This window comes from Rousettus aegyptiacus, unplaced genomic scaffold (genome assembly GCF_014176215.1).
Source record: "Rousettus aegyptiacus isolate mRouAeg1 unplaced genomic scaffold, mRouAeg1.p scaffold_m13_p_13, whole genome shotgun sequence".
Lineage (NCBI taxonomy): Eukaryota > Metazoa > Chordata > Mammalia > Chiroptera > Pteropodidae > Rousettus > Rousettus aegyptiacus.
Window position 1 is genome coordinate 52,257,103 of NW_023416288.1, and position 288,358 is coordinate 52,545,460.

The following is a 288,358-nucleotide window of genomic DNA, read 5'->3' on the forward strand; positions in this document are numbered from 1 at the left end:
CTTTCCTAAGATTAAGGTAAATTCTCTTTGACTCATTCATTTTTTGGTGCATATAGTTAAGCAACAGTAATTTTCAAATAATCATTTAAATTTGTTTCTCCAAATGTTCCTATTTTAGGCAATATCATCACCATTATTAGTTAATGCTATCTTTTTTAGTGTTCTATGAAAAACTCATTCAAATAATTAAAATCAATAATTTTGTATGGATAATGAATGCAAAATTAAATTTCCATTCTAAGATTAGAAATTGGAGTTAACAGTATAAACTCATGGTGTTTCGTGTGTGTGTGTGTACCTACATGGAATACACATATGTACATGCACAGATACAGACGTGTGTGAATATATACACATATACACACATTTACACAGATACCGATAAGTATAGATGCCTTATGCATACAAAATTTCTAATTCCTAGCTGTTTACTGAGATGACTGAAAGCAATGGCATCCAGTGAGCATACCCACATATTTGTTTCTAAGTACTATTTCTTGACAACCAGGACTCTTTAGTGAAATAACTTTCATTAGGAATTCCATTAGTTTTAAAAAGTGTATTTGTTTTTTGTCCACAGTTGCTAGAAAGATAAGTTTCAATGTTTAATTTGATGGCTTCTTAATGGATGGACTATTAACAGACATAAACAGAAAATATTCACAAACAGAGCAACATTAAGTAGCATTGTATCCATTTATATTTATTTTGTAAATTTATATGCTCAAGCTAGATGCAGCAATTTATAGCACATATAATACCCTGAATTTTTGTCACAAATCTCTCAGGGTATACTCTTCAAACAGTTTGAAAGTAACAAATTGTAAAATTCATCTTGTAAAAAATGACATTAAATAAAACTGATCATTTGTAAATTATATGAAATGAACCCTCCGGAGTACAAATGTGTATATATACTTGGTAACATTATTTTCTAGACTGAGTAATCAATTCCAGAATGAAACCCAAACACACAAATGCATCTTTTTATAACCACTAAATCTAATAAAACCTTACCTTTTTTGATGATAGATTACCATCTCCCATTGCACAGGGTTATATTAGTATGAGTGACAGTATCTGTTATCATTGATGTAGCCAACAATATGCTGACCTTTACTCAGACTCCTTCATTATAGATTCACGGGTTTGATTTTGTGTGTAAATTTAGACCTAAGTTTAACTGTGATAATTATTAAAAATTCATTTTTTTAAACCTAAAATTCATGAATGATGCTCAGTAGGAATTGAAAAAAACATTCAATTTTTTTGCTTGTTTTTGCATAGTAAGTGGATTAAAAAAACATTTTAGTATAATTTTTAATGTCATATCTCTGCAAGTGAGGGTACTCATTCACTTTGAACAAAAAAGTCATTGTCTAGGTCTTAGATTTAAAACTGGGTCAATTTTTTTTCCTGGACTTACATGAATTTTATAAACACAAGCTTTATGAAAATTAATCACTCGGTGTTTGAGCCAGGACATAAATGACATGACATTCAAAGCATGCTTACGCTCACTTAGTCCGGCTACCTTGCACGTGGGAGGCAATTCTATTTCCTGGAGGCCCAGAGATTCTAGACTCTTGAATATTTAGGGGTCCTTCTAGTTTGTAGTTATTGCTGCCATGAAAGTATGTCTTATGCAGTATGAGAGACTTCGTTTTGTCAAAGTCGGCTGGGAGTTACAAGGAGATTGAAGATACCAAGCTAGGTGAAAGGGAAATGCGGATACACAGGAAGGTTCACGTGACATGATGGAGTATCGGAATAGATCAAGAACTAGAGGAGGTCCATGCAGTAGGAAAGATAAGTGTTAATGGGAAATGTACTATCTGTGACTGAAACCAAAGGTCCTCTCGGCCTGAACAAGCTTTACTACTACCAGTTATGATAATGACTGTCTTTTCTGAACATGTTTTTGTTTGTTTGTTTTCTGACAATTTCCTCTCAGTATTTTTCCCAAAGAGTTGTATTGGCCAGTACAAAAATGGTCAAATATTAATGTTGGTTTTCAGCCATGTACAGTCTTTCCACCTGGTAGAGTGAGAGAAAATAGTGAAACCACGTACAGGACAAGAGTCCTGCTAACATCTAATCTCTGGTTCTGGTAGTTTCTGTGGGAGTTTATGTCGCTGACATTCCTGTGGCTTTCCTGCTATATCTTAGTAAGATTCCAATAGTTTCTCTCTTTTAACCTTGGGCTTCCACCTGAATCAATTAACTTTTGCTGCTTAAAAATCACTGCAACACTTGTGGCTCGAAGCAACAATTTATTATCGCTCAGGAGTCCACAAGTCAACTGGGTGCCTGCTGATAGGAAGTTCAGTAGGCACAACTGATGTTGGCAGTGCTCCCTCAAATACCTGTAGTCACTTGCTGGGGCCAGGTAAAACCTGGCCGGACTAGCTCGGCTTCAGGTGGATGGCTTATCTCTGCTCCACATGGTCTCTCAACTTGCAGAAAGCTAGGCCAGGCTTGTTCAAATAACTGCCACCATTTTCTGGGCAAAGAAAGTCACTAGGCCAACCAAGATTCAAGGGGGGAGAGAAATGAACTCATTTCTTGATAGAACTGCAAAATCACAAGATAAAGGCGTGTAATCTGGGGGTGGTAGAGAATCACTACCGTTTTTGCAAACTGCCACACTATCAGTTGCAATCTAACTTGTCCTAACGAATATGGAGTCCTCATTTTCAAGAGAGTTCTGTTTCTAGAACAGAAGACTCTTGCAGCATGACTCAAGCTTACTTCAGAATGTTTTTTTATATAACAGGGGACCCTTACTAAACTTTTGTTGAATTGTTTAATGACGGTAAAAATCTTCTTGGTAGCCCTATTCTATATAATAATAACAGCACAAATGTTGCTAAAATAAATTCCCAAAAATGACTAATACAAATCATAAATTAGGATGAAAGTTAGTCTTGGTAATTGAACTTCTCCAAATTGCTTTGAATTGTGAGAAAGGCAATTTTTTTCCTTCTTATTAATACATGTGATAAAGATAATGGTTATCAACATGGAGGCAGTGATATTTAACTTGTTTAACGGGCTGCTTAAATTATAATACCCAGGAAAGCAAGAACTGTTAAACTTTAGGATATTAAGTGTGTGAGGCACAGATGGACTGAGTAGATGAGGGAATTGTGGTATTATTACATGATTAGTCAACTGGGGAAAATGAAGACATCTTCCACATAAGGCCCTATTACCATAAAGAGACGGGAAAACGCCAAGTGGAATAGATTTGAATCCTGCTTAGATCTACTGCAGTACCAATTCTTATTTTGATGGTGGCGATGGAGGTAAGGGGTCAGTGAGTTGGTTGTTTTTTTTTTTTACTTAAAGTATAGTCTTCTCTTTGTAACAGTGTAAAACATAATTCTTTGATGTGAAAGATGACTGCAAAATCATAACATTCATAAACAAGAAACATCTCACAAAGGACACTTTGCTGAGTGTGCCAATCAAGAGGCCTTCTGAAACGAATTCTAACCAAGGCCTTTCTGAGGTTATACCTTTTCTTTCCTCAGTCAGACAGAACTTCTGAAAGTTAGTGTCTCTCTTTTGCCTCTCTCCTCCTGAGACTTAGCTTGAATTTTAATTGATTGGTAGGTGCAAACTAATTGTTTTATCTCAGTTTCTGGCTGTTGATTTTCAAGGTAAGTAGGGAATATCAGCAATGCATCTATGTAAAAATTATTTGCAAACATCTCTTCCTATTTTGTACAAAATACAATTTTAGACAGGTCTTAATGAGAAAAGATTACAGATTGTAAAGAAAATAAATAGCTTGGACACATAGCTGTGACAATATTAAAGAAAAACCTCATAAAACACCAGGTGTAATTCAGCTCATCTTCCCACTTATGGGAAGCGGGGGAAAAGCCCAGCCCACTAGGAAAAGCAATTAAGTAAACTGATGCTTATTTTGAAAAATAATAAGGTATAAAATTTGTCTATATTATCCCATTTTAATGCAATTTAAAATTATGAAAATGATTATTACCAATGAGAGTGTCATATTATTCCAATTTAGTAGCTTACAATTCTAGACTAGGGTAGACATCATTGATTTAGTTGGAACCAATTTTTTAAACATTTAAAATGTTAGTATTACAAATTATAGTTAGGATGTAAACCTGAATATGTAATCACCCATCAATTTGTAGTCGTTTCATAGTCAGCATGTGGCATTGCCCTTGGTTTAGTAGGCGCTCAGTTAAAAATGTACCTTTAATTGAATATTGATAAAATTGAATAATTTTCTCGTTATCAAGGACTTAAATTCTAGTTTTAATTTGATAATATGCAAAATGAGTTTGCTCTTGAAATAGATTTACTCTTAAAACATAGTTCTTAAGAATATAAAATTTTGAGGGCTTTTTTTGGTTGTTGGTTGGTGGCTAGAAGATATGTATCAATAGCTGAATTCATAAGCACATATAGTTTTAAGAGTGAAAAAACAACTAAAAAATTTTTTGCTATTAAAAGTGGAACAGAGGCTGAAAAATAAAACAGCGTCTTGTTACATTAAAAAAGAGAGGCGTCAAATTATCCTTAGCAACTGCATTTTTGAATGTTCAAACAAAATTTTTAAATATGTGTAATATATATGAAAGTATTTACAAGCATTGATCAAGATTGTCTAATGAATTTAGGATGGACAACCTTTAAGGAACTTCCAAAGTATGGGAATAGATATCCCATGCTCAACTGTGCTTCTACATTTAAAAAAAAAAAAAAAAAATGGCCAGAGATGAAAACTCCAAACACTTTACCCCTTACAGTAGAGCTGATCAAACCATTCTTAGTTTATTGTGAGAAAACAATAAAACTGCTACGTCTCCCACCCCTAAACCTATAACCTTACATACAACTACAGTGTATATTCAGCCTTCCTCCTTAGCAATGGACGTGTTTCCTGTGCTCCTAAGAGCAACGGTCATTCATTTAGTCTGTGGACTTTAGTCTATCTCTTCCCACCTATTCAAATGGTTAGTCATGAATTCTTGTCATATCTGTTCACTGTCATCCTTTATTCTTTCTGCTGAGTGGTTCCCATAAATGTTCTTTTTCTTCTCTGTCTCTAATATCAGATTGCAGACTCCCAGTTTTGCTGCTTTGATAACATGTAGAACTGGTAGCCCACATAGATTAAAGAAGGAGAAAACTCATTGGCCAGGGGCTTTTTCAGTGACCTTTTTCTAAATGACATATGCCTCAGAATGTCAATGGAGCATTATAGATAGTAACTGTGAGGTCTCCCACTATTTTTGGGTTTTTTTTTTTTTTTTTTTTGGATTGGCTTTTCTGGGATACTTGTGATAAGGACCCTAGTTTCTGGTATGTTCAGCGACAGAATTTTTAAAAAATAAGCGTATGGCCCATCTCTGAATGTGTTATCAGTTTACAAAAACTCACATATACTTACAACTTACTGGGAACACGTCTAAGAATTATACAAATAGCAAATCATTGGGTCCTCAGAATACCTTGCAATAATAGTATCTCTGATTGATGAATGAGAAACTGAGGCACACAAAGGTAACTCTGGGTCATACTGCTAATAAGTAGCAGAGCTGGAATTTGAGTCCATATCATCCGTCTCTAGTCTGTGAGCATTTACAGTCTATGCTGACTTACCAGTTTATTTTACAAAGAGAACAATGATGTTAATCGCATAATATTTTAGCCGGATTTCCTTGGTCAAGATATTTTAGGTTGCAAGTACCAGAAATGCACATTTATCAGATAAAACACAGAGAAATGTGCCTCAGGAGTTCTAAAAAGTTATCTGGTCTCAGAGCACAACTTCCACTCAGCTCTTGGAAGATACTAATACCCACCCTTTCTCTTTTTCTGGAATAACCTGGTTTCTCACAACTGCTTCTCTTGGTTTCCACTTCATTTAATTCTTTCCGTAGAAAACTACCCCATGGTGACTTGTGATTTCACTGTTAGTCTTACTTCCAAGTCTTCCTGGTGTAATTACCCAGGTTTTCTATTCGTGTTAAACATTTCACAACTCTGCTGCTTTGGGGTTGATGACACACACCAGAGAATCTAGAGTCTCCGTACCTGGCTCTCTGTGGTCAAGTTGGCACCATGACCTCTACCCCAAGCATGCCTGGCCACTCTTCCCTGTGTCAATCTTGGTTAGAGACTTCCTATTGTTGGAATTTGCTAGAGATTCAGAGCAGAGAAGTGAAACAAATAACATAATGATTGAATGCTCATGCGTGATATACCTGAGGCTTCATGAGTTTGCCCCTTACTTCACAAACTCAACGTGGCAGACGCAGCAGCTTCTAGGACCTGTCCCCGAGCTTCCGGTCTGCCTTTATTGGGAGCTTTGCAGATTCCCCCACAAACTCTTTTCTTCTACCTCTACTTCTGAGCTTCAGTCCAGAATCATGGGCCAGTAATTTAATTTCGAAGATACAGGCTGCTCTTAGGAGACAGGCAATAGGTCCAGGCTGTGGGATTTTTTTTTTTTCTACTTTATCTACAATACAAATGTAATGGCTTAAAATACCTCCATTGCCATGTATGCTTGGCAACGGTACCTATGCTTGAGTGAGTTTCTGGATAGCTCGATTGCGAAATTAGAAAAGGCCAACCCCTACGAGAATAGTAATGCCAGTGGCCCCTGAAATTAACGCACACTGAGTAGACTCATATTATTAAGGAAGAGTTTAAATTTTGCCTTACTAGGTTTAAAATCTCCCTTCACAGCAGGAAACAGAGAAAATGAGAGCGCCAAGATGAAGAACCCTGCTCGTAAAGGGGAACTTCATTTAAACAGAGCCTGCAGACCCAGTAAAACTGCACTAAAGGGCCAATATGCTCAGCTAAGCTTATCTTTTCTGTCCCAGGTTCTCCTTTCTTTTTCTGTAATAAAATGTTCAACTCTTAGGAAAATGCTACCTCTATAAAGACAAAAGATAATAAACCCAGAAAGTAAAGAAAACTCAGGCTCACCTCACAGATGATGTTAATGAGATCAAAAGAATGCGGAGAGAGACGGAAGTCGAGCGTAATGTTAGTCACCGATAATTGCATTTTGTCTTTTATCACTTTTATAAAGAATCATATGCAAAGAAAATCAGTACGAGGGGGAAAATTGTCACTCAATAAATATGAGAAAAAAATAGAGAATTTTAAGCAATTAGCTTATACCATTGTGGGGCTGCAAGTCTGAACTTTGCAGGGCAGGCCAGCAGGCTGAAAACTTGAGAAGGATTTCTATGGTAACGGTCTTGAGGCAGAATTTCTTTTCCTCCAGGAAACCTCAAATTTGACTCTCGGGGGCCTTCAGTTGCTTGGACAAGGCCCTCTCACGTCATGGAAGGCAATCTTCTTAAAGTCAGCTGGGTTGTAACTATAGAATTTCTTGACAGCAACATCTGAGGTAGTGTTTGACCAGGTACCGCAGGCTGGCCAAGTTGACACACAAAATCAGCAACCTTCTTGTAGGCTTGACAAAACACTTGTCATAGACGAAGATAGTTCCAGATGAGAAATAAAAGGTGATGATAGAATGAAGATGACCCATAAAGCACAGTTGGGGAAATTTTTAATTATTAGAAGAAAACCATTTGCTTCCAACCTTTCATGTCTTACGTTTCAATTAGGACTATGAGGCCACAGCTGGGTGTTCTAATGCAAGTAATTTCAGTGCTATGTGCCTCAGTTTCCTCATAAGTGAAATGAAGTTGATAATAGTAAATACCACGTAGGGGTTTTCTTTAGTTTCAAGTATACAGTATATAGGTTAGACATTTATATCGTTTATGAAATGATCCCTCTGATCACTGTATCACTCCTGGCTCTACTCATAGCTCTTACAATGCTACTGACTGCATTCCCTATGCCGTGCTCCCCACACAGAGGGTTTTTAGGAAGATCAACTTATGAGAAAATATGTAAAGTACTTAGTGCTATCCCATAGTTTGTGTCTATTATTATTGTCATTATTAGAAACAAGATCATTTTAATAAAAATTATAATGTTGGGCCTTCTGTTACTTGTTTAAAATAATTTCTAAATGAAAAAAGTTGCTCTTGTATTTTTGAAACTACCACCACTCCTGAAAATGGTCGTTTTAAAATAGTGAACGATAAGCACTTAACTAAATATAAGAGTTGTATTCAGTATGATGTTTTGCCCAAAATTTAAAATAAGCATTGGATAATTAATGTAAATTGAGGAAGGGCTAGAAAAGACAAGGGAGAAGAACTGGAAGATTACAGTACTAGACCCATTTTCATATTTTCTAAAGGGTTACGATGTTGCTGAAACTTCTAAAATAACTGAATGTGTTAATACTTAGGTATAAAGAAATCAGAATAAATCTTTTGTTACTCCAAAGAAAACTTTCTATTGACTGTATATTCAAAATTTACGAGATTGATACATTGGTGTACAGTAGATTTTACCCTCCCCTACCTTACCTTTCTTAATTTCCTGCACTTAAACAATGAGTATAAAACACATGTATAAAAAGTGGTGTTGGAACATGTTCTGTGTCTTTTGTGAACATGAATGTGGTCATGCATGTATAATATCTTCTGTGACTCAGATACACTATGACACTGGCATTTAAAAATATGTTAGGTAAACTTTATAATGCAAAACTCAAGGCAGCCTACTTTAAGTAATCTCATGGATTTAAATGTTACATAATAGAGATTGAGAATCATATCTTGGTAATTCCCACCATGGGAAACATAAGCCTTTCTAATATGACATAAAATAATATCGTTAAGTTTAAACATTAGTTTTATTGTGACTGTTGAAATATTATTTAAATAGCAGTGTGATTATTTTACTCATAAAACTAGACATCTTCATGGATGTAGGTAAAGCTAAGAAGTTATTTTATAGCTAGCACGCTCTTCTGTGTAAAAGAGGAGAGTTTACCAAATGGAATAAAATTTCATTTAACTTTAGCATAAAACAGAATTTGTGCTATAACTCTAAAAATGCCAGGTATTTTATTATTTTTACTGATTATATATGCTTATTGTAATTTTAGAACATTTCATCTTTGTTCAATTTTTATGTTAGAATGACCAGGTGCATCTCTAAATATGTGCGTAGAGTAAAAACATATAAAACATTAACACTCTAAAGATCATAAATGCCAAATTCCTCATTTTGCAATGAGACTGAGGCCGCGAGCACTTGCCCCTACTGCAAAACCCTGCATTTTGTCCTCATCTGCAGGCAACAGTTTGTCTTATACATTTGGCTCTGTGTACATGCATTCAGCAGATACCAGTTAAGTACTTAGTGTGTGCCAGGTTTTGTTCCAGACCCAGAAAATAAACTAGACTTTTAAAGAAACGAAGTTCTCAAAAGGACGGATTTCGATCCACACATAATTGAGTGTGACAGATCGCCCTAAGTGTTGTATTAGAGTATGGGGTTTTCAATTACATTGAATGAGGGTTGGGAAGAGAAAGGCAGAAGCGCAATCACAGAGGGCGTTTTTTTTTTTTTCTTTTTTTTAAGCAATGGCGATTAAATGTTTAACACTTTTCCTTATCTTAAAAACTCGTAACCCTACTCCCTCACTTCCAGTCGCAGCCAACTCAGAAGTGTCCATGGTGGGGAGGATCATTTTACATCATTGCCCTGAAAAGCTCAGTCTTGATGTAGGAATTTCCATCCAAACATCCAGCCAGGCCAATGCAGGCGTACTCAGCTCTCACTCGGATTATGACGGCTCTCAGAGTAGATTCGGACAATCCCATTTGTTAGCTGTCTCCCTAATTTTTATTGCCTTAACAACTGAGCTGTACTCTTTCTTGGAACAGAACTTGCAGGCAGACACCTATAGTCTCAGGGAGACCATTATAAGTCCCATGTCACCTCCTATACAGGTTAACAACAGATTTAGGTTTTACGGATTCTCATAGTCATTAGCCACTCTACTTCTGCTTTCAAAAGGAAACTCTTCCTATAGTATAAAACAGGTCACAAAGGTACCGTTAGGTCTTTCTTTTCTTTATAAGATTTTCTTTAGACAGTTTTAGTTATGAGTAAGTTCAGAGAGCTCTTTTTTTCTACTTCTGTCTATAACTTTGCTTTGAAGCAGTAGAAATCCTGTCGTCATAATAAAAGTACAATGTTGGTAGTTTGTTTCCAAAAGGCAAAAACAAACAAACGAAAACATCCTCTTAAAGTAATGAGTCATCAGTGAAGTATTTAAATAAGAAGCTTAGTCTATGTTTCACTTCTTGTCCTTATGGCTTCCACAGTTAAGAAAAATAAAGCCACAGTGTTCTTGTCTTGCAGGACGTTATTAAAGACAGCTGAGGAAGCCTTACATCTCTCACGTGAACATGTTGCTGATGTCAAAGTGACTCGGGATACAGGCAGTTTTTTCCTTTTTTGTGCTAGTGTAGTTTCTGTGATGTGTTTTCAGATACCAACCAATTGTTCCATGAGGAAGACGTAGCAACATTTTCATAAGCATTGTCTTCTACACGATGATTTTGATGCAGTAGATTAAAGAAACATCCTTTTTTTTTTTCCAGATTATAGCATTTTATTTGTAATTGCTAATATAACTGTGGGTTGTTTATTTTAACAGATGAATAATGTTGTCACCCCCAAATATGCAGGTGTGACTTTCCAATTTCATAGGATTCTCAGAATACATCTATCCCTCCAATGAGCAAGCACAGGCTCACGTAATATATAAATGTTGCAGAGATGAAATCTTGGAAAGGTAGAAATTAAAGAGGACATGACATTTTTATGTTTCAATAAATGAGATTAGAAAATCTTCATTGAGAGATTTTCCCTATATTTATACATGTTAGTCTGTCAGTGGCCGAGAGAGATGTTGATGCTTATGGGCACATTTATTTCTCTTTTCAGTTGTATCACATTTTACTGCATATATTTTGAAGTTTTATGACTAGTCCATACATATTAGAGTTTTTATGATTCTTGGAGCGCTGACCCCTTTATCATTCTTTAATACCCATTTTTAGTCCTGGTAACTTCCTTGTTCTGAAGTCTACTGTGTCTGAAATTAATATGACAGCTTTAATTTTTTTTTAAATTAGGGTTTGTATGATATTTCTTTTCTATCAATTTTAACCAATTTATGCCTTTATTTTTAAAGTAAATTTCTTGTGGACAGCCTGAATTTGGGTCTTGCTTTTTCATCTCATTTGAAAAATCTCTGTATTTTAATATTAATGGTTGTTTACATTTAATATTGATAAAAATAAGCTCAAATACCATCTTGATAGTTGTTTCCTAATTTTCCTTATTTTTTCCTTCCATTGTTTCTTTTTCATTTTTGATTAATTTCCATATTTTTGTGTAGATCCTTGTTTCTCTCGGGTATTATAATACATCTGTCCGAAGATCCATTTCTTTCACTGAAAATCCATCGGCAATTAATTGTGTTCGTTTTCATCTGTCCGAAAGATTATTCATTTCTCCTTCAGTCTTGAAGGCTGTTTCAAGCTGCCAATGAACACTCTGATACAGGAGTGAGAAAAGGCACAAGAACAAATGTCGGTTTTCTGCTATGTCACAAAAAATGTTGGTTAGAAAACAATAATTATGTGTATTTAATGTAATTAATGATCAGTCATTATGGTCTCAGCAAATTAAAATGGTTGGATTAATGAGGAGCAGGGAGCTATCTTTATGTAAATGAGCTAATATAAACATAAAGCCACAACCCTCATGCTTACAGTCTCGGAGCAAAGGCAACAGTGACAGGTAGGAGCAATGTCGAACGAGGACTCATGTTTACTCTTGAGAGACTTGTTCATGGTCTGCTTGGTTTTATGATGTTTTTATTGAGCTAAAACAGAACTCCTTGGTTATTGCCTCTGCCCAAACAACCAATGATGGGAACCAAAAGGTGCCAACATCCACGGCCAATTAGATTCATGAGAAAATTAAATACGTGCCCTGGACTTAAGAGTGGGAAACCGGAATTGCTACTACTCATCATCCTCCTAATTCATCTAAAAGTAAGCGTTTTCTTTTCCTTTTGAGAGACAGGTGTTGATTCATCATTTTCCGTGTGTGATGTTTAAAGCAAATTGGAATAAGGTCCATTATCTTATCTCAAATTTATCTAATTAAGAAGACAGATGGAGAAAACATTCAAAGAATTCTAAAACCCATGTTTACCTACTTATCAAGTTCAAATACAAAGATATGACTTTTAATTCCTCCACGAGCCATGAGAATTAGATCATACTTTACATTCTTCTACATGTTTTTCTTTTTAGATTTTTATATCTGATTGTTAGTTTACTCATGAGTAATATACTCCATTATTTTTTTCTTTTTTAATGGTTACAGCACCTGGTCTTCCTAAGTGGTCTCCTATCCAAGTACTAACGAGGCCCAACCCTGCTTAACTTCTGAGATCAGATGAGATCGGGCATATTCAAGGTGCCATGGCCATAGATATAGTCTGATTTTTAAAAGTTAGGTAATTGCTAATTGGTGCTGAAAGTTTATCATGATACATAATATATGATGAAATAGCTAAGTTAAAAAGAGAAGAAAAACAAGAGCAGGACAGCATGAATCTGTGCATGTGTGTGTGATTTTATGTTTTTAAAGAAAACTAGAAAGATGTAATTTGACTTCTCAATAACCCTAGAGCCTCTCGATATACATAGCAATATAGATCAATACACATCAGTATTCTATAGAATCATACCCGTGTCACATTTCTTCATGTTATTATTTGGCCGCAGTCATCTCTTCCAAGTTCCTGTCCTCCTGTTTTGCTCTCCTGGTGATTGACAGTCTTTGCCAGGTCTCTTTTTCTTCATACCTTGAGTTCCTCTCTCTGCCTTCGGCCCCCTGCCGTTCTGCTGAGGAGGCCTAAAACCCGCTGGGTGGTGGAATCCTCTGTCTTAGTTCAGAGAAATACAAACAAAGCCAGATGTTGTAACTGTGAACTTTCCATTTAGAAACACTTTGTCAGTTTTTATGAAATCACTTTCTGCCAAGTCTGTCATATGACTTTATAAGGAAAAACAAAAGAAGAAAAATTAAAAATGCAAATCGCACATTTGAATAATTGAAGCCAGACTCAGAGATGAAATAAAGTAATACTAATGAGACAACCACAATAATAATGTAATGTATTTGCTTCTCCAGTTAATACCTTAGGAAACTGCAGCTTACAGCATGTAAGGAAATTGTCCTCATCTACGCATTTAAAAATGCAGAACAAACATTTGATTTCATTAATAACATCAATCTTAGGTCTTTTCTTCTACAAACCACGCTTTGGTCAGTGCTAGAACAAACGTGATGGCAGCTTTCCCAAATTATGACAGATACCTGGGGAAAAAACCTTCTGGGAAAAATTATGAATTTCTTATTGTAGGAAATATATATCAAACCTCCCCAGTTCATGTATTTCCACATGGCTTTGGAAAAGTTTACATAAAAGAGTAAATACTTGCCAGTTTTGGCTCAATTTTCACTGGTGAATTGTGCTCAACATTCAATAAAAAAATTTATCCCAATCCTACTGAAACTCTTCAAGAAAGTGGAAGAGGAAGAAAAGTTGCCAAATTATTTTTGGAAGTCAGAATAACCCCGATACCAAAATCTGTCAAGAATTACAAAGAAATTATAGGCTATAGATGTAAAATTTCTCAATAAAATGTAAGCAAAACAAATCCAGCAATATATAGAGCAGGATGATACATCATGATACCAAGAATACTAGATTGCATTAATATTAGAAAATAGTTCACCCAGTTGATAGAATAGGAGGGAAATTTGTATGGAGATAAAATAGAAAAAATATTTCAGACTTTATCTCACACCAAACACACAATTCGATTTCTGTCTTATCAATTATGTTGTGATTGTTTTCATGGTTTGTTTTTAAATGTGTCATAGAACACACATATTTTATTTGCTTATATAGTCATATTTAAAACAAATATAAATTGTAAGAAACATATTATTCAACCATATAGGTACCATTTCCAGTGATTTTTGTTCTTTTGGGAATGGATTCATATTTGTACCTGGTACTGTTTTTCTCCTGCCCGAAGGACTCCTTTTAAACTTTCCTGTAGTGCAGGCAGGTCTGCTAGTGATGAATCCTTTCAGCTTTTGGAAATCTGAAGAACTTTGCATTTTCATTTTTTTGAAATATATCATTTTTCCGGATATAGAATGATATGTTGATAATTTTTTTCTTTCATTACCTTAAAGGATTTTACAACACTATGTTCTCATATGCAGTTTCCAATGAGAAATCTGATATTTTTTTACAAATTATAACGTTCCTTTTTTCCCTGCCTGCTTTTAAAATATTCTCTTTATCTGGTTTTGAGAAATTCCATTACAGTGTGTCTTTGTGTAGTTTCCTTAATTTTTTTTTATTTTTTATTAAGTTTATTGGGGTGACATAGGTAATAAAATTATAAGTTTCTCAAGTGTACTATTCAATAATATATCATCTGTATATTGCATTGCATGCTCACCACCCAAAGTTAGATTTCTTTCTGTCACCATATATTTGACCCCCTATACCCTTATCTACCTCCCTCCCCAGGAGTTTAAGACGTTTGGATCTGAGAGGTTTTAGTTTGCATCATATTGAAATGTTTTGACCAGTATTTCTTCAAAAAAATTTTTGACTTTCCCTTTTTTCATCCCTGCAGCCTTGAAATACTCTAAAGTCAGTGAGCTGGGTAGTAATAAAATTCACACCTCATTCGGTTACTATCTCTTAGGGATTAATGTCATTCATTGCCTGAAGTCCATTGTCTTAAAAACAACTATTTCATATTTTTTATCTGGATTTGTTTTTGTTTTGGGCAGATGGGTAAACTTAGGTCTTGTTATTACATCTTTGCTGGAAGCAGAATCCCAAAGTTTCAAGACATTTTTGAGAAAAAAAAAAAGATTAAATTAACACACGCATTTCAAAAAATTTTTTGAACTACAACTTATTTTGCTCTATGTAGAAAATTAATGTAGTTTTTTGCTTTTTAATGAGAGCTGCATTAATTGCCATTAATTGCAATCAATTTCCCTCGTTAGGTTAAAATATGTTTTCACAGAATCTCTCAAGTATCTCTACCTCATCTACATCATCACCTCTCAAATATGATTATCTTAATTTTTATATGCTGGTTGAAACTGCTTGAATAAGTCTCTATATTTGTTATTTCTATTTCCTTCTCACCTTTTTCTAATTTTTATTTTTACTTGAAATAATCTTTAAACTTACTACAAAGTTGTATACAAGAATCTTTTCCTCTGAACCATTTGACAGTAAGTTGCTGATATGATGTACTGTTCCCTCCAAATACTTTAATGCGAATTTCCTACAAACAAGGACGTTCTCCTGCGGAACTACACTACAACCAAGAAAGTCAATAAATCTGTAGTACATTCCTTTTAATCCTCATATCCCATCCAAGGTCTGCCTGTGCTGCCAGATGCTCTTTATAGCAAAGATGTCTATTTCAGAATCACAAGCACTGCTGAATGTCCGCATATATAGTTCTGTTCTTCAATCTGGAGCAGTTGTTCAGTCTTTCTCTGGACATGTGTGAACGTATAGACCCATTATTATACAGAATGTTCCTCAACTTGTATTGGCCTGATGGCCCTCACGATTAGTTTCAAGTTACACTTCTTTGGTTATGAAAATAACACTTTTTATCATCGTATTTTATCGGATAGCCCATGATTTTGATTTGGTCCTTTACTGGTTACGTTAGCTAATCATTTGTCAGATTTCTCAGTTGTCAGACTTCTTACTGATTTATCTGTCCATAAACATTTTGTGTGAAACTACATTGAAACCATGTGTGTATCTTGTAATATAAACTTTTCATCTATTGAAGCCAACATGTTCAAATTGACCCATGGTTTCCTACTTTTAAAAGACTAATTACAGTGTATTACTATCATTATTTATTTTTAAGCTCTCGTTGTCCAAGTTCAGCCAGGGAGAGTTTATTCAGGGTCGCTTCCGTGTCCTTATTTACATCTTCCCTTCCTTCTTTGAGCAATTATTTTCTAGTGCAAAGTGTCTCAGGCTCACCTTGTTTTCTGCCTTCCTCAGTCCTGGAATCGGCCATTTCTTCAGGGAGCCTTGTTTTCTTTTTAGTAGAAAATGACACATAAAAACCAAGCCCCAGGTGCTGGGTTCGCTGACCACAGTAGGGGTGTCCCTGCCCACGCCCTCCTAGCTGGCAAACAGGCCAGGCACGTGCTCTCCTTGGGGACTCGGAACTTGTGTCATTGCTCCTTTTGTCTGGAATATCATTCCGCCCGTCGTTTGCACAGCTAACCATCCCACTGCCTTTCTAACAGTAATCAAATGCCACCTTGTCAATAGCGCAACTCGAGTCATCCTTCTTAAAATTGTCATCTGTACGTAAACAGTTTGACCATTAGTGCTTTCCATCCGTCTTTCTTTGTTCACCTTTCATAAAAATATTCTCAGTGACATTCTTCCCATTCTAACAGAGCATATAATTTACTTGTTTTCATGTTGTTTTTGAAAATATAATACACCTATTGAAAATCTGTACCTTGTAAAGAGATGTATAGGTTTCTACATGATTTAGCCACTGCCTAAACTCCAGGACAATTTCTCACTACCTCCATCTTATTTCTTTCTTCCTGGCAATATTGCATAATATATAATTTTTCTAACTTCACATACCACATTGTGTTTCCATTTTATTTACCTTTACAGTTTTGCTCCAACCTCCATGGAGTCTCTTCTTAGATTTCCCCGCCCCCCAAATGGGTTAATCGACATAAATTAGTCTATGTAAATTAGTCATCTGGCACAAATTTATTACTCTGCACAAATTTTGAATCTTAGCTGTTCATCCATTTTTGCTCATGAAATGCTGTTTTCTAGTTATATGGTCAAATGTCTATTTTAGTAAAAGAACATTAATTATTCATGAAGTAATTTTTCTTAAAAAATTTATATTAGCTTTTTAAGTAGGAATCAACAGCAAGAACAAATATAGCTCAATATTCAGCTTTAATTCAATCTTATTTTTACTTGTTAAATTTTTTGGAGATCATAATCTTTTGAAGCTTTAAACCAGTTTTTTTTTCTTCTTAACTGTGTACTTCTGTAATAACGTATGTGTTATGAACATGAGCGACCTCGTAAGCGAATGTATTTTGGGGTGTGTACTCTCGCTCTGCCAGTTATGAATATTTCATTGCCTATTGACCGAATTTTGTCTTTTTGATACAAAAGTAATCAATGCTAGAAAATATAACCTAACATATTAAATTAATGATATTCCCATGACGTATAATAAAAAAATAAGGAGTTTGTCTTTAAGTTTCATCAACCAAAGATGAGATTCGGTCATTCACTCATCACATGATTATTTAGCTTCTTCTGTGCACCAGACACAATTCTGGTCTGTTAATGTCAGACGACAAATATGTCTAGCATTCCTGGAATATAGAGGATAAAGTCATTAAATCTTCATGAATTAAAAAATGTCACAATGTAAGGCAGAAGCACTTCAAAGTATCAGAGCAGATTATGTGAAAGGGGTTTGTAATGTGATTCAAATTAGTTTCACCCATGACTTTGATGCTCTATTTTACTTTTCCTTTTGTAAAGTGATGCATGTAATTGGGCATAAAGGTAGATGTACCATTATACTCTTATATCCTTACAATTTCCTTGTCAAGCATAGTTTGGCTAGAAGAAATAGGGAATAATTTTCATTTTCTGTTTCCTTACCTGGGGAGGGCCCATCTACTTCATAAAAGTGAAACAGAACTATTTCTCACCTGCGTGTGTATGGACATTTCACATTGCCACCTTGAATCATCCAGAGGCAGATACAATTTCCATTACCTCACAGTTTTGCTTATAATTTATGAAGCGGACAGGATTTTGTTTGATTTCCCTAAGCTTCACTGAACTTGTAGGTTTGAGGGTAACATTTATTTTGACTGGAAAGCTGAATAAACACAATTTTACAGTTTTAACGGGAAACATTTATCAAATACATTGAGTTAAAATAGTGAGTCATTCAATGGAATATTTATGTGTTTACTTCTTTCTTTTAATGTTAACAATGTCAATAACATTTCAGGATATGGATTAGGCTACAGACACTAGACTACACAGAACAAAATGTGATTATCCATCGATTCTAAAATGTGCACATTTGTTTAAATCTGTGCTATTTAGAAGTATGTTTGTGTGTCTAATCTCCAGTGAGGGTATCTGGTGGATTTGATTTTGCTATATCTTTTTGAATGTTATAGTTTATATTTTGAGCAAATAGGTCAAGGAAATAACTTGAGAGAGTATATAATTTAGGAAATATTTCGTAAGCACTTGATTGTTCTTGAGTTAAAATTAAATTTTAATGTATTTCCAGGGAATGTTTTTGTCTTCAAAACTATTTTAAACTTCTTAATTTACAGCTTTCAAAACTTATACCACTCAAATAAAAAGTATGTCCTGTCTAATATGATGTTAAAAAGATTGCAAATATATTTCAACCAAATCTTTATTTCTTTTTAATTTTTTTTATTAAATTTATTGGAGTGAAATCGGTTAATAAAATGATAGATTTCAAGTGTATAATTCAATAATACATTGTATGTATATTGCATTGTGTGTTCACCACCCAAAGTTAAATTTTCTTTTGTCACCATATATTTGACCCCCTTTACCCATGTCTACTTTCGCCCCTAGTAGGTATAGTAACCACTAAACTGTTGTCCGTGAGTCTGTTAGTTGCTTTCAGTTTCATATCCCACATATGAGTGAAATCATATGCTTCTCAAACTTTTCTATATGACTTACTTCTCTTAGCATGATGATCTCAAGAGCCATCCATGTTGTTACAAATAGCAGGATTTCATCTATTCTTAAGGCTGAGTAATAATCCATTGTATGTATGTACCGCAACTTCTTTATCTAGTCATCTATCATAGGACACTTTGGTTGCTTCCATATCCTGGCCACTGTGAATAATGCTGCTATGAATATTGGTGTGCAAATATCTTTTCAGATATGGGTTTTCAAGTCTTTGGGGTAAATACGCAGTAGAGGGATTGCTGGAACATCTGGTAGATCAATTCTTAGTTTTTTGAGGAACTGTTTTCCATAGTGGCTGTACCAATTTGCAGTCTCACCAGCAGCGTATGAGGGTTCCTATTTCTCCTCATTCTCTCTAATACTTGTTATTACTTGTTGATAGTAGCTATTCTCACCAGTGTGAGATGGTATCTCATCATGGTTTTGATTTGCATTTCCCTAATAGCTAGCGATGTTGAGCATCCTTTCATTTTTTTGTTGGCCATTTGTATGTCTTCTTGGGAGAAGTGTCTCTTCAGGTCCTTTGCCCATTTAATTAGATTTCTTTTTATTATTATTATTGTGGGTCGTATGAGTCCTTTGTATATTTTAGATATTAGCCTCTTATTGGAGGTCTTGTTTGCAAATCTCATTCAATTCATTGCCTCTTTATCTTGTTGATGGTTTCTTTTGCTATGCAGAAGCTCTTAAGTTTGATAAAGTCCCATTCATTTATTTTGCTTTTACTTCTCTTGCCTTTTAAGTCAAATTCATGAAATCCTTGATAAGTCCAAGGTCCATAAGTTTAGGACCTATGTTTTCTTCCATGCAACTTATTGTTTCAGGTCTTATATTTAGATCTTTGATCCATTTTGAGTTAATTTTGGTATATGTTGACAGCAGTCTAGTTTTATTCTCTAGTTTTATTCTTTTGTACTTGGCTTTCCAATTTTTTCCAGTACCGTTTATTAGAGAGGCTTTCCTTTCTCAACCAACTCTTTAAAATATAGATAGTAAATGAAAGGTAGGTCATAATTCTTATTCTGGTTCCCTTGGAACATTAATTCCTTTGAGATGAATGAAATGAAATGGCTGTTCTTTCTGATAAGGCAGAAACACATGGTAATGCATAAAACAGTGAGTATTCATTTTGTCATTTTCTTTTTACTCTTTGTATCTTGTTCAAAGTAACTGAATTTGGATACAGGGTAAAGTTTGCTTTGGGAGAAATGATTACCATATCCAGAAACTCCTAAAACTTTATCTCAGATAGCTTTATAAGTATTTAATATCAGTAAAAGCATGTTTTAGGAGCAGGAAGCTATTAGTTTGGGACACTACATGGATCCAGTTGTACTGGAAGGAAAGAACAAGGATTATGTAAGTTTAGGCCAAGTTGAAGAAACTGGACTGGAGATGGTCATGAAATTAAAGACATGGTCAAGAGTCTGGAAATATATCGCTAAATGACATTCATCATTATTAATCACAATGTACCTCCTAGAAACCAAGGTGAGATGCACAAATGTGTCTGGCTATCAAGAAACTGACATTTTATTGACTACAGAGTTTTATGTTTCAGGAGAGATTAATAACCATGTTGCATGTCAAAATCTGACCATATCACACATCAGGGTAAATAGAAACACTGGTAAATGAAAAAATAATAATAAAATGAAACAGACAAATGGGAAAAGTTCTCCTTTCTTCTCTATAAGTTTATTAATAAATATGCTTTCCATTTGTTTCAAGAAGAATCCTAGTTCGTATTTTAATCTTTCTCCATCTTCCCAGATTCCAAATTAGCAGCTTCTATTTATTCTCTTTAATATTGTATTCAAATTAGTTTTTCCAATTACATACAACTTTATAGTCTCCCTACCACCAATCTTATCCATTCTAGTTGATTCTAAAAATTGAAGCCGGGCTTATATTTTAAATGCACATAATCAATCTGCAGACAAGTCAAAGACTGGGAGGAAATTTTGTCTAAAGACAAATATGAAAAAGGATTTTCACCTGAAATATATAAGGTTCACTAAAAACTCAATAATGAAAAAAGCAAACGCCACAAGAAAATATGCAAAAGATGTAGAGACCCTTCACCAAAGAGATGTATGAATGGCATATAATAGCCCCTGTATTAATGTTAACATCCAAATTATAATGGAAGGAAAATAATAAAAATATGGGTACCAATATCGTTAGTCATTATGAAAATGCAAAATAAAACCGCAATATAATACCTCTATGTACCTGTTAGAATACCTCAAATCAAGACATTCAAATAGCATGGATGCCAGGGAATCAGCTTTCATAGATATATGTAGGTAGGTAGGTAGATAAATATAGTTATTGCTGTTGTAAATGCAAAATAGCACAGCTCCTTTGAAAAATATTTTGGCAATTGCTAGTAAAGGTAAACATAACTGACAAGTGACCTTAGCATCTCAATTTTAGGTATCAGGAGGCATGAAAACTGTTGACACATATATTCATAGTTATATCCGTTCTGTCACAAAAAGTGGAAAAAACCAGCGCTTTTCAACTGGTAAATTAAGTAATAACATTGAATATTTGTCAGCAAAAACTCAGCAGACTAGTGATACACATAACAGAGCAGATGATTCCCAAGTATGTTATACCAAGTAACGCAACTGATTATAAAGGCTGCATAGTACATGCGTCCATTAATATAGCATTTTGGAAAAGGCAAAATTATAATGATAGAAAATGGGTCCCGGTGCACAAGACCTGGGGATGGGAGAAAGTACAAGGGAATTTTGGGATGATGCAACTGTTTTGTATTTTGAGTGTGATAGAGCGTCTGACTCTCCATGTGTTAAAACACACAAAACGATACACCAGGAAGAGTGAATTCTGCTATATGTAAATCGTATCTCAATAAACCTGACTTAAATGATGCAATTATTCTATATTAAACTCCTCAATGAGTTTACATTATCCACAGACTAAAATCCACTCTCTAGAACTTGACATCCATCTTTTACAATTTTCTCTGGTTAGCCTATCTAAGCTTCTCTTTCCCCATTTATTAACCAAATTCCACATTCTATTAAACTGAAATAGCCAGTTTCTCCAACAAGCATTCCCTTTTTACTTATGCCAGTCATATGTTATAAATTTTTTATGGCACTACAATGATCTGTGGAATTGCAATTTTCTTATTTTTTTTTACTTTAATTGTAATCAACTTACTCATGAATTTTCATTTCCATTCAATAGAGGAAAATGTATATTCTGGCCTCTTTAAAGAAACTCTGTGCCATTCAAGTTAAAACAGTCTCTTAAGGTTAATTTCTCAACCAGTGTGGCATTTTAGATAAGTCATTTCAAAATTCAAACTGAATATCAGGGATATTTTCCCCTCTTAATAATCTTTTTATCTCTGTGAGCTGCAGGGAAAGTGTTCATAATAACCTTGTGGCATTAGAAGGGGGTATAGAGCCCTGAATTGTCATCAAGGCCAATTGTGGCCTCTCTAATGTGTCTTGATCTGTCTGGTCCCTAGTTCATCTTCTGACCCAGTATTGGCTGTCACTTGCTACATCTGTCCTTTGAGAATAGGAATATATTATTGTCCCATCCATAGTATTTGCTGTGACATTGTTTTAAGGTCCACACGCCTTGTGTCATCCGTGCCCAGACACCAGGCATCTTCTGGATAATTTGATGACACATCTACCTTCTGCTGAGTCATGAGATATAGGAAATAAAAACATAAGATTGATCTTCGGTGTATTGAATTTTGCCATTTGAGTTAAGGTTTTAAAATGAACAACCCATTTTAAGTTTCAAGTGGCTGGCTTTTGTAATCTAAACACCTACTTGTTGAAACAGTTTCTTTTGAATTGTACTTCACTGACCACTTTTAGTATTTCAAAGCTGCAAAACACTCCTTTTCATTCCAATCCTAAAAAAATATATAATCTTCCCCAATAAAGTAATTGCCTCTGGATGTACAAAAAAGCAGGAAACATGAAGAAAAGAAGCAATTATCTTGCAATATATTCTGTACCATTTGTCTTTTTTTTTAATTTATTTATTAGAGTGACATTGGTTAATACAATTACACAGGTTTCAAAAATACAATTCAATAATGCATCATATGTATATCACATTGTGTGTTCACCACCCAAAGTTCAATTTCCTTGAGTCTGCTCTTTTCCTACAGTTTCTACTCATCCATTCAGTGGCTCTCGTGATAATTTTTTAAAGGATATTTTCTATATTCACTAAAAAGACATAATCTTTGTCTATTGGGTGCAGTGTTCTATATATTGTTCAGAAGCACATGGAAAACATTTGAAAACCAGAGCTGTATTGGTCTCACCAATAAGGAATGTATGTCCAGTCGGAACAGCTGGGGACACACGTGCCTACCCAGAGATGGCATCTGAAAACAGCTCCACATACGGTTACTAGATAAAGCTTGGTAATTACGTCACTCAGTTCTTATATATTTTCAGTACACTTTTGTATGTTTAGTGTATAGTTATAATTGAAGAAATTGGTGTTGAAATCGCTCAGTGTGATGGTGAATTCAGCAATTTCTCAAAGTATTTGTATTAACTTTTGTTTTTCTATATTGTGGAGGGTTTTCAAAATTTTGTGTGTGTATTTGAAATATATTGTCCACACGAATGAAATCTTTTATTATTTGGCAATCTTTATCTTGAACAGTATGCCTTTAAGGGTATTAATTTCTGGAATTTATTGCCTGTATATTTTTTTCTTTGTAGAATTTTTTTTTGGTGTTACTCATTTTTTATTCCTATAGATCAAAATTTTTGTCCGAGCTGTACTTACATTACAGACAGGTAATATTTTATCATATTTGCCCAATTATTCAGGCCTTTTTATTTATAACACACTTGCTCATTGCTTTTTAATTTTTATTACTTTTTGTAATGTGATAGAGATCTCTTTTATTATGGTTTCTAACTGATATTAGTTTGAGAAAATTTCTAACTTTTATATGACTATTACTGATTTTATAATTTTTTAATATAATAGTAGTACTAGGTATTCTTATAATTGATCACCTTTTCCTCGACAAAATTTTTTATTAAGTGAAGACCATGATAGAAGGCAATATTGCTTTTTTCTTTTCAGTGTCTTTTTAAAAAATCTAATACTTTAAAAAAAATTTTATCTACCATGGCATAGATAGATAATGCATAAATGAATTAAATACAAAATGTGTCCATATAAGCAAACATTTAAAGACATAGTTGCACATTCTACAGTTAATTTGACACTAATGATATTCTTGAGAATTATTTAGGTCATCATTTTCTTATGTCCTTAAATTGTTAAAGCAATCGAGGCCAAGGAGAGTTGTCTGAGAGGCAGGGCACAGTTATTTAAAAGGCATTTGTTCGTGTGAGTTGACCTGCCAGTATTAGGCACAGTAGGACCCAACTAAATCAAATGAACGTGTTTCTCAGGGTGAGTCAGCTTGGTCACCTAAAGAAAAAAGATAAAATAAATTGAGTGCTTTATGTCAACAGGGTCCGTCAACCAGGGTTACAAGCATGTATGTCTAAGACACCTCAAGGTTATAAAACAAATTTCTAAAAGTTCAGGTTTATTGCTTCACACGGAGTCACTGTAAGACCTTGTGGGTCCCATAGGGAACCTTTTATTTCAAAATCGATGTCGGAGTTGTTTGAAGAGAAGAGAGCTCTGTGAACCAAGGCTCAAGCAGTTAGGAAGAATCATAGGTATTTGAAACACGCTTCTAAGGAGCTTTTCAAAATCTGAAGAGTGGTTATAACAGCTACCTTTTACGTAACATCCACAGAAACACTATTGAATTTAGCTGCGTGTAATTAATACCTGTTGTCATTAAGGATTTTTATGGACTGTGCGGGAAAGCATTTTTATTTGTATAAAATAGATTTAAATTTATATTTCAGGTAGACAAAGAAGTCCACATACTCTGGAAATTTGATCCAAGCTTAGAAAAAGGAGCAAACTTACGTTTAGAATTGACAATGTATGTACAGATATTTGTAGTGGATGGCTATACATAATTTGAAACATGGTAATTGGGGCAGTAAAAATATTTATGCAACTCCAGTTATATACACAGGTTTGTGATTAACGTGGACACATAGCGATAATAAGGTGTGATGTTGGCTCTCCAGAGATCATCCTCCAGTAAAGATGCTTAGAATCATTTCTCGTTTTAAATAACTTCTTAAATGCTGGCTAAGGAGGTTACCCACTTACAAATATTCTACAGAAATCATGGAGTAATGAGCTAAAAATTTTGTCTCAGCCTTGAAGGTCAACTTAATTTGCTCCGATGGCTCCATGTGCCTGACAGTCATTGCTACGTGTCCTGCTGCGGGTTCAAAGCCATTCTGCCTGTTTAGGTTAACTCCGAATGCTGGCATGAAATGTTCTTGAGCCCACGCTGGACAAATAGTTCCATGTTAATTTTATTTTCTCTGCTTTCATACACTTGGTTTAAATTAGTCGATGAGATATTGAACATTTAAAAATATTATGTCTAGCATTTATAGATGTTAGAAAGATACACAATAATATAAACATGCATGTATACAATACATGTGTTTGTTTGTTTGTTTCTTTTGTTTTGTTTTTGGCTTGCACAACAGTTTATTGTCTCAACGTTCTGGGGACCAGGATCCGAGATAACAGTGTTGGCAAGTTTGGTTCCTTCTGGGGGCTGTGAGGGGAGGGTGGGTTCCAGGCCCTTTTCCTTGGCCTCTGGATGGCCATCTTACCTGTGTGTCTTCGCATCGTCTTCCATCCGTGCATGTCACTTGGTCCAAATCTCCCCTATAATATGGTTTTTCTCGGCCTCGGAGGTCCAAGAGTGTGCGTTTCAAGCTCACTACTGTGTTCCAGGATTCTCGCTCTCACGTCTTATTTACGCATAGTTGCTAATTGGTCTTTCTTGTGAGGGGGACCGATGTCAGGAACGATATGTGTCACCATCTTGATGACATCACTCAATGCACAGTATAAAAATAGTGCACTGCACAGATTCTTGCCCTGTGACGTTTGTTCTTTTCATTGTGGTATAAACATGTATGACTCTAAGACTATAGAGAATACGATGCTCAGATTATCCTTGATATAGTGTGAGGAGTGAGTACAAAAATGAGCAAAACAAAATAGTTTTTGACAATTTTCTGATTGATCATTAAAGATAAGAAGTAAAAATTGAAATTATCTTTTGTGATGTGGAGGAGGCTTCAGTTTTTCATTTAGTTCAAATATGCCTAGAGAATTACTTACCGCTAGAATGAGAACTTTTCCTAGTTGTCTTCATCATATATGTAAATGATAAAATTTGTGTGTTTAAACGGAGAGATACAAAGGAAAGGAGTTCTGTAATATCATAGTTACTTGGCCTTTTAAATGCTTTTCAAATTATATTCCAAATAACACAGCGGTTTCTCATAAAACCTATTTTTAATGTTATATCAGTTGACAACTTGATTACTTCCTGCTTCGGTTTTATCAATAGCAAGGAGTTGGAAATGACTCAACTTTCAAAAAGATTTGTTACTTAGTCATGTAAATCAATCACACACTCAGTTTCTAGGAATTATACCTAAAAGGCTTTGCTAAGACTTTTCAATAGACTATTAATTATTCCTTTTAGTTCATTCTCAACTTAGAGGAAACCTGTTTAACCTGATAAACTAAAACTATATTAGAATAAAATAAAAACAGGATTAATTTCAATATACCCTCATCAGTGCAATAGATATGTTTAATAATGCTTTTATCTCATCTCATGTTTCAAATATATTTTAGTGGAAATTATGGAGCCATATTAGCTTATTTAGTTTATGGGAAATAATGGCCACGTAACCTAATCAGCAAAGTCAATCAGATCAGCAGAATGAGATTTACTTTCTGTTAGAGAGTCACAGAAACATGTTAATATGCTTTCCCTTGGTGATTGTTGAACTCCTAAATTCCAATTCAAAAATGGATAGATTTCGTAGCACGATTTTGTGGTCTGGATAATAGAAAGGGCCACCCCCTCGGCATTCCATAAATGGCCATTCATTCCTATTCTCCTCCCCTTTGTACCCCAGGATCCCCCACCCCCGGATGGTGCATTAAGGCAAATGCAAGAAAAAATTAAAAGGAGACTGTCAGTGATACTCCTACCTCAAGTGATTGCTCAGTAGAGACGTTTTATGAAAGAATAGACATTGAATTTAAAAAATCTGGGATTTTTCTCTCTTCAAACTGTTTGTGTTAAGACGAGCAGTATTTAATCTCCTTGTGTTGACATAGGTTGAAAATGGTCAGTATATGAGAGACAGGGATACATTGATCTTTATTTTTCTGTATTTACAAACAATTGATGTATCAACAAGTATCGAATGGGTACCAGTGGTCTTCATTGGTAGCTGGAAATAGGGCCAGGTTCCCACTTATTATGTATGTGTATGCTTTGAGGCTGTCTATATCGTTCTGATGTCTTTATATTAACACCAGTGCAATTATCATGTCTTTGTAAAAATTTTTGATAAATAATATGGCCAAGAAATAACTTTTATCCTCTTTTTTTCTTCCTCTTTCAGGAGTTTGTAGCTATTTTCTTTTATTTAAACTTATTATTTTTTTTTTAGATTTCTCATATATTCACTAATTTAGTTTTTTTAATTAAATTTATTGGTGACATTGGTTAATAAAATTATAAGTTTCAAGTGTGCAATGCTATGTCATCTGTTGTGTGTTCACTACCCGCGTCAGATCTCCTTCCGCCACCGTATGTTGAGCTCTGTACCCTTCTCTACTCCCTCCGCCAACCACTGTACTGTTGTCTGTGTCCATGAGTTTTCGTTTGTTTGCCTTGTTTGTCTGTGGCTTTCAGTTTTATATCCGATGTATGCAAGTGAAATCGTATGGCCCTTGACGTCTTTCTTCTGACTTATTTCGCTTGGCATGACAGTCTCAGAATCCATTCATGTTGGCACAAATGGCAGTATTTGATCTTTTCCAATTAAATTTTGCCATTTGCGAAGATCAACAAAAATCCCTTTTGAGATTATAGTGGAATAAGATTGAATTTAATATCCATTGAGAGTCGATTATGTTTATGATATCGAGACTTCTGTTATGAACATGCTTGTCACTCCATTTATTTCGGACCTTATTCGTGTTTTACATTTCATAATTTTTTTTTTTTTTACCATAATGGGGTTATCCTAGTCATTAGCTTTATGCCTAAGTACCATGCATTTCTATTACTGTTTTTAATGGTAATTTGTTTGTAAGCACCTACTAATTGAGAAGTTATGTGTGAGGTACCTTTTATGCCTCAGCACACCTAGAAGATATGTATAATTTTCAAATTTAAAAATTTTATAAAATCGAACAAGTTAATTCTCAGAGAAGTTAAGCAACTGTTTAACACTAACTGAAAACTAGAGGACGGTTTTGAACATAGGGCTATTTTCTAAGGCAATGTCCTTAACTACACTTTACTTTTTAGAGAAACTTATATACAGAGGAGACCAAATGTGAGCAAATCACAGTGCACTCTAAATAGCGTTGAATGCAGGCTTATAAATGGATAAGTAAAGCCCAGAGGAAGAGACAATTAATAGATTATTTCCTTGCTTACATTAGGAGATATTTCTATTAGATCTATAGAATGTATTTTATAATAATTATATAATATATAAATTTTATTTATGTAATTATGTAAATATATACTATACTATAAATATAAAATTTGCTTCTGCCTACCCGAGGCTCTGACAGCCTATCAGAAATTTCGCTTCTCTTTCTAGTGTACTAAATTGTCTTATATTATTTGCAAGCAAACTTGGGGGACATATCCACGGGCAAGTCCTCAACAGCCTGCTACCATTCCTTTTCCAACTTGGTGACTTCAACTTACTTATCTACTATGTATGGGGATAATAGTCCTATTTTTCATTACTTGTAAAATTTTCTTTGGGGACTCTCTTAGTATTACCAACTTCTTTGTTTTACCGTATAGTAGCTTCAGTTAAGTGCGTATGAGGCAATTGAATAAGTAATGCCATGGAGTGCTCGATGGTGATTACTATCACTAATAGAAATCAGGTTGTAACCACACAGTCATGGTTTCAGGGAAACCAGGAAACATGATTTTTTCAGTAGCACGTTATTGTGTGTGTACATGCTAAATTTCTTTCTAAATGATCCTCTCACTACCCTTTAGTTTTCTTGCTTTCTATTTTTCTGTTGTATTTATCTTTTTTTTTTCTTAATCCTTCACTCTATTGTCTAAATGATCTCAATGGTCCTCTCGTGGAGTTCTTAGCTACTATCCGTGCACTATACCAGGTACTGTTAAGAGTGAAAATTACTGATCTCGCCTGGGCCCTGCACCACAGGAATTTTTTGTCCATTGTCTATTGTGAAAGATGCTTTATTTACAAAAATGAAAATCAGCGTAGGAAGCAGAGATGGAAACAAGAGGTAGAAACAGCCATGAGCAGTCCGTAAGAAGGAGATCACCCCCTGATGTGTAATCAGGGAAGGCTCAACCAGAGACAGGGCTTAGTCACCCCCTTCAGGTAATTATAGGGTTTGGGTAAGTGTGGGCGAGAAAAAGTAGGTAATGATTTTTTAAAGTCTATTTTTCCAATTTTTAAGTTGGATCAGTTATGACAGTTCCCAAATTAATTATATTCTTGGGGAGCTGACAGCATTAGGCTCTTTTCTCTCCCAGTAGCTCACATAGAGTGTGGACATGTACTTATAAAATCACACCCGAGGTAGTTTTCATGGCTGCATGGTACTCTTGTGTAGAATCTAGACAAAACAGACTTAAAAAAAAAAAATATGTAATAGTGCCAACTCTTTTCTGCTCCTAATAAAAGCTCAAGTAATAACATATTCTCCCCCTCACAAGTTATTTTATCAAAATCAGTATTAAATTGATTCTTTTTCACAATTGATTATATTTAAAAATCATCGATTCTTCTGCCATGTTTTGTCTTAACCTTAATATATATATATTTTTCATGTCACAGTACCTCTTTTAACCAAAGTTTCCTTCTACAAATGAAAAAACAGGGTCATTTGTTTGACCATTATCAGTTATTATCCTTTTTCTTTTAAGGGACAGCTCAGATTCAGATCCATTTTGTCGCGAGTGGAACTCACAAAAGAAATCATTTTCTTGGAATCTTTCATACACTCTCCCCCTATTTAAGAATTCATGTAATAATTCATTGCTCACAAAGGAAAAAAATAACTATGAAAAACATTCTGAAGACTTTGTCACCCTCTCTTATAAACTGAAATAAATAAGTAAATCTCATCATCACAATTTATTATACTTCTTAAAGTCTTATTTAAACTTTGGAAGGCTGCAATTTAAACTCTTCTTCATTCCTATCCTTTCATAAACCAAAAGCATTATTTTCCCCCAATTTATGGATATGATAATAAAGGATATTTTGAATGTTCCCCCCTCCTCTATAGCAATGACATTTTCGTTGAGGGGAATTTGAATTTTTTTCTTCATGGTCTTGGTGTGAGGGGTAAGTGGATGGGTTAGAGAAAGAGTATTAATAAGAAATATTGTGAATATAAAACATCGTTTCTGTTTGGAAATGTACTTCTGTGGAAGATAGAATTCGTGTCTAGGAATGGTAATCTTGCTGAACAGAGTTTCTCAAAATCTTCACATGTTCTTTGCTTAGGCTATGTTGGCGTCCTTATGTTGTTACAGGCAAATTTCTATTAAGGTGTATAAGAAATAGAATTGTGAGAAATATTCACAACAAATCTAATAAATGGTCATCTTGAATAGAGTATCTTAGAAACAGCTTTTGTAACATTTTTATCTTCTTGGATTTTTTTTCCTGACATTAACATATTTCATCAAGTGTTACCACTACTGTGGTGACGTTTATGGATTCAACTTTCTTAGGTCTGTTGAAAACTATGTGGATATTGTTTGAATTCACATTGTCATTGACCAAGAGAGCCTGCTACTTAGACAAGGTTACCGATCATTTGTTGTTGATTTTTAACAACCAAACGTAAGTCTAAAAGTTGAGTTTATTTTATATGCCGCGATGACATTTCTAAGACACGTTATCTCATTTGATTCAAACTATAGATAATAATACAAACGTCATAGCTATGGAAACCGAGGCTTGCTCAGAGGTAGTTACTGAGTCTGTTGTGTTTCTGCATGTCTTGTGAGCAGAGGCGCTGGCGAGTCCTGATCTGAATCATCGCAAGGATGTTCGTACAGTACAATCTTTTCAGATGTTTGTAGAGCACAAGTAGGTTTTCATTGAAGCCCATTTTAAAGAATTGGAGTTTCCTAAGCTCGGGAGGTTTCTCAGCTGTGGTGGAAACCCCGTGCTTATGCGATATCCACCTGGGCCACTCTGCATCACGAAGGGAACCAATGAGAATGTATGTAACAAAGTCCTTTGCCTCCGACTGGGGGTACCATGTCATTTGCCAGCATCTGTCACATGTCGAAGGCTTACCTTTTATTTTTTTAATTTGCATGTCAGGTGAGCTATCAGGCCCTTGACAATTTTTATTTTTTATTTTTATTTATTTTATTTATTTTTTTCCTTGACAATTTTTAATGAGGCTCAGAGAAAATAGGTGGAAGTGATACTGGACGTGAATGAGAGTCAATCTAGTATCATTTTATTATTTCTCAGGACTGTTTTTTCTTAAATGTTACATATCCTGATATAATTAGTTTTGGTCCTAAAAGTTCTTACTAATGTAAAAATTTCTTATTTACTGACTTTAAAATATTGTTTCAAAATACTGAGTTACAGTCGTAAAGTTGAATGAAATATGATTTATTTATGATGTTGGTGATTAAGTTTTTATGAAGAATTAAGCGGATGAAGATAAAAATGAAAATAAACATAAATTCAAGTAGAGATTTTCATACATTTTCATACAGCTCGTCTTGATCTTTTTCTCTAGTTCAGCGGATGCCTCTCAAAGTTTATTAAACATTTATGCCAAAACTTGTTTTTCAGAAAATATGCGAGTCTAAATAAGAACTCCGTCAATTTTATGTTTTTCCCACTTACTATCATACCATAAACATTATACACTATTATAATGGTCGTTAAAAGTTATTTAACTGGTGTACATTGTGCTATCAATTAGATACATAATTTATTTTGCATTTCCTTCTTATTGGAAATTTCATCTTTTCTATTTTCCACCATGTAAGTAATGTGGTGATACTCACTTTTGTACCTAAACCCTTATTCACAAATACAGGAACATGATAGATTTCCCAGAAGTAAAACTGCTTGCTCAAATCTGAATAGAGTTAAGAACTCTGAATTATATTAACATTTATTCATCAATCTTGTGCCATTGACCTTTAGTGTTAAGAGAACCTCAATAAAATGGCAGGTGAAAAGTAGAGGTTACACTTGGCTTTATTAGGGCTTTAGTTTGTTAAGGGAAATATGAAAAGTATGGTACCCAGTCTTTTATTGGCCCACTTTTTCAAATTGCCTGCCTGTGTTTTTCCAGCCGTAATGCTATTCTAATTCTTTTCACTGTGATCAATTTCTCTCTCATCTGACTCCATAAATTGTTAAAGAGGAAAAGGAATTGCATATGAAATAAACCTCATTTATTCATCCCTGTAACCACGTCTCCGTACATGATGAACATGTCGCATTCAGAGACTTCTACCCAGCATGATGTCTGTGAGAATCATTTGTTATTGCATATGTCAGTATTTTGTTATTTTCAACTGTTGAGTAGCCCACAGCATGGATATACCACTGCTGTTTTCCAGTATTGATGATCATAATGACATTAAAGTTATAATTACCAGCAATAGTTAATACTCTGAAGTTCATTGGGACAATCGGGCAGTCCCAGAAAAGGTAATTATCTTTGGCTCCAGAAAATTAATTAATTGTAAACTTGGTGTTATTCTTGAGTCTTCATTTGTCAGTGAGCAGAAGATTTTTCTAACTCAAGACACGCAGACACTTGTCACTTTTAAATTTCCTTTTGGGTAAATTGTCAATTCAAAATTCTTAGTTAATGATATCTCCTTCCAAGGAACAGGTGGAACAGCAGTGAGAACCCCTGTATGTATAGTATCCACTTGGGCTGCTCTACATCACAAGGAAAAACAATGCAAATGTTAGTAGTAGAGGACTTTGTCTCTGACCCACGAACATCATGTCATTTGGTAGCATCTTGAGGCTACGGAGGGCTCATGTGGAATGCTATACTGCTTCCTATAGACCGAACGTTGGTGCCTCTCACCCCAGATTCATATGCTGAAACCTAATCACCAATATGAGGGCTATTTGGAGGTAGGGACTTTGGGAGGCAATTAGGTCTGAGATCAGTGTCCTTATAAACATCCCAGAGAGCCACCTTGTCTCTTCCACAATGTAAGGGTACAGCAAAAACAAACAAACAGCAACAACAACAACAAAAAAAACTGGCTGCCTATGAAATAGGAAGTGGGCTCTCAACTGACAGTGACTCTGCCAGCACCGTGACGTGGACATCCCATCCTCCAGAACTGTGCGACATCAATTCCTGCTCTTTAGAAGCCACCTGGGCTGTGGTACTCTGTAATAGCAGCTTGAATGGACTAAGACACTGCTTCCTCTTTACCAGCAAAAAGGGCTCGTGCCATTCTAAAAGTTTCCAGTTAGCGTAGCCACTTACAACCTGGTGAAGGGCAGGCTTAGAAAATGACCCGTAGAAAAGATGAGCCCAACGTGATGCTCTGACACGTACATAGTAGCCATTCCAAGTATATGTTTCCGTAAAGACTACTTAATCCCTGAGAAATCTCTTCACACGTCACAGTTTGTGACTTGACACTACGTTTGTTCCCTGCGGTACGGCATCTCCGAACGCGCGCACGTGGGAAACCTGGCTTGCACACGGCCTCCGTCCGTGTACGGAATCAGTTCCCACATGTCAGTCGGTCAGTGTGCCGCAGTATCAGAACTGTTAACTCACACTTGCATGGAAAGCAATTTTGTCAAATAGAAAACAGATTGTGTGCAGCCCCCTGCGACTAGTCATATAGACTCCATTCATTTCCAGAGTTACTTCGGTTGACACCCCCCCCCCCACCCCCTTTAGTGTGGCTGTGTAATTCATTTGTAATATAGTTCGAGTCTCTTGTCACAGTCTGAATTTTTTGTGGGGATCCCACAACACTCTAAATTATTTTTTTTTTCTTTTCAATTTCATATTCAAAGGTTCTCTTTGATATTAAGTTCCAAAGGTTTTTCCAAATGTATAATGTCATACATTCACCTTTACGGTAATATACACAATAATTTCCCTGCCCTGAAATTTCCTGTGGAACACCTATTCATTACTGCCTAGTCCCCCACATTCCCAGCAAACACTGACATTTTTACTTTACCTCTGGCTTTGCTTTTTCCAGGATGTCATATACAGTAGCCGTAATCACACACTAGGTAGCCTTTCTGATTTTTTTCTTTCACTTAGGTATACACACACACACACACATGAGATTGTTATATATTGTTATATCTATATATATAGGTATTGTTATATATATAACAATAACAAGATATATAGTTATATATATAACTATGTAACTATCTTGTTATTACTGAGTAATCTCCTATTGGGCAGTAGCACCATAGTTCATCCATTTGTCTTTTCAATGACATCTTGGCTGTTTACAATTTGGAGTGATCTTGAGTCAAACTGCTGTAAGCATTCGTGGGCAGGTTTGTGTGAATATAAATTTTATAATTAGCTGGGTAAATACCTAGGGGTACGCTTTCTGGATCATTTGATAACACAATGTTAAGATTTGTAAGTGACTGCCAAAGTGTCTTTAATATGGTTGTAGCATTCTGAATTTCCACCAGTAAGGATTTAAAGTTTTTATTCTGCATCTTCGCCAGCATGTAGTATTGCCAATTTTCTGGGTTTTAGCCATTCCAGTGGTTGTGTTATCTCATTATTTTAATTTTCAGTTTGATAATGACAACATTCATCTTTACATAGGCTTATTTTCTGTCTGTATATCTTCATTGGTGAGCTGTCCGCTCAGATCATTTGCCCATTTTAATTGAATTCTTTCTTTTTATTATTGACTCTTCACAGTTCTTTGTAAATTTTGAATACGCGTCCTTTAATAAGTGTATCTTGCAAAAATTTCTTACAATATGGTTTGTTTTTTTCATTCTATTAAAAGATTCTTTCGCAGAAATTATTTTACTAAGTCCAACTTTTTTCTTTATGAAATGTGCTTTTGGCATTAAATGTAAAAGTGTATTGCAAAAGGCATGGCCACCTAAATTTCATCCTGTTTGTTTTCTTGCTAGAACTTTATAAGTTTTTAATCTGTTTTACATTTAAGTCTGATAAATTTGGGCAATATTTACGAGAGGTTTTTGTGCATGGATGCCCAGTTGTCCCAGCACCATTTGTTGCAAAGACTGTTCTTTTCTATTGAACTGCCTTTGGTCTTTTGTCAAATTTCAGTTGACTGTGCTCATGTAAGTTTAAAACTGGGCCCTTCATTCTGTTCCACTGACCTCACAAATGCCACACTATATTGACTTTTGAAGCTTTTTAGAAAGTCTTATGGTTGGGTGGTATCAGTTACCTGACTTTGTTCTTGTTCAGTATTCTATTGTTTTTTTTTTTTTCTGCGTCTTTGCTAATCCTCACAAATTTTAGTTCCATTTTATCCATAACATAAAACAGCTTTCTGAGATTTTAATTGACCTATGGTGAATCCAAGAATTAAGTTTGGAGATATTCACCTTTTAATAATATTGAGTCTTCGTATCCATGGACATAAAATATCCTTCATTCGTTTAGATTTTTAAAATATATTTCATCAAAGTTTTTCTTCCTTTTGAGGGAGGAGTGCAAGTGTCAATGATATTGAATAGATGAAACCACACAATAAATCAAACTGATTGATGGCGTTCACCATAAGAGTATAGCTGTTCACTTCAGCTGTATCCTTATTGATTGAGTTTCTTGGAGACGACATAGTGTCAGCCTTTGCTTTAATATTCTGTGGCAGTCTGTATTTTAATTGATACATTTAGAGCATTCGCATTTAAAGTGCTTATTGACATATTTATATTAACATCTATCACATTTGTAACTGTTTTCAATTCATTTCACTTATTTCTTAATTTGTCTGCCTTCTCTCTTTTTTTTTTAATTTTATTTCATTGTTTTTTTTGTTTTGTTTTGTTTCGACATCAGATAAGCAATCAAAACTCTATCCCCTGGCAGAAAGTGGTACAATTTAGTGAGAGCCTTTATCGGGAGGGCTCCAGGCAGTTTGGAGAGTCGAAGTAGATTTCCCTGAGGAAGCAGTGGTGGACCTGAGATCTGGAGGTTTGGTAGGGGTAAACTAGGCAAAGCCACCTGTTCGCGTGGGGGTGGCGATGTTAGAATGCGTGTGTACAGAGGCCGTCTGGCAAGAGTCAAACAATGCTGCTGAGAAAATAATATGTGATGAAAGCACAGATATCAAGTAGGTAGGTAATTCAAAACGCTCTTGGAGAGATTGCCTTCAGAGCTCCAAGACCCTAGGAGGCCTTTATCCCAAAGTACTGGGAAGTCTTATGTCATCTAAAGGTTTTAAACTATTGGGATTTTTTTTTTTTTTTCCCAGCAGGGTGGTGTAATAGACCCAATTCTCATTATCTCATTAGTAAAAGTTCACTTTCCCGGGATGGAGACTAAATGGGAAGCTTGTGAGAATGGAAGCACGAGGTTATCTAAGGAACCTTTTCAGAGGTCCGGGGAGAGAGAATGGTGGATTCAACTTGGGTGAGGATAAGGAAGCTGGAGAGAAGCGGACAACACTAAGAGATACATGGTGGCTAATTCGTAGGCATTATTAATGGTAAGTGAGAGGGATCGAGGTGCTAAGATCATTTCTACGTTTTGGGCGTGAAAAAAATGAGCGAACGTTGGCCTCATTTACTAAGATAGAGGAACACTGAAAGAAAGCCACTTTCGAAAGAAGAAATCCTCGAATTGGGTCTGAACGTGTTGCATGAGATGCCTTTGAAATTTTAAGTTGCAAAGTATCAAGTATGAAGGTGTTACGTATCTGTCGTTACATTCCAGCACTCAGAGGAAAGGTCTAGCCTGGGTTATCTGTTCATGGCAGTAGTTGATGCCCAGGGAAATTGGTAACATTGATTAGAAGGAAGAGAGGAAGAACAAAGAATACCAATATTTATCGGGTGGCTAAGAGAAATTGTCTCTGGTTTTCAATGAGCTTTTTCTATGATTCTATTCTCTTTCATAGTATATCAGTTATACTGCTTTTAAATTTTAGTGGTTGCTCAAAATTTGCGATACATATATATATTTACAACTAATCCAAGGCTACTTACAAAGAACACTGTACCATTTCACATACAACGTAGGTATCTTATGAAAGTAGTCCCAATTCCTCCCTCCAGCCCCTTGTAAAATGGTTGTTTTTAATTTTGCTTATGCATATGTTAAAATTAAACTACATTGTTATTATAATTACCTTCAACAAAAGTTGTCCTTTAGTTAATTAATAAGAAAAGATTTTATTTACCCTTATTTTTTCTCTGCTATTATTTCTTTCATTATGTAGTTCTGAGTTCTAACCTGTAATATTTTACTTCTCCCTGAAAAATTATTTTAACATTTCTCGCAGAGTAGGTCTGCTGGCAATGAATCACCTCTTTATTGTTTGTGTGAGACTTCTTGATTTTTCTCACTTTTAAAGAGTAGTTTTGCTGGATATAGAATTTTACTTTGGTGTTTTTTTTTCTTTCAATACTTTAAATTCTTCACTTTTTTTTTCATAGTTTCTGAGGTAAAGTATAATGTAATTCTTATCTCGATTCCACTGTTGGTTAGCTGTGATTTTTTTCTTCGTCTTCTTTCAACATTTTCTCATTGTCTTTGATTTTCTTCAGTTTAAATATGATATGCCTAGATACAGAATTGCTGATATTTATCTTGCTTGGTGTTTTGTGAGCTTCTTAGACCTTTGTTTAGAGATTTTTAATTAATTTTGGAAAATTTTCAGTGATTAGCACTTCAAATATTTCTTCTTTTGCCTTTCCTCTTTCTTTTCCTGGTAGTCCTATTACATGACTATTACACTTGTAATTACCTCACACTCTTGCACTTTCTTTTTTCTTTGTTGTTTATATTTCTTCTCTTGGAATATCAGTTTTAGAAGTTTTAACTGACTTACTTGTAAGGTTCACCGATTCTTTACTGGGCCGCATCCAATCTCTTGATGAGCCCACAACAGATGGATGCACCTTTTCCGTTCAGGTGTTTTTGATTTCCAGCATTGCCGTTGATTCTTCCTTGGCGTTCCCATTTCTGTACTTACATTCCCCATCTGTTCTTGCATGTGGTCCACTTGCATATCTCCATTAGAGTTCCTAACATACTAATCAGTTATTTTAAGTTCCTCGTTTGGTAATTCCAATCTGTATAATACAAGAGTCTGGTTCTGATGACTGTTTTGTCTCTTCAGACTCTGTATGTCTTAGTTTTTAGCATTCCTTGTAATTGTTTATTGAAAGCCACCCATGATATAGCAGGTAATTGTAAATGAGGTAAGTCGACCTCTTAGCGAGAGGGTTTGTGTTAATCTGGCTGGAAGGTGGGCTGTGTGTAACATTTGCTGTAGTTTTTCATGCAGCAGCTGTACTTTCCTCTGTAATTTTTGTTTATTTCTCCTTTGTTTCTTTAGGTTTCCCAAGGATCCACTTCTTTTTTTCTCATCTTTATTAAGATATGACATTTAACATTGTATAAGTTTAAAGTGTACAGCATAATGATTTAGCATGTATATCTATTGCCAAATGATTGCTACACTAGGGTTAGTTAACACTTCAATAGCCTTACATACTTTTTTCTTGCGGCGAGAACATTTAGGATCTACTTTCTTAGCAACTTTCCAGTATATAACACAGTCTTGCTAACTGTAGTCACCATGATATGCACTGGATCCCCTGAACTTATCTAACAACAGGAAGTTTATGCCCTTTGACAGATATCTTCCTATTTCCCCTACTTTCTTGGCCCCTGGCAGCCACTACTCTACTATTTGTGTGACTTTGGCTTTTTTAGATTTCACGTATCGGTGGGATTGTCTTTCTCTTTCTGGAAGTTGGAGACAATGTCATGATTTTCTATTATAACAACTTTTGGTTGACAAGCACAGCTGTTGTTGATAATGACTTAGGAATAGAGATTAAGCTAATATTGTAGTATCTTGGGCATCGCTTTCATTCCTGGGAATAATATGATCAATTAGTCAGCCCCAGAGATGCCAGAAAGCCATACCATTGTGATTAATGGTGTGAATCACCTATTGTTCTTTATGGTAAATAAACCCCTCCTGTTCAATGATTAAGTGCTGCCGCCTGCCCTCTGCTACCCTGATCGCATCATCTCAAATGATATCACGGAGCCCTTTTCAGTTGAAACATCCCTCTCGGTCATGCCTGACCCACAAAGGAAAACGACCACAGCTTTTCAAGGATGTGGGTGCTGCTTTCACTGATGTGTTTATTAGCTTAATGAAAGAAGTGTCATATACATATATACATATATATTTATTTATTTTTTTAGTTACAGTTGACATACAATATTAATTGTTTCAGACATACAACATAGTGACTAGACATGTATATAACTTATGAAGTGATCGTTCTTATGAGATGTAGTTGAGGGTTGATATGAGTCTTGCAAAAATTAGATACATTCCAACCTTCTTGTCTCCTAAGGTCGTTGGAGTCTTGACTCCACGTCATGCATGGGAAGGTCTGTAATATCAACCTCATTAGATGTTAGTTTGCCACCATTCAGTCCAAGTGGCCGTCAGTCAAGCAAGCAGTTGCTGGAGCTTCTTTCAACCACATGAGCTAACATGTTAAATCCAGAATCTCCAGTAAAGGCATGTCCTGGCATTTTGTTGTAACCTCCTCAGTCTGAGAATCCATGTTCACACTTGTTCCCAAGGTTTCTATGACTAGATGTACCTGGCCCCCTGGATCATGTTGATGTTTAATCTTAGCTATGAATCTGTTGCCAAACAGGATGGGATGATGGTGAGTTTGAGGAAAATAAGCATCTTCTTCCAAGACATATGCCCTAGGTGAGGTTAAGTTTTCAGCAAAAGAAGGCACATCTCCTCAGACACAGATGGACAGCTCCTTCCACTGGCAGTGAAGGCTCAGGGTGACCACGTGCATAGGATTCTCGATTTCAGTGGGCCCCCACCAGATGCATTCCTTCTAAGGGTCAAGGTCCCCATCTTTCCCAACCAGGCCCTAACTTTCATATGAGAAACCGAACAAGCTTATGAAATAAATCAGCATTTCAATTCCATAACCAGCACAATTAAATTTTCTGCAAGAAATAAGCGCTTACTCGAGTCCCACCATGAGAGCGCTCTGGTTCTGAGATCATGACTTGAGCTGACAGTTTAATAATTATCTGAGCTCCCTAGGAACCAGCTTCAGTTGTCATAAAGCACAACCACAGGTAACAACTTGATTCACTGTGATGTTGGTGTATCACATAGATTATTACTGTTTCATTTCCCATAAACAAGATGCGCAGCGGGGACCATGACTAAACCACCCCCCAAATTCGTGGTCTCCTAGGACCACTTTCGGCACTGATTCTGTGTCAGTCATGGTCCTCTGCAAGGTAGAAACCATACCAATGATCTGAATGGGCAAAGAGTTACAGGAATGTAGCTTGCTGAGCAAAGCATTCTCTTAACACACTATCTAAAATTGCAACCTCCTGCACCACCTCAATGTCACGATTTATTTTCCTCCAAATTTCTCATTGCCATTTATAAAATGCATATTTTATTTTTATGTGTTATATGTGCTCTGTTACACTAAAACGTAAGCCCCAGAATATCAGATGTTCATTTTGTTCCTTGCATCATTCCCATCACATGGAACTGTGCCTTGGATATGGAGTCCTCAGAAAACATTTGTCAAAGAAATTAAACTCCATGCCAAACAAGGAAAGGATTGCCTCCCATAGAAGGGTGGGCTTCAATTCCCCTCTCAGAACTAGGACAGGTTATAATCCGGATATATACATATATGCATATATGTATAAGTTTTAAGTCTCATTCAATGTTTTCACGAGAGATTATTCTAAGCAAAGTGACGTCTTTACCAATGATTTTTGGCTTTAAACATTAAACGTGTTTTTGTGGGAATGCACACAAATTTTCCTTACCATTTGAAAAAAGTAAAGAAGCTTTTTAAAAATTATTTAAAACTTATTTAATGGTAAAATTAAAATGTAGTAAAGATCTGATGATATTGCGATGAAGTCGTACATTTAGTGAATGTATATGTTTAACTTCGTTAAACCAAAGAAAGTTTCTGACATTGAAAATTAATGTATTAACATCCTGTTTTAGAAAAAGTACTTTATCTGCACATTGGTTATATTTGTCTTTTCCATTTATGTCCTGGCCTTCTTGCCCAGGGCACAAGGAATGAAAAAGAGCTAGTAATGGTATTTATTACAAAAAAGTAATCAACCATAAAGACTATAATTGAACACACAAGTGTAGTCATTACATGATTAATTACTTTGCAAAATCAGCCTCCTACATATATCATAAAAATACTCAAAGGAGTTAGAACAGAGTGTTCAAAAAAACACACTTGTCTTCAGCATAATCATTGCCATCCATGGCTTGTTTTCGGTATTTCTCAGTTATCACTGTTTTTCCTCCCCACTAATCCTCTATATTAACTACATTTTAAGATAAATGGTCTGATGATTAAGTGGTAGAAATGCAGGCATTGGCCGAGGCAAATGCTTTTTTAAGTTTTTGTCACAGACAAAAGATTAAACTCAACGATTCACTTGGCATTTTACGTGTCTATTGTCGATTGATATATTACTGCACTCATTTCTAATATTTCTATAACGCTTCAGTTTAGTAGGTGATATAGCAATATCATTTTTTCTCAAGTTAAAATCAATGCCATACACAAGGCTCTGAAAAAAAAATGCAGAGAAGAAAGTAAGATGTGATGCAAACTGATTAATGCAAGATGGTTTCCTGTGCTTTGGATGGTCTCACGTCTGGATGTAAAACCTAGTGCTTCCTCCTTCCTGTGACCTTGAGGGGAATCAGTCTGAGGACAAAGCTATCATACTTTAAATGACAGATTAGAGAGGTGAGAAGAACCCAGGTCATGGATAATGCCATTTAACTTTCGAGACAAACAAAATTCAGATTCGGGGCACATTTCAGTTTTGCATCTCCTCAGACTGTTTCTCTTGCTCAAAAACCTGTAATGTCTCCAAATTACGCTTATGCTGTTATTAGTATCACTTAGCTTTACAACTAAAAACAACAGAAAACCACCTTGAACGTACTTCTCACGTTCTAACTCAGAGTAATCTTTGTGTAACTTCACCCCTTCAAACTAATTATTTTCATCCAAATGACACTGAAATTTCTAATACATATGCTTTGACTGAAACGCCTAATAGATGGCGTTCCTTTCTTCTTTTATGTTCGGTGAGTATGTGAGTAGCCACTTCTGTCAAACTCAGACCCTTTCAGTGATATGTGCCCCAGGACTGGGCAACTCCTGCAAGCCAGGTCATAGAAGTTCCCTCTTGGATTCTGAAAATGACTCTTAGAAATTATACTGTCGTATCATCCCAATAAATCGCGAAGATAGAACTCTGGAGTGTAGGTGATCATGGTTTCTGTCAGAAAGATTTAGGAAACTGTGGAAATTCATGTTAATTGGAAGAAAGATACAAGTAGCAGAATTAGCCATGAAGTAGGGAAATAACAGAGCAGTTTGAAAGAGAACATTACACATTACATATTGTCACGTACCGAAATTATGTTATATACCGAAAAAGAGAGAAAGCAGAGGAAACAGCAGTCTGGTCAAATATGAAACAATTATTAATATTAACATTGAATGTTTGGCAATAAAATTGTATATATTTAAAGTGACTTGATAGACATATATAATGCATTGTGGAATGATTACCCAGATTAAGATAATTAACCCATCCGTCTCCTCACATAGCTAACATAGGTCGTTCTCGTGTGTGTGGTCAGAATGCCGAAGCTCTGCTCCCCACAGCTTTCAAATGTAAAATACTGTGTTATTAACTGTAGCCACCACGCTTTACGATAGATCCCCAGAACCATTCTTCTTCTAACTGAAAATCTGTGCCCTTTAACCTACAACTCCCGATTTCCCCACCCCCACCCCACCACCAGCAACTACCATTCTATTTTTCGTTTCTATGAAATCAGCTTTTAAAAATTTTTTATTAGTTTCAAGTATGCAGTACACATTGGTTAGACATTTGGGATTATTTTCTTTTCTCTTTCCAAAAGTTCATCATTGGTATATAAAAATGTACTGACTTATGAATATTTATTTTGTAACCTACTTCACTGAATTCATTGATTAGTTCTAACAGGTTTTGGTGGAATCTTTAGGGTTCTCTCTTTATTATATCATGTCATTATCAAATAATGAGAGTTTTACTTCATTTCTAATTTATATACCTTTTATTTCTCTTTCCTGTCTTATCGCTGTGGCTAAGACTTCCAATACAGTGTCAAAGAGGAGTGGTGAAAGTGGGCATCCTTGTCTTGTTCCTCCTGATCTTAAGGAAAACGCTTTTAGCCTTTCCCCATGGAGTACGATGTTAGCTTGTAGGTTTGTCATAGACAGCCTTATTATGTTGAGGTAGGTTCCCTCTATTCCCACTTGGTTGAGAGTTTTTATCATAAACAGATGCTGGATTTTGTTGAAAACTTTTTCTGCATCTATCGATGTGATCATATGGTCTTTATCTTTTAATCGAAATCAGCTTTTAATTTTTTTTTAAGATTTCACATGTAAATGATACCATATAGTAGTGACCTTTCTCTTTCTATCTTGTTTCACCTAGCATAATGCCCTCCAGATTCATCTATGTTCTTGCAAATGGAAAGATGTCCTTTTTTATAGCTGGTAACTTTGGTTAAATCATATCAAGGTATTTTAATATGTAACTGATTTTCCATGATGTTATCATTTTAGGGTCAGTTTATATTTGATTCTGATTTTATTCAGCAAGCGATCCCTACGAAACAAATGCACATCTAGTCCTGATCTACTGTTATTCCTTCCTGATTCTTTCCAAGGCACTATTGATGTTTTATTTTATTGCATCCCGAAGATTTCCCCGTGATTAATTTTGGCAGGAATTTCACACTGAGCAGTGACCAATATTATAGTGCTCATTCTACAAGGAAACAATAGAGTGCATGTTGCAGTTTATTAATTAAATATACAAATGATCCTGGCCAGGGTTTTATGATGGTCTGGAATTTACCCCAGAAATTAAATCCCTTCTTAGCATAAGTAACTACATGATTCATGAAAGCTTGTGGAGATTATTTCTAAATTATTGTGTTGTCAATGAGAAGACTCTATGATGAAGTTAAAATGCAAATGACAACAGAAAAATATCTGTAATTATTCTGAAATAATTATTTTAGTTATCACCATATTTGATTTTATGGCTTTGATAAATTATTTTCTTCAGAAATTGAGTGCAGCTGCTTTTAACAGAAACTGCTAACTAGCCTATTCGAAGATGAGAATGTTTCATCTCTCCAGAGTTATTCATGCAACAAAGTAACCTTCCTAAAAAGCAAGCCATTAAAACTGAAATAAGGGAAGTAAAATGTTTTCAAGCAGCCACAGCATAGATATAAATCAGGATATAAAAATGATATACACTTGTGGAAAATGTGACCATATTTAGGATAGCATAATAACTGAAGTAAGTGCATTATTATACTTTAAGATGTTACATAAGACCATATTTAATTATGTTTTTCATGGATATTCCCTTCAGCGATATGTGTCAGTTGTTTAGAATTCATTCAAAAGAAATCTATGTGGGTTAACTTTATACAAATAAGACCGTTAAAATACAGCAGTCTTTATAACACCATATAATAAGATGGATAGCGACCCTGAAAATCTTTTGTAAATCATAGAGGTTCCTTATAAGTTTTCTTTTGTCAAAATGTTAAAGGAATTGTTGAATTTTTTTTAAAAAAATAAATTCTGGTAAAAATGAACTTGTAGATAACCCTCAGCACACGTCTTTTGATGTGGGATGTTTTGACATGACTTCCAACTGGACTTTTGGCAGCAGAAGAATTAGGTGTACATACATATGTTTATATATATTCTAAGAATGCAAATTGGGACAGTAATGCAAAAATAAAGAAATATATTTTTAATAATATTTTTCTCTCAGTATATGGCTTTTCATTTACTTAAATATGTTTGTTTTTAGAAGAGCAGAAATGAAAAATGTTTATAATTTCCAACATATTTTTTCTAAAATTTGTGATTTTTGTCATATCAAAGACAATACCTAAACCAAATACTTTTTTCTGTATTTTTCTTCTAGGAATTGAAAGATTTTTAGTAGTATCTTTAGGTTTCTAATCCATTTAGAGTTAATTTGAGTCTCCCTTATCTATTAAATTATTTTTTGAACTTGTAGAAATGTCAGTTGACTATATATATTTATTTATGGACTTTTTCTATTTTATTGATTTCTGTATCTATGCTTTCACAAATACTGCACTTTAATTACTACAATTTACAGTAAATGACTAAATTATCAACTTTGCACTTCTTGTACAAAATTGTTCTTGCTATTCTAATTCCATTGTTAACTGTGGGAATTTTAGGATTCTTTTGTTGCTATCTACCAAAAAAAAACTCACACAAACTTAAAAAAAAATGCTTGTTGGGATTTTGACCGGAACTATGTTGAATCTGTAGATTAATTGGAGGAAAATTGGACATCTCACAGACATTGATTCTTCAAATATATAAAACTAGAATATTTTCAATTTTTTTGTTCACTTTGATTTGTGCCATCAATGTTTTAGTTATTTTATTTATTTTTTTTTTGCAAATAGATCTTGTTGGCATTAAACATTTTTGTTCAATTTATTTGAAAGTTTTTTATGATTTTTTATTGAGATATAATTGACATATAACATTACATTAGTTTCAGGTTTACAAAATAATGATTAGATATTTGTATACACTGTGAAATGATTATCACAATAAGTTTAGTTAACATCCATCTCCTCACATAGTTAAAATTTTTTTTCCTATCATGAAAACATTTAAGATCTATTCTCTTAGCAACTTTGAAATAAACAGTATTATTAACTATAGTCACCATGTTGTAGGTACATTCCCATGACTTATTTTATAGCTAGAAATTTGTATATTTGACCACCTTCACCCATTTCCCAACCTTCCAGCTCCCACCTCTGGTAACCACCATTTCATTCCCCGTATTTATGCGTTCATTTGTTGTTTGCAGTTTTTAGATTCCACACATAAGTGAGATCATACAGTATTTATCTTTCTCTGACTCATTTCACTTGGCATGATGCCCTCAAGGTCCACCTGCGTAGTCCCAAGTGTCAGGATTCCTTCTTTCTCACATCTGAATAATATTTCATTATATATACAATCTTCTCTATCCTATCGTTTACTGATGGACACTTAAGTTGTTTTCATTACTTGGCTATTGCGAACATTGCTGGATTAAAGAGAGTTCATGTATCTTTTCAAGTTAGCAGTTTTGTTTCCTTTGAGTAAACACTTAGAAGTGGAATTGTTGAATCATACAGTAGTTCTATTTTTAATTTTTTGAGAAACCTTCATACTGTTTTCCATAGAGAGTATACCAATGTACATTTCTACCAACAGTGCACAAGAGTTCTTTTTCCATATCCTGGCCAATCAGTGTTATTTCTTGACTTATTGATAATAGTCATTCTAACAGATGTAAAGTGATGTTTCATTGCAGTTTTGATTTGCATTTCTCTAATCATTAGTGACGTTGAACATCCATCCTTTTATCTACCTGTTGGTGGTGTGTTTTCTCTGCACATTTTTAAATCAGATGGGGTTTGTTTGTTTGTTTGTTTGTTTTTGCTCTTGAGTTGTGTGAGTTTTCAAAGGTTTTGGATATTATCCCCTTATCAGATGTACAATTTGCAAATATTTTCTCCCATTTGGTAAGTTGGCTTTTCATTTGTTTATGGTTTCCTTTGCTGTGCAGAAGTGTTTGAGTTTTATGTAGATTCCCACTAGTTTTTTCCTTTTGTTTCCTTTGCCTTTGGTGTCAAATTCAAAATGACCAAGACCAATGGCAAGGGGCTTACTGCTGATGTTTTCTTCTAGGAGTTTTATGGTTTCTGGTCTTGTGTTCAAGCCTTTAATCCATTTTAATTTTTATGTACTATGTGTAACAGTAGTTCTCATATTAACTGAACAAGTGGCTTTTGTTCTACTTTTCTAAAGAAAAAAAAATTTCTTCCTTAAATACACACTCAAATTAGAAATAGGAATTGCTTTATATGGAATCTGGAAGTCGACCTTTCTGAGCTTTGTAAGCTTATGATTACTTGTGTGTTTATCTCTTTAAGCCTTTAGTTAAATTATGTTGTAAAGCATTACTATTGTAGTCTAGATAACAATATATTGAATATTACTGAGTTTTATAGGCTTTCTTCATTAAATCATTGTCAAATTACTAACCCACCTACTGGATTTTTATTTTTTTAATTTTGTAATTTGGTGAAAGTTGTAAGCTCTTTAATGAATCAGTTTTCTAGCTTAGTTGTACTTTTCGATTTTAATGTTTCATTACCTATGATTTGGTACCTTGGATAACCCATTTTTAGAAGTTTATTCCTCTTTAAAAAATGTAAATCATTTTCATATTATGAAAATTAAAAAATCAATGTGGACTTACTCATGCATGACAAACCTATCTTAATTATGTAGCTTCCACAACCGAGAACACTGAACTAACTTAGCCATCTTAACTACTTACATAAATAAGAGCTAGATTACCTTCTATGGAGAAATACAGGGCAAATTCTTCTTCAGTGCTTAATTACCTCTCAAATGTTATCTTCCTTAATGATGGTGTACGAAATCGCTTCTGCAGTGTTCTCTGTGATAACACTCATACAAATTATTTTAACGTTCTAAAGTCTGTAAATTCTTTGGCCTGAGACTTTTATCTAATTTAAAGTGGTTAGGTAATTTTTTTCATACTTCTTCATCTATCAGGACACATAATTCCCTCTTATTGTATTTCTTGTATTGTATTCCCATTATTATTGTATTTCTTGCTAGGCACGTGATCTAATAAAAATAGTCTCCTGTTATCTACTGTTTTCCTATAATCAAGTTGCATATCAGAGCAGCCCTCCACTGAATGTCATAGTTCCTTTTCTTACAGAATTATTCATAATCACATGATCAGAAATATAATTTTCAGAATCCTTCAGCCTTTATGAGTTGTATTAAATTATAGTCTGTGGACATGACATAAACATGTTTTTTCAAAACACTCAAATTCTTTCTTGAAATCTAAGTTAAGTGTCTGCCTGTGAAATATGTGATCACATTCCGAGGTTTCTGGATACATGATTTCTTTACTAAGACACCAGATTAATAAACTGGTAGAATATGATTGCATTTTAATAAATAGAGATGATTGCTGGACAGCTATTTGCAAAAAGATACAACTGAATTCATACCTCACACTGTAAGCCAAGATAAATCTCAAATATACCATATACTAAATGTACTAGTAGAAAACAGGTAAAAAAAAATTTAACTGCAACGTAGAATCTCTTTTTAGCTGAAACTTAAAAACCATAATCATTTTTAAAATTCAACGTGCAACTACAAAGAACATCATAAATGTAGTAAGAAACAAACATGAAAGAATATTTGTATGAGTCAAAAAATTTATATATTAATAAAATATATATTAAGAAGGATGGTAAATATGTATTTGTATTCAAATTCATATCCAGATTTAAAAAGAAAGATACTGGATGGATAAACTAGTAACCAACGAAATTATAACATTAATAGCCTACAGAGGCGGAGAAGCAGAGATAACATGAGTGAATCCATTATATCTCAATATAGATTTTATAATTTTAATTTCGAAGTCTAAATGTTTGAATTTTGAAGATTAAGCACTTTATTAATATATACACCCTGAAATAAGTGGAAATAAAATAAAATGAAAGAAAGGAAAAGCAACAAATGAAACTGGAAGAAATTAAAAAAATAAATGAACTTAAAGTAATAAAATCAAACAGAAGAAAGCATTTCAAATGGTTTAGAAGAGGGTACTCTGATTGTAAATCTTTACAGGTATATACTCCAATGACAAAGTAGTGCAAAGAAACCTTAAATTTCATGAAATGTATTTTTAAATGTATCATTTATATTAATATATTTAAATTACATAAAATGACTAATTGTGATAATGTGGTTAGGAACAATTTGACTTTAGGTAGTGAACACACAATGCAAATTACAGATGACATATTATCGAATTGTGTTCATGAAACCTGCATAATTTTATTAACCAATGTCACCCCAATACATTTAATAAAAAAGTTTTTTCAGTCCATTGAAAGTTCTAAAATAACAGAAGAACAAGGAGGCCGGGAGTACAGTTAACACTCTTGAAAGTTGTTTATAAATATCTTTTACCCACTAAAATCTATTTATACACACGCACACACTATATAATGTATATAAGTATGTATATAATATAATGTGTATGTGTATATAATATATAATATGTACGTGTTATTAATTGTCAAAGTCATCATTAAAATATATCTTTGGGACAGCTTTGAATATCAACCTCCTAATCAGGTGAATTTGATTAATTTTTAGTTGTTAAAATGACAATGGTTCAGGAGGTAAAGTTCATCTGGAGATGACCACTCTCTTCTTCGAGTTGTCTGGATCAGGGGCTCCCCACTTATTTCAGGGTGTACGTATTACTAAATCAGCCATTATTATGACTTTGTACAAGTTTACAATCAATTCTCATTATTTGTGTTTTGTTCTGTAATGTCCCAGTGAACACTGAGTGGGTGATTAACTGAAACATTGCTCCTTGGGGAAATATAGAGTTAGGTTCTTACAAGCCTCTGGTAACAATTTTTTCATCAGCCAGTCAATCGCTAACCTTGTTTTATGTGTATTTCTGCTTAACACTTTTTAATATACAGTCGACTCATTAACATTGAACTCGTGGCCAACAGCACTATAACTCGTGTTTGAATAATATGTGCATATATTCTTCCTAACGTACATCATGAGCTTCTTACACTTAGGAACAATACACAGTACATCAGCACTATGTTTAAGTGTCGCTTTAAGCAGCAAAGTCAACAAAAAAGTGAAAAACACAGACAGAGAAAGGATACTTAATTGACAGCACAAGAGTTGAAATAAGGCAGCATTGCCTTGTTCACCCTTAGCTGAGAAGGCACTTGCCTCTTGGACAACTAAAATTTGGTACAGCTCTGCGCATGTGCACGCCCATGGATGACAAAGTAGTACGAATAACTTTTAGTGTGCAGGCAAATTGCAAGTATGAAATCCACAAAAAATAAGGATCGACTCGTATTCTTTAGTGGTATTACTGTAACTATTATGAAAACTAGCATTGTCTATTCAACATTAATAATGAATTTAATAATGTTAATAACTAGGAGTTTGATTAATATTGTGATCATTTTTCTATAAATACAAATGATAGAAATATTTTTGAACAACTAACAGATTTGATTTAATAGACCATATTCCACCATGTACTGAGCAATTAAAACAGACATATACATTTCAAAAACTGTCCATGTATTGAAACATAAAGAAATTTCAATGAGTTAGTACTGTTAGCCTTAATCTCTGAATATAGGGCAATAAAGTTAAAAATGAGTATTTGTCAGGGAACATTTAAAAAGTTCAAATATTTTAGAAATTTAAAAATCTGTTCTAGTTTCAACTTAGGACGTAGGAAGCTGGGAACAGCATCACTTCCACTAATAACTACAAAACAAGTCAGATAATCTACAAATTCGTAATTTTTCTTCATGTAAGACAGCTGAGGCTACAGAGTAAGTCAACTAGCCTAAAATCTAGGGAGAGACAGACACTTCCAGGAAGAGGCGAAGTGTGAGCACTGCTTTAAATGTGGCAGAGCGCAGGAAGGAGAAAGGTAGGTAAGAAATAGGATGATTTAAGTTGCTCAGAACCAAATGTGGGTCCCCAAAGGCCATTGAACACAGCCTGAGACTGCCTTCTCTAAAAAGGCTTATTTATAAGGCTGGACTTTGGTGCCTGGGAACCTGGCATTTGGCAGGAATCCCACCATTCTCTTATAAGAATGGTTTTCTGTGCCTAAATTGTGCGACCAGTGTGGAACTCCTGCCTTTTCTTTAGGAGTCTGGGATTTCGATAAATGCTAGGCAGAGGTGCCTGCATAACCAACCCCCAATAAAAACTTGGGCTATCAACCTCTAATCAGCTTCCCTGGTAAATGGCAGTTCCTATGAACTGTTGTTGGAGGAATTAAGCATATTTAAATACATATATTCCTCTAGAAGGACTTTCTAAGCAAGATGCAACAATGTATTAATCAAAAAACCACTTGGTACATTAGATGACATCAAAATTGAGAATTTCGATTAATCAAGACACTACGGACAATTAAAAAAAAAAAAAACCACTCTCAAGAAGGCGTGTACGTGACCAACATGCTGGGTAAAAATCTACCAAGAGCTGTTGGTGACGTGGAACAACTGTGCTCATGGTCAGTATTAAAATAGACAACAGGAATATACATAAAAAATAAACCTGAGAAAGGTGGACGGGATTAAGAAGTCCAAACTGGCAGTTGTAAAAATAGTCACGGGGATGTAAAGTGCAGCACTGGGAATATGGTCAATACTGTACCTACGAATGGTCTCAGGTGGTACTAGACTCATCAGGATGATATCTTCGTAAGGTATGTTACATGTCCGACCACTACGTTGCAATCAGAAACTAATATTGTAGGGCAACTACAACTGAAAAATTTTTGTATTAGTTTCGGGTACACAGTACCTTGGTTAGACATTTGCATAGTTTATAAAATGATCCCCCTAATCACTCCTCTCTCCTCTGGCCCTCCACCTAGGCGACATATTAATGCTGCCTGCATTCCCTGTGCCGTGCTCCCCATCCCCGTGACCATCTATCGATTACTAATTTGTACTTCTTTAACCCTTCACTCCATTCTTCCAGCCCCCTAAAACCCCTTCCCCTCTGTCACCAAATTGTCCTCTGTATTTGTGAGTCAGTTTTCCTTACGTTCTGCATATAAGTGAAATGGTGTGGTATTTATCTTTCTCTGATTTATTTCACTCAATATAATAAACCCTAGGTCCATCCATGTCCTTGCAAATGGCAAGATTTCATTTTTTTAATATTCTGAGTAATATTCCATTGAATATATGTACCATAACTTCTTTATCCAATCAATTATTGATGGGCATTTAGGTTGCTGCCATATCTTGGTTATTGTAAATTGTGCTGCCATGAATACTGGGGTGCATAGATCTTTACAAATTATCGTTTGGGTTTTCTCTGGATAAATACCCAGAAGTGCAATTGCTGGGTCAAAAGCACTTTTAATTTATATCCACTTTTAATTTTTTAAGGAACCCCCAGACTGTTTTTTCCGTAGTGGCTGAACCAATTTGCAATCCCACCAACAGTGTATGAGAGTTCCCTTTTCTCTGCATACTCAATAACACTTTTCGTTCTTTGATTGATTGATGATAGCCATTCAAACAGGTGTCAGGTGATATCTCATTGTGGTTTTGATTTGCATTTCTCTGGTGATTAGTGACCCCGAGTATCTTTTCATATGTCTATTGGCCATCTATATTTCCTCTTTGGAGAAGTATCTGTTTAGGTCTTCTGCCCATTTTTTAATTGGATTGTTGTTGAGTTGTATAAGTTCTTTAGATATTTTGAATATTAACCTCTTATCAGATGTATCATAAACAAATATCTTCTCCCAATTAGTTGTTAGTCTTTTGTTTTGTTGATGGTTTCTGCTGCTGTACAAAAACTTTTAGTTTGATGCAGTCATATTTCTTTATTTCTTTTGTTTCCCTTGCCCAAGGAGATATATCCGAAAAGAAATTTCTGTTAGCAATATCAGAGTTTACTGCCTAGGTTTTCTTCTACAAATTTTATGATTTCGAGTCTTACATTTAATTCTTTAATCCATTCGAGTCTATTGTTATATATGGTATAAGAAGGTGGTTCAGTTCCCCGCCCCCCGCCTTTTTTAGAGTTGATAGTTTATTAGAAAAAAAAAGAGACAATACTCCATACAGAGCATGGTCTTCTCTCAGAGGCAGAGAGAGCAAGAGAGCGAGAGCGAGAGTGAGACCAGAGAGGCTTGGAAAGATAGTAAGTAGACGGGGTCCCTTTTTCTTTTTCTTTCTTTTCTTTTCTTTTTTTCTTTTTTTTTGGCATGTATCTGTCCAATTTTCCCAGCACCATTTATTGAAGAGAATGTCTTTAGTCCATTGTATATTTTTGCCTTCTCTGCCACATATTAAGTGCGCGTATAGGCGTGGATTTGTTTCTGGGCTCTCTATTCTGTTCCATTGATCAGTGTAGCTGCTTTCATGCCAGTACCGTGCTGTTTTGATTACTGTAGACTTGTAGTATAGTTTGATATCAGGTCGTATGATACCTCCAACTTTGTTGTTCTTAAGATTGCCATGGCTATTCTGTTTCTTTTATGGTTCCACAACATTTTAGGATTATTCGTTCTGGCTCGCTGAGATATGCAATTGGTATTTTGATAGGAATTGCATTGAATCTATAGATTGCTTAGGGTAGTGTGTCCATTTTAATGACATGCCTATGAACATGGCACATGCTTTCATTTATTTGTATCTTCAATTTTTTTTTTTTCAATGACTTATAATTTTCTAAGAACAGGTCTTTTACCTCCTTGGTTAATTTGATTTCCAGGTATTTTGTTGTTTTTGATGCAATCATAAATGGAATTGTTTTCTTAATACCTCTTTTGGAAAAGTCATCATTGGTGTATTAAAATGCCACTGACTTAATGTTTATTTTGTAACCTACTACTCCACTGAATTCATTGATCAGTTCTAACAGTTTTTGGTGGAATCTTTAGGGTTCTCTATATGTAGTATCATGTCAAATAGTGAGAGTCTTACTTCTTCCCTTCTCAGATACCTTTTCTCTTTAGTGTCTTATCGCTGTGGCTGAGACTTCCAATACAGTGTTGGAGAGGAGTGGTGAAAGTGGGCATCCTTGTCTTCTTATCATGGAAATTCAAATTTAACCAAGAGATACAGTTTTAGATTTACTCCTACCAAACTGGTAAAAATCTAACAAGAGCTGTGGGTGACGTGGAACAGTTGTGCTCACTGGAAATTTATACAACATCGTCTAGTAAACTTAAATATGTAAACGTTTTATTTTCAGTGGTTCCATCTCTAGGCATCCTGGAATAACACACATAGGTATATGTACATCCCTCCAGATGTGTTTGGTAATCTTAGCTTGTATGAGCAAATTAGATGTGCTAACATAACCATAAACAGGGGTACAGTCATCTAGTAGAATATTAAGTGCACATATAAGTTTTATTAGAATAATTTTTAAATTGCTTTTCCTGCAAACGATCAGGGTAAATGCACGCCCATTGTAGAATTAAAGAAAAGGCTGTAACTTTTTCTTTGTTTTAAAGCCATCCATAATTTCACCACTTGGAAATATTTACTACTACTATTTCTTCCAGTTTAATTTATGTATAAGGCCACGGCCATGCAGTTAACCAGCACTAACTCCTACACTTACTTGCTGTTTTATTTTGTCTTAGGTTTTTAACTTCTTTAAGGCCCATTACCTAATCTGTAAAAAAGAGGATATTATTATTTTGTAGGTATATTTGTGATAATGAGATCAATTAGAAACTGCATGTTATCCTTCACATTGTCTCTGTCTGTCTCTGCCTCTTCTTCCCTATTTCTCTCTCTCTCTCTCTCTCTCTCTCTCTCTCTCTCACACACACACACACACAACACAACACAACACAACACAACACAACACAACACACAGTGTGGCTTATTCTCTGGGATGTTCTCTCTCATTTTCATCACAACTATGTCTGATATAGACATTGAGGAAGATGCTCCTTTTGAGAACTGCACACCCCATCAGGGGAAGATTCCAAGGAGTTTGGAGTCTCTTTAAGGAAATTAAGGGTGTTTTATTGGCTATGACATTACTTAGAAATATTAGCAATTGTCTGGTATATTTCTTTCAATTAATTTCATGTATAAACATATCTAAAGTTCTCATCCAGACATAATTGTTAAACCTGAATATTCTCTTTTTACTTATTGAAATTTATGTTTTTCCAAACTCTCTCTTTTTTTCTTTTATTCAAATAGCATTGACTATTTTGAATCCACTTAAAATACTAGGCTCTGGTAGCAACGCCATAACTTCTGACTTTCTTCAGTGAGATTGCAGCTGTGGTTTAGCAAGAGAACACTTAACAGAAGTTGTTTAAAAGAGTTTGGCCACCATGTTACCTCCTACTAAGACTGCCCTCTAACAGGCAGCGTTGGTAAATACACCAGGTTGGAATATAGTCGAATTCATCTTTTTCATCCTGGCAAGATTCCAAATTAATGAACTATCAATGAAATTAGCCTGCAAGTCACTGGCTGCTAGATTCCCAAACCTTATTTCTTTGATCTGTGCTAACTTCCCTCCTGGCCCTAACCTGAGTTTATCAACTGAAGTGGTAAAGGTTGAGCACAGGCTATATCTTTTTTTCCTGTAATGGTAGAAGAGATTATTACCTTACACAGCAGGCAAGAATCTGAACAAGTGTTTTGCTAACACATAACAAGAATCATGAACTCTCTGGCTTGCATTATGAGAATGCTTAGTATTTATTTGTCTTATCTCCGTTCAGTCAATTCCATGTTTGATATTCTGTAAATTGCAGTAGACACTTCCAGGTACCAAACTTTATATCAAACGTTGCATATGGTTAAATTTACCTCTGTATAGCATCAAAAGCAGTAACAACATTATGTGACTTAAAGTATTTTGTTGTTGGTGTTTCTCTTATGTAAAAGGATTCAAGACCTAGGCAGACCAGAGTCGACTTGGGTTTTAAAGAGTCTCTAGCGTCAGCAGTAATGCAGCCTCTTTTTATCTGTCCTATGATCTCTGTGACAAATTTCCAAGCTCAAGACTTGACTCATTTTCTTAGACAGCCATTGCAGCTCTAGTTACAACTCTATGTTCTAGGAAGCAAGAAGGAGAGAGAAGTAAGAATTCAATAAAAAGTAGTCAGCAGAGACAGGCCCCTTTAACGCGACTTCTAGGAAACGGAATCCAACAGTTTCTCTTTGGAAACTAAACTTTATAACCTAGGATTCTCTGCCGTCTAATCCCACACTAGTGCTGTTCTTTATGTGACTGATATGTTACACTTTATGGGCTATTATGAATATGGATGGGTTGGCGTCGACTTTACACTCATAAGACTTTTGGGAGTTCTGTTGAAGTGTGTGTTTGCAAATTCAATAAACAGTGTATGTTTTAATATATTAATTTCCTGATAAGCCTACTTTAGTATTCCACTACATAGAAACCACTTTGCATTTTTTACTTTATGACAAGTAACACACACAGATATGGCTTTAAAAGAAAATGCCCTACAGTAAATTTCAGATTAGATTGTGCGTTTTATATTGGCACTCTTATTTTTTAATAGAATTTTCTGAGACAATGAAGCAACTCACAAGATTAAGCTTTTTTAATGAAACCAATTTAATACATTAAAAATTAATATTTTAAAAAATAAAACTGTCTGTCACTGCTAGACCAGAGCTCATTTTTTGTCCAACATCCAGTTTTATTTTGCTATATATCTAGAGAAATATCATATGTAGCATGTTTTCAAATCAGAATCAAATACAAAGCAATACTTTAAAAGTGACGAGGCAGATATATTTGTTAAATTGCATTAATTGTGGTCAAATACACATACTTTTGTGTGTGTGTGTGCTTCTACTTGACTCTAATATTAGAAGTCAATATAGTATTAGTAAGACACTTTACAACTCAACTTTTAAAGAGGAAAAAATTGTAAATTATAATCCCAAAACTCATAATTCATCAGTTCTTTCATAAGATCAATTAAGATTCGGGAGTGTTTGGATAGTGATTGTTACTTATACATCTTCTACCACAACTCATTCATTTATTCATCTATGTGTAGAATTTTTTTAAAAAAAAGACTTTTCTGAGTACACCCATGTCCATACAGCATTATTCACAATAGCCTGGAGTGGAAGCAACTGTGGAGGTTCATCAAGGGATGAATGGATGACCAAGATGCGGAATATACACACAGTGGAACATTATTCAGCTTTAAAAAGGAAATTCTGATACACACTACAACATGGATCAAACTCAAGGACACGATGCATGAAATGAGTCAGGCACACAAAAAAACAAAAACTGTATGATGCCACTTACAGAAGGTACTTGAAGTAGTCAAACTTATAGACACAAAGTCACTGCAAAAAATCTCATTGAGTTTGCACGACAGATATGATAGAGGTTTCTACTACCTGTCGGTTTTGTTTAAAAAAAAAAATCACATTGTAGACAAAACATAGCATATATCTAAGCCCATATACTCACAGCGTATCTGATTTAATGTAGTGTGAAATTCTGGGGTTTACGCTTGTATTTAATATAGAATAAGAGATAGGAGTTTGCGCTTTGAAACTAGGAAACAGGATGTGGTAGGCTTTCCATTTGCTTTTCCTTTTTAATTGCTACTTCCTTTCGTCTACTTCTAGTCTCAAGACTGCTGCAATGTTAAAAGGGTCTTCTGATCAGTTAATCTTAAATATTAGAGTAAGCAAATGTGTCAGTGGAGATAGAAACACAATAAAATATTAATTTAAGGAGATGTATTTTTTTTTAGTTCTCCAATTTAAGGGAATGATCCACTTGTCACGATGTATTTAAATTCTAGCATTTCATCTTTATTAAATATCACATATAAAATAGAAAATGAAAAGGAAAGGGACATATAAGAACATTTTATAAATTTCTTAATATATGAGCAGTTTAAACTAAACATTTCACTAGCAAAATTGTTATGGAACTTATGAACGTGAACACAATGTTTATATTTGACAATAGCATTAATATAGGCATATATTTAGGACTTTAGAGATTCTGAACTTCATTGCAAAATATGCCCTTTACTTAAGTCTTTAGATATCTATTTTTATCTTAAAGGAAATTTTTAGCATGGAAAAATTGCAAGTTGAATTACAGAATTTAAGAAAGAAGTCTAAATTGCCTGGTACATGTTTCAAAGATGTTCAAGAAACATGATTATCCCATTTGCAATTCAGTTGCAAAATCCAAATACAGCATATAAATTATTTGACACATTTTCTTCTTTAGAATTCTTTAAACTGACAGCCCACACATTAAATTCAGATTCTTCAAAAAATATACTTACAGCACCAAAACAAACTAGAATATTGGAAGTTTATAATGCTGCCTTTTTCTCTCCAAACTTTTGTTTTCATAATAATGGTACATTGTTACATCTATAAGTATCATATATTTACAATGTGTCTGATATTGGGCAGGAGGCCGGTATATACAAAATGTGCTAAGTGAACACAGAAGAATTTGATTTGGTTTGACTTTTGTTACTTATGTGACAAGGTTCAGGTACAAATTAACAAACAAGATGAAGAGAAATTATTGCATGTCATTTTCAATGCAAAATCCCATGGACTTTATTCTGCAACATGATAGGTACTATGACAGGTTTTTGTTTTGTTTTTAATCAGAAGATGAATGTCATTAGCATTTTAGATGTCTTATCCTGGAGAAGGATGAGACCCCAGGAGTTGAGAATTGAACAGGGGGTGCATCGGTGCAGAGATATTCTGATATTCTCGGTATGAACTATTGAGGTCGTGGACTATGCCTTTGGTGGCTGTAATATAAAGAGAGTGTAGATATAAGACATTTTGAAGAAAAAAATGATACTTTTATTTCTCTCATCTCATTGCTCTGGCTAGGACTTCTTGTACCATGCTGAAGAGAAGTGGAGAGAGAGGGTGTTCTTGCCTTGTTTCAGATTTGAAAGGAAATGATTTTTTTCTTTTCACCTCTGAGTAGGATGTTAGTTGCGGGTTTTCATATATGGCCTTTGTTGTATTGAGGTAATTTTCTCTATACCGAATTTGTTCTGAGAGTTTTTATTACGAAAGGCTGCTGAATTTTATCAAATGCTTTTTCTGCACCTGTTAAGATGATCGTGTGATATTTATCCTTCGTTCTGTTATGTGGTGTATCACATTTATTGATTTGCATACGCCGATATGCATATAATGTATATCTTTGCATCCCAGGGATAAGTCCCACTTGATCATGGTTCATGAACTTATTAATGCACTGTTGATTTTGATTTGCTAATATTTTTGTTGAGGGTTTTGCATCCGTGTTTATTAGATTGGCTTGTGTTTTTCTTATAGTGTATTTGTCAGATAATACTGGCTTCATAAAATGAGTGTGAAAGTATTTCTTTCTCAAATTTTTTAGAAGAGTTTAAGAAGGACTGGTGTAAATTCTTCTTTCAATAGTAGAACTCACTTGAGAAGCCATCTGGCCCTAGGCTTTTTATTTTGGGAGGGGCTTCAATTACCGAATTTATGTCCACATTTGTTATTAGTCCATTCATATTTCGTTTCTTCTTGATTTGAATTTGGCAGGTTGTATGTTCTAGAAATTTATCCATTTGTTCTAGATTATCCAGTTTTGGGTTTTTTTTTTAATTTCTGTAGCATCAGTTGTAATGTCTATTTTACTTTTGATTTTATTAATTTGTTTTCTTAGTATAGCTTAGTTTTTCCAATTTTTTCTATTTTTATATTTCTCTAATTCATTTTTCTTCTGCTCTAATCTATTTCCTTTTGATAACTTTGGGCTCAGTTTTCCTTTTTCTAATTTGTTTAGGTGTAAAGTTAGGTTGAGTTCTTTTTTTTTTTAATTTATCACTATTTTTTTTGACTATTGCTTTCACTCTTTCCTTAAATTGATAATATTATCTTTTTGTCTTGGCCGTTCAACTGTGTGTTGTATAATTTCCATGTATTTATGAGGAGTTTTCCCTTTGTCCTTTTTTTCCTGATTTTTAGCAAATTTGCTACAGGAATAAGAGGAAGGGAGAATAAATTGTATGTGTAATCTTCACTTTAGGCACTAGGAGAATTATGCCACTAAGAAAGACACAGAAGTCAGTTTGGTTTGCCAGGGGATCCAGGGGAGCAAGAGCCAAGGGCTTGGATGGAAGATTCATAATCAGGTTAATTTTAGGATGAATTCATTTTGCAAGGTGATACAATATTCAGATGGGAATGATCATAGCAATGGAAATTATACATGAAGGTGAAATTGCTTCTTGAGAAGGAAATGTTTATGAAAATTACATTTCAGTGTAACAATCACTTTCTCTTAATGTAAAGAATGTCTAAGAATTGGGGTTGATTGTAGAGAAGATTATACAGATTTTGTCTTCACTGTTGGTATCATTGGAACATAAAGATGTTTTAGTCTAGATTGTAAGTGGTAGCTAAAATATTGTTCATCACTGAGCCTTGCTGTTATTGTCAGGCTATGAATCCTCAACTCAAGAACTCACTACAAAGAAAGATGGCCATCAACTTCCTGTGTAAACATGATGTCATCTACACTCTCGGCTCTGGGAGAGTACCATCACAGAATGGGAAGCTGGTCCGGAGTGCTCCTTCTAATATAAGCCAGTTATGGATTTGCATTCTAACCTGGGCGGGGAGTTAGGTCAAATATAATTGAAACTTTGTTTTAGTCATCTCCACATGACCCAGATTTTATTAAATCGAGCCATCCAGCCGATATTGACTACCTTTTATTTAGATGGCAGAGGAAATGTTAGTGCCCTACAGGTTAGAAAAAATATGTATCTATATGTATGTGTGTATCCTCAACTTTCATTGGCAATGTGAATTTAGTTTGTACCATTTCAGAAGTTTATAGAGTTACCAAATAAAAATGTATTAGGTGATGTCTCTTTATAGCCTGGGGACAGAAGCTGCAAAGCAAGAGGAAGAGAATATTATTCAGGAAGACAAATGGAACTGCATTATAGCTCCTTAATTCCAAAGAAAATGAATCATTCATAATACATTTACGTAGAAAATATTAACAGAACAGTGTGTTTTAAAAGCCTGGTCTGTCTTATTTGACTGGGAAACTTAGTTTTCCTCTAGGGCATATTTTATCATTTAAATTATAGAAAAATGTGATGAACATAACACTTCAAATAATAGAACCTGAAATTTATCTTAAATGAGATTAGACCGCACCATCGTTCCTAAAGGTATATGTCTTTTATAAACAGCTGTTGGGAAATGAATTTATCATTTCAACATCAATTCCAAAACAACCACAGCATCTTTTGAGATTAATTGACTACTCAAGATTTTTCATCTATATATTTAAAAAGAAGAAACCAAAAATAGACGCTTTGTTGTAGCTGGAGGTCTGGATCTGAGATTGTCGATGCAACTATGGAATCCCATGTTCACAGGTGCCTAAGGAATATTTAATAATTGTGTATTTTCCCATAAAATTTTAATTGGGTTCTCATGATGGGGATGCCTTAACAAAATACAGACAGCACCTCATTTATTTTGTCTCAATCATAGTAATATCAATTTTTTTAAAAAAATTACCACAAGGAAAATTCAGAATGAAGCCAGGATCCAAGTTGGACATCTAGCATGGCAATGTCAAAGTGTGGGGGTCGCTGCTTTGGGACCACTTCGGGTTTCTTATTTAGCTTGCGTTTTGCTCACAGAGTATTTTATAAGAGACAGAAGGAAGTCAGTGTGGTTGTCTCTGGGCACAAACTCTGGTTTAACCTTTTCTACTGGGATTTCTTCCACATAACATGATTCATTAGAAATTATTTTATAGGTTTGGATTCCTAAGGAATAAAAGAACACTCTGTTGTCACTGTAAATTATTGGACAAACCCTCATGATGTAACTGAAGTAATTTTATAACTCATTTGTATTCGTTAGTGCAATGTACCGTTGAAGCACTTGAAATACTTCACTTAACTATACACAGGAAAACCTGCAACTAAAATCGATCTCTTCCATCTTTGTCGATTTTTTTTTTTCTATTTGACACCTTCAGTCCTTACTCTCACTTTGGCCCGATAGTTTCCTTTCTGCAAAACATAATTGTCAATGGAAATTTAAGTGGTTATTTGGTGACTGCGCTTTGACTCTGCAGTGTAAGTAAGGGAAGACCTGACCGGAATCAGGGCACGTGCTACCCAAAGAGGAAAGAGCAGAAATAGGAGGTTATAAGAAGTGGGAGTGGCAAGAGGTGACAAATGAGTGGACAGAGGCCAAACGTTACCTGCTTCACAGCCTGTGTGCCCGTCACTATCCAAAAGACACCAGAGTTTCTCTGTTCTGATAAGTGGAGGTAACTTCAAAGCAAGAAGGATAAGTTAAAAGTCAAATCAAAATGATAGATGTTAAAATATGCCATGTTTTTAAAATTTCCAAGACAGAGTATCGGTTTTAGTTTCAGCTTTGAAAATACTGTAGCTCTATGTCAGGTGTATATAACCTATTTACTTTGTAACAACATTGAGAAGAAACAAGTTAAATATTAAAGGTTTTTCATAAAGTAAGATAGCAAAAATAAATTTAGTCATAGATTATTAAGGGCATCTTGTTTTTGTGATAACTTTACTTTCACCCAAGGACAGTAGTCCGTTGTCTAAATTTAATGTAGTCTATAAAATCCATATATAACCCTAAGATGTTTTTTTCAGGAATAAGCTGAATTTACTCAGCTATCTAATATTTTGTCATGGTTGGACTACAATATTCAAAATAAATTTAAAAGAAATTCAAATACCTAAAATACTTCCTTTTCTCAACATCATTATTTTAAAGTGTCATATTCTGTTGGTCACAGTATATTTTGAGCCCGAGCATGTTCTTACTAATAATTATATTTAAATACTCTGAGTCTTTGTAGGAATCAACCCATTTTAAAGCACTTAAGTTTTAAAACATAAACTAGTAAGGATATTTCCAGTAAGGACAAAATAACAGGGACTAGGATCACCCTACTGATGGAAATGACCAAAAGAGGAACCAAATTAATGCAAAAAAATGGTTGTCAAGATGCTAGATCTCAGGCAACGAAGGACAGCAGTTCATGAGATGGAGTAAATTAACGAGGTGACCTCTACACTTACTCAAATGGATTTCTAGGTTGTGACAGACAAAGAGAAAGCCCAGGCGAAGCCCAGCTGTGTCCCTGGGCTGGAGAAACGAAGGCGAGAGTAGTTCCAGTGGCTGGGACTCACGCGACACGCTGCCGGGATGGGCGCACTGCTCAGGGACAGCTATGGAGACGAGCAGACGGCAGATTAGCACATGGAAGCAAAGAAACTACTGGAGGCTAGAAAGATGACAGAGGTGGCCTGATCTCCCAAAAAAAATAAAAGGGGGGAGAGTCCATGCCACACACCCCGTCGTCTTCCTGCCCTTTTCCCTGTGTCCAGGCGAAAGCATCCCAAACATTAGGTGAAACGTTTCGGCTTCAGGAATAAAATCATTTTAACCTAGGCAAGCTGGAGAGGACCGTGCATCAAGGAGACACTTTTCCAATGGATTAGTTTGAAGATGGAAGTGTCACTTTATTTATTTATTTTTTTGAGGTTGCTCTCATGACTGAATAAGACGAGAAGGAACAAGATGATGAGACTCCGAAAGGAGGCTGAGGACATTGCCCCTTTCTTTCCCTCGTTTGGCTCTGTCCTTGTGGGAAAGAGAAAGAGGTCAACACTCTTATGTTTTCAGGCTCAGCTAGATGCCATCGGAAAGGGGACGTAAATTTGGTCTGTGGCTGAAGTGCGCGTTTGATAATAAGGTCCCAGTGCTCGCTTTCTCAGGAAACTGAGCATGTCAGCTTGGTCATGGATAAATAAAGATTATTTCCGCTTCTGTATCTCCCAGTGTCTTCTCCTCTAGGTCTGTATTTATAGGAAGTCATTTATTTGTATATCAGAGACGACTACTTTTTTTTTCCCCCCTTTGAATCCTGATGCTGGAACCAAAGAGTCAGATTTTACTGTTAACACGACTAATTGCCAAGAAAAGGAAAGTTGACTGTTTTAATCATCTAAGTTTTACTAAAGGGTTTATTAATGATTTACTCATCTTTATTATAGTAACATTGGTTAACAAAATCCAGTAAGTTTCAAGTGTACAATTCAACAGTAAGGCATATAGAGATTGCATTGTATGTTCATCACACATAGTAAGATTTCTTTCTGTCACCACATATTTGACCCCCATTACCCCATTGACCTCCCCCCTTCCCTTTGGTAACCACTAGTCTATTGTCCATGCCCATGAGTCTCTGTTTGTTTTTCATGTTTATTGCTTTTAGGTTTATATCCCACATATTAAGTGATATGTAGTTTTCAGCTTTTTCTGTCTGGCTTACTTCGCTTAGCATGATTATCTCGAGGTCCATCCATGTTGTCGCAAATGGCAGAATTTCATGTCTTCTCATGGCTGAGTATTATTCCATTGTATGTATGTACCACAGCTTCTTTATCCAGTCATCTATCGTAGGACACTTCGGTTGCTTCCGTGTCCTGGCCACCGTGAGTAATGCTGCTATGAACATCGGTGTGCAGTTATCTTTTGGGTTACGGGTTTTCAAGTCTTTGGGGTAAATACCCAGTAGAGGGATTGCCGGATCATGTGGTAGATCAATTCTTAGTTGTCTGAGGAGCCTCCACAGTTTTCCACAGTGGCTGTACCGATTTGCAGTCCCACCAGCAGCGTATGAGGGTTCCTTTTTCTCCGCATCCGCTCCAACACTTACTGTTATTTGTCCTGTTGATAACAGCTATTCCAGCAGGTGAGAGGTGGTATCTCATTGTGGTTTTGATTTGCATTTCCCTAACAGCTAGCGATGTTGAGCATCTTTTCATATATTTGTTGGCCATTCATATGTCCTCTAGGAAGAAGTGTCTGTTCAGGTCCTCTGCCCAGTTTTTGACTGGACCATTTGTTTTTTTGTTATTGAGTCGTATGAGTTCTTTTTATATTTTGGATAATTAGGCCCTTATTGGAGGTGTTGCTCGCAAATATATTTTCTCGTTTGGATGGTTATCTCTTTACCTTGTTGACAGTTTCTTTTGCTGTTGAGAAGCTTTTTAGTTTAATGTAGTCCCATTCATTTATTTTTGCTTTTAGTTCCCTTGCTTTTGAGGTCAAATTCATAAAATCCTTTTTAAGTCCAAGGTCCTTGAGTTTAGTTCCTATGTTTTCTTCTATGCATTTTATTGTTTCAGGTCTTATATTCAGGTCCTTAATCCATTTCGAGTTAATTTTGGTGCATGGCGATAGACAACAGTTAGTTTCATTCTTTTGCAGGTGATTTTCCATCTTTTTAAACATAATTGCTAAAGAATTTTATTAATACTAAAATATATCATCTGGTTTAAATACTTAATTTAAAAATGTGTAAATCAAATATGGTCAACCACTTTTACTATTATAGAAGAGTGTGATTTTTACCAAATACGGATGTGAAAATTCAACTTCAAAATTTTACATAAAGTACTATTAAAAAGAAAGACTATGAATATTGAAAGGCAATTAAAGAATTATCTAATGGGATATTAAAGCAAAAAAAAAAAAAACAAAAAAGAAGATACAACATTTAGCAGAATGTAAGTCTATGGTACCTCACAGTCATATGACCCAGATAAAACTGTAGTCATTTATGTCGAGATGATTTTGCTTTCATTATGACTCCTTACAATTAAATGACAATATCTATCAATGCATCGTATTTCAGTGCCACAATGGAACTTGCTTTCCTTCTTATTGATGTTCAAAAGCACGGATGAAAAACCCAAGGTCACGTTATTATTTCTAAAGGTAATGGCATTATTAATTTCACATTGTTTGAGAACCAGAATTTGAAAATATATTTGGTCCTGAAAACACTAAATGAAGACCATAATTTGCTTTGTTACCTAGTTTGGAGTTTGAAAAATAAAATATGCAATATATATGATATATTATGTAACATTAAGTATCTTGATGACCTTCCTTAACTCTACATGCAAACATATAGAAAAGTATCTAATTATATCAGTTAACATAAAGACTTATTTTTATACCTCCAGGATATTGTGTTTTAGGTAGAACAGTGTATGTGTTTCTCATAAAATAAGTATTAACCTCAAGGACTAGGCGTTTGGATCTGTCTTATGGTTTTATTAGTTTTTCAACTTTGTTTGATTTAAACTACAGTGTCTTGATATGAAAAAAATACATAACTTTAGCTTGATGTTTCTATTTTTCAAAAACCATATTTTACAAAATTAGATATATTAGCAATGGACTCCTTTCCTTGAGATATATAAAATATATAGAAATCTATATTTAAAATATACTTTATAATGCTCTAAATCAGAAATATTAATTGCTATTTACTGACATAATTTCTGCTGACATTCAGGCATTTCCTAAATCAATTTGATGTATGCAAATCAAAATTATTGAACTAACATAAACTGTTAGATGTCATATACAATATAATGCTAGAATTGGAATAGAGAAATAATTTTCCTCATCACTTAAATTCAGAAAAGAGTTAACTTATGATAAATTGCTTTAAAATTTGTAGTATCATTTTTAGTGTTAGTATAATACATTAAGGTGAAGTCCTTTCTGAAGGATTAGAAGATGCCCCAAGAACAAATTACATATTTTAATAATTATGCAAAATAAAGATATTGGTTTGAAATATTTAATACTCTGAAATTTAAAACCACAATAAATGCTAATCTATTCACTTAACTCACAAAAAGTATTTTAATAAACATATCTAAGTGTTGAGTACTGTAAATTTACTGATAATTTTTTGGGTTGTTTTTAAATGGATAAACATATTGTAGCAAAAACGATCCATATGCTTTCTTTATAAAAAGTTGTTTATATTAATTCAACATATGTTTACTGATTGACTATTCTATTTGCAAAATTTTCTAGACTCCTAAAAAACTATAAAGATGAACAGAATGCATTTGTTTGCCCTCAGTGAGCTCATATATCATGCATTAAATAAGATAAATGTGTAAACAAACATAAAAAAAAACTAGAGGTATCAATATTAATAAATATGAGTACAGATAAACTAATGTGATCATTCGAAGATGGCAGTGACGATTTGAGACTGACATTTTCTGTTATCACATCATCTGCTATCCCAACAGATATTGAAAAGCCCATTAAATTTTAAAGAAAAGGGATATTAAATCTCCCATATGCACATGTGTCTGTTAATTGATGCCTGCGTGATACTCTTCAGCATCTCCCAGTGCTTTGATTGTAGTCACTGTGGGACAGCAGAGGACATACTGCTTGTCTCTGACAGCAGCATGGCCACCAACATGGGCGACAGCAGCAACAAAAGCAGGAGTGTACAAAGCAACAAGACAGGTGACCGGAAGACTATCACGAAGCCAGTACACATAGTAATACTTTAATACCCAGATTCGCCTCATTTTTTGACTGTTCAGATTTTTGTCTAGGGTTCTTAAAATCCTCTTAAGAGCAGACTGATTCCCAAAGGTTGTCTGTTTTGTTTAAACAGATTTGTGAGCTATATTTTGCACGTGCCATAAAAGTCATCCATCTTAATGGACATGATTCAAAGGCAGTTTTGTGCATTGACAGAGCTATGCCATCATTACCACAATACGACTTTAGAAAATTTCCCCCCAGCTTTATTAAAGTATAATAGATGATTAGTTGCTTGTATTTACACTGTACAATTCAATGAGGGGTTTTTGTTTCAGTTATAATTGGCATACAGTAATTTAGTTGCACAGCATAGTGATTAGAGGTCTATGTAACTCACGAAGTGGTTACCCCCCTAAATCAGGTACCGTTCTACTTCCTTACGTATTCTTTACAATATTGTTGACAATTTCTTGATGCTATACTTAATTTCTCAGTGACTATTTTGTATCTGTCCATTTGTACTTTTTAATCCCTTTGCCCTTTGTCACCATTCCCCAGCCCCCACTCCTGTCTAGTAGCCCTCAAAATATTCTCTGTCTCTATGAGTTTGTTTCCATCATTGTTGTTTATCTTGTTCTTTAGATTCTGCATGTGCATGAAATCATGTGATATTTGTCTTTCTCTGCCTGACTTACTTTATTCAGCTTAATACCCTCCAGGTCCATCAAGGCAATCTCTTTCTTCATGCCCTTCTTTGTACTCTGTGTGTCTTTTAACCTGAAGTGAGTCTCTTGTAGGCAGCATATGTAGAGGTCTTCTTTTCTTACCTTTTCTGCTTCTCTGTCTTTGGGTTGGAGCATTTAACTCTTTTCCATTTGAGGTACTTGTTGATAAACATGTAGTTATTACCACTCTTTATTCATGATTTGGATACATGTTTTTTTCTTAAAGAAGTCCTTCCAACAATTCCTGTAATACTGGCTTGGCGTTGAATTCCTTTAGCTTATTTTTGTCTGGGAAGCTCTTTATTTGTCCTTTGACTCAGATAGTTTGACTGGATAAAGCATTCTTGGTTGTAGATCCTGGGTTTTCAACACTTTGAATATTTTGTACCAACCCCTTCTGTCCTGCAAAGTTTCTTTTGAGAAATCAGCTGCCAGTCTTATGGGAGCGTGTAGATAACTAACTGCTTTTCTCTTGCTGCTTTTAAGATTCGCTTTTTGTCTTTAACCGTTGGCATTTTAGTTATGATGTGTCTTGGCATTTTAATTATGAGTGGGTTCATTTTGGGGGGAGACTCTCTGAGCTTCCTGGGTTTGTATGTCTATTTCTTTCACCAGGTTAGTGAAGTTTTCCATCATTATTTCTTCAGATATATTTAAATCGTCCTGAAAACAGACCTTATTATCTGATTAGTTCTTACACTGGCCTTCTTGAACTTTTCTAAGCGTTCATGAGTGGGACATATTTGAGACATTATTTGCAAATGTTTATAAAAGTTTGTAGCTTGTTTTAAAACTCTGAAATTCCTTAAAATGTTAGAAATATTTACTAGCTGAGATAAAAAAAATATTTGTGATAATTTATCACTCCTGGAATATAAATACTAAGGTTATTAGAGTGTTCAGTAATATTTCTTTCTAACCATATGAATGCTTTTGAGCAATTGGTTGACCTTCTGACTAAATATGATTTGGTATATTTACCAGAGAAACACACCTGGTTAAGCACATTCTATTTAGATTATTGAATAATTTATCTTTACTAAAATATCTTATGACATAAGGTAGTCAATACTATTAGAACATGATCCAAAAATTATAATTTAAATAACATCTCAATTACAGTAGCATTTGGACAGAATGACCATTATTACACTAATTGAAAAGCTATCGCTAACATTGTTAGCATAAGCAATATAGTGTTTGGTTTTTCTCTTCCTCTAACACCAACATCAATACTATAAACAAGTTCTATTTTATTTTAATACTTCACCTACAGTAGTAAGAAAGGGTAGATAATAACACTTTCTAAGCATGATATCTATAATGAAGAATTTTAAACCCATGTCATAATTTTTTCCCATAGTGATTATTTGGAAGGACTCCTAATTTGAATCAGCTTTCAAAATCTGTCACTATAATATCTTTATTAAGAAGATAAGCTTTTTCAATGCATTGTCTTGGACTTTTCTGAGTAGTTAATGTATATTTTTAATAAGAATATGTAAGGTATACAACATGACTTGATATACATAGTGAAATAACTACTACGCTCAAGCTAATACATCTCCTCATAAAGTTACCACTTTTGTGTGTGATGATATCTATTTTCTTAGCAGATTTCTAGTATTCAATGCAGTATCATTAACTATTAGCATGCTGTCCATTAGATCTCTAGGTTTATTCATGTAACATGTCTGCAACTGTGCATTTTTAACCACCGTCTTCCCAATTTCCCCAGCTTCCCATTCCCAGCCCTGGTAAACACTGTTCTGTTCTCTGCTTCTATGTATTCAAGTTTTAGATTCCAAATATACGTGAGAGCATGTAGTGTTGTTTTTTTTTTTCCCCTGCGTCTGGCTTATTTCGCTTAATGTCCTCGAGGTTTATCCATGTTGTTGCAAGTGACAGGATTTCCTTTTTTAAGACTGAATAACATTCCATTGTGTATATATGCCATATTTTGTCTATTCAGTCACCCACAGACAAGCACTTAAGTTGCTTTCATATCATGTCTATTGCGAATAATGCTACAGTGAACATGGGAGTACAGACTTCTCCTTGAGGTACCGATTTCATTTATTTTGGGTGTATGCACAGTGGGATCGGATTATATGGCATTCTTTTTTTATTTTTCCGAGGAACTGCCATACTGTTCTCCATAATGACCATACCAATCTATAATCCCACCAGCAGTATACAAGTATCGTAATTTTTCCACATCCTCATCATGATCATTTATTTTTTTTTTGATAATAGCCTTCCTAACAGGTATGAGGTGACACCTCACTGTTGTTTGGATTTGCACATACTTGATGATTAGTCATATTGACCATCTTTTCATATATCTGTTGGCCATTTGTGTGTCTTCGTAGGAAAAATGTATATTCAGAGCCTTTACCCAATTTTAAAATCAAAGTTTTTTTTTAATTGTATTGAATTGTATGGACTCCTCATACTTTGGAAAGCAACCTCTTGTCAGCACTATGGTTTGCAAATATTTCCTCCCGATCCATAAATTAACTTTTCATTTTGTTGATTATTGCCTTCTCTGTATAGAAGCTTGTTTATTTAATGTAGTTCCACTTATTTGTTTTTGCTTTGTTTGAGCTTCTGGTGTCATTCAAAAATCATTGCCAAGGCTGGTATCAATGAGCTTTCTTATTAAGCTTCTAGGAATCTTACAGCTTTAGGTTTTATGTTTAAATTTGAATCTACTTTGAGTTGATTTTTGAGTGTGGTGGAAGATAGGGGTCCAATTTCATTCTTTTGCATATAGATATCCAGTTTTCCCAGTGTCATTTATTTAAGAAACTGTCCTTTTCTTATGTGCATAGATTTAACAACTCTAGTTCATTGTTTGTCAAAGTGTTTTTCTTGAAATACTCTCCCAGGGGATGTGCTGAGAGCGAGTTTCCAAAACCAAATAAATTTGGGAAGCTCTGCACATTCTTTAGAGATTTTAATTGTATATTTACATATTAAAACCCATTGAACTCCTTCGATAAGGAAACCTATGTTATTTTGTTTTATCCCGGTCTCCCAAAGCTATTTATTCATGGATTTTTTTTTTTTTTTTTTAAAAAACCTTGTTAGAATGTATTTGCATTCTACAGAGAAACGTTCTGTGCAACATGGTTTGGGGATTGCTGATTTAAACGAACAATATAGCAACTGGGTGGGGTTTGTTTTAGTTTTAATGGATCTATTTCTGGAGTCTCCTCTGGATATTTCTCTGTCATCTTATCCATTCCACATTGTCTCAATTACTGTAGATTTATAGAAAATTTTGGCATGAAGTAGTGTTGGTCTTACACCTCTGTTGCTCTTTTAAAATATTTTAGCTATTTCAGATCCTTTGAATTTTTATATAAATTATAGAAGCAGCCTGACAATTGCTTCAAAAAGTTGCTGAGATTGAGATAGCATTGAACTTTTATATATCAATTTAGGAAAAATGAATGCCTTAACAATATTGTATATATTCTAGCAAAATTTGTCATGGTATAAAACTCTGCCTGTATTTTCTCCTTAATTTAACAATGCTTTACTGGTTTCTAGTAAAGTTATTTTACATCTTTTGTCACATTTATTCAGAGGTACTTGATGTTCTTGATATTATAAATGATATTTTAACTTTCATTTTCAATTATTGGTTGTCAGCATATACAGGTTAATTTAAAATTCTTTATACTGACTTTCTTACCCATGACATAAATTTACTTACTAGTTCTGGGTCCAATGTTTGTATTTGTTTGTGAGGCCTTTTATAACAAAGTATCACAAACTGAATGTCTTAAAAAACAAAAATGCATTGTCTCAGTTCTGGAGGCTAGAATTTCAACATTAGGGTGTTGGCGGTACCATGCTCCCTTTGAAGGCAAGGGTCTTCTAGGCTTGACCTATAGCTTCTGGATGTTCTCTCTGTATTCATGCCTATGTCCAAATTTCCATTTTTATAAGGATACCAGTCATAAAGGATGGGGTCCACAGTACTCCAATGTAATAATACATCTTAAGTAATTACACCTGCAATGAACCTATTTCCTAATAAGCTCACATTCTGAGGTACTTGGGGTTCAGACTTCAGCATATAAATTTCTGAGGGACATAATTCAAATCACAACAGTGTTTATAGATTGGTTTTATAGAGGCATCCACATACACGATCATGGCATTCTTCAGTAACGACACCTCTTTTTCTCATTGCCTCAGACTATGATTTCTAGTATAATATGGAATAGAGGTGGTATAAGGGCATAAAGCTGTCTTCTCTTTCTAAAGGGAAAACATTCAATATTTTACCATTAAGTTCAATGTCAGATGGGTTTTTCTAGATATCCTGTAACACACAGGTGAAGAAAATATCCTTCCACTCCTACTGCAATAACAGTTTTAAATTATGATTTACAGAGTTTTTCAAATATTTATTCTTTATGGGTTACAAAGATCATAGGTATTTCTCCCTTATTCTGTTATACCATTAATTTTGAACTGTGGAACTAACTTTGCATTCCAGGGATAAATACACTGGGTTTTATATATGGCATTTATAGGAGTCTGTTTGATTTCCGAATTTGTAAAAGATTTTGGTCCCTATGTTCACAAAGATAATCAGTTTCTAATTTTCGTTTTTGTAATATCTTTAACAGGCATTAGTATTAGAATAAGAATAGTACATGCGAAATGACTTCAAAAGGGTTCTTGCCTCTTGTTTTATTAAAGAATTTGTGTGTAATTTGTATAATTTTTTTCAAAATTGATAGAACTCACCACTGAAACCCTCGAGGTCTGGAATTTTTTGATAGTGGGAAGATTTTTAATTAAAAGATCAGTCTTTAAAACATATAAGGATATTCAAAATCTTTTGTTAGCTTTTATTTTTTTCAGAAAAAGTCTTTTAAACGGGTACACTTACTGTTAGAAAGCAATCCAAAATACTTCCATGTCTTTAAATAACAGACGTATAGAAATATCTTATTTTTCATTCAGTACATTGATAAATTCTGCATTTCTCTATTTTTTATTCCTGATCGGTCTTACTAAGGAATTATAAATTATATCAAAATCTCAAAGACCAACTCTTGATATTGTTCTTCTTGATTATCTGTTTTCTATTTCATTACTTTATTCCCTTATTTCATTTATGGCGATTACTTGTGTTTTTAAGTTTATTGGGGTAACACTGGCTAATGAAACCAATAATAGGTTTCAAGTGTGCAATTCAATATTACATCATCTGTATATTGCACTGTGTCTTCACTACCCAAAGTCTCGTCTCTTTCTGTCACTATATATTTGACTCTCTTTACCCTTATCCTCCTCCCCCCGCTAATCTTCCCTCTGGTGACCACTAAACTGTGGTCTGTGTCTATGAGTGAGATTTTTTGTTTGTTTGAAGGGAATAAATCATATCCTTATCACCAAAAGAAATTACAATTAGGTTATGTGATAAGAGGTGCTATCGCTAATATTACAATACATAAATATCACAGCAAGATGTTGTACAACTTAAATGTATTTCAACACAAACAAGTTGTAATTTAAAAAACGACATCCCTATTTCCAAATTTTTTGACTTCTATCAGTTACTGAGGAAGGGGTGTTAATATATTAAATTATGATTGTAAGTGTATATATATCTTCCTTTGATTGTTAGTATTTTCTAGATATATTTTGAAGATCTTAATTTAGGTGCATATCATTTAGGGTTGTTAAGTTTTCTTGATGATTTGGTTATTTTATCATTATAAAATGCCCCTTTTTATCACTGATAATCCTCATTATCAGGTATTAATATAAGTTAATTGATCTTTTTTGTGCTTAGTGTGATGGTTAATATTTTTGTCAACTTGACTGGGCCATGACGTGCTCAAATATTTCGTCAAACATCCTGGATGTGTCTGTGATCATATTTCTGGAAGAGACTAACATTCGAATCAATAGGAAGAATAAATCAGATTGGATAAGGCCCTTGGCAGTAGGAAAGACAACCAGGTGAAGGCCTCAATGGAAATGAAATGCCTTTAAGCAGGGACATTGTTGTCTTCTGGTCTTCAGGCTTGAACTTGACGGTGGGTCTTAAGCCTACCTTCTTTGGAACTAGAACCACATCAAGGGTTCTTCCAGCTCTCCAGTTTGCATATCTTTGGACTTGTCAACTTCCATGATCATGTGAGTCAATTTCTTATTTAAAAAAATGGCAAACATACACCAAAAGGATGGACAGGTACCCTTTCGGTTTTATTTCTCTGGAGAAGGCTGACGTTTTCAGTCTGTTCAGGCTGCTGTAACAAAAACAAAATGGGTGGCTCGTATATACAGACTCATTTCTCACAGTTCTGGAAGCTGGGAAGCACAAATCCAGGTGCCGGCAGATTGTTTCTGGTGAGAGCCCACCTCCTGGTTCATAGACGTCATTTTCTCACTGCGCCCTCCCATGGCTGAAGGGGCTGTCCCCACAGGGTCTCTTTCCTGTGGGCACTAGGACTGTTCAGGAAAGGTCCTTCTTGTGAACTAGAGCCTAAAGGCCCACTCCTACTGAGAGTTGAGATTTCAAGATACATATTTTGGTGAGACACAAACATTCAGTCTATCTAGCACCTAAATAATACACTTAATGTTTAGTATTGTAATGATCTTTTTATTGCTTTTATTTCATTTTCTGTGTTTTTACATTTAAATATGTAAATTTGCACGGTAAATGATCCTAGAATGTTTTTTTTTTCCTATGTGACAATATCTGCCTTTTACCATGAATGTTTAGTCATTTAAAGACTGATATGGTTTGGTTTAAGTCAACCATCTTGGAATTGGTTTTGTATTTTCCTCATTTGTGCTTTGTTTCTGTAGTCTTGCTTTCTCTTTGTATATCAAATACGATTTTAGTGTTTGTCTTATTTTGATTATGATTCTAAAGATTTAAATATTCATGACGTACTTATAATTTAATTCCACATCTTTGTTTTACATTACTTTGTAATTTGTTTTACTTATTAAATATTTTTTCCTAAAGTAGAAAGATGGTTGTGAAAAAAAGTATAGAAAAATAATTTTTACACATATATAATCCCTCCTTATTCCATTTTATAGCTTAAGGCATCAATGTGATATTATCAAGGGAATTTTCATAATATACCTGGATATGCGTATCCACTATCTCATTTTGCATTTCTGAAAATGTCTTTAGTTTTTATTTTGAAGAAAAATTATATTGAATTCTGGGTTATTTTCTAGAAATAATATATCTCATCCTCTATTATTTTCAATGAGGATTCATCCATGCATTCTATAATCATATCATTTTATGTAACATGTTCCTCCTCAATCTAGCCATTTTTAAACATTTCTCTTTCTTTCCTATTTGCCAGTGTAACTACAGCATGCCTAACTGTGGTTTTCTCCTTGCACTTATACTGCTTGGATTTCTTTGAGTTTGGGGATATATAGGTTTATTTTTTTGATCCGTTTTACAAAATCTGTCTCACCTTTTCTCTCTTCCTGGTATTCTGCTTACATTTTATATTTCATTTAATACTGTCTGAAAATCTCAGATGCTACATAACAGTTTAATTTTCTTAGTTTTGATAATTTCTACTGACCTTTCTTCTAATTCATGGTTTTCTTCTATTGTGTTCAGTCTACTGTTAGACCATCAAAGGAATTCTTATTTACAATATATTTTTCATAGCATTTTTTTGAGGGGGGGAGCATTCATTTATCTCTGCTGAAATTACCCACCTGTTAAATATTAAGCACCTTAAACATTCATTTTAAAGTCTCATTTGGTAATATGTGAGTGTGCCTTTCTCTTGGTCACATGTAACATTTTCTTTGTTCTTATCCTGACTTGTCCTTTAACTGCTTGACATTGTGTGTGAAAGAATAATAGGAGCCGCAGTAATATCGTCAGGGAAAGGCAAATTGGTGTTGTCATGTCTCAGCTCCAGGCAGAGGGCTAAGCTAATCTGCAGTGTTCTGGTTTCAACGTTGCTACAGGTTTCATGAGATTTACTTGACCACGAGATGTGAATGCTTTGAAGTCATGAACCGAGGCTCAAGTGATCTCAGGTGCCAGCCGTGCGAAGCACATAGAATTCCATTTTACAGCATGGTTCCTGGGTTTTGGATTATCGGGGACTTTTCTTTGCTCTCCATCCTTTGTCCACGCTACTCTGCGTATGGCTTATGCTTTCTGCTAGTGTTTAGGTATATGACTGTATGTAACTACTTGTCTCTATAGCTCCTTTTAAACTGCGATCTCGCTTATGAAAAACCCCATATCTCTGTCTTTTGTGTATGTGCACAGTACTTCACACTTAGTAAGTGCTGGTCACCTGCGGGCTGGAGAGAACATCATTAGTTATGTAATTTTGAGGGGCCATAAACATAAAGGCAGGGAGCATAAAATATAAGGCATCTGACAAGTCCTTTCATTACACTTTCCTTTTTCGTTGTTGCTCTATAATTAATGTTCCCCTCATATTTCCAGATGTTATATTTTAACGCCAGCATGCCTTCGTCTGCAGATTATACCTCACATTAGGTGGTAAGTGATTATATATGAAAGGAATTAGATAAGGAACTGGAGCTCAGAAAACAGCAATATTCAGAAGCAAAAGGGAACACTGAAAACAAAAATTAATCCATGAATGATACGGCATTGCGCTAATGAGAATTGAATGTTAAATTCTACTTAAATAGAGTGAAAATTCCACTTAGAGGTTGTAAAGGGTTCTTATTTTTCAGGGCACTTACTGAAATTTAATTTGGGTAGCCAAGAGCCCCTCGCAGGAAACACGTCTTTATTGCACCTTTGACATTTACATGTGAACTTCAGTACGTACTATTGTCCTTGGAATGACCGAGAGGGAGGGCAGTACCGGACTCCGGGAGTATATTCAGAGTCATCTGTTACTAGATCTGTCTAATAATTGTATATGTAGGTGCATTTAGCATACAATGCTGCTGCAAATTTAAGGACTTTCGATGTAAATATTTGTTTTATAGGAGTGCATATGTTGTGTTCAAACATTTGTGTGTCCCTCAGGCCAATGCAAGGACCCGTATGAAGATTGAGGTATTTTTTTTTAATTATATGGTAGTGGGAAATTGAAAGGCTGGACACAAAAATCCGATGTTGATTTGATACTTCCCGAACTAGATTACTTGTGCCTAATATGGAGTACGACTTGAGACTTGATAACCTGGGCCTTCAAACTGTACTGTAGGACTACTGGAAATACATTCTGTGGAGCAACTGAAGCATCCACTGATGGATGGATAAAGGAAATGTAGTACATAAATACAATTGAATGTTATTCAGTGACAAAAAGAATGAAATCCTGCCATTTGCAACAACATAGCTGGAACTAGAGGTCATTATGCTAAGTGTAATCAGTCAGAGAAAAACAAATACTATATGATATCTCTCTTATATGTAGAATCTGAAAAGAAAAAACTCAGATAACAGATTGGTGGTTGAGAGAGGCGGGGTTAAATGGGTGAAAGGAGCCAAATGGTAAAAATTTCAGGTTATAATGTAAAAGTCCCAGGGTGTGGTGTACAGCATGGTCACTGCAGTTAACACCATACTGTGTATTTGAGAGTTGCTAGAAGAATGAGCCCTCAAAGTTATCAGAAGGAAAAAAATGTGTAACTGTGGTGATGGGTGTTCGCTAGACATAGTGAGGTGATAATTTCACAAAACATACAAATATTGAATCATCATGTTGTATGCTTGAGACTAATACATGTAAATTATACCTAAATATTAAAAGCAATTATGAAAAATATTAAAATAACTATGAAAGTAATTATTTTGAAGGATATGCACAAAGATGCCGAGGGTTATGATATTATGATGCTTTTTTAATTAGGTGGCAAATGGACCCTATGTTTAGATAAACATTCTGGAGTCAAGTCTCATCTCACATACATCAATTCTTGGTAACGGAGAGTTACGTTGCAAAGTATCATGGTAAGTAAGGTGCTATATTTGTCTTTCTCTGTCTGACTTATTTCACTTAGCATCATAACTTCTGGGTTCATCTATGTTGTCGCAAATGACAAGTTTCCATTTTTATTGTTTAATAACATTTCATTGTATGTATATGTGTGTATACAGGCATACACATACAACCCATGTTCTTTATCCATGGACATCTAGGTTGCTTCCATATCTTACCTACATGGAATCTAAAACCCAAACATACCCATAGCTACAGAAAACACACTAATGGTTGCCAGAGGTGGGGGTGGTGTTGAGGGATGGGTACAAAAGGTAGAGTTACCTCCGGTAACTAAGGCACGAGAATGTAGTATGTAATACAGGAAACATGTCAATAATATCACATCTTTGCATGGTGATAGATGGTTAACGGACTTATCGTGGTATTCATAATGTAAGGTACATAAATGTCTAATCACTGTTATACACTTGAAACTTATATTGTGTGCCAACTATAATATAGGATTGCTATATTATATTGATAAGCTCATTAAAATTGATCATATGTAAAAATTAGACACTTTTAGTGGGTTAGTAATGTCACAGAATATATGAAAACTTAACAATGGTCACAATAAATACCATCTTGTCATTTTAAACAAGAGAAAAAGATCACGAAAAATTTCAGTATTGGTTCATAAGACATAAATGTAGATCACATACTGAAATTTCATTTACAAATGTATCTTGACTTAATCTCAGCAGAGATTTCACAGTCTCTAGCAGACTTTGGAGGTATTCTGTGTCAGAGGCCTTTGCTCAGACCAACAAGATGGAAATCATTGGTGGAACACCCAAGATAAGTAATCTTATTTTCTCCAGGTTAGTTGAAAAGTAAAAATTTCACTTTTTCCATATATTACAGTGAAACTATAAAAGCTCAGTGGTCCATGTACAGTGAGTCTGTAGAAGCTTGATTGATACGTTCATTAAAATTGATCATATATAAAAATTAGATACTTTTAGGTCCAAATTTCATAGTTTTAATAACTTGGCTTTTTTCCTACTAGCAAAACTGCTTGAATAATCTCTAGAATAATAATCTTAAACAGCCAACTAATGGGTTTATAAACTCGCAGAAATCTTAGAGCAATAAGAAGGGAGCATAAGAATTCAAAATTACAAAGCAAGGTGTAGAATTTGAGTATCGTATGTGCCACAGTGTTAATATAAATAATAAGCAAGGTGATGATGATGACGAGATTAATGTTGGCAAGAGAAGATCACCTTGTAATTTTGAATTCAGTTAAGAAAGCCGAAATTGGAAAAGGAACGATTGAAGTTTTTATTTTTCTACATTGACTGTCACAAAGGATTTCCATAGTAATTGACCCAACCTCTAAAAACAGACTCAATTCTCTTTTGTCATTTCATATAGGAATTTCTCGTATTCACATTTACCTCAGTTAAATGTGTTTCCTTAAACAAAATATTGAATTCACAATGCTATTAAAAACAGCAGTCTACAAGAAATGCACTTTAAACATAAGGACTCGCATAAATTGAAGGTAAAGCGATGGAGAAAAATATACCATGATAACAGTAATAAACAAAAGGCTGGAGTAGCTACATTTCCAGATAAAAATTTAGAACAAGTGTAATTATAAGAGCCTAAAATACCAGTGTAAACTCTCCAAGAAAATCCTAAACCTCTATGTACCAAATAAGAGAACATCTACATACCAAAATAAAAATATAACTGAAAGGAGACATAGACATATCTACTATTGTAATTGTATATTTTAGTATCATCTCTTCTCCAGTAACTTGATAGACCAAGCAAGCAGAAAACCGGTAAGCATCAAATTGACCTGAAAAGCACTATCAATTGTCTTGATCTAATTGACATCTAAAGACTCCTCTATCTATTTTTCTGAAGCTCCCATGAACTATTGAATAGGACAGATCACATTTCCTGGCCACAAAACAAAATTTAAATAATTTAAATCACACACGGTATATCTCAGGCCACAATGAAATTGAAAATTCATGAACTTCCAAAATAGAAACCAGTAGGGCCCAGGTGATTACACTTACAAATCCTGTCAAACATTTCATAAAGAAATACCAATCCTCCACAATCTCATTCAAAAGAAAAAAGCAGAAGGAACGCTTTTCTAACTCATCCTGAGAACAGAAATATTTTAATAACACAAAATTTCTCAACAAAATATTAGCAAATAGAATCCAACAATGTACACAATAGTTGTAGAACCGGTGATATTGAAGGTTGCAGAATTGTTTCAACATTCAAAAATTAATTCATCACATCAAGAGCCTAATAAGAAAATTCATCCAATCACAGCAGTTCATAAAATCCAGCACCATTCATGATAAAACCTGCCACAAAGAAGAGGAGAACTTCCTTAACCTGGTAAAGATGATCACTTCATGAAGGTACTAACGTTGAGGTGTTACAGGGCAAGGTAAGATACAAGAATGAGAGGAATCCATGCTTTGCATCTTCCCTTACTCCTCTGGGGGTTGTGGAGGGTGGTGGATGTCCTGTTTCTTTTCATTGATAATTGAAACTCTTAATTAATTTTCTGTTCCATCACCTCTAGTTTTATAAATATACCTCTGTATGACTGGTAATAATAATTGCTAGTAATGGAATAGCTAATATTTAAAATTCATTGAGGATTTATGTGTCAAATAAAAACTATGCTGGATTATTTGACTTCAGCCTCAAAATCATTCTACGAGTCCTTTTTAGAGCTGAAGACCCTGAGGTAAAGCAAGTGAGCAGTATGTCTAGTGCTATACATTTAGTGGTAGGGTCAGGGTTCAAGGCTACATAATCAGGCCCTCAAGCAATTCTCCTCCTCTTCCATTGTGAGCTGGTTCTGGGGCAGGTAAGCAAAACCTCTCAGTTAATTCTGGTAAAACCCAGGGCCTTCTCTCCTCACTGAGAATTCTTTGTGTAAGCCTTAAATCTTTGTATCAGAGATTCAAAGAACCAATTTTAGAAGTTGAGAAACTTTTGCCTCCCCAAATAGTCTATTTTCAAAAAATAAAGGAATAATTTACCAAATATGAAACTGTTTTCTGGGTGGTGGTGTTTTTTTCTCAATCCAACTCTTACTTTTGATAATTATGACCTTTTCCGCATCCTGGCATTAGATTATCTGTGAATCTCAACCTGAGACTGTTAGTTTTTATGTATTTCACCCTAATGTGAAAACTGAAGTATTTATTTAGGGGCAGTTAACAAGGTGCCATTCTATCCAGAAGCTTAAAACTAGTTTTTAATGAGTTAAGAGAATAATTTTATCCCAAACCAAGGAGTAAGTCTTTCAGTTTTCCTAATTTAATATTTCCAATATTACTAAAACTAAAGAGATGTTAAACACTTAGTAACTAAACTTTATGGAGTGCTTTTATTTTCTTGATCTCCTTGGTGAAAATGTATTCCATATAGAGGTTAATAAAGATAAATGGATTGTTTACTGAAAACACAAAGCACTAACCATGAAGTACTATAATTAAATTATTAAGCAAATAAAAATATTAAAACGCCAAATGGAATTCCAAATTATTTATTCTTTATATGAATGTATGACTTGCTTAAGTATAGTCCCATACTTAGTGGCAATTGTATACTTTTCTGCAAATGTAATAGAAATCCAGAATATACAAATAAAAAACAGCAAAAATTAATAAAAATACATACCTTGTAGGTGAATTTGAATTTTTCTTTTGTTGGACAGTTTCAGGTAGGGGAGCAGGCATATTTAGAAAAAGCTTTCATATTAAATGGTTTCCTTTTAATGACTTACCTTTAAAAACAATCATGTCTTTTTTCATCTCCCTTGATTAGACTCCTTTGTCTCCTCTATAAAATACTTGGAATAAAATAACCTTTGTATGATTTCAAAATGCCTAGTCCAAAGCTATTCATTAGGATATGTATAAATATACATATATATTACACTAAAATACTAATTGCTACTTCTGCGATGACTTTGAATAGCTGGTCTATAAAACCATATGAAAACCATTTATGAAAACTACATGAACCATAGTAGAGTTATATTAAAGCTAAATAGGTTTATTAGAGTTCTTTTTCATACCCACATGCCTATTTGACAGTAAGACTACAATCAATTCCAACAGTGATTCTTAGGATTTATCACCTTTCAATCGTGAAAACATTCCCTATAAAAACTCCTGCTTCTGATCAAGGTAGAATAATAGCATCTAAATTTACACTCCCAGTCCAAATAACTAAAAATCTGGACATCATATACAAAACAACACTTTTCAAGGCATTAGCGATTATGCAGTTAAGGACAGTGTTCCCTAATAAACAAACACGATGAACTCTATCATTGTCACAGTACACGGACCAGAGAGAAGTTCCAGGCTGCATCACAATGAGGGGAAACCCAGGCAGCGGATGCTACTCTCATAAAGTTGAGAGGGCGTTGACATTCTGGTAAGACAAAAGGGTACGGTTCCAAAGGCAGAATCCTGAGCAGAGAAAGCAATGTGGAGACGAGCAGAAGGTCCCCCTTGAGTCTTTGGCTGAGTACGGATCAGTTTTCATAGTGAGGAAAACTACCTGAGGCCCGAGAAACAACCCTCAGAGTTCGCAGGGAGCAGAAAACCTCATAATTCACAGCCATTGGATAAATAACTCAAATGGGATTTGCCCTTATTGTGAAGAAAAATTGGACCTAAACTAAACTCTGTTTAGTCCTGCCTAACGAAACTTAAAAGCAAGACAGGGAGATATCACACTATTTTCAAATAACTATGTCCAATAACAAAACTCAAAACTATAATAGGAATGTAAAAGTATACAGAAACAATGAAGCATCCATTCAAAAATTACCAGAAATGCAATAAAGCAGGAAAATATGACCCATGGTGAGGAGAAAACTCAAAATTAATCCAAAAAACACAGATTGTTAACAATAACACTAAAACACTTATGTAATAATATTCCATATATAACAAGATAGAGGAAGAGAGAACATGTTAAATAAAACAGAAATATAAAAACATGCAAATTCTAGAGAATGTCTGATATGCAATGTACTGGATAGGATTAGTGGCAGATTAGACACTGCACAATAAAAGATCAATTAAATTGAAGACATAGCCATAGAAACTATCCAAAATTAAAGAGAAAGAGGAGGAAAAAATAAGTAAACTGCGCATTATAGAGTTGTGGGACAAATTTGAGCAGCTTATTATAAAAGTAATTAGAGTCCCAGAATGAGAAAGGGAAATGAGGTTAGAATTAGAAGAGAGATTAATATTAGGGGGGAAAAAAGGTAGACAATAGTACAAATTTAATGAAAACCAAACTCACACATCTAACATGTTTTAGCACCAAACACAATGAACACCAAATAGAATGAGATGACCAAAATTCTACAAAAACATATTAATTTGCTTAAAACCAATGATAAACATATTAAAAGTAGTCAGAAGGAAAGCAAACAGTGATAAAAATAACACTAGACTTCTCATTGGCTATAAGGCATGCCAGAAGATAGTAGAGCAGTATCTTTAAATACAGCAAGAAAAACAAAACTAAATAAAACAATGTACAATTATATGCCTGATAGAAATAGCATCAAAAGAAAGGTTAAAAAAAAAAAAAAAAAAAGCTTTCATATATTCAGTGGCTAAAAGAATTAATCACATACCAACTTTAAATACAGGAAATCTTTAAGGAAAAATTCCCAGTAGAAGTCAAGTGATACTCAATTGAAATCTGGATATATACAATGAAATGAAGAGTATCAAAATGGTAATTATGTTGAAAAATATGTTTCTTACTATGTCAAAATCTCCAAATGATAATTAACTGTATTGTGGACTTTAACACATGTATAAATGACACCATTATAATGACTATAATGACACCATGACTCGTAGAAGGAAAATGTAAGGTTCTTATATTGTACATGAAGTGGTACACTATCATTTGAAAGTAGACTGATATGTTAGAATGCATAATATAAACATAAGCCAACACTAGAACAGGCATAAAAAGTTATAGCTAATTATTCGACACAGCAGAAAAATTGAATCATAAAATACATCAAATTAACCCAAAAGAATGCAGTGGAAATAAGTAGAACAGGAAAAGATAGGAAAAATGGGGGGAAACAAAGCAAATGGTAGATTTAAAGCCAACCATAGCAATAATCATGTTAAGTGATATATTTAATAGGCAGTTATTCTCAAAATAGACCACAAAACAAGACCTAATTACATTCTACTTTAAAAATGTCCACTTTAAATATTATGTGAAATGGAAAAATTAAAAGATAAAATTTACCAAAGCTCACTCAAGGATCCTGGATCAGTAATTTGTAGTTAATATCCTTCCCACGAAGAAAGGTACATTACAAGATGACTTCACTTTAGTAAATTAAATCCAATAATACATAAGACATATGATAACCCACGCTTTGAATCACTTGCATCTAAATGTACTACAGATCATGGACCTAAATATGAAAAGCCCAAACTTCTAGAAGAGGGTAAAGGATAAAATATTTGTGACCTAGCATTAAGCCAAGATTTATTAGAAACATAAAACAACCAATAAGTTGCATTTTGTAAAAAGTAAGAACACTGGTCTTTGCAAGTCTCTGTTAACAAAATGCTAAGATTCATCACAACTGGAAGTAATTATATATCTGATAAAGAACTCCTATTCTGAATATATAAAAAATTCTGAAAACTCAATAGGAAAACCACTTAATTAGAACATGGGCAAAATACTTAAATAGAAATATTTCTTTGTTCACTAAGGAAAAAAATCTAAGTTGCACATAAGCATTTGAAATAAATTCAAACATTATTAAAAATTGCAAATTAAAATTACAATGTGAGACTATTCCACATTTATTTTAGAATGTCTAACATTAAAAACATGAACCAAAGAAATCATTAGCTAGATTGTACAGCATTAGTAAACCACATTCACTCTGGTAAGAACGCAAAATTGTAAAAAATATTTTGGAAAAGAGCTTGGCTTTTCCTTAAAAAGTTAAATATGCATGTACCATATGACCAGCCATTTCACTCCTATGTATATGTCCATGCAAACACACACACACAGGCGAACAGAAGGCAGCTCGTGAAGTCAAGGGAACTATCTACCAAAGGGATGGAGAATTCCTCACTTACCACCTCCATCCACATCTCAAGGGGCGAAGAAACTTCTTGGCTTTCCAAAACCTGTGTAAAAAAGAAAATGCGTGTGAAAAATATACAAAATTAAATAAGTGAAATCAAATACAGTAGACTGAGGATAAATATTTATAAGCATACTATATATGGGGTAATGATATCTCAAAATTTGTATTAAAAATAAAGGTCTAGAAGTCTCAAGAAGAAAACCAACAACCTAAAAAAGAAAAAAACCTGATAAAAAACATCAATACGTTTACATAATTTCTTTAAAAATCAAAATATTCCATGAATATATAAAAATATGTCCAATATCAATATTAAGAGAATGTAAAAGTAACTAGATAACCTGAATAATATGTATATTGAGAAATTATTGAAGTGATAACAACCATTTAGGTGGCAGACGCAAGGAAAGTGGCTTGCTCTTGAGTACACATGAAAAATATTGCCTTTGATTTTTTCTGGAAAAGCAGCCTCAAAAGTATCTATTGAAATTTAAAACATATGGATATTTTTTAAAAAGACAAAAATGTTATTGTAGTATCTCTTGTATATGCAAAATATTTGAAAATAAGTTGTAGTACTAATTACTGAAGTAGGGTATATAAAAATCATACCACTAATTGAAGGAATCTTGGATTCTATCATGTGAGAAGAATAAAATGCAGAGAAATGTATATGATGTCCCATATTTTTTATACAAAAATGGCAAAAATTCATTTTATGTGTGCTTATATCGGTAATGATATTATATACATACCAGTTAACATTAGTTACACAGTAGGTAGAGGCAAAAAGACCATGAGAGAGATATAAGTAAAAATCATACCAAAATGCTATAAAAATAAGAATGTTCATTTTCCAATAAAAAAAAAATCCCCAGGGTAAGATATGTAGGAAACTACGTGGTTGAGTAGGGGACCAGCGTGTACCTAGAAGGACATATAAAAGGACATTATAAAAATCAGTGGTGCTTATTTTGGGACATTAGAACTATTTTTTACTTCCTCCTTTATATTTTTATGTATTGCTTAACATTTTTACAGTGAGTTTGTATTGTAAATATAGGGACAAAATTATATATGTGAAACTATAGAGGAAGGTATAGATTTTTAAAAAATTATATTTGGGTAGAAGTTATGCTCAAGAGTTCTCTTTAAAAATCCATGTCAGATGGAACTCTATTCAAAGTAGCATTTCAAAAATATAATGGTTTAAGAATTTATTCTCTCACATAACTGAAAAACCCAAGAGTGGCCCCAGATTTTGTCACTGTTGATAGCAGGGTCATCGGGAATGTGTTCGTCTAGATCTTTCTGTGTTGCTTGTGTGTGTGTGTGTGTGTGTGTGTGTGTGTGTGTGGTGGACTTAATGTTCAAGCAAGGTCTACTGAAGGTTGACAAGGTGGCCAGAAAAAGTTCTAGGCTTATATCCAACAGAGGAGAACTCCAATAGATTAATAATTTCTTTTCTTTATCCAATGTAACAGTAAAAGCCCCTCAGTTGACTTTCCCTTGCCTTGGACACGTGCTCTAATTCTGTGTTTTGGAATACAGTTCATTCATTGGCTAAGTCTACTACTTGAGCCAGTCCTTGGCTCAAGAGTGGTCTTACCCGATCCATGTAATGTCAGGTGATTTTCTTCCTGAAAATATAGATGCCAGTATCAGATGCACGGGAGTTGGGCAATAGTCCAAAGGACAAGAGAGTCTCCTGCATTATGTTCTTCCTAAATGAGAGAAAATTAAAAAGGTATGAAAAGATGTATGTGACCACTAAGTTTATATAACTTGTCTACATGAAATTCATTATAAGCACAGTTAAATGATAAGACAGATTGAAAAACACATATTGCAATAAAATGTTTAATATTTATATATAAAGTCCCTATCTCTCATGAAAAAAGAGAATAGAAAAAATGATGAACAAAGGCAGGAATTCTCAGCAAAAAAAAAAAAATACTAATAACCAATTAGCTTATAAAATGTCCTCTTTAGCAATGCAAATAAATAAGATCAAAAGATTTAGATTTTTATTGATTGGGTTATGGAACTAGAAATAAAAATATGACAAATTGCAATGGTAAAACAGCCGATTAAAATTGGTGCCCTTATACACAATTGATGGATGTATAAACTGGTAGAGCTTCTTTGTCTAGCACAGCTTTTAAGGTTGACAAGTTGACAGTAATCTGTCAGAATTGAAAATGTGCATACTTATCTCTATCCTACAAAAATATTCACTAATACACACAATATATAAGAATGTTATTGCACCATTGTTTATAACAGAAAAAAAAACAGGAAAATATCGGCAGGATGATTAACAACTTGTGGGATATGCATATTTTGAAAAATAAGTCCATAAGAACATAAAATAGTTCTATATAAATGTACATGGCTCACTCGACAGTCTACGCATGACTCTATTGAAAGTAATTCTATATTTGTGTGCAAGTATACATTTTCCCTAATTATCCCTACCTGTACCTCTTCTATCTGTGTCTGTGTGCTGCACATAAAGAAAGAGTCGGTCGTAAACTGTTGATAGGGGTTATTTTTGTGAAAGAGCAGTAGCAGAGGGAGGGGAGAGAGAAATATATTTCTGTGTTGCTAGGGCTTTTGTGACTATTTTAAAAAATAATTTTTCAATTTATGGTTAGTGGAGAAAAAGAGCTGTAAATGCAGGAATAAATGAAGAAAGGTACCATACATGCAGAAATTACAAAAGTCATCTTTCTCAAGCCAGTTGTTCAAGGAAATGGCAATCGTGGCTTTAGTTCTTACTTTCGTTTTATAGATAAGCATTCCATCTTTCCTACGCTCGCGTCCTGACCCCATCTCCCCTTCTCCACCCCTGAGTCTGTTGGTGCTGCGAATACGTGTGGAGATGGAACCACTCATAAAAGCAGATCGGTACCAGACCACTACGGCATAGTCTCTATGGAGAGTATCTCACACTTGGCAACGCGTTTCCTATGATTAACATGCCACTAGGAATTTATTGGCTGATATACTCCGTACATCTTCTGTCATTGTTGGAATCGCCCTCATGGTTGAAGCAGCCAAGCCTAGAGCATAACACATCTCCTCCTGATGCTCGCCTTCCTAAAGTTCCTTTTCCATTTTAAAGTAAGTTAACTATTTTAACATTTTGTTGCCATTGTTGAAAATAGGTGAACAGGTCACTGTGAGTCAACAGATGATTCACCGGAAAGTGGGCTATTGCTTGCTAAGTGTCCTCTCCGGCATTGGCATTTCTGGTGCTCATGGGACGGAGCCCCTGCGGTCTGCTTCTGGTGCCCAAGGGGAGGAGGGTGGGGCTGCCCCTCAGACACCATGAGGGCGGGTCACCACTGCCTGGTCAGCACAGAGCAGGGTGTCCTCCAGCCCTTTCCAGAAAGCTGTTTAATGTCAATGAGCCTACTAATGCATGATGGCAAAGTTATTTTTATTTCAAATACATACTTTCGTAAAAACTCACTTTTCTCAATCTTTTTTTAAAATTTCGTTCTGAAGACAGAAGATTTATTGGTGAAAATATATCACTGAAAGTGTAATGTAGACCAAGGAAACATTATGGTTTGATTTACCAAAAAAATGGTTTTTGCATGAACTTTAAAGGAGAAATATGCAGCATAAAAACTATTTTACATCTTAATTTGAAGATAATTGGCTTATAGTTTAATTTTTTTTTAATACTCTAGCACATAGGTACAGTTATTAAATTTATTATTTAAAAAATACTATTGCCTTGATAATTTCTTTCATTGTTTTTGTTAACTTCAATTTATTCTTGTTTTTCTGTGTTTATTAATTGTCTTGCTATTATTCTTGCTCTTATTGGAGTAAAATAATAATAAAAAATTACATTGGTGATTTTGTGATGATATAAATGTTTAGTCTAAATGTACCTTGAGAGAAGTTTTGTATATCAAAAGTTTAGACTTTGGATGAAGGAGAACTAAGTTCCTTAATGTAACTTTAACGCATTATTTAATGACTACAATAAATCCTGATGTATTTTTTTTCTTTCTACAAAAGAGGAAAAATCATTACTTAATACAATTCCTCAATTTACAATTGAGGTTACAAGTGTTCATTTTCCTGTTCTTGGTACATAAACCTCTTTATTATACAAAATAGCTGTGAAAAAGCTTTTCACTAATGAACATAATAAGAAATAGAACTTTTTATTTAGCAATTTTAAGTCATAATTAAGTCTTACATAAAGAACTCTTTTTATATATATTCACACAAAAGCAAACACATAAACTTGCTAGCTTTTTTATGTCAGTCTTAAGCTCATTTATGTATTGTGCAACCATGCTTATATGAAGGAATAAGGCATTGGATGGAAAACAAAAATATGATAAAAAGTGTATTTGACTTTTAGAAAGTCTTAATAGGATTGCACAAAGAAGAATTCATTATATGATAACTACCACATGATTGAGAAAAATGTAAAATTTTGTTCTATTATTAAAAAATAATAATAAATGGAGCCACTTTAAAATGGATCTGGAGCCATGCCAGAGAAATGGCCTTGCACATCTTATAACTCAAATCTTTGGAATATTAAACCGGGGTGAGACTACCTTCATACTAGGACTAAAGCAACATTGTGCCCCAAAGATAACATGAAAGTAGTTATTATTGACTATTGATTGGGCTGATAACTATTGAACTAAAATTTTGCCTAATTCACATCAATAATTCACTGAATTATTGAAATGGCCTCCCTTCACTGGTCTGCCAGCTTCCACTACAAACTTTCACAGTTTCTTGTCCACAGAGAAGTTACAATTTTTTTTCTTACCATTTAAATAAAATGACACCAGCCCCCTGCAAAAGCCTCCCCCTCCCCACCATTATCTCCTGTTGCCCTTAGGATATAATAGGTAGACCCTTAAAAATGTTCACCTGGTGTAGGAGTTACTTGGGGCTGTCACAAATTACCACAAGAAGGTGGCTTAAAACAACGAAAGTGTTCTCTCACAGTTCTGGAGTCTAGATGTTCAAAATAAGGTGCTGGCAGGGCCATGGTCCCTCCAGAGGATCTAGAGGGAAATCCGTTCCTTGCCTCTTCGGATTTCATTTAGCTGCCGACACTCCTGGGTCGGTGGTAACAGCACCCCAGTTGCCATCATCCTCGAGTCTCTCTCTGCTCCATCCCCACATTGCTGCCTCTGTGTCTCTGATCTCCCTCTGCTTCTTGTGAGGACACTTGAGATGGCCTTTCGAGCCGGCCCACACAGATCGTCCCTTTCAAGTTGCTCCTCTCAAGATCCCGAAGGTATTCGCATCTGCAAATACTTTGCCACATGAGGGAACTTCCATTGATATGAGAGGATGAGACCTGATATCTTTGAGATCCATCGTTCAGCTACTACACCTAGTTTCTGCCTCCCACTCCAGCCCCATTCAATGTCCCTTTCTCTCATTGCCGTAGCCACACTGGATATCTGTCAACGCCTTTCAAAATGCTAAATTTTCTCTCCCCGCCAATCACCCATCACTGAGACCCTCCTGAAGACCAGCTGAACAGAAGTCCTATAACTAAGGATACACAGAAGAAACTACATCGAGGCTGGTAGGAAGGGGTGGAGACACAGAGCCAACAGGTCCCTTGACCACACCATGTTAATTAGGAATGGGGGGGGATCTCTCTTCGGTGGAGTTCTCCTGAGCACTGAGCGGCCTCGGCCTCATGCCACACTCCGCAGCCTGGGCCACCAGTACCAGGAGGGACCTCTCAAACATCTGGCTGTGAAAGCCAGTGGAGACTGTGTCTGAGTGAGACGGAGGGCTGCTGCCAACCTAGGCGTCCTCTTAAGGGGCCGTGCGTGGACTCACTCGTTTACGAACTCACTTTCTCTAAGCTCCAGCAGAGGAGCAGCAGCTCACAAGAAGCTAGCGACATAAGGAGAGGAACTAAATTGACTAGTTGTAGGGAAAGGGCTGGAGAGGGCAGGGGCGTGGCAGCTCTCTTCGGAAAGAGGAAAGTGCTGGGAGGTACAGTTGTTCTTTTGCTGAGCACTCGTCCCACCCAGCCCATGGGTGCAGGAGGACAGGAAATACGTGCTCTCCATTAATGTGGCTAACACTGTTCCCCCTGCCCTGGCGATTTCCTGAGACCACACCCCACCCCACATGCACGCCCTCCCCAGACCTTTCCAGTGGCTTTTCCCTGCAAGCAGCTTTGAGACATATGAAGATTTGGGGTATGTTCCATAGATTTTGGGACAAAGCAGCCCTAAGAGAGAAATTAATAGCAATATAGGCCTATCTCAAGAAACAAGAGCAATCTCACATACACCACTCTCTAAATTTACATCTAAAGAAACGAGAAAAAGAACTTCCAAATGAGTAGAAGGAAGGAAATAATAAAGATCAGAGTAGAAATAAACAAAGTAAAGTCTATGAATATAGAAAAGATGAATGAAACTATGAATTGTTTTTTTGAAAAGATGAACAAAATAAAACTTTTGCCAGACACATTAGGGAAAAAATGGAGGGCTCAAATAAAATCAGAAATGGAATAAGAGTAACACCACAGAAATAGAGAGGATTACAAGAAAACACAGTGAACAATTATCTGCCAACAAATAAAACAACCTGGAAGAAATGGATAAATTCATAGAAACATACAGTCTTCCATTACTGAATCAGGAAGAAACAGGAAACTAGACCTCCCCCCTTTCACATCATATAGAACAAACTCAAAATAGATTAAAGACTTATGTAATACCCAAAACCATAAAACTCCCAGAAGAAAACATAAGCAGTAACTCTGACATTGCTGTTAGTAATTTTTTTTTAATTCGTCTACTTTGGCAAGGGAAACAAAAGAAAAAAAACCAAATAAATGGACTACATAAAACTTAAAAGTTTTACAGAGTAAATGAAAACATCAACAAAATGCAAGAACAACCAACTGAATAGAAGACATTCAACAATGACACGTCTGATAAGGGGTTAATATCAAAAGTGCATAAGGAGTTCATACACACACACACACACACACACACACACACACACACACTTACTTACACTTCTACTAAGAAATATGTAGAAGACCTGAATAGATGTTTCTCCAAAGAGACATACAGATGGCCAACAGACATATGAAAAGTTGTCCAACATCACTAATCATCAGGGAAATGCAAGTTAAAACCACAATGAGGTATCGCCTCACACCTGGCAGAATGGCCATCATCAATATATCAACAATCATCAAGCACTAGTGGGGACGTGGAGAGAAGGGAACCCTAGTGCACTGTTGGTAGGAATGTCACTATAGAAAACTGTGTGGAGGGTCCTCAAAAAATTGAAAATAGAAATACCTATGATGCAGCAATTTCACTTCTGGGTATTTGTCTGAACAAATCCAAAACACTAATTCAAAAACACATGCATCCCTATGCCCACTGCAGCATTTTTCACAAAAGCCAAGATATGGAAGCAACAACCTAAATGTTCGTAAAGACAAATGGATAAAGAGGTGTAACATATATACAATGGACAGTTACTGAGCCAAAAGAAGAATGAAATCTTGCTATTTGTGACAACATGGATGGACCTAAAGGGGATTATGTAATTGAAATAAGTCAGAGAAAATCAAATTCTATATGATTTCACTTATATGTGGAATCTAAAAAAAAAAAAAATGAACAAACAAACAAAACAGAAACAAACTCGCAGATACAGAGAAGAAATTGATGGTCGCCAGACAGGAGAGGTGTTGGATGATGGGGGGAAAGTTGAAGAGATTAAGAAGGACGTATCACCAAATATAAAACAGTGACAGGGATGTAAAATACAGGACGGGGAACATAGCAAACGATATTGTTATAACTATGTATGATGTCCGAGGGATACTAGATACATTGAGCTGATCGCTCTGTAAATTATAATGATGTCAAATCACTATGTTGTCTGCCTGAAACTAACATAAGCATGTATGTCAACTGTGATGATTTAAAAATTAAAACTAAAGTTGGGGCAAATAAGTTAAAAATGATAGAGTGTTTAGCATAGTGCCTTGCACTGGGTAATCTTTTAATGAAGGGTAGCTCCTTTTTTTACTGTGTCTATCTAATGACAAGTTAATATTTTAGGGTTTAATTTCTTTTTTATTACCATCGCAAATTTAAACACTGGGAAAAAATCTAACTGCACGCACGTTTAGAAGTAATTTTAAGTTATAGCTTCATTGTAAAATAGAACATGCTCTGAGTCGTATTAGAAATACTTGTTTATTTAACTGTCTAAATGTAACTTGTATTTTTTAGCTTTCCTACTACCTTCATGCAATATTATTGGTAGACTCAATAGCTCAAACTATTAGAGCTGGATCAAAAATAAATGGGACATTTACTGAACTTCCTCCTATAAAAATGTTAATGTAACTAGTTTTATCCATCTGTCCTCACATGTACTAGACTTGCCTGGGTGAGTCCTCGGAAACTGCCTGAGGCAGATACCAGGGAGCTCATTGGGTATTCAAGTTTCACAATCAGAGAAGCGGCAATTTTTTATCTTTTTGTTTAATGGTACACTGAGTAGATGGCTTTTTTGAAAGGAAGTTTTTATAGTTAAATTTACCCCAAATCAAGATAATGGCTATTATAGAAAATTTTAAAATGGTATATAATATTTTATACACACACACACACACACACACACACACATACATATATACATCTGCTAATTTCTCTGCCTGTCAGAGACATATTTTTTCAGTCCTAAAGTCCCTTCAAAAGGTATTATACCTAAGCATGTACAATTGGCCTTTTATACACATCCAAACTTGAGAATTTATCTTGAAATCTTCTAAATTATTTTAATGTAATTCTTGTTTTTTTTTCTAATTCCAATACCAATGCATACTTACTGTAGAAAACTTGAAGATTAAAAAGTCTAAAGAGTAATTCATCATCTCATGATGAAGAAACAAACACTATTAATATATTAGCATATTTACAACTTGATATTTCCTATAGGCGGCTAGATTTCAGATTTAATGTGCTATTGCATTTTATTACTGAAATTGTTATAAGATAATTAGGTAACCCATTTTATGCAGCTAGTATTTTTTCATGACATTATAAATATCTTGAAAACACATTTTAGTCCTAGAATAACCTATTATAAATATGCATACTTTATTTAAATACTTTGTACATTTTAGATGTCAATTTTTCTCCATTTTAAATAATAGTCCTTGTAAAAAATTATTTTTACTTATCATATTACATTCTAGAGTCTTAGAGATAATAACTGACTTAAAGAATACAAACCTATTTAGACTCATAAAATATATTGCTTTATTGTTTTATCGATTTTCAAACATAATGCCAGGAAACATTCTTTCCTTTTTATTTTGCTAGTTTAATAGATGGAGAATTATTCTTTATTGCATTATTTCCATTTCCTTTTTTATATTGAGATTTATCATTTTCTCCTTTGAGTATGCTATTTGCATTTCTTCTGTGTGTTGTACAGTATTTTTCTTTGGAAGCTTTCTGTTTTATAAGAGTGATAATGACAAGGAACAGACAGATTGAAAGTTATACTTTTATAGACATTAGATATCTGTGAAAGAAGACAAGATGAACTAAAATTCTGCAGAGGGGACAACCATTCAGAAGTGAGCTGACGGATCACCACCTGCTGTTTAGAATGGATGTATTTTCTAAACTGAAGCCTAGGCGCAGGGTCAGACCGTGAGCTACTGCTCGAAAAAGGGAAATCTGCAAAGCTTTTACCTGATACAAGGGCCTGGAATGGCAAAATGTGCAAGTTTTTGAGGAATGAGATATAATCCTGGTTTCCCCAGCTCAACCCTGGCTGAAAAGACAGTCTGGGTGCTAATCTAAGGATGTGGGAGGAAAGCAGTGAAATTTCCCCTGCCTTTTTTAAGAAATTGAATTTATGGGGGTGACACTGGTTAATAAAATGATATAGGTTTCAAGTGTACAATTTAATAATATGTCATATGTATATTGCATTGTGTCCCCCCAGCTCCCATAGGCTTTTAATACTTAGGAGTTTAAGTAAGTCCTATCCCTGTGAAAAATGGTATCTAAACAGAACCAAAGAGACCAGAGAATGCAGGGTGAATTCCCACAAGAATCCACAACCAACGATTCAGGGCTCAGAGGGAGGTTGCAGATCCAGTGGCAGAAGGTAGCTGCTTAGGACAGAGAACTAGCAGTCATTTTGACTTTGTGCATGTGGATATTTAAGGTCAGAGAATGTAGGAATCCTCAAAACCAAGGAGGAAATTCCCCTTAAGACACTTGCAGAGTTTTGAAGTGTTATTGAGCAAAAGCTAAAGAGAATACCTTAAAAATTATCTCAAAAATAGCTAAACCCTCCTAGTCTTTCAGCATTGACAAAGACCCGTAAGATACACAGACCACGGAGTTGTGGTTAACGGTGGGTAACCAAACGTAGCTGAATTACTCTGCTCTGAGCAGGCTTAATAATCATAGATTGGATGGAGGTGACCAGCCCCAAACTTAACTGAGGAAAAAGGGATCCTCCCTGCTAATAAATATATCACTATTTGAAGTCCCTATACATTTTTTAAAAATATGTATTGTCTACCAGATGAATGAAAACTAAGAAAAGGGTGAATTTTATGGTGTATATATTCTATGTTAATGAAAATAAATATATAAAATATTATGACTCTGATAAATAATGTAGAGAATAAAATAGTAGAAATAAATGATCAAATACTGATTTTAATAGATGAGGAACTTACAATAATAATATGTTAAAAGTAGAGAAAAAGATGGTTAACCAAGTGGAAAGGATGGGAATGTTCACCAGCTAATAGAAACTAATATTCATGATCATCAAATACTAGAACTGAGACATGAAATATATGAAATTAGAAACTCAACGGATGGTTTTAATAGTTAACTGTTTATAGCATGACACAGCATTGGTGAAGTGCAAGACACGTCAATAGAAGATGTCCATACTGAGACAAAGAAAGCAAAAGAGAGGACAGGAAGTAACAGAGCACAAGTGATTTAGACCATTGGTCGTATGGTCTAATGCAGGGGTCCCCAATAAAGTATGTCTTTGAAAAAGCCCTGCTAATGTCATATTTAATGGTAGGAGAATAAATGCTTTCTCCCTAAAGTCAAGAACAAAACAGAGATCTCTGTTCTTAACACTCATTCACTACAGTGCTGGGAGTGCTAGTCAGAAGATTTCGGCAAAAAAAAAAAAATAAAAATACGAATAAAAATAAATGGCATTCAGACTAGAAATGAAGGAGTAAAACTATCTCTATTTAGACATAATGTGATATGTTGGGATATAGATAAAGCAAAAATCAATTTCAAATAATTGAATTCACAGATTAAATGTTTTCCTGAACTAGTATTTAATATTTTAAGATAACTAGAAAAATCCCCCATCAGAAACTTGTTCTAAATAACCAGTCAGCAAAAGATAAATCAAAATACAAATTAGAAAATCACTTGAACTAAATTATAATTAAGATATGACATAGATGACTTATCAGAACTTGTAAGGAAGAGATAATGCAGGGATTATAGAGGAATGTATAGACTTAAATAAATATATTGGATAACAGAAAAAGCCAAAAAAAAAAAACAGTTATTTCAGCCTCCATCACAAGCAGCTACAATAAAAATAGAATTTAAAGTAAAAGGATGAATATAATAGATATGAAATAAAAAACAATGAAATTGGAAGTAAGCATGTAACTAAAAGCTATTCCTTTGAAAAGATTTTGAAAATTAATTCCTATCAAGATTCATAAGAAAAAAGATAACAAAAGGTATCAATATCAAAAATTCAAAAGGAGATTACCATAGGCTTCACAAACATTAGAATAAAAAATAAAAGATGATGAAAAACTTTAAACAAAATATTGATAATTTGAATAACAAAAAAACCCTTAAATAAGATATAACTTCCCGGAATTAATAGAAGCAGAAATAGAGGATATGAATACTCTGATATCTACTGAATGATGTGAAAATATTACAAAACTTCCCACAAAGAAAACTTAAGGCCTATGACTTCATCAGTGATTTATTCCAAACATTCAGGAAAGAAAGAATAGAAATGTTCAACAAACTCTTTAAGAGAAAAAAATAATCCTTTCAACTGATTTTATGAGAATAATCTTTATACCAATACGTGGAAAGGAAGTTGGAAGAGTAGATAATGACAGACCAATCTTTCGCTCAGTTACTGATGCAAAAATCTTTCAATAAATATGAGCAAATGGAATCTGTGAGTATACATATAATCACCTAACGGAGTTTATTTCAGCAACACAGAATAGATAGAATCAGTGCGTTTCATCTGATTAACTGATTGAAAAAGGAGAAAATCTTATAGTCCCTGAAAATGCAGAAAATGTACTCAGTAAAATTTCATCCTCATTCATGTTTTGATTTTATGTAGCAAACTAAACCTAGAGGTAAAACTTAAATTCTCTAAGGCAGGTTTTTCTCTTGGTAAAATGCAGTAACACAAAACAGCAAACAGCAGGGCAAGCACATTTCAAGCTTCTATTTTTGCCATGGCTCTTAGTAATTTATTGACCAAAATTTTTCGGGTAACTTCCCCAGAAAATGTTTTACAGTGCTTTTCTAAAACCTAGGTTTTTTTTTTTTCCTCCTGCGTAGCTTTAGGACTGGGGGGCGGGGTGAAGGGGGGCAGGAGAAGATTTAAACAAAAAAAAAAAGAGCAATAAGCCAGTCTCCTGGCCTTTAACTCATACATTTACTTTCATTTATTAAACTTTGACTTAAGGTTTCTTTAAAGAATAGGCTGGGAGACTAAAATAATTTGAAAAACATTGTTACTCTATTTTAGCATCACCTGTAGAATATTTCTTCCTTTCTCCACTGAGAAATAACATCATCTTTACTTAAAATATGTTGTATAGACTCTGGACTATGCAAATTAAGGTAAGTCTCTTGGTTTTCTGGCACAAATATGATACTAATTATTACGGATTTGTAATTTTTTAATATATGGTAGATTTATATCTGGCTATTCAAAGAAATTTCAGAAGCCTGTTTAACTCATTTTGAAATAAATATTTAAATTAATTCAAAAATAAATGTTTGTAATATCCAGTGACATCTAAGAACAGAATGTTGAATTTCCTCTTATTTAATATAAATTTCAGATTTTTTTTAGTTCTTGGTTTTATTCATAAAGATACTGTCATTTCTAATGTTTATATTTTACCACTAATTTTTGGTTTTACAATAGATTTAATTTCCCTAATATGGTAGTCCACAAAAATTATAATATACATCTTGTATTTTATGTTTCAATTTATTAAAGCTCCAGAATAATATAAATTTTACAAAAATTTGAAAAAATTTTATGCCATGTTTTATCCTTCAAGGATAATAGATATTTCCAGTGAAAATATTTTATTAATTTTGTGTTTGATCTAGAATGGTTTAGAGTCAGAAATAGAAATTTTTTAGGTGTATGATGAAAAAAACTGTTTTTATTTAACTTGCAGTTAAAGCATGCTTGCAAGTTGCACATTATGTTCAGGGATATTCTGAATTTACTTGTTAGAGGATTTCAAAATCAGTAAATAAAATTATAAGTTTGTGTATTATCATCAATATGTCCCTACTATAAATGAACAAAAATAGACAAAAGACAGCATGGAAATTAACAGAATAAATAGCCTTGGAACTTATTGAAAAGGCAACATTTTACAGTTACCTATGAGGTTTGGGAAAATAATTTGATCAGTTGACTCAAGATCTGGTCTTCCCACTTAAGCTCTAATAGGAAGACATGTTAGCTTATTTACACGTAGTTAATAATGCATATATTAAAATCCACTTTGATTAAGATCCTGTTCAAAATAATACAGCACTTATATATTATCAATAATGACACACTGCCTGTTGTTTTATTCTCTACTTCAATTATGTATCACTTTCTGTACAATAAAGTACTGGCTAAGGGAAATATCTTTGATCTTACCATCCTGTATTTTATCGGTAACTTGGATCATTATTCATTGAAAACGTATCTGGAATAAGTACTGTATGTTAAACCACATGTATTTGCACAGTTCATACAGTAGCCATTAGTCACACGAGACTATTAAACACCTACGATATGGCCAGTCCTGATTGAGAGGTGTTGTAAATGTAATGCACATAACTGGTCACAAAGACTTGGTATGTATTTAGAAATAGTCAAATATATCATCAGTAATTTTTATAGTGCTTGCAGTTGAAATGATTTTTGGATATATTGGGTCACAGGAAATGTTATATGAATTTCACTTAAAACTTTTAATATGGCTAATAGAAAATTTTAAATTACGCATGTGACATGTCACTGTTAGAGATAGGATACATACAGATACCAAAATGCGTATACTTTGCTCTCAAGAAGTAACAATTATTATTTGTGATGCTTGTCTGTTTATTGAAAATTCGCAAATGCCAAATCAGGTAATAATCTCTTTCTCACTTGAGGTAGATGAGGCTTGAAGTGGTTAGGTGATTTTGTCTGTGTTTCACAGTTATTAAAGAGAGAAGGTAAAATTTAAACCTTAGCAGTCTACCAGTCAACAGCATTTTTTGACTCTTTGACTCTCTAGAGGAGGTACAGGCCCAATAAAGAAAGAATCAAAGTATAAGACAATAGATTTCGGCACATGGACAGGTTCAAAGCTGGTTACTGGGGAAATTTTTAGCTCTATAGTCTACTTCATGCAGAGCTGAAAGGCTAACTATTTGAGCAATGATACGAATCTCGTTTCTTTATTTTTTTTTTTTAACTATACATCAACGTTTCGCCTCCATATCTAGTTTTTAATAAAACCCCCAGGTTCTCTCCATCAAAATCTCACTAGCAAGTCAGTTCCTTTCCTGTGCTGCATATAAGTGAGACATGTTAAGCTTTCATTATTTCAGACTCTGAAAGCATGTTCTTTGCATCTCATAAGACCACCACAATGCTATACACTTTCATAGTGGCAATTCTATTTCCTTTGAAACATCTTTCAACATTTAGAATCATACTGTTGCATTGTTATCATTAACTTATATGATAAATAGTCCTAAAAGAAAAAAGGGATAAAAATAGATAGTACACCCACATTTCAGCTGGCACCATGATTCAGAATTGGCTCACATCAATTCTGATCGTATTTGATTTTCCTGGACTTTCCAGTATTGAAAGAAAGGATGGGAAATACCCCAGAGTCAAGGTCTGGTGCCCAGGGAGGCTGCTGCTAAACAGGAGAGAGCCAACACACTTGCCTAATGCCTTTCCAAGAACTTCCAAGTTATGCTGAAAAGGTACAGCCTCTATACTCAACTCCACCACTTACTCTTTGGTAACTAGTCAAATTGGTGTACTCTCTAAACATCCAGTTCTTTTATTATTTTTTAATTTAATTTGTTAGTGTAACATATATATCCATGAAGTATACATGCATTCATAGGGTTTAATTAAATTTCCATAAATGATGAATGCTTTCTACAAATTTAAATTATCTTGAACATTGTAGACTTCGTTTACTAATACTCTTCTTATTTCCCCTTAAATTTTAAGTTCCCAAAGAGGAAATTTGCAAACCTCAAAGGCAAGATCACTAGGCCCATAAGAGGTTCATAAATCCAGTCAATCAAATGTGTAAATAAAATAATTCAGATTTTTAAAATGTTTAATAGTTTATAAATAGCCACACTCTCTTAAATCATTCATATTAAAATCACAAGTCTAATTGCTTTTTTGCAATGAAGTCATGCGGTTGATTGGATACCTTCTCTAATGTGTCAAATTGTCGCAAAAAGGCTAGTTCTCTTTAGTATGTGAAATGAAGATATTTAGCCCAGTGATGTTAATATTCCAGAGTTACTGAGGGCCTTAAAGATTATAATGTGTAAAGAAACACTGAACTCTAAAGCTCTAAATTTAATCAAAATAAGGTATTTTAATTGTGAAGAAAGAATGGCTCTCGTAAATATCATCATTCAAAGCTATCAAAATTACAGCTTAGGACAACTTAAAATGATGTAAATGTTATAGTCATCAAGTTATAAAAGCATGTAATTCAGAATGCAAATATTTAAAGGTATAAAAAAATATTTTAGTAGAAATATTTATAAGGTATCACAATTGAGCAGACAATATGATTTCTGCACATAAACAAAGCCTCACATACAAATACACACAAGGTACACATGTATATATTTCATTTAGCATTGGCAACATTCTTTCAGGCTAGCTCTCCATTTTCCAAATGAAGAAAACAGGTTCGGAGTGATTATGTAAATAAACTGGTAAGGAGCAGAATGGATATTATAATCCATATCTGATTCTAATGCCAGACCTAAAGCTTAAACATTTATTCACCCTTATTTTGATTGAGCTGAAATTATTTTATTAATGAATCTTAGGTTTAAAAATAGCAGCAACATTATCAAAAGTAATCTTACTACATTAACTTTCATTCTAAGCATTACCCTGTTGCTTTGCGGCAAAGATATTAGAAGATTCAATTAAATTACTAGTAATGAAATAGGAAACATGCATGTTTTTACTATTACCTGTTTAATTCATAATTAAGATTTTCTTAGTAAAAAATATATCCTGAAGAATTTATATCCCAGTAATGGGGACTTTATCATTTTATTGATTTTGGTAATTGTTCTAAATATGATGTGCCTAAGTTTGGAACCATATCACATTGTCATTGAATGAACCGAAAATGTTGGATCTCTGATGAATCAGTCACATTCGGTTCAGTTCAATGGAAATCAATATTGATTCATCATCTGTAGTCCACTCTAGGTACCCAAGTGTCAAAGTACCAGCTCATCGGCTTCATCGACAATTAAATTTCCTTTAAAACAGACATGTGGGGAATTGAATTTGCTTATTGTAAGTGGAAAAAAGATTGGATTGCCGCCTGGTTCCCAGAATGATTGAATCCTTTCTGGGTGAAGCAGTTTTAAATAAGATGATTAACAAGAGACTGTATTTTTTCTTTTATACTGTGAGTGGATCAGATTTTGGGGTGAATGCCAGAAGGTACACACACAAGCCTTCAATCAGCTGGAAAAATTAGTAATGGAAAACTTATAGAACATAAACTTTTTAAAGTATTCACATTAGCACAGATATAACCTGCTCCAACTTCCAGCTCTGTAGCAGCAGAGAAACATACTAAAATGCAATCCTAGGTTTCACAGGTGGTGGGGAGGAGGAGTAGGGAGGATGCCATCGAGAAGGTTTCTGAATGTTGCTTGTCCTTCTCTGCAAATCCATCAGAGTGATGCGCAACTCATAGCTTTAATAGGTCAGCTGCCTCAGTGAAGCACTTAAAGATATTATGAGCTTTCTCTGAATACTGGGAAATATAGACGTCAAGCCGATCACATCTGGCACCACTGAATTCTTAAGTTCTTTGACAAGTGTATGTGGTGAGCAGATGAATCTGACAGAAAGAGAGATGATAATAAAGAAAGGTGGAATCATTTTTATGAAGTGTCTTTATATGTAATAGAGGAAAATAAGTTTGGATCGCTTTTCTGGAGAATATCTCAATGCTTCACAAAATCATTACCGCTTAGTCCTTAACTATATGACTCTGACAGAAAATTGTGAAAGAAGCATTCTTCACCTGCCTTGAAAATGCTTCATTATTTCATCATGAGTTTAATATCCTAATACTCTTTCCCTACATCTACTTTTAAAATATATTCTCAGCTACTTTGCTCCTATTAGCATTTATAACTATTAAAAAACTTTAAAATACATATTATTTACACTATGACGTCCATGCCTCATAATTAATTTCATGTTAAGATGCCCAGGGTAATCAATAATCCCTACCCTACTATCTGAATTCCCAAATAATCTCTGATAGTAAAAGACTCAAACCCCAATGTTCTTCTCTATTTTATAATATTCAAATATTTATTGAAATTTTGGCTATTATTTTCTCAAAAAATATTTCACTATCGAGTCACGGATATTTATTTTATACTTTGGATTATAACCCAATACTACATTGGCCACTGCATATCCAGTTAATTTTTTATTTCAATACTATAAACTTAAGATCAAGAATTCCCATTCACCTTCCTTTGTAGTTAACAATTGTTCTTTTCAGATGGTATTAATTCATTAAGACCATATTTTTCTAATTTACTTTTATGACTCGTTAAATATTTTATAACAGATGCAATTTGATAAATCCATTTGTGACGTCTCTGTGTTGGCTTCTGCTGCCTTTTTTTTTTTTTTTTTAAGTTTGGAACCCATTTTCATGTTTCTTTGATTAGTGATTTTTAAAATTTTACATTGGACATTGTGGACTATACATTGTAGAGATTCTAGGTTGTTTTACTGTCCTCTAAAGTTTTGATTTTTATTTTAGTAGGCAGTTCAATTACTGGCTGGTCACCTTGAACTTGGATAGGCTTGATTTTATGTCTTTTGTATCTGGGGAAAGCTCAGTATGTTCCTTAAACCTCTCTAAGTTAGGAAGAATTAATTTCCAAACTCTCTCTCTTATGTATTACCAAGGCCTTGTTTCAGATTGTGTTAGGGTCAGTCTATAGAAGTCTTATCCTAGAATGAGGATATCCTGAAGCTTGCCATCAAAAGAGTCTCTGTTAGATGCTCATTGTACTAGGGATATGTCAGAACCCCAATGTCCCCAGCATGTCTTGGCCTCTAGTAAATATGCTTCACTGTCAACCCCATAGCTGTCAAATCTGCTAAGACTACACAGGGTCATTGTGAGTACAGCCACACAAATCCTTAGCCAAGTACTTTGGGGGAACTTCACCTTGACTTCCTAGGACTATGCCCTTCCGTAATGCTCTCATTTGTATCTGACAGCTGCTTCATTTTCCCCAAACTCTGATTTTTCCCTTTTCCATTCAGCGAGACCACATTGTTTGGGCTCTACTACCGACTGGCAAGAGCTTGTCCCCAGAAAGAGCAGAGCTTGAAAGATGGGACCTCCTTTGTGTGTGTGCATGTTTCTCAAGGATCAAGGTCTTGCACTGGCTGGTCTCCAATGAAGTAAAACAGTTGATGTATTTATATGTATATATGCGTACACACACACACACACGCTAGCTTATTTGCTTGACTTTGTCATTTATAGTAAGAGGGTTAGTCTGGTACTATCTGGAAAAAATGTTCTAGAAAATAAATTGGAGGGTTTGTGGTTTTTGTTTTGTATTTATAAAATGCTTATTATAGTTTTAACCTTCGCCATCACACTTAGGAACTTCATATTCAACCTTATTTTTCCATTGCTCATCCATGCAAAATGAAAGTTTTCTAAGAGATTGCTGGGATTTCTTATTGACCCATCTCCCCCATTTCTGTAAATTTTTAAATTATTTCCAATTTGATTTCCAGACAAAAGTTCAGAAAAGAAACACGAAGTGATTGTTCCCAGTGGTTTGTCCTTAACTGTATGCCCCTGTTTCTGAACCACAATCAGAGGTTTAAATCATAAGCATCAATTAGAAGGGAATGAACTTGAAATAAACAATCGCACTGAATCCCTTCCATAGATAGCTTTATAACTCTATCCGGTTTTAAATGCTTTTTTCTGTCCATTATTGAATTCTCATTCACGAAGTTTATTCACCAAATGTTTTCAAAAGCCTGGGAATCAGGATTTCTGATTTTCATAAGACTATGAAAACTTGTCATTAACTTAATATTTTTTTATTAATGTGTTGCAACCCACTGGAAAGACACAGTCTTTAATCCCATGTCCTCTGTGAGCATCTTCCACTAGTAAGCTTCTCTTATATATGCATGGATTCTTATACACTGTGTCAATCAAATAATTAATTACGTAGGCACCGACTTTACTTCTTATTTGGTCTTTTAAAGATCATAATTGATTAAAAAATATACATTCCTACAGTTACTACATTGCCATCTAGCGGAACGGACTTCGTTGCAGATGGTTTAGAGCCTCTTAGCAGATAAAATTTGCCAGCATTGGTTCTTGAAGCTAAGTGGTAAGGAAATAAATATAAACCCCTGGAAACGACCCCTTGGTGTTTCTTTTCTTCCTTCAACTGCACCTCGGTCACTAGTGATTCTTTATTCCGTGGAGCATAGCTATTCTTCCAAGTGATCGTGGCCTTATGGAAATGCAGAGAACTGCCAAGACATGGCAGAAATATAGAATACATGTAAAGGAGCAGAGTGAAATGACGATTAAAATGTAACTAAGTGGAACATAAAAGAAATCAAAGGAAATAAACTGTCAGAAAATGAACCTAGAGAGGAACAGAACATTTCACTAGAGAGTTTAATTGTATCTATTGTTCATTTGACATTAGCCAAGAGCCTTTGAAGGATTTTAAGCAAGCTCGTAATAAGGTCAAGTCTTCATTTTGGTATGACGAAGACACGTCAACCACCCAAGTGCTCGGAGGTACAGAACTGTAGTTGGCTGTGGTAACTGTGTCCTTTATTCCTCTCTGTGACCCTTTATTGCCAGGCACATTTATCCCTGGGGCCGTATGTTCAGAGTTCTCCTTTTCTCATTGAAGGAGGAGAGTGTCTAGAGGATTGATCTTAGTTCATATGAGGATAAGCAATTTGATTAACTTAGCACTCATCCAGGAGATGGATTTCAAAACTCCTTTTGTGTTAACAGTGACATGTCATTTATTACTTTAATAGTTTCAGATAAATGCCTTAATATCTGCTAGCGGGAACTTTTAGAAATTTCTAATGGTATGAAAAATATAAAGGAAAAAATCATTGGGAATATGAAAATCTCTTGACTCCTAGACAGATTCTAGGCAAAGAGAGGAGTTTGAAGGATCACAATAAAAGAAGTTAATTTGTGCCATTCTTAGTTAGGAGTGTAATAATGAAAAATTTAATAATGGAGGGTATTTATGTGCTTAGCTATATTCATCCTTAGTTGATTAGCGGTTCTCTTGTATCATCAATTTTAATTTTAGTTGCTCACATAATCAATGTGCACTATGTACTCTGACATTTTGCCATGAAAATGATAGAATTTTAGACTCGAAATATTGTTCAGCCCAATATTTTCACATTTATTCCCTTTATTAAAACATCTTCGATCTCTGCTTTTCCTTAAGTGTTAAGGTTTTCTAAATTTTCCCAGTTCTCACCATTCTTTCTTAGATAAGCTATTTTTCATTTCCTGTCCTCTCGAACTGTTTCAGTAGGAAATTAAATTATGTTCAGAAAAAGAAGAAACAAGATATGAGGGCAAGGCCAATAACTGAAGAAATCATTTATAAAATAATGGAATTTACCCTCTTTAAATATTCTGGTCCGGTCATATCAGAGGTAAGGATTCTAGGACAAGGGAGGGTTAGAAGGAGGCTGCCCGTAGGTTTTGGTGGACCTTGGACAGGTTTTAGTCCTGTTGTCTTGATGTCACATCTCGTTAAAGCCCTCTGCTAGACAAAATTTAGATATTTTATGATTTTCGTATTTATAAGTAGCAGAATGAATTTTAGCCAGGTCTTGTGTTTTGGGACCCACCAATTTACATACTACAATTTATTAATATTGTTTGCTTAACGTGCACCCATAACAGAGACTATTTGGGAGATGGAAGCTGGGAGGGAGGGAATGCTATTTAACCCTACCCAGTTTTAGCATCTTCACATAGTCTTAAAAAAAAAAAAAAAAATGTGGATTTCTCTCCGTTCTCTAGTGTGAACAGATTTTGGAACTTGAAAGGCAAAAAGAGTTTCCCTTATTTATCATGCAATCATATTTCCGCTTCGTGCAAATGAAGACGTGATGACTGAATAACTTAGGCTAAGATGGGGCAAGCAAAGTTGAGAGGGATTAGAACTTTAGAAAATAAAATAAAATACATTATCACGTTGTGTATATCTTCACTTTCCTGGTAGCGCCTTTCATATAAAAGTCTTAATTAAACATTTGGTGAGTGAACGGATGACCTAGAATGAACTCTGTCTGTATTATATAATCTGAGGTGACCAGGACACCTTCCAATTTCAGAAAATAATATTAGGCAGCTGTGACCCTTGAGAGACTATTGCTTCAGCTGGAGCTCATATAAATTCAGCATGTTAAAGAATGTTAATCTTTTGCCATTGAATATTCAGAAGTATAGCAACTGGTTAGAAATTGCTTGAAATTTATTTCCGTTTTAAAAGTGTCCCCAGCTTCAAAATGAGTCACTCCCAAAATTAGCGAAGGTTTGTATTTAGTTACTCAATCAAAATGTGGTTCCTGACAAGGTTTTATGATTTTTTTTTTACATCTTCCTGTTGAATTTATTGAGTGTTTGAGAACTTATTATACATTTAGAATGACCCCCCCCCCAAAAAAAGAAACCTGTGCTTATGAAGATAAAAGAAGATACGTAACAAATGAAGCATACACAACTGTGTAGCCTGCGAAAAATATGAGTAAAATAGCTTACGGGGTTTTTGAGGGAGGAAGGGTGAGTGGTGGCGACAGCCATCCAGAGACTGCCCGATGAGAAATGAAAGCTGAGGGGTGTCCACTTGATACGCCGAAGGAGGGAGAGGTGGCTCAGAGGTTGACTCACTACAACGACCAAACCCTTTCGTCACTGACTTCCGGTCTCTCGTAAGAACACTTCGCCACGTCAGTCACACACGGTCCCACCACCCACTTTTCTCACCCTGTATCTTCCACATGTTGCGTTTCTTTGCTTTTCCTCTGTCCCGGAATGTTCTAGATGTTATACGAAATCTATGTAATCTTTTCTATGTATTCTGTCATCTTTTTTCTCTACATGGTCCTTTGGTCAAATGTTAGCGCTTTTGCTTGCTTCTCTGACCATGTTTAGCTTTTGACAGAAATTCTTGAACTACTTAGATGTTTCAATATAATCTTCATCTTTAAGGAAGTTTCGAGTACTTAATTCCCTAATACCTCCATTTAATCATGTCCTGTCCAGAAAGTGGAAAAGTGAATCACAAATTATTTTTACTTTCTTTCTTTATCAGCCATAAGTGTAGTCAGATCAATACTGTTATGTTATAGCCATTCACCCCAGTATGCTCTTGATTCTAGTTCTTATAGTCTCTTCAAAACACTGAAATATTTTATTACAACTTTGAAACTACAAGTTCTAGGTAACTGCATATTCTCCCTTAAAGCTCTACAATTTCTTCTTTCTTGCTTGGAACTGCTGGTCAAATGTGTGTTTTTATGAAAGTCCTACCTAGATTTATGCTCAAACTGTCCCCACCTCTCCCTAGAGGACATACGAATGGCCAACATTATATGAAAAGATACTCAACATTGCTAACTATTAAGGAAATGCAAATCAAAACTACAATGAAATAACACGTCACACCTGTTAGAATAGCTGTTATCCACAAGACACATAATAGCACCTGTTAGGATGTAGAAAAAAAGGAACCCTCATACACTGCTGGTGGGACTGCAAATTGGTACAACCACTATAGAAAACAGTATGGAGGTGCCACGAAAAACTAAGAATTGATCTACCATATGATCCAGCAATCCCTCTACTGGGTATTAACCCCGAAGACTTGAAAACCCATACCAGAAAAGATATTTGCACACTGATGTTCATAGCAGCATTATTTAGGGTGGCCAGGATATGAAAGCAACTGAAATGTCCTACAATAGATAATTGGATAAAAAAGCTGTGGTACTTATATACTTTGGAATATTACTCAGCCATAAGAAGAGAAAATACTACCATTTGCGAAAACATGGATGGACCTCAAGATAATCATGCTGAGCGAAATAAGCCAGACAGAAAACGTTGAAAACCACATGATATCAATTATATGTGGGATATAAACCTACAAGCAACAAATGAACAGAACAAACAGAGACTCACGGACATGAACGATAGACTAGTCGTTACCAGAAGGTAGGGGGTGGGGGGAGGGGATAAATAGATGGGGTAAAGGGGGTCAAATATGTGATGACAGAAAAAAATCTAACTATGGGAGGTGAACACACAGTGTAAATATGTATATGCCTCGCTGTTAAAATGTACAGTTCAAATTTACTGGATTTCGTTAACCAATGTCACCATAAAAATTTTAAAAAATAAAAACAAAACTCTTCCAACCTAAACGTAATCTCAGTATGCAATGTGTATTGTTCGTATACATTATTTTCTACTTTAACATGTGTTATACTGACACTAGATAAATATTATGAATTTATATTTTCCTGTAGCACCAGAACAATTGTTGAGTATTTCTGTAATGTGAGGTAAATATTGGTATAGGGAAATTCCCCAGGTAGGGTTGCTGGATAAAATACAGGATACCTAGTTAAATTTGAAGTTCGAATAAATAATGAATAACTCCTAGTGTAATTATGCACGTGTGGGTTGTCATTGTATTAAAACTATATTAATCGTTTATTTTGAATTCAAATTTAACTGGGCCGCTTGCATTTTCATTTGCTACATCTGGCAACCCTACCAGGGAATGATTACCAAGACCCGGCCAGGCTTCCCCAAAGATACCCGCTTCCCATACATCATCCTTCCCATTTCCCTTACTCTCTTCCTTGGCTACTTTGCTCAGTCCCTTCAGTCGGAGCTGCCACTCCTGCGCGGTCTTCAGCTCACACACTCCCTGCCTCTGGTTTCTCACAGGCCGTTCCCATCGGACACACTTGTGTCCGCTATTTGAAACCATTTTACCACGTTCTTATGAGCTGTTCTAAAAATCTTCCACGGCTCTCTAGTCTACTCATGTCAAAGTCCAAATTTCTCAGCTTAGTTTTCTGCCTCCTTCTTACCTGAGTGCATGTTTCTCTTTGACTGCTGTCCCACTAATTCCCCCAAATTAATGCCTTACTCCTAATGTCTTCTGAATAAACATGTTCGGTGTAGACTCCGGTCATTTTATCCATGCTACTCCTGTGTCTTGGCTGTCTTCTTGCTTCTCATCTAATTACCCTGCCAAGCTCTCACGCAAATGTTATCTTTTGAATACTTCCCTATGCTTTTTAATCCTCCGTGTGTTTACGCTTCCATTGAAGTTACCTTTAACAATTACCCGTGATTATACACCGCATTTCATTTTTTAAGCAATGTTATTTCTTTCTCTCTCAAAGAAGTAACTAATATTTTTGAGGTCAGTGAATATGACATTTTTTTTGAGTGCTAATCAAACAGCAGGTATTCAATAAATATGTTTTGAATTGATTGGAGGATGATAATGAACTCCTAATGTAAAGTATACCAATTTTCACTGAGAAGGAAATGATTGAAATGGCGTGGGAGGATGTGGGCACAGCCGTATTCTCTGCTTTGGGTATCTGCTGTGCTGGACCAAAGTTGTGTTTAGTAACAATCAAAGGGGAGTTTAAAGTGAAGACAAATTATTAGGCTTTAATCATGCGGCTCTGCAGAGAGAGACTCAGCCCTGCGCTGCTCAAAAACAGACTGTTTTTTGCAGTTCGTTTTAGCACTTGGAAGTCTAAACGTGGAGCCTCCTTGCTGTGATTGCTCATCTTCCCAGCTCGAGCTCAACCCTCCACTTCGAGTTCACATTCACGCAACTGGTTTCTTCCTGGACATTGCGAGAAGCTGTCACATTGCAGCTGAGACCAGATCGAAGGGGGTCGCTGTGCATGACGCCTGACCGAAGGCATGGTATTCAGAAAGTGGGCGTTCCAGCAGCTATTCCGCCCTTGCTATGAAGGCAAATAATGAGACGGACACCTTTGATCTACTGACTGAGGCCCAGGCGTAGCCTAGTGTTCTTGGCCAGCACTCCATTTCTGGAGTTCATATAAATCAATTTACAGGAGCATTAGTTATTCCTCTCTCAAGACGATTTGCCAGAATGAGGTCAGAAAGAAAGATTAATATGACAGCTAATACTGCAGCAAGAAGAAAGCTGTTTTTACAATTAGAGTCAACTATTAAGGAGGCAGGTGTTTTTGCTCTGCCAGAAAATATTAAGGTCACCGTCTCTCATTAAGGAGCCTGGGGGAGCCTGTCCTAGGGTGTCTGGTGACAGTGCAGGTGACTCAAACCCTAGCTTGACAATCCCCCGAACCTCTCTGAGCCTCAGTGTCATCACCTGAAAACGAGAAATGTGGTTTTGTGAAGATTAATAATGAGAATTGGTGGGCAATAGAATGTCTCTGCTAACAGAAGCCTCGCGATAAATGGGTGCACCTTAAGCTCTTTCCTTGCTTAGGGACCAAAGCTTGAGTCCAGGTAGGAATTTGTAATTACATAATTTATATCCTAAAGCTCTTTCAAGTGTATTATCTCATGTCTTTAAAAAAAAAAAAAAAAAAGGCTCCATCGATGGGCAAGCTTTATATTATTCTCCTTGTTTTTCCAGGGAAACTGAGTTGCAGGATAATTGTGAAACTGTGGAAAGATCCCTAAATGAGAATCAAGAAGCAGGCAGAATTTTCGACTCCGCCGCGAACCATTTCTTGATCTCAAGCACTTTTCACCCTGGTCTGGCATCGCTCCGAAAGCCTGGGAAGCGGCCCAGGCGGAGACAAGAAGGTTGTGAGCAGAAAGTGGGGTTTTCTGGCTATTTGGTGGTGCGGCTTTCCTCGCTTGGTCACGAGTTACCTGCGGCGCTGATTCCCTGCATTAAATGCAGAAAAGTCCTTTGCCCTTTAAAATCCCACTGCTAAGTGTGTGTGTCTTACAGCAAATGCCGCTCGACCGCCGATGATTTCTTGTAGCTGCGTCGGGGTAGGGGGGGACGCCCATAAATCAAAAACACATTCAGAGCTCTGTCCGAATTATAAATTCAATAACTCAGTCCGAATTATAAATCAAAGAACTGACGACTGTGGAACTGTCGATCAACTGAAGTAGATTAACAGCGTCGACAGAAGTGACTTTGATGAAGCGTCGAAGTTGTGGGAACAAACCGGGTTTCGGCTCCCATCTGAAGAGCTCGTCGCGGTGTTGGAGGAGCCTGCTGCTCGCCGGGCAGCAGAGCCAGGGAAAGGTGTGGAACGCACCGCGGCCTTCACTCGGACTGGCTTTTCGTCCTGCCAATTGCGCTGTGCAGTGGGTGCTCCTCGTCGTCGTCATCATCATCATCATCATCATGATTAATGTTACAGATGAGAGACTGGAGATCAGAGAGATGAAGCGGCTTAGCCGACGTCACTCGCTACTAGAACATACAGCAGGGCCCAGATGCCCTGGGACGCCTTTCTCTAGGCCCCAATCTCGTATCACTGCTTCCTAGAGAGGAGCGTGCCTGGGGCGGGGGGCGGTGAGAGTTCACGGTCAAATGATCTTCGGCTGAAAACCACCTCTCTGGGCTAGAAGATTCCAAGAAATCCAGAGGATGTTGGACAAAAGGGTTTCTTTCATTTCCCTCGCACGCATGCATCATTCCGGCTTACTGGGGCTGTGCTTTCCACCTGTGCTGTTATCATCGCTTACCGGAACTGCAAGGTCACTAAAGTCTGCAGGATTCCATGCTTTGATTTTTTAAATTTTCGTGATGACTTGCCTGAGCCACTTAGCAACTTCCCGCGGCTTCCTCTCCCCCTAGACACAGGAAACGTTCAGCAATGCCATGGGGTTTTGTTAGGATTCAAGAGGAAAAATGAAAAAGAATTTAACGCCAGTCGCTCAGTATTGTTTCTCGGAGATAACATATCGAGATGTCTGGATTTCATTTATAACTTAATATAACACATGGCAAGATAGACCCTGCGTTAGCTTTCTTCACATTACATTTATCTAATTCTCAGAACAACCCCGAGAGGAAACTCTTATTATCATCGAGACTTCGTTAGCAGTCAGGAGCTCTGCTGAGCTGCTTGGGAAATATAATGAGCATATATGGCCTGTGTGGCAGAAACCTAGGTGACTTCATTGACCTGGCATTCCCGCTTCTGTGTGTAGAAAATATAAAATCTCAAATATTTACTTCCCATAGGAAATACGATTCCACACACACACACACAAAACCCACACACATACATATTAAGCCTCTCTATGTATCGCAGTAACTTCCAACATCCCCCCCAGCTCACCAGCCTCTCGGTAGCTTGACAACCCTAACCGCCCCGAGAGGATCACTGTGTGCCCTGGACAGCCGAGAGAATGGACCAGCTAGGCGATTTGCCTCAGGAATGGACCAGCTAGGCGATTTGCCTCAGGAATGGACCAGCTAGGCGATTTGCCTCAGGAATGGACCAGCTAGGCGATTTGCCTCCCACACCGCCCTCCCTCCTCACTGCACCTATCATCAGCGCTTTCCCTGTTGTTTGTAGTCGCCGTGATAGTAGTCATAATCGGGGTAGTCGCTCCAGTCAATAGATTTCTTAAACACTTCAGCCTAGATCAAGGTAGTCAGTAGCCCCGTGGTCAGAACTATCTGAAGCCATCACTAGTCACAGGCATTAAGGTCACTCAACAATTCCTTAACGAGTAGGCAGAGTATATCCCAGTTGATACGGGGGACCACGGAATGTGTAAGGGGAAGAAAATGCTGGATATATTACAAGAATATCAAATACTAGCCAACGTAATGTTCCAAACATAAGAGACTAAAGGGAAAGGAATTCGAGCTCCACAGGTATTCGAGATCATCACTGCACTCAGGGTGGTGTAGTTCTTGTCACTCCTCCTATGTGGCCGAGGAAATCAGCCTAAGAGTGGGAATTTTTCTCACTTCGCATTTGATGAAACTGAGGTCCAGAGAGGTCGCCCCTCCCCAAGGCAACTACTGATCTGAATCTCAGATAATCTCTTTGATGTTAAATTTTTTTAAATTTTTAATTGTGGGAAGCTACACATAAAATCTACAAACTTAACCAGTTTATGTGTACCGTTCAGTAGTATTTGCATCCCTGTCATTGTGCGACCAACCTCAAGAACTCTTGGAAAACCGAAACTCTGTCCCCATTTGACAACACCCCAGTGCGCCTCCCCCTCAGCCACAGTAACCACCATCCTACTTCTGACTGCTCTAGGAACCTCGTGGAAATAGGACCGTTCTTTGTTTTTCCTTTCGTGACTGGCTTATTTCATTTAGCACAATGTCCTCAAGGACATTATTCACCTGTGTACTAGCATGTGTCATACATTGTATGTATAGACATTTTGTTGATCTATTCATTTGTCAATGGCTATTTGGGTTGCTTCAACTTTTTGGCTATTGTGAATAATACTGCTATGAATACAGGCATGCAAATAATAATTGCCTTGATTTTACTTTTAATTTTATTGAGAATAGAAATATTTCTACATGTTATTTACTTTGACATTTTTAAGCTAAACATTATATGCTGAGTTTCTTAGACTTAATGGTTTCTTGGTAGTAACACTCCTAAAAGTCCATTTCATGTATGGCTATAGATTGTAGATTTTATATTTTATCTGGAGCCAGTTTTGGTAAGTTTTATTTTACTAGGCTTCAAAAAATTACTTGTTCATGGATTTCTTGTATTCATTGGCATAAAGTGTAAATTTTGTTGCCGTTTCCATCTTTTCGACATCTGTCACTATATGTCATTTTGTAGAATAAAAAGTCCCTACAATCATGTGCTGCTTTACAACAGGAAAATGTTCTGAAAAATGCATCTGCACGTGATCTTTGTCATTGTGAGAACATCACAGAACGCACTCACACCAACCTAGAGGGTACTGAACACCTAGGCTACGTGGTACAGCACAGAGCTCCCGGCCTACAAATCTGTCAAGCATCTTACCGTACTGAATACTGTAGGCAACTGCCACACAATGGGTAAGTATCGGGGTGGGTATCTAAGCACATTCACACAGAGAGAAGGTACAGTAAAATTACGGTATGAAAGATAAAAAATGGTACACATGTATACATATGGCACGTGGCATGAATGGAAGCACAACTGCATTGAAAAAAATAGGTTAAATGATGTCACTGCCAGTTAATCACTGTAATTTTGCATACCAAATAAAAGCCCAGCTGCAACACAGATTAAAGTCCATAGATATCAATTGAATTAATATGCAGTTTCCAACTAACTATGAGCAAGATATTGCAAAAGCACTGTAGGGTATATTTAAAAAAAAATAAATAAAGTGAGGATCGAGCAGGCTCTCTTTCCTTGGAATTCACACTCCAAGACAAGAGTTAGAAACTAAACATAACAGACAAATGTCAAAGAAAACAAGAATTCAAAAAGAGTGTGAAAACCAGATATCCATATGCAGAAGAATAAAATTGGACCCTTATCCCACACCGGATACAAAAAATCAACACAAAATGGATTAAAGAATTAAATGTAAGACCTGTAACTAGAAGATGACAGGGCGGAGGCTCCCTGATGTTGGTCTGGGCAATGATTTTTTTTTTAGATATGAACCAACGGCACAGACAACAACAAAAAAGTAGACAGGCAGGCTCACATCAGACTATGGGATGAGCTAAAATACTTGCAAACCAGCTATCTAAGGAATTAGAACCCAAAATATATAAGAAACTCATACAACTCCCTCCCAAAAAAGTGATTGAAAAGGGGCAAATCATTTAAATAGACATTTCTCAGAAGAAGATATTCAAGTGGCAAGTAGGTAAATGAAAAGATGCTGAACATCTCTAATCATCAGGAAAATCTAAGCTACAATCAGCTATCACCTCACACAAAAGAATGTGGACAAGGAAATTTTGACACTTGTAACTTGGTAGAACCATTAGGGAAAAGAGTATGTGTGGATCTTGAAAAACTAAAAATAAAATTAAATATATTATCCCACAATCATACTTCTGAGTATATAGCCAAAGGAAATGAAATCAAGATCTCAAAGAAATATTTGCACAGCCATATTCACTGCAGTATTATTTTCAGTGACCAACATGTGGAAACGACCTAAAAGTCCATCAATGAACAAATAAATGAAGAAAATATGAGATGTATATGATAATGAAGTATTCATTATTCACAGAATAACGTAGTATTATTCGGCCTTGAGAAAGAAGGAAATCCTGCCATTTGCAACAACATGGATCAATCCGGAGGACCTGATACTGACCGAAATAAGTCAGATATAGAAAAACACTGTATGATCTCACTTATAGATCAAATCCAAAATAGTCCAACTCATAGGGGCAGAGAATAAAATAGTGGTTACCAGGAGCTGGGGTAAGAAAAAATGAAATGTTGGCCAATGGGTGTAAAGTTTCAGTTATGCAAGGTGAACAAGTTATGGAGATCTAGTGTGCAGCCATGTGACTGGAGTTCACTATATTATATTGTATATCTATAATTTGCTAACAGAGTATATCGTCTCACCAAAAAAAAAAAAAGATGCAAAGAAAAAGTGATAGCTATGTGAAGTAATGCATTTTTTATTTCACGGTATACAGCTACATCAAAAAATCAAATTGTATCCCTTAAATATAGACAATTTTTATTTGTCAGTCATACCTCAGTCAAGATGGAGGAGGGAGAACATAGACATTATTAAAAACAAAGACGAGCTACGACCTGGACGAATCTTGGGAACATGATGCTAAGTGGAATAAGCCGGTCACAGAAGGAGAAATATTACATGATGCCTGTTATTTAAAGCACCTAGACTGGTCCAGTTCGCAGACAGAGAGAGTATTGTGGCCATCGGGAGGAAGAGGGAATGGGGGGTTGGTGTGGTGGGTACGGATTTCAGCTGGGGCAGATGAAGGGTGCTGGGGATGGCGGTGATGGCTGCGCATCGCTGTAAATATGTAATACCTCAGAACGGTGCACCTGAAAGTGATTAAAATGGAATTTTTTTTTTGTTATGTCTATTTTACTGCAACAACACCGACAACCAAAAAAAAAAAAAAAAAACTATGTCGGGAGCTAATTCTTGTGAACTTTGAGGGCGTGCACTCGATGTAGCATTTACTTTACTTTTCAATTGTTTTAGAAAAGGACGTTTATGTAATAATATTTACAGAGAAACAAAAATATGCATGCTTTGAATTACTGACTGGACTTCTTCAACTTCTCAGTTTAAATGTACGTGAAAAAGGCCACTGTATTTCTCAGAATGAGGCTTTCTCGGTCTTTGTGTGAGTGGCTCATCGCTGCCCCTAACTTCAAGTGTTATTGCCCATAAGATGATGCACAAGAGGTTTTTCTTGGCCCCCATGTAGCAGCACACACTCGTCTCCTCTCACACTCCAACCTTAATATTCAGAAATTCCCTGTGTGAGGCCTAAGGCAGCCGTCATTACTTCTAGTTTCGGCACTGGCCTAATGTTTTCACAAACGTCGCATAGCAAAACGTTAAACGAGACACTTCCTCCTAGCCGAGAAAGCCTCCGTTTTCACTTAGGCTTATATAGAATGTTGCTTTATAATAGACAGAGTGCCCGAATACAGTGAGATTTCTTATATTCTTTCCCTGATGTGAAAAACAGGGAGATATAGTTTGGCTCTACATTATATATAACTCTATAATAGTCATCCTCTTAATTAGGAATTATTAATGTTCTTTTTGTCAGTGGTTCACTGGATCAGTAGGGCTTTGGCCACAAAAGTATATACAAAATAGGGAATTATTGATTCATTGCCATAGATTTATTTTTCTTTTGTGATTTTTCCACATACAGTATCCACCCAGGAGTAGACATAATATAAACTATTAGGAATCTCTCTGCGTCAAGTTCTCTGTTTCTCTTTTCTCCCTCCGAATTTTTTGAGTGCATAAAAAAATGTACAATCATAAAAACTATTAATATTTGCTAAGAAAGCAAAATAAATCATTTACCCTAATTTATTCCCTAGAACCACAGCCTGCTGTTGCTCCTCTGGGACAACATCTGTTTTACTTATTTATTAGTAGTTATTAGTGTTTTTCAACATTTCCCTATTGGGCTTTTTATCCTAAAAGATACAAATGCTAGCTATATTATATACAAATCAAAAACTACAGAGAACACTTCATGCTCTATCTAAATATATTTGTCACTCGTATAGAAGCCATAATCGAAAGAAAGAAAGACAGACAGACAGACACAGCAAGGTTCCTTAAATGTTAGTCCTTCATACATGATTGCTCATAAAATGAAGGCATTTTTAAATGCTCTCTACACCAGCAGAGTCTACTTGACTTCTCTCACAGAAAAAAAGAAAAAAAAGAAGAAGAAGAAGAAGAAATGGAAGGAAGAAGAAGAAAAGGAAGGAAAGAGTATTTCTCTGTTTGGGGCAAACTAGGTAACAGGATGATACACTTATGCTTCAGGTAATTATGGATTGACCATTATTTCCATAAGTCAGATAAAAATTCAGTGGTCATTTCCTTGAGTATATATCACTTCTCCCTCTTTTCTGTTTCAATCTCTACCAGAATAAATTCATGGGTTCTGAAGTGCCATTCCGGATTGTGTGTATATGCATGTGCTTACACATTCGTTGTCAAGAGAGAAAAACGAGAATTGTCAAATTGTAGTTTTCAGATTCTATATCTAGATGGTATCATATGCCATGGACAAATTTTGGAAACCATGTGTTATAACATTCCTGCGTTCTAAAAATCTGCAGACTCTTTAAGAGAATCAAAATAAAGGACATGTTAATAAGTAGCATCAATAGAATACTTTTTATAAGTAGCACGTTATATTTGTAGGTCCATTATTACAGCCATTGTGTCTATATTTGGAATTCAGATAAGATAGAGATTGTTTATGACTGGACTGTTCAGCAGAGTTTAATAGAAATGCTGAATTGACTATAAGGTGATGGATATTACCTAGACTTATTGTGGTGATAATTTTGCAATATTACGTAGATCGGATCATTATGTTGAACACCTGAAACAAATATATTAAATATCAATTATGTCTCGATTTTAAAAAGTTATTGAACAAAAAAATTAAAGTAAACATAGTCCTTAGCTGTGTGTGGGTCCAAAAGAAGGCAATTTATGTGATTTCCCTCTACATAACTCCTATGTCTCAATTGTGGTTTATTGCAGGGATGATAAGGAAGAATCACCTCACAGATGTTTCAATGGATCCACAAACGTATTCTGCATTTACTTTCCCAGTACCTGAATGTTTAATTTTAAAAGATATTTAGGTAAGTAGAATACCACCAATTTTGGCTCTCTGATTATGGATTATTTGGTAGAAAGGTCCAAGTAGAGTCTCTGAAGTTGTCTCTCCCTAACAAAATAGTAAAGCAAAAACAATGCTTTATTCCCATGAGAACGGCAAACCAACATGCCGCCATGACAATCATGACACTGGGACCAGTGTCCAGTCAGTAGAGCGAGGGTGTGTCAGAGCAGTAGCAGACTCCTGTACACGTTCCTGCTTCAAATAAAGAGGTTTCTGTTTCCTGCCACTGAACTGTGGTTGATACAATACTCAACCAAGACGACGCTAACACAAGGCAAGTAGCCATCCATCTAGCCATCCATCGGGGGCTTAGCAGAGAAGGTATTTGGATGAGATCAGCGATGCAAATTTCGCAGTTCTCAGCGTATCCAGGGAAGTAAAAGCCCAACCAGGGTGGGATGTTTTATCAGTACAAGCAGGGCACCGCTGGTGAAGTTCAGAGAGGGACACAGTGACACCTGCTTGTCAAAGAGGAAGCAGAGGACGCTGCTTTCATGTTAGAAACAACAGCTGGGACTGCTCCTAAGAGAACTGGATGCTCTCAGGGAGACTCGCTGTAAGGTGCTCTCCTTAAGCAGGGTTCGTCTTAAAGGAGGCAGGTCCGCCCAGCGTCATGGCAGTGAAAAGGCATGTCGGCACATCAGCTGTCTCTAGTTCCATGAAGGAGGGAATGCCAAGGGCTGGTCGTGTACAAAGACAATGATGAAAGTTAGATGAAATTTAGTTGTTTTTAATTTTTTTTTTTTCTAAATTCGTGAGATTAGAATTCACAGAAGTCTTCTTTTTAACCGGGGCCCTGATAATTGTTGCCAGGTAAAGGAGGCAAAACATTTAGAAAATCAAAGAAGGAAAATAATGATTTGTAATAAGTAATCAGAAAAGATTTAATGGACAAAATGCATTTTATCTGAGGCTCGAAGTGTTGGGAGCAATTTGAGTGACAGATGTGAAGAACAGCGTACATAAAGATGGGAATTAGAGTTTCAGATGAATTTTTAAAAGAATGAAAGAATAAGCAAAAGGTCAAAGGTTGCGCTCACAGTCTTCCACTCTGGGAAAGCAGAGTATAGAGATTCAAGCTCTTACTTCCTGTGGGACTTACTCCACCTCTCTCTGTTTACTCGTTTTTAACAAACGTCCTTCATAATACTGAGGTTTAATCAAGATAGCAAAAGTGAAATTCTCAGCCCTTAATAAGTTTTTTTTTTAAATGTTATATATTTACATTCCTGTCAAAGATTTTTGAAGCTTTGTGTAAATAGACTAATAAAACTCTTACTGTGAGCCATCTGCAAGGTTTCTGACATTACTTTTTTCACAGGCTGTTTTCTTTCCTATGTGAAGACCCTCACCATAGGATTTCATTTGTTTTAAAATGTTTTGTTTTCTGAAATGTGGGTCCTACTTATTTGGACTCATGTGTAACAGAAGATTGGGAAGAGTTTTGAGACTTTCAAATGGAAATATATATCACGAAACTAACACATGGGGGTGGCAGGTGGTCACCCCTTTAGTGATGCCTGTGCTATGAGCTAACTTAGACAGCTAAACTGAACAGCGGAGAGTTCCAAAACGTACCATCCACGCGAGGAAAATGGCACATTGAGGCCCATATCCACCTGTTGTTAACTGATTCGAAAGAATGAACCCTTCAAAAACCCCAAAATTTTCTTAAGTAAATTTCGTGGTACAATCTGGTAGCCAAAGCACAATGATTCTGATACCTAACAGCTCTGTAATAAGCAACTGTGGGAGAAAAAAAAAAAAAGAAGGAAATTATTTTTGCGAAATGCTTAAAAAGATACAATGAGTAGTTTATCTCTGATGTCCTCCTCCCCAAACTATTAGCCATGAGTAACTTTCAAAATGGGAATACGTATTTTTAAGTAATACGAGGAAACTGACCACATATCATTCGCGGTGACAGAGAAGTAGGGAGATGGCCTTGACTGAACCTGACTCAAATAAGAAAGCATTCGCAGAGTTATAAGAAAAATTTTAAGATGTGCTTCCTACCACCATTACACCCAAAGGATGATGGAGCCAGTTACGTCATGTTTCTTATGTCCAGAAGACTTAACACAAGGTTTAGTTTTCTGTCTTAATGTAACCGAATAATTCATGTCTAGTAAATAAGGGAACAAACATTAACCAATTTGAACCTATATGAACATTTATGATGATTCTACCTTTGCTGGAAGAGAAGGGTGAGAAGGCAGAAACAATAGTTCTTTCTTTTTCCCTCATTCTAATTCTTTTTTAATATTAAAACATTTTATATTTAGCATGAATTTTTCTATTATTTATTAGTTCTTAAAATGTTAATATTGGTCAATATCCAGTGTCTCAGTATGAGATCACAATCATATAAGTGCCTCTTTTCCTGTTTAGAATCAAAGAAAAATTATCTATGAAGATTTTTTAACTATAAATATTCCTAGATGGAAGATAGACGTACAAAAAAAAAAAAAAAAAAGTTGTCAGTAGCCAGGCAGCGACGAGTGGATCAATACAACTAGCATGTGTCTCTCTGCCTAGAATATCTGTACCTGCATGATGATCCCACCATTCTAGAGACTTGTAAGATGTATTTGCTTTGCCAGGTAAAAGACTAATAGCTCCAAATGAGTTCTCTCTTTTTCCTGCTTCGTTAATAACAAATTACATACACTAGACAACTCAAGTTATATCTCTGAGCATTAGTGTTTTTGCCTGGACTGTATTAGGCCTAATGTTCTATGACTATAAACTTTTAAGGGCCTTCGAATCTACCCTAATAAGGTTCTTCTTGCCAACAGAACTGCATTACTAGTCATTTGTGTTGAGGGTATTATACTTGTTTACGCAAACATGGACACATATAGCCTAGAATCTTATGTCAGGACCAAATCAAGAAGAGCATTAGATGCTGAATCATACCAAAAGACATGGACTGTGGACCTATATAAAGGCCTTTTAAGCACAGGCATAAGGCGATCATATTTACATTTTTAAAAGACGGCTACAACATAGAGGGTAGATTACAAGGATAAACAACTAAAGACAAGGATATCTGTCAGGAAGCTATTTTACAGTGGGGAAAACGAGGTATGGTCTAAGAGAGATAAACCACAGTAAAATATTTTGGAAACAATCAATTAAGCAAGAGACACTGAAAGTAGAACTTCATTAGCTTCGCGTTAACCGTGGCTAAACGCGAGGGAATTTTAAGTTGTATTTCAAAATATGAGGTATGTTTTGGTTATCCATGAAATGCAAAATACGTCGCAGTCCAAGCAGCACGTAGATCTGGAGAGAGAACATGACCAGGAAGGGTACAATTTGCTATCCCACATCCCCGTGCACGCCTGCAGTAAACTTCCATTACCAAGGTTATTTTGCCAATTTTATGAATGTCTATTTCCTGGGGTTTGATTGACGGTTCAACCCAGATGATTTTCTAGGACTCATCTCTGATATGCCTCTCTCCAACTTCAAGTGCTCGCTTGCAAGTATTAAGTCTGCTTTTATTTTGTCTGTTGGTTTTGTCCCTTCCTTGGCATGTTCATTACCATTCATCTTGCATGTTTAATTTTCCCACTAGGCTTTCTGCTGAAGTCTGTCACTTTGAACTGCTGCCCCACTGGCTCTGTAATTTGCACAAGATGAAACTTCCTAAAACGCTGCTTTATAGGCATTACATTCTTGTTCCAAAAACCTTCAGTGGTTCCTCGAAATATTATCCAAATAAACTGGCAATCGAGGTCTATCAAAATCCAAGTCTTACATTTCCCCTCATCCACTCCGATTTACTTCTGCATTCCTATATGACGCTACATTTCAGACAAATTGGCTTATCAGTAGTTCCACGTCAATTTAATGTACATAGTTTATGCATGCTTTCCCCCCACGTGGAGTATTTTCAGCACTTTTTACCCTATCTATTAAGTCATCATTCTACATAAACAATTTCAAATGTTATGTAGACCTTTTTCAAATTTTAGTAACCACTTCATTTTTAATTGCCAGACCACCCCGATGATACTTGGTACTTTCTTACTGTCATACTCATCTTTTCTGATTTCCTGGTTCATAAAGAGCACAAACCCTTTGAAGTTAGTGGGTATTTGGTCAGCTTCTTTATTTCTCTGAACACAGCACATTGCTCTGTGTTTAGAAGTACATAAATATGTGTTCATAAGGATTTGAATTTTGGAAAGACAACAAAGCTAGACATCAGTGGCAACGAGAAGCTGCTGTTTTATCAAGTTTAACTCTGTTCATCACGCATTCAAATTATTACTAAGAAATAGGTTGTTTTCTTTTCCAAGATCTGCATACCCAATTAGTACACAAAACCCCAGCTTTATTCATTTCTAATGTTACTTGCAGAACAAAAGTATGGGGTTTTTTGCAAGCAAAACAAGCAGTTTCTTATTTGAGGATAGGAAATGACAACAGGATTTTTATACACGTCTTCGAAGATGTGCTCTGGAAAGTAGGAGACTAATTGGAGTTGTAACTTTCTATTTTTAAAAACTATTTAAATCGAGAAGTAATATGTAGAACCCATTGGATTCCCAACCACACAGGAGATGAAGAACCATCAGAACTCAGTCTGCTGCACGTCCTCCCCTGTGTTTCAAGCCATTCTTATTTATAACTGCGGCTTAGAGTATTCAAAAGCACTAATTATCAACTTCTTATAAAAGTTTCCTATGTGTGAGCTATAACGAAATAACGTTTTAAAAAAAAACGCTTTTGGGTGAAGAGGGGAGAGGATTAAGAGGTACAAACTGGTAGTTACAAATATAGTCACGGGGATATGGAGTAGCATGGGGGAATATAATCAGTAGGATTTCAGTAACCATGTGTGCTGTCAGATGGGTACTGGGTTTATTGGGGATGATCACTTTGTATATTATATAAATGTCTAACCACTGCGTTATATACCTGAAATTAACATAATATTGCATGTCAACTATAATTGAAAAAAAATAAAAAATTTAAAAAGTTCAAGAAGTATATATTGGCAGTTACGAAATGTAAGTTCAGCATAGGGAATATAGTCACTAATATTGTAATATCTATATATGGTGTCTGTGAGTGCAAGACTCATCAGAGGGATCCCTTCGTAAGTTAGATAAATGACTAACCACTATGCTGTCCACCTGAAATTAATGTATTGATATGTTAACTGTAATTGAAAAATAAAACTAAAATTAAATAAAGGAATGTTCTAACGGTCAATTCAATTTGGCACTCTTCTATTTTCAGTATTTTAGGTTGGTCAGTATCAGTTTTTTCTGGTCAATGCCTAATACTTCCAAATAAATTTTCTAATTTAAACACAATTAAAATGTTAAATTCTATGAAATTAAGAAATCTTTATTAATTTCTAAAATTTCTTTTGTATTGCTCTTGATCACAACAAGATCTCAATAGTCAAAGCATTCTAAAACCAATATCATTCTTACACATAAACAAATAGCTTTTCCATGTGATATGGAGCATTTTATAATAATCCATCACTGTTAAAGCTATAGAAAATTTTATATAACCTTTCGGCACAATATTTCTTTTTTCAACTACGGTAACATCACTATAAACATTATGACATTTTATCTATAATTCTTGTTGTCTAGCCTTGTTGTGGTCCATAAATGTTGCTGAAAAGTTCTTCATAATCACAGAAGTTAATCCTGTTCTAGTACTTCATGAAAACTCCAGAACCTCATAGAAATTACTTAATACCTTAAAACAAACACTACAGTGACCTGACAATGTTCTCAACATTGATCCACAAAGCAGGCACTGTGTATTTCCCCAGCTTCCACTAAGGGCTCCTAAGTTTATTTCCCCAGCCAATATCCCTCCCTTGATTTCCAGTGTCATGTCTCGGACGGCCTCCACCACCATCAAACTTAACGTCTGGGAAGCTGAACACCTCATCTTTTGCTCCCATTTTCATACCTGCTTCTCTACCTTTCTTCTGCATCTCAGTTAACTGTGTTCTCTATCTCAGGGTGCATATGACATAGATTTTCCTAAGTTGAACTTTCACAAGTGTAGTTCTGTAGTACACAGTGGGCTGATTTTATTTGTAAAGTGTTTCCATGACTAGTAGCATGCTACAAGACATAGATAATACGTGTAATAAAAGAGAGAGTCAATTAGGAAGCCAGTGTCTACGAGGCAGCTCTGTTATTTATCCTGTGCACAACTATTTCTCATCATGCCACTCATCTCTATTAGCTTCACACATATAGGTTTTTAGGTACATGGTTATTGGCACTATTTAAAACTTCATAGATCTAAATAAATGATCATTTTATTTCGTTTTTGGAAGCACGTCGTAGATACCTTTCTCTGCTGAGCTCATTACCGTGCATTGCAAAAACTAGTTAGGTTATGCAAACGGCTTGGCTTTCAAGTCAGATGATAGGATCTGACAGTTGCAATTCGCATAGGTATACACTGCCACCACAGGTCAGAAAGTACGGCCACAAAAATCTGCAGTTTAGTAGGGAGATGTCCAAAGTCATGCCGGCACGGCACTTCCGTGGACCTCTCCTCCATCCACTAACCACAGCCACGTCCTCACTGACACAATCTGAATCTCGGCCTCGTGGGAGGCTCTTCCTTGGGTGCTCCCTCTCAGTCTTGTGGGTAGTAGCTCCTCCTTATACAGGCGATTTCTGTATTCTTTAAAGCTTTCTTTGTACAGTGCTTGCCAGCGCCCATTACGCCAATCCCCTATTATTAGTTCTGTATTTAACTTTCTCTGTTTAAATTACTCTCTACTGCATAGACTTTGATACACATGAACATGATTTAAGATAGAGCTGGTACTGCACATCAGTGAAGGAAAGGTAAATCAGCCAATAAATGAGGAAGTTTGGGTATCCAGACAGAAAAGAGAAAAAAGGAAAGAAAGAAGGAATGAAGGACAGAAAGAAGGAAGAAAGGAAGAAAGAAAAGGAGGGAGGGAGGGACCGATTTTGGACCACTATTTCATATTAAAATAAAATCAGTTCTAAGTGTATCAAAAATGAAATGTGAAATACAAAAGTATAGAACTCGAAAAGAAAATATAAGGGAATATCTTCATGACTTTGGGGTAAAAATTTGCTTAGACACAAAAAGCATTAATCATAAGAAGTACTGATAAATTTAAGTATGTAAACATTGCCGGACATTGTATACATCATGAAAGAAGTAAAAAGACACGCAAAACACATATGGAGAAATTTTGTGTTTCAAAAAGGAAAAGTAAGAACCAATTTAAAAATGAACTAAATACTTGAAAAAAGCACTCCTTCAACTGAAAATATGAATCCTGTTGGCCAATAGCCAATATGATAGTGCACTTAGCATTATGAAACATCAGAAATTTTGAATCCTAACTACAAGATGTATAACAAACCTTCCCACTTGGCAAAAACTGAAAGTCTCTCACACCAAGTGTTGTCAAAGTTGAGGAAAAAATCTTTCACAATCTTATACACATCTGGAGAGAATGTAAATGAATGTTCATTTGGAAACAATGTTTATAGGATCTAGATTAATTTCATCATTATATAGGTCACCTATTCATTTTCAGTTAAGTTGCATTTATCTGGCATTTCCTGGTGCTTTTTATTTAAATTTCATTGTGTTCCTTTGACTAAGTAATATGTTAATTTACTACAAAATACTGGAGACACTACTATAGACTTTATACATACAGAATTTTCTTCTGTCTTTTATATATCTGTACATAATGGCCACAGGTGACTAAGCAAATCTCATTTCCCTCTTGCCAGCACTGAATTTGACAATTTTTCATCACTTTAATGAGAAACAGCATTTGGTTTTTTAATTAGCATTTATTTTTTGAAAACTGAGTCTCATCAAATTACTATTTGATGAAAGTGGGGAAAATACCCTAAAGACAAAAAAAGCATCATTTCCTTATATTATCTCCACATAAATATTTAAGTTATGAAGATATGCATCTTTTCATTTACATGTGTAAGCTTTCTGAACCTATGCACAAAATTTCCCTCATTTGGTCATTTTTGCTCAGTATATAAAGATATCTCTGCCCAAACTTTAAGGAATTATGTCTGGAATTTACAAGGTAATTCCAGATTATACCATATATGATCATCCTTAAATGTTATGTATGTGTGTGCATATGTATATGCTTATATGTGTGTGCGTGTATATACATGCACTGTATATATATTTGTGTGTATATTACTAACTTCATTAAGTCATTTTTTAAAAATTATATCCATCCTCCAGGCCCCAGATTTTATTGTCAGACAATGGTAATCATTTTGCTTGCTCCTTCCCCAGGACCATGTATGCAGTAATTTTATATTTTGCACTTGTTGGCGCTCGGACCCAATTGCCGACATATCTTAATAATCAATAGCCCAAGACATTGCAGAAAGTACAGCTATTTGTGTTGATGGGACAACCGTTCAGCAGAAGACAGATCACACACTGAATAAAATCATAGTAAATGGCATTCTGGAAAAATGATTTGTAATAAAGTTGACCGCAAAAAAAGTTAAAAACTATAATATTAGAAGACCTCCTATTACTTCAAAAAAAAAAAAAACCACAATCAAAGAGAAAGTTGATAGAATATATGAATAAGCAATTTATAAAAGACTAAATCTAAATGAACAATAAAAAAATGAAAATATATTTAAATACTGATGGAGATGTAAATTAAAATAGTGAGTTATATTCCATACTGATTAGACTGTCAAAAAAAATTTAATGGACAAAATTGGAAGAGAAACAGGAAAAAGAACACAGCCATACATTTTGTATCTATAAATTGAGATTAATAATATGACTGACTACATTACAGGTCTACATCCAACAGCCATAGAGCAAATCTCATTCACCCTTGCCAGCTTTAAATTTTAGAATTTCCTGTTGCTTTAATAAGAAACATTTCATTTTTAATTGGTATTTATTTGCTGAATACTGAGTTTCACCAAATTACTATATAATTGATGAAAAGGAAAAACATACAACTCAAAATAAATGCTGACCCAAGTCAATTTATTTCCTACCGAGTGGAATAGTGTTTTTTAAATGAGATGATCTTTTATTTAGTCAAACACCAAAATGGACGTATTTTCTATTTAAAAAAGGAAAAAAAAACACCTCTCTTTACCTATCACTTTCTCTCCATTCTATAATATGATATAGAACTAAAACATACAGGAAATAAAAAGTGGAGTATCTTTAAAATTTTGTTTAAAAAAAAATTACTTGGGCAGCCAGAGAAAAAGCAATGGGAAAGAGAACGAAAAAGAAGAAATGAAGGGTGAAGGCAGGTACTTAAGAAGTTTCTCAAATGACTGAGCAGTTTGCTACAGCACCTGTGAATGAAGACAACATGAACAAAAAAATCCTATGCAAGGTGTGGCTTACATAAATTCAGGATTAATACTAGTAATATTAGTATTTTTATAACTACTTGCTCTCTTGTCTAAAAAGAGAGAAGTTTCTTTGCTTGCATGGGGTTTTCTAGAGATTCCCCCATAACCCTCAGATGATATTATAAATGTGACTCACATATCCTATTTAATCAGTCATTACTCAGGCTTCTACATGACTTATTTTTAAGCACAAAGCAGATACTACCAAGAACAGAACGATTAACTGAGAACACTTTATAGCGTTATGATTTACCTTCATTTATAATCCCCCATTCTCTCTTCTTTTTCCTTATGTACTTTATCACTATTAGTCTGTCCCTACAATCGAGCTTTCTCTTTTCTACAGCTGACTCATAGTGGATGTTTAGATATAACTAGCCAAAGATACATCCTTTCCATGAGACACATTTAGGCACTTATTTTTTTTTTTAGAACTGGAGTTATGAGATCCTGAACAAAATACTCTAACAAACGGTACCTGCCCTCCCCCCAATAAAGAAACGGGAACATTCCTAAAAGATGGCGTTTCCCTGGGTAACAGTGCTGAATTCACTTTCCCTCCATTTTTGCATTCTCTTTTGTTGTCTGCCATTCTGTCATGCAATGCTATTTTATCTTTACCAAACAAAAACCTTGGCGTTTAGTCGCCCCATGAATTTGTAGGTAATCATCGAATACATTTGGTTTAAAAAAAACTCCCAGGAGAATTTAAGATTTTTAAAATAATTACACTTTAACGAGCACTTCATATTTAATTCATGAATATGGAAGGAAATTCTTTGGGTTTTATGACCAAATAATTTGATATGCAAAACAACTTAATGTTTCCTCCTCTGGGTCAAGATGTCTTTTTGCTACTAATAAAAATAATCACTCTCATTTTCTCTCATGTAATAATCTACATGACCTGCCCAGTTCTCAGCATTCTGTATGCTACACTTCTCACAACCGTGCAAAGTAGGTATTAGTTTCTCTATTTTACATAGAAAAATCAGAAGTTATATAACTTGCTTAGAAATGCAGTCATACTCTTGTGAATATTAATATTTTCTGTTTTCTTGCTGAATAATGTTTTATAGTAACAAGATGCCACAAATTACCTATCCTTTCGCTAGTGAACATTTGAATTGCTTCTAGTTTCTTTTTTAATTATAATAATGTTTTTGAGAACATTCACACAGAAGTATTTAGGTAGACCAATAGTCTCACCTTCTTCTTTGTGGGCGTCATGAGAGTGGGGATGTTGACTGATATATGTTCCATTTCATAAAGACACTACTGTGCTGTCTTCCTTGGTGGTTATGACAGCATTGCGACTACTGTTGTATGAGCTCTGGTTACTCCATATTCCAAACACCTAAAATTGATCTTTTCAATCTTTTTAATTGTAGCTGTTCTAATGTATGTCTAGTGATATCATTGTGGTTTATTTTGTAATTCTCTAAATGACTAGTAATGTTAACCATCTTTTTATGTGCTTACTGATCACTTTCATGGATTTTGCCAAGTGTCTTCAAATCTTTTGTCCACTTCTAATTGCATTGTCTATTACTAATTGGTAAGATTTATTTATGTCTACATGATTTAAGCCTTTTGTTTGATGTTTTTTTGGAAATATATTCCTTGATTTGCCTTTTCATTTCTTAAATATCTTTTGAAAACTAAAGGTCTTTAATTTTGATGACATCTACTCAATTGTGTTTTTCTGTTGATAGTTCCTACTTTTTTATTCCTCTAAAAGAAATTCTTACTTAACTCCACATCACAAGATTTCTACAAAATTCTCTTTCAGAAATGTAAAATTTTATCTCTTACAATTAGGTCTATGATTCACATCAGTTAACTCTTGTGTATGATGTTAAGATTAATTTTTTTACCATATATGCAGCTTTTCCAGCATCATTTGTTCAAAAGTTATATTTTCTTAAATGCATTATGTTGACATCTTGAGCATACATTAACTGGTCACACAAGTGTGGGTCTATTTCCAGAAAAATCTACTTAGTCCCATTGATCTGCATCTCTATACTCACACCAATGCCATTCTGTCTTGAATGCTATCCATTACATCTTGAAATCAGCTAAAGTAACCTTTTAAAATAAATTTTACCTATTTTAGGTACTTTGGATTTTCAAATAATTAATTTTTTGCTATTTACCAAAAACCCTGATAAGTGTTTGTGACCATGTAAAGACCTCTGAATGAGTTTGGATGTAGTATAGAGTCTGACTCCGTTCTCGGCGTTTGCTGACAGCTTCAGGGTCACTCACCCCTCTTCTGCCCTACAGCTTGGTAAGCTATTAAAGGCCGAGTGCTCCCTCCTGTGGTGCCAATAGGGGATTCAAAGGAGACAACTCCAGCCTATGAAAAGACAACTTCAGGTCACTCTCACCACCTACTCACAAAAAAAACAAAAACAAGAAAACACCAAGATATTTAATCTCTTGGTCTTTGCTGCTGAAGCCACTTTTGGAGCAAGTAACTTGGGAGCTGTGCCCTGCTGTCCCCAGAAAGTCTCATTATGGAAGCGGTAAACCTTTCCATGCTCTCTTGATGTATGTGTGGTATCGTGAATCTTGACATCCCATTGGATTTTGGGGTGGGAGGCCATTCTGACCCTTTAGAGCAATCATGACAATTGGCACTGTGCATACGACAGTCTACTCAGTGACCCTCCTGTGATTTGCAAACTGGCTCTTGTCTGGTGAAAAACATGTGCTTTGAGTTATTGCCTGGTGGCGAGGCTTGGCTTATGCTTTGAGTTGTGCTTCTCTGTGCTGTATTTCCTCATTTCTGCTGAGCCTCTCCTGTAGACCTAATTGACTTAAGTCATACTTTTGATAATTGTCATTTAGGGACAGGGTGGCTTGGCCAACACCCATCTGTAGTGTCTTCAAAGGAATCTATTTCAGCATAAGCTGTGACCGATGCTAGGCTCAGGGAAATGACTCCTAACCCTGTGACTGTGTATCTCAGTCAAGCATTGGACCCCATCCTGTAGTTGCTCAGCGGACAGATCGTGAAAAGACCATCTCTTGTGTGGCATCGAAACCTCAGGTGGCTGGCTGCTCATGTAGAGGAAGAGAAGGACCGGTTTGAAGACTGATTACTATTTGAAGATATAAAATTTTGAGGGCCACACTCCTGGAATCACATGGCTCATTAAAGAGCCTACAAAATGCCCTTGCTACTGCTGCTGCTGCCTGTACTGCCTTTGAAATGATGATCTCAATCCTCAGACATAAAGGGAAAATTCCTGAGGGGTTAATTCTACCATTGCCATGAGGTCCTGAACCCTAGTGATCCCAATTTGAAACTGAAGCTTTGTGGAGGAAGAAATTGTGTGTGTGTGTGTGTGTGTGTGTGTGTGTGTGTGAGTGTGTGAGAGAGAGAGAGAGAGAGAGAGAGAGAGAGAGAGAGAGAGAGAGAGAGAGAGAAAGAAACAAAAATTAATCTGAAAGGGAGGCCCATAATTCAGTTTCACCGAATGGATATTCAAAGTGTACTAAAAGCAGTTATACAGCACAAGATAAAAACGGTGCTGTTTATCTTTTGCTCCTTCACAACAAGATTCTGAATTAATCTTACCATCTGCTGAAGTAGACCAATTGGCCAGCCCTGATGGCCTTAATCAATACTGAGACTCCCATTACAGATATACTTGGGGATCTAAATTTAAACAAGGTGTCACCTCTAATCTTATCAAATAGAAAAAGAGAAAAAAAAGGTAGGCCTGACCTTAACCATCACACTGGTGCCTTGCCGAATTCCCCGCCATCATGCCACTCACTGCCCTAAAGTATTCTACAGTGGATGTGGATGCTGAGACCCAGTAAGCAATAAAATTATCTTTGGCACTTAGAATTTACTTTGCCGAATGGAAAGTCTCTCTCCCCAGCCTGCCCCCAACACACGCACAGTTTAAATAGTTAATATTGGCAAATGTAAATTTTAACAGACTTCAAGAATGAAACGTGGAGCCTAGTTAGATAAAGGGTGATCATAACGAGCTTTGAATGCTCTGCTTATATACGACCTTCCTCTTCCCTCACAGAGGGTACACAAATCCCTCTTCACTGAAAGCACTGATACGTCCTTGTCCCCCACAGTGGAACACTTTTCCTGACTGCACATTTGCACTCAAACGATTTCCTGAGTCACATTTATAGCATGTCTTTGATCGTCCCCTACGGAGCTGTAACCCTTCTTGGCTGCGTGAATTGTTCCTGGCAGGTGGTCAGCTCCATCCTCTATGTGCCAGAATTCTCTTTCCCATGTATAATCTCCATTTTGAATGGCAAACTCTTCTGTCTTTTCTCTGGCATTTCTAGAACATCGGAATATCACTTCTGGTTTTTTTTTTTTTTCAGGGCACTATATGAACGTCATCTACAGAAGCTGGTTCATTCTAAAGAGATGAATTGAACCTTCTAGCATTGCCTCTAAAAAGTGGTGTGAAGTTCCTTCAGGAAAAGTTACGGCATCTTACATGTACATAGTTTTTTTTTATATAGATTACGAAGTAAATATCTTTCAATATATCTGTTTTTCTGTTTTGGTTTTGCCTATAAAGGGCATTTAAAGCATTATCACATTTTACACACAGCAAGACTAAGGTTCAGTGAGATTCAGATATTTACCCCCAAAATAGTAGGCAACACATGCAAGAACCAGGGCAAAACACAACTAATTGCTTCCTGTTCAGTACCACGTGACACAGCCTTGCAGTTTACCATCCATAAGTCCACTTATCTTAATTCCTATTGCGTGAGGACGTAATAAAGACATTACTAACACTGAAACGACTTAAGATTTGCAGGACCCAAACTCAACGTGAACTATGCAGAATAAGTGAATAACTAGATTTAGGTTTTAAGTCTAGTTATCTGTTTCACGTCGGGTTAGTACGATTGCAGACACTACTACAGTTTTCAGAAAACTAGTCTCAGATTCTCGGATGCTCACAAATATCGCCAAGTTTTTTGTTCTATTTCCCTCTTTCCATGGTCAACAATCTACGAAATAGCGAACTTTTTCTTTTATCTGTTTATAATTCTTTCCATTCCTTTTTTTAGTTTTTTTTTCCCCTCTATCCTGATTCATTTTTTTTTCTTTTGGTTTAATACTTTCTGCTGATGAGTAATAATAGATCACATTCTAAGCATAATTCTGTAAGTTCTTCCCCCATGTTCTTTATTCTCTCAGTTCCTATAACCACAGGTCTGTCTGCTGAAGCTGCAGTATCAACTCCATCATCATTTCTATGGCTGTGGGCTCATTTCAGGTTTCCTCACTCACATTTTTTTGGAAAAAAGTTCACTTGATTCTCTTAAAAATCTCGCTCAATCGGGAAAATATTATTGCACACATCTTTTAAAATGAGGTAATAAGTTTAGAGATATTTACTATTTTTCTCAGTTTTTTAAAGGGGATTATAACCCAGGTCTCCTCTTATCTCTGGATTTATTGATAGTGCTTATATCAATAACTTATCATTTGCACTGTGATTAATATAACCTTCTAGGAGATCTATGTAACGTCAGAATCAATTCATCAGCAAGTTGAGATCTAAATATTTTATGTTTCAGAAAATGTTAATTTGTATGTAATAAATGATAACCAGTACTGAAGAAACCAAAATTGACCTGAACAAATGTACACTAGCTTGTATTTCAATTTTAACAGATATTTTTTCATTTTGAGATGTAAACACCTACAATTCCTGTTAGCTTAACATTAATTAACACACATCCTCTTTCCCAATTTTTTTCTCTTGCAGTTGATGTTTATACACACACACACACACACACACACACACACACCCCTGTAATTTATTTTGTGTTATATATTTAGTTGGTTTTATATCTATTATTCAGTTGGTGATTTAACACACACACACACACACACACACACACACACACACACACACACACACCCTTTGCAGGGGAAACACATTATTACCCTTTTGTGGTAAACCAGAATAAACTACTCTTTAAAATTTCAACAGAAAATTCACATCAAATCACACTGACCTCAGTTCTTTCTGATTTACATAATTTTCCCTGATTTATGCTGATGATATGGCTGTAGGATTATGGCTTTCTATGAGCCCTAGAAGTGAACAGAAAAAGCATTAATTTTAATTTCTCTTATTTATGAAATAATGAAATAAAAATAGTCTACTATTACCACCTTTATGATTATTACTCTTATGTATAAATTTTAAAAAACAATATTGTTAAATGGATACAGGATAACAACAGGTAGAAAATTACAAATAACTTTAGTTTCATTTGCTTTTCTAAGAGTTTCCCTGACATTAACATCAGCAAACTCTTCTAGCCCACCACCGTTCATAAGCTACTGGTCCCTCAAAATAGCATATGGTATTTCAATCTCAGACCTGCCCTCAATAAAAAAACAGAATGAGGAATGATTGTGCTCATGCATAAACTGCTTTGTGACTTAATCTTTATCTATCATAATCAGTAACACCCAAATTAAAAAAAAATCAAAGTGTATGACAGTAAAACAGTCTTATTCCATATGCTAAGCAACTTTTTTGTTATTTTCTGAAGTAGAAAAGATTAATAAAACAGTACGTGTCACAAAGCAAATATCGTAGGAAAACTGTATTGTAAATTAAGCAGTAAAGTGCTCAACAAATCTGCTTAGTTTCTAAAGGTGATTTTGTTTATGCACTTATTGATTTCTTCAGATGGATAATATAGTCTAGCTTATCTATTTATCAGCCCTAACCTGTCCTCCGTCCTCTGTAAACCCCTAAATAATGTAATAAACATTATCTAGGAAAATATATTATGCTCCAAAGCAGTATCTTTCTGTGCAAAGAAACATCTGGAAAGAAAAAAAGTAATCTCGTCTTCAGAGTGTCACAAGTTAACCAAATTAAAAAAATCAGTTTGTTGAAACAAAAACTTTATTTTTAAATTAAATTTTAAAGCAAGTTTAAAATTTTTGCATAAGATAATTTTAAAGTAAGGGTTTTGTACTCAGAAGCCTGGATTCTGCTATTCACTTATTTTTTTTCTAGGCTTCAAAGCCAATATTTTCTTAAGTATCGATGAATTACCATTTTTAAGGGCATACTATGTGAAATGTTCAATCAAGCTTAGTTTCAGTTATGACAATCACAACAAAAAAAGTCAGGATGTCAGGGGTGCATTACACTGCTCCCATAAGGAAACTCTACCACTGAGGAAAAATACCATTTGCTATCTATTCAAAACTTCAAGACCAAATGATATGAGAATTCTCACCTTTTCTTATGACTAGAATAAAAAAGGAATTTTTTATTCTAGTCATAAGAAGGTTCTTGCAATATGTTAGCTATGTGGCCCTTCTTCTCATTTATTTATTCAGCCAATACATTTTCATTGAGCAACTACTATGTGCCAGACTATGGGCCAACAATAGGGAACAAACAAAACAATGTAGTTTCCCTGTGGAACAGACATCCTAGGGAGTGTGACAGAAATAAATGAATCCATTACATGGGTAGCTGGATAGATATAAAAAAGGAAATACCATGCTAAATATGATAGCAGTACAATTTTCAATAGAATGGGCAGAAAGAACTTCTCTGAAGAGATAACAGCTGAGCAAAAGCATGACTGAGGTTATGAAATACGAAAGCTAATGGTGATTCTTGGTGGAGAGAATTTAGTAAGTGCAAAGATTCTTGAATGGGAGAGAGGAGAGCCCCGTACGTTTGGAGGAAAGAGAAAAGGAAGGCCCAAGCCAGATGGGTGGCCCTCGTAAGCCAGAGCACACAGGTTTGGAATCAGTGTAGGATAGGGAATCATGGGAGATCTTGAGTAGAAAAATCACCTGAATATGTACAAGACTCACGTGGGCTGCAGGTGGAGAATGCACAAGTTACTGGAACTCTTAAATCTCGATTTATCATTTTGAGACAAATGCTGTTTGTTTAGTGTGTCCCATGAACATTGAATGAATTAGCATATGCATATCTGACACATACTAAGATCTCAATAACAAATATTTCTTCTTCTGTGTTTTTTTCTCTTGAGCTACATAAAATAATATCCCTATCCCTTCCAAAGCAAATTTCACCCACCATCCCTATTCCCTTAATTAAATATTTTTTTTTCTGACTTTACTGAGTTCTTCTCTGTCAAATATTTTCCTTTTTATCCTCTTTCTTCCAAACCATTTATTCTGAGTCTACATGTCCTCTTACTTCAGATATCCAATCAAAATGTACCACTATTTTTGTAAAAAAAAAATAAAAAAATGTATAAAAACAATAGCCGACCTATACTGCTTTCATTTCTCTCACATTCCCTCGGGCCCTTATGTTTGTGGTCTGCCATTTGCCATCACAATTCTATCAAACCAGAGTCGCTGCTCATTCTAACAGGTAGATAAGACTTCAGTCATGACGGTGACAAAGTAATTTGGCTGCCGGAGGTGTGAGAGCCACATACTTTCCGAGGCTTCTGATAGGTATGGTAAACTTTCACGAGCCTATTTGTCATTTTTCATCCCTGGAAAAAGGCACCAGCGTGAACAAAGTCCTGGGTAACAAGGAAGTAAAAATGATTTCAGAGAAGATACTGTGGGAGAAATTACCCTGCTGTGTGGCTTCCCCTTCTGCCGTGTTGGGGGAACGATGACAGGACTTGCCTGCCAATGTCAACAATCTGACAGTCGGGAAACTTTATGGAAGAACTGTTTCAAAATGCTGAGCAAGAGGCATGAAAAAATGTTGATCCTCTGTATAAAGGCAATAAATGAGGTGAGGTTTATGATGATTGGATTTCTACCTGGAGGCCCCCTTTGGACTACAGCCCAGGGAAAGGGTAAACAAGCAGGCCCAGTGTCCTGACAGAGTTAAGGAGCCAGATCTTAGAATTCAAGGGCCCAAAGTGGCTAACAGTTATGGGAAAGAGTGCTTGAAGAAAGGAGCTCCAGAGAAAGGGGCTCCAAAAATCTACAGAAGGCTCCCCCTAAGTGTGCTGCTGAATAATAAACTTACGTATTTAGGGTGAAAGATGCCAGGGACCAAACTATGAGAGACTTGTAAAAACTGAACTCATTTCCCAAAGTCACAGAAGACCGAAAGACAGTTGAGTTCTTACCAGCCAAATTGGAGAGACTGTACTGAACACCCAAAGCATTTAGTCAGGGACCCAGAAGTGTTCTATTTGAGCAGTCATCTAAATCTTCTCACATATCAAGATGATTAGATCTGTAACCATGTGTCTAGTTAATTGCTCTCATTTCAAGGACAATAAAACTTATCTCCTTGTCCTGAGAGGGCTCCATGGTCATACCCAGGCAGTCCCTAGGTGAAGCTCCCCAGCTCTAGAAAACTCCAATAGTTTGTATATGTCAAAAAAGGATGAGGCCTAGAATTTGGAGATACCAGTAAATTGCAAAAGCTCAGACAGGCTGAAAGATCTGGCTCCTGGAGAGAGTTTTTTGCGTACCAAGTGGCTGGAGCCAGGAGGAGACCCCTTCCAAGAGAGAAGAGGGCCAACTGCCTTTATAAGCCGAGAAAGATCATTTTCCTTATCGCTTGATTATGGGGTATAACCAAGTCCTCAGTGAGAAAAATTAACCTGACTTTCCTCACGTTACACTAGGAGTAAATTTTAGGAGAAAGGGAGGCTCACGCACATATTATGTAATGTGAGGTTTTTAATAAAATTTCTCTGAGGCAGAACACCTCTTGTCCACATTCAGAATAAAATGAATAAAGGTAATTATGAGAAACCGAGAAGTGTTCATCAAGATCCTTAAATATAAAATATTCCAAAATATTCCAAATCCGGGAATGTATAGAGGGGTCTGCCTTTTGTGGGAGGCGAGAGAGAGATGTAAAAGAATGTTCAGTCCGTCTGTACCTGCCTCAGTCCGCGTATCAGGGAAGAGGTTGAGGAGACTCTTTAGTTTATACCTTTTTAACTCATACTAAGTTTCGATCATGTGCTTGTATTCCATAGTCGAACAAAACAGAATAAATGTCTACATTTAAATATTTTAAAGTTGTAAAAGTTAACTGATGATCTTTATGCTAGGCTGCACTTTCTACATTTTGGTGTTAATTCCAAAAAAAAAAAAAAAATGATACTTGATGAAAAATGTTTTTGATATGTTATTTCACTAAAAATTAAAACCCAGTGTTTCCCTATTTAATTATCATCCTTTTTGCCATTTTTATTAAATTATTTCAGTTTATATGGAAAACTCTGGATAAAAGCACTTGGTATCAACTTCTCCATTAGTAACTGATTCTTTCCTAAGTCTTAAGTAAAGTGTGTATATAATGGTCATTTAATTTGGATCTCATGAAGAAATAGCTTCTCTAAATTTTTGGTGGTTCTCTGTATTTACTGAGAAACTCTATACGAAGCAGCTATTTCATGAATTTCTTGTATATTCAACACACAGGAAAGCCCTTTATGCTGTTTTTTTGACAATTAATTAAAATTAATAAAAATATCCTTCTAGAATTTCAAATTAGGAAAAAGTATATTTCTCCTGAAAAACTGGTATGTTTTCAGTTAGCTGGATGTATTGCTGACTCTACGTTAAATAAATTAATCCTTACTTTACAGAATTAAGTATTTTATTAATCTTAAATTATTAAATCATTTCATTACATTAGTGCATCTGTTTATATTAAAAAGCACCACAAATCATTTCTGAAAGTGGGTAGGCCATAAATGAGAGTATCGGTCTTCTGTGGCCTACATTACAGATGACCCTTAGCTTCGCCCTTTAAAACAACATCAACCTATTTTCTCACAGGTCTGTAAACCGGAAGTCTGGGTTGGCTAAGCTGGTTTCTCCCGCCAGGTTATGGGCACTTAAGCATTCACTACTGGGCTGAGATCGAGGGGCCTGGGAAAAATGTTCTTCCCAGCCCAGGCACGTTGTCAGTATAATCTAATTTTCCTGCTGGCCATCATCTGGGGCCACACTTAACCTCCAGAGGCCGTGCTGGGTTCCTGAGACATGGGTCCCTAGGTCCCGAAGCCAGCAACGGTGTTTCCAACCCTTGTCATTCTTGAAAGCTCTGACTTCTACCTCATCTCTTGTCTACCTCCAGCCAGAGAAAATGCTTTGCTGTAGAGCGCTTATGTAACTAGGTTGTGCCCACCCAAGCAATTCAAGATAGTACTCTATCTAAAGTCCTTAACTTTTTGCTACATCCTGTAACATCTTCATGAGTTCACTGATTAGTGTGTGGATATCTTTAGGGGGTGACGGCACACAATAACAAATACCACAAATAATTACATATAAACTAAAATATTTGACTATTTGCCATATTTACCCTCCATTTCAAACACCCATGTAATAATTATAGCTAATTATCGTTTAATTAAAAACTCACAGAATTTGTTATTAATGCACTTCCATAAAAATCGAGGAAAAGCAAATACATTTTTGTAAAAACATTAGAAATGTTAGAAAAAGAAGATAATCCTTTGTAAATAATTTACTTGTATCGGGGAAAGTAAGATCCTTCCTTTTTGTTCTTGTTTTATATTCCAGAATTTAAAATACGGTTTTAAAGCTGCCCTATTTGTCAATCTGTCATAAAATATATTTCAGCTTCAAGCTTCATGCTCTCGGGGGAATCGCAAAACATCTCATTCAGCCAAAGAGGCTGAAACTCCAAGCAGTGCAATTAATATCTTCCATTTTTGCCATCGGCACAGAAAGCGGCTCTTTGGAATCTGAATCGCTAATTGTGTCTTAAGAGCTGACATCCGGCCTGGGCACGGTCCACACAGTAGGACCTGCTCTGTGTGTCCTTATCACCAGGCACAGAGCAGACAGACACGATCTGACCTGAACCTCAGAGTAGCCGCCACATCCTAATCTTCTCGAGAAATAGAATATTCATTAATAAATAAAATCTGGATTCAGGAAATCGCGCGTAGACATTCTTCCTGACAAATGCAGCTTTATTATAACCGGCAGTTTTGAATAAATTAGAAACATTAAAAAAAAAAAAAAAAAAAAAACCTTTTCTGGAATGTGTCAAATAAAGTTTTGTTTAAAAATGATGATACACAAGGTTGTTATAGTGCTTCACTTAAGTTTGTATTCATGCCATAAAAACAAGATTCTTACATGTATTCATTTTAATAGGTGTATTTTAAAAAACACTCATCTAAGAGAATACATAAAAAAATGAGTTATCTTGCATAACTGAAATATATACCCACCGAACAACAGTTTCCCATTTCCACCTCCCCCTAAAACTCGAAACCAATATGCCAATCTCTGCTTCTCCGAGACCGAGTATTTTAGAAACCTGATATAAGTGGAATCAGGCAATACCCGTCCCTCTGTCACTGGCTAATTTTACTTATATGATGTCCTCAAGGTTCCTCCATATTGTCTCATAGAGCAGGATTTCCTCCCTTTTCAAGGCTGAATAATAGTCTATGTTATGCACATATCGCATTTTTGTTATCCATTCATTTGTGGATGGGCATTTAGATTGTTCCCATATCTTGGCAAAAATAAACAAACCAAAAAAAAAAAAAAACACACACACACACACACAAAGTAACACGAAGAAACATTTGAATATATTGTGTATATATCTATTACCTTGATTGTGTCGAAAGCCTCACAGATGGATACATATGTCCAAACTTATCAAATTGTACAAACATGTGCAGTTTTTGTATGGCAATCGCACCTCAATAAAGCTGTTTGGAAAACGCGCGCGCACACGCACACACACACACACACACACACACACACACACACGCACGCAGCTATCTGCGCATCGGCACTGCCTATTCCTCCTCCTGACTCAAGAAAATAATTTTCTGACATTCCCCCCAAATTGTCCCCAGCCTAGTGCATCACGGTTCAGCCCCTGGCTCCTGAAATCGCCTTCCCCTAAGAGACAGGAGCGCTACCTGGGAAGCACCTGCACCGTGGAGATGCCATGTCGCATACGAGCCTCCTTCATTCCGGGAAGGAGCCGGGAAAACGACCTGGCACCACCTTCGGTGAAGGTCAGAAGATGGGCTTTTTCTGAGTTTTGCTTCTCTGCACGTGGTGACCTGGGATCTGTCTCCCTCATGGCGTTTTCCCTTTGGCTCCTGGGTTTAGAGCTCCCGCTTCCCATTAGCTCATTTGTTCTTGAAGGAGAGAGAAGGGGGCTCTTAAGTGCTACGGTACACACGATACAGGGGTTCTGCTAGTCGTCGATACCTTTGCATATGGAGAACTGGCTGGACCTTAATTGCCTGGACGATGGGGGAGAGGGGTGCTCAAATCTGTCTAGATGAGTTCCCTGTTACTTTTATGGACTCATACAGAATTTAAATACCTAAAAGGCAGACCAAAAGGAATTCAGGCACCAAAATTTTAAAAGAAAAAAAAAAAGCAAAGAGAACTTTTTAATGTGTTATTTAACGTTAGTATTTCAGAAACAAACACAACCAAAAATAGAATACTTGCCGCAGTTAGGAAACAGAACCTCTTAATTTTCTTGTGTTTATCTTAGCACTTTTTTTTTTTCAATTTTATAGGTAGAGGGAAACAACATTTTCTTTTTTAGGCCCACAGAATTTACCCTTGTGTGGATCTGATTCGTATGTGTGTGCTTATGTTTGGGTTTAATAGAAGTTTTTTCCTTAAAGGTAAGATAAAAAGCAATGATTACAGTTAAATAACACTTAGCATTTATTTAACACTATTGTACATACACAAGTTGAAATATGCAAGTCATGCAAGTTTTACTCATTTAGTCACTAAAACAACCCAATAAGATGGATTTTATTAGCATCCACATTTTACCACTGAGGAAAACTAAAACACAGAAAGATTATGTAACTGGCCTGTGTAATCTACAAGAGATATGTGTTCAAGGTATGTTGGTGACACAAAATGCAGAAAAATAAATAACCTTTACTTTGGCCATGTTCAGAAAGGGTCTCACAGAAGATGGAAAATAATCCGATATTGACAAATGGGTACGTAGGACTTGGCAAACTGGACCAGAGGCAAAGGACTTTCCAACCAGAGGGGTAGATGCTCCACGATGGAGCTGAGACTGGATATAAGAATGCTATGCAAACAGTATATGTCAGAAATACCAACACTGGCCTTCCTTCAGTGACAGGGGTACAAGAGAACTTTGCATTTGTGGCACCAGATGGCTAGGAAGGGAATCCCACAAGGGAATTATGACTGTTGACTCTTTTCTGAGAGTCAGGCTGCAAAGTGAAAAGCAAAGTGACTGTCAATCATAAGGAAGCATCCAGGTGAGATTAACAATATGTGCATGGAGAGGGTGAAGAATGCAAGACAGAGAAAGCAATAATAATAAGGCTTAAATGGTTCTTGTATCTTCTTTATATTCTTCCTATTCTTCCTTTGTATTAAAATCTACCAGAAAGTTCATGGTCAAGTCTCAGTTGTTCTAACAGAACTAACATAGGAGATTTGTGGGCACCTCGAGGTCAGAGTTTTGAAAAAGAATGAGCAGGTGCCTGGGTACCAGTGTGACTAAGGCGGCAGTAATTGGTGTGGAGAATCCCAAAAGGTGGACAAAATGCAAAGTGAAAAAACAGAGCCAATTCTGGTGCAAAAGTTTTGTTTTCCTTTAAATCAGGAGCTAATTACATAAGCAAGAAGATGGACTCCACTATATAAGGCTAGAATGAGTTCATTTTCTTATATGGTATGCCTTGTTCCAAATTTTGCAATGATCCAAAATTTTGAATGAATGAACTCTTTGGCAGTATGCAATTTTTGCTCATTTGAAAAGTTAAGAGTCAGTCAATTCATGGCCTCAGTTGAATGAACAAAATTTGAGCTGAACTGTTAGATCATTAAGAAAGAGTATTTGTTAAAATAAATTCTTAACAAATTTCATCTCAGAAATTGGCTATAAAGCATATGCCTGTAGTTAACAATATTGTATTATAGGCTTAAAACTTAAAAGGGTACATCTCATTAAGTGTTCTCACAATAAAAAAATAATTTAAAAAATAAATTTCAGCTGAATAAAACATCTGCAGAATGGCACTCAGTGAGATAGCAGTGATTTTGATAGCAATATTGTCAATATGATACAGATAATAAAGTACAGAGAAAAAAAGCTATAGGAAATATTGACATTTGATATATATCTAAAACAGAGCAAGCTGCTAACTTTTTTTTAGCTTTATTGAGGCACAGTGAGACTAAAAGAAGGTAACTCAATGATTTCACTTCTTAGCTCCTCCCTAACTAAAACCTGCACCACTAAACACACATTAGAATACCTCCACTAGGTACAGATGCCCTTAACGTAAGCTCCCATCATGTCATTCAAAGCACCCTATTACAAGCCCACTGTTCACTCACAAATGCAGACTAGGATTTATGTTCATGATAGTCCAGTCTTCGCATTACACACCACTCAGACTGATATTTCTCCCAATAAGTATGTCTTATCAACATGTCCCGTGATGGTTTTCACACACAATCAGCAATTGTGCTACAAGTCAACAATCCCCTATTGGAAGCCCAGAGAGTACTTTGTGTATACCTGAAGTTTTTCAGACTTTTAAAAGGTGATCACAGCCCAGACACCTTATCCTGTCCTTGCAGAGCCTGGTGCTCCATCCTGCCATCAAATACTTCAATATCTCTGCAGGTCAACCTTTAAATAGCCACGTATTGATTTAAGAACAAAGAAACATAATCTCACATTTCTTTGAGGCCCGGCTTTTGTCTCCAAACAAGTTTGCGCAGAATTTATGAAAAAAAGTTTTGAATTTTTAAAATTTATAGAGTGTATTTGGATTTGAGAATCGTGAAAAATGGATTATGGGACCATATTTTGACTTTAATTTACCGTGTTTAAGGTTTTTCTTTCCTCTAGTCTTTCTTTCCAAATAAATTATTTTACAGAAAATTATTGAATGCTAACATTTTAAATAAAAACATAATACAGATACTATGCTGATTCTTAAAGAGATACAAAACTACGTGGTGTGGTGTTTTGTTAATTGATTTTCTCAAGGGATTAGGGGACAATAATCATAGCCTTTCTGGCAGATGTTTAGGTAAAAATACTGTTATTGAAAATAGATTTATATGAGGCGATGTATAACACTAATAAATCAAAACTAACATTTATTCTCTTTTACGAACACAACTGAATACCTCTTTAAAAAAACTAAAATCATTTACTACAGGCCAAGTCAATTTGTAAGTCACAAAAGAGGAAAATGAACAATGTGATATCAAGCTCCATGGCTCATTTAAACATATACACAAAAATCTAGATTTCACATTGTTCATCTCTGAAAGGTAGTTATTATCAAGGAGGTGGTGACATTTTCCCTAGGATCTAATTTCTATAGCATTACCGACCTTGATAACATTCATCTTCAAGGAGAAACGGAAAGGCAAGATCTTGGCTTTCTGACACTGTGGATTATTCTCATCCTGTTTCTTTCTTGTATGTGTCTGATTGTATTGCTAAACTCCTATTTATCTTGTTCTGTGTTTTTTTTTTTCTATCAATAATCATTACCTTAAAGTTCTTTAATATGTTTGTAGATCTTTAAAGTTTCTTAAGTAAAATAAAGATAGCCAAAATACCCTAGAAGAATACATAGGCTGTAAGGCTTTGGCTGGCAAGTTAAAATATTTTTAATAAAAGTATATGACAATGTGTATCCTGGCCAGGATGAATGAGTGTGATCGATATTGCGTCCAAGAATATGTAATGTGATAACAACACTTTTATGTGTCCTCTCGTAAAAATAAGTTATAACCTTCCAGGTCATCATTAATATCACTATTCTTTAAGTACAGTCATGATGTTACAGCTCCAGCTAATAAAGGAAGATGATAATCTGAAGTTTTAAAGTGAAAATATTGAAATTGGATGTGTGTTTGTACGTCTTTCAGAGACAAAATCAACAGTTTTCTATGTTAAAGCCATTTTATGAATAAAGATACTAGATTGCCATGTTTACTCTTTGCTCCAGAGGATATATAGCTTAATGATCTTTCATGTGTAAAGAACACATGTCAGTTGAGTAGATATTATGAAAAATTGATGATAATCTACAATCACAGAGTCTTAGATATAAGAGATTTAAGATAGAGCCTAAGATTTAACCAATATTTTAGCCTTTCATGGAAGATGGCTGTTAAAACCTTGCTTAAAACACAAGATAAATTTCATTATACATTATTTTTCATTTTGTATTCTCAATGGTTAAAATATGAATTCCTTAAGACATATCGACTATACATTTTTTACTGGAATATTAATATACCAAATTATTCTCACTCTATTTGATATGCTGTTGAAAAATATTAAGTGCCAATTAAACTTGGCTTCTGTTTTCACTCTTCGTCTGCTTCTTTTATGGATAAAAAATATGTCCTCAACGAGCAAATATGTTTGTCAATATACATAAACACACCTCTCCAGCCAAAAAACTAACAACTTCACAAGTCTACCTTTTCCCTGTTCTGAATGTTATATTTCCACTGTAGTGCTTCTACCTCAACTCTTCACATTCCGCCCAGCAAAACAAAAACAAAAACAAAAACAAACAAACAAAAAAAACACTTAGCTGGAAAGTCAAGTGTCAAGTTCTGGAGTTACACAGATCCGCACAGTGGTAATTAAATATCTTTATACAAATTGTTTGATGATCCTAATTTAATCTGTCCCAGAACCCATGTTAGGAAAATGAGTTTTTACATGTCTATCAAACTACATGACTTAACATTTACCTTTAATACATTTTATCCTATTTATATTTACAGCATAACTACTGTTAATAACGCTGTATTGTATACTTGAAATCTGCTGAGATCTTAAACCTTCTCATCACACACATACAAAAATGTTAAGTATGTGAGGTGATAGATGTGTTAATTAACTTGATTTTGTAATTAGTTCATGACATATATATATATATATATATCAAATCATCACTCTGTATACTTTAAATATATACTTTTTGTTAATTATTTCAATAGGCTAAAAAATTTTAATATTGCTTTTACTTTATTATTTCCTAATTTTAATGAAATCAATGACTTTGGTGCCCTCATCCAGGTTTCCATAAGGTTAGAGGCAAGTTCTCAGAAACCGTTTATTTTATTTTATAGACATACAAACAAACTCAGAGGTGCTACATGAGTTAATTAAATATCTAAGAATGAGTTAATAGTAGAATTAACATTAAGACGTATTGATTCTGGTTCCTAATCTTTTTCTACTCTGTGTTGCTATTTTCTTTACATTAATTGAGCAGTCCATCAAACACTGAACACTTGAGCCCTGTGCTATGATTAGTAAAAGACAAAGGTAGGTCATTACTCCGTGTACAATAAGCTTATAATTTATTGGGGTTAGGGTAAGGGGCAAGACGTTAAACACATAAGTATAAATTAGAGTTGGAATTCATGGCATTGAGTAATAAATTTCCAGTTCTGATCAGGCATGAGGAAGACGGGTGAACGTATGCTGATTCTTGCAGGTCTGGTACTTGACAGACTTTCACAATTCATCTACTAATATTTTCCTTGATCAAATAAGAGACATCGTGCAATCCCTATTTACTGTTATAGCCAAAACATTTTGCGAAATATCTAGTACACAATATTGCAGATGTATGAAATCAAAATTGTTCACTTAAATTATCAGGCACTGGGATAATTATTAGAATACAAATAAGTGATGGGACTTTTATCAATGAAGAAACAAAAAAATAAAATTTTCTTTTTTTATATAAAATCAAAATATGCTAAGTCTAATTTTAGTCGATTTTTTTCAAGAAGGTGACTCTTGAATTTCTCACTTGACCCCAGAAATTGATGCCGTCAGCTAAGTATAAAAACAACCTTGCGTCCCACTGAAACGACTGGAATAAATCCTGAACACTAGTGTGAGGGAGGTGGGCACTTACAGATGACGACCACGTTTTTCTATAAAGCTTTCTTAAGCTACTTCATGTCAAATTCCCCTTGGATGTCCAAAAACTTTTACAAAATCATTAACTACAATCATTGCATATGGAATGTGATGTGGATTTTCTCCACCACGGTCTATAACACCATGCTTAACCCAACACAGGAGAACTAGAGAATATGGAAGCACTGATATTATTTTTAAACATTCCCCAAAAGCAAAGGACCGAGCAGACTTTTTTTCAAACTAAGAATAATGTGGCAATTTTAATTGCTGTATATTTGATTTTTATATACATGTAAGAATTAAGACTGTGGATCGCTACATGGAAAATCAAATAGATAAATGGAACTTAAAAGCAAGCGTAAAAATAGAATAACATGTATATGAAACATGACAGCTGGAGGTGTGTATGTATATATACCTGTATACATATATGTGTGTGTATATATACGCACACATAAATGTATTTCAAATGTCTGTGAAGCAGAATGCATCCTTGTACAAAAGATAAGCCAGAAACTGAGAGCTGTTTGCAAACTTGATTAGAGATGAAGAATTAGTATTCATAGTTGTAGAAAGATAAAGGAATAGAAAAAAGTGAAAATATTTACAAATCGAGAGAATACGATACAGACTAGAAGAAAATATTCTCTTCTAAACCCATGTCAAAGATGAAAGACTAATATTCGTGTTTTCAGAGTGATAAGAAAAAATAGATAATGGGAAAAGTTAATAAACAGAAGAAGCAACTTGAAAATCCAATAAAAATATATTGAATCTATTTTAGTAATAATCCGGGTGCGCCAGTTATTAACTTATTGCTTTTCAGCTCCAAACCGACCTTCTCTGCCCCACTTAATGATACTTAAATATGACCCTGCAGACTACATTTCTCCCCTGCAAGCTGGCTTAATATTTTGTTCCACCCATAGCAGGTTCTGTAGGGACTCTGTGAAGACGGATAAGGAAGAGGGACTTTTTCCTCTCGCGTCCGATCTTTCTGTGTTGCAGCAATCCTGTTAGGATGTAGGATGCTGGCAACATCTACTGCAGTTTAGTCAGTAGTGTCCCTCTAGCCAGTGTTTTCGCTCTTGGCTCTTGTAGCTCAAGGGCGATCAGATTCTTTAACACAGAGCAACGCTCTGTGTGTCCATGACGGCCTCCTCCTTACAGATGTGAATGTCAGCAGTGAAGGACCCGTCCTCTGATCTCCTGAATTCTTGTTTCGACAATGTATGCTGGTACCGTTTGAAGATGGGAAGTTGTGGCCGTCCCTCCCCAGGCCAGGGTTTGCTCAGAGTAGAACCACTGGGTAGAACTTCCTGTGGTACATTCTGCAGTCACACTTCTCGAATGATGATGGCCAGAAATATGAATTTTAACTTGTTCGTGTGTGGTGACCATTGTTGTGGCGGATGGTGATGGATTGGAAGATTCGGGATTAGACAACTGGTGAAAAGGAAGACTTGAGAAGGTTGTCGGTGAGCTACTCAGAATGAGCAGACACTGCAGATATTCATGTCCTATTTCGATGCTCACCCAGAATATCTCCTGCAGCGGCTTTCCAGTGATTGTTCAGTGAGTGAGTGTGTGAGTGTGTGTGTGTGAGTGTGTGTGTGTGTGTGTGTGTGTGTTTCCTTTCCGCCTCAAACCCGCCCATCAGTGTCAGCCTCTGTGACGCTGGAACTGGACTCCGCAACCTGCTGTACCCCTTTGCCAGCAGAAACGATATAAGGCTCTACAAACAGAGGACTCCAGAATGGCAGTGCCCAACTGGAAGGCGAAGAACATGCTTTTTGGGGGGGGAGTAGTCTTTTTTTCCATGTGACTCTGAGGGGACACGTGTTCGAGTCCCCAGCAAGAGTGTCTCCATGGCAGGTTGTTTTTGCAGTTTGGCGGGACAGCCCAGCCACCTCGTCTCTGTCACCACGCTCACGGCTACTCCTGGCCCGCACCGCTCAGCCCCTGAAACGCTTCCAGTGGTTTTGTCCTGACAACCGTGGAAAGTCGGTCTCGGTTTCGTGGCATAGATGGCATGGTGGAGGCCAGTTTCTTTGTCACTACAGCCCTGGCCCGCATGCTCTTGCGGCAACCATGTTCTTTCCTTGGTGGCCCGGAGTTTAGTTTTGCTGTTCCTCCTCCTAAGAGTGTCCAGATTCCTTCCTTGCTAACTTCCCCCCACAGTCCCAGGGCGGATAGCCACCCTCTCTACCCATTTGATAGTTAACCGCATTTTACTTAGAGTTTTTGTTGTTGTTGTTGTTTTTAACACTAAATCCCTTTTAGTCAAATTACTGGACCCTGGTTGATAATCAGGAAAGCGCATGAAAAGTACAATTAAAAGACCAAAATTATACTGTTTCATACCTAGCTGATTCTTAAAATTTTAGAACTCTGAGACTACATTTTGGGCAAGAATGTAAAAGAAATAGCAACTATAAGCAAATGTAGAAATTGCAACACCACATTTGGGACACAAATGGTTAATGTCTAGGTGAATTCAAACAGGATCCCGGTGGGTCCTTGTCTGGCCATGTTTTCTGAAGAAATTCCCGCTCATGTGCACCAGGAGACGTAGGTACGGAAGCATCATTTTTAAAAGAAGAAAGTTGGAAATAGCCTAAAATTTTATCAATATTAAGTAAATTGTATTATATTCATTTCATGGCATGATTAAAGTAATAAATAAATACACTTATGAAGATCAGTAAATGTCATGAACATAACACTGGAAGAAAATTAAAAGGATAATATAGCAATAATGTAAACTTTAACATGCGCAAAACAATGTCTTAATGTATATATACATATATGTGTATAGTGTATACACATATATAGTAAATACACATTTGTAAAATTAAAACTGACTTGGGAGAGAAAATATCTCTAAGGAGGGTAACAAGAGAATGGCATGTGGAAGGGAAGTTACTAAGAAACATTAATGCAAGTTCAGGTTATTTTGGAGAATCTGAAACTAAAAACACCTAAGTAGGACCATGATCTGAGAATTCTAAGTCTTTTACATCAAAGAAAGCCATGGAAGAAACTTCAAATAAACTATTTACATTGACTGCAAGCATCTTGGTCTAAAATCAAAGGATGGAAACCTATATGTGCAGAAATTCTCAGTTTCTATTTGTCAGAATTAAAGGGAAAGTAAAGTGGCTCATTCATCCAACATGTATGTATTTATGTCTACTTATGCCCGATATTATACTAGGCACTATAGATTAAGATGAAGATGGACCCAGTCTCTCCCCTTGAGAAGTTTATATATTCTTTAAGAAAAAGAACCCCAATCTCCCCAACAAATATATAAAACAATTATCATATTTTGATCACTGAAGGGAAGAAGGAGAGACCCTGGTTTCCTGGTGTCTTTGTTAAATCACAGAATTATTAAATCCTGAAGCAATCCACTTCCTGAATTGTTGCTAGGTGAATTAAAAGTTCACATTTTGAATTTGCTTTTCTCTACTTGCCACACAAGGAAAAAAACCTTAATTGGTAGCCTTTACATGCTTTCATGAATGCAATTAAGTAAAGAAAGAATCTTCTTCAATACTGGGTGAATATCCTGATAAAGTTCAGCATTTTTAATTAGTAGTTAAAGAAAGGTAGTAGGTATAAAAAGGAAGCACAAATCTTTGTCTCTAGCTTGTTTTCAACTCATTTTCAATAACTTAAAGAACAGTCTATGCAATTGATCCAGTGTGGTGAGCTGACACGTAGCCTTCCCAATTTCTGCGCCCTGGTGTTACTCTTAAGTTCATTATATACATGGCAAAAGGATCATGCAGACATAATTACGGTTAGTAATAAATTCTAGAGAGGGATTATCCACATAAGCCCAATGCAATCGTGAGTCCTGAAAAGCAGAAATCTTTCTTTGATCGGTAACAGGAAGAGAAGAGATTGGAGGCTCGCTACAGAGAACTCACTGTATTGTCAAATTGAAGACAGAGGGGTACGCGTGGAAAGAATGAGAAGGAAATGAGTTCTGTCAACGGCCAGTGACCTTGAAAGAGAAGGACCCAAGCCTTAGCTCAGAGCCCCAAAGACAGCTGATAGCTTGATATAGCCTGGTGAAACTGAGCAAAAAAATAAAAATCAAGCCACGTTGTGCCAGATTTCTAACCTACAGAAACTATTAGATAATAAAGTTGTGTTTAAAACCACAAGGTTTCATGATTTGTTAGAGCATAAATAGAAACTAATACAGCCAAATATTTACAATTTGTATTGCTTCTTTATTCTGATATGCAAAGTTTTTATCTGGGATCATTTCCCTCAGGCTGAATAACTTTTAGAAATTCTTTTAGAGCCGGTATGGTGACTATGAATTCTTATTTTAATTTCAACTCTCATTATTTTACCTTCATTTTTGAAGGATGTTTTCACTAGACATAGAATCATGGGTTTAATTTTTTTGGTGCTTTTAAAATGATGTTTCACTTCTCTCTTGCCTTCATGGTTTCAGATCAGAAATCAGTAACAATTCTTACTGGTTTCTATAAGTATCATTATTCTCTGATGTTTTGGTCTCAAGATTTTTTCCTTAGTTTTCATTATTTGGCTATGACGTATGTGGGCATGAATTTGAGCTGTTTGCAGTTTGCTAAGCCTTTTGAATCTATAGGTTTATGTCTTTCACCACATTTGGGAGGTTTCCAGTCATTATTCTTTCATATATATAATTAAATGTCATAATATATTTGAATATATAGAGTCATGAATTCAAGATTAATGTGTGTGTGTGTGTGTGTGTGTGTGTGTGTGTGTGTGTGTGTGTTTATTACCCACATTCTCTCCTGGGATTTTGATGACATTAAAGTTTGATCTTTTGGTCCATAAGGTTGTTTTTTAGACTGTTAATTCATACTAATATATTTCAAGTTTACTATTTCTTTCCTGTCATCTCCATTCTGCTAAAGTCAAGTCAGTGAAGAATTATCTTACTTCGATTAGTACATACTTTAGCTTTGAAATTTCCATTTGGGGTCTTCCTTATATAACCCAAATTTTTGCTAAGAATGTCTACCTTTCCATTCATTTCAAGTGTGTATTTACTTTTTCAAGCTTTTTCAAAATTGTTTTTAATGTTAGATACTCTCATATCTCCGCCCTCTTTGTACAGGTGCCTACTGATTGTCTTTTTTTTTTTTTTTGGTAATTTGAATTTTCCCTGGTTCTGCATGTGTTGAGTTACTTTGGATTATATCCTAAACATTTTGAATATTATGTTTCGAAACTCTGGATGCTGTTTCAATCTTATAAAGATTTTATTTTTTGTTTGCTCTATCAAGCTATCAGCTTGGTTGATCTGGGGCTAAAAGTTGTTACCAGCATTCGTTAGGCTCCAGTTTCAAAGTGAGTTACATTTTCAAAGCTTCTGCAGTGCTGTTTAGATGTATTTTGCAGGAACTCTACCCAGGAGACAGTCTGGGATCTGAGCAGTAGTCTATGTGTTGGTTAAGTTCCCAAATCGTTGGCATGAGATTTTAGATTAGCTTATAGGTGATTCCAGAAATTCATAAACTACTTCTCGGGTTGTTTTACCAAGTTCTTCCTTCCCTGTGATATTCTAAATACATTCCGAGTGCCTGGGACTCACGTTTCTGTCCTGTGTCCAAAAGCTATGTTTTCACTCACTCACCCTACGGTGCACCTCCTGAAAATGCTATCAGGTCTAAGGCCGAGCAGTAGGATGGAGGGGGAACGAAACAATGGAAGTGTGGCCCACTCTCCCGAGACCCCGGCTTCTCGGACCAAAGTGGAAAATACCCTTCCTGCAGAATTGTAGGTGACCGCAGGTCCCTTCTGCTACAACTGTTGCTACCACCACAATACCCATGGCAGCACTACCTTTGGGCTGGTTGGCATATGAAAAGAAACAAAAACAAAGCACACAGGGGAATTTTTCCACTTTTTCTAGACGTTAGAAGATCCCTCTCCTTGAGCCAAAACTAGTTGTTTTCTTTTGAAACTCTCTCTGCCCTGCTGATACCAACTTCCTGATTTGGGGTGGGCTTCAGTCCAGGGCAGGGTATACTGGAGAGTAAGCAACTGCAAGCTCATGGCCAGTTAGGTGGTACTGTACGCTCGGACAGCTGTTCCATGCACATGCCGGAGTTCTACACAGTGCATTCTGTGGGACAGACAGGACGGAGTGTACTGATTCCATTTTATCTGGGAATGGAATGGCCGTGCCCTTAATTTTTAAACTTCAAAAAACTTCACCCGCAACTTTCCAAAATCCCATAGAAAATATATATATTCAATAAGAGTGCTTTCCTTGTGATTTATTGCATTGTCTTGCATATAGAAAGAGTTATCAAGAACTGGCTAGAATTCAGTTCACGGTAAATGCAGCATGATTAATGACAGGGAGTCTGATACTGAGTAAAAGTGAAGAGGAAAACATCTTAGAGAAGACAGACAAAATGGGGAAGAATCCAAAATATCTTACTAATATTCAGCCTAACATCAATATTTTTGCAATAAAGTATCTACAGTCCCAAAAGAAGTTGCAATAAAACTAGAAAAAAAAGCGCAAGGAAATCATCATTACAAAGAGAAATAAGTTTTAAAAACGGGCAAAGAAAACAAATGATTACATTATCTTCAAAGCATGTTTATTGACTACATCCTCAGAAAGATGACATTCCAGTGCCTTATTCCAACCTAGAAGTATATCTTTTACACGTAACGGATAAAGATCACACACAAATCAATAGTCCAAAAATAAAATAGTATGTTTGGGGTCGATCCACTAATAGTGGATGGGAGACAGAAGCGAAGGTTCTATCCTTCACCCACAATTACTGTCACACAGCTCAGTCATCCATTCTACTCCCTGGCCTCTCCTCTCTGTTCTGCCAAGTACTCTCTGTACTACTCTCTTCCATGCTCTGTGGCCCACACTAATGCTACAGGGAAACGGTTCCCATGTAACCTCGCCAGATTTCTACCTTCATTCCCGTTGGGTCAATGAGCCTTGACGACACCGTAACTCCTCTCTGCCTGACGTCTCCTGTGAAAGATTCGACACCTGCCACTCCTCACACTCAGTGGAGGGAGGTAATCTCCCAACATCTGCTCAAAACATATTTCAAAATGACACAGACATTGTTGATCTGTTTTTCTCCACTCGCTCTTAACTGGGGGCGTTTTCAGGATCCTCGTTAGCAGTGCATTTTGCGGTTCTGCCTCAGCATCCCCTAACTTCCGTGACGCTCCAGACATTTCCAGACTGTATTACAGACCCACCATTTACCAGCCCAGTGTATGTAGATCACACGGCACAAGGCTCTGCTCCCAGAGTTTGGATACATTGTCTTAAATTGACTTTAACTCCCCAAGTTTTTAAACACTTTTTTCTTTTATGAAGGGGAGCACTCAATATCTAATACCCTAAAGGTATCACTCAGAGAAATCTTGATTTCTTAGTTGTGATAAGGACTAAGAGAGAGTTTCTGCCCGAAGTTTGTACACACAGTTCTAGTTTGTATTCTTACGGTTACCAGTGTCTTGGCACTAGGAAATTTAACAGACCTAATCATCAACCTAGACTTCTGAAAATCTCTCCAAAATAAATAACGTATTTGGGATTTGGGTGTGGGCGATATATAAAAAGTATGTTTTTAATATTTAAAGTAATACCCAGACCGAGATGCGGTAGACACACACTTCCCCCATTCCTGTTAACTTCAGCTCAAAAACTCTGACGATATGTATAAAAGAAACATAAGAAGACTCTGGGAAGCGGAGAGAGGAAGGCAGATTGGCTAGGGAGTTCGGCTCCTGAAGAAGAATTGCTGCTGAGTTAGCTGCGTGTTCTTTTGGCCTCACATATCCCAGACCAGGTGCTAGAGAAATTAGCAACTCAGAAATGCCAAGGAAGCAAATGAGAGAGGCTCAAAAAAAGCCTTTTGTTTCTAGACAAAAGATAGGGAGGGGGCGAGGGGGAACCTAGTAGGACCAGAAAACCAACCACAGCAAACTTCTAAACAAGAACTCTACCACCATAAACACCATAGGAAAAGCAACAGTCTCACCGCCAGCCCTGGCATCACAGGCCAAGGAGGGGCATTCGGCATATAGTCTTGCTTGGCTACGGGGAGTCGCCTCCACCCCCTGACCCCACTGGTGTGGGATCAGAGAAGACTTAGCGAGGAGCAGGGTGCTTCACCCCTGCCCAGCAGTAATGGCCCCCCACTACCGCGGTGTCTGTGGGGGCCAGGCAGGGATCACAGGCTCTACCGCACCTGGTGGTGATGACCAAACGCGAAGCTGGAAATACCACACCAGCCGGTGGGAACGAGCTGTGCTCTGCCATGATGTTATCAGTCGTGGCTCCCTGGGGAGCGAGAACATGGGGTCTGTCCCCCTGACAGCCAGCTGGAGTCAGCGGAGGACGAGTGGGGAGTCTGCTCAGCGGTAACGAGGCACCCACCACTCACCTCAGAGGAAGGGAAGCTCCGTAGTGGAAAGTAGGAGAGAGTCAGGTGTGCTCTGATCAGAAGGCGTTGCCACAGGCAAGCGGGCGTCCTGCCCACGTGGGAGGTTAGGGAAGCATATCTGGCCTTCTGTAGTTGGTACTAAGTTAGGGCACAAGTTAGGGAAGCTGGCAGTTGTTAATCAAGGCCTGGCCGTTTGGGGCTGACCGCGGCAGGGTCATGCCTTGGCTTCCAGCCGGTTGCTGCAGACTGCGGGTCAGATTTCTACCATCATTGTTCGTGGTCAGGCCATTATTTGTGTGTTCCGTCTCTAAGTTGTCACACCTGAGCCCATTTGTCCATTCCAGTTAATTCAATAAATATCCTCTGTAATTAAATTGGTGCTTCTATTAACCTGCAAATGTCCTAGGGCCACGTGGTGTCCTGTTTCAGCTATCTCCTTTTCCCATGATGCTCCTTACCACCATCCTCCCGGCTGCCCGACTCCTATCTAACTCTCAGAGACCTTCTCAAAACCATCAAACTCACAGGCTCTCCCCTTCGCCCTTTCATCCACTACACACCAAAGTCCCTCTTCTCTACTCCTCGAGTTCTGATTCCTCATGCAACTGTCATGGCCCCACATGACATAAAATCTTGCCTCCTTGGGCATTTTGTTTCCTTATCTATTTGTTTCCTGGAGGACAGGATTCGAATCAAAAACTTGTTTCGTTTTTGACACTGTAGAGTGATGAAAATAGAGAGTTCAATCCAGAGGATCAGAATGTAAACTCCAGCTCTGTCACTTACCAGTTCCGCAGTCTTAGACACCGAATCTCATGTTCCCAATGTATAAAAATGGGAAATTCTAATGGAATCTTATTAGATGGTGAGCATTTTGAAAGAAGTTACATGTCATCGTTACTGTCAATAAAGAACCATTTTTACTTTCCTTTCATATCCCCTCATTATGTAATGTTAAAATAATGCTTATAGCAAGTAAGACTAAGCCTGACTTTATTGTCTGAGATTTCATACTTAGGATCCTGGATACGAGATAATAATTGGCATTTTCCTGCCTTTCTCAATTAAATAGGCATTTGATATAGACTCAAATCTAGAGAAACTTTTACATTGTTGCGAAGTTGTCCTTTAATTGTTAGAAGTAATCGCAATTTGAAATGACTTTGATTTTTATGAACCACTGATGTACACGCAAATATCTTTTTTTTTAATTTCTTGAAATTAAGAGATTAAAAGAAATCAGTGGTTTATTTCTGGCAAAAACGCTGCATTCCATTCAGCAATAAGAACATTTTTAGAATGTGTGTCAAAGTTCCAGTAATAGATTTACTGTGAGAGTGAATTTATCACCAAAGAAAATCTATTCTTCAATATAATGGAAATAGAGAACATAGTCTCAATAGACAACATATAAGGAAACTGTCATTTCCTGAAGCCATAAGATTCATGCATTCATTTTACACTGTTCTAACTTCACAATGCAGGGTTTTAAAGTTTTAGTGTCAGTAAAAAATACCGTTTTGAAATCTTTGAAAACTAGCTTTCTTTTCTCAAAGAAGATTTGGAATTTTGACTTTTTTTGCAATAGTTTATCTGATTTTCAATCCCGCTCAGTGGTTTTGTCTAAACATTAGACAACAATATTCTCTATGAAACAGCAACAAACTTGTCACAAAAAAAAAAAATGGTATTTATAAGCAGTCTAAATTACTAGAAAAAAAACATTCCCCCGATCTTTTCAAAGTAAAGACAAAGAGAAAACTTTTTTTTTTTTACTGTATCTGTTGGGCAAGTAAAAATGTTTTATTTTCAGAAAATTTTAAATTATTAATTTTATTATTATTAGATTCTTTTCCAAGTTATTATGTTTTTCTGACCTTCCCCAATTTTAAAAAACATCTGAATGTTATATGTATATTATTATGCATCAGAATAATTGATAGTGATTCATTAATATGTCTCTTGAGATAAAAATACTTTTGAGATGTTTATAAAACTCAAAGAGAAAACTTGCTATTCTGTTTGGCATAAATGGTATTAAAGTACATTTCCAACTTAATTCAAAATCAAATCTAAATAGGAACTCTTATAGACATTTAACTAGATTTGTTTTTCAGGACTGGTAAGGTAACAAGTGGAAAAGCCAAGTACATCATGATTCTTAAGGTATGCCTATTTCTTTTGTAAACAAGATTTGCATAAATATACTTATCTCATTATCTAGTATGAAGATGGGGATTTAAGCAATGATGACCATCAACACCATACATGATGAAAAAAATGAAAGTATCTTAAAGGATCGTATATATCATGTAATGGTGGGGACCTGAATAAGGACCCCCCCAAAGATGTTCACATCCTCATCCCCAGAAGCTGTGACTCTGAAGGTTGGCTGCAATAACCCATCTTCTCCCTTGCCTAGCATCACCTCCTTGTGCCTGCTTCCTTCACCGCCTATAAAAGCTCTTCTGTACAGATCCTCGGAGCTCCTTTTTATCTACCAGATTGGACGCTGCCCATTCGTGAATCATCGAATAAAGCCAATATGATATTTAAAATTTACTCAGTTGGTTTTTTTTTGTTTGGTTGGTTGGTTTTTAACAAAGATGATGATGATGTTTTCTGGCTGTTGATACTGACAGGGTGCCCAACGTTGAAGGTTTTACACAAGCTGCATTTAAAAATTGTTGGGATTGAATGTGTAAACACAACTTTTAAAAGTATCAGTAACGTCAGTCCAAAAAATGGCTTAGTTTGTACGTACAATGGCTGTGATAGATGGTGGGTGGTGAGGGCGGTAGAGGCCAGAAGAGGCCAAGAAAAGGTAAGCAATCTGACCAGTTTACGAGGAGCCAGCACTGAAACATCGATCTTACGAACTAGATTCAAATATAAGAATGAACGAATATCTACCAAAGGCAACAACAAAACTAGCCAGTGGAGAAAAATAAATTAGCCCATAAAACCAGATTTTTTAAAAAAATGTTTTTTAATTGAGCAGCAAACTATCATTTAAAACCTTCATTCTATCTCATTTTTGTGAAAAATATGCAATTTTAGTCATTTTTATAAAAAGCAATTGCCAATAAAGACTGGCTTATTGAAATCCACACCCTGGTATGTTTTAAAAGTCAGTTAATAAGCACTTAGTGTTGCAGATTTTCATTGTGACAACGCAAAAATTCCACACTGTATTTGGACAGGGCTCACTCCTTGCCACCCTTCCCCCTACAGACAGTCACAAGACCTCGCAACACTGTCTGTACACAACTAGGCTTAAATCATTAAAGTTTTCAATAGATAATTTTTATTGTAATAGTTTGCTAAAGTGTTCGGTAAGAAATTTAACTGGTCCTAAAATGTTTTGCTATAGCACACTCTAAAAATTCTATTTCAGCTCTACTCACTGATCCATCAAAACATTTAAAGCTCAAATTCTGTTAAGCATCTATGCCTGACATTTTCTTTCAAAGGGAAATTAGAGGTAATCAATCATGATGGCCTGAGGGAGTTTCTACTGTAGAAAAGCTATTTAAATATCTGACTTCTAGGCTTCTCCTCTTAATTTATTATGAATATGTATCTCTCTTTTTAAAAACTAAAATGAGCATTAAAAAAAGAAGCCACTGTGGACATAAACCCTTAAACTACTTTTAAAAGAGCGATGCTCCATTTTAACCTCATGTTTAGGAAAACAATAAGCAAGATGCATATTAGTTACTTACATCATCAGTTATTCCATTTTTTATTTTGTTATCTTTGATTTATATTAGTACTATTATAAGCTTAAACTATTAAAGTAGTAGTTGAGTTTTATTCTAACATAGCTGTGTAATACGTCTTGTCTAAAGAAAATCATAAGGGCACATGAAATAATATCTTTAATACTAATTGAATTGATTTATTAGACGGTCTCGTGTGAGGAGTATAATTATAAAATCTTAACTATTTTTATCGCATTGCTGTCCTCAAGAATGTAATTTAAAACTCTCTGAGGGGCACATCGCCTAAATACAGTCCGATACACTTTCAATCATTGACAGTCTAAGAGAGTTTAAAACTTCCCATTGTCCCATCTGATGATCGTAACTTGCAGTCACCAGAGGTGGAAAAGATGTTCCCCTTAACTCTCCCTAAATGCAGAGCATAAAGGGGGGCAAATTAAATTCTACCCCTCCCTGTCCTAGAATTAAACTACTCCAGCGTGGAGGGCTGATGAGCAATTTTTATTATATATTATATTAATCTCACACATTATTTTTTCAACATAAGAAAACTAAAGGGTTTTAAATAGATTACAGATAAATAATATTTCATGTGAATCTAAAAAGTTAAATCGCCTTGTAGGAAAAGAGTGGACTAGGAGTAAAAAAAACTGAGCAGAGGGGAAAAATTTCAAAATATCAGTTCCTTGAAGACGCAATAGTAATCCTGTCTAGTATGTATTTTCTATGATTATATAATGACTATTGTTGGGGTTGTATGGGATTAAATATATAGTCCATGGTGATAAAAGGAGATTGGACTTTGGGTGGTGAACACGCAATGCAATATACAGGAGATGTATTATTGAATTGTACATTTGAAACCCATATGATTTTATTTACCAATAAAACCTCAATGAAGTAAAAATTTAAAAAATTAAACAAATAAATAAAGCAAGCCTCTCTTTAGTGCCCAAGTATAGATCTGGTTAAAAGATATATAGAGGAATCAGGAAAATAAAATTGTTAGCTAACAATTGGCTTCTTGTTTAGATGGACCTACGGACCTCTGAAGAAGATAAAATTCTATGAGGGTGGGCCCTTCGCCAGTGGTAGGTAGCCCACAGGTCGGAGCGCACCATCTCAGAAGACAGGCTGGGCTTGATGAGGGAAAAGAAGTTGCTGTAATCAGTATCTTGTCAGAAATCATCTCAAACTGTTAATCTAGTGTAGTGATTCTCTTATCGGCAGTGTATTGGAATTACCTGGGGAGTTTTACAAGATATTTATGCCTGGGTCCCTTTCCCTGAGACTGATTTGACATTGGTCTTCAAAATGTTGACTGGTTTTCATGGTTTTTTGCTTGTTTGTTTTAAGATGAAAATCTATTACAGTGGGTTTTCGTGAGCCAAATTTAGTATTGCAAACGAATACAACTTACACATTTCATATCACGTTCCCTGGTAAGCATGATTATCATTGTGCCATGAGGTTATTAGGCACGAGGAGAGAGTAATTAACATAACTGAATGAAATTATTATGGTTTTACACATGTAGCACAAGGCTACCTTCTCCCCTGGGTATTACGGACCCTCTACACTGTTGTGTACATCGGGGATCACCCGTGGCTTCCTGGATGAGTCATAGGTTTGGGGGCACATTATGGAGTGAACTTTGGTCACCTGGCTGTTTACCAGCATCTCCCTATTTTAGATAAATATAGAAACAAGATGAAAAACAATACAGTAGGGAACACAGGAGAGGAAAGGAAATAAAGAAGGAAAGATAATGAGGATAAAACAGAATGACAGAAAAGACCAAAGAAATAATATTTATGAAATGGGTGAATCAATAATAATTACGAATTGGCTGAACTCGGTGTTATAAAGAACAGTAGTTTTTTGTTTATTTTGTGGAAACACTGCCTTTAAGTGAAGCAAAGACAATGAGAACTCGCAATTTCATTTCACAAAACTCATAAATGTGACCCTTAGGGATATAATGTGCCCTGGGCCATGGACTGGGACGTGCGTGGCTGTAATATTTGCGACAACTGAGTGGACTCGCCCAGCTGCTTGTTAAACGAGTGGATTCGCTCGGCCCGCCTGGTTTCTGCCTCTGTGGGGACAGCGGCGAGTTTTCCAGCAGCCAGGGTTTGGAATGAGAAGACAGGTGGATCAGGGCCTCCCCAACTGACGCACGCGAAACAGCTGAGCAGAACGTAGCTGACTCTCATAAGCGTAAATAAGATAGAGACACTTACTGCTGTAAGGCATGGAATTTTGAGGGTCTGGTGCCATAGCAAAAACTCGCTAATACTCAGGTTGTCCGAGATAATTATTTCTTCATATCATGGAAATAGGGGGCTTTCTTCATAGCATGGACAAGAATATACTGTTGCAACATAAGATTTTTTTTTTTTTTACATACTACATAGTACTGCCATGCACAATATTAAAAATTAAATAAATCATCATGATCTAATACAACGACCGGAAGATTATCTCTCACAGGAATGAAGGTTTGTGTCATTCTATCAGTTTTTTAAAAAATGATGTTGTCTGTGGCCATACTGACAGAGCAAAAATAAGCATTAAATAAATGACAGAATAATAAATATCAACTATCGTTTTGCAATCACTTGCAGAAATAAAAACTATAGTCCTTATGCATGCATTCGTGCATACATTGTAGTTCTCCCCCCATCTTCTTACTAATTTACCTCACGTATGAATGTGTGATTACATTTTGAAGCTATAGGATAACAAAGGGTATTACGAACATAAGAATGTATACATAAAATAGATGAAAATTAGGTTTTCTTATATCTGTGTTAAGAACGTATATTTGTTTGTATAAAAGATAGTTGATTTATCTTTAGTGAAAATAGGCTCTTGATGCATTGCTTGTAAGTTTAAATAGTTAGAAGGTATGTATGAATTCTCAGTAACCAGATTCGGAAGGGGTGCCACAGATTGGGCGCCCCCGGATCAGACCCCAACATGGAAATTAGTGCACAGGTTTAGTAGGTGGTGGTCTTGAGAGCAGCATCTGTGGATGGGAAGGAAGAGAAGCAGAGGTGGATAGAGAAACAAAGTCGACCGTCTCGAAGGCTTCCGTGGACCCAACAGGCTCTGAAACAGACTGAGGAGTTAGCAGTGACATGTTTGTGTCCCTCAGGTCTATATTCAATTTTTATTTTATCTCATGATTTTCCAGCTCTCCTCTTCATGTCTATGTATGGTTCTAATTCTTTAAACAGGTTCTTGAGTGTTTTGGGGTTTTGTTTGTTTGTTTTTGCATTGGTATGCAGCAGCTGTTAGGTCACAATCTTCTATCTATGGAATTTGTAGCTTTTGTCAGAAAATGTAAAAGAATACATAGTTCCTTCGGTAGAATTTTGCCAAAGTAGGTGAGAGATCTTTCATATTTTATGGTCAATATGCCTTTATGTTTTTAAAATTAGTATATCTATATTTACAATTTTTAAAAAGGCAAAGGGCTTTCCACAGGAAAAAAGGAGTAAAATATTTATCTGATTTTTTTCTTGCCTTTTTTTTTTTAACCAGTGTCCAAACTTCAAATAGTTTGCTAGTTTTCCATGACTCTTTTGAACTACATTGTAAGATGAAGACAAATGTAGCCTCAGATTTAAAATTGATTTGACAATATGGGCTTGATGTATTTTTCACAAATTTCCCCTAAAACATAGAGGCAAAGAAAAGATGAAAACTTACAACATTACTAAAACTGCAATCATTGCATTTCGAATGTGTTTTTCTTAAAAACAGACTGCTGTAACAAAACTGAGACATATCCTTGCTGCCCAACACATGCTCTACTCACGTGATAATAGACACGTGAGTAGAGCATGTGATATTCATCCTGATTTACAAACCGGAGGTTTTGCTTCCCAACAGAATATTGATTAATCCCCATCTGCTATAGCAGGGTTATTAACTGTTACTTCCAGGCTGTTCTATGCAGTTTAAATGTTATTTCCATATCTTCAATCTCTGATAATGGTATTTATTGATCAATATCCTGAAAGAGGCTATTATCGCCATTTATCCAAAACGTGCACATGTGCGCGCGCGCACACACGCGCATACACACGATTTGTCTCAAAATAAATGGGTACCTCTATGTTGTTGCATAGTTTCAGGTTGCATCTCCACATGTATGAAGCATCATAAGAGTGTCAGAGACAAGACAGATCTCTGGTGACAATGCATGATGCTGGAGACAAGTTTTACTGTTACCCATGTTTTTGGAATATCAGAGGCAAAAGTAAGAAAAGATTGCTTTTCAGTTCAATAGAGCCCCAGTCAACTAAATCCTGCCATTTTCTGAGGAAGGGAATAACGGTTATACACCTTTACTTTGCAATTTTCTTTAGAGTGAAATAAAGTGAATCTATGCAGTTGGCTCATTGGCAAAAATATCTTTTTCGACAGATCCCCATCGATGAACATAAATCAACTATCTAAATGGCTTATTAAACAAAATTTTAAAACAAAAGAAAATTTTATATTTTTAAATCGAATTACCTTGAATCTAAAGTGAATGTTTTAATATAAATTTATATATATTAATATGTATTTACTACAAAGTCCAAATATTTTTAAAATGTTTTGAATTTTTTAAATAGAACTTAAAAGGAGAAAAGACAGAAGCTTTATAAAACAAGAAAAAATTTTAACATCAACATGACTTTAAAACTGAGATTGAGGTAAGAAGATATGGAGACAAAACTATTTAGAAGAATTTAAAGCAGGATTAGAGATAGTAAAGTGCTAAATTAACGTTCATTTTTTTTAAAACCTGAAGAGTTTAAAAGCCACCATTGAATGAAAAAGAATTGTATTACAATATTTCCGAAAGGTCATAAATAAGGTGTAGAAATGACAAATTCAACCCATGACTTAGTGATGTATTTAAGGGGAAGAAAAACCAATTAGTAAAACAGAACTGAAATATTAAGGTGCTCATTGGAATCCACTTAATATGTTTGAATTATAAAAGAAAAGGCAAGAGAAATAGATCGCTTTAAAGAAAATTAAGACTAGCCTTAGAGTCCAGAGAAAAACTAAATTCCAGATGACATTATAGCAAATACCTATAGATTTTTAGGGGAAATTGGGTAGCCCAATAATTTCACATCCATCTTATATTTTGGTGACCCTAGGTAAGCAGCCAAAACATCTTCATATCTAGAAGACCCCAATAATATGTCTCCTATTCCCACTCAGAGAAAAAAGTTTGTGAATTCATCTATGGCATTTGAACTATAAATCGATATTAGGAAAGTTGTAAGTAAAAACTAAGAAAAATACTTGTTTCGTCTCCTCTAGGACTGTCAAATATACACCCTGAATTCAACTGGAAGCTATCAATCTTATTCATTCACCGAGAGCCTCAGTAGGTCTCATTGTTCATTGCCTGCACTACGCAGACATTGGCTGACAAAAATAAAGATCCATTCCTTATTCTCCCATGGTATGTAGTCAGGAAAGACAAAAAGTGAACATAAAAATAAGTAAATTATATAATATGTGAGAGAGTGACAGGGGTGATAAAGAGTTTGAGGGAGGGGATGTGTCAGAAGATTCCAGGCAGGGTAAATTGCAACATTAATAGGAAGAAATCACAGCAGTCTGAACATGCAGCGACATTCCGGTAAAGAAAGACTCTAGACTCATAGTATTATTTATTATTACTACTTAGTATTGTTAGTTTTGCTGCTACAATGACTTCTGCTGTAATTAGCGTTACTACGTTATTGCTACTCTTCTTGCTGTGGCTGCTGACACTTTTGATGATACAAATACCTTTTTTGAAGTATTTCCTAAGTTCTCAAGCACTGGAATATATGCTTTGCATAGTTAATATTTCACAATTATTTCACGAAGTTGTTATGTTTGTTATCTTCATGTTAAAGATGTGGAAACTATGACTCAGATTTTTAGCAATTTACCCAACCTCGTTTTATGAGTAAAAATCTTTCAAAATGCCATCCTGATGATGACTCAAGCCCAAACGATCTTATGGTATCAAATTTTTCATTAAAGTAACTTGGTATTAGACTTGAGAAATGCCTTTGGAAGGCCTTTGCTTAAGGAAGCATTGGCCAATGGATTCATCATTTCCTTTAATTACACTGATTTAAGTTAAAACACCCATGCCTTTAGAAAAGTAAATATAGCCAAATGCTAACTTATATCTTAAGACTGAAGCGACTTTTAGTAACATAAATTTTACTCGGTATTATCTAAATTTTAAGGATTATATGTTTTTGTAATGAAAAACTAAAATCAAGTAGCAAAGCAAAAGCACTGAGAATAGTCCACAGGTCTAAAAAAATTTCCCACAAAATATTTACGACTGGTACATAAAACATCTGAGAAAACACCACCTCTAGCCTTTGGCCAATTTTGCTTTGCAGTGCAGAATAGCAATAATGGAGTTTAACTTCAATCGGCAGAGGAAAACGTATCATTTTCATTTCAAGATCAGATTAAATGTTTGGATCACTTTTTGAAATACTACATTGGTGATTAAATTCTCAGGACAGTTTTGGCAGTCAAAAGAATTAAGAAATATCTCGCCTAGTTACGAGGATTTTCTTAGCAATAACTGACAAATTCTTGCAGACAAGCTTCCCCGTTCTGATGGACACACCCTCAGCCTATTCCCTGAGATCCTTTACCATTTCTCTCTCTCGGGTTTAAGCATGCTTTAGCCTCCCCTTGAGCTACAGGAGCTGCGTTGTCTGCAGGCTGAGATCTAGCCAGCAAGTTTTATCTGTTGCCCTCACTTGAGGGACTGTAGTCAATGACAGACTGGAGTAGGAGTTATGAGCACCTAGCTCCCAGGGTTTCTGACCATGTGTAGATACATGTTACAGTTGGTGGTGCGTGTACTCAACTTATTATTTCCTTCATAGCACCTACCATAATTTATAATTATTATTATTTTTTACTTCTTGCTTGCTTATCTATTTTATTTTTCCTCATCTAGGACTATAGGGCACACAATAAATATTTGCTTTTAACCTTATTCATCCATAAGTTCTTTGGGGGCAATCGGTAACTCCATTGGTACAAACTGAGTGCCCACCATGTGCTGGCACCGTTTCATATAAATCTAGATGACAGAAAATCACTTGAAACAGAAACATTGTCAAATTTTACTCACAAAGCTCCAACCTTTACTTTTTGCTTGAGTAGAGAGGATCACGACCTATTAATATACTGATGAGGCGATTCATACATAAACTCTCTCACCTACGGATAAGAGATTTCTGTGATTCTAGGGACTATCTTATGTTTTATTTCTTAAAGACCTTAACATAATAGAGCACATACATTTGCAGAATGGATAAAATGAGCATGTATGCATTTCTACCCTCATGTTAGGATAATAAATTGAATGAATCTACAGAGGAAAAAGTATAACAGCAGTGCCAATACCCTCGTTTGATACATGAGGAGAGTAAAGCCTAAGCGAATGACTTATTGACTCAGTCTCTAAGTGCAGCTCTTTGCCACAGAGCAAGGACCCTCACGCTAAAACTTTCATCTTATCTCCTCTGAGTTCTTTTAAGACCTCGCTGTATCATCTTTCTGCTTTCTTCCTCATTTTTCCTCTATTCACACATTCTGGAATAAAGACTAACGAAGAAGAGTAAAAAGCCAGCAGATGGGGAATAGGAGGAACTCGAAAGGGTTTCGTTATTTTTATCGACACCTACACCAAGTTTTGCAAACCCCTGATGAAACTTTTCTTTCTGCATCCCAAACTGCGGATTGTACTTCCTTGGATCTGCTTAAACTGCTTGCTTTTCTTAAAGACTGTAAAACACATAAAGCACTTTTCTGAAAGTGCTTATTCTTGGACCACTTACTTGTAATACCTGATAACACAATACAACTCACATTCTTGCTAACACTGAGAAGGCAGGACAATTTCACCTCCATGTAGAAGCTCTTGCTTTGTACTGGCTTTTTACCCTCCTATTTCAATGGGCAAAGGTCTTCACCATCTTCTAAATAAGGAATAAAAGTAAAGATCTTGCCACTGTCAAAGTACAATTCTCAAATGTTTAAAGCATAATTCTTACACAAATGGACAGTGAGGATGTGACAAATTTTTAACTCAATAGTGAGAGTGCAACAGGAAAACTAATCCAGTTGTAAAGGAAGTTTGGAAAAGATACTAAATAGTCAAATAAATTTACATTTCCCGAGGGTCGGATGACCTGTCGGTGGGTTAACCTATAGGTGGGTTTGTTAGGCAATGCTCGAGATTAAATTAAAAAGCCATTCGTATAGATATTTTTTTCCATTTCCAAATTTTGGATAAATATCGTTAACTCAAATGAATGCCCTTTCTACTGCAAACTTCTTTGCAAACTTTGTCACATCAGTTGTACTGACAATCCCACAGACACTGAACACAAACACTTTTCAAAAAGTCATTACTCTTTTCGAATGTCTAACCATTTGGTAGTGTTTCTTTTTCCTTACCTGATCTTTTTTAACTTTTGTGTGTGTGTGTGTGGTATTTTGCACAAACCATCCTTTTTACCCCCTGATTTTCTGCTAATCACTCTTTTGTTTCTCGCACCCTTTTTGTGTTCAGCTAACCCCTTCGATTTAGCATTCCAAAACTTGGGCCTCAATATTTAAATCCTTGTTCTCTATACAAGCCTCCTATAAGAGAACTCATTTATTCTCAATATTTAAAATATTATTTTTTAAAGATCTGAGGCCTATAAGTTTTGACTCAGGGGCCAGAATTTTACTAGCAAACCCACAACTGGATGTTCTTAATTGCTATAATTACCTGAAGTTCAAGACACCGAAAGCTAGAACTCCTATCTGAGTTCCACTGTCCATATAGTTCCTATTTTTGGTTAATTCTACCACCATTCTCCCAACTCCAGGTGTTTCAATTTTACTGCAAGCATTACGTCCTTCTTTCCTTCCATTTCCTACACCTAGCTGTTAGATAAAACCTGCTGAACACCCAGTTGTTCGTTTGTAATGCCTCTGGCGTCACTGTTATTCACTCTCCTGACAGGTCCCTCTCCACCCTCCCGGCCAGCAAGCTGAAGGCAGACACCTTCCCTCTGACCTAGCCAGACTGAGTAGTGTCAATTATGACTTCCGAGATGCCTTCTGTTTACACGTTTCCTACGCTCCTCACTGCGGAGATGAGAAAGATGACACTCCTTGGTTTGTAAGGCTGTCCCCGACTGACATTCCTGAGTCGTTTCTTCTCCTTCGTACACTGCAACTGTTCGTCTGTCCACTCCCCTGCTTCCTCCTCTGCATATGTACAACACTTAGAAGGAGCCAGACCCCTACCAAGGAAGCTCACTCCTAAAAGTATACGGGGATCAGTGTATCGTCACAAGTGATTGATAGTTATCTCTCCCTCTCTCATTGGATTATTCATTTATCCTTTCAACGGCCATTTTTAAAGCCTACTGCATGCGCTGAAAATAGAGCAGTGAGTAAGAGAAAATGTTCTATCCTCATGGAGCTTATATTAACAATAACAAAATAAAAGCGTGTGATATCCAAAGGTATTAATTAGCTCTATGGATGAAAACGATAACAACAACTAAACAGTTGGGAGAAGAGGGATATCCGAGCTTGCACCTGAACAGGAGGCATCGGGCTGTGCAGCTGACCCGGCGAGGACAGCACTGAGGCTGGGGAATCAATGCTGGGATCCTCGCTGTAATCCGAAAGTAGAGTCGACAGGGTTTTCAGATAGACTTGATGACAGCTGGGTTTAAAGGAAAGTTTCAAAGACGATTCCAATGTCTTTACTTGAGAAAGTAGTAGAAGAAAGACCGCATCGAAAGTTCTGGGGAAGGAAGGCTGAAAAGGCAGTTATGCTGGGGAAATCACCAATTCTGTTTGGAAAATGTCTCCCTGGATATTTTTATTACTACTCGTCTAAGTGGGAAAGAGGATCGTGGCACAAGCAGAGATCTCGGCTGGACCTGATTTGGGAGTTGTTAGCATGTAAATGAGCTCTGCTAGGGCAGATGAGAGTCCCCGAACTGACCCTTCGAGCATTTCAACGTTTCAAGGAAGAACCAAAAAATGAGACTAAGAGACACTAGTGAAGCATCACAAGTGTAAAGAGAGTTGCACTGTGAGTCCATTGAAAGTTTTTCCAAGACAGAGAAGCACAGAACTGTTTCCAATGCTGCCACATCAGGAGGTGGCATGTGAGATGACGACTCACATAACATCAATGGCTAGACATCCCTCGAAGAGTTTTCTGACCCCCTGCAACTCCCCGACCCAATAGTGCCTTTCGCAGCGTAGGCATTCAATCAGCAGTCATTAGCTGTCCCCTTTTGTCACTGCTGGATCACGCTGTAACCTAAAACTTTATAGTGATGAGTTTCCTCATCAAAGTGCAGCCCTGGCTTATCTCAGGAGGCACGACAGCCAGTACCGGCTCTAAAAGTTCTTCAATTAGTATAAATCCTTCAGGTGCGATGCCCACTTCCAAGACAGAAGTGACTCTGGCTAAGTGGCTATAGATATTCATTTCGGCCTATCTTTTATTCATGGTAGCTGCAGTCACATTTACAGTTTGAGGAGTCTATTATTCAAATGTCTCCCGAGAGGAGAAAAAAGTTACTAAATAAATCATTATATATATTAAGTGCCAAAGAGTTTCTCATGTGAGGTTTTTTTCTTCTTCTTTAGAGTTTCATATCCAAAATGACTCTATATTTCCAGAAACAAAGAAAAATGTCATGCTTTTAATATCCCCATCATTTCCACCTGAAAAGGCTGTATTGCCCGAGACTCACGATAAGCCTAAGTAGGTACAAAACTGGGTGGGCTAATAAAGTCTGTTCCCCTAAAAGACTCGCACACATTCTAGCTCCAAGGTCTTATTTTACAGCATGTCTACAGAATCACTATTTCAAAGTCTGAGGAATGAACCAAACTTCTCCTCTGCCCGACTCCTCACAGGCCCGGTGACCTTTATAAATGACAGCAAACCTCCGCTGAATGAAGGATGAAGGGAAAGAGGAAAACATTAAGATATTTTGTCCTCCTTTTTTGTGACTTGTTAAAAATAATCATGGGGCCTATTTGTCACACCGGAGCCCTGTCTCTTTTTCCCTGTAGCATCTGACAGGCTCAATGAAAAAAAGTGCAAGTGAAGATGAATTGGCAGCGGTATCATTTCTGCTCTGTCTCCTGGTCTTTGTAATTTCGCCTCAGATGAAATATATATACAATATCAAGTCAGTTAAGTGAAAGAAACATCTATAGGGAGAAGGAGTATCGCCAAGCCCTTTTGCTAGAACAGAAACAACTATTAAACAATATCTGTCTCTTTCACTTTCAATAGTCCAGTTATACCCCGAGTCTGTGTATCTGCAAAATGCATATGTATTTTCCCCTGGAAAAGAGAAATGACAGATGGTCCAGGGAGGCAGAGGACTGAGAGGAAATGAAAGGGAGGGAACAGAGGACTTAGACTAAATAAATACTAACCACCATAAACTGAGTTAAGGGAAAAACTTGTATTCTAGAAGACATTTGTCGGGATGAAATGTTTTCAGTTAAACGAAACAATTCGCTCGAGAATATACAGCAGAAAATAACATGGCCCTGAAAATAAAATGGCAACAAAGGATGCGATCACATAACTTAGAGCTAAAGGAAACTTTCAAGGTTCACTTAGTCACCCGTAAAGATACCTTTTAGGGTCTCGATCTCACTGAGCCCCTTTTTCGAGAACACTGAAACAGAGAACTTTTCAAAGATGCCCCATCCTAATGTTGGATGCCTCTTCCTTATCTCAGACTCATGTAACTTCCATTCATCAGGCCTAATTTAACTATGTTGTGCTGCTCACGTTCAATTTTCGGTCTATGTTTTTGGTAAGTAATGTCCTCTCCGAGTTTGATTATCTCTGTGTCAAATATCCTTGTACTTTTTGCTTTTGTTTTGTTATTATTTTAACCTATTTCTAGTTTCTAGACCCTTATTTCATTTCTCTAGCTTCTAAGTTACCGATTTTAAAATATTATGCCAATATTCATAATTCACTTTTGTTTATGTAGCAGCTAATGGCCTAAGATACTATTTTTAAAAAAGGGAGGCGGGGGGCTATGTTGACCTCTATGTTTAAACCAACCATTACTTTTTTTGTCTTTTTTCTTTTGCTCTCTTATGAACCACTGTTTAGTCAGTCATATTTCCCATACCCTGCACTTGGGGGTTGTGTCGTTAAAACTAATTGTGAGAGTTGAACTTCTTAAAGTTGGACATGCCCAAATGTCTTTCTCTGGTCAGTAAAATATGAGACTTTTTTTTTTTCCATTTCTGTATAGAAGCATTTAAAAGCTAGGATGTGATCTTCTCCTCTCTGCCACTCCCTAGCTATTATAACACATTCTTCTATATTGCAGGGAAGTCAAGGTGCTTTGAATGAAGAGTCCACCCACACAGGACACCTGCCCTGCGGGGTTTTTAAGGAAAAAAAATTGGCTTTTTTCTTGCTATATAACATCTTATCTTGGCTGATATAATCCAATAAATTAGAATGAGTGTAAGAATCCCATATTTGGGATAATCCATATATGTCAGCAAACTCAGACCATCACTAAGCAAAAAAATGATTTTTTGACACCATTTCCAACTTATACACAATCATTTTATCCACATATACATTCCTCAGTATGTAAGTTCATGCAAGGACCAGTCATTATCCATGGGAAGACAATAGCTGGCTATACAAAGGACTGGGAGTTTCTCAGATTCTCAAAGGTGTTGGTGAACCACAAAAAGATAAAAATATTCTAGAAGAAATTGTATGTTGGACAATGTAATCTTTAAAATCTGGATTCCAGGAAAAAATCTGAAATGCGCATGATCTATCTAGCATGTCAACCTGCTAGATCGTGCCACCTGAGTAATAGATCTACAAGGAGATAGGTAGATAGGATACCAGGGTTTCTCTCCCAATGCAATTAAGGACCAGGCATTAAAGTACCTCTTCATACACCCACTCCCTTCATTAGATAAAAAGAGCTATAGTTTTCAAGGGACAGATGGGTCGGAGTTCGCTTTTCTTCTGTTTTACCTTTTAGCTGTGCAACTCTAGGCAAGTGAATGAGTATAGGCGAGCATATATATGTATGAAAAAAAACACACATGCACACTTGGAGGAGGAAACGCATCTGCCAGGTGAGAGCACCTCTGAGAGCTGACACCAGAATCACAGATTTGAATCCCTCAGGGCCTTTCTCCCTGGAGGGGTCTCCCAAGAAGTGGCTCCCGATTTTCAGACTTTCAGAGTCAGCTGCAAAGAACTCAACAGCAGGCAGATCAGATTCCTCCTGGGGAAACCAAGGCCTCTGAAGTGCGTTTGCTCAATGGCCTCTTGTTGAGCCTCGGATGGGCATCAGTGGGAGTGTAGAATGAAAGACCCCATGGAAATGTACCGTCCTGCTAAGCCAGGCCATTCCTCCCAACCTGAGAGTGTGTGACGCCAGCTTTTAGAGATCCGGCCCTTCCTTCACAAGGAAGCTGCCCTAGGGAAGAAGCCGGTGGGCAGACAGAGCCCACCGAAGGGGGTTAGGCCTCCTCAGTGACCCCGACCTTTGCAAGGGGCCAGGAACCTGCTGGGACCACATCTGCAGTACAGACCCGGATCCCCATGAAACACATGACCACCACGGGGAACCAGACTCCGGGCCAACCCCAACCTCATGGCCTCATTTAATCGTAACTACCTCCCTTCAGTCTCTGTGGCTAGTCACTTGGGTGTTTGAGATTTAGCATTCAATTTGCAGAGAAACAAACTTTCAGTCCACAGCAGCAAATTGTTATACATCTTTGCTTACAAAATACTATGCTAAAAGGAATATCGCAAAAGTGCCCAGTATCAAATAAGATGATATTGAAAAGTTTCCGTAATACAATAGATAATAGTACTTATTGTTTATAATTTATTTGTTATATGTCCTACAAAAATTTCCCATGATAATGCATACCACTTAACTTAGTCATTTCTTTTGAAATAAGTTTGTTTCAGTGTTTGTTTTAGAGCTTTTATGTTTAAACATTTTTCAAGTTTGGACAAAAACTACATGGCATTTTCCTGAAATTTAATTTTTATATGTAGCTGTTCACTAATTATGGCATTTTCTTAGGCGTGTAACATGATATAAAAACTTTGTTTCTAAATTGTTAATTTTCCAGAATTATTTTTTGAATATCAGTATGACAGGATAATAAAAAATAATCAAAACAATTACCTACAGCTAAATGAAAATAGGTGAAGGAGCAAGGGGAAAAAACAAGTTTTATAGAAACAGACCATATTACTTATTTTGACTTTGAAACTAGGTAAATATCTTACACATGTTAAAAAAAATCAAACCATAAAGTAATCATTAAACACTGGGGTGGAAGTAGGGACTGGAAAAAATATATATATATATACGCGCGCGCGTGCGCGCGCGCACACACACACACACACATAAACACACACAAATATAGCTAACATTATAATAATGACTGCAAATCGCAGAGAGAAAACAATTATTTTAAATTAAAGTAAAATATTTTGGATGGTTATTTTGAAACCATTATAAGTATGTTGTAGAAGAAAGCAAATAATTTTGTTAATATTGTTAGGAACCAAGATTTGTATTAAAAGAGAGACAATATATAGGAATAAATTTAATCCATTAAATTTGAATTTGAAAAACCAGAATAAACGCATGCATATTTCTCTTTAAAATATTCATAGCCTGATCTACCAATGAAAAAGACCCAGAAGCAAACAGATGAACCTACACAGTCTATCTTGTGCTTGAAAACAAGCAAAGTCCCATAAGGTGATGGCAAAAGGACAAGATAATTTGATAGCTCCTATTAGACAATTTAAACGGCATAAAGAAATGATGACTATAAAGAACTGAAGTACATTAAGTAAACAAAAATTCTCAATTATACGAAAAAAATCATCGGCCACTGAAGTTGCTAGGGCACCAGCTCAGCGGTGAGACATGTTAGTCTACCTTTCCATTATGTTTAGATTCAGAGTACTGAAAATTTATTCTGGTAAATCCCCTTTTCATAGAATTCCAGGAAACAAAGACAGAAGAAGACAGTATTAGAACATTTTCATTTGAATATAATAAGTAAATAGGTGCTAAAACCTTTCATCATTATCTTCATAATGCAATGCTAAAGATTATACAGTCATCTACAAAGAACCTCACCTAATAGCCAGCTAAAGACCTACCTACCAATTTACAGGAAATACTAGGAAGGCAGAAGCACAATAATTCCATGAGGCAACAATCTGCCCATTCAGAAGAATTCGATATAATACAGCTGATTTCAATATGACTTAGGTGTTACATGATATTAAAGAACTATTGTTTATTTTTAAGAGTTCATAATCACATGGTAGTCATGTCAAGAAAAAAGTTCTGATTCATCCATAACTTGAATTAGCTTTTAGAAAAATAATGTACGAAACTAAATGTATACAGAGGCATAAAATGAGAAGGGAAATAAAGAGTAGCAAAGTTGATAATTGTCGAAATGAGACAATTATAAATGGGAGGTGGTCACATAATTCTCTTTATGTGCATTTGAAATTTCCTTAATAGAAAAATGAAAAATCACAGAAAGCCACATTCACATGGGAGCTGAATCTATAAGGGGAATTCAGGTGTGAAAAGTCAGCAGAGAAAGCAGGGTTAGGCAGAGAAATGGGGAAACTAGTTAGTTTCTAAAGATTTCTAGTTCTCGTCCCTGTAAAATTATACCCAATCTTTTTATTTTTTTAAACGTTAGTGATTTTTCAACTTAACAAGCCTAATACTATTTCAAGATGACTCAAAGTCTTGAATATCACTAAGATTAAAATGCACCTGTATTTACTTACTAAATATACTTAAACAGTATTAAAATTTCATGTATGTGCCCCTTTAAATTACAGCTTGTTTTGTGTAACTCTGGTATGGAGAGAGACAAGTGGTCCATTTGATGGCTTCGGGGAATCTCATTCTTTAGTAAGTAACTCTGCAGGGATAAACTCAGTTAAACTGGCTCAACAGAAGGGCTTTCAAGGTCTTTAACTATTAAACTACAAGACCCCTTTGGGGAAGGGGGAAAAAAAAAGGTCTTTTCCTGAATTCAGATAATGCGACCACCTCTGGTGCCGCGCTATGCGTTCCCAGGTTCTACTGGGGAATGTGTCCACTAGAGTGTTTCTCGTATGGCACTTTGCCTTGCTTTATGCATCCGCAGCTGGCTAAAGCCACCAAACAAAAGATGAGTGCTCTTCATTGCAGTTTTTGTGCTTTATTTACTTTTTTTTCATTTGTGTTGTTTTTGTTTCCATTTTTATTGTACTATTGTTTATAATCTTGTCAGGACTTTGATGCTTTAAGGAAGGTGATTTTTATTTTATTTTATTTTTTTTTGGCATTTTTAATGGTTTTAAATAAGATGGTTGGTGTGACTTACCTGGCCCACTATTACCAGAAACTAGAATTACCAATTCCCAAACACTTAGCAAGCAGATCCCCATGAAGCCACAGGCTTAAACGAGGTAAGTACGTCAATAAAGTGAGAGATTGAAGGTTTGAGGACAATGAAAATGTCCTTTGAAAATATCAAAAAGTTGGGCAGACGAGTCCAGGAAAGTAAGATAAACAGTAAATAATTTGAAATAAACCCAGAAGGAAACCCGGAGAAATAAGGAGAAAGCTGGGTATGTGAGTGAAACAATATTCAATACCAAATGTAACCGAAACAATAAAGGATATAAAGCTAAAAAAAATACTCCGTGAACTTTACCCACGTGAACGCATCAGTGATTTCGGCAATAGCACTTTTCAGGGAGCAGAGCAAACGGAAGCCACATCAGCACCATTGGGAATGAGGGCATAGGGGACATATTGTGAGTCCTGAAGATGCTTTCATGAAGCCTTAATGAAGGGCAAAAGGAAAGAGGACCAAGAAGCCTAGAGTGAGCTTGTGACGGCTTGTTGTATATGGTGAGAGGTACTCAAACATAAGTAAATGCTCTGGAAATAAACCACTTAGGAAAATGTGCTTAAAGACAAATGATGAAAGAGAGAAGACGTGTTTAACAAAATTCCGCCAACACGAGTAATGGAAAGCAACTTAAAATTACTTTTTCAACGAATAAATGTCATGGCTCATATAATTAAAGCGCTGAATCTAGCAGCTCAAATGCCACCAGCAGACATCACCCCTCCGTCTCTCAGTGAGGATGTCTCTCTATGGTGAGAGAAGAGGCAAGACACACTCTTACCATCCTGGTACTTTGGGGCTATATGATCGACTTTCTAAGTACCTTCATCAGAGGAGTCTCAGAAAAGACAATACCATCAGTAACCAAACAGGTTTATGTAGACAATCCTAAACTATTTTTATTCTGGCCAGGGAGATAACATGTATTAATTCATCATGCTTAGATTACATACATGTGTAAGTAACACGAAAGCCTGATCCACTCCCAAAAGTGAAGAATGGGGCGAAAACAAGTGTTGGATCGACTGGGAAATACATCCGCTGTTCCAGAAAACACGTAGAGCCAGATTCCAAAAGAAAGGACTGAAAATTAGACTTCGGAACTTTACCAAAGTCTCAGTTACCGTTGCTGGGGATGGAACAGATCATTCTAAACAAGAGACACGCTGCGTGTGAAAGATCTTTAAAGAATACATTTAAGCAGTCGAAATTAAACATTCTAAAACTCTTAATGCCTAGGGGAAATTACCATTCCATACGATAATGCGAAAGATGCCCAAGGCAGCGTGGAAAACTAAATGACCCTGCAGACTATACCCGCGTAAGGCAGTTTCACAAAAAAAGAACACAAAGCAAGAAAGACAATCTGTTATGGGTTCCACGTGTCAGGAGCTCGGAACTCACCGCTCCATCCCAACAAGTGAAAAGCTCAGCAGACTGAAAAATCATTCTTCCTGGGTTCATGAGACGGGAGGACACGGCAAACCGCTGCCTCCCCTGTCCCCCCGACCAGAGACAGACAAATAAATGGCTTTGAGACTTACGAGAGCGGCGTCTTCCAGGCTGAGAGGCCCACAGTGCCAGGACGGGAGAGCGCGAGGTGCAGCTGGAGGCTCCCTGTAGACATCTCTGAGAGCTAAAACTCCTGGGGGACCAGGCCTGGGGCCCCCACAACACTGCGAGATTCCCTTCCAGGTGCTCAACCACTTTAGCCCAGTAAATACCAAAGAAAAATGTCCTCAGGCTTCCAGCAGAAAGAGGGGAAATGAGGCCCCTTTTAAATACTCCCAAGAGCTCCTTTCTCAACAAGCACGCCTGCCCTCGCTGGAAACTAGTTAACTCTGAGTCTAAATTCCTGATTTGTATCTGAGCCCAACTCATCTGGGGAAGGGAAATAACCACCTCCAGCTGGCTGTGGGCTTCCACGTGAGAAAACAGATACAGCTGACTCTAGGGAGTTGGTCCCAGCCTAGAGGAGAGAAAGATCACAAGAAACACTTGCGCGGTCCGGAGCCCAGAGGCGCAGGCTCACAGAAAGGTTGAAACCCAGCCTTAGAATTCAGGGAGCTCCCCTTGCCTGGCACTGCACCGCCCGCCGTCCTGAAGGCCTGCTCCCAGCTCTTCCTTTTACCTGGTACATCATGTCTGGCAAGAAAACATGACAAGGCGTACCAAAGGGCAAAACAAACAAACAAACGAAAAAACCCCACAGTTTTAAGAGACAGAGCAAGAATCAGTACCAGATGTGGCAGGAAGGCAGGAATTAGGCCAGGAATTTAAACCGCTCAGCTTTACTATGCTAAAGGCTCTAACGGGTAGAGGAGACAGCACTAAGAGACTCTATGAGCCATGGAAGCAGAGAGATGGAAATCCTAAGAAAAAAAATGCAAAAAGAAACACTAGGAATAAAAAGCGTTGTAAGTAAGAGAAAAGAAGAATGTCTTTGATACGCATGTTAGTATGGGGGGGGGGAAGCTCTTAACATCTGAAATCCAGAAGTTGTCATGTTAAAATATAAAAAAAGATTTATTTATGGATCGTATACTCCAAAAGATTGCAAATCTCATCCGTTTTCTTCACAACTATTTCTCAAGCACCAACAGAGAGCCGTCACGTGGTGGCTGCCAAAATATATTTTTCAAATATAAATAGAATGAAGGTGGGGGGTCAAATCTATGGTGACAGAAGGAAATTTAACTTTGTGTGGTGAACACACAATGCCTTATACGTATGGCGTATTACTATATTGTACGCTTGAGGCATATAATTTTATTAACCAATGTCACCCCAATAAATTTAGTAATAGAACGAAGGTGAGATTATTCTTTTTATAAAATAGCAAGCAGTTATTTTCTTTGTTTTCCTTCGCCTGTTTCTCTTGAGATATGAAGTTACCATAACTTTCCTATATTACTTTATTATCATATTGTTAAGTCCAAAATATTTATAATGCTAATATTTGAAATACTTATCTATATTTTAAATAAAAAATTTTCAAAATGTTCTTTTCTTCCCTTGAATAAAAAGCATCACTAATTTAGTGGAAAATTAATTAAATATTAATTAAATAAGTCAGGTATTTGCTAACTTATGAGGGTGTGTTTATACATTGTTATCATATCTAAGTAGGTTTTATTGAACCGGGTTAAGCCAGAATTTACACACACACACACACACACACACACACACACACACAAATCCAAGATGATGTCATTCCCCTAGAAACAGAGAGAGCATATATCAAACTCTGTGATATTTAGAGTGGTATCACCAAGCCTGAGGATGAGCTAGAGGAATAAAGGAAATAATTACTCTATGGTTATTTCCAATACTTTATTGCTAGAGAAAATATTCTTCTCTCAGCATAAATTTAGAGTGTGTTAACTTTTAGAAACAAATGAATTTTATCACTGAGATGTGTTCTTACAATATTAGTAAAACAATAGCGACTCTGTGGCTGTCACTCCTGAGAGCTGAGCTAGAACTGAAGGTCTCTCCGTCACCGTTTCTTGTTGCCCAGAAGCCCAGAAAATTGGTAGGCAGACAAAAAAAATCATCATACACTTGAGCTGAAGCCTCAGGCACTACTAAGAAGTGGAAGGCACTGGAAATAATTAAAGAGCAAGATATCCTCCTTCCCATAGAAGAGAGAAACCCTAAGAGAATTACACCTTAGGGTGTGACTGACACCTGAGCCCTCTGCCTTGAGGGTGGGCAGGAGGTTGTGCAGGACAGAGCTATTTGGGGTGAATTCCATGCATAGCCCTCTACTTGAAGGTGGGAGAGGCAGGAAAAGACAGGAAGGAGCTGCCGATAGTCTTTCTTTTCTGAAGACTAAAATATCAGGCGACTTTCTTGGGAACGACAAGAAAAGTCCAAGTTAGCAAAGCCAAAGACTTTCCATTTTTGTTAACAGCTCTGTCGGAATTTCCCGTGGTTGCTGTACCAAAGTACGATGGACTGGGAGGCTTAAAGACAACGGAAATTTACTGGCTCCCTAGAAGTCCGAAATGAGGGTGCCACGACTGTTGCCAGGTTGCTGGCAGTCAATGGTGTCCCTTGGCTTGCGGCTCTGCTGTTCCCATCTCTGCCTCCGGGGCCTTCTTCCCTGCGTGGCTGTGTCCAGATTTCCTTTATCTAACAAGGACACCAGTCACTGTGGATTTAGGACTCATCCTGTTGCAACATGACACCATCTTACTGTCATTACACCTACGGATGCTTTATTTCCAAAGGAGGTCACTTTTACGGGTTCTGGGTAGACATGAATCTTGTAGAAACACTATTCAATCCAGTGCAAACCCACAGTTAGAAGTACGTTTTATACATATGAACAAAACAAAAACTTCTTAAACAATACTTACCTCTTGCCCTAGATAATACACTCTAATATTTTTTATTCTGCTATTTTAATTTAAAAAACAAAAAAAAGCTTGTCACAATAAACAAAATCAAGTCCAGGATCCAATAACCTATGACCATCACGGTCTAAAAACACTTAGTAAGATCAGTATATATGTGTCACCTTAGCATTTTAATTCACTTATAACACTGCACTAGTCTTTAGCTGAAAAGCTGACAACTAGTCATAGGAGTTTTAATTTTTTTTTTTTTTTTGTACTTGTAGTCTGGGATGAGCAAAGAGAGGATGGATAAGATAAAGAGAGCTTCTATTCTTTGTAAGCCTGCATAAGAGAGGGGTGTGAGGCATTGGGTGGCCTAGACCACGGAATTACCATATTATTGCCACCAATAAAGACCCACTGTCCTGTAGATAAGACTCAACGTGGGCAGAGAAAATTATGCAAATTAGATAGTAAGACCCATCCAATGGCTGAAAAGTAACACTTAGAAAAAAAGAGAAAGGTTAGAGGGAGCAATAAACACTTAGGTTGCATTTATATTAAGCTGAAACCTACGTTGTTTTTCATTTTAAAAAGCCATGATCAACAAAATTTAGAGAGTACCTAACTGTTCTCGTGTTCAGCTGCAAAATGTTCTAATCAAAATCAGTGAACGCCCTTGAACGGTAATTCAACACTCTTCTTAGAATTCCTTTGGCAAATGCGTTATTTGAGAAATCTGTGGGTACCAAATTGAATAAATCTGAGTGAAAGTCCTTGCTAGAGAATAAAGAACAGAAGGTGTCCTTTCCAAGTCACTTTTACGACTCATCCCAAATCTACAAGATAGAGTTCATACCAACGATTAACCCATGAATGAAACTCCTCTGCAATATTAATTGATCTAGTAAAATATTCCTCCTTAGGCTACTTTTCACGCATTTATTTTATTATCAAGTAGGCAACTAGTCATAGGAGTTTTAATTTTCTTTTTTTGTACTTGTATTCTGGGATGAAGTAATAGACAGTATGATGAGCTGGCCCTTTACAACATTGCTCCAGAGAAACTAAAAAATTAAAGTTGTAACTTATATTGCAGAAGGTATCAAGGTGAGATTCTAATTCATGGTGTTGCGTATATAAATTTCAGAGGGATATAGTCTATCTGTCCACACATTTCCCTCTGTATTTGGTTTCTTATGGGCTCTCCTAGGCTTAATCATATCCTTCTTATTTAAAGTCGCCTTTATAAGTTTTTTCAAATATGAAAGAATTGTCATTTTAAACCACTATAGCCAAACCTAGTCTAAAATATATTATGCAAATGATAAATACTATACCTGAAATTGTTGTTTATATATTTATATTGTTCCTTATAATGTGGATGAAAGTTAGTTTTGTCACGTTCTCTGCTGCAAGACGCTTTCATTGCCAGATTAGAAATATAAAATTGTGAAATATGTAACATATGCTATGCAAGAAAATTCTTTAAAGTTTTTCAGATCCAGGCTGCTATCTGGAGAAAATAGAGAATGACTTCGTTTCCTTTCTCATTACACCAAGTCCATAATATCCCGAGGCAAAGCTCAGAGAATATTCTTTCCAGTTCTGACACTGGACTTGTTTTCCTACCTCTGCCATCCCCTCCAATGAAGGAAAGAAATTTACAATTAGTTACCTTTCGGCTAGCCCATGGCAATGTGTTTTCAAATTGCATTTTCTAATAAACCCCTGGACTAAAGAATGGTTTGCTGACCTACCTCTAAGCAAAGCCCTCAATACTGCTCTAAAAATAAAGAAGTATTCCCTCATCCTCTTCAGAAGCTTCATACTTGCTCTCCCTGTGTTAAGGACTCGACTTTAATTCATACTCTTTTACTGATGAGTATATGGCCCACAAGAACTGTGACATGTATTAATTTTGGGGAAGACCTCTGAAAACTCAGATTTATTCTAAACATAGCACGTATCTGAATAAAAGTGAGAAATATTCAGTAATTTGTTCTGTGACATTGCAGATCAAGCAGACCAATAATTAAGTTCTATTAACCATTAGGCTTTTCTATGTTACAGATCAGCTTCGTCTTTTATTTTGGCTACAGGAGAAATCTTAAACTTTATTTTGACTGAAAATAATTTTTTAGGTGAGAGAAAAGTAAATGTTCATAGATCTACCACAAATGCATTTTTTTCTAGTTATGTCTCCATTATTTTCTACATTGATTTTTGAAATCATACATAAAATCACAAAATCCTATTCTACCTTCAAAAATACCCATTTTTCTCCAGTCATTAGCTTTGCATTTTTATTATCTTCTCATCCAATTCTTAAAATATTCATTCTACTCTCTATAAATTTTCTTACCAAATCATTATACGATTTAAGAAAAACCTATTATTTCATCCTGAAGCTCAAAACACATAAAGCATAGTGTCATGGGTTTCACACATTTGATAAAAACATCATTTTATTGTTGCTCCTCTGCTCATCATAAGTTATATTAGAGTCCTTAAAAATATATTTCTAATGCAGGGATCAATTACTTGCCATTTTAGAAAAACATCAGCAGGACGGCCATAAACTAAATTTCATCAATTCAATTTTAATGTGTGGGGTCAGACAGAATGTCATCTAAAAATGGACTCTATTTTCCTCAGAAAGATACTGCCTAAACGATTGGATGGAGCCAGAACATCGGCTAAGTGTTAGAAGCAGCTACCCAATGAGATGAAATAGAATGGATTTCTAAATTTCATGGCCACAAAATTCCTAGAGAACTTTTCCTTAAGACCTGAAGGAGAGCAGCTAAAGCTCACAGAAATGTTTACCTCCTCAATCCAACTTACTCTCGATCTCTTTTTGTTTCAACTGTGCCTGTTTCTGGTCAGTAATAAGCAGGTGAATTCACTGAGCCCACAGGAGAACTGACTTCCCCTCCCATAGTGCATGGGGCTGCATTTCTGGGGCGGGCAGAGATCTGCCTGTGGATGCTCTTTGTAGGGTACTTTGTAGGGTACTAGGATAACACTGTGAAACAGAGCTGGTCCATCACAAAAGTGCTTTAATGTCTGTATTCTTCCAAACTAGTTACTTCTTATCGACTTCGTTTGGAAAATTTTATCTATGCCATGGCTAGAAACTCATGTCGACAGAAAGGCAAGGAACAAAAGAAAAAGATCGTAAAGGGTTCACTTTTACACTTTGCCTACCAGTGACTATGTTCTCTTGAATTGGAAAACAACCATGAATTTTACCAAGCTCACCAAAGATATGATACCCAGAGTCCAATGCTGGCAGCTAGATTGTTGTGACTTTAGTTGTTTTAAAACATCTTTAAAGAGGAGAGCCGGGTGTCCGTGACTGGAACCCAACCCAAGAGGTCAGCTGCATCGCTATCATGCTCTTGAGAGAAGTTGGCCCCATCCACCCTCTCCTCCAACATACTGTGAAGGAAGGAGGCTGTTTTAAGACCAGAAAGATGAACTAATAATACCTTTGTTACCAAACAAATCATCCATAACTATAAAACCATCATACTAGCGATCTAAACAATTTGCACAGATACTCACTACTCCGTATTAAGTACAAACTTTTCAACTCCACTCACCTCTTTCTGTAATTTGGCTGCCTCCAAAAAAATAACTTCAAAACCTTGCATTGAGGTCTAACATGTTTACTATTATGATAAAAATAACCACCGCTTATTTAGCACTTAACTATCCCTGGCATCCTGTTAAGTATATTATATTATTTCATTTTTACTCAGAATGATTATCTGAGGTTCCTATAACGATCCCTGTTTTGCGGCTGAGAAATCTGAGGCATGTAGAGGTAACTATGTTTCTCAGAGTCCCAAAGCAGAGCAGAGATTTAAATGCAAAACTGTCTAATACTGAATCCTCACTTTTTTAAACTTTATGCTTTACTCCTCTTCCTCTGCTGTTTGGTTTCATGAGGACAGGTCCAGTTTGCCAAAACTGCTACATTATGTAAACCTTCAAAATTTCAACAGGCTAACACTAAAATACCACTCGGTCAGCACCGTTAGCCCAGACAAAACAAAGAGAAGTGAGAGTCTGTGCCTAACAGAGAAGAGACGTTGTACCTTTGGAAGAGCATGATTGGACCTTGGTAAATACAAAAACTTAGTTTATAAACAAAAGACAGTTCTTATGTAACAAATTTATGCATTCTTTCAAAGTCTTTTTCATTTAACCAAATGTCAGTTGAATTTATAAAGCTAATTAATGGCTTTTAACTCTAGGCACAACTCGAAAATATCTAGCACACGGCTTCCCTGAATAAAGTTTGTTTATTTTTTTAAATTGAAACAAGAAGGTGAGGACTTATTTTTTTTCTTGAAATACCCATATAAATTTTATAGCTGTTGAATTAAATAACTCCATCGTCGTAATGAGTTAATGCCACTTAACATTTACGAAACCTTAGAAAATTTTCGAGATTAGTTTCATTCATTAGTTGCACTAATTTAACTTCGAAATATTCAGTCTGGTTTGGATCAGATATTTGGACTTCTTCCCTTTTCTTATTTTTGAAATTTTTTACAGATGTTAGGAATATAGGGTCTCAGTTGCTCTAATACAGAATGCAATTTTCAGAGACTAGGATACTTCCCTAGGAAAATGGATATAGCAGATGCCACATTGCTTTTTATAATAAATGGAAATGTCTAATATAAAATAATAGTGTGTTTATTATATTAGAAGCAGAAGTAATATTGATTTCTCTAGAATAAGAACAAAAGAACCATCACACTAGTGATTAGCTACACGTAATCCCAATCAAGCTCTTCAAATATCTCTATGTGTCTTTCTCCCGATACTAACTAAAAATAAGTCATGCCCCTAATTGCACACTACGCCAATTTGGTTTTCATGCTTTATCACAGTCCTTTTTAGGTCCTTAGTATATTCATAATAAGTGTTTAATTAACAGATATATCATTTTGTACATTCATACCCAATGGTTATGATAGAAACACCTATATGACTTAGCTATGAATCTGTCTCCATAAATAAACATATTACACATCAACAGTATTTTTCATTGTCAACTTTGTTCCTGGATAGCACCTCCTAGATTGTTATCCTCTTGTGAACCAGTGATCAGGAAGGTTTGATATGCTCTCCAGGTCAACGCAAGAAAGAGACCTATGGCAAAATAAAAAATGTCCTATCCCAGAGGCCAACCGCACTTTGACCATTATAGAGACAAATATAATCCCTATCATTACCACCTTCAGTAAGGCCTCATGCCTTAATCATGTGTGCATGTCAAAATAATCAAAGCCGAAATAGAAAAGACCTTCAATAAATGATTATTGATTCCTCTCTTAAAGGAATTCATCCTTGGTTTGACCATTGACTATTGACATGATCTCATGTGTTCCTCACAGCAACATTGAGAGGGAGGGTGGGCCATTGTGACTCCAGATAAATCTGAAGCATGTGCAGGTACTCAGCCTTGCGCAGCCTCAAAAATGCTTCTGGATATGTAGTGTCACGACATCCACCACTTACTCCCCAGAGAGGGTCTGTCTAAGGAGCAGATAATGAATGGTGTCTGAGGCATCAGGACCAGAATGCTGATTTCAGAGACAATTGAGGAAGCTTATAGTCAGAAGGAAACACAGCCCATGACTTAGAGAAATCAAACCTCCTCTGCGGGAACGGGACTCTCGGATGTGGATACACTCCTGGTAGACACATTTACAGTTCTAATTTTTGTAAAATGCTTTAACATCATCACTCGTTCTGAGAGCGATTTATTTTTGGCCTCGATGTGTTTGCCATCCCTTCTGCCTCTCCTAATTCTTTAATTAAGCCTGAGTCCTTTACCCATATTCCTGATCCTTCTACATTTTAATCAGCTTATTCCCCTTCTTCAAGTTGACTCCAGCCTGCTTATTTCAGTTAAAGAATCTCTCTCTCTCATCAAGCTCTGACTTGCCACTCATGATTGTCAGCCACCTGTCACTGTCTAACCAAGTCCACACTCGACAAAGCCAGCACACCCTCTGCCCGACTCTGCCCTGCATGTTAAGCCAAACCAGACAACGGTACTCACCTACAGCTCTGCAATTTCTGGTGGAGCAGACAGTTCATCTCCCCAAAAATGATCTTCCTCCCACTCCCGCCCCGTTTCTACAGCCTGCCACCTTTTCCATCATCCCCGCCCTACCTCTCTGGCTAGATCACTTTTTCCTTAGTTGCCAAAGCAGGAGGCAATTCTGATTTTTGAGCCCCTGCTTTGATTTTAGGTTAAATGGCACTCAAGCTACTTCCTAACCTCCAAGCAACAAGTTGTCTCCGAATTTGACTCAGATAACTAATGGTGACCCGTTTCTGCGTGTCTTTCTCCTTTCCACCAGCCGATCTTCTGAAGAACACATCAGGCTCACCTTCGAGCCTTTCTTTGGTTTAGCTGGACTTTGTGATTAGCCATGTTACTGTTATTTTTTTCCCATTCCAACATGTTGCCATTATTTCATAACTATATTTAAATTCATATCCCTGTGTCTGGAATGAACATTAACTATCTTTAGCAATACTGTATGTACACGCGTAGTTTATTTTTTTTTATGTGTGGCCCTGTTATACATGAAGTTCTAATTTATATAGCTCTTTAAATTTTACCTCATCACAACAAAATATTTTTGTTTATTTTTTAAATTTATTTTATTCTGAAAAAGATATGCTTTTCACAGGACTAAAAATTTCAAAACTGCTATTTGACAAGTGTTTGTGAAGAAGCAGTCTATATACATGATCATTTTTTAATACAACAATCCCACTGTGCTAATAAGAATAATAGGTGCTATTATTATTCCCATTTTACCGAAGAAATAATTGAGGACAAATATCAAACTACCCCCAAGTTTAGCACACTCACAGGTGGAGGCATTATCCAGTTAGTACTAGCAAAAGAGATATTGTTTAATTACCTGAAACAACAGGTAACACTACATCATCAGGTTGCTCTTTCATAATTTTGAAGTTGTACCTCATTTTTCCAAAATTCTCTGGGAATAAACTGTTCCACATAGAGATTTTTCAAGATAACTGATTCTTCAGCAATTAATAAAATGGAATGACTACTACACAGTAAGTACTGACGGCCATTTGTACGTGTTCAGTGTATTTCAGACGAGCACACTAATACTCAAAGAGAATCACCTAATTAGGTCATCTAGCTAGGAAAGCTGGGAATAGCCCAGGGTCTGAGCCAAGTCCACCTGGCCCCAAACCCTAAGTTTTCCCCTAACCCCACACTATCTCCTAGAACAGGAGATGTATCTGAGGTGGATTAAATATTCACTGTGACCTGTTCACAAAATCATGCTTCTAAAACATACCCTCCCTCTTTCTAATTTCTTAGCCTACACAGAAAATAAATGATTTAAAAATTGCTACTGAATTAGAGTGATTGTTAGTATCAGTTACTATATTGTGTTCTATTCACATCATGCACATGTGCATGGCACATCATTATTTTCAAAGTACTTTTACATCACACACACACACAAAGACATGGTACACACAGCCAAATATATATATACTTGATGATTCCCATTTAGAAGCTGAGAATTTTGTCTTAAAGATATGACCTGAATTTCTTAAAAATTATAAACTAGGAAGTGTCAGGACCAGGGACTGGAATCAAGTAATTTTAATTTCTGGTGCAGAAATTTTTCTTTCACATGTCACTGAGTTCCTACAAAGCTATTGAGATCAGTGGTTTGTTAGTCCCTACTCAAAATGGCCTCAGTAAACTATGATTTTAGAGGACTTGCACATTCTCCATAATATTCTGGTTACTTCCACAAGGAGCAAATAGGCAATTACTTTTTATCTTTTAACATTCCACCTTTTTATAGTAGCTCCCTATCATCCCTCCCTTTAAATTCCTGCTACCGATTTGCTGTTGGTTTGAAACCCAATCATCGAATGTTTAAAATAACCTGCTAGCTATAAGAGAGCCTTTCAAAGTAAAGCACATGAGCTTGCATTTTATAGAAGATATTCGGTTGCACTTTATAACCTTTTTCTGATTTAAAATCAACCCATGCTTATTATTTAAAAAATAACAAAATGTAGAAAGGTTTAAATCCAAAAAATAAATACTTCATGCTTCATCTTGGTAACAACTCAATATTTTAGTATATATTCTACCCTATATATGTTATTACTACTTTTTTTTTTTAAATGGAAGCTTGTATCCTATTCTCGCTTAACATTTAAGTTGAAATATTTTCCCATGTCAATAATTTTCAAAAACATGAATTTTGATTTCTATATAAACTTTATGATGTAATTATGCCGTAGTGTGTTTAGTTATTTTCTTTTATTCCACGTAATGTTTCTATAGCTCTCATTTTTGGCTATAGCACATTGCTCAAACTACATTTTGGGATCTGCCATGGCCTGATCGGGCTGCTATAACAAAATCCCACAAATTAGCCATCTTATAAACAACCAGAATGTATTCCTCACAGTTTCAGAGTCTGGGAAGTCCAAGATTGAAGGGCCAGTGGTCGCATTCCGGTGAGGTCCCTCTTCCTAGTTGGAGATGGCCGACTTCTTGCTCTGTCTTCACAAGGTGCACAGTGCTAGGGAACTCTCTCAGGCTCCTTTCAAGGGTTGTAATCCTATTTATAAGGGCTTTGCCCTCATGACTTAAATGCCTCCCCAAGGGACCACCTCCTAATATTATCACCTTGGGGGTAGGTTTCTGACACATGCATTTTTGGGGGGAACACAAACATTCGGACTAAATTGTGACAATAACACATAGTTTAAGTTAGGAAGACCCAAAATCCTTATTTATTATAGTATTTGAGAGTATGATCCTTTTTTTTTTTTTTTTTCCAGGCTACGGAATGAGGCCACAAACTCAAGACTCTTCATTTACAGTAAACTATGTTTCCACAGAGGGCATAGGACACCTCACCAGTTTTCATGGTGATCCTTTCTCTATGGCCCCACAGCACTATCCCTACCATTCGAGCCCGTGACCCCCTTGTACTGGGTGAATGAAATGAACTCTACAATTGAGATCATGAAACCAAATGAAAAAAACTCCCCAAATTTCTTCCAGTAGCAATATTTGGCAACTACAAGGAAAAGTTTCAATCCTTTTTTATGGATACCCATAGTCATCTCTCACCTCCACGGTGAAATTAGTTTGTCCACAGGAACTTGAATCCCACTCAATATATCATTAAACTTCTCTATATTCTGCCCCAAATCTCTTTCTTTTTCAAACGTCATTCCCAACGCTTTTATTTGTCCTGATGAAATGTCATCTGTCTATTTCCTAATCTTGCCCTTCAAAAAAATCTGGCTTGATTTTGTCATATAATATAGTATTGGTTCCCTTAAAGTCTTAACCTCTCTACAACATTTTCTCATCGCCTCCTCTACGGTTTCTCATTTCCTCTTATCTACTGTTTCTCATGTACCTCCCCGAATGTCAAGAGGCTGCCTCTGATGGTTAGTTTTATGTGTCCATTCCAATGAAAGTAACACATATGTGATTGGGCCCAAGCAGGCCCCGAAGCACAAGTAAGTTACATGAAGAAGTGGCCCAAATGCCCATGAAGCAGCCAGCATGACGGAATAGTAGAACAGCCGTATGGAGACCCGGTTACAGAGCCAGCTGCTTCACAATGCTGCTCAGTGGCAGGGCTTGGGCAAGGTTCTGCAGAAGGCTGCACGTGTAGAAACAAAGACTGTTATTATCGTGTTTCTTCCTTATTTTGCAACGAATATGTTTATGTTTATATAAAATATTAAACAAACATCTTTGTTTTCTTTCATTTCTTATTCCCTTATGTAACATAAGATATATTGACTTTGGATAAGTATTGTTAATTTTACATCACGGTATGAGGTACATGGAGGAGAATAACCATCACTCAAGGACTTTGTATTTTTGGTCATTAAGGAGGATAGTCGTATCATGTTAGGTGGAATTATGACCTTGTTATTATCTTTATTTAGAGATTAGTATGGTTTGACGAGATGGGTCTGGGTCCCAAGTGAACAAAGGACAGACTTGTGACGATTAGTTTTATGTGTGAACTTGACTGGGCTCAGGGAAGCCCAGATAAGTGGTAAAACATTTCTGGGTGTATTTGAGAGGGTGCCTCAGGAAGAGATTAGTGTTCGACTCAGTAGATGGGGTAAAGAAAATTGCTCTCACCCATGCCGTGGGCACCACCCAACCCCTTGAGGGCTCGAATAGAAAGAGGCAAAAAAAAGGTTGAATTTGCTTTTTCTGCTTGAGCAGAGACGCCTATCTTCTGCCCTTGAACGTCGGGCTCCTGGTTCTCAGGCCTTTAAACTCACACGGAGACCAACACCATCAGCCCTCGATAGTCAGGTCCTCAGACCGAATTACGCCACAGGCTTTCCTGGTTCTCCAACACACAGGGGCAGATTTGGGGACTTCCTGGCCCTCATAATCATGCAAGTCAATTCCTCTCACTTGTATCTATATCTATAAATTAGATTGGTTCCGTTTCTCCGGAAAACCCTGGCTAACACTCCCTAACTGCATAGAAAGTACATTTATACATCATTATTCATCTCATCTCTTTATACCCACTAACCAGTTATTACGCTTGTGTATATTAAACCCCGGCTTTGCATTCAAATTACCACTACAGCATCCATACATAATTAAGAAAGAAATTGTCATCTCAAACTGGAGAAACCCCTCTCCTCTAACGGGGCCCTTTCCTCCAGTTTAGGACAAATCCAGCTCCTTGTGTAACGAGGCCCATTTCTTGTAATCTAGTCTCATCCTTTTTTTCTACCCAAAACCCCATTGCCAAGGAAATCCAGGACAGAAATATCAAGAACACTATCAAAGCGAAGCTACTGCTTACTCTTTAGATCTATAAATTACAAGACATGTATTCTTAAGCACACTTGTGTCTTCTAGTCTCTCAGACATACTTTTCTTTTGCTATAAAGTGATTGCTTTCCTATATCTTTCTCTTCCCTTAGATCTCGTGCTTTCTGTAACACAGACATATGATTCCCTGGCCCTGTAACATCCCCGAGATTAAAATAGCGCATCTTAGGATTTCTTATTTATTTTTACTAACTCATAAATGCATATAACCTTAGCAATCTATAAGCACTTTGCTATGGAATATTATGAAGTAAGGAAGCCTATAAACTAATGCCTTTTTCATACTTGCCTTGAGGGAGGACAGACTGTGTGTGTGTGTGTGTGTGTGTGTGTGTGTGTGTGTGTGTGTGTGGTGTATGTGCTCATGCGCACGTGCACATACGTGTGCGTGAGCACACAGGCTTTGTCTGGCCTCTGCATTGAAAGGCTCAGATCTCCTGAGCTATTTATTCTTCCAGCTTCCTCAGTTAAGCATGGTGAGAAACCCACAATAATCAGACTCCGGCATTTCAAGACAGCCTGCTGCACATAAATGCTTATTACACTGATGGAAATAGCAAATGATATGTACAAAAAGTATTGCTTATGAGCTAGTATTACTCTTAGTGTAGTTTTCTCCTGGCTCGCTTAGAAGGGTTGATTATTTGTGTTTCTGTCTATTTGTTTAATCCCTCTCTCCCCCACCAAAAAAAAAAAAAAGGAAAAAGAAGAAATGGCTAAGATATTTTGACAGTCTTTGGTGTTTTTCCCTTGACAAATGTGTGGCAGCTTTCAATCTGATCCAAGTACTTCTGTTTTTATTCCCAATCTCATCTCTAAAAATAATTACTGTGTTTTGCTATTGGTCTCTCACTGACTAATTTTTATATAGCATATTGATTTCTAATTTTGTTCCTGGCAGTTCATCATTCAACTTGTAAGAGACATCATTCTTTCCGTGAATTGAAGTTCCATATTATCCATCTTGATCCTTTATTTCAAGCAATGCTATCTTCTTTCTTTATACCTCAGGCTTTTTTTTTTCTACCTAAGAATTTATCTTGTTTAAAAATGTATGTTTCTTTCTGGGTTTTTTTGTTAATGAGGTATTCAACTTTATTACAGGGCACACAAGGGGATTGATTTAGAAACTTCATTTTCAAGGAAGTAGGAACGAGTCACTCGGTTAACTTTACTACTGCACTAATGGTACGAAGTGCGTACGCAGGTACCCTCACGTCAGGAAGAAGCCAAAATCAGATGTCCAACTCTGCTTTCATGCAGTTTCCTCCTCCTAGACCACATATGGATTTATGTTAACACTGTGACATCTGTTTCTCTTGAATGAAAAGCGAAGGAGGAAGAGATAAATATATTGAGCCAGATATAGAAGGAGCAAAATGGGAAGCATGGTTAGGTCACCAGCGTTTGTCATGGTTAAGCATCTTCTACAGTTTACCTCGGTTTACCTTCAGGCTGAAGCAGGATCTGATTGTCAGCTGGCTCTTCAGCTCTAAAGGAGGTTTTTCCTCAGGGCCTGGTGGGGAAGGACAGGAGGGAAAGGAGGATTTTCATTTTTTAAAGAATACTTCCAAGCTCTCAGTTAAGGTGGTGGCAGCAGAATTCTGCAGATCTCCTGACCTACCGGCTCCCTGCCTGTACAAGCCACTCTGCATGTCGTTCCCACAGGAATCTTCTAACGGAGAGCTTTGACCTCAGGAACCTGTATGGGCGAGAATAATGGCGTTAATTCCTCACATTGCCATCGTCTTCCCATTTACCGAGTGCATTCATATACGCTGTCTCATTCCCCCCAGCAACAGTCTGCGGTGGATCAAGTCCGAACTCTTTATCTTCAGCATAGTCTTATCACTTTCGCGACTAGCCACCTGTCTATCACTTCTCCCAAAGCAAGTCTCTCGCCTCTTATTCCCTCCCAAATACTTACTCTCACCTTCAAGAACTGCCATTTGCACTTCCCACTGCCCTCTGCGTACACATGCTCCAGCTTCCTTTTGCCTCCTTTATGAAAACCTGGAGGAAATGCCAGCCGGCCAAAGGGAGCCGTGGTTTCCGAGTACAGCCTGTGTTAGACTGCCCACCCTTTCTGGCCTCGCCCGCCTGGCTTGCACATGGGTGTACTATACTGTTTCTTCCCACTGCCATGGGATGTCCTCTGGTTAGCAAAGTCGTGCTTGGCACATAAGTGTGGTCTCCTGACTGTCATCTGCACATCATGTTTTTTTTTTTTTTTTTTTGGCTCAGTTTGCTTGCAGATTCAAATTAGGCATCAATTAGACCCACCATCAACTCCTCCACAACCACTTCACATTGTTCTGAAAAGTTTTTGTCAGGGCCCCAGCATTCAAAAATATGACACATCCATTAACTTTACAGAAAATTTGGTGGAAGTATTTTCTCAGTTTATTTGTATTGTTGGGGTTTAATATTTTTTATTCAATTTATTGGCACTGATTGATAAAATTATATAGGTTTCAAGTGTACAATTCAATAATACATCATATGTATATTGCATTGTGTGTTCACCACCCAAAGTTAAATTTCTTTCCGTCATCATATATTTGATCCCTTTACCCCTACCTACCTCCCCCCTCCCCCGCTTCCCTCTGGTAACCACTAAATTGTTGTCTAGTCCATGAGTCTTTGTCATGTTCGTTTGTTGCTTTCAGTTTTATATCCCACATATGAGTGAAATCATATAGTTCTCAACCTTTTCTGTCTAACTTATATCGCTTAGCATGGTCATGTCAAAATCCATCCATGTTGTCACGAATGGCAGTATTTCTTTTCTTATGGCTGGAGAATATTCCATTGCATATTTGTACCGCAGCTTCTTTATTCGATCATCTATCGAAGGACACTTTAGTTGTTTCTATGTCTTGGCCTCCGTGAATAATGCTGCTATGAACGTCAGGGTACATTTATTCATAAAGTCACATGCACCCCAATTTTCTCAGTTAGTTTTGTAGTAACTACTTTCTTCTCGGAAAAGCTTTAAAATTCTCAACATGGCATCATCTGTCCTCTCAAACTCGACAGATGAATAGGGGTAGGGAAAAGTCATGCAGACTTTCTTAAACTCTGTCACCTTCAATATCTGTATAAAGATGTCTGGTTTCTGTCTCTCTCGTAGCTGCACGGTAGGTCAGATGAAAGCCAAAGCCAAGATTTCTTTCTCTATAAAATTTTAGCTGCAGTATTCACTCCTGAGACTTGTCAAAATTCAGAAATAGCTTAAGTCGCTGCAGCAGTAATTAGTAAAAGTTGCTTGTGCATACACCAGAAAGACAGTTTTCAAACCGGGCACACTCAAGTCAAAACATAGGATGAGGCTCTGGGGTATTTTGTTATAAAACAGCATACATGGTGAGAAAGCAGTAACTGTTTATTCTTTATAGGGATCGGTTATAATATTAGAATTTTCTTTAATGGTGAATTAGACAGTGGTTTCCTCATGTCAACCATGGGAAACAGTTCGAGTTTTGCTTATGATTTGCGGAGGCGTGAGGAAGACATAACCCAGGTCATTTGCAAAATAAACTAAATTAAGCTTTGCTTGTAGGATTAAACTGGTCTGGTCTGCCCGGGGAGTTTTCAAAGCTTGTCTCCATTTGGTTTTGGTTTTAAAAGACCTTTATGAAATGATCTGTAACAGGATTGTACTTTTCTCTGATTATTCAAATCATGTGTTGAGTTCATAAAAATAAATGTCTAATGAACCAAAGTTAAAAACTACTCATCAAGTCAGCCTCTCTATATGAACAAAGACTTTTCTTTTTCTCTTTTTAGTCTCTCTTCACCACTCCCCTGGTTTCTCCTCTTATTTGTTTTTTAAGTCTATCCTTCCCTCCTCACTCTCTGCTCTATCCTCCCTCCTTCTTCCTTTCCTCTTTTTCTTTTACCCTCATTTATTAATTCCAGTAGTTATCTTTTGCTACAGAATTTGGCCATTAATCAGATCTCAAGTCTAAATAGAAAAGTTCTGCAGAATAAAATACAAATGTATACTTTTTTCACCAACCAACCCAACCAGCAAAGGCAGTTATTGGCAAGTGGCCTCAATCCACAGTCACCCACCGGGAGAAAGCCCCTTTGCCATGTTACAGCCTTCTCTCCAGTCCATGTCCATGTCCATGTCTAGTCACTACTCTCTTTCGTTGTGATTTTTGTTGATCATCCTACTTTGTCCCCTTCAACTTTACTAGCAAAACAATTTTTTTTTTGGTAGTGTATACACTTTACCTTTCTTTCTTTTAATATGTTATTGCCTTTTAAAGAGTTGATGTTTCATTGGAGTTTGTGTTGAGCTGTTCTCTTGAGCCACATAATGAACGTGTTGTGGTGGCTGTAATTACAAACCTACACACTGGAAGGAAAGATCATGATTTCATTTTGCCTGTCGGTCTTTCCATCTGTACTCATGTTATAATAATAATAATAATAAATATATAATTTAATGGCTAGGGGCCACATGAATTGAAGCAAACAGTAAGGATGGCTGATGCCAAATGGTGAATTCTACAGAGCTTCACTCGACACTTTTTCTCTCCTTAGGTGTCTTGGCCTAGGTTCCACTCACCTCAGTAACGGAAAGCAAGTTTCTAACATCATTACCTCCTGCTCAGCCAACACAGTCATGAAAGAGCAGGCTGGATTCTTTTTTGTCTCATATATCAACTCCAACACTGTGGGCTAGGTTCCAGTTGCAGAATCTTTATTATGCTGATGATGTCAGAGAAAAGGAACGTAGCTTGATTAATAGATTGCGGGTGGAATTTACAACACTGGCAACTAAAAATGATCTTTTGATCTATCAGCTGAGAACATTCAAGATGAAAGTCAATGAGAGTGAATAAATATGTTCAAAAACCATTAGATCATTTTAGAAATTGAGTTTCTATTTAGAATTGCAATTTAAATGCCATTAAAAATCTCTTTCCTTATTGCTTTGAATGTACTTTTTGGTGTGTTAGAATTATTGTCTCTCTGAGGGGAGTCATTACAGAGAACCCTTCTACAAGGATCTGTTCTTGCCTTCATGAATAACTTATTCTTATTCCATGGCAATGGATTGTGAGTTGTGTGTATACTATAGACACAAGAACTTATACAAGACACATAGTGAATGTAAAAATTTGAAAGATTATCTGCGATAATTCAAAATATCATCAATGGCAGAAATGTTTATAATTAGGATAATCATTTGCTCAGAACTTCTATTTTTAGAGGTGAAAACAAACCAGCTTCTGACTTTATCCTACTTTTTTTTTTCTGTCTCTTAAATTAAAAAGATAATTTAACATCTTATTGCCTGACACATCTTTTTTTCCCTGCTAAGAGATCTGAATTAGCTATATTTTTTCCCCGTTTATAGTAGAGACCTGGTAAAAGGTGCATACTTTGGAGTTAAAGTCATTTAATTGCTTGTGTCTTTTCTCATACCAGGCATTTCCTTTTAAGTGGGCATCTGAATAGAAAGGCATCTGATAATGTTCCTTTTAAACAGAAAACTGCACAAAGAATAGAAGTGTTATTTTTTAAAGAAGAATTCCTGAGTATCACAATGTCAATGTGTTATTAAAAGTGTAAGAAAGAAACATGTTGAGAGAACGATATTACTTGAAATATTTGTAAAGAATCCGTTCTTTATTCTTTTCTCACATTGCCCTAATTTAATTTTCTTCGTAACAACTCTCCCCCTTTTTTGGAGTTAGTAGAGATGGTTTCTCTATTCATTCTCATTCTTTCACTCAACTGACATTTTTAGGTTGATACCTATATGCTCAACTTTACCCATAATGGAGTGTACTTCTGATAGTATCAAAAGTACACATTATATATGAGATAGTCAACTTTCAGAAGACATGGAGAAAGCCTAGTAGTTGTATCGGAAAGCGTCTGTACATTAGCGATAACCTAACCTTCAGAACTCTAGTATTATGTGGCACCGATACCTTAATGTCCGTGTTAATTTTTAAAATATAGTTGCTTGTCGATCCCATCTGATCTCGGAAGCTAAGCAGGATCAGGCCTGGTTAGTACTTGGATGGGAGACCACTTAGGAAGACTAGGTGCTGTCAGTGTAAAAATTTTTTTAAATAAGGGATTATAAACTGACAAGGTCCTTGTAATCTGTGAGGTCAACCAAGGGTTGCCTCGCCTAAAAAATAAAAAAATAAAAAATAAAATATAGTTGCTTGTGCCTTTGGACTTAACCTAAACAGGCTTTTAGCATCCTGAATCTATTGATATAATCAGTGATAACATCTGTCAGAGCTTGAGTTACTTTTTTCATTATGATTCTCTATGGTTATTTTACAGTTAACAACATTAAAAAAAAAAAATACTATCCAAAAAGAGGCTCTCTAAATTCCTCTAGTCGATTGCTAGGTCATAAGCCAGTTCAAAATATAGCAGGCATGCCTCTCAGTTAACAGACTCAAGTGTGAAGAAAATTTACATGTCATTATCTCAGTTTAATTCTGATCCACTACCCCACTTGTTAGTGATGATGTTATTCTTAGTCTTGGGTGGGTGGTAGTGGGAAATTTGTCCTGCTTTCTACTACTTCCGGTTTTGTCAAAGTATGGAGTAGCTTACACAATGTCAAGAAATTAAGGAACAGGCTAGCTAGTCTTCAAGTCTCTCATCCTCAAGTAAGAATAGACATTAACCATCACCTAAGCATGAACTGTGCCTTTGGTATTGTATCTAAAATAGTCATCACCATACTCTTGTTCATCTAAGTTGTTCTCCAACATTGTCTTCTAGGAGTTTTACAGTTTTGTATTTTATATTTACAACTGTGATTCGTTTTGAGTTATATTTTGTGAAGTTGTAAGGTCTGTGTTTAGATTAATCTTTTTTGTTGTTGTTTTTTGCTTGTGGATGTCCAGTTAAAGGAACATTTGTTTAAAAAAAAAAAAAGTATTTTTTCTATTACATTGCCTTTGTTTTATTGTCAAAGATCAGTTGACTATATTTACGTGTGTTTATTCCTGGGCTTTCGATTCTGTTTCATTAATCTCTGTCTGTTCTTTTACCCAAAATGCCTTATTTTAAATCCATTTTCCTCTTCCAGATTAGGATCTTGACCTTGCACGTGTTGTCCTATCATTATGTCGGCATTGTAAAGTCTAACTACATACAAGTAAAATATCACTATTCATCTTCCTCTACAGTCTGTCCTTATACTGAACATTTAAGGCAAATGCATAACTGACTTCTTAATATTAAAATCCACAAAATCAGTCTTTTGCTAAAGCCTACTTCTATTTTTTTGCCTTCTACGAGTCCTTGGAAGCTTTATCATACTATTGTAACTATTACTGGGAAGTAGTAGATCTCACCAATGTCACTGCATTATTTTCGTCCTGTGGTTGTTTCCATTAGAATGTCGCTTTGCCTAGCCTACTTGTCACTGCAACGATCTCATGCCTCAAATTGCCACATGCAGTGATCATGATAATAGGAGAATCTTGCAGATTCTTGTGGCAGAAGTTTCTTCACTGCCTGGCCAAGTTCTGTGTATCTACCAAGAATTGCTTTTCATGATGATTTAAAAAGAACATTTATTAGATTTAATCTGGAGATGCAGGGACAAGTTCAAATTTTTCTAATAATGATATATATGTTTTTCGGTAACCTGAAAAAATACTTAACTCTGGAAAAAATATCTAGCTTTTCTTGCAACTCTGGTTGAATTTTCTTTAAAAAGCACTGCAGTTTTCAAGCTTTGTCTCGGTTTTGAAAATTATTGTTCAAATGTTGATGATACATTTTGATGACAAAGACACAAAAATGATAATGTTGATTCCGTCATGTAGAAATAATTAACAATATGATGTTTGAATATGTCTAAACTCTTTTACCATATTCATTTTTTACTCTCCGGTGAGATGGAAATGCTGCTAGCAGGGACTACCGCAGGAGGCAGACCCTAGAGACTCCTTCCTGCCCGTAAACATTCTACTCCTCTGAGATTCTTTTTATGAACTCCAGAATACGTTATAAGCACTAGGAGACATTTTCTCCTCAAGTGAACTAGAAGCTGAAATTTAAACATTTCCAAGGAATTAGTGAAAATTAAAGAGATATAGTGTTTCATTATTCCGGCCTTGATCAGGACGCTCTGAGGATACTTCAAATGCGAACTCCCTAAGTAGAGTTATCACTGTCTCTGGCTTCCCCAAACTACTCTTCTCCTGAGTTCCAATTGTTCTCAGAATCTCTGTTTGTTTACCTGCTCAAATAAATAAAAAAATAAATAAAAAATGATCAACTCACCCTGCTTCCTCTTTTTCCTCTCAGAATCCTCTTGACTCCGCCTCTTCAGTGTTCCCTGTCATTGATCTTGCTCAGGCCCAACTAGCCAGCAAGACTATTGCAAAATCTTCTGGGCTCTTCGTCACTCTACATCCTGCAGCCTGTATTACAAGCCTATCCCTTCAGAATGACCTACGCAAAAAAACAAAAACACAGACCCAGATACATCATTTCTTCCCTTTAAAAATCATCAATATTTCCTCTTTCTTTAAAATGAAGTTAAACTATTGAAGCAAGTTAGCATGGTTTTCGAGACCTGTGTCCAATCTAGTTCTCAAATAATTTTTCAGCTATCTCTCAATTCCACTTTGCACAATCGATCTTTTCTCTGTATACGCCACACTATTTGCTATTTCCCTGCAATGATACCTCTGGAGCACTCTATGTCAAAATTATTCTTCCACTCTCCTCTTTGAGTTAGGGTGGGAATTCTATCATTTAAAGGGGTTCTAAAAATTTTAAATGCATGTGTCTTGAGGAATACTTGGAAACCAGGGTTTTTATTTATTTATTTTTTTTTGGAAAGTTTGTTGGTTTATTTAGTACAGAAACAATAAAACAAGGTTTGATGGCTGTCTTTTAATATTTAAAAGGTGTCATGAAGTAAATGGGGTAGAATAATTCCTTGTCGTACAACAGGATTTGAACAAATGAGTGGAATTTATAGAAATGCTGTTTTTCATTTAGCCTTTTTTTTAAACAAAAGACCATTTTAATTGTCATTTTTTAAAAGGACATGAGTTCATTGACTAACCTAGTCCCTTTATATACAGGATTCCATTAATCCTCAGTACTCTATAAAAACCTTAAGGATGTTTACTGATAGAAAGAGGGATTCAGAAAGGTTTAGGTAACAAAGACAAGATTTAAATTCCAAAATGACTCTCAAAATGAAGTGTGTGTGTCTTTCCCGCTGTGTTCTGAGTACTTTGAGTTACCGAAGAGATGCCAACTGCCCATTTATTAAAGATATGTTAAAAGGGATTTCTGCATTGGCTGAAAGGAATAAATGTGTGCTTTAAAAAAACACACACACAATTTATTTCAATGTTAAGACTTGATAATTTAGCAGACTAGTAGATTGATATTAGTAAACATCTCTTTAGATTTGTTTTTTCCCCCAAAGGTATTGTTAAAAGCAGCCATTACATGGAAGTTAGTGTCTCTGCTCTCTCTAGGCAATATTAATCCAAGGAAACTGATGTAAGCTTTCCCATTTCTTGCTCCCACCCAAGGTCTTCTAGTAAAATTCGCTTTAGGAGATTAATGAAAATATATTTTCAAGGCATCTAGAGTGCAGAATTAGCCTCCACAATGGCACTTATGCATCTTGCTCATAAAACTCAATACTCCAAACTCTCCTTCAGATTCTTTGGCAGCCTCTATATTGTCCACTGAAATTATTTCCTGACTGATAAATTCTTGACACTGACATTGTCAAAAAGCTTACACAGCTTTTTCGGAGTAAAGGAAAGCTCCTGGAAAGGCATTTCCTTTGCTAAAATTGTTTTATATTTTTTTTAGTATATAAGTAAACATATGAATCAGAGATAATTATCCAAAAGAACCGTCTCAAAAATTAAGAGGATCACTATCTTGAAAACTCACCTTCACCATAGTCACATTATACAAAGTAGATCTAAAAATAGGAACCAAGACACGAAGAGCACACTTGTGTCTGTTCTGCATTTTATATGGTTTTAATAATATAAGAAATGGTTCTTTTTTTTAAAAAAATAACACTGCAACCTGGATGTTTTGTTCTTAAATGCATAGAATCATTTTCCAATTAAAATAAACATGAATAAAGAGTAAATTTTTTCAGATACTGGGCAACCCAGGAGTGTACTTTATTTTTTAATTCACTCAAAAAATATCTGTTAAAGTTCCAGAGTGTAATTTGAAATGGGGGTGGATAACAGTTGATTAAACGGAGTCTGTGATCTTCAGGCACTTTTCCTAATATTTGCTCTCCTTGATACACTGTTCCATCCATCTCTGGCTTGGTCCTGATGGGTCCTGATGGAGCAGCATTTCGGCGTTGGAGGCGAGGCTATGCTAGACTGGCTAACATCTGCTTTGGGTTCTTCTTTGTCTTCTAAAATGTACTACATTTGAATAAAGTTACCACCTTCAGTTTAAACTCTTCTTGTTCACATTTAAATCATTTCTGATTCATTTGAGCAAAGCTTTCTTTTATGATTGCACATCCATATTATTTTCCCCAGACAAAAAAAGTTATCTGGGACACCTTTTGCAGTGAATTTTCCAAAAAGATATTAATAATTGGCTTTTGTAATAGTATGTCTTAGCAACCTAAACTTTGACATTAGGTTGTCACACGCCCTTTTCCCACTGGTCGATAAGCCTTTTGGCCCATTAAGTTTCAGTTAGAGGAGTCAGTGACAGCAATTGAAGGCTACACACAACAGTCAATTTCGTGATCATCAATATTTTGGGAGAAGGGAAAGAAATAACTTGCTGCAGTATTCATCATGGTACTCACTCAGTTGGCCATGGATACGTCTTAGCACAATATCACAAGTAAGGAATGATCAAAGAAGGTTCAAACTACAAGCCCCAATTCAATATATTTGAAAGCATGTGTGGGACCCACAGAGATAGTCGATTCCAATCATGCTCTTGAATGTTCTGAACTCCTTCAGGAATGTTGGACAAGTTATAACATCACAATACACCCAGAGAGATAATCAATATTCAGAAATTAAATATTTTGCATGTTATGTGTAACATTTAGCAGCAACAGATAATTAACCGTATAATCAATAGACACAGTTTTTAATTAAAAAGGAAATCATATCACTAATAATTAAATTTTAAATTCAAATATGATTAATTTGGGGATCTCTAGTAATGACAATTCATTTAAGAAAAATAAAAAGTGTTGATTTAGTATTTCATAGGCAGCAAACTCTATGAGAATCTATTTGGTGTTATTCAAGAAAGAGGAAATGGTCACTGATTTCAAGGAATTTTAATCTAGTTTAGGAAAAATAACCAGAGCTTATAATGTAACTTGAAAACATTTGTAAAGCAATAGGCCAAAGTTATTCATATGATTCAAGAATATGAAGCAAAAAGAAGAAATGGGCAGAGTAAGTGATCCAACATTGGATTATGGGTTGCAAAGCATTTTAGATTTAAGAATTATAAGATATCCCATCTATTAATGCAGTTCTAGCTGAGTGCAAACGTCAAGTTCTTTACCATCAAGTTATGCCACATGTGAGTTGTGGTAAATCACCAGGCTAAGTTTAATGCAAACTACCAGCCCTAAAGAGGTGAGGTACTCTGTTGAGTAAACCTAAACCTGCCTAGGGAAGAATAGCTGGAATCTGAGTTGGCAGCATATTCCTCTCAAATTGCAAATTATTTTCAGTCTCTAGTAACAAAGGAGAAGAATGAGATGAAGCAGATATTTCAGGGGCAGACCGAAAAAACACTGAATTTTCAAATCAGGGCAAAATGAATATTTAAGAATAGAATATCAATTGATTATATACAAAACATAGTGTTTATCAACTATGTCAAAAAAACAAAAATATTTTCACTGCAGTGGACAGGTAAAATTTAGTAGAGAAAGCAAAAGAAATCAAGGAAGCAAAAAAGGGGATTGTCAAATTCTGGAGCCAAAATTCAAGAGCCGTGTTTGCCACAGTTCTTGTACGGAACATAGCAAAGTTGAGTACTTTGCAAACAAACAGAGTGAGAATGTCCTTAGGGACATCAAACCACAAACTCTTTTCATTTACCTGGACCTTGATCTTTTTCCTTGTCTCTTCCATTTTCCGTCTTGCTATTTCCCCCAAGGTTCTGTTCTACTCTGCCACTCTAGTGGACCACTCAGCTTAAACCAATTTATCTCCTTCTGATTTTTGTTCTACAGGCTCCTACTGCAAGACATTAGACCACCAGCAGAAGTCCTTTAGCATAGTAGACCGGGAAATAAAAATTAAATTAAAAATTGTGTCTATTGATTATACAGTTAATTATCTGTTGCTGCTAAAAGATCTCCTTGGGAGGAGATCTTTTCATGCCTACAGAGCTCTTAAAGGAAATGAACATTAACTTGGCTAAAGTTTTCCTTCGTACTCATATAGGCCTCAAAAGTACTCAACAAACAAGTCATGTATATATACATACATACATACATATATATGTATATAATTATTTATATTTATATATATATATATAATTTTTTTAGCCGGGCTGTAAGTGGATATAATCTATTTACAAAGTTTCTATAAAGGAAAATTTCTGAAAATTATGTAAAAATGTTTACCTCAGTTGAATAATATCGGAAAAGTTCGAGTATCTTATCTTAAAAGAAAGTTACAGGAATAAGGAATTTTAAACTGTGCATGTGTCACGTAACGTTTTTTTCAACAGTGGACCACTTATACAACAATGGTCCCTTAAAGTTATAATGGAGTTGAAAATCCCTATCCCCCAGTGATGTCATAACCACCATCACATCACAGCACAACACATTACTCATGATGGTGGTGATACTGGTGTAAACACACCTAGTTCACTGCCTGTCATATAAAGGCAGAGAACATCCATCTATGTATAGTACATAATACTTGCTAATGATGTTAAACAACTGTGACTGGTTTATGTATTTACTATACTATATTTTTTATCATTATCTTAGAGTGTGCTCTTTCTTATACATATAAAAATTACATATAAAAATGGGTTGCTACAAGCAGTACGCCATGTTAGGCGGGCAGCAGACTCTAACATCAGCAATTTACCTTGTCTCTCGATTGTATTATTTTCTCCTGTGTGTGATTTAAGCAAATATGGTTTTGTTCAGCAGTGCAGTACACACTTGTAGCCTAGGAGCAATAGTCTACACCACACAGCCGAAGTGTGTGGTAGGCTCTACCATCCAGGTTCGTGTAAGCGTACTCTGTGATGGCCACATAACAACAAAATTGCCTAACAACGCATCTATTAGGTGTCCCTTTTGTTAAGCAGTGCATGGCTGTGTTTGCTAGCAAAAAAAAAAAATTACTAGCAAAAAGGGAAGTCAGTACTGGAACCTGGAGATCCTTATTATATGTTATTACTATGATTTTCATAATCTATTTGGATCAAGTTATGTTAATGGTCTTTCAAGGTTAATAATTCAAATCTCTCCCAAATTTAGGACATGAATAAATTCAAGTTCTGACAGGCGGCATTATCCACATTACACACACAAAACATTTTTATGTAAAAGCTGTCGACCATATTCGATGATTTCTCTTGTCCCTGGCCTCAAAAAGGCTGAAAAGAATTCAGGGCAAATAATACTATAGAAGAAAGCCATTGAGCTTTCAACCAGAGTTCTCTAGTAATTTTCTGGTTAATCCTTCTTTTCTAATCCTTGTGTTTTTTATCTTGTTATTACCTTCTTATAAACTAATAGGCACACCCATATTTGAGTTACAGAAATATGAGGGCGAAGGAGGTGGAGGGAGATGACTTTTTGCGAGAATTGAAGGAAATCACCTATTTTATGCATCGTGTTCTTCAGACATTTACTTATAATTACTAGATTCGTTTTTCATTCTGAACTTTCTTCTTTTAGAAATGCTCAGAACAGGCTGTTTTTGCATTAGAAAATTCAGATGTACCGTTTTTATTTTTATAAGTCTTTAGTCAGTACTGTTTTGTCTAAGTTTACTATCTAAAAGATACTCTCAACACACATTCATCACATATTTACATAGAAAATTATTTTCCTGTTTTAGCATCATTGAATTACGTTTAGGTATCCTGATTTCTTTTAAAAAACTATGTTACTTTATTTTTCAAACATTGTTGTGATTATATAGTGCATACCACCTGGTAAAATCAAGTACTACATACAATATCATGTTCTTTATTTAAAGTGGAAATTAAACTTTCTCTATGTAAATCTTATGTAAGTACTCATAGTATATACTATTTCTTCTCTTGCCTGAAATAAAAATACAAATCATAGTATCCTCATCTTTAGAAAATATTTCCCACTTCGTAAGATTGATATGAAAATGAAGGACATCATCCATGTCTTGAATAACTTGTAATACATTAATCAGTTTTTATAGACTTTCTAGTAATTATAAATGAATGAAATCTGCAAATAAGTGGTTTTACTACATGATATAGAAAATATGATTGGTAAAAGAAGTTACCGAATATCACAGAAGAGTCAATCCCAAAAATGTGGATGTATCCTATTTTAATGTACATAACCAGATATTTAAATATTCATAAATGTGCTTATTTAATCTAGTTATAGCAACGTAACATCAGTCTAGAGGGAGGAAATCTCATTTAAAAATATTTAACTTTTAATAATGCTTTCAGGGGTAAAATTCCAAAAGTCTAGCACTTCGAATTAGGCATTCAGTTAGATAAATTCCATTTAATAACAAAACAATTCTTCATATCGCCAAGGTTCATTATCGACACTAAAGTTATCTGACTGCCAAAGCTCAGTAGTGTAAGCAGGGCATGGACTATAATCCCTATTTCACCCAAGCAGACCCAGTGGCTCAGAGCTGGGTGACTCATTGTTCTCATAGAACTAGCAGAGGAAGTTGTTGGGAAGAGGGCAATGCTATTGATTATCCATGAGCTTTTCTCGACTTCTACCTTAGAAGCTCCATTCAATAACATTTACTGATCTTTCAAAAAATAATTCATACAAAATGAAAATAATTATGGACACGACAGTCATCCTTCTCTCCATCTTACATAATTTATATAACAATAATAAATAAAACATATGTGGTTTTAAAGTGTGGAGCTAGAAGCTAAATAGTCTGGTCAGCTTATAGTCAACTCTACCCAGGATAAAAATTAGTATTCGTATTCATCTGAATACTCAGGAAGATTTAATAACCGCTCTTGGCATTCAGCAATTTTTTCCTCTGTAAGTGCTATATTTCTTAAGATACATAATCAGATGAAAGGCTATGGGACAAAACACACAGAAAAAGTTGAAGCATTTGCTTCAGTTATGCTATTGTTGCATTTTAATTCCTATCAAAGGCAACGACACGCTCCAGGGCTCTGGAGAGAGAATTTTGCAGCTGATGACTGAAAGGGTAGCATACTGTATAAGCTTCCTGTTCTCTCTCCAACCCTCACAGCAGTCATTAATAACATAACCTTCAGTACAATGGGCTGTCAGTGCTTTCTCTCTATTAGAAGAAAAATATACCACCTATTTCCATAGGGAATGGGTAACGCAAGCTGGAAAATATGATCAAGTGAAGAGAGGCAGTCATTCAAGTTATTTTGCCTAATTCCATTTGACATCTGGAAGAAAGTGATGTTCATTTTATCTTCCTATTATAGATACTGTATGGGAACAATCAAGGCAATATATCCTGGACTTTTCGAGTAATAAGACAAGCCCATAAAATGTGCCTACGGTTCAGTATGGCAGTTTTTATTATTGTTAGGAGTGATGATGGTGATGTGGGTGTTCATCTGAGAAAAATTTCCAAATTTTATAGAATATTTGCAAATTAGAACCGGTAACGCAATTGTAGAGCCCTATTCTAAACTCCAGGTATTAAATTTTTTTACAAGAAACCGAAACATGAATTATTACTACTTTTGTTCTTTTTCTTTATTACCATCAAGAAAATTTTTACTTTTCATTTGTCAGTGGGAAGTGGTCATAAACAAATATAAAACATAATGTGGCTAACTGCTATTCACAGGAAATTATGATATAAATCACATTAGAGACATAGCCTTAATTCCACTTAGCAGAATAGAAGGAAGTTTGCTCAATACTGAAACAAGCAGCCATACAAGGTAATGAGTTCATTTCCATGAGAAATATTCAGAGACGAGAAGATCATTCATGAAAAAATGTTGTAAGATAGAAAACAAAGAATTTTCTAGTAAAATAATAGATGAACCAATGCACCCTAAAGTCCTCTCCTACCTTGTGATTTCATGCTTCTGCACAAAATAATGTAAAAGATTAAAGCTAGTCGCAATTACTCCAAGGGTTTCTGGGAAGAACAGTGTTCTATAGAGAGTCGCTCATATCAAGCACTTATATATGCCATTATATATATAATCTATTTAACTTTCACAATAAACCCATGAGTTAAATATAATTATTCCGCCCAAGAATTAACAGAGCAGGAAATTTGCACAAAGTCACACACTGACGTGGAGCTAGGTCGCCAAAGACCTTGCACTGAGTCACTCTGCTTTCGAGGTTTAAAATACTCTATGTCGTCTTCTAATTATTTCTGAAATAAGTGACACTAAGCCTATTAAAGAATATTATGGTTGACTCTTCGGAGAAAAATTTACCCACAACTATATCAGCTCAGGCAGACTGCCAAAAATGCAATGCCAGTGCCCAGGTTAAGGTTTTGGCTCAGTCAGTTTATTTTCGGTTTGTTTTAGTGAAGTCTTTACAGGTAGTCCTGGATGTTCTCTCTCTTTCTCTCTCTCTCTCTCTCTCTCTCTCTCTCTCTCTCTCTCTCTCTCTCTCTCTCTCTCTCTCTCTCTCTCACACACACACACACACACACACACACACACACACACACACACGCATGCACGCACGCACAAAAAAACACCAGAAATGGTGCCAGAAGAACTTGAAGAAGGCCTCGGGCATGCTCACACAAGCATTTCCAGGTTCTTTCTGTGAAAAGAATTTGTTAGATCAGAAAAAAGGCTTCCAGAACTTGCATCACAGAGATGCGGTGTCATTCGCATGAGTCTCCCAAACAGCCCTACAGGAATCCAGTGGGAGACGGGTTTGAGCAGAATCCCAGCCTGACCCAAATCGTCTGCACTAAAGAATTCCCCTTAGAAATTGTTTGGCTTTAGGTTTTTGGCTTCAATAAGGTTAACATCACTGCCCCTGCTCCTTCTCATTTTACAATAACCGAATTTATCCAAAATAACTTTCTGCTTGTTCAGAGCATTACTGCATATTCTGTCTTAAGCTAAGGTAAATTCCAGCCATTAAAAATGTTTCTTTCTCAAAAGTCTCCTTAAATTCCTACACTTTACATCACAGTTTTCACACCCCTCTAGATTCTCTTGGCACCCACCCCCGCCCCTAACCCCAGGCTCACCCACTTGCTCAAAGAATATTTCTGCCGGCTACTCCCCTCCATCTCCTCATGCCTCCTCATCTGATACCCAGGCTGTCCCGGCCTCTCCAGGCCAGGGAAACGACAACGTGTCCACAGGATTCTATCAAACACGCGGCAGCAGCAGCACTGCGAGAACCGGCATACAGGTGGCGTCTGCTCAGCTGGACCGGGTGACAAAACCAAGGAGCGCAAAGGAGTTAATGCCCTTTGTGCAAGTTTTGACGGATGCCATTAGGACATGGGAAGGGTCTGTCGTAAAGCCTTCCGTCCTCTCTGGAAACATTCTGCATGACTGAGTGATTAGCTGCTGCTTATAACACGACAAATCATATTTACTTATACAGAAGGTCCCCAATTTAGGATGACTCAAATTACCAATTTTTTACTACAATCCACACTCAGTAGAAACCCAGCTCCAAATTTTGAGCTTTTCCCAGGCCACAGCTACACTGTACGATGCTCACTCGTGACACTGGCCAACAGCAGTGAGCCACGACTTCCGGTCAACCACGTGATCACAAGGGTGAAAAACCAATTTCGTACAGTGTATTCATTGTGTTCGATGATTTTGCCCAGGTGTAGGCTAACGTAAGTATTCCGAGCATGTTGAAGGTAGGCTACGCTGAGCTACGGTGTTTGGTAGATTAGGTGTATTAAACGCCTTTTTGATCTAAGATCTATTCAATGTTTGATTTTTTGGAGGGGAGGGGAAGGATGTAACCCTATCATAAATCGAGGAGCATCCGTAAGTGTTTTCCCTTCTTCCCTCACTTATTTAACCCCGGGACTGTACCTTCAAAAGATGAGAACAGAACGTTTACTTTGCCTCAGTTTCTAATTTCTAAGAGATGTTGTCTATGCTTTTTTTTTTCCTTCTTGTTAGCTTATGGTACTTACTTCTTCAAACAAAGAACAGGAAACAGAAATTTAACCAGAAGAAATGTTTTTCTATCCTATTACTAAAGCAATTTTTATACAGATTTCAAAATGACATTTGAGCAATGTATAAACATATAACCATAATGTATCATTTTCTTGCTGTCTTGGTTAAAATTTAATACAATGGCCTATATTCCATATTCAATTAATCATCACCAGAATTTACAAAATATCCCTTCCAATTTTGGCAAAAAGGTGTGAAACTTTTCAATGTTTTTCTTTATTTTACTTCTTTATATAAGAAGCAACTTGTACTTTAAAACAGAAAATGGCCACTTCCAGAAAATTTACTTCACTGGTGCTTCGAGGTCAACGATTTAATTTTATGTAAGCACTTTCCTTGCTTTCATTTCCATATCTTCATTATAGCTCACTTTCACATAAAGCTAAATGCATTCCTTCATCACCGAGGCAGTAAAAAAAAAAAAAAAAAAAAAAAATGGCTAATATAAAGCAAGAAGTGGCAGAGGGAGTACTTGACAAGAGCCAATCTCTGATTCTTTTCAATTACTTTATGTGTTTAATCGGTTTTATTTCTAAATATTCCAAATACACTAAATAAATATGCAGACTAATAAAATGAACACCAGAGTACCTACCACCCCGTTCTACCTAATCCTGACTCTCGGTAAACCTGCTTTCGATTTTTCAAATTAATAAAATGTTTCTGAGGAGTTGACCTCTTACTTATGTCACTGTCTCATTATCTGCCATGATGAATTTGATTTTCAGTCTCATTCACAATTTTTTCTATTAGTACATGTGTTCTTACATGTAAAATGACCTTTTAAATTTTTACCAATAGTATATAATATAGGTATTCATTATTTAGTTAACCAGCCTATATTATTTGGTACTTTCTATGTGCCAAACAGTAACTTATGAATTGAAAAAAAACACAGAGTTTGTTACTCTTTTGGACTTTATGTTCTAATTGAGGAATAAAATAAATAAATTTAGAATATGCTACCGGGAAGTGATATTTACTGTTTTTGTTTTTGTTTTTAATGTAAAGAATAAAGAGTGTTGGAGTGAGAGATGCTAAAACATTTAGACTGATAAGTAAAGATTTGAATAAAGTGTTGAAGAAAGATATCTGAGTAATTAGGAAAAGTCTTCCAGAGAAAAGCAGAGGAAATGCAGAATTGAGACAGGCTTTGAGTGGTGAATTCAAGAATCCGAAAGTGGTGGCAAGAATTTAGCGAGTGTGATAGAGAGCCGAGGGCAGGAAGTTGCCAAAGTTTACTATGCAACATCCTCTTTGCATTCAAACACTGCTTTTTAGAGATTGAACCATCTTGTCATGAATAAATGTTGTTTAATTATTTTTAAATTTTCCATTGACTAGGACGCTAAAGTTTACTTAAATTGCACATCACTTTAAATTATTTTCAATTTTCATTATTTTCACTATTGCAAAGGAAGCTACAGTAAACACGCTTGTTTATAGCCCTGTGTACAATTAGGCTAGGGCTATCTCTTTCAAACTCTATTTGTCAAAGCAACCAGGTTATTCATCTTTAGACCATCACGTAGTTTGGATTTGGTTTATTGTACAAACTGCTTATTTACAATAGAATCATCTGTTATTATTTCTTTTAAATATTCCTGTCACATGTCTACAGATTAAATAGATCTTTTTATCATTATTTTGACAGTAAATAATTATTCTGTGTTTTCATGTCTAGACTGAACTAGTTACCTGTGTAGAAGGAAACCATTGATCAAATTCTCCTCCAGATTCTCCTCCATACCTCAAAGTACAACCACTACCTGTGACAACTGTCGTTATTTTGTTTATTTCCAAGCTAAAGGTGGAATGCCTCAGAAGCTATGGTCTTAAATCCTCTGGGATAACTAGAGCTTCCTTAGTAACTGGCAAAGCAAGACCGTCTGATGTTTCTTGAAAATTACACATGCTGACAATTTTTCACAATGCAGTTGTGAACTTCCAGAACCTTTAGAAAAAAAAAAAAAATTTGGTATAGTAAAGTTGCCCGCTACGTCACAATCTATGCAGTTTTATGGTATTCGAATATCCTAACGCACTCAAATTTCAGTAGTAAAGATGCTTTAGGGAGGAATAAATTCCATCATGGTTCTATTAACACTCTAATAATATTTGCACTTTGGATTAATATCTTCCAGAAAATTTATGGGAAATTAAAAACATGGCATCTCCTATGTTACTGAATTTTCTCAATTTCTAATGTAGCTTTGAGAATTCAGCGTTGAGAAGTTGGCCTGTATCTATAACTTTTGTGATTGTTTTTCATTCAGCATAATGCCCTTGAAACCCATTCAAGTTCTCCTGGGAATCTATAGTTTGTTCTTTTTTATTGCCGAGTAGTGTTTCGTTGAATGAATATGCCACACTATGTCTAACCACTCACTCTTAGAAGGACATTTATTTCCATTTTGAGGGCTGCTATGTAGATTTATGTGCAGGTTTTGTGTGAACATATGTTTTCATTTATCTGGGATAAATGCCCAGGAGTACAAGTGCTAAATTATATAATCCTTCTTTATTTAAAATTTTGAAATCTGTTCATCATGGGTTTTTCTCATTAATTTTGATTCTGCAAAACATTGCATTAAAACATTAGGTTACTGAGTTTTTTAGTGCTCTCCCTTCAATTGTGTGCCTGAGGTGGGTCTCCTTTCGTCTCTTCTTTGTTTCAGCCGTGGGTAGGTATATATTTAGTTTTAGAAGACTCTGACAAACTTTTTCCCAGCCTCGTTGGAAATGTGGCTATTTTCCAGAAGTAGTGGAATTTCCCCAGCACGTTATGAGTGATCCAGGTACTCAGCATCCTTGCTGGCATTTGGCATCGGCACTGCATTTTTATCCCAGCCATTCCAATGGATGGGGAGTGGTATATCATGAGTTTAATTCACATTTCCTGATGGCTAATGATGTCGAATATTTTCATGTGCTCACTTATTTGCCATCTGTAAATCCTCCATGGTGCAATGTCTCTGCATATCTTTTGCCTATTTTCTAATGGGATTGTTTGATTTTTTTAACTATTTAGTTTTGAGAGTATCTTTTTAAATATTCTAGATAAATAGTCCTTTGTTGAATATGAGACTTGCAAATATTTGTTTCTCAGCTAGTAGCTTTTCTTTTCACCCTTTTAACAAAGATGTTCACAGAGCAAAAGGTTTTATTCGTGATGAAGTCCAACTTCCCAATTTTCCTTTAAAGGATCGTGCTTTTCATGGCAAGTCTAAGAACTCATTGCAGTTCTAAACTCCAAATATTTTTCATTTTCCCCTAAAAGTTATACAATTTTATGTTTTACACTTACATTCATAATCAATTTGAGCTTTTTATTTTTTTAAATTGAGGTCTAACTGACATATAACGTTGTGTAAGTATAAGGTGTACAGCGCATTGATTTGGTACTCCTACATACTGCAATATTATTACCACCAGAGAGTTAGCCAATGCCTTCATTACGTCACATAATTATCATTTCTTTTTTGTATCAGAACCTTTAAAATCTAGTCTCAGCAATTTGCCAATTAAAAAGTAGGCAGAGGACCTGAGTTTATTTTTATATAGGGTATGAGCTGTAGATCAAGGTTGTTTTATATATATATATATATATATATATATATAGAGAGAGAGAGAGAGAGAGAGAGAGAGAGAGAGAGAGAGAGAGTTTTTATCTGAACAGGAGGTGGCATTTTACCAATTTTATATTCAACTTTTATGAAAATTATTGCATAGTTGCTAGTTAACCTATGAATATGATTAATGTGATATCTAGAGCCCCTACCTCAGTGTAATACCACTGGGATGAGTTAATGAGAAATAAATGGGGGTTTTGTTTTTTTGTTTATGTGTCTGCTTTTAGTGATAGATTTTCTTGTAAAAAAAAAAATAGAAGTGAGGTCTGGTCTTATTGCATTTAAATTCCTGAATCCAGTACTCTATAGGTGAATTAAGAGTTTTTAATATATAAAAGACTAGGCTTCAACCCACCATCAAAACCATCCACCAATATGATCAGATATCTGGAAAACAAACTAAAACAAATGTATGTCAGAAGACCTATGTCATGATTCACAACCTATTTAGACCTAAAATACCCTTTATTATAAAAAGTAGTTTTATAACACACAAATTATTATTCTGAAAAAAACTCCCAGATGATAAAAAAAATACTATCTATGCTTATCAATTACTTAATTTAGGACAGTTGTCTTATTATTTTATAAAGGTGAAAAAAAAGGAAATTGATTTATAATTAAATAACATGTATATCATGCCAACGCCTTAACACAAGTACATTAAAAAACAAAATGAAATAGTGAGATGCTTTCACTTACATGTAATCATCCTTAAAACAACAGCTAAAATGACAGTGTGCTATATGGATGTTGGGTTGGTGACTTGCAATCCATCAGCTAATATGTTGTTGGTTTCATGACACCAAAATGATAATTGACTTTTGGTAATGTTTTGAGCAAAAGAGTGCAAATCCCTTCTCAATTTGCCAAACATTTTTATTCTTAGAAAGTTATATAAAAACTACATGAAATGTTTATCCCCATTTTAATATGGAATCAAATGTTTATCTCAGGTAAACATGAGTAAATATTTTACCTATGTAAAGATAACTCTAGAGATATTTGAAAGAGGCAAGTCTTTGCTACATGAGAGTTGCCTACATTGCAGACTACCCTAGCGTTGGTAGACTATCCTAGCATTTGCAGCCTCTAATTTAATTCAAGTAAATCCTTCAACAATTGTTAACACCAAAGCATTCTCATACATTTCTTAAATGTCCCATAAGGGTTTGAACAGCCTCAAAGCTAAGAAATTCTACCCTAATCCGAATGGAACAAAATCTGATTACTACAGGGACTAAGTCATGTAAATGTGTGAATCTTGCCGGTTGTTGGGTCAGAAGAGAGTCTATAGTTTTAGTGTTTCAAGTACTTAAGTGTATTTATTACAAATGTTAATGCAAAATACTTTATTCAAGCATTTTTACAATAGTTTTAATGCTTAGATTGGATCATTTCAACATCTGTGTCATCTTGGTGTTGGTAGGTAGTAATTGTCTTTTCTATGTCAGTTCTGATTTTTATGGTTTTGTATGCTTAGTAACTTTTAATTTCATTTAGGGCATTTTGGATATTATATCAAGATTCTGTGTCTTATTCAAATCCGATAGAAAATGATGATATTTTTGTTTTGACAATTAATTGGCTTTGTTAAATTTGGGCCCTAAGTTTCCAACCTGCCTTCTGTAGTCTATAGTTCCAATGTGCATTTAATTTTCATAGCCTTTTTAGTTCTTTTTGGACCTGCTCCAGGTATTTACTACCCATTGGTCAATCTTTGACATAGATTATGACCTCTGTATAACACGCTGAAGGCTACAAGTCTGCTACAGTAAGATATCAAGATCAATAAACCTATGTTTGCCTTCAAGAACATCTTAGCCTAGGAACAAAGTCAGACATACAAACAATTGCAATGAATAGTTATAGATATATTCAAAGTGATCACAGAAAACAAATGAACCACGAGGGGCGGGGGGTGGGGTGGGCAGAATCTATACATCAAAATCTGTAGAATTTATTAAATATAGGATATATGTTTTCATTTATACTTAAATATACATTTTCTTCTATTGAAAAACTGCTTGTTCATATGGTGATTTAACCTATACAGAAACAATTTCAAAAGCTTTAACTTAGATCATCACAGGTTTAATCATCCTGAAATTTGGCTAACAAACACGACAGGAAATAATCCCCAATGTCATGGACAAGGAAATATTTCTAACAGCAACTTGATCTGCTGGTGCTCAATATTTACTACTAGAATGAATGTTTTCAGGAAAATCCAAAATCGCTTAAACATTTCTGACTGATTATTTATCTCGCATATCTTGTCTCTAGGCTTTAGCAATCATGACCTCATGCACAACCCAGCAAAACACTGCCTGGCATAAGGACATATTACCTACTGTGTCACGGATTTATTTTTCTGCTACCGCCACAGCATTATTAAAGTACTTAAATTGCTAAGACTTAAATTTAGATCACCTTCTAGAAATAGTTTACCTTCTATCTATTTGGTGCAGATGTCTAAGTCCCTTTGAATCTCTAATTGTATTGGATATGTATTTGTTTATATATATATTTGCTTATCTCTGGCTTTTCTTCCAGACTAACCTAAATTGTGCCTCTAAGAGCAAGAGCAATTCTACAGGAAAAGAGAGAGGAGGGGAGGAAAACACATGTAGCTGGCAAAATATAAATTACATGTAGGGTATTGGAGTTGATGTATTTGTTTATGTTGGTAAATTTGGAATTCAGAGGAAAACCAAAGGAAATACATCATAGCAAAGAATGATGTAGCATAGAAATTTACTCCTTGTTTATAATAACAAAATACATTTTTATGTCTGGGGAGGAAATTCAGTTTTCTCTATTTAATGTTATTTGTTTAGTAAGCTTTCGTATCAAGTACAGTTTCCTTAACACATAATTCCAAATTTACGTAGGAGTTTGCTCTCCCACTCAAATGGTACCTCTAAGTTAGAACTATTGATCCATGATGTTTTAATAACAGTCTTTGAGTTTACCAATAAAATTACAATATAAGTATTTAAGTTTAATGCTTATGTTCTTAGGTGAATGTGAGAATAATACATGAGGATACCTGCAAAACCCTATTTACAAATGTCTTTTTTTTTAATGAGACTAGATAGAGATAGCGTTTCTGTATGGTTTCTGAATGCCTAACCAGTTGTTTCCCTGAAGTCTGTTGTTAGGAATTTAAAGTGCATTAGAATAGCTTACCTTTTTATTTTGGCATTTATTTGAATGTATAAATTCCTACTTTGTACTACAGGAGTTGACTTTGACGATTTTGCTAATGTCCATACAGCAATATTTTATGACAGCAAGATTCACCCTTCTTGTTCACTGTCATCACGTAACGTTGATCTGGGACTAGAGTAAGTACACCAATTATTTTGCCATTAAAAGATTTGGTTCCTCCTTATGTAAATTATTTAAGAATTTAGTTGTAAACTTCTCTGACATCTAAAGAAAAATCGTATTAGAAACAAAAATTAATACAAGTAACTAAAAGTCATTGAGAAAAAAATTAAATTATGAAAGTTATCTACAAAAGACAATAAAAAAGAAAATATCTAACACAGAGAATACTATCGTTTCTGCAGTCAACAGAAGGCTGCTACTGCACACAAGGGCACTTGTGACAAAACTCTGAAAAAACAAATGTATTGGCTCAAAATTCTACCCATAGATGGCAAGAATAAGTCAAATAAGATCAGATAGAAGAATTCCAGTATAATTCACATAATATGAAAGAATAAAACTTCTACATATATTCATCTCATTTCTCTTCGATTAAATTTAAATTGTTTTCACTTGTCTTCCATTACCCTCATCCTCAGTGCATAACTTTGCAAGCCACTTTGCTGTGCAAGTTGAAGTCACAACCACCAGCACTCGTAACCCTGCGCTCTGACTTCCCACCTCTTTTAACAGAGGGACATTTGTAGCCATTTCCTTCACTCGGGTATCAGATCCTATTCCCTCTACTGTACTCACGTATTTTTTGCATAGCAATTCTCTCTCGTACACAATCGTTTTTTTCCTCCTATAGGGTTATTGTAATCAGCACAGAAAAATGCTGTGCTTTTCTCTTACTAAAAAAAGAAAAACTCCTCTGATGCCACACTCTCTTCAGCTACAGCTCTCTGTTCTTGCTTATCTAAGCGCTGTCCAAACCCTCTTCATTGTTTCTTTCTTTCCAGTGTCCTCCGAAGCCACGCCATGTAGGCTTTCAGCCCGCACCTGAATGAAACTAATTTTGTCAGTCACCAATAACCTCAGTTTCTTAGCTCCAATAGTCAATTCGTGGTCCTCATCTTACCTAACCAACCTATCAGCAATATTCGACACTGATCAGCTCCCTCCTTGATCATATTTTTTCTCCTTTATTCACACTCTTCCCTCTTTTTCAGGCTACTGCATCCTATTGGTGTCGTCTGACCACACTGTCCTCTTGCTGAGCCTCCTTTTCTCATTCCTCCTTCCTACCCAAACTCTTATGACTGTTGTGTTCCAGGACCCAATCCTTGATCCTCTATCCATCTACACTCACTCTATTGGTGATTCCACACAGTCTCTTGCATCTAAATTCTGTCTTCATGCTGACTTCCAAATTTATATCCCCTGCCCATACCTCTCTCTTGAACTCCAGACTCCTATATTCAAATCTCTACTCATTTCTACTTGGGTATCTAGTAAACACTTGTACCTAGATACCTAATAAAAAATTCTACTTGAATATTAAATAAACATAGTCATTTGCATAGCTCATAAATATTTCAAATTTGACATAATCCAAAATAAACTTCCAAGGTTTCCTCCTAAACTTTTCTTTTATCCGGATCCTTCAACTTAGTTGACAACCCCCACTTTCTAAATATTCAAGCCAAAAAAAAAATTAAGTTTACCCTTGAATCCTTTCTTTCATCGACAGCACTCACTCAAAAACAAACAAACAAACAAACAAACAAACAAAAACATTTTGGCACCTCCAGCATCCATCGACCACTTGCCTGGCCAGGACCGCATCCCCACTGCTAACTCCTTGGCATAAGCCACCACCTCCTCAGGTAAGGACTATTTCACTATCCTCCTAAGGAGGTTCTTGCTTCTACCCGTGCCCCATACGCACACTCTCAATAAAGCAGTTAGAGGAGTTGTTTTAAATGTGAGTTGTATTATTATGTCAAACCCAGCTCAACGTCTCCAAACGTCTCCCCATTTCCTTTAGAGGATAATCTGAAGTCCTGACAATAACTACTGTCCCTGCCTGACTCCTCACTCCCCGCCCCGTTCTCCTCTCCCCTCCAATCTCATTTCCTCCCACTCTCCACTTCGCTCCCTCCACTCCAGCCCCTCTTCTCCTTTACTGGATAGAACGGTCCAAGCACAGTCTTACCTTGGGGGCTTTGCCCTGACCGTTCCATCTGTCTGTAATTCTCTTATCCAAGATATTCATGTAGCAACCTCCCTTTCATTCTTCGGGCCTCGGCTCAAGTGGTACATTCTTAATGAGGCCTTCTTCCATATCCTTATTTAAAATTGAATCCCTGGATCAGCACTTCTTACCCTTTATTTTGTTCTATTTTTTGTAAGTAATATTTATTGTCTAACATGCTACATAATTTATTTATATAGAGAGGATTTTTGTATCTGCTTTGTTTATTCCTGTAATCTCATTCACTACAATGGTGATAAATAGTACATATAGACAAATTAGGTATTTAATAAATATTTGTTAAATGAATGGCACATGAACAATTTATCTGTGTGTTCACTGTAATATTTCTAATTCTATTGGCTCTCCTGCATACCAGACCTTGGTAATACTTATTGCATACCTATAATGTTAGAATCAAAATTTGAAGGAGTTTCTATTTACCATTAAAACCAATGATCCAAATTTGAATTTAAACACTTGGTGGTCACAATGTATAATGCCCCTCCATCTTACAATATTTATTTGATCACATGCATCTCCATTTATCTCGTACACTTTCTATGAATTTTGGAGCAAAACATTTGAGTCCCTGACCATTATGAGGACAGAATGAGTGTATAGTTATATTTGAATTCTGTAATCCCAGGATCTACACTGCTGTATGACAATCATATCAGGAACAAAACTGGCAAACATAACTGCAAAGTGTTGCATTGAGACAGGTTATTTTTTAAAAAATAGAGAGAGCAAATGTAAAGCCTGTTTTGCCAGATGGAATGGATGATAAGAAGAAAAAAGGCAAAGGTAGAATAAATATAAACCAGATACCACCAGGTCCTTGATTCCTCCGCCTCTCAGGGCCAGTAGCTATGTATGGGGAACCCCAAGAACCTCAGAATCGAGACTTATTGCTATTAAGAAGAATACCATCAAAATCGGGTGGTAAAAAAATGCCGGCACTTCCAAATAAGCTTCCTTTGTACCTATTTTTGATAAAACAAGGCAGAAAGGAATGTAATGAGTCCGGGGAAACTCCAGCTGTATCTGAATCTACCCCAGTTGTTGACAAACAGCTCAGCCTCTCTCTAGTCTTGACACATAATGAAATTCCTTTCTGCACTGTGTAGTCCCATTCGCTGATTCCACGTTTGTTTCGTAGTGCTGACAGCAGAGACCTTTCGAGCTCAGCACCAGGCCCTGGAGAGGTGACAGCCTCAAAACCCACTGTTCTCCTAGAACGAAAGCTCCATTTGTACTACACACCTACATACACAAGTACATACTCAAACTCTCCTCAGGAGGAAACACATTTTTTTTTTTTTAACTTTAGCTAGGTTTACAACAAAAAGAGTCCCAATTCATGAGTTCATTTCCGTGACTACAACTGTTTTCCTCTAAGCTATCCCTATGGGGTAGAGACGAAAATGAGATAAAAAACAAACACTATCCTGGAAACTCCCGGAATCCCTCAGTGGCCCCTAAGAACTATGCTTTACCCTCGTCTAGGAATGCCAAATCCTCGGACAGCCCGAAAACACAAATTGAATGAATAACATGTTTTCTTCTTTCATCTGCGTGGTAATCTCCACTGGTACACGAGGCACAAATGGTGAAATCATGTTCCATTGTGTTTGACACTAGGTTAAATTCTAATGACTGCAAAATAAAAGGGATCACACGCTCTTCTGGCGAAATCACAGAGCGTGAGGGCTAATTTTAAGGACTTTCACAGGGAATAAAGGAAAAAAATGAAACATATAAGTAAAAAATCACTCTTTCTCGTGAACATTTGTGCTCTTGGACCCTTATTCATCTGTCTGGCGGTCCAGGGGGTCCACAGAGCCCTCCTCCAACACCATGTTTCAAACGAATTACTTTCTTCCCTATTAGCCTTCTTCAATTATAAGAATATACCACTATTTATGTAATAATTCATTTATTGACAGATATTTGGGTCATTTCCAGTTTTGAGCTAGTACAGATAAAGTTGTTTTGAACATTTGTATATGTATGCTTGTGTGGAAGCATGTTTTCATCTCTCTTAGGTAAATACGTAGGAGTGAAATGACCAAGGCGTGTCACAGGCGTGTGGGGAAATGTTTTCTAAGATTGTTGTACCTTTTTATATTTCCACGGACAAGTAGAAGGGATCAAATGGTTCTGTGACCTGAACCAAAATTGTTCTGGTCAGGCTTCTAATTTTAGCCATTCTAGTGAGTGTGCAATACATCGCATTTTAATTTGCATTTCCTCAATGACTAATGATGTTAATCACTTTTTACGCACTAATTTTTAATTGACATATCATTCTTGATGAAATGTTTGTTCATATTTTTTGGTCCATATCCTAATTGAGTTGTTTGTTAATATATTATAAGTAGTGTTTGATCTTTAGATGTTGATAGAAGTCACCACCTGGGCCTCAAATTTTTTTTGTTTACAAATTTAATTGTTTAGTAAAAAAAGTACTTTTTACTTACCTATTTCTTTTTGAGGGAGCATTGGTAACTTATGTCTTTCAAGGAATTTTTGTACTTTATCTAAATTGTCTTATATTAGTATGAAGTTGCCCATAATATTCCCTTAAAATCCCTTTGAACTCTTTAAGCTGTGTCCTCTCTTGTCTCTGTTGTCGATAATTTGTTTCATTTCTTCCCTTCACTTTAGCTAGAGGTTTATGAATTTTATTTATCTTTTCCAAGAACCAGATTTTGGTCTCTTAAATTTTCTCTGTTGTTTTTCTGATATATTATTTCTGCTCTGACCTTTCTTCTGCCTGCTTTAGGTTTAGTTTGCTCTTTTTTAATAGTTCTTTTTTTTTTTTAATGTTGACCTAAGGCCAGTGATTACAGTTATTTTCTGATATGAATATGTATTTTATATATATATATATATATATATATATATATATATATATTCATTCCATGCTATAAATTGTACTCTAAGCACTGATTTAGCTGTATAAGAAAAACTTTGGTAGAGTCTGCTTTCATTTTCATTAAGTTCAAAATACCTTTTAGTTTCTCTTTTAATTTCTTGACCCCTGAGTTACTTAGAATTATGCTATTTAGTTTCCAAGTATTTACAGAGTTTTCCAGCTATCTTTATGTTATTGATTTCTAATTTCATTCATATATTGTCAGAAAACATTATATGTGACTTAGGGCCCTTTAAATTTTATTAGAATTATTCTCTGGCCCAGAACATATCTACTTTGATAAATGTTCCACATGTACTTGAAAATAATATGCAATATACTCTTGTTGGGTAAAGTATCCTATAAAGTCAATTAGGTAAAGTTGGTTGATGTTTTAAATGAAAGAGGTATTGAATTCTCTGACTATACTTATAAATTTATCTATTTCTTCTTGCTCTTCTATAAGTTTTTGATCCCATGTTTTTTTTTTTAAATTAAATTTATTGAGGTGACACTGGTTAATAAAATTATATAGGTTTCAAGTGTGCAATTCAATAATACATTCTATATATATTGTGTTGTATGTTCACCAAACAAAGTTAAATTTCCTTCTGTCATCATATATTTATCAGTTAAAAAAATTCAGGGTACTTACCCTCTTTTGATAAACTAACGCTTTATCATTATGAAGTAACTCTTTGTTCCTGGTAATATTTATTGGTCCAAAACCTACTTTTATCATATTAATAGCCACATTTTGCTCATTGTTAGGATGGTGATCTTATTCCATCCTTGAATAATTAACGAGTTGGTGTCTTTATATTTAAATTTGGTTACTTTTAGGCAGCATATTCTTGGATCTTGCTTTTTATCCAGTCTGATAATCTCTGTCTTTTTATTGTAGGGTTTAAACCATTTATATGTAATGTGATTATAATAATGTTAGGTTTGACTCTGAAATCTTGTTATTTGTTTTTTCATTTCATCTGTTCTTCTTTTATGCACTCTTTTGGATAATTTGAGTATTACTTATGAGTCTCTTTTATCTCAATTGACTTCTTAATTGAAATTATTTAATCTATATTTTCAGTGGTTGCTGTAATGTTTACAGTACATATTTTAAATTATCACAGCCTATAATAATATTATAACACTCTATATGAAAAAGAACTTTATAAATGATATACTTCTATATCCCCACTCTGCCTTTGTGCTATTATTGTCATATATTTCAATTATATATATGTTGTAAACCCCACAATCTATTGTTATTATTTTTGCTTTAAACAATTAATTATCCTTATATATATTATTTACCTACATATTTACTATTTATGGCACTTTTCAACTTTTTATATTGGTCTATATTATTATCTAGTATAATTTCCTTCTGCCTGAAGCACTTAATTTTTCTTTTAGTGTAGGCCAAATGATAATTAATAATTTTGGCTTTTGTGTCAGCAAAAATTCTTATTTCAGTTTTGTTTTAGAAAGATAGTTTTACTGTATAAAGAATTCTAGGTGTAGAAGTTTTCTTTTGCCTTTTTCAATAACTTTAAAGACATTGCTCCTACTTTCATTCTTATCTTTACTCCTCTGTACATATTATGGATCTTTTCTCACTGTTTTTAAGATTTTCTCTGACTAGTTTTAAGGAATTTGATTTTGATATGGCTAATGTAATTTTCTTTATATTTATTGTACTTGGGGTTTGTGAACTTCTTAGAAATTTTATTGTTTTCATCGAATTTGGAAAATTAAACTTTTAATTATTATATTTTTTTCCTCTCCTTTCTTATGGAGACTGCAATTACATACACATAAATATCCTGAAAATTAGCTCAAGGTAGTTTACTCTCTTCTCTACTTTCGATTTGGACATTGCTAGTTCGGACATAAAGTTCATTATTCTTTTTGTCAGCACTATCTATCTTGTTGATATTCCCATCCAGAGCATTTGTCATCTCCAACATTTTAGCTTTCAACTCCAAAAGCTTGATTTGGGTCTTGTTATATTTTTCATATCTCGACTTAACATACATAATCTTTCTTCTACTTTCTAACACATGTGCCATATAATTGTTTTAATATACTTTTCTGTTAATTTTATTATCTGTATATTTTCCAATTCTCTTGAATGATTTTTTTTTTCTTTTTCATTATGGAATACACTTTCCTGCTTCTTTGCCCACCTAGTAACTTTAGGTCAGATGTCAAACATTGTGAATTTTACCTTTTCAAATCCTACAAATTTTCATATTTCTATAAATATTCTTGATCCTTATTCTGTACCAGAGTTGCTGGAAACAGTTTGATCCTTTCAAAGCTTGCTTTAGATGGGGCCAAACATGAGTAGTTGAGAGCTAAATTTGCTCTACTACCGAAGTGATACGCTTTTGCCTACTCTACCCAAAACCCTTTAATTTCAAAATTGCAGTCCCTCTGGACAGTGGTTATAAGAACTATCCCATCCTTTGTGAACTCTAAATTGTTTCCTCCAATCATTTTGCATTATTCTTCACCAGCTTCAGACAATTTTCTAACCAGCATTGATGAGTACTCTGGAAAGACTTGAAAGAGAAAGATTCTGCACAGCAAAAGAAATCATCAACAGAACAAAGAAGCAACCTTCTGAATGAGAGAAGATATTTACAAACAAGCCCTTCAATAAGGGGCTAATATCCAAAATACATAAAGAACTCATAAAACTCAACAACAACAACAAAAATCTAATTAAAAAATGGGCAGAAGACCTGAACAGACACTTTCCATAAGACATACAAATGACCAAAAGACAAATGAAAAGAGGCTCAACTTCTCAAGCTATTATGGAAATGCAAAGTAAAACCACAGTGAGATACCACCTCACACCTGTAAGAATGGCTATTAAAATAAGACGAGTAATAACAAGTGTTGGAGAGGCTGTGGGGAAAGAGAGAACCCTCATACACTGCTGGTGAGAATGCAAATTGGAACAGCCACTATGGAAAACAGGATGAAGGTTCCTCAAAAAATTAAGAATAGGATCATCATATGACCCAGTACTCCCTCTTCTGGGCAGCTACTCCCGAAATTCGAAAACATTTATCCATAAAGATATATGCACACCGATGTTCACTGCAACATTATTCATGGTGGCCAGGATGTGGAAACCACCAAAGTGTCCTTCAATAGATGACTGGATAAAGAAGCTGTGGTACATATATACCATGGAATAATACTCAGCCATAAGAAGAGATGAAATACTGCCATTTGCCGACAACATGGATGGACCTCAAGATAATCATGCTAAGTGAAATAAGCCAGACAGAAAAAGCTGAGAAATGTATGCTTTTACTCATATGTGATATATAAATCTGAAAACAACAAATGAACAGGACAAACAAACAAAAGCTCATGGACACAAACTATAGTTTAGTGGTGACCAGAGGGAAATGGAAAAGAGGGGGAGGTAGGTACTGGTATAGGGGGTCAAATACATGGGGACAGAAGGAAATTTAACTTTGAGATGTGAACACACAATGCAATATACAGATGATTTATGATGATTTATTGAACTGTACAGTTGAAACTTATATAAATTTATTTACCAATATCATCCCAATAAACTTGACGAAAAAATTTAAGGAAAGAAACTTTGCAAATATTCAGATTCCCACACGCATGGCTGCCTGCTGCTCCTTCTCTCTCTCTCTCTCGAATTCTGCTTAGCAAATTTTAAGCATTTCAGCCTCTCTTTTTAACCCCAACTCAGCAAATCCACCAGTCTCTACTGAGCTAGGGCAATCAGAAGCTCACTTCCTTTGTTTGCCCTCTCTGGGATCACTATTCTGTCCCTACTGACAAAATCTTTGCTTTGTTTATTTTGTCTGTGTGGGTTTTTTTTTTTTCATTTTTTTTCAGGTGAAATATAAATCTGGTCCCTGTTACAATATCGCCCAAGAATATTTTAACACCTTTGTTTTCATATAATTGCAAAGGAGCATCAGATTTAGAATCAGAATACCTAATTTCAAAATCTAATTTGATTTTAATGAACAGTGTTTTGTCTGTGGCTTGCTCTTTTACTAACTATAGCAACTTTGGCAATTAATTTAATAAGTCACTCTAAAAGTACCTCTCCCTTTTTATGAAGTAGGGATGGTTATACATGTCCTACTTATTTATGAGGTATTTTGTGGGTGGAAATGAGCACTAAATTATGTAAATTGTTTTGTAATTTCACAGTCGAATTCTCTCTTCCAAATCTAGTGCTGTTTCCACAGTTGCCTTCTTTATTAAATATACAATTTAGAAATGGGTTCTTGCCAATAAAGCATTCTAAATGCTAGTATGATATTTCACATATTTTGTTGTGTTTTTCCCTCCCTACATATATTTTTTTGACTGAACGTTAACAACTCTGTATAACTCTCTCAGGATTAATGTAACTTTTCAATCTAGAAAATGAGATGATCTCCAGTTGCATTTATAATCCAGTTATAAATAGCTGGGTAGAATGAGTATTGATAGGGTATAGCAGCTATATATTGTTGTTATTAACCACATGATGCAATTCTTAATTCTGCTTTACACAAGGAAGTCCATGGCACCTCACAAGCACTACAGGATTTTCAATAAATTTTATAGAATGTGAGATAATTTTAGTCAATGTATTGAGAAGGAAAACTTGATTTTAAGAAAAAAAAATCTAGATTTAGGATTAGAAGTGACTGTCCAAAAAAGATTCTGGAAATATATGTTGATTAAATTTTATTTTCAATACTTGCTATGCCTTCTTACCTCTGATATTTTCCCTCGCGCGCCTTCCCCAGTATCCTCATATTCTCTCTTGCTCTTTCTGTGAAAATAGCTCTTGGGAAAGTGGTTTGAAAAACTCATACTGTGGAAGTATCTTCTATAGATAAGTCATTCTGGAGATAATGTAGTATTTTTTCATTTGGTTTCTTTTTATGTGGGGTTCAAAAAGTAACGCAGCATCTATTTAGTTTACTTCAGGGAAGTGTGTTTGAAACAAATGACCTGTAATGTTGCCTCTAATCCTGATCCTTCTATAACTCTTGGAATGTAAATTTGATGATGGAAATTCAACAGTTATCCAGATTATTCTGGTATAGAAATGATGAGAAATTTCACTTAAATATGATATTCGCAGGTATGCAAAACATAGGATTGGAAGTCGGAAAACGATTTCTGATTGTTTGGGCTTAGAGTCCCAAAGCTTGGATAAAAATTTCTCAGTGTAGTTTTCTCATTTACAAAAATGTAACTTGTTAGAAATCCACAGGTTACGTACAGCGTTTAGCACAGAGAAGTCACACTGAAGAGGCTCAGTACGTGTTTGTAAATTGAAGTATCTCATTCATGGACTTGTAAAACTCCCTACAGGAGAAAGCACCCTTCCTCTACTTGTAAATGTTCGCCTATTTTCAAACAAAAAATCAGGCCCCTTGAATAAAATGAACTGTAAACAATTTTCATTTGTTTCTCCTAATTTGAGTTTTTAGAAAGACTGCCTCAAGGAGTCAGCATAACAAAGAAAAACACTTTATTAAAGTTAGTTAAAATCTAGGTCAAGGCAACTAGTTTGGAAATATTATGCCATTTCTGTTTCCACCGAAGACATAACAAAATCTAACTACTCAGGACCTCATGGCACCTCACGACTCTTTTTTTTCAGGTAAGTAAATTTACAGGTGGATCAATCTTAATTTAAATGTAGCATGAAAACTCCTTAAACCAGTTTTCAAAGTTTCTGAATAAATTGTTTTGGAAAGTAAATTTTTAAATGAAGTTGATATTTTAGGTTAAAACTACTCTGCGTTATTTTGCCCTTAATTAGGCAACAAACTGAAAAGTGATTTCTTTCGGATGACATTCTAAGTTGCTTTTTATCGGCTAAGAATAATTCCATGCATTTCATCAAAAAAAAAAAAAACAGATTGAGGATTTTTAAATAGTTTTGTATATTTAACTCCTTCCTTGATCATAGTTAAATCAATGATTATTGATAAATTGTTAACTACTTATAAGCCATGCGAAAAGGTGCCAATGATATTCTACAGAGTTTGTGCATAAACCCACCGTTTTTTGGTGTGTTTGATTTGTTTCTCTTCCCCAAAATTTCCTGTCAAACTATCAATCCCAAATAAAATTCTAATTTTTGGTGTGTGTGGAGACTCCAAAACTGAAACGGTAATAAATTCCCTACAAATCCTCCAATAAACAATGGGAGAGATATTTCATTACTCCATTTATTTCAATTAAAGATTTTCAAAGCTGTGTTGGCACTTGTTGACTCTGCTTAGAGCTCTCCAGGACTGGGAAAAAGAAATGCCAAAACCTGTTAAGGGAACATACATCCTTAGGGGTGAACCCTGGCCATGGGACACAGTTCTCACCCTCCTCCCTCAGACTGTGGTAATTAATCTGTAATATGCATAAGAATCACAATGGCTTCTTCTGTTTCGGTTTCTGGTGCCCACATATGTGAAACACCTGCCTCTCTTAGCAAGTGTCCTGATCCACACCTGTAGCCACTTATTCCCATAAAGTTTCCTCTTGTATCTTATTAGGCGCAATGCTTATTTTTTGCTTGTTCGTTTTTAGTGGGCTCCAGCAATGGAAATGATTTATTAATATCCATGATAAGATTAAACAATAACATGCATCGGCAAATTGATGACCCCACTTGAAAACCTCTGATTCATAATTTTGCCAGCTGAAGATCCTGATAACATGCAATGTTCAAATACAGTTGCCAACATCAGGGGTCAATGGTATCCTAGCTTTCTTTGCTGGGTAAGCCTTCCCCCCTTGGGTCAGTGAGTGTGCAGCTTGAAGACAAAGGGACTTCTCTACAGAGCCTTCAAAGTCAGGTTTTACTATTACCCTGTTCTGTCATGCCCACTGTATTCACTCATTCTGTAATCCATATCACACGTATACTATGTGACAGGCACTATGCTGAGTACAGAGGCTATGACACTCTCCAATACTTATTTAACTCACCTCTTAGGGCTTAATTCAACCCTACTCTCTTAAATATGAAATCAAGGCCATTCGACCATTCCATGATTCTTTTGCATAAATATATTTTTTAATTCATCAGATTTGTCTAGGTCTTGGGATACAGTGACAATGAAAATTTTGTTCTTTCCCTCACAGTACCACAGAGCTAAATGAAGGTAGAGGGTAAAAGAGGAAATGACTAAACTTGTAGAGGTCGCAAAGGGTTATGAGTGTGGTCATGTTTATCTGGGTTCACTGATAAATAAGAATCAACTTATCAGGCAATGAAAAAGAGAAAGACATTTCCAGAAGAATAAACAGGGCATGGGATGGCAAGAGACCATTCAATTTAGAAAATAAGCATTTGCTATGGGAAAGGTATATGGTACTAGTCAGGAAACTGGGAATTAAAACTGGAAAGGCAAATCAGGAAAATACTTGGAAAGGTCTACACCACCAATCCGTAGAGTTGGAATATTAATTCTTACTGATTTGTCACTGGAAAATTTAGGCATATAAGTGGCATGATCATATTCACCACCTCACGGGTGAATGTAGGGAATTTCCTTTGGGGCAGGTCATATGTTAGGACTCTGAAGAGCTCAGAGTTGTAAATGTTGGAGAGGCTGTTGAAAGGATGAAAACGGATGGCTCGAGATGTAGATATGACCCTTGGTAAGGGGCACAGATTTTTGAAAAAAATATCTTCACTTAGCAACATTTTAGAAATTGGCAATCCTATTTCTGGTCTACATTTTTTCTTGATCTTAATTGTTCTTGAAATCTAACAACTGTAAACCATCATGGTATAGATTTTTTAGATCAACCAGTCTGTAAGATGAATGAGAAAACAGGTTCAGAATAAGAAACTGCTTTGCCCACATTTTTAGAGCAGACGATTGGCATATCCAGAATTAGAACTCGGATCTCTCATCCGAGGTGAGAATTCTTTCCACTGGATTATGCACACCATCAAAAAGCCATAATCCTTATATCTGATTAGAAAATCATTATGCAGGAAGATTATGGCCCAGGCCATATAAAATATATGAAACAAGAGAAAAAGAAGAAAAATATTAGAAGACTTTGTAGTGTGATATGTATATACACATGGCGATATACACATATATATTATACATATATAGCCATATGCTCACATATTATGTTAGAAAGAAATGCTACAAATTTATCAAACCTACTTTTTAAAAATATGAATAATAAGAATTATAATGGGATATCACTCTTCGGATGCAAAAAAATAAGTAACAGGATAGTAATTGATTTGAAGGCTGAGGGTAAATAGTAAATAAAATAAAGCAAAATAAACCGGTTTCTTTAAATGGACTAATAATAATAATGTGCTAAAAGTGAGGAGTAAGATCAACTTAATTCTTGGACACATGAAAACAAATATCTAATTATAAAACAGATTTAAAATATACAGTCAGAAAGTCCCCATAATTTGATATACAATATCCCTGAAGTTGCCTCGCTGTCACTGCTTCGACCTTCCTTCTGAACATTTTTCACTCCATTATTCACATCCTCAGATACATTAAAATAAAAATCAGCGCTGTCTTAAAATATATTCCCTTCATTTCAATTATTTCCCAATATCATACATTCTGTTAAGACTCCACTTATTTTTAGGAAGAAATAAAAATCTCTTTTATAGGGAAAGAAAGGTTAAATGATGAAATAAAAGATCATTATCATAAAGACAGACTGTGTTTCTCTTAAATAGAATAATCTCGATAAAATATATATTTCTGTACATATTTGGTTACCATTGTTCATTGCAAGTTGCCACAATTCAGGGAAAGCATAAGATGGTCCGCTGTGATGTAAAAAGAAGATAGTATGCTTCTTACTAAAATTTATCTTTGTATTTTCATTTTGAAAAATAATGCACATATTAAAAACTACACAAAACATAAATAAGGTTCAGTGATTTAATCATCATCATCCAAATAAAAAAATAGAAGACTGTTCACCACCATCAAGCCTTCTCATGATTACTAAACCCTCAGGGACCCCACACAATGATTCACTATCCTGACTTGCGTGGTATCTATTTTCTTAATTTTTTACAGTTTATAAGCTAACCGTGCACCCCTAAACAGAGCGTCTTGTGTTCATTTTGATTTTTTGAGCTGTATGTAAAAGGAGTCATATATTCTTCACTCTTTTCTTCCTGTTTTCAGTTATTCAAACTTTTACTCTTTCATTCACTTTCAATGCTGTGTAAGTCCTAGATGAATACAATTCATTTACATATTCTAGTGCTGTTAGATATCTGGGTGGTTTATATTTAGGCGCCATTATAAATAATGCTGCTATGAACATCTTTTCAAAGTGTTTCTGTTAGGTGTCAACCTAGGGGTGAAATCATCAGTTCATTTGATTTTGGAACTACTTTCCATCTTTTACTAGTGTTTTAAAGGCTTTGGTTTTATATTTTTATTATTTTGTTTGTGTATTTTGCTTCTGTTTTGCTTAGGTTTTGCATGTTTCTCATTAAATATACTATTTTTACTTTTTGTAAAAATGGAGTGGTATCTCTTAATAGTTTCTGACTCTTAATTGTGAATATGAAGGTGTTTGATTTTGGTGTCTTAATTTATATCTTGGCATTTAATTGAATTTCTTCATTGTGTGAGTTCTAATGCACATTCTTTAACTTTATTAAATTTGTTTCAAAGTTGATTTGCCTAATCTATGTCCTTTAAATTTCCATGTGAATTTTAGAATTAGTTCATCGATGTCTATAAAAGAACTTGCAGAGATTTCGATGTGGTTTCTTTAAAATTGGAATTGCATTAAATCTATACAATTTGGGAGGAAAAGATATTTTAGCGATGCTAAGTCATCTAACCTATGAACATGGGATATCGATTAAATTTGATCTTCTTTAATTTCTCTGATCCATGTATTGATTTCCAGTGTGCTGGTGTTCCATCTGTTATGTTAGGTGTATCCTTCAATATTACATTCCTTTAAAGTCTTGCGACTTCCAACCATAACAGCCACCAACACAAAAGCATTTTCTAACAATGCTGTTATGGGTTTAATTGCGCATGCTCCCCAAATGTGTGCGTTCAAGTCCTAACCCCTAATACCTCAGAGTGAGAGGTAATTGAGTTAAAATAAAATAGTTTGGGTAGGTTCTAACCCAACATGACTGATATCATAAAAATGAGAACTTTGGAGAGATAGAGGCACAGGAAGAACACCTGGTGACCGTAAAGGGGAAAGGTAGGCTGATGCTTCTACAAGCCGAGGAACACCAAAGATTGCCAGCGAAAGAAAAGTGGCGAGAGGGGCATGGAATAACTCTGCTGACCTTGACCTCGGACTTCTGGCCTCCAAACCTGTGAGACAATGAATTTCTGTTGTTTAAGCCACCCAGGTTGTGGCTCTTTGTCACGGCTGCCCTAGCACAATGAATACAAACGCTATACACAAATATTCAGAACACACTGGTTTTTGTTTAGACCCTGGAAACGGTGTCCCTTTCCAGATCACAGAACTAGACTATGCCAATGTCTCATCTATTTCTAAATAAATAGAAACAACGGTAATTCCTTCGAACTCTTAGATGATCATTTAGTAAAACACGCCTCCATAAGACGAAGGAGGGAGCATATTGAAAATGAGGCCAGCCCCAATCACTCAGGGCTCAAAAAAAGGACAACCAGAGCTGTCCTATCCTGGATCCTGCCATCCACAGGTGCTGTGCCAGGCTCCCCCGGGTGTCTGCTGCTCATGCGTTCAGGTGGCATGTTTAGAAGTTGTGTTAACTCATTTGAGGCTCTAGTGTATCATTTAGGGTAATTTGCCAGTTTGGAATTGGCTAAGACTAGCCCTAACTTATACTAAATGATACCCGCAAGGCCTGAAGTTGTTGATGTAGCTTTCAAGTGGCCTCCTTTAAATATATGATCTATCAGATCCGGTCAACTACAGCCTGCTCAGGAAGCATCATCCAGGGAAAGGCAGAGATGCACCCTCAGGAAAATGGCAGGCATGGCACTGTTCTGGGCTCTAACTAGGAGAAAAACACCCAAATTATTTATGTGGTTACTGCTGGGAACAGTAAGCAAAAGTGCATTCCATGTATATTGTAATGATTACTATTATACAGTTAAAAAGAGAGAGAGAGTTACAGACAACAGCAAATGCAAAATTAACATTAACCTCAGAAAGGCTAACAACCCCATGTACTAATTCTAACCTACATCAACCGTTAAACCTATACCTCCATCACTACGTGCCTTGTGCCCTTATGCTCCTGCTATCATTCTTTAAGGCTGTTTTCAAGAATTACTCTCATTTGTGCTAAAGAACACAGAGTAAAGAATGACTTCAAGTAATTCTCGAAAGAAATCTGCAAGGGAATGAGAAAAGCGGCATAGTTGCGGGAGGAAGCTAGGAAAAAGATGTGGTTTTAGGAGAAGTCAAGGTCAGCCTGATCCCAAAGGTAGCTACGGAACGCGAGTTGAACCACAGCCGTACTACCCAAAGCACAGAGGCTAAATGGTTCCATTCCCCAAGATGGGAGTGCCTAACCCCAGGGACCATCAACGCCCCTCATCCCAAGACTCCCCTTCAGAACTGGGTGCAGAGCCATTAGCAGCGAACAGCTGTGGCCGCTGAGGGGGGCTGCCTCGACCTGCTCTAGGAGGTCTGGCAGGGCATGACAGCCTCTACCACACCACCACCGTGTGGTTACTCAGCACCTAGCCGACTTGCTGTACATGCATTAAGTCACAGGTCCCACTCTATAGGTGTCGAATCTTACTGATAAGAAATAAATCTCATTGAGAAGACAAGAGATAAATCTTATGGAGAAGATAGATGATAGTTGACAGATGATAGATCGATCGATCGATCGATAGATAGATGGTAGATAATGCATGCTAATCAATAAAAATAGGATTATAATTTAGCATCACCTGTTATACTAAATCTGACAAATCTTGACTAGATTATAGCAAAATTTTTTTAGTTTATCTCATACGGGCTTATATATTACATATAAAAAATGGAAAAGTTTAACACTAATTTTCCTCACAATACAATGCAAAACATTCAAATTCAAGCTGCAGAAAAGATAATTTGAATGAGCTTGGTAATTTTTGAAGTTTGGAGAGTATCTCATAAAACTTTATATATGAACATTAGATTTAACAAGAATTATCTTAGTCAAGTAAGCCAAACACCAAATGGTGTTGAAAAATGTTTCACTAGAACTACAATTTGCATGTAATTCCCAATATTCATTTTCCTTTCCTTTTCTCAAGCATCCAAACATCTCAAGTCCTGTAATGAAATTTTCCTACGGAAGGGTAAAAATGAAAATAACCTTTTCTCCTGTAATAAGACACACAGACATATACCAGACATTTGCAGAAAGTTCTCTTACACGGAAGTATTGTGGAGAATAATTAAATATTAAGGTCAATCAAATATTATTTGGTATCTCAGTACATTTGAGTGGCTTTCCTTACATCTTAGAGAATTGAAAAATTCGTAATTCTTCGAGAAAAACTTAAAAAGTTATGGTTAGATATGTCTTAATATTTACCATTGTCCTAATATTTACCATTAGACATGATCCCGATGCCTACTCGAATTCTTGTTTCACAGATAATATCAATAACAAAAGTTTTCCGCTATGAGTTCTGTCCAAAAGAATCAGTAGCTATTTGTACAGTTATTTCTACAGAAAGTCTGCTTGATAAACTGCAAACACCTTATATTCAGGTGCTTAATAATTAGCTGAAGGGAGAAAAAGGACAGTAATAATAAGAATTTTGATCTGTGCCTTATGCGGTCAGGTGCAGGCCTGGAAAGTTTCTACATTGTGACAATTGGCCTGGAGCTCCATTTCTAAAATGTCTCACTCCTGATAAGCAGATGCCTGCCACACCAGTGATGCTTAAAAGGCCATAGCCAGCTCTCCTGGACCGCGGGACACTGAATCAGACCTGCAGTCCCAAATGTGATCATTTAAAAGCCATTTAAGCATTTTACGGTTTACACTTATGGTCAGATAGGTCATTTTTTTCCCCTAGCATTCATCATTTCAAATATAAAAGAAGAAGAAGAAGAAGAAGCCTGGAAACCAAGATTATAAAATTGAGACCACAAATTTCAGTGATGAAAAGAACAAGCAATTACTAAAAAGCAGTATTTAGGAAGGCATGCTTCCAAGTTATGCCTTCGTCATCACCAAAGCAAATGCCTGTCGAATTGAAGTCTCATTTTAAAGAAAGGTTGATAAACTTGCTGACTCAGAATGAATCAAGCTAAGACTTGTAACTATAAGGTCATGTGGTCAAATTCTTTACAAAGATTTTAGAAATTGTATGTGCAAATTATTTACTCCCTTAAAGTAGCTTCCTTCGCAAAGTCTACATCCATCCCAATGACGCTGGTATTTCTTACTTTAAAATGTGTAGGGCACTTAAGGGTCTTTAGTATCCTCTTCTGGTGCTAGAAAATTCTTATCTATAAGGGTAGCTTTCATTTTTATAAATAGCAAAAAAAAGACAGTGAGATACAAGTTTAGTGAAAAATACAACAAAAAAAAACACACAGTAAATACATAGAGGCACTCATCAAAATGATATATATGCTCTTTTTCAGATATATAGGATATATTATTAAATGTTTATCATTATTATCATAAATATATGTGGCTTGATATGTTTTAGAGTTTTTCAATTCTTTAGGAATTTTGAAAAATTGTTTCTTAGTTCTTCCTGTAGCTTGAAAGTCCCTCTGGGAATCCCAGATGTGTCTGTCAACTGCCAAGAAAGAAGGAGGTCAGAAAAATATTCCTTCCCACAATTATGTTATCAGTATTAAAATTACCTCACTGCCTCCAGAAGTGAGCTGTGAACTGTGGCCTTGATGCTATAGTGCCTCTCTCATCACAGTCAGTGGCCGACCTCTCTCAATCTCTGTCCTCAGCAAATATGAATCATGGGTTCATAGGTTGCATTAACTCTCTTCCAAGGAAAACGAGTTAACCTTTGTGATCAGAGGTGGCCTTGCTCAGTCAGTGGAGGGTGTATTTATAAACAGTGAAGATAAAATGTCAAGATATCAATAGACTTTGTAACTATTATGGATGGCAACTCTCTCTTATTAGACAAGGTTGAAAATGATTTGTCTCCAGTAATATAGAAGGATCACAGTGTGCCAGTAAATTATGTTGTTGGGAATTACTTAAAATAGTTATCTCCCTTGGAAGTTTGTCATTATCTATATATACATACACACACATTGTCATTCGGATGACCAAAATATTTCTCATATATATTTGGTCCTCATCCACTGTTCCTGACTCATAGACTCTTGAAATGAGAACAATGGGAGCATCTTCTGCCATAATATTTGGTTTCTGATCCTCAGTTTCTGAAGTAGTTTCAGACTCCATAAAGGTGAGCTGAACGCCTTGTTATTCATGAGCCCCTTTCCATCACAACTGAGTTTATGTAAATGAGGTGACTTTTGGAAAGCACCTAAGAATGGGGGCTATTCACCAGAGAAACCAGCCACTAATAGAAGGTTGGAATTTTCAGTCCCGCCGCCTGATTTCTAGGGAAGACAGAGGGGCTGGAGGTTGAATCAGGCACCAAAGGCCAGTGAGTTAATCAATCATGCCCATGTAATGAAGCCTCCATAAAAACCATAGAGCCCAAAAAGAGGGGGTTCAGAGAGCTTCCAGGTTGGGGAACCAGAATGATTCTATGTTCCACTGTGTCGGGCCCAAACTCCACAAGCACAAAGCTCCTTTGTTGAGGACCTCGCCCTATACATCTCTCTCCATTTGGCTGTTGATTCTTATCCTTTAATATCCCACGTGATAAGTGAATTATCTGGCGATTGAACAGGTTTCCTGAAATCAGTGAGCCACTTAGAGATTAACTGAGGGAAGGTGTCATGGGAACCTCTCGTTACAGGCCCAAAGTCCATGTGCCCAATGCTTTGAAAGGCAAAAACTCATATTGTCAGAGTTTGGAGCCAGGAAAGTTTTATCGATCTAGAAGGTGCCAACCAACAAGATGAGAGTCCTAGTGATACCTCAAATGTATCTTACCAAAGTACAGATTTCAGGTTTCATTTATGTCCAGGCCACGGGGAAATGGGAGGGGCTGATTTTGTAAAACTCAAGCCAGGAGCAGAATTCCTCTAATGATTAGCCGGTCCATACCCAAGACTAAGCAGAAGCTACTAGCCTGAAGGCGACGACAGTGCAGCAGGCTGGAGAAAGATGGAGTCGGAGAGGCAAGCAGTTTTCCTGTTACACTCTGACTTGTAGCCAGTCAGTTAGAAATACAGGTAACAGCCTGGACTTGCAATTGGCATCTGAAGTACAGACAGTCTTGTGGTCCTGAGTCCCCAACCTGTGGCTTTCAATGCTACTTCCTAGTAGAGTGTCAGAATTGAGCTGAATTGTTGGAGAATTTCTTGGATGTGTGGAGGAAATCCCCACATGTGGGAATTAGGTGCAGAACCCTTATCTCTATTACATGTCAGGGCTCTGTATATATTTCAGCTCAATAAAAGTGTTTAGGATCTTAATAGTATGTAAACTAGATTTTTAGAACAATGAAGCAGGAACCATGAATTTTGTGTTTATCATTCTATCCCCAACATTGGGCACAGTGCCTGGTATTATTGTACAGGTGCTCATTAAATATCTGTCGAATAAATAAAGGAATGAGTATCTCCCCTGACTCTTAATTCCTGCCATAATATTCAGATAATGTAGTGGGTCGGCTTACTTTTATCCATTTCGAGTAACAGTGCACACATAATTTCTCAAATGAATTAATTTCATCTTGGGTGTTTGGTTTGAAATTCCTTTCTATTGTTAAGATCGACTATCTTTTATTTCTGATTTTCCTATTCATCTTGATTCTACATCTTCATGTCATCGTCTTAAGTCAAAACTTTCCCAAGTAACAGAACCTTCTAAATGGTGTTTGAAAGAAGCACTACTGTCCTGACAGAGTGTTTCTTGCTCTAGTCAAGATATTTGTTGCTAAATTTAGAGTTTCTTCTCTATTGAGATCTCCTTGACCTGAGTGCATGATAAAAACAAGATAAGATTATCTATCTCCCTCATTTGAGGCACCATGAATCTTTTTAACGTTTTCAGGAGTCACATTATACTCAACTTATCTTAGATTTAATGTTAAACAACATAGCAATCATTTCCATATACTTTCATTATCCTCTCTCCTTTAAAAGAGAAAATATGTTATAAATAAATAGGAGTATATCAATTTAAGTGTGTATGTCAAAGGAGAAAAAAGGGACACACAGGTATCAACCTCCCAGCTTCAGAAACAGACTTTTATCCTTTCCTGGAACCTCCTGTGGCCCTCCCAGATAAGCGATGCTGCTTTTACCCTGTTTACTCTCATAGCAATTTTTGTGCAAATTATTTTTTTCTTAATAGCTTTACCACTTATGCAAGTATATATAACAGTTATGTATAAGTATAAATAGATGGTAAATTACTTTTTACCTCCTATCAAGCTTTAATAAATAATACTCCAATACTTTATAAAATTTACATTTTTTAGTTTGTAGTAGACATCGCGGTGTACCGCCCAGTGTTTCCTTCAGGACGGAGGCACCAGCTCCCACAGCTGTCGGGAACACTGGCTGCGAGTCCTCAGCTTAGTCCCTCACCGGACACCGCCCTTGTCTGATGGTGATTCTCACGTCAAGGTACACCTCGCCCTGGGGACAGCCTGTATCCAATGACTGGCTGATGCCGAGGGACAAACGCTTGCCCTTCTTGCCTTGAGTGGGACACCTCTGAAGGACTGTCTCAGCTCCATATGTCCCCATGATATCTGTTGCTGCTGCATCACAGGTCAACTTCAAACTCCCTGCCCCATTCGCCTTCTTCCATGTTTCATAGGTATCGATCTCACTAATGCCCCCCAATAAAGAGAACGTCACACAAAGTCTGCTTTCTGGAGAACACAGGTGACAATGGCGCCAGTGGTGGGCTTAGGGGGCTGACTCTAAGAACCAGCTGATGATGAAGACCCCATCACTTACAGGAAGTGGAACGCTGATGAACAGATGTGCTGGAGGCGCATGTGTTAAACTTTCATCAGTGGTGAACTAGAAAGCCATGCTGAGAGAACAGAGTCCACCAGTGGGGCAATCCATCAGATGTTTGAGAAGCACAGGGGATATAGTAAGTATAAGGAACGTGGAATAGGGTAATTGTTGCTGGGGCCCATCAAAGCATTGGAAGAAAATGACAAAAGGCTGAAGGTTATGCGTCACCCACCTAAGGCAAGGGTGAAAGCTGGAGAAAGCTAAGCTCAGTGTCCCCTCTTAGAAACAAGTACTCCAGTTCAGCTTAAAGATGCCACAGAGCCTTCGGCTTTGCAAGACCACATGTGTTTCCTCAGATCCATTTCTCTCTCTCCTTCCCGCAACCAGACTAGTATCTAGGGTCTAGTATTTGGGTCGGCTGAGAATGGGCAGGGACTATACCCCAAAGGAGCTGTATGACCTAGCCAACACATCCTAGCAGTTGTGACTGTATAGGGACCAGCTCTGGTAGGTTCTGGAATAGGGAGAGGGGCTATAAAGGTGGAGTTCATTGAAACAGGAGCATTCTGTCATGATATAAGATTAAAAACCCTGGGCAAACATCATGGGATAGTACTGATGTGTGTCTAGGTTCACACAGAAAAAGTTACAGATATTATGGCATTCAGGCAGAAGGTAAACTTTGATCTTGTCTTACAGCCTAATTAAAGTATAGTCTGCAGATAGTATTACCTGGAACCGTGTTAGCAATGCAGAATGGAAGGGATTTCTACTGAGATGCCTTCCAGAGGCCTGGTGAGTCAGAATCTGCATTTTTTACGAGAGATCCAGATGATTTCTCTACCCTATAAAGTTTGAAAAACATTGATTTACAGGACAATACATCTAGCTTTTTTGGTTTCTTCTGTATTTTATGTACACACAATATTTACATATTTTCTAAAATCTCCTCTACATTCTATTCCATTTGCCATTTTTTTCTCTCTTATTTTTTCTGCTTTCTGTTGAATGTTTTCTTTTGCTAAGTTCTTTTCCCGTTCCTTCGCTATCATGATATCAAGACATTTTGTAATCTGAGAAATTTTAGCGTGGTTTCAACTTGTGCTAGAAAATAGAACCCTTTAAGAGCTTCCTTGCAATACTTTTCTTTAATATCGCTACTGTTTTGTTTCGGATTATTGAAGAGTTTCATTTATCTGGATTCTGCTAAGGTACGGGTGAAGGGATGGGTGAGAGATATTACAATAAATTTTCAACATTACATGATATATAATAATAAAGAATCCAGAGATCCAGGCCCACAGTCAGAAGTTATTTTTAAAAAGAATCATTAGTCTTGACTATCTAATGACTATTTTTTAAATTTTAATTTGGGCGGCAAGAATCCATTTAAAGGATCTTAAGAAAATCTTTTCCAGTAAAATACTTTAAATGCATGCATATAAAACTTTGCGTGCAGCTTCCGGGCCTTTGTCTACTTCAAACCCCACATACGGACCTTGAATTTCATGTCCTAAACTCAAGCTAAAATAAATATGACTCTCTGTACTTCCTATCAGTGTTTCTTCCAGCCAAAAAAAGAGAGTTTTCTAGGAAAGAAAATAATTTTTTTTGTCTCTGCTGATGCACATTAATTGTGAAATATTGGTGTAATCTTACAAAACCAAACGAAATATAAATTTCCTTTAGAAAACAGAAGATAATTAATTCCCTTTCGGATGATGAAGTAGAGCAATCCACTAACCATTTGCTTGGTGATGTAAAACCCCCTATATGCAAAAGCTGTAGGGTCAGGGATACTCAGCCAGATGAGCAATCGGGTTGGCTGCACATCCTCAAGTGCTGTGTAATTTAGGTCAAGTAGGTTAATTAGCATATTATTGTTTGGCCAAATGAACAGCATGAAGTCGCCAAACCTCAGTTCCTTAAATAGTAACACATAAATCTTAGTGCTGTGGCACTTGTACAGATGGCACACGCTATCTGATGGATGGAAAGGACTGCTTGCGCATAGCGCCCAGATTCTAAACAGCCCAAGAACTTCCGCACTGAAGAAATTCCACAGGACAGCAGAAATTTATCAAGTTTGTTTTGTCACTGTAACTAACATCTTGCCAGCTCTGCCTCACGAAGAAATAAAGGGACGTACACAGAAGGTCACAAAAGGGGGAGTTAACAAAATCAATTTATGCAAAGATAGTGTACAATAAACTGCACTCTAAGAAAGAAATGATGTAAAATATGGTACTGTTGCTTTGCTTTTTATAAATAATGTAAACTTCCAGGTCTCTTTCATTTGTTTCTTATTTATCTTGCTTCTCATGTTATTACACCGTGTTTTTTAGAAGCATTCAGTCAAGTATTAATTCTCCACTTTATTGTTTCCTGCCTCGTCTTTGAAGGGCATTATATTTATCTTTACATAAAAACAGAACATAATAGCATGCCATGCATTATGATGGCAGTCCCTGGGAAATATTTTATAAGTAGAGAGAATGGATTCTACGCTTTAACTCAAGATTTTATGGAATTCCGAAGTTAAATCCTGTTTCCCATGTGGGCTGGAGGGCCACAAAGCACACTCAGGTGCAATGACTCGCTGGAAGGATTGCCGGGACCCAGAAGAGCTGTTATAATTGTCATCACAGTTTATTATAGCTAGTGGATATAGATTAAAATCAGCAAAGGAAAAAGGTGCATGGTAAAGAAACCAGATGAAACCAGACTTGAGCTTCCATTGTCTTCTCCCGGAGAAGTCACACGGTCAGTACTTAATTCTCCCAGCAACACGTGGCAACACGTGCCAAGCGTGGCCAGCCAGGGAAGGTCACTGGAGCCTTGGTGTCCAGGAATTTTATTTGGGAGTTAGTCACATAGGCATGCAGTGCCTGCGTAACTGACCTCAGCTACTGAGACTCCAGCCTCCCCAGGGGTCCACTGATGTAGCACGGCTCAAAGTCCCAGGCATACATACAAAAATAGGCATTTACCTTAAATCACATTCTTAACATAATCTATCCAACGTGGCCCAAGTTCTAAGATATACAAAGACATTCTTATCAGGCAGCCTTTTCCAATGGCTCAAGGTCATCTACGGGGAACCAGTCAGAGCCTAGTCCTAAAAACCTTTGGAATGTGCAGGGTTTGGGGAGCCCAGGCCTGAGCTTTAACCCCTTACTGCACACCATGGAAAGGGAGCCGTTGTCATGGCTACGGTTTTACTTCACTAACTGCTGTTTCCTTTCTAATTTCTCCCGAATTTCTTGTTGCCATACATGCTACAAGACTATTTTTACACTGGGTGGAAGAAATTGCAACAATTACACCTTTGCTTAAGAAAATAAAAACCTTTAAGGTCTAGAAAGATTTTTGATGTAAACTTCTAAAGCAAAGACTCGTTTTCTAAAGGAAATGGAATCTTCTTGCATTTGGCATCCATATCTATTGGAGTCTGTAAATACAGACGTTATGGTTTGGGGAGAATTATTAGGCTCAGCACAATTCACTAAAAACTTTCAAGTCAAACTTACTCTAAGAAGAACCTGGATCGACAACAGTGACCAATGAACAACGCAGATGAGACATATCTTGCCTTCTTTGACTCAGTTGTAACACTGGTACTCAACTCAATGGTGCTTTTCAAAATTAAAGTACTAAAAACTTAAAATTAAAATTAAAAAAAGACTGTACTTTTACTTTCAGGACACTCTGATCTCTATCTGTGCCCAAATACAGACATACACTGTAAGTTTTTTTTTTTTTTTTTCTCCTCAGGCAGCCACGCAGATGTTTTTTTCCAAAACAATGGTGGTCATTATTAAGTTAATTACCTGGCATCTGAGCTGACCAATCTGGTGGGAAGAACAAGATGCATCTCATTCTAAAGAAGCGACAATGTCTAAAGCCCGTGTTTCCTTGCTCTCTAGTTGCCTGGATGTGGGCATGGGACCTTGGACAAGTCAATACTACTACCCTACCTGGTACTGAGCCTCTCAGAGAGAGAGACAAAGGTGTTCCTCCCAGCTAGCTCTTCCAGAAAGCCTGGCCTTGCTTCATTCCTACCCACCGTGGACCCCAGTTCATCAACCTTCCCGAAATTCCTGCAAGCTATAAAATAGCCTTTCAGTATATCAATCAAGTTTATGTTAAAACTTCCCAGAGTCAAATTTTGTTGCTTTCAACCAAGAACTTCAGTTGACACAATTTTACTAAGAAATTAAAATATAAATAAGTGAACAATCATAAGACAGATTTCTAATTTTAGCAAAAGTCAAGCAACAGATTTCATGGTTGGCATGATTTCTTAGGGACTAAGATCTCTCTTACAAGGAATACCAATTTCTTCCCTCATTCTGTCTAAGCAAATTCTAACATGAGGCGACTTCCATGGGCTCTGCTGTGAGGTGTTTGAGAATCTGAGTCTCTCCCAGGCTATGTCCTAATCTTTCTAAATGTGACCTCAGCATTGTATCTAGTGCTGAGTTTCATTGCATTTTTTTATTTCACCATCCCTACCAAATTTTCCTGAATCTATCTTTAATACTGATGAAATCATTTTTTATATAAGTAGCCCTAAAAGTTCTGACTTTGAACCTCATGCAATTTTATATTAACACTGAATTTCCTTCACGCTTCTTGAAGGATTTCTGTCCCCAAGTCTTGAGAAATTTAGTGCCCATCCTTACCCAACCTTACTCTACATTTTCAGTGATACTCAGTTTTGTCTAATCTCACTATAGGTCTTTTGATTTTTGATGATGGACACAGATTTTCTAGAGGACTTCATGAAATAAAAACAAACTGGTCTATCTTTTAAATAGTTACTCCCAACCTAAAACTCTCCATTGAATTATCATTCTAGATGAAGAAAAACTACATTTCTTGGTGTATTTGCAAAGTAGAAATTCTTAATGAACCCAATGGGATTTATTAGGCCAAGGAAGGAAGGCCTTTGATCTGATCCTTGAAATGCAAGTGGCCTGTCTTTAGCTCTAGCTCTCTGCTGGCTACCTCCCTTCCAACAAGATAAGGAATTTCTATATTAAAGCTTTGAATTTCCCTGTCCCTTTCCAGACTATAATTCAGATTTCTGGGAACCAGAAGTTACTGCCCAAATATCCCATACAGGCATACAGGACATGTACAGACTTCTTCCCAAGATCTATTCTCCTGAGAGAGGCCCATGTCACAGATGCATTCATCCCTCAGTCCAGGGAGCTGCAACTTGCAGACGTGTGGAGAGAACCTGGGCATGCAGCTTTTTGTCCACGTATGTGTGCACAAGGACTCTCCCAGGGTGACACAGAGCAAGGGTAGAAAGGAAAGACAGGTGGACTGGGGTGAGGAGCCAGTGGCTGCGACCCACATATTCGTGCATGTCATGACAAAAAGCATTATTATAGAAGATATTTGTCAAGGAAAGAAAAATAGTTTGCTAACTTTATTTTAGTTTTTAAAATATTTACATGTATGGTATGTGGCCTCTACTTATACCTATATTCCAGGCGAGTTTGCCAATCCTAATATATGATCCATTTCCCCTAGGGTCAGTTGTTCAAATCTACAAACTTTTACAGAATATGTTTTACAGCAGAAATTAATATATATTCTGCAGACATTATCCAGACATATCCTCACTAAAGGGGGTGACTTCCTATATTTTTAAGACTGTGACCCAGTTACATCGGAGAAAATTTACAAAACCTACTTACAATATTCAGAAACTGTAGGATCGAATCAACTTCATGCAGAATCTACATTTTGTGTTTTCATTTCCACCAATTCCTCCTAACTTTCATTCTTTTTATCCATATGCATTTGTTGACATTTTATGCACATGATTAAGGAAGACAAGCTGTCCTGTTGTGGGTGTAAACTCTTATCTCAGGAAAGCAGGAGACCTGAGGCTCTAATCCAGGGCTTTGATGTGGCTGGGGTTTGGACAACAGAAACAGGGTATTAAAAGAAAAACTCGGGTAATCAAAGATTTGGGGGTAGAAGGTAAAAGAAGACTCTAAAATAAAAGAGTCAAGTCCAAAGGGAGAGAGACAGGCGAAATCTGGCCACGAAATAAAGAAGCTATGACTGGAAGCCAGGCGAGATGGAGCAATTAGTTTTAGAAAAGTGAATTAAAAGACAAATCCTGGAGAAATTCCCTAAATCTTTTAGCACACAGAAGATAATAGGATACTTGTCCTCGCATTTGTTAGACAGAGGGTACTGTTTAGGAAGGAGAGGCAATTTAGACGTTGTGGGTATGAATTTATATACATTCTAATTAAAAGTGAACACTCCAAGATACAATTATAAAAAAAAGTGGCCAGCTTGTTAAGCGAACATGTGGAGGTAGAGGCAATGGGAGGGTGATGGCATGTGTAAAATGTCAGAATTTAAAAAAAGAAAAGAAGAAAAAAGGAACAGAGGGAGAAAGGGAGCGAGGGAGGGAGGGAGGGAAAGAGGAAGGAAGGGAGGGGCCATGCATGTTCAAAAGGAAAATCAAGGGACATACCATGAATCACTGAGCAATTAGAATAATCACGGTAAACTGTAAAATCAGAAAGGAAAGGAGATAAACTAGGTGGGAAGCTGCAGGGCAAACTAAAAAGCAGAAAGGAAGTGAGAAAAAACTGGTGCAGTCTAGGAAATCACTCACACGCTGATCAAACCAAGGCAGAGAGAGTAGGTGAGATCCGGGGGGAAGAGACAAGAAAGGACATGGAAGAAAGATTAATTAAATAAGTGAAAATGCTCTAGACATTACGGCAATCCAAATACTATTCCTGCCATAGATAACGCTGAAATCAAATTGACTAGCAAAATTCAGGCAGTCACTCGGCCATCACTTACTGAGTGCCTCCTGCGTGCTAATTCCTTTACTTGGTACCACCTATAAAACGCTGAACAAAAGAAATATGATCCGTGATCTCATGGGGCTTACTGTCCATGGGAGCAATAGATGATGAAATAAATTTACACGGGTTCATAAATTAACGTAAACTGAGATGCTGAGTTGCCAAATATAAGTGGTGGGGTTATAGAGAAATATTCAACATTAAGACTGGGAGTTCATGGAAGCCATCGCTAGAAACTAATATTGATATATGATCTGAATGGGAAGAGGGAATTAGCCAAGCAATGAGAAGCACTAAGAGTAGTTTAAGTGGAGGGAGGCAAAGCCTGAAGAAGAGGAGGAACTTGACTTATGCTGCTGCGGAGGGGAGGGACCATACCGGTGAGGCACAGAGCTGAGTGAGAGGAATTGGGTAAAGTCTGCTGGTTTATATTAAAAATTTGGATTTTTATCCTAAAGAATAAACATTCATTTCCAATACAAAGTGAGACCATATTGGTTTTTGCAGTACACGATGAGTCTGAGAAAGAAATCGAGATGGGTTGGCATTTGATAAGGGTAAAGGGGCTCAAATATATGGTGACGGAAGGAAATTTAATTTGGGGTGGTGAGCACACGACGCAATGTACAGATGACGTATTGTAGAATTGTATGCTTGAAACCCACGTGATTTTGTTAGCCAATATGTCACCCCAACAAATTTAATAAAAACATTTTTTAATGTGATGTGTCGAATTAAGTGACTTGAATACACTGAGGTTGTACAACCCCAAGATCTGCATGCATCGTAAGGAGTATGGCTCTTAAGGATACTGAGCCAGAGACAACAGAGAATACATATGTACCAAATACAGCTCAAGCTGTTCCAGGTTCATGCTGAGGATAATGAACTTAGGATCAACACCAGCCCTTATGAAAATGGTTGAAAGTGTTTTTGTTTAAGTGGAATATTAAAAAACATAATGGGGAGTGCCTCAGAACGTCTTGGATTATTCTACGTCTCTGACAGCTACGTTACATAGTAGTGCCGACTCTCATTCCCCAGGGAAAGCAAGAAGAGGTCTACATGGCCTACGAGGAAAGTAATGTGATGGCCACTCGTCACAAGAAATTTGGGGGCATTAGCTGACATCAACACCTACTAAAGTATATCGAAACGAAATGAATTCAAGCCCATATTTCTGCATGTTAAATAAAAATTAGAAAACTAGATTTTAATGTTTAGCTAGTTACATTGGATATTTTTGCATCAGCTCTAACAAGATCTTGAAATACGAATTTGTCACGGAAGAAATCTTTCTTATAAATGAGAAATAATGAAAAAAGCTCTGAACTTAAACTATTATCCCATTGCTAAATTCTTCACTCAGAAATCTCAAAGTATTCCTCCTTATCTTCTTCAAGCTTCAGTTTTTTTCTTATGCAAAATAACTGCATTAAGCTACATTTATTCTCCATTTTCATTATACTTGTCAAAAGCAACAGATACTGTTATGGTTTTGAGGGCAGGCTCTGCATTTATACCCAGGCTCTACTATTTGGCAAACTACATAACCTCATCGTGTCCTTTTTTTCTTATCTATTAACTAGATTACCTCATAGAGTTGTGGGGCTTCAGAACAGCCCCTAGGATGTGATGTTATGTATTGTTTTATTCATATATATTAAATAAAGCCGTGTGTGTAAAAGTACTTAGAATTGTAAAGTGCTATGCAACGTATGAGCCGTTACTACTTGTATTAAGTGGTATTTTTATTTTCTGTTGAAATCAAAGGGCGCCAATATGACATTTTGCCTTTCGTGACACCCTAATGTCTATGGCTAATCACGACAATAGTCAGTCAGTATTTTAGAAAATGTATCTGACTGCTCAATATGTGGCAGATACGAGTAGGTGGTCAAGGGTGGTTGTGCCAAATGTTTTTAGTTTTACACTAGAACCATTCTCCATCTTTCTCCATCCTGTTCTGGGTCTCTGAGTCTTACCTGAATCAGGTAAATCAACAGGATAATCATGGTTTCTCACTTCCAATTGAGTCCAGCCAATGCAGAACCCTAGAATAATCAGAGAAAAGGAGAGAACCTAAATTCTTCAGAAATTCTCTTTTCCCAAGTCCAGTCTCATCGCCTTGCAAACCATGCATTCCATTGATCCCTTCTCTGAGACACTGCCCCATGCTGGCTGTCTCTTTACCAAAACCTTCCCCCAAGGCAACCTTCTTGATGTGATCATATCTCTGTCCCCTTGTCTCCATGGCACTAGGTGTGGTGGCAGCTCCACTGCTACTGGTCCAGGTTCCTGCCCTAGTGTCCCAGTCATTCCTGCCCACGCCACAGTCATAAGATCCATGGTAATGAAGCCTTTTTTTTTTTTTTTAATGATCCTAATTAAATCTCTTACTGGCTGGACTTTGAATTATAGGGACCTTATTTTTATTTTATCGGATCTTTTATCTCAGGAAACATAGAAACTATGACATCAGAGAAACCAAGCATCTCTGCCGTGACATAACTTCAAAGGGTCAGTGCTGCAAGGAGCTCGGTTATCCATTTCCCAGGGCAGTGCTTAACAGCTGTCCCGAGCAAAGGCTGGAAACCCTTCTTAGGAAGAAGCTTAAGAAACTAATGATGTTAAGTTAGTATTATAGGCCAGAGGACTTCTTGAGATTCTAGAACGGGAAGAGAAAAACTTGAAAAGTGGAGGTCTTGCAATGCACATAGGAGCATAAATTGACTCATTTGTAGTTAGGCGCATGTATTAAGATGACTTCACGTACACCGTCAAGCTGGTGGTGCCTAAGTACATTCAAGTTACTTTAACAAAGTCTGGAAATTATTATACAGAGATGTATAAGAAAGAAGAAAGAAAGAAGAAGAAGAAGAAAGAAGAAAGAAAGAAAGAAAGAAAGAAAGAAAGAAGAAAAGAAAGAAAGAAAGAAAGAAAAAGAAAGAAAGAAAGAAAGAAAGAAAGAAAAAGAAAGAAAGAGAAAGAAAGAAAGAAGAAAGAAGAAAGAAAAGAAGAAGAAGAAAAGAAGAAAGAAAAGAAAGAAAGAAAAAGAGGAAACCAGGGATCCTAGGACTGAAGCAAAAAATATATGAAGTAAGCCTGCAGCATTATAGTGGTAAAAAGTAAAAAAATACTATTAAAAAAAAAAGCTCACAATGTATGGGATATGCTAAGGGACATAGAAGCCAACTAAAAGGGATCCCAGTGGCCAAAGCAAACAGCTTGAGCAAAATAAAATACCATTAGATTATTACCCAAAGTATAAAATAAATATTCTGAGTCCACACTAGTATACGTAAATAATTAAATAAATTAAAAAATGGAAGACAGCCAAATCTCCTACAGAAACATTCCAAATAACTTATGTAGATATACCCACTCCACTGATAGCAATTTCTTCCCAAAGACTACAGTATGGAAAGGGGACAAAAGAGTAACTTTATAATGGAGAAACCCCACAAACGTGATCAAGGTTGACATCAAGAGAGATAAGTCATGCTACATTCTGTGCCCTTGATATGATGGGGCTAAAATGACACTTCATCTGTGTGGTCTTTCTCCCCAGTATAATGATGAGAAAAACGTCAGACAGTTCCAAATTGGGAAACACTATAGAAAATACCTGAAAAGCACTCCTCAAAACTGCCAAAGTCATCAAAAACAAGGAAAGTCTGAGAAACTGTCAAAACGAAGAGAAGCCTAAGGAGACATGATGACTAAATCTAATATAGCATCCTGGAAGTGATCCACGCAACAGAAAAAAAAATGACTTGAGATAAAAATTAATCTGAAGGGACTTGATTTAACAACAATTTATCAGTAAAGGTTTATTCATTGTGACAAATGTACCATACTAATATAGAGTGTTCATACTAAGGAAAACTGGATGTGGGGTACATGGGAACTCTTTGTACTATCTTGACAATTTTTATGTAAATCCAAAACTGATGTGAAATTAATTGTTTATTTTTAAAAAGTCCTATGTGAGTGTAATATACATATATTGGAAACACATAAAAAACAAGGATGAAAATCTTGCCCATACTCATAATCTATTTATCTTCACTGTAGATTCTAATTTTTATTATTTGGACACTTTGTATTAGACTAACATTTTTAAAAGAGTGAATAAAAGCATTGGCCAGGCAGTCTAAATAATAATTGATTAGGTAAAACAGTGATTCTCAGCTAGTGGATTATGGAATTGGGAGAAGTTACGGAGTGAGGAGAACTCTTCATTTGTAGATGTGTAAGGTCTCTGAACAGTGTGTGTGTGTGTGTGTGTGTGTGTGTGTGTGTGTGTGTGTGTGTTAAGAAGTATAAACATTATGAAATAATTTCACATTTGAATAAAAAACTGATGATTTTTTTTTAATTCAAAGTACATACATAGAACTCAAAAGTACCTCGACTGATTAGACTTGGGCCAAAAATACTTGGTATTGTCTATATATTAGGAGAGAATGTTTCATTCAATTTAATAAAAAGGGCAAAAGAGGAAGATGGAGAATCACAGAGCTATAGAGAGCCTGAGTCAGTTGTAAACCTAAGATTTCAAGCTCTTTGTGAGAGAGAACGGGGCTAACAGTGACACATCTGAGATTATTTCAAGAAAGGTGAGGTTAGCAAAATTACTTTAAAAATTGCTTGAAGAGAGAATGGGGAATACAGTTTGAGAAATCAGAAATAAATTGAAATAGAAGACTAAACATGTGTGATGTAAATCTGGGAATCGTCAGCCTAAAGGGGGTCGTTGACTCTCCTTCAGAGGAAAGGCAGAAGATGAGCAAAGGACAGAGCAGGCATGAGAAGGAAAGTTGAAATCATAAAGTAATAGGACGACAACACAGGTCTCATGTCAAAGTGTCTCCCGTGATTTGAGAGTTACACCTTAACAGAATGTGATCAAAGTGAAAAAAAAAGAGAGAGAGAGAGAAAGGTGTTTAAAAAGAGGTGGAATGAAATAATCAAAAGAAGCAGGGGAGAAAGAGGGTGACAGCTGGAAACCTAAGAATAACCTGGACTGTAACCCTCCTGAGTTCAAAGATCGTGGTCTGGTTTATCATTGCATGTAGCATTCCGCGACAGTGCCTGTCACACAGTAGGAACTCATGAAATATTTGAGTGAACAGTTACAGTGCAGCACATGGGAACAATGCAAGACTGCAGTGAGTTTAGAAGAAAAAAATATTGAGGAAATAGAGTAAATGACACTATAGGTGAGAAAAAAATAAGGAGCAAATTAAATGAAAGACAAGAGAAAACAGAGAGATAAAGAAAGAAGGGGGAAAAAATAGACCTGGATAAAGAATAGCAAGGCAAATAAGGGAGAAGACAAACGTAGATATTGTTGAGGTCTTTGTTATTGTTTTACTATCATTTGTGACGAGACGGCTTGCCTACTATCCTGGTGACACAGAGTGACTTGTGTTATTGAAATGCTCCCTCAGAATGGTCCAGGCCAGTGGGTACTCACATTGAAACTATATTAGAGTTCTAACATCATTTACTATGAAAGGAAAAAAAAAAATAGGAGAAACATTAGTAATTCTTAATTATCCCCAAATGAGTAAATTATACCTATAACATAAATTTAATTTGGGCGCTCCCTAGCTCTCAAAGGACATCCAGAAAATGCCTCACTGACACTTGAGAATGGCAAAATAAATAAATAAATAAATAGATAGATAGATAAATGAATGAATGAATGAATGAATGAATACAGCAAAGACCCTGTCCCACAGTCCTTCACACAACCCGTCAAGTTCCCTCCTGTATTCTGGACATTGAATTCTGTCCAAATGCAGCGGGTGTTGATGGAGAAGGTGTCTACTTCCAGCACTTATATTTATTGAACAACCTTCTGAAAAATGCCCCATATTTTAGGACTATTTTAAAGGCTTTACACAATAATAGAGATTACAGATTGTACTTGTTTCCTATACAAGAGAAAAGGAGAAAGAGAATTATTGTATGGAACTGAGAGGTAAGCAAGTTTCAAGGTACAAGGAGGCGGGAGGGGGGACTCGGTTTATTAAATGTCAAAACTGCATAGACGCAGCTCTTTCCTCTGCTCCTGAATGTTGTGGCAAACAGCCTCTTTCACACATTCCAAGTTTTAATAGAGAAAAGAAAATCTGATTTGGAAATTCCAGTGTGTTTTAAGAAGGTATTATTTTTATTGGATAGCGCACCCTATTGAGACCCTTTTCTAACTTTATTTCTTCTCTTCTCTAAAAGTGTTGTTATTTATGATTTTTAATTAATGATATTGTATTTTAGCATCACTAATCATTAAGTGTTAGAAAAATGTGGATGTTTATTCAAAATGATTTTCAAAAGGTTCCAAGTATTTTGCCATTAAGGTTTAAGTCTTTGAATATGTCAAAATGAATTTTTTTAGACTACGTCGAAGAAAAGATATTCAGGATGTAAAAAAAATGGCAAAAGAGACATAAATAGAAGCAATAAGCTTCTTGAAGGGATTAACAAGAAATAGAATCACATTTACAAACATCGATGGTTGTGTTCTAATAAAATGATCCTGTACACGTGGGTCTAAGACAATACTCCCAATCAAAAAACCATTACGTGGCAAGATATTTAAAGCAAGGACATTACTATAGGAGAATATGAATGATAAATTGCGGTCAGGAATTAGTGTGTGGATATACTGCTGTCATTTATATTTTGTAACACAGAACAGAACTTGTAATAAATTTCCTGTCAGCCCAGAATCCCTCACAGTTATTTGTTCTATAAGGCTTCTTCTATGATTGCCTTCTTTTAGAGATTGTTAGGTCAAGTGACATGTAAAAAAACATAATTAAGACTGTATTTCCTTCTAAACTGCTACTTTCATGTTAACACACTTGGTGCTTTAAAGCTACTTTGTATTCTTTCACATTATAAAATCATAATTTAGTAGGTTCTACTTTTATATAAATACACTAGCCGTATTTGGGATATATGCATTGGGGCAGGTTACTATGTAAAATTGTTTCCTAATGAGAGCCTGACACTTCTTTCTTAGCTAAACCCCATTGGAAGAACCCAAGAAAGTCCCATTTAATATAGAACACTTTTGAATGGTAAACATTGCTCTAATGAGGGTTCTGTGCATTAAAAAGTTGATTCCAGTTCCAAAAATACTTTTCTCAAACTCAGGGAGTGATAGAGGTACCAAGAGACTCTCATTATTCTATGGTGACGCCTAGTACAGCCCTCAAAAACATCGCATTCATCTGGTTTAATGATCTCTCGCTGGAACTCACAAGGGATTGCTCTGACATGCTCTACCTTTAATTTCTGCCTTTTCATAATAGGTTAATTTCTCTACTTTTTCCATTTGTGTAATCAAAATAATCATTCTTATTCGTTTTAAGACAGTTATACTTTATTAGCTGCATTATATTCAATCCATTGTTTTTGAGTCTTCATGTTAATTTATACTATATTGGAAGTTTACAACTGCTCATTTGGGAGTTATTTTTATTTACGTACATTAAAGAATTCTCTACATTTTGTAGAAAGAGAAAATTTACTGTGGAGTACTTTATGAACATCCCATCTTGAAATCTCCTTCTCTAATGTATAAAGTACACAAGTTGACATAACTTTTCTTAACAGGTTTGAAAAATGAATCATGAACAGTAATTTTAAAAATAACATTGCCCATAACTTCTAAAACCGAAGGAAAGAAAACAAAGAAGTCAAGAACAGCTGGAAATACACAGGACAAACAGAAATGCCGCACATTCAATGAGGTGTTGTTTATGTTCACAAGAATCAGAAAAAAATACACAAGAATAAATTTTTTTCTTTTCTTAGACCTGCTGGAAAAAAAAATGCATGGGCTTTTGATTTTTGCAGAGATGGATAATTTGATGTGCCATAAAGTCAAGGAAAAAATAAACAGCAATACAGAGCAGTGGTAAGAAAACATACCTGTCCCAGTTTTCTGTCTTCAGAAAAAATGACAAAAGATTATAGAGGCAAAGGTTGTCTTTGCCACTGTCCTGAAGTACAGCATGTTGTCACTTTCCTCTGGGGCATATTTTTGTATGCATAAGGACTACTAGGTGTTAAGTCTGGTTGTACACAGTTTTGACTAAGGTCGTTTGAGCGGGATACTTACTGCTAAAACAAGAGATTGTCCTGAGAGATGCAGACATCTAAATAAGGCTGCAGAAGAGATATTGTACCAAGCAGGAAATAAATTCAGTATAGTCTGATGTGCTGGAGGGTTTCTCAGGATTATGTTAATACGGAAATTTCATCAGAAGGCATTTATTCTCATAAAAGCTCTTGTCAGGACAGCTGTTAATGGCATTAGCAACACCAATAAAATTAAGATGCTCTCCTCCTTAAGTGTAAAAGCTGAAAAATATGCCTACCTGAGTTAGGCTCATAACTATACAAAATAAATGCAGGAAGCTACTCTTGTGCAATAAGCAAAAATGATATGATACAAATCATTTTCAGAGGCTTTACTGTTAAGTGCCTATTATAGCTAGACACACAGTATTAAGAAGCAATGGACCATATTGTACTGGCCCATTTATACCGTATATACACTGTGTAATCATTGTTGGTATCGGGGGTACTCCGCCAGAATGCATCTCGCTAGAACTGTTTGAAGGGGTTATGGAACATGAACGGAGTTAGTCATAAGAGCCCTAAATGCAGGCTTGAGACAAGAAATCAAAGTGAGACAGAATGTTCTCTCCATCCTCCTCAACCTTATTCCTTAAAACCATAAAAACATTTCAAAGACTATAGAGAGCCACCTCATGGGAGATTTCCTCAACCCCAAACAGCTTCCCTAATTTACAAGGATTCAGCTTTATCAGATCCTCGCAGAGCAGACCAGCGAACCAGGAAAACCTACATTATTTTAGCCAATGTTGTCAATGTTCTCTTTTATTAATTTTAACTTTCTTTACAGGTTTATTGAGATTTAATCGATATACAATAAATGGTGCATATTTGAAGTGTACAGTTCGATGAGTTTGGCATATACATCTGCGCTAACAGATACATACATCACTCCAAAATGTTTCTCCGTGTCTCTTTATTTGTATTTCTTTTCCTACATCCCCTTCGCCAGTGTCATCGGGCAAATAGTGATTTGCCTTCTGTCACTATAATTCCCCTTTTCTAAAATTTTATATGCTTTCATTTATATGAATGGAATCGTACAGTATGTCCAGGCTTTCACTGGCTTTTTTTTTCCTCGCCATAATTATTTTGCACATACCAAGGGTTGCATGTGCATCAACAATTTACTCAACATAACTTTGAGACACATAATTATTTTGAGTGTGTCAGGAGTTTATCCCCATTTGGTCCTCGAAGTCCAAACAGGGCTGGTGTTCCATCAGAGGTTTTGACTTCAATTAAGGATGGTTTGTGCAACACCCTCTGATGCTTTCTTATGTCCATCACACAGTGATAAGGGAATAACTATAAAATCTTTCTTCTAGCTACCAGCTAGATGTCTCATCAACTGCTGAATCAGCTGCAAGTGTCTTTTTCCCTATTATGAGAATGAACATCTCATGGTTGAGAACGATGATTACGAAATCCCAATAGACTAAACTCGGAGGGAGTTTATCTCAAGGCAATGCAACATGTTGCTAAGTACACACATGCCTGTGTCCAAAACCCTCTCTACCACTTAACAGTTGTGCCACCATAAGAAATATGTCCCATAATATGCCTCTGCTTCCTCATTGGTAAAATAGAGCTATGCCTGTTTAACAAATTTTTGTGAAGACAAAATGAATCAATATCTGTAAAGCACTTAGAACAGTACCTGATACATCGTTAACACTATGCAGTGGTTAGCTATTGTCTGAGTAGTTGTTATGCTATTGCTGGCATTTTTAATGGATAACACTTACTCCTAATTCACATGATGGTAGTGAAGGAGAAATTCAGCTTTATCTTTATTGCTTGTTCCTATGTAGAGCAAGACCAAAGGCAATGAGATAAAGGAGAAGTATGACAACAAATGCTCCTTAGATAACCTATTGGTTTTTCTCCTCTGCTTCTCCATCTGAATATTGAATACTGGCATCCGAAACACCATAGCGCATCTCATGGTTGACCCATTTTCCTCTCACAGTTGAAAGTCAGCCTACCACAGCTGCTCCCTGTCTAAGATTAGGAATTCTAGCGTGAGTACCAACTCGCTACCATGCCCAGTGAAGGAGATGGTATCCGATATGTGTCTTTCAATGAAATGATCCTAATAAATATAATAGTGAAATGTTGTTACCTAATCAGGAGAGTTCAAAAAAGCTGACTTTAGAAAAGGAACCAATTCCTATTTCAATAAAAAATAAAAATCATTCTTCAAAATATGACAGGAAATGCATTTTCTCCTTTGTCAAAAAAATTTATTTGTATAAATGGACCTTTTTAAATTTGACATAACTTCTCTATTTTGAAACTTCCTCATAAGCAAAATCTCTCTCTCAATTCTTTTTAAAAGGAGTGTTATGTTTCTTTATTTGGTAGTTATTTGAACCCCAGTTCACTTAAATGAATTATTTTAAAGGTTAGATTTTTTACCAGCTCTTTCTGAGTACAATTGTCAATGCTAAGAGAAGTCAAATTTTAAAGTCAAAGCGCTATCAAACTAAAGAAAGAATGAAAGAAAGGAAAGAAATAAACACAAAACTTCTCCTCCCCCCAAAAAACAGGCAGTTGTTTTTGTCCTGAAAATAATTCAAGAATGGGCATTTATTGTTATTTTTGTCTTGAAAATGGTAGAGCTATGAATGTGTGAACCCTGCTGAAAAATCCTTCCCACGGAGTGGCGATAGGAAAAAGACTGTTTCAAAGATGAATTCATGTATGTCTACATGTCAGCAGACACAGGTCTGGCTTGGGTACCAGATTTCACCAGCTGGTCTACACTCCACAACATTCAGTGAACCCAAATGCAAAATGGAGTTCTAAACTCCACAGGCATTATGAGAAAATCTTCAAAGATGCTGCCTTTGAAAGAGCCTCACTATTAATTTGCATATAAACTTAATAGATTTTAAATTTCTCATTAAAAATAAAAGAATACTTTATGAAAATGAGCAATTATATTTGTTTTACAACAGTTACTTAATTTAAAAATATTTCATTATAATTAGCAACAATTGGAATTGATTTTTAAGTAAATCGACTTTAATATAGAGTGTGTTTAATTGGGATGAAAGTTTCTTTATTAAGAAAATTTAATTTAAAAATAAATAAGAAAAGCTAACAAAACCCCTTTGTTTCTTAGCATAAAATGAAACTATTATTTTGGCCAGCTGGCCTTCTTTAGTGTAAAGTTCGTTAGCATGTGGTAGTTTAGTTTGGCCGCATACGGAAAGTTAAGAAAGTGTATTCCTGTATATTCTACTTTTTGTAGACCTTACCAATGGTTTTTGTCACAGGCAGAATTCATCTTCATCATTTCAATTGGCTATAATATAGCTGAAGCCCACTGTAGTTCAATATGTAAAATTAGGAGTAAAATATTTTAATTGTAGCAAGTCTCCTAGAGCTAGCAATTGAGAGTTAGATTATATAAATATAATTTCTCTATTCACCTTAAAACCTCATATAATTCATGAGTATACTACTAAGAAAGAATGATACATTTCAGAAGATAGTACTTAGTCTTCTTAGCCTAAAAAGCATTAAGTACTCATGTTTCTCCATAATCAGAAAGCTTAAAATTCACATTCTGGGATTGTTTCTGATACACACACACACACACACACACACACGTACACACACACACACATACATATATATATATATATATATATATATATATATATATATATATCAGAGTACATTTGTCAAATATATTCTATTGTAGATAGTCAAGCACTTTGAAATGTAAGGTGGTAAATTTAAAAGTGGGGTGGGGCTTACTGACCAAATATAATGTAATACAGCACATTATATTTTTGACAAAGCTCTTTAAGAGTCTAGAATATGCTCTCACTTATTGGTAGCATTAAAAGTACAATTTTACTCAAGAAGGAAAAAGACCTTAAGTGCTATGTAGGGCAACAACACAGTGTGCTGTGCATTTATCCAGAATCAGTACGATTTTTCTTTCATGCCTGTGACATTAGTCATTAATCTTTCTAAGTGGCCAAGTGGAAATCTGAGGTGTCATCCATGCACAAGATTATTTCATAGACGAGTAGAAGCACATTTTAAAGTTCAGCTTACTGAATCATTGAGCAACTTAACTTTCTCTAAAAGAAGTTTACTTTGATCCATACCTGTCAAATTGGCCATGATCAGAGATCTTTACGGAATTAATTTAGCAGCATCATCATTTTTCAAAGCAGAAAAAAATAATACAAACATATTTTTATTGCAAATGAAAATACTTTGAAGGTCAAATAATTTGCACAGAAATTGCATCTTAAGCATAATCAGAATTTTAGTAAATCAAGATCAATGTCTTTCTTGTGCATCAATTGCACTTAATTTAGGTGTTCAGCAGGCGCTGTTCAGCAACCACCAGGAAAGTCTCAAAGAATTACATCGATTTAGTGATAGCTGAATACCACCAAACACATCCCACTTCCGAGTAAAGGCAAAGGGGACTACAGAAGAGCTCCCTGAGGCACATGTGGTTTATATGTGTCTGAACTATTATCGAAAATAAGCTGAAGATATTCAGAAGACTTAGACGTAAACCTGATTCCACCATCAGGGCACGACCTTGGACTAGGAACATGCTTCACAGAATATAATGTTATTTATCTAGAAAATATAATAAGACTATGGTTTGTCCTACCTAATACACCAAATTCCCATAAAGTTCAAATGAAATTATGCATATGACTATGACATTCCAGTTTTAAACGCTATGCGAGAAAAGACTTGATTATCTACTGATTACATTTTTGCCTCTTCACCTTTCAAGTGTCACCTTCCTGTAGCATTTCAGAATAAGATGGTCTGTCTGTTTCACACTCATTCCTAAACCAGTTCACATGTCTGCTCCCAACTCTTACCTGTGACTGTCTTGGGCTCCACTTGAAGCCTAGCCTTGCCCTGGAGTTCTGTAAGGTGATAACCCCCACCAGAGTGAGCCCAGTGGAGACTGCTGTCTGTCTCTCCACTTTTCCGCCCTTCATAACTAATGAAGGGCCTTCACATAACTAATGCAAGGTTGTTCTGTCAGCAGATTTTAAAAGGTTAGGCATTATGGAAGAGAGAGTACAACACACAGTGACAGAAGGGAATGAGATGAATTTTAATACAGTACTAGGTTATCTCGATATTTGCAAGCGTATCACACAAATGCCCACTCATAATTTTTTCTTCAGGCTGAAAATCCATAGATTTGTTAGATCATGACCCTCTCTCCTTCTCTCTTCCCTTCCTCTAAACTATGATTTTCAAATTCTTAGTCATCCCCTTGCCAACCTCCCTGAAGTAAGCTGTAAGCCTTTCTTTGTATAATCTCTTCTGTGCCTTTAAGGATAAATCAATGTTTTGAATTATCCTATAAAAAAGTATGGGTGTGTCTATGTGTTTTGTTGTTGTTTTATAATTATTAAAGTTTGATATAGGATTCTTGCACAAACACAAATGACAAACTAATCATGCTTATAAATATTGATGCGAAACACTAAATAAAATTTTTCTGAACAAAAATTAGCAGCATGTTAAAAAATATAATCATGAGTTTCAGAGTTTATTCCCAGATTGCAAGAACGCATCGATATTAAAAAAGGTAAAAATATTATTCTCCTTACTAAAAGAGCTAACACAAAATTATCTGATTATCTTAATAAATGCAGAAAAGGCATTTGACAAAACTGAAAATCAATTCTACATAGAAATCATTCAGTGATAGAGGGAAAACAGTGAACTTTAAAATTATTTATATATTTACATATGGTTTTACATATAATTATAATTTTATATGCTGTATGTTTTATGTATAGTATTGTATGTAATACTAGAAGATTTTCCATAAAAGATAGGAAAAAATTAAAAAATTCTCATTATCGCTAATGGTATTTAACATTGTACTCTATGTGTGAGCCAATACAGTTGGAAATTAAAAATTAATGAGAATTTCTAGTTTCAAAAGGTAACTATAATTTAGCAAGGCAAGAATATATTGAAAGATTATTACTAAAAAATACAGCAAGAAAAAATTTTTAAAAGATGACACAAAGAAGGAAAAGACTTTATAGTAGCAATGAAAAACATAAAATATCTAGGAATAAACTTAACACAAAATATGTAAATAATACATGAGGAAACATTTTAAACTCATTTTAAACATTACTAAAACTCAAAAGAACACTTGGACAAATGGAAACCATACAATTTTCTTAGGTAGGAAGCCAATACCATGTCAATCCTACCAAGTTAATTTATACATGTAACTCAAAATTAATTTAAAATACTCGTATATATTTGACTTTTATAGAGAGAAGGAAGCTCCTCCTAAACTTGTTGAATAAGGAAAATAAAAAAGCAAAATTAATCAGTAAATTAAAACATAATAAATACATTAAAGGTCTCAGAACTTTAAAAGGTAGAATACTGGCATATCACTAGATTTTCCGACAAATAGAAGAGAATTTGAATTCCAAATATACTTGAGAATTTAGCATATGATGAAGGTGGCATTTCGGGTCAGTTGAAGAAAGAATCAACAACGAGAGTTAGGATAACTGAGTGCCATATGGAGGAAAAATGTTGGCTGTATATTTCTCACCTTACTTGATGAAAAACTCCACATAGAACAAAAATTTTAATATAAAAATGAAATTTATAAGAATCTATGGGAGCGACATGACAGTATAGGGAGTTCCAGAGATCTATTTCCTAGAGAAACTGGTGAAAATTACTTAAAAAAAAAAAAAAAAAAAACACCCACTTAAAGTATCTGGGAATGTACCTGAAGATATGCAGCAAATGACAAAATATTTATTGCAAGAAATCAACTAAAACATGGGCAAACCGAGGCCACGCCCCCCAAGGGAGCAATATCAGAGGCTTCACATTGCAGGGGCAAGTGGACTAAAACAGTCCAGTCGGTCACCAAACAAGTAAACAAACAGATAACAAAAACATGCCTGAGGAGGAGGAAATCAGTTTCCAACAAATATTTATTAAACATGCAAAGAGACAGAAAATTATGATTTAATACACCATGGTGAGGAGAAAGAAATAAAACAGACAACAGAAAGTGCCTGTAACTACATGTTGGAATTAACCAACAAAATCTTCAAAGTAGCCATTATAAAAATGTTCACTAAATTCACACGTCCATACCTGTGCACACTGAAACATGCCACTATTGCCTAAGCTGGTGACATGAGTCACCTATTTTCTTTCAGAATTGTTCAGGATTATGGGAGGTGGAAAGAGGAAGTCATCTTTTAAATATCAAGATCTATTTTTTTATTTTACCAACAGAAAAAATAATTCTATATAATAACTCATGTAACAATGAACTCCTTACTCAAGAAATCATGTGTTCATCTTTGTGTCTCTAACATTTAGGGTGATGCCTGGCACACAGTGTTTATAAAATGATTGATGAACTCATATGTGGATGAATGATAAATTGTATGTCATGTTCCATAACTTTGAAGAAACATCATATTCTGTCTCCTTCCAAAACCCTTATACCTGATTCTTGTAAACTCGAGGCTATACATTGTTATATATTCCCAGTGAATTAAACTTTTGCTTCTAGATTCATGACTTAAAATTTATTTTTTCCTATGTTAATATAGCTAAACCAACTTTTTTAATATATGAATATTCACCCAGGATATCTCTTTACATAATCTTTTCAACTTTTCATTATTTTTATAGACTAGGTTAAGTCGTTAGATACATTTATTTTTCTGCGATGGTCTCATACAGATGGAGTATATATATTCGTGGAGATTGCTCCACAGTTTCTGATCTTGTTGGTCTCAGGTGGGGCCAGAGAATTTATATTTCTAATAAGTTTTGGAGAAATGCCGTTGTTGGCTTGAGACCACCATTTCAGGTGTATTTTAAGAAGCAGGAATGTATATTTGTATCTTAAGCAAGCATTCAGGTTATACTAATTTGTTAGTCTGGGAACCAAATTTTGAGGGCACTTGTTTTTAGCTTCTGACCTTCTAAATTTTTCATCTTTTTGTCTCTGTATGCTGCATCTGGATACTTTTTAAATTTTTTATCTTTCTTCTAGTTTGTAATTCTCTCTTCTATTGTATTCATTTTCTTGCCCAATACGACCATTTAGTTTTTGATTTGGGTTATCTTGACATCCACTCAAAGGAATTCTGTTTGCTTCTTTTTCAAATCTACTGTGTCACATTTGTAAAATCTTATCCACGGCTGATTTGATGTTTGCCGTTATATATTTAAACAGAGTACGTATCATAATTATTTTAAAATTTATGTCTGAGGTTTGCTCATTTTGTACAGCTAGTTCATATTCATGATACCTTGTTTCTAAGTTGGGGTGAGAACAGAGTGGCATTAAATCCAGCATACCATTATCCAAAGGGTGTGGATCTTGGATGGCCCGACTTTTTTGGAAAAGGGAATCCTATAGGAATCTAGACCTCATTCAGGTCCTAGACTTAAGTTCTCTCTCTCTCTCTGGCTGTAAATTCTATCAAATCAAAGCCCAAGAGAACTTTTTCAGCAAATATCCCGAAGCAAAAATAGATGTTGTGTTTATATCTCTGTGAATATGTGTGTGTTTAAATTTCGAGCCTTGAAATTCCCTATTGTCTTTACGACTTCATAGGATTATAAGATGATTTATTTTATTTTATTAAATTTATTGTGATGACACTAGTTAATAAAATTATACATAAGTTTTCAGAATTCAATAATATATCTTGGAGCTCCCCATTGTCTTTATGACTCTCCATCGGTTCATAAGATGATTTTTAAGATGACTTAAAAACACATACACACACACACGTTTCTTCCAGCAACTTTTTTTTTTCAGCGGGAGGGTTCATTCCCCCAAAATTGGACTATCCTGGATCTTAAATTATGTATTTGGACAAGAATGTAGTTAATATTAATAGATGCTAGGTTAAAATGTCTTTGGAAGTATCCTTTTTTTATTTTTCTTTAAATATAATCATTTCACTTGAATGATAAAACCCCACTGTGAAGCAATTTAGGCTAACAGTTAGATGACTTTTAAATCAACATTTTTAATCATATGTACAGCATATGGCTTTTTGTTCTGTTTTATAACTACTGTTTCACTATAAGATGATGACTTTTTTTTGATACCAGAAACTGGTCGTAAATCTTATTGTGGAACAAAATTTAAACTTCTAGGTAGTGTAAGGATAAATAAAAATTAAAGAGGCTTAATTCTTCATCAAAAAAGGGAACAGACTCCTCATCTCCTCCCTCAGAGAATTACTGTAGAAAACCTGTAAGTTCTTTCTGTATCTCTTTGAAATGAATGTAAATCTTTTGAAAAGCTAAATAAGCCTCTTACCAGCTTTCCATCCTAAGAATGATTTTCTCAAGTACCTGGGAACCATCTCTTTGAAATGCCATCATCAAGGAAGATAGGGGCTCCTATCATTCAGTCCCACAGCACACAGGAGTCTGACTTGTGTTGCAGGTTGCCTTCCTCCACATTGCAAAAACTACCTCCCATTATGAAGACATGAAAAGTTTGTTTATTCCTATAGATAAAGCCAATTAACTAGTACAGATGGTCACCTCAATTACCAAATACATTCATAACGAACGAAATGGTACAGATAAGTCCTTTCAATTGAGGACACTTTAGTTTATTTTGAGAAAACAGCTTCCTATGACTTAGTAGAGAGTGACGAGATGATGGGTTAATAATGGGAGAGTTAATAGGGTGATTGAGAGAATTCTGCTTCCACTTGAGACATGGAAATTTGCCAAAGAATAAGCTGGATAACCTACAAAACCATGATTATTTTAAGCCCATCCCTATAGCTAATGTCACAAAGTAAACAAATGAACTAAAATCAGAAAATTGACCACACCTCCTAAAAAAAAAAAATGAAGCATACACCTAATTTCATCTTTAGCAGAGTTGGCAAAGGAGCGGGGAGACACTGGACAAACAGGTAAAAAGAAAGCAGCTGAACTTTTAACACATTTTAAAAGACCAATTGCAAACATGCCTGGCAGTTTAAAAGCCCCAGACTGAGGGAAGTCTGTACTCTCTGCCAGTTCTTTACCATGAGTTACTGCGTACTCAGGATTGGTGCAGGGCAATGAAATCTGTGAGAGACCTCCTCTAAGACAAAAGCATGCTACATTTGCCTGAGTCTAAGGAAAGTCCAGGAAGTCAAGGAAAACTCTCTCAGGCTCCTCGCCTCCACCGTCAATGAGGCAGCTGACATCTACTGTGGGGATGAAGCAAACACTGGAAAATAACATGGAAGCTTCTCAAAAAATTAAGAATAGAATTGCCATATGACCCAGCACTCCCTTCTCTGAGTCACTACCCCCAAAATTTAAAATCATTTATCTGTAAAGATATGTACACCTGATATTCATAGTGCTATTAATCACAATGGCCAAGACATGGAAACGACTAATGTGCCCTTCAATAGATGATTGAATAAAGAAGTGGTACATATGTACAATGAATGGACTATTTCTCAGCCATAAGAAGAGATGAAATATTGCCATTTGCGAAAGTGTAGTTGGAGATTTTAACCCACTTGTTTCAAAAATCGATAGAGCGATAGAAAAAAATATCAGGAAGGATAGAGACAATTTAAACAACACAATTAATCAACCTGAACTAATTGACATTTGTAGAACACCATACCTAATGATCGTAAACTCCCATTTAAGGAAATTTAAATGATTAAAACCATATAGATGATGTTTTCTGATGAAATTAGAAATCGATAATAGTAAGAGACTTAGAAAATTCCTAAATAATACATGGATCAAAAAACGGCGATTACAGAGGATATTAGAAAATATTTGGAACTGAATGAAAATGAAATTATAATATATTGAAATGTATGAGATGACCTAAAGGTAAATTTATAACCATATACGCCTATAGTAGAAAGATAGTTAAGTAAGAAAACCAGAGTTTTAATTTTTTTAGTTATCAATTATTGGTAAAGAGTGTGTTTTAACACTATAGACTACAACTATCCATAAAGAAGTAAATGTATGTGTTTTGGAATTTGTATTCAATCTTTAAATTTTGCTTTTGAGATGTATGATGTTACAATTTTTTAAAAATTTGCTTGTGTTTGATATCGTATCTAACTATGATGGAGTAGAGTAATATACACCTAATTTTCTCTACTGTTATAAACAGCACAGAACTGTGATCTCTGTAGAAAGGGAAACAAAAGAAATGAGCGCTACAGCCGGTCCAACTTTATGCCTGGAGGCACATTCTGGGCTTTGGAGCAGGGAGGGAAATTCGGAACAGAGTACTGAATTCAAAGTATCTGAGGTGTCTAGCAGTTGTGAGGCAGACTTCAAGAGAAGCAGATGCCATGCAGACACTCTAAACACCTTCTAGAGGCCCCCTAAATCTTCGCTAACTAATAAGACTCTATGAGGTCAGTCACAGGATGACCTGAGAGATGAACTCACATGAGGATAAGCATTGCTTAAGTTCCAGCCAGCTGGAGTAGAACCCTCACTGGTCATTCATGACCACTTTTACTAGGACAACAAATGAGCCACATCCTGGTAGTGGCGGGGGGGAGAGGGGGTGGCGGGGAAGATTATCACTAGAGTAGAGGTTATTCTAGACTTGTCCTACCTGAGCTTAAAAACAAGCCTAGAAAGGAAGAAACTAAGCAGCAAGTAACTTGGCTGTTGATCAGAACAAAGCCTAACCAACTCTCTTTAAAGGAAGGACCAAATTGATTCCAAGTAACATAACTGCAGCTCAGAACGAATGACATTCGTATTTATGGGAACACAAACATAGCACACATCTAACAGGGTAAAAGTTAACAATATCTGGCATCCAATAAAAGATTTACAGACATGAAAAGAAGCAAGAAAATAGGACAAAGAATTAGGAGAAAATCAAGCTGTTGAAACCAAGTCAAGACTGTCACAGATGTTAAAATTAGCAGGATGTTAAATAGTTATTTAACTATATTCTGCACATTCAAAAAGTTAAGCAGAGACATGAAAGACATAAAATGACACAAATCAAACATTTACAAATGAAAATCACAATGCATGAGATGGAAAATATGCTAGAGATTAACTGAGTATGAGACATTGCGGGAAAATGAGTTCAGGAACTTGAAGATTTGGAAATAGAAACTATCCAAAATAAAACATGCAGAAGAAGAAAGACCCCTAAATAAACAATAGAGCTCTGGTAAGCTGTGGGATAACTCTAAACGGCCTAATATACATATAATTGAACTATTCGAAGGAGATGATTGTGGAGAGAGGACAGAAAAATATTTGAATAAATAATGGTTGAAACTTTTCCAAATTTGTGAAAATTATAAATCCACACTATAAGATGCTCAAAGAACCTCAAGCATAAGAAACTTAAAGAAAAATACACTGAGACACTTCATAATCCAATTGTTTAAAACCAGTGATAAAGAAAAAACTTAAAACAGTCATAAAAAGACATGTTATGTATGGAACAACCAAAGAATGATGCCAAATTTCTGTTTCTTAACAATGCAAGAAGAAAGACAATTAAACAGGATTTTTACAGTATTTAAAAAAAAAAAATTGTTACCCTAGAATCCTATACCCAGCAACATAGCTCTCAGAAACAAAGTGAAATAATGTCTTTTAAAGCCTACGTAAGGCTGAAAGAATTCATTAGCAGTAGACCAAAAAGCAACAGATGTAAAAAGAGGTTCATCAGCTGGAAGGTAAACGATGGCAGCTAGAATAGAACAAAGGAATAAAGAAAACAAAAATAGATAATAATATAGATAAATAAGATTTTTTTTCTTATTATTTAAATATCTTTAAACCATCAAGAGCAAAATAGTAATAAATTTCTGGGTTTACAACCTACATAGAAGTAAAAACTATGAAGATAAAATAGAATAAAAATAATTAAATTAGAAGAATTAATCCAAAAGAAGACAGAAAAGGAGGACAAAGGAAACAAAGGACAGATGGGACAGAGAAAACAATGAAGAAGGTCATACACTTAAGCTTAATCTTATCAATAATCGTCAGAAATATTAATAGCCCCATGCCTCAATTTAAAGACAGATGGTCAGGTTAGACTAAAAACACAACAGCCAATTATATGTTGCATAAAAATCCACTTTAAATAGAAGGCTCCAGTAGGTTAAAAGTAAATCAGACATGTAGTGAGCTGAAAAAGGAAAGCTCCCTTTGAGAAATATTTTCTAAAGTTTTTTCACTTCTGCTTTCCATTTCATTGCTTTCTCTTCTCCTCTTCAATTTGATCATTTCTGTGCATCTTCTTTTATAAAAGCTATTCCTTGATACTGTGCAATCTTCAGTCCACCACTTCTCTGTACTAACAAACTTTTTGAAAGAATAATTTTGGCTCCTGTCTCCATATAATTACCATCTGTTCATTCCTTAACCATTTTCTTTTTTTCTTTTTTTTTTTCTTTTGGCTCTAAAATTGCAACATAATCATGTTGATTTGGAAGCAAGAAAGGCACATTTTTTTCTTTTGATGAAGGAGCATCACAATCTGATTTTTCAGTCTCTAAGACAATGCTGAAATTATTTAATCAGAGATCGGCTATTTAATCACTACATTCGATGACATTTTCTCAGTTCAAAAACTTCTACACGGCATTCACCACCACTGATTAGTTCCCTTTCAAAATTCTCCTATTTGGTAAAATGATATTAATAAATTGTGTCTCTTCTTGGCTTAGAAATTATTATGGATAAAATATCATCATTTCCCTATGGATTTAATACTTTGATAAACTAGTCAAGAGCCAAAGAAGTCTCTTCCAGGACAAGGACATTCTGCTGGTTATGATGTCACTTGTCAGACAGAAAATATAGATGAGCATTATACTTAAGTTTGGGTCCAGAGCAAAAATATTCAACATAAGAGTGGAAATGGAAAGCCGCAATATGAATCCTGAGTGGAGCAGAAAGAGAAAGAATCATCAGTAACAGGGTAAAAAGTATGAAATCTGGAAAATAAAAATATTTCTGTGGATTCGTTAAGTGAAATTTTGTCTGCTATGGAACATGACCCTTCCTGTTTACTAGCATCGGCATCACTTTTGATAGCTCCTTGGTAAGAAAACCACATGCTCTGTGGCTTGAAAACTTAACAAATCCCCTATAGAAGTCACTGTGAGTGACAAAACGGCTCTTATGTTACCACTTTTACCTAGTCACGTGTACGATTATGACTGCATTTAAAAGCCAACGTGGCTGTCACATATGCACCTGGGCCTTCCAGCTGCCCCTCTGCGTGGTCAATCCTGCAGCTTTAAACCATCGGTATCTGTAGAACAAGTGCAGAGAGTGAAGAGAGCACAGAGTTCGGCATTTCATTGGCTGTCTAAATCAATCCTTTTCAAGCATGAATAAGTCATGCTTAAATGAATGGCTTCAGCCTTCATCAGGAAACATTTGTGTGAGGAGAAAGTCGAAAAATAGAATAAATTCAAGTTTGGGGATGCCGCATGGCATTCTCCTTTCGCCAGTCCCGGTTTTTCTTCTGCCAAAATCATAGATATAGAATCACTGTGAAACAAATCCTGCCTAAGTCCCCTGCAACTGATTTACTAGAACTGCTTGTGATATTCTAGCAAAGAACTCATTAAAGAAATTCAAGATCCTGAAATCAGAATGGCGTTGGGGCCTCTCGGAGCATGAGATGATAGATGAGGACGTCTTGCTGTGCATGTTTACCAGTAGACAGGTATATTTCATTCCCTTGATCCCTTAAAGAACAGCTGAAGAATTTTTTCCAGCATTAGCTTCTCTTTTTTCAAGCCCATCATCAATCTGTAATTCACTTCAGAAAATGTTTTGTTAGGCATCGGTCTCAGTACTTCGCTGGTTCTTTTGAAGGTCACGCCTTTGTTTTTTCTGTACCAGAGGTGAGATTTTGCCAAGAGCAATGGGTTATGTGCTGAGGGATTGGCCTATATTTCTTTGATTTCACATTTTCTATATCCTCTGCCGTATTGGTTGCCTATAAATATAGGAACACCTTACTTCCTCAAAAGAAAATTTAATAGTTAGGGATATAGCTAAGCGATAGTAACAAATAGAGAAACAGGACCTCTGTGCTGTAATACGGGCCCTATAGTAACACATGAAATGTTTAGGCAATTTTGCAATCAATATTCTTTTGCTCAAATTGACACCTAGTGTTGACAAGCCTCTTATGTGATTTTCAAATCAGGGAATCGGGGAAAGTTATTCCAACATCAGTGCCCTCATATTATTACCAGGCAATAATTCAGTAACCAAGGACTATTAAAGATGATACGTGAGGAAGAAATGCTTTCTTCTCAACATATAATTTTACGGGTTGTCTCTTGAAGGTATAAAATACCTTTCCAGTTACTGCGATTCAGAATAACAAACCTGCAGAGATTATATCCTTACAGGAAAACAATAAGCAAACGATCTTTCACTTAACTATATATTAACAGTATATAGATAATATTTTATTTTCTGAAAAGACGATTACGTACAAACACATGTATTTTTGCTCTGTCAGTTGGGAGGACCTAAAGGCAATAATACCCTAGCAATGATGAGCATAACTAGCACTGAAATCTTAGTTTCTGACACCATTCTGCAATATAAGGAACCAAGATTCCACTCCTTGGGAAAATGTCTAATTCTACAACATTGGCAAAAGGTATACAAAATGCTCCTGGAGCATCTCGTAGTGTCAGAAAGAAAAGAAATGCCCAGATACACACACACACACACACACACACACACACACACACACACACACACACACACAATAATGGAGGCCTGTCAAAGAGAGATAGGAACCAACTAAAAGAACTCCCAATTGCCAAAGCTACATTGGATTATGACCAAAATATAAAATAAATATTGGGAGTCTGTGGTGACATAAAAATAATTGAACAAATAAATGGGGGAGAAAAGGAAAATTCTTCACTCATAAGAATAACTTATGTAGATATTCAAGCTTCAATGCAGTTAAGACATATTCTGGGCTATTCGTAGTAACTTCCAAAGACTGAAGTGTGGAAAAAGGGGGGAAGGAAGAACTGAAGAGTAGAGAAACCTGACAAACACCACTCAGCCAGCTGATCAAGGTCAACGTCAACAGTCACAAATCATGTTGGTTGTACAAACCCTTGGTATGATGTGATTAAAATGGCACTTGACTTGGGTGGTCTTCCTCCCAATGTAATCATGAGAAAAACATCAAACAAATTTCCTTGTACGAAACGCCTGCCCAGAACTCCTCAAAATTGGCAAGGTCATCAAAAAGAAAAGACATCTGTGCTTGCTTCGGCAGCACACATATTGACATTGGAATGAGGCAGAGATTAGCAAGGTCTCTGCACAAGGATTTAATATGCAAACTCGTGAAGTGTTCCACATTTTAAAAGTTCAAAAGGATTTTTTTTTTAATAAAAAGAAAAAACTGAAAAGCTGTCAGTGCAAGAGGAACCTAAGGAGAGATGACTATTAAATATAATATGATATCCTGGATGAAATTCCAGAACAGATAAAGGACATTAGGAAAAACTAAGGACATTTGAATAAAGTAGGAAGTTAATTATTTATCGGCAGTGGTTTCTTCATTGTAACATAGGTACCATACTAATGTAAGATGTTAATATAGGCAAAACTGAGTGTGGGGTACGTGGGAACTTCATTCTATCATCACAATTTTTTCTGTAAATCTAAAACTATGCTAAAGTAAAAAGTTTATTTTTTTTTAAAAGGGACAACTGTGAAAACTTAGTTCATTTTCTTTGTTATTTAAATAGGAAGTATTTCTCAGCTACACATAATTTAACTCTGTTGAAGCAAATCTCCCTATTCATCTTATACTCCTTTATTTTTTTCTATAGCATTTATCACCATCTGACATAATGTATATTTATTACCCGAAAATAATTACCATGAAGGCAGGGTTTATGTGTCTTTTCTTTAGTGCTCTATCTCCCTCATTACATCGGTTACCTTTGTTGATTAACGAACCACCCTAAAATTCAGCAGTGTTGAACAAGTCATTTATTATTTCTCACGTCTATGGGTCTACAGGCAGGCTCGCTAACCTGCGCTAGCTTTGCCTGATGCCCACCAGATTTGTTCATGTGCCTTTGGCCAGCTGGCTAGTGGGCTGAGGACTGGCTGGTCTGGGATGCCCAGAGGTAGAATGACTTGTCTCCTGTCTGTCTGTCTCTCAGGTCCCTACGACAGGTTAGCCTAAGTGTGTTCTCACGGTACTGACGGAATTCTGTAAAAGGGAACGGAAGTGTGCAAGCATTTTTAAAAGTCTCTAATGTTAACTTTGCAGGTGTTTGACTGGCCCAGTCAAGTCACAATGGCCAAGCCCAGAGGAGTAAGTGTGCTAGAGTGTCATCAAAGGCCATGGATACAGAAGGTATAAAAAAAGGAGGCTGTTGAGGCTATCTACTTACCACAGTCATCAGAACAGTGCTAGGCCCATAATAGGCACTTGGTAAATGTTTGCTGCATAACAGAATGAAATTTCACTATCTTTAACATAACATAAAATTTTGATTGATTACATATATATTACATATACGTTTAAAACTACAGAAATATTATGAAATGTAGAGTTCTATAAGACATATGCAAATGCAAATCTAAGCAAACATAAATCAACATATAGTTATATATCTAATTTTACAACAGTTGTCATTAATGTATAGTGTGTGTGTCTGTAGTTTAAGTTTGGACTTTGTTTCATACCATTAGTTTATCTACTTTTACATAAATACTCACCACTGTTTTAACTACTACAGCTTTATGGTGGAGCTTAATTTTATTTTCTATTGTTGCTTGCCAGAATATATTTTTAAATTGATATATCGACTTTACATCCACCACATTCAAAACAAATTCACTTTTTAATTCTAATTGTGTATTTATAGGTTATTTAGTTGTTTAGGTGTACAACCATGTCATCTGTGAAAAATGGTGCTCTTTTCTTTTGAAATACATACACATATGTATCCCAGACTCAATTTGCTTTTCCCCAAAGGGAATGGTAACCTCCCAGTCATCTTTTACTCATTGTAACCTTTATTCAACTCTTAGCCAGTCATCTATTCTTCTGTTACCCCTTGAAATGTCTTCTACACACGTTCCTTCCTTTCCCTTCCCACGGTCACTGCCACCATGTTTCCATCGATTCTTGTGTGGCCCAGTACAACAGCCACTGACTCATTCCTCCTGTGTTATCTATTCCTTTTTCACTCATAACAGACCTCTTCATTGAATTATACTTCTTTAATATCATATCGACTGCTGCTTCTTTGCTCCAATATTCTTCACCCCAATATTCTTTACTCACTTGATAAATATTCCAAATTTCTCACCTGGTATTTAAAGTTCTGTGCAATATGCCTAATCTTAACGTTGCAGCCATTTTATTTCTGAATGTGCATGAGGGCAAACTATTTAATGCATATCTTCACATCCTTGCATTTTTCTCTTATAAAATTTGGCTTTATCTTCCCCTACCAAATGCCTATATTTCCTTTCCTTTTACAAATATTTCTACCTTTTTTAATGCTTATAGAGCTTCTTGATATTCATTTCATATAAATTTTATTAGGTACTGCTTTCTAATATTACTTGATATTTCTCTTGAGCTAACACTGAAGTTTTTACATATCTTGATTTCCCAAAATCAACTATAAGTTCCTGTTATTCAGGATTTAGCAAACATTTAACTAATGTCTACTATGTTTTAGGCATTATGGAGACAAAGCGCCAACCTGTCCTAATAAGAAATACTAATAGTGAGACACATAATAATCAAATAAACAGACATGTAAATAAGACATTTTCAAATTCGGATTGGGGCTATAAAGGAAATAAATGACAAGATGTGGTAGAGAGTGGTAGGAGAGGTCACCTTTATGATCTCCACAAAGGATTCTCCCAGGAGACACTATTTGTGCCAAGAACACATGATGACTAAGAGTCAATTGTGGCATGAGGTGAGAGAAGGGCATTCCACACATTAGCAAAGCAAGTGCCAGGTCTCTGAGGTAAGAAAGGGCTTTGTGTGCTGAAGGATCAGAAAGGAGAACAGAGTGTCGGGAGATGATGAAGTACCCAGACTATTTAAAGGCTCCAAAGACACTGAAGTTATTTTGATGTTTCCTAAGGGAAATGAGAAGCCAACTAGGAAGCAGTGTGTTTTCTTTAACTGCTGTATAAGATGCCTCTGACAGATGTGTGAAGAATGGGTTGTAAGGGAGAAAGAGTAAAAGCAGGAAGACAAAACTGGGTGGCTAATTTCAGTTTTCCAGGTGAGGGATGATATGAGCTGGACTTGGGCGGTGGTAGTGAATACTGAAACAGGTAGATGGATCTGAGAAATATTTTAAAGGTATAAAGACTTGGATTGGCTGGTGAATGGGATCAGGAACAGAAAAGATCAGTCTTTACTGAGATTACAGGAATCTTAGAAAAGAACAAGCTTGTGATGGGGGTGGTTCCATTTGTTACAAGTTACGACCAGAAGGTCTAGCAAAGCTCCCTAGTGGCAGCTGCATATGAGTAAAGAATAAAAAGATTTGAATGCAATAGAAGGTATTTAATGCCATGAGACAAAATATTGGCTAAGCGGCCAAATAGCTAAAGGAGGCAAAGAAGGACTAGAACCGGCCCCTGAAGCACTCCAGATTTTAAAGTTCTGATAGAACAGTCACAAAAGAAAAGAAATCTGAGAAGGAGCAGCCAATTAGACACTGGGAGTCGAGAGAGCGTGGTGGTGTCACAAAAACCAGGAAAATAGTGTCTAAAGAGTAAGGAATAGTGGACTGGGTTGAATATGACTGAGAGGTTAGGTAAGAAAAAGAAAATCCATAAATAAGGAGCATGCAGAAATATGATGACCTTCTGAAGAGGATTTGACTCACGTAGTTGGGACAGAAGTCAAACTGGAATAGTCTAAAGAGAAAAAAATAATGGGAGGATTGGGAGGCAATGAAGACAGATCATAATTTTAAGAGTTTTTTCCTATAAAAGAGAGAAATAAATAAAATATATGGTGTTAGCTGGAGGGGTTTATAGAGTCAAAGGACGTTTGAGGTTCTGTTTTTTCTTTGGTGCGGCTTTATTTTATTCATGTGAGGGTAGATTTTTCAAGAACATGTATGTATGCTGATGGGGATGAAATGGCTCAGCAAGAAGTGCTCATGATGTTTGAGAGAGAAACCATCAGCTGAAAAGCGATGTTTTAAAAACCTGCTTAACTGACCCGATCCTTCCCTTCCGGCTCATAAATAGAGCACACACCTTACTACTCCCATCAGCAAAAAACTGGGGCAGCAGAGACAGGCAACACTTGGCATATCCCCCACCCCATGCCGACCGTGAATCTCAGGCTTCCCTCTTCATCTACTATTTATTTTACACCCACCGTTATTACCAAGTCACAAAATGCATGCAATGTCATCCTTTCCCCAGTTCCTTTACGAAATGAAACTAATGTCTTTAAAAAGAAGACGTTCAAAATTATATAAAGAATAAAGAATTGTCAATTCATGAATTTACAAACTACCTTCTAAAATCTTTTCAAAAGTTTATTAGACATTGAATTTTTTAAGTGAGTGTTGTTTGCTGACATGTTGTTTAAGCACCACTGGTAGTAAGCCAGGTGGCTTTATAACAGGTGATACACTATGGGACTCGGGGAAGGAGGGAGCCCCCATTGGAAAGGCAGGGCCAGGAAGTGAGGGGAACACACAATAGGATGGAGGGGAGGGGACAGCAGTAGAGGAATAAAGTCCAGAGGCTGCTGAAATTTCTGTCCGACTGAATTCTGTCCCAGTTTGCACATGTACCTGCGGGCACACACACCCATAAACGTGTGCCAGCTTCCTGCCCACAGTCCTGTCTTAGAGTTTTCAGAGCTGGGCTGAGCCCGTTGAGATTAGATGGCCAGCAACAGGACAAGCGCCCTCATTCGAAGCAAGGTCGGCTCCTGCCTGGAACCCAAAACCAAGTGCTTCAAGAAGCTGAACGCAAGGCTTAATTAAGCCCATGAGTCCCTTTTGGCCTCCCCAGAGGTGGCCGAGTTGAGCTCAGGAGAGACTCAGAAGTCACTTAGAATTGCTTTCTGCTCTTGGCTGAGACTCATCTCTATGTGAGCCTGCATGTATCATGTGATCACTCTGGGATTCAATAACATGAGATGCTTAAGAGTGCCGACCTTGGAGGTTGCTAGAGCAGTGCCTGGCTAAAAAAAAAAAAAAGGCCAGAACTCTGGTTGTAAATCTCTCCATTCATTCAGTCTTCCAATCGACAAATGTATTTTTTTTTTTTATTACATACTTTGTGTTATTTAATTCCTTTAACCATGCTCTGGGTCAAAATAGTTAGCTCCAGCCATCTGTGTAACTTAGACCCCTGCATCTCCTATTGGAATCATGTCGATTTATTTTTTACCTTCAATAAGGTTTTCTAATTTTATTTTTTTATTTAAATATAGTTGCTATACAACTATAGTTATATTGGTTATATTAGTTTCAGGTGGACGATATAGTGAGTCAACATTTTTATACCTCACAGTGTGATCACCCCACTAATTCTAGTAATCATTTGCCACCAAACGAATACAATTGTTTGCATTACCTAGTTATTAACTTAGTAGAAAATAATTCTGCGAATATCCTAAGCAATATGAACTGGTGCTTACAACTCCAGAAGCTCTGAAATTACCACATATTCTGAAGCATGGATCCAAAATGGCCTTTCAGGTAGCTTCATCAAATAAAAGTTTATTAAACAAAAACTGCTATATCATGATTGATTAAGAATTTTTAATATTGAAGGGATGGTTAACCATCTCCTATGTTATTCTACTACATAGATATGCTGGTTAATAGTAATTTTTTAAAAAGCTATGCATAATTAACTTTAAACTCCATTTTCATCTCAAAGTGCCAACACACTATATAATTATTAGCAACTAACGAACCCTATTTTTCTGCAGTGCTTCATGGAAAAAGCTAATTTGCAGCTCAGAAATAAAATACATGTTTTTATTTATTTTTATACTTTGTTTTACTTTTTTTAATTTTTAGAAGTCAACAGTATGCTTTGATTCCTCATGTATATATTTGATTAAACATATATAACATGGTCTGGGTACACATGAATTTTTATGCTTATTTTATATATATTGCAAGTAAGTAGTTTTTTTTATTTATGGAAATATAAACTTTATCATTCAACTAAATTTAAAAAGAATCCTTTGAAGATATTCATCTATGGTAAATTTTGTCAAGGTATTTATTTAAAAAAAAAACTTAAATTTGAGTGATGTTGCCTTAAATAAATTTAAAAGATGACCACCTTTTATCAAAGACATGTCTTTCTCCAAACATCCAGCAATAAATCTCTGTATGTATGGGTAAATAATTTTGACAAAGGAGCCAAAAACTTACAATAGAAAAAATGAAAGGAAAGCCTCTTCAAGCAATGGCACTAGGAAAATTGGAAAGCCACTTGTAAAAGACCATATAGAAGAAAAGAGGTACTAAACTCAAAGACCTAGGATTTAGGGAGGATTTTATGAATTTGACCTCAAAGCAAAGGACATAAAAGCAAAAGTAAATGAATGGGACTGTATAAACCAAAAAGGTTCTGGACAGCAAAAGAATCCATCGACAAAACATAGAAGCAACCATCTGAATGGGAGAAGATATTTAGAAACGAAGCCTCTGTTAAGGGGCTAATATCCAAAATATACAAAGAACTCATACAACTTAACAATAAAAAAAAAAAAAAATCCAATTTAAAAGTGAGCAGAGACACCTATCAGAAGACATACAAATGGCCAACAGACACATGAAAAGATGCTCAAGTTCACTAGCTCTTAGAAAAATGTAAATCAAAACCTCAATGAGGTACCACCTCACACGTCTCAGAATGGCTGTTATCAACAGGACAAGTAATAACAAGTGTTGGAGAGGTTGTGAGGAGAAAAGGAGCCCTCCTACACTGCTGGTAGGAATGCAAATTGGTATAGCTGCTATGGAAAACAGTACGGAGGCTCCTCAAAAAATAAAGAATAGAATTACCATATGACCCAGTGATCCCTCTTCTGGGTATCTACCTCTAAAATTTGAAAACATTTATGCATAAAGATATATGCACGCCGATGTTCACTGCAGCAGTATTCACAGTGGCCAAGACATGAATACAACCACCAAAGTGTCCTTTGATATACGATTTAATAAAAAAGACATGAAGCACATATACGATAAGGGTAAAGGAAGTCAAATGCATGGTGATGAAAGGGAATTTGACCTCGGGTGGTGAAACACAATGCAATATACGGATGGAGTATCATGGAATTGTACACTCGAAACCTATATTTTATTAATAAATCTAATTTTTTTAAAAAAATCAATGATTAAAGGGAATCAAATTTATTTTTCAAGAACATGTTGGAGTTAGAGCCATTTTCTTAAACTTGCTACATTTCTTCAAATAGCCTGAAAAAAAACTATAAAGATACTTTATGATCATGGTACTTAATTATGATTCTCATTATATCAGGGTGATTTTTAAAAAATATGCTGCCGTATAACACTTGAATAGGTATATGGATACCTATATTAAAAAATTAAAATTAAAAAAAAAACTATTACTGCAAACCAAATTCTAAGGTTTGGGCAAAAATGTTAACAAAATCCTACTCAAGAGCAAGCAGCTAACCTGAGCTCGGGGCTTGGAGTCGGCATACTAATGACAATGGTGAAAGCACCATCTGGTTAGCGTGGAACAAGACTGAAACCAGAGAGAACAATGTTTGAAAGTTGACTTCATTTTGTCTTGGAAAGATAACTTCTGCCTTTCCTTTAAAACTTGCTTATTAGACTCAGAGGCTTGTGGGCTTAAGGACTTGAAAGCTTAAAGTTAGACATTCTAAATTATTTCTACTATCGACTCAGTGACAAAGTCAAGGAAAAATGACTTTGACATAGATTGTACTATTGTAGATAACATTCCCTAAATTATTTCTTGCCCTGTGTCTACTCACTCTTGAAGCTAAGAGAAGGAAGAGACCTGATTTAAGATTTTAGACATTTGAGAGCTGAAGAGAGCCCTACCTGAAAGATCATCTAACACAACTATTGTTTGTATGAATTAAGAAATTAAGGCCCCAGAGTTTAAGTGGCTTGTGCATGTGAGTGACTATGTGTGCGAATATGACACACAAACACACAACTAATGATACAGAACATTTAATAGGTTCTTTGCAAGATAAAATTCTTTCAAATGACGTGAGGCTTTTCCACGTCTACCTTTATATTATTTAGCAGAAGTCATTTATTTCAAGAAAAAGTAATATAGATCCATATATTTTTAGCTTATGGTTCATCTGTATTCTCTGACCTAAAATGCATCCAAGAAATACACTTTTCCTGAAAACTGCTTAGTGAGAGCAGCAGGGATGATGGTGACGCTTCAGAACACATATTGCAGATCCCGAGACCCTCAACTCAATTTAATGACCCTCAATAGAACGCCCTTGAGGTCAGTTGTTTTGGTCTCTATCACAGGCAGGAGAATAGCTCTCCCTTTCTGCAGAGGCTCTCCCAGCCACTTCGGATGCAGTGGAATGTATTTTATTTCTTAAAAATAATACAGACTCACAGAAATTGTTTTCTGATCATAAAAGTAATAATTCATGGTTATTACAGAAAATCTGGAAACCTAGAAAAGAACAGGGAAGATAATAAAAATCAATCATAATCCCACTGTGGTGGCAAATTATTGATTTCATTCTCAGAATGCACTCCTGCTTCCTAAAAGCCTCTGGTTTTGTTTCTGAACTCATGTGTTTCGGGGACAGTAGATGTCCCATCAAGTCCCAAAGTGGTCCCCTGTCCATGGCCACAGTGATAATTTTAAGAGTCAAACTAGATCTCCCAAGTCAACTGTGTGAATGCTTGTTATAGTAAAGATATTATCTCATTATCATATTTGCCACTACTATTTCCCAATCTGTTTTGGTTTTATTTTGTTTAAGACCTTTCAACATAATTTTTGAAACTTTTCATTCATGCAAGTATACATTTTTCTTTAGAATTTTGTCATTGCTTTTATATTTCATTTGTTTTGATATCAGATTTATTTTTTGTAAAGGTATAATTTTTTTCTTTTTAAATTAAATTTATTGGGGTGACATTGGCTAATAAAATTGTACAGGTTTCAGGTGTACGATTCAATCATACGCCATATGTATATTGTATTGTGTTTTCACCAGCCAAAGTTAAATTTCCTTCTACCACCATGTTTAAAATTTATTCCTGCAACAGCCTGAATGTTTGTGTCCCCGAAATTCATACGTTAAAGTCCTAGCTGCCAAAGATGATGGTAGAAGGTAGGGGGGCCTTGAGGAGTGATTAGCTCATGAGAGTAACGCCCTTATGAATGCTTTCGATGCCTTTAAAAAGAGGCCTCCCAGAGCTCACCAGGTCCCCTTGTCATGTGAGGGCGCAGCAAGACAGCATGGGCTAGGAACCAGGAAGGGGACCTCCCCGGAGTGCAACCGTGCTGGCACCTTGATCTCAGAATTCCAGCCTCTAAAATGGTGAAAAAGAAATTTTTGTTGTTTATAAGCTACCCAGTCTGTGATACTTTGTTACAGCAGTCCAAACAGACGAAGACAATTACCTTTCATAAATGAGCCACAATCACCTATATTTCTGTCTAGGCTTAATGGCATCTTGGTTCTCATCGAGGAAAAAATTTTGTACTAGTTCAAAAAGCAACTGAGAAACTATAGAAATACTTTCTGCCTGTGTAGTTAGTCTCAAGGTTATTATTTTCCTGTGTTACTTCAATTACCAATTTATTTAGCATTCACCCAAAATATATTCATTGAGTTCATATCATGTTCTACACACTGTGATAGACAGAAAAATAGAGTTTCTGTTAGAATTAAATCAGGATTATAATGTCACAAAAATGTGCCTTGAAAATTATGGGAGAGAATAACCCCCTTTGCCTCAGCTTGAAAGTATTAGAAAGGACTCTCTGAAGGCATTTGAGCCAAAGAAGAGAGAGTAGTTTAAAGAAAGAATAGCTTAAGCAGAAGCATAAAGAGGGAAAAGCATGGGGAAATAATTCACTTTTGCTAGAACTTAGGATATGGGGAGGGGGGGAGGATCTAAAAATAAGACTGGAGAGATGAAAATAACACAGCACAGAAGCCTTGAAAGTCAGACATAAATGCACATTATTTGTGGCCGAATGAGTCTCTTTGAAGGGTTTTTGCAGGAAATTTAAAAAGAGATATGTTTTAGAAACTACGTCCTCAAACTGCATTTAAAGAGAAGACTGAATAATTACACATTTCTGAACCATAGAATAAAACAAAAAGGAAATCTGACGAGCTTTGGATAGTGTCAAAGGAACCTCCATGGTAGCAGATAAACTGAGCCACACCTAGAGTTCCTTATGTCAAATGCCACAAATGTCGATCATCACTTTAGAGGAAAATTATGCATTGTCCATCCTTTCTATTTACTAGAGAATAAAAAGGCCAGAAATGCTAGCCTCCAGGTCCCTCACAGCTACTCTTCCAGTGAGGAATTGGACAGATACAGGCAAGAACACCGAATGTATTTTTGTTCTCCCGCCATCATGGTCCCTAAAGATTTCCAAATATCACATTAATATTTTGATGTAAAAACTACTCTTCTTTTACATTTTTAATTGCTTCTAAGTCTGATAGCTATCTTAGGAGAGACTATCAGTCATATTTTCCGTCACCATGAATATTTAATTTCTATTCATGCATTGCATTCTTTGCCGTTGTAAAGCTAAATTTGAGTTTCAAGTGGAGTTGTGCTTTTTTTTTTTTTTTCTTTTTCCCTTGCTGCATTAATTCTATCTACCACACACAGCGCAGTTCGACTCATGTTTCTCTTCATGGTTTCTCCTGGGGGCAAAGTGAGCTCCACAGAGCCAAGTTACAGCCCCTACAGCAATTTTATGAACATAAAAGTATAGAGACAAACCTGTGTGATTTTCATCACCTAGGAGAATCAGATTCAGATGTAATTGAGGTAATCTTGGTATAATTGTCTATGAAATGTAGATATTTCTGCTGCCATAAAAATAATTTACCTTATAAATATTAGATATTGAAAATAAAATAGATTTAATCATGGTGAGTTTAAGGAAGATGTCCCAGATAAAATTAGGGTCTTTATTTAAACTAAATCCTGAACGAGAGTCCCACTGTAAATTTGACCCCTAGATTTTTACGGCCAGGCTATAGTTTGAATGAAAAATTACCTCATTTAAACATAGTTGCGGGTAATGTTTTTCTTGACTTTTATGTAATGAAGTATTTTACAGCAGCTGCTGGTAGATAAGGTACAAATTTTCAAATTGACGTGCTCAGCGCTTTTGAAGAAACAAATTCACTTTTCATAGAGCTTAAGTCATATAAATTTATATATGCAAGCATTAAATTCCTAAAAAATATCTGTTCCACGATACTTACCTAATAGCAGCACATTAATATTTTAGCTCTAATTCAATCATTTGACCATTCTGGTTACACTCTTATAACAACAAAAGCAAAACTGCTCAAAAATGATAACTGTTAAAATATTTCAACAACTGAAGAGGAATAGGTCAAACTGGGTGTCATAATAGATTAGAAAAAAATATGTGTAGACAGTGTTAGATTAGAGCTTAGTTAGTAATTATGCATATGCAAAATATGATAAAATTAACTATATTATAAAATAATTTTAATCATATGAAACTAACCATATTATAACTAGAAAAACATTTATGAAACATCATATTTAAAAACAATTCTAGAGTAATCTTCAAAGAAGCAAAATGCATAATTAAAACAAATGTCCACATAGATAGTAACAGAATGATTTAATTATCTAAGTGATAGATTAACGTCGAAAAAAAAAATTGGACATTAAAAATAAATAGGAAAAAAATGTGCTTGTCTGGATAATTACTGACCAGTGACCATAAAGGCAGTTACTGGGAGGATAGCTGTTCTGACTTCAGAAAATGAAAAGTAAACCAACCTCAAAAAGTTATAAACAAATCTTAAAACTCTACTCATTAAAACAAAAGCAATAACAATATGTAGTGGATATTTCAGCATATTTAGAATTAGCAATAACATAAAAGATGGGGGAGGGGGAGTAATTTTGTGCAAATTTCTTACACTACCACGAAGTGATTTAGTAGTATGTGTTGACTCCTAAGTTAAAGACATATATTAAAACCCCTAAAGAAACTACTTTAAAAGAAAACAATGAGGTGTTGTTAATAAGGCACAAAGAGGAAATAAAATGGAATCATAAGAAAAAAATTAACACAAGAGAAAAGTCAAAACAAAAGCAATATGGGGCCTATATAAACTAAAAGGTTAAAGATTTAAATCAAAGCATACTGATAATTAAATAAATTAATTACCATGAAATATAAAAGGTCTATGCACAGAATAAAAAATAAGAAATAATTTGAATTAAAAAAAAAACTAAAAACAACTATATGTTGTCTACAGAAAATAATATTTAAAGAAAATAGCATTATGAGGATAAAAGTAAAAACGATGTGACAAAACTGATGTAAGGATAAAGTAGATTTTAAAAATAAATATCACTAGGAATAAAGAGAGATATTCCATAATGATAAAATGATCACATTATCAAGAAGGTATAAAAATCACATGGGAGAATGGGGTGAAGGGTTAAAGAAATACAAATTAGTTGTTGACAGACCGTCATGGGGATGGGAGCGCGGCACAGAGAATGCGGGCAGCATTAACATGTTGGCTGGGTGGAGGGCCAGAGGAGAGAAAGAGCAATCGGGGGGATCGCTTTATAAACTCTATAAATGTCTAACCAAGGTACTTGAAATAAAATGCATTTTATTAACAAATCACAAGGGAGTCTGCATCCTCAAAACATAACTTCAAAATAAATGAGGCAAAAAAATATGGTGGACCTGAAAGGAGAAATAGACACATCGACAATTTTACCTGGAGACTTCAACGCTTCATCTGTAAGTAATTGATAGAAAATGCAGAGAAGTAATCAGTAAGCATATAAAAGATTTATGCAACTCTCAACCGATTTGACCTAATTGATATTTATGGCTAATTCCATTCAAAACTACTAGGTTACACGGCTATCAAACATGAAACATCAAAGTAGAGCACATACTGGCCCACAAACATCCAATCACAATAAATTTAAGAAGAGTGAAAATATACAAAGTGTATTCTCTACTCGAAATGAAATTAATGAAATCAATGACAGAAAGATGTAGGAAAAAATCATCAACTATGAAAAAAAAAAAAAACCTTTCTAAATTATACATGAATCAAAGCAGAAATCCAAGGAAATTGAAAACTATCTTAAACTGAAAGAAAATGAAACCTTAACTCATTAAAATTTGTTGGATACAGCTAAAGCAGGGCTTACAGGGGAAATTGTAGCAATAAATGCTTACTGCAAAAATAAGAAAACTCTCAAACCAATGGCTTAAGCTTCTACCCTAAAAAACTAGAAACAAAGAACATATTAAACCCAAAGTAGAAGAAAGGAAATATCGACTATAAGAATAGGAATCATAAAAAGAAAAAGAAAAGTCATACAATTTTAAAAAATGAAACCAAAAGTTGATTCTTTGAAAAAAAATAATTAAAATTGAGGCATTCTAGTAAGACTTATCTGGAAGAAAAGAAAAAGAATTAATGTACTTAGCTAATTTCGCAAATGAAAGAGGGAACATCATTTCCAAATATATAAACAGTAAAAAGACAGTAATTATCACGACCAACTTTATACCAGTAAATTAGAAAACTTAGATGAAATGGACAAATTCCTTGAATGTAAACTATCAAAGCTCACCAAAGATGAAACAGGTAACCTGAATAGCTGATATTTATTGTCTTAAGACTTACAGTTAAAAGTCTTTCCATAAAGAAAGCTCTAGGCTCACAGGGCTTCACTGCTGCATTCTAACAAATGTTTAGGTAAGAAATAATCCAACTTCTACACAAACTTATCAAGAAACTAAAAGGACATACTTCCCAGTACATTTTTCTGAAGACAACATTACCCTGATATCAAAATCAGACCAAAAAAAATACAATTTTTACTTAAAAAGGCAATTTATTATTACCCATTAGGATTTATCTGTAGAATGCAAAGTTATTTGAACATATGCGATTCACCTAATTGTGATATTAAGATTGAAAATTATTTGACTGCCTTAACAGAGGAGGAAAGAACATTGGACAAAATTCCACAAGCATGATGATAAAACCTCGCAGCAAGCTGGGAATAGAAAGAACTTCCTCAAATGGAAAAAGGGGATCTGTAGAAAGCCTACAGCTAACATCATATATAATAGTGAGCGGACACTTTCTGCATCGAAACAGGGGCAAAACAAGGGTGCCTGCTCTCATTACTTCTATTCAAAGTAGCACTGGAGGCTCTGGCTACAGCAATGAGTCGAGGTGTGACCTGGGCAATGTAAGTCTATTTATAAGTCTGCTGGTAGAGCCCAATATCGTTACATTACCTCATGAGGAGGAGGAGCAGCCAAAACACCTAACCGACCCATATCTGGCCTGAATTTAGCTAAAGCCCCTGGGGTTTTTGTTTTCATTCATTTTGTTTTGTACATGATGCTGCTAAACCATGCCTTCTGATCAGAGCATAAGAAAGACAACATAATAATGGTCGAACCAACAATGCTAATCAACTAATCAATAAACTAACTACTGTTCTAACTACTAAGCAACTAATCAATCAACTAACAGTCTATAGGGAAGTTCCCCCAAAATTCCTAGCTGTCCCTCTTAGTTTGTTAAACTGGATATTTATCTCATAAAGACCAAACGTATTGTGGTAACCATTTCAAAAGATATGGAAATCAAACCATCATGCTGTATACCTTAAACTCATACAGGGATATATGTTATTTCTCAATGGCACTGGAAAAATAATAAAAATGAATTTAAAATGGAAAGAAATGATCTGCACTAATCCGGCCGAAGGACTGATTCTTGCAGGTTGACTCTGACATTTGTACCGAAGTACATTTTAAATGCTTTTCTAAAAATAGAATTCTACCATATGTAACATCAGTGTACAAAATTATACTGAACAACTGCACACATCATATAGCTGATCATGTCGATAAGCTGTAATAGGCCGAATTTTTTATGCCCTTAATTTTTCACTTCCAGAGTAGGCCCTGCTTTGCTCTGCAGATACTGAATATAATTGTCTTCACCGTCAGTTTTCTTGATGATGCTTTCAGAAGGAACACTGAGAAATTCCAGCTTTGAAAATAACGCCAGTAACACTTGTGTATGGGAAAGGTGAGAGTATACCTCTTATACGTTCTTTCTCAATAGACATGAATGTATCCACACATATATACATTACACAAGCACACACCTGCCACTGAGCTGAAAATTGTTCCTTTCACAAATTAAAAATATGTAGTTTAGTTTTGCATTTCTGAAGTCTTAGTTATTAAAAGTATATATTCGTATGTGATGAAGTCCTTGTACTTGGCTGAAAACCTCACACTATTGCTAAAATTATAGGTAGGAAGTATATTTCTATTTTTATATTACTGTATGGATTGTGCTAATCAAAAATTAAATGAATATTTCAAGGTTACACGGAAATTGCTGAAATCATTGGTGTGCCTTAATCTGTAGGCAGCATTAATTTCTGTTAGCCATCGAAACTAGACATAAGCATTTTGGTATATCTTGAAACTCTTTTAAAGGTAAGATCACGCTGCTCACTGTTTATCATTTTTATAAATGAAAGAAACTGTTAAAACCTAGAAAAAAGAAAGGTGAATTAGTGCAGGCACCTGATTTGTGGATTGAGAAGCCAAATGGGAAAGGGGGAGATCAGAATGCCTCCATTTTCAGACATAGTGAGGATCCCTGCACCTGTACGGCTTCATGGTTTGCGGTAGAAAGAGACGGCCAGGCATTGGGGCTTGGGGAGCTGGCTCGTTTCTGAGGATCACCCCTCATCCTTGCAGATGTTCATGGCCATGAAGAATAAAGCAGGATACTAAGAGAGTGGCTTCACAGAAGAAGTTGTCAAAACTTGAAAGGGAAAAAGGAAGAGAATGAGCTCAGCTAACAGAGAGGAGAGTATGCTTTCGGCAGAGTGATAAGTACAGTTAACCACCAACTGAAGCAGAAAAAACAGTGGGCAGAACAGAGGGAAAGCGAGGGAGGAGATAGGTGCACATTTACTCCTCTCCCAGGTCATCGTCCTTCATGAGTAAACACACAGTACTGTGTTTGAAATCTACGTTACTATAAAAAACTATACTTATGTAAAAATACATACATATATATATGTATATACACACTAATATCCATGAGCATTTAAACTTTTCTAATACACTCACTAATATCAGACACTACAGGAAAGTGGTGACGTGATATCTAAAAGTATTTCCAATTACTTTTCAAAAGGATATAAATGATCAGAATGATGCAAATAAAAAACAAAGGAAACCGTGCTTGTCAGAATACCTCCATTCCCTCGCATCTATCTTGCATACGCACCCAGGACCCTCACAGGGCGAGCTCTGGAAATCAGTACTGTAAATAAAATAGCATTGGCATCCTCTTCTCATTTCAGCTATGGTGTGAGTGAATGAAGAGTGGTAACGTCTCGATAAATAATGTTTAGCTTCAGTCTTTCTTACCCTCGATCCAAACAGATGAGCAATTTCTGAACAGCAACTGTAGGAGATGCACTTTTACCTCTTCATCAAAAACATATAAAAATGAAATATATTGTGATATTTATTACCATGTATATTACAAACCACCGTGGCAATCCGGTACAAATGGCTTTTTTTTTTTTTTACTCTGTGGCGCCGACCTTCAAAAGTGATAATGTGAAAAGCCCTAGACTTTATGACAGCTTATCTAGAAATACATTACAGCTGCTATATTAATATGTAGTTGTGGCTTTGCTATAAAGTTTGAATTTGAAAGGAAACTGTGAACCTTGTGCTCTGCTGTAAACATTAAATATGCAGACAAATGTGTTCACGCGAGCAGCAGCAGGAGGTTGAGACACTGTTTATATAAATTGATGCTGCTTCCTCTTCACCTCAGAACTTCATGGCAGTTTTCACATCATATAAATTCAATATTAGCAATTGGGCAACTATCATAGCTAATCCCAAAACCTTCCCTGAAGTGCACATGTGAACATAGGCACACATAGGACTCTTTGGGGAAGCTCCATATTAAAATCAGTGAATACATTTCAGGGACCAAATGCTAAGTAATGAAAATCTGATGGGCAGTGAAAAATTACTTTGAAAGTATCAAATGTATTCCCCCTCTGTACCTTGAAAATATTTTTATATGCACAAATATGATGATGCTACATTGCTCATAGCTTACTTAACATCCATAATCAGATTGGTCAATATTTTGGTTATAAGTGGACAAAATTTTCCCTGACATATAAAAGATGCCATGGTACATACTGAGATAATTTTTACAAGATTTTATATTAATTTGCAAACATCCTCAGACAGCAACATAATTTTTTTTTTTTTCTGAAGACAGTCCAGGTGGGCATGAGATATGACGGAAGCATGCACTCTCAAACAGAGCTGGACAGTTGAGGACCTGTCCTTGTCAGCTCTGGCCACTGCAACAAAATACCACAGACTGGAGGTTTAAACAATAGACATTTATTTCTTCCTGTACTGGAGGCTGGAAGTCCGAAGTCCAGGTG

The 288,358-nt window shown here is 35.9% G+C and overlaps 1 non-coding gene and 1 pseudogene across 1 annotated transcript; one reads left to right on the forward strand and one right to left on the reverse strand.

The window, feature by feature from the left end:
• Positions 1-12,342: 12,342 nt before the first annotated feature.
• On the reverse strand, positions 12,343-12,461 carry LOC118611135 (annotated as a pseudogene).
• Positions 12,462-270,827: 258,366 nt separating this feature from the next.
• Positions 270,828-270,933, forward strand: LOC118610865. Its single transcript, XR_004954127.1, has one exon. It is a non-coding gene; the product is annotated as a U6 spliceosomal RNA (small nuclear RNA).
• The last annotated feature ends 17,425 nt before the right edge of the window (positions 270,934-288,358 follow it).